The 230,330-nt window shown below is 39.2% G+C and overlaps 1 protein-coding gene and 1 non-coding gene across 2 annotated transcripts; both read right to left on the bottom strand.

The window, feature by feature from the left end:
- Positions 1 to 38,095: 38,095 nt before the first annotated feature.
- Positions 38,096 to 38,167, bottom strand: Trnaa-ggc. Its single transcript has one exon. It is a non-coding gene; the product is annotated as a tRNA-Ala (tRNA).
- A 30,856-nt stretch (positions 38,168 to 69,023) lies between these two features.
- LOC124155232 (protein Wnt-6-like) lies at positions 69,024 to 224,649 on the bottom strand. Its single transcript, XM_046528948.1, has 8 exons — positions 221,319 to 224,649; positions 171,927 to 172,025; positions 136,178 to 136,288; positions 86,564 to 86,841; positions 84,937 to 85,056; positions 83,268 to 83,512; positions 78,972 to 79,219; positions 69,024 to 71,380 (listed from the first exon to the last, which is right to left on the bottom strand). The coding sequence occupies exons 1-8, from the start codon at positions 221,384 to 221,386 to the stop codon at positions 71,167 to 71,169; spliced, it is 1,383 nt and encodes a 460-aa protein (XP_046384904.1). The 5' UTR covers positions 221,387 to 224,649; the 3' UTR covers positions 69,024 to 71,166.
- Between the last annotated feature and the right edge of the window lie 5,681 nt (positions 224,650 to 230,330).

The raw sequence follows: 230,330 nt of genomic DNA, 5'->3' as shown, positions 1-230,330 counted from the left end.
GAAAGTAAATCAGGACAATCAATGTGTGACTTTAGAATATTGTGAATACGTTTTAAATCTGTTTTAATCCTTTCTTGGTAGAGATCAGCGATTGATAGAGAAGATGGGAGTGAGCTGGTTGACATGTCACGTAAGTGTGGAACTCTGTGTCTTAAAATTCTGGCGAAGAACTTGTTATACTGTCAAGAGAGGTGAGGTTAGAGGGAGCTGCGATGGTCCATAAGGGAGAGCAATATCCGGTAACTGCAGGGATAATTGGCACGACCCTTCTTTCTTAACACTTTTATCGTGACAAACACCACAAATAAGTCCAAAAATGGATATGTAGCTGCTTGAATAACTTAAAAATACGGTGTACAAAGGATGTTTGGTTTCAGAATTAGGAATACGGAGAGAATATTTAATCATTTGAAAAATTTAATGGTGGTCAGGATTCAAAAAAATTTGTAGATTAAAGACATTTCCTCCTAATTATTTAGTCGATCGATATCATTCATCCCTTTCGCATTTTAAGCCTCCTAAACGTAAATAATTCTTCAATTTAACAGATCCTCGTCATTCCAAATCACAGAGGTGTCAGCCAGAATCTCGTATATCCATGATGAAAGAACACAAATGGTAATTTCCACACTTTTTAACTCCAAAACTCCGCAACCGACCCAGGTTTCAACACATTGTGTCAGTGTCGATTCCTTGAACATGACACAATGTGTTGAAACCTGGGTCGGTTGCGGAGTTTTGAAATTAAAAAGTGAGCAATTTACCATTTGTGTTCTTTCATCTTGGATATATCGAACTTCCACCAAATCAAGCCTGAAACGATTTTATTCAGAATCTGGTAGTCTTAGCAATACATTTTCTCTGTACATGTTGAGGACTTTTGTAAAAGTAACACTTGCCAACTAATGTGAAACGTACGCTCAAAATGTGAATGCATTCCTTTTCTAACGCAATCCCTTTTTTATTAACAGAATCAATGACATTTTGACATTGCAAATCATTTATAAAATTTTTGTTTGTGCATTTTTATTTTTTTATGTTAAAATAAAAACCTCAAACATTGAGACCTTAATATCCCATTTGGTCTCCACAAAATCAACTATTCTTTGTAAAAATCTAGATTAATAAATAATAAGTATTAAACAACTAATAAATTTATAGGAAATTATTTTAAAATGTAAAATGAATCATTTTTTCAGTAAGAAAAGCGGTAATGGTGTTTAGAGTATTCCTAGACACATCGGTAAAAGGCTTTTTAATTATCACCTTTATTCATGAAGAAGGCACTGCTTACAACTCAAGAAACATTTGAGTAACATGCCATGCAACAATGAATATAAAAGTCATTGTTTTAGCATTAGCTCCTGAATTCAACGATTAAGACCATTGCATATAATCATCTCCAATAAATCTATGTGGTAGCCGTAGTAAATCATGGAATACCATCGCTGAAATAAGGACATTAAGGAGTCCCGTGCTTTCGCGAGTTCTTTATTTCGTTCTTCTTGGAACCAGAAAATGCATACTCATTTCACGTCCACGAGGAGCATTTGTTCACTCCAATAGATTGCTACTGTACGATCTATCATCTTGTCCAGCGACGGGAAAGAAGGACAGGGGAGAAAATGAAATCGAATCAGGGTAAATGAAGCGAGACGAAAGTTGACAGCTTGAGAAATTTTATTACGGCCTTATACAAACTCCCTCAAATTTCAGCGGTCCGCAACATTGCCACTTTCGAGAGTTGATGCTTTCCGACTGTTTCCTATAAGTCAAAGGTAAAAATAGAGCTCAATTTTTGCGGTCATTTTTACACACACATTTGAACGCCAGAAGATATTCGGATAACCGACGTACTAGGAATAGGATTGTAATGATATTTACCTGCTGAAATATAGACTGATCTTTTGAAGCTAAAAGGTGATATTTGAAAGAAGCATAACCTTAAGGCGTCACATAGGCAAAAATTACATAAATTTTAACAGAAAGAAAATTAAAACCTGTTTGCCGTGATTACAGGTTGTCTGAGACACTAGTAGCTGGGATGATTGGATATTATTAATAGGGATTTTCAGACGTGCGCACATTCGCGAAAAACGGGAGCGACAGACATTAGCTGGTATTTCAAATGTTTTCACTAAGATATTTTTTCAAATACACAAATAAACTCTTCGGGAACATGTCATCGAAGCAGACGAAACCCCATTCGTGAGTTTTTTTTTCAATTTTTTCATCATTAGACTTGGAAAAGGTAGCATAAGGCTTTGCTGCATCAAGGAATACTATATTGAGCCACGATCTCAGAATATTGAACCAAAAAAATGAAAGATATATAAGATAAGACGGAGGGTGCACAACCACCATTTCAACTCCGCACCATTTTTGTTGCCATCAAGCAATTATGCAGGTTTTTACTCATAATTTTCTCCTAATTTTAGACCCCTTTCGTATTCAGAAATACCAGTTGTTATGAATAAAGGTGATATTTTAAATAGGATTGAGAAAAAAGGAAAAAGCATTGCTGAACAAATTCCAAATATTTAATGCAAATAAAGAGCGCAGAGCTCCATCATTCTTTCAGTTTAGTGATATAAATGTGCTGTCCCCAAGTATTTAAAAAGGGAAATAGTTATTAACCGATAATCCGCGCGAGGATTTAACTAACATGAATAACGGATGCTTCAGGAGCAGTTCATGGATTTCAGATTCATCGAATTTCTCAGAATTCCTGCGAGGCAAAGCAGGAAGAGAAAATGAGGTCTCAACACGTCACGCTTGACCACTCATTGCATCGGAGTGCACTCCAAATGCGCGCACGATATCAAATTCACTGTGCAGGAAAGCAACAACGCCTCTTCTCCTCACCGAGGTCAACGGACCGATGGACCGGACGATAAGGTCTTTCCGACCGAGACGGTAATGTAGTGAGAATATAGGTCTCGGAGGAGGAGGAGGATAGGAAAAAAAGCAGTGAGCTTGGAACTCTCAGGACGGCGGAGGAAACATGAGAGGAGGCCATTACGTCACATTAGTGATCGCCGGGCTGTGATGTCATATTTCTCCGTCAGAGTGCCAAGGAGTTGCTCCCGGAGCGGCAGACCTCCATTTCAGGCCTCGGTGAAAAATGTTCCTTTCTTTTTTTTGTGAGAAAGGAGGACGTTGGAGAAAGATGGAGGGAAATTAATTCGAATCGGCCATGGCTGGCCACACCCCTCGAAAACACTCCTCGCCACCTCTCGGGCGAAGAGGAGCCTTCGGCCCACCCATCCAAACTCAAGGGATGCTGAGCCTCAAGTGGCCGAGGAAGAGATACTCGGATGAGCTGTTTTATTCTCAGTGTTGTTCTGCAAGAGCAATTTCAGGCCTCACGCAACTTTAAGGTGTAGTGATCCATCCCCCAGCGTGATTATTCTTTTCAATCGAACAATCTAACAAATTATCAGTATTTTTTTGAATTCTGAAACAGATATTTAGAGTAGAAGCCCAGCTTTAAGGTTAGTACTTTCATGTCACATTCCATAGGTTTAACAGCAAAGATAATTTTCCCCCAATTTTCAGAGAGAAATAGGAGATTCCAGAGTTAATACGATATGTTATAAGAGTTTTCAATAGGGATGAACGGATCCAGGATTTTTTTCGGATCCGGATTCGGATCGGATCCTTGATTTTCGGAGCCGGATCTTTCGGATCGGATATTTTCGGATCCAAATGCATTTTCAAATTCCTGACGCTGAGATTCCCCCGATGATTGTTCAATCTCTTAGGATGAGTCACACTATGTGCCAGTCGTATTTTGCCTTTTTTATTTTCCACGGCTGAAATTCTCCTACGTAACCTCTTCGAGAGCTTTCAAACCAAACGGTTCATGAGTAGGACAAGAATCGCATGCGACGGGGCATTCGAAGAGAGAATCGGAACTCTTTCCGCCCTTATGTTGCACCCTTATGTGTTTTGCATTCACTGAAGCTATTTAAAATTTCGGATCCGGATCCGATGTCTTCCGCGACTTTGGATCCGATGTATCCGATGAAGGGCAATATCCGCGGATATTTGGATCCGAGGTATCCGATCCGAAAATCCCTAGTTTTCAATGATAAAGTTTCAATACGACTTCCTCCAAAATAATTTTACCTAGAGAAAAATAATATTATTAATATCGAATATTACTGACATTACAGGTTATGAAAGCTCACCTCGATGAAAAATGGTTTCTTAATGTTTCCTTAAAAAATTGTTTCCATTGAATGACGCAAATATATGAATAGTAAAAATATAACGCATACAAATTTCTCTAAGCTTCATTTCATCAGACTATCTTAAAGAACAACCTATGCCATATCAATTATGTAAAATAATTTATTTGGGCGTAAAATCTTTCGAAAAGAATTTGTATTCATTTACCTAAGGAAGATATTAATGAGGTATGACTTTGAGTTTAAAATTATACCCCGAACCAAGGATGACGATGATATAACAGGGTGGCCCGTTAATGTGATCTATTTCGGGAAGAATATTACAGCGGGAAGTTGGGTGACGAGGAGGAACGGTGAGTCATTGCCTAATGGGTTAGAATAGTGGGCTGAGAGGAGAAAAATATAAAGCCAAGGTCCCTCGCCGGAAATGTTTACAAGCCTCTACTGGCGGTCAACTTCATTCCGGACCAAGCACGACAAAGATTCCCTCGAGAGCTGGAAACATTAATCAACTTGTCACGATAATCTTGAGTCATGTTCTTAAAACGTAAGTCGAGCATGCTGAAACATTTACCAATGCTCTTCAGAGGAATGCCATAAAAATCCTGTTCAATGTGACGCCAAGTATACAATGAATCCTACAAAATAGTATCTTGTTCTCAAAATGTCAAGGTTGAGATCAAGATTGACATTAATGAGAACATTTAACCTTGCTTCTATAAACCATCGTGCAGACCGTGTAATAAATAAGAGATTAATATGCTCAACCAAACTATCGGCTGAAATATTAATTGAACTTTATATACCTTTGATGAAAACTTTCCGGAAACTAATTACATAAAGACTGGTGAACAAGTAATGAGAAATGGGTTGAAAAATATCACTTCACAAAGAGATCAATTTACCTGGAATATTCAGCCTCGTAGTGTTGTTATAATTATTTTAATTGTTGAGTGCAATGATTTTTGAGCCTGCGGTAATTCAACTAGTTATCATGTAGGCCTCAATGGACACCAAATGAATAAGTACATATTTCCAGTTTCTACCATGAAAAAGTAGGAAGGTTGGATAACTTGGCATACGAAGGCTTCTGTGGGGAAAAACTGTAAAAACCTTCGAGAGTGAATCAATAAATTTATCCTGTGAGGCCTTCCTTGGAAATAGTTACAATATCAAATGAAAACCTTGGCCATATTCAATGGATTACGTAATGAAAAACTGAAACAAAATCATAGCCTTATAAATTACTGCAAATTTCTACTAAACAACAGTGAAAAGAGAGCTCAATACCTTTGAAAGAGTTATTTTCAGGTTGTCTCTATGAAAAATGTAAACTGGTTTGCTGATTAGACGGATGCTAAGATATTAGAGAAGAAAAATTTAACCAAAAGTATTCACAACGAGAGAGTCTTTCTTCGGGTTGTCTTGCTACGCCCCATGTAGCTCTTTAGATATCAATGAAGATCATTTCAAATTCAAATGAGGAGTCACTAAAAGCTACTACTCAGGTTTTTACACAGGAAATAACAAATAAATTGGAAATTTAAAAAATTCTCCCGATATATTCAGTGCGAATATGGGTCTTAAAATTCCCAAATCTAAAATGAGACAGCAAAACTCTACTGCAGATACATGAATTATTACTACAAAAAATTTTGCCTTCAGAAATAGAAACCATTGGCAGTTAAAAGCCAGGCTATTTTCTTCGCTAAAACTTAAGACTACCAAAACTTTATTACCATGACAGAATGCCATAACCAATTACCTATTGGGGCCCATTATAATCAAAGATGCATCGAGGGAATATTTCTTCAGATCTTTGCGCTAATAAGATGAGCTAGAAGCATCAAACGAGTCCAGCAGGATTTGGCTCCAAAGTCTAATTTCTGGAATCTAGGGACCAACTGGGGAGAAGAAATCAGTGGAAGGAGAGGTGGTATGCTTACGGGAGATTTGTGGATAGAAACTCTGAGACGATGAAATCTCCAGCCTATTCCAATATGATCCTCATTGAGGGGGTATACCAATTTTGCCCTGGGACGAAGGCATCGAACGAGTTCAGGAAGCAAAATTTGACTCCACGGCCAAAAAGCTGGCCTCGGTAGTGGCGGGGTAAAGTCCTCGCCTGCCAAACCGTAGGTCGTGGTTTCGAGTCCCGCCTAGGTAGGTGGTCCATATCCAGGGCATGGATGCTTGTGTTGTGCAATGTTATTGCTGTAAAGGCCGTTATGTGCTGTTTACGGGGAAGTTAGAAATAAATAAATATTTCATGAGTTCTTGAAGTAATCGGGGAGACCAAAGCGGCAGGAGAGGGCATGATGGAGAGTGCAGCAGGTATAAACATTAAAGGGTATTTCTCCTAGGGACCTAAGAAATATTTCTCCTAGGTCCAAGGGACCTCTAGGCTAAAACCAAGAGCTAGTGGCATCAAACGAGTTTGGCAAACAAAATTTGACATAGACATAAAACAATAGATATGGGGGGATATGAAATGAATAAAAGGAGATGGCATGATTGAGAGAGGCTTGTGGATAGAAACATTCGGGCGTTGAAGTCTCCACGTAGGACGCGTTGGTATTAATTGGCTCCGTAAATTTCGTCCATTTCGGAGCACCACCGAATCCATTCCATTCCCTTCCACACTAACCATGTCTCCCACACCCCTCCTCACAACCCTTTGAAAGAATCGCGGGGCGCTCCTCACCCCCAATTCACCCCTTCCCCTAACCCGACTCCTCATTCACCACCTACCTACCTCTCCCTTTTTCCTCCAACCTTCCACCGCAAGAAAAAAATTCATCCTCTACCTCGTGCACCCATAAGCAACCCTTCGAAAACCCCGCCGCCCTTGTCACATGCGGCCCACATCATGGAGCACAGCCCGGGACCACACGGACAAACACTTTGACAAGCGTGATTTATACGATTAGGATTTCTGTGGTGGGTGGGCTTCTCACGAGAGGGCTGAAATGTTAGGGGTTGGGAGGAGTTGAGGGGGATGGGTGATGAATGGGAGGGAGGGAGGAGGTGTATAGAGATGGAAAGTACGAGAAACACACCAAGAGAGGACCTTATGACGTGGAGTCAGCCGAGCGTATGCCGTCGTCGACTGTGGAAAATGAAGCGAAATGAATCATGCTCGCCGATCTGTCAGGGTGTGGAAGCGTTGCTCTTTTGAATCAATATCCGCATTTGCATCGTTAAATTGCAGATTAAGCGGCAATAATTATACAAATAATCGTGCAAATCAAGTTGATACAATGGCTCTTAATTTGCTCATTATTCTCATGAATAACGTCTTGAGGGTTTCCTTTTTTCATTAGCAAAAAGAAACATATTTCACCTCGGGATATTGTAATAAATATGAAATGGCTAATCCTTAAGTAAGATCCAGTATTTCAAAAGCATATTTTATAGGGTAGTAATTTGTAATTATTAATCCGATACTTTATTTTAATATCAAATTTTATCTTATTTCTGCATGACGTCATGAATAATTATTTGGATCTCCTTAATGTAATTTTAATTCTCTGATTTCAACACTGCTGTAGATGGAGTAAGAATTACTCAAATCATAATTTAGTAAGGTCAAAATTGCAATGATAAGGAATGAGTCAATAATATTTGTATATGAGAACGTATTTCCATTGAAAAAATATGATTTTTGTCGGAGCATCCAAATCGTATGTGATTACACATTTTCCCTCTTTAAAAAATTAGATTTTAAGTTGAAGCTTATGATTATACTTAATTATGATTCCATTTGCAAATGTAATCAGCATGAAAATTCACTTACATTTCACAATTATAGAGAATTATTTTTATAATTTTGAATTAATACTGACCACTCCATTTCACATGTTTTCCCAGTGAAATGCGTTCTGAATTAAAAAGAAGTGACCATGGATATCACAAAAAATTACCTATGTTTTACCCAGTGCAAACTTCATTTATGATCAAATTAGCTAAGCAACAAGGAAAAAAATTCAGCAGTTCATTTCAATGCACGGTAAACATTTCTCCATAACGCTCCATAACGTGAAGTACCAAAAATGAGAACTGATTCCCCTTCAAAACAGCGATTTACATACCGCGACTATTTACACACAAAATGATCATACCAGAAAAATTAGCATCTGCATTCGTATTCATAGATGGTCGCTTGAAAAGAAATTATATTTCAGAAATTTTCAAAAATCAACGACATAGTGTGATTAATAGCGAAGATATTCCAGCTTTTCCTGGAGTCACTCCTGAATTTTGTCCATTTCATCATCGTGACTAAAACTATTCCAGTCAAATATTGGTCATAAAATTTAAAATAACATTTAGGATCAACGGAATAGGGAAAAAATTTTGATTCTTGGGTTCGTTGCGACACGAAACTTTAGCCTCGCGTCCGGCTGAAGTGTGCGAAGCTGACCGAGAGAGAAGCGGAAGGGTGAGAGAGCAGGTAATGGAAAAAGAATGGAGGTCCATTGGCGCGGGAAGAGCTTGGGGAAGGAGAGGTGGAGAAAGATGATGAGGGTGAGATAAAGAGAAAGGGATATTAACGGAAAAGAATGAAGTGACATGTTTATGAAATGGGCGAGGAGGAGGGGGTGGCGTGGGGTTGGGTTGGGGTGGGGGAGGGGAAGATTCGGAGCCACAGTGCAGAAGGGGATAGGGAGGGGAAAGTGGGAAGGGGGGAGAAGGGAGAAAGAAGTCGCATACGCCCACATTAGTGGCCTATACCTCCCCTCCTGCCTCACACCACCTTCCTCTCCGTCCCGCACGTTATATACCTCTTCTCACTCCAGCATCTCTTAATAACCTCACCGCAACACGAATGCCCACCCACTTTCTCCTCTCCATATGCCCTCATCCGTTGCCTCATAACTCAAAAACGCTTTGCCGGGAGGGTCGGAGGATTGTGAGGGGGAGTTTTTATAAGGCGGGAATGTGGCGTTGGTGGTTGGGGGGGGGGGGGAAAGTGAAGATATAGTTTCTCGAGGGTGTGGCGGGAAGTAAGCACACAAGGAGTTTGAGGGGAGGTGTAGAATTAGGCGGGGGAGGGAAGGCACGAGGAAGAGCGAGCGTGGATGATGGATGGGGGAAATAGATAAATAGGCATGGATTCCTCTTATTTATAGCGATGAGATTGAGTCTTCACGCTCCGTTCATCATGTCAAAGGGAATGTTCGACAAGAGAATGGAGGGGGGAGGTTGCGGGGAGGGGGCGCGAAGCCAAATTGCTTGGAGTGTTGACATACTTATGGCTTTGAGAGACTTACGTGGTTCCTTTCATTTCAACAATACGTTCCAAAACAAATACGGTTGTCACAAGAATAATATCTACTCGTTATTTTAAATTTTTACCGATACCTATTTCAGTTAATTCTATTAAAGTTTATCCAACGATCTTTACATCATTGAAGTATGAAAGGATTTCACTTAGCCACAAAAAATTTTCACGTTAATGTAATCAGTTTACGTGTTTGAAATTGTTTAAAATGCGGACAGACAAAGTAAGAACAACGCTCAATGTATTTTCACGATGCTATTTTCCACGTATGTTGAGCTATTTAACGATATGTTCATGCAATTCAAATGTTTACCCTCAGTGAAAAAAGTTCGAGATTAAGATCAAGATTTTTACGAAACTATATTCTGATTATTTAACTACTACAGTCCATCTCACTTAATGTATTTTCATTTGCTATATTCTTTACAGATCATTATCACACACCATGTAACCAAGTGCTTGTAGCATAAAACAAGCACAATTTATCGAATAAAATTTCTAACTTTGAGTGTTCATATGATCACGAAGTGCTTTTCATCACCAGGTACACTAAAATCTAATAGTAAAAAAAAAACTAATTTTACCTGGATAAAGTTGTGCTTAAGCCATTACATCCATACAAGGCATCATTGCATAAAATTAAATTCTAATTGTATGTAAAAGTTTTGACGCCACAATAAATACGCCCAAATGTTATCTTACATCTGCATAAATTAAGTAAAAAATACAACCAATCGTGCCAAAAACAAATAAAAGAGAATGAAACAAGTCACAGAATAGTAGTAATGACATAAATCAGCATATTAATGTCGGCTTTGACTAAAAATTGCATAAAAAACTGCCATAAAAACATTTTGATCATAAATTGAAGCTGAGCCGTTGCACACCAACCTGAGTTATTAATTCGCTATAGTTGGCACGAAATGGGATGTCTCCCTTTCCCTCGCGACGGAAATTATCCGACCGACCCGGTCATTGTTTATGCGCCCTGACCGCCCCGACCACTATTTCAAGCCTTGGGGCCTGAAATCGGAGAAATCTTCGCGTGAGATTCCTTCGGGACTCATCGCTCGCTGACGACGTCACGTCACCGTATTTCCCCGTCTTCCCCCCTCCTCGCTCCCGCGAAACCACGGTGCCTCGCTCGGATTAAGCGCTCGCATCGTATCATTTATCTCTCTCCCTCGCTCGTGCTCCTCCGAGACTCTTTGAGCTTAGAGAAGTTAACGCATGCCTTGAATGTTAATTCCGTTCCGTTTCCAATACACGACGCGCAAGCGATGATTTAACGATGATAAACTGATCCTCGAGAAATTATGAGATCTTGTACGGATATCTCTCATGAGCGTAATGCCACAGAAGATGGTCTTCGTATTTGAGATTTCCCAATTGATATTGAGAAAGTTTCCGCGCAAAATGAAAATTTGCAAGTATACTTGAGCTCTATAAAAGATTTCAGCGTGGACTGAATATCCATAGAAATCCTTTTATAGCGAAATTTATCTGAAGATGTTTAGGCAAGAAATAAGCCAATAATTTAGATTTATTAATAATAATAATAATAATAATAATAAAATGCCTTTATTCGGGTGAGGTTGAGACTAATAAGTCCCCTCTTCCACGTAACCCCTCGATAGCGACAATGCAAACATATTTTTAAAAATGATAGACAAACGTTTACAACACAAAGGATATACAATATACACTATTCGTGAAATGTCAAAATATAAACAACTATATGTGAAAATTTTGTGTAAAAAAGATTTCTTTTTGTGGGAAAAAACATGAGGATAAGGGTGTAGTATCCTTCAGCGAAAAAACCCATATTGAGCAATATCCAGAATTAACCAACAGAGCACGTTTATGCTTCCCTGGGAACTGCCCATATAGAAATAAATCAGGCAAAGGCATAAATATTCAATGAATTACTTTTTTTAGTAAGATGCAATATGAATTCGTTTACCAACTGCGATGAAGATGTAAACATTTATGAGGAGATTAATTATTTAATCGACACCTCGATCTGGACTCTGGATTGACATGAGTACTTATTTTACACTGCATGTAACAATGCACGCATCAAATTTTAGTCCCTGAAGAGAAGTTGAATATGGTGCGTTAATTTTTTTCACTGCGCCTCACAATATCTTTCAAATCATTTCAATAGCATTTTAAATTATTACGATACTTTTTCCAACATTAGTAAATTTTTATGAATGTGAAAGTTTTCTACACGGACTGAGAGGGATTAATCCGTACTTTGTGAGGAGATTCAGGATTTTTTGTTTCTTTCATGTGGTGGAGTCCTTTGTAATGGAAACAAATAAAAGTGGTTTCAATAAAGATCAGACTTCAACAATCATTACCATCAGACATTTCACGAGAAAGTCATCATTGGAAAGAGAAATATGTCGCATGTTCTTACGTTTTAGTCTCTTTTAATAGGCAAATTTAATTTTGTAAAAAATATGGGAAAGAGACAATTTAATCGAGAGATTTTTTTGAAGTTCAAAATAACAAATATTTATGTAAAACAATTTTTGAAGCTCATAATAAATTTGAAATGAACTTGTACCTTTATTGGCACAAATTTTTGTCGCTTACTCCGTGCGACATATTGAAAAATTGTTAGGCTGGTGAAACTACACAGACTGACAAAATCTACGACCCCACCTTTTTAGCATGCATGTTTGCATGCATCGCGGCATCGCAAAATATTTTTTCAATTCCCTGAGAGCCTTAACGATGACAAGAGTGATCAGGGGAGACCATGGAAAAGAAAAAGAGAGTTTTCATGGTGAGAAAAGAAGAAGGGTTGGAGGATGGAAGTGAAAAGGATGAAATGAGAAGAACTATGCGTGATATAGTGGAATTTCCATTTTGAAAGAAAACACATGAAATTTTCCACGATCATAAACTTCTACTTCCGAACTAGGATTCGATGTTACTAGTTACTAGTTACAAAATAGTTGCCCTACAAAATAGTAACTAGGTCGAGAGTAAAAGTTTATGATCGTGGAAAATCGTTGATGTTTTCTTTCAATATGGAAATTCCACTCCATCACACTTAGTCCTTCTGATTTTATGAAAAGAAAAGAAGAAGAAAATAAAGAAAAGAAACACCGAGGTACAACTATTTTGCACCTTGAAGATGATGTAGTAACATCGAAACCTAGATTGGGAGCAAAAATTTATAATCGTGGAATATTGCAAGTGTTTTCTTTCAAAATAGGAGTGAAAAGATGTGAATGCAAGTTGGTGAGAAAGCGGAGGGGAAGAAGAGAGAGATAGAGAAAGGGAGAGAGGAATGGAAAAAAATGAATAAACAGATGGATGCGGAGATAAAAGTCATGAGAGGGGAGGGGAGGTTGGGGGGATGGAGGGGGGGAAGACCTCCGAGGGAGAATTGTGCCCGGGGGGCGATGGATGTTGTGGGTGTGAGGGGGAGGAGGAGAAGGGGTGGGGGTGTCGATCGAAGGGAGGGGGAAGGAGGGAGAGCGCTAGAAATGTGGGAGAATTGAAAGATGTGGGCCGAGAGGGGAAGAGCGTGAAATCAGAATTGCCAACCAAAAAACATGAAAGACAAAAAGTGAAATCTAAAGTTTAAAAAGATGACAACTCAATAGTAAATCACGAAATTAACTTAAAATAATTAAGTACACAATGGACATTAAATAACTCAATGTTGCCAACTTTAATGTTTGACATGTGATACGATTGCCCACTAGCTGCGGTTATGGCATATCAAAAGGAATAAAGGTCAGAAAGGACTAAATGAACGATCGAAATAATTTTAAGAATTACAAAAAGTCGCCATTTTCTTTACCATCAAAAATATGAATATAATGTTCTCAAACATAGGAATTTAATCGCGAAAATTAAGCCATTTACCACAAGATTTTCCAGTTACTAAAATAATAATGAAATGCATCAAGCATGCATGGATGACTACAACCAATTCCCTAATTGAGGAATATAAAAGCCTTAACATCAATCGGTTACTATAATTCTCCTCATACTAATATTCACTCATAATCCTGCATTACTTTCTCGCAAGGCAGTCATCAACAGACATGAACAGTATAAACAACATCTTAATTTAGAATTGTTAGAAATAATTAGCAAGTATAACTGGCAATTAAATGAAAAGAAGTAGTGGACGACGGACCACTGTTTGCAACAGTGGTTCCGTCGTCCACCACGTCGCTGCGCAGTGTCTACAAGACAACAACTGATAATGATGTAAAATGCGGAATATATACATATATATTTTATCACCACGATTGAGAAGATTTTAAACGGCCTGAATATCGTCTAAATTTACGCTACATCTACGGATTTTGCATCATTTTTCTGGATTTTGATTGTCCCTCACACTGCATATTCAGATGGTTCCTGATTCACAAGAGTTGGCCATGACTGAAGAAATGTAATTATCGAACTAATACTCATAATCAAAACACATATGCATAATGGATAGTTAAAATTTTGCGTGGACCAAGTTAACGGTCTCCATTTTTCCACTTTCCAAAAAATACGAGATGTGTTCGATAGAAGAATAATACGTCGTATACCTTCTTAATCCCTTATTCAAACAGCGCTGGTTCCATAATTTTTGGTAAGTTCCTGATAGAGACATTGGCTCTTACACAAAAGTTTCCTTAAAATTTACCTTTTTTTAAATCCATACCACTGCTATCTAAGTGTGATATTGGCATGAATTTGTCATTGAATATATGCATTCCGTTTCCTCCCGTCTATTGCTACCCTTCCTTGCATCATGGGTAATATTTTCAGGTATTGTATTTAAAAGTGCGAATAAATTAACAGCCCCTCGGGTAAAATGGATAATAATAGTTTATTGATATCCATGTGGAGAAGAATGGAGATTAAAAAGTGGACGGAGAGATAGGGAAGCGACATAGTGCAAGGTATGGAGGGCGAGGGAAGGGAACATCAAAATGAGATAAGGAGGCGACAGACAGTGGCGTAGCGAGGGGGAGGGTCCTCAGGATCCCAATTCCCCCCGAAATACAAAAACACAATTACTTTGCTTCATAAATGGAAAAAATATTGAAACATCATGAATTCACAAAAGATTTCTATGACAAATGAAGTTTTTTCGACTGTGAAAAGTGTTAAAATTAGTTCAAAACCCTCTACTTTGTACCCTGTTTTTTTTTTAATTTTCCACCCTGGTTTTCGACCCCGTCCAAACGAAATTCCTGGCAACACAACTCGAAACAGAGGTTTTTAATGGAGCGAGAGGTGAGCGGAGAGAGGATTTAAAGACCGTACTAGAAGGAATAATGTTGGGTAAGCGGGGGAGAGGGATGAAGAGCATATGTTTCATCGACAGAATGAATGGTAATTGGCCTAATTGAGCATTGAAAATCTGAGTATTGAAAACAGAAATCCAAATTAGTTGAGTAGACTCGCCAGGGTGATTAGCAAAATACTCCATAAATAAAACATGCCCAAACCGGTCGTATACCATAAAGAACAATTTCCAGGTATTGATCGAATTAAGTATCCAGAAAAGTTCAAATGATGAATCTAAAAATTTGAGTAAGATCGCTTTAAGTTGTTTTCAGATTTTTATTCAAGGTCAATGCTCAAAACTCACACCAAATTAAAACTAATGGACTTGAAAGAGGCATAAGTAATAGAATTATAATGCGCAAAAAATGACGCCCCCTTTTCTCGAGTGGGTGACGTCATTACAGTCTCCATTCATATACTTGTGCTGGGAAAACCTTTCGATGAGGGAAGTAATGGCTCACAAGAGTCCAAACAAAAACGAACAACGTGAGATCCATGCACAAGGCCGAAGAGCAGTGGAGAAGCGGCGACACGCTCGACATGAGTTTGTGACGACATCACATTACAACGAGGAATCAACAATAATCAATGAATAAGGATTTCACAAACGCCCATGCCCTGGATTGGAGCAACTTACCTAGACGGGACTCAAAATCGCGTTTTGGCAGGCGATTTTCTAACCTCTTAAGAGCGATCAGCAAAAAGAGAAAATTAGTAATGGAGCCAATTGAGAGAGGCACATAGCAACAAATGCAGTGCAGCCATCGATGGAACTCACTGTCAAGCAGGAGGCATTGCTTCAGATTTAGGGGGTTGGCAGAGGGATGTTAACCCTTGCGATGTGGGCCTCCCACTACCAACCTCCCCCCTTTCGTTCATTCATCTCCTTCCCACACTCCCCCCCCCCTGACTCTCCCCCACTCTTCCCATCCCAATCATCCCCAGCCAAACGTTCTAACGCTCTTCGCAAAAAAGAGAAGACTTTCCGAACCACTCGCAAATGTAGCATCGTGAAGGGGGGGAGGGGCAGGAAGGACGGACCTTCCTTTTTAAGTGTTTCCTTCCCCTCACTCATTTGGGCTGGTATTTTTGGGGCAGGGCGTCAGGAGAAGGAGACGTGGAAAATAGTCGAGGGATAATTTAAAAGAGGTGCCATTTCTCGAGGAAAAACTTCCGATCTTCAATCTTCGCCCCATTTACACACCGCCGACCACAAGCCTACTTGTTTTTTCTCTCATCCGCTCTAACAGTTCATATTTTCGGCATTCTCCCATTCTCGCCAATTTTTAGGTTTCTCTCCGAGTAAATAGCAGAATAATACCATGCTATCATCTTTCGATAGGATTGCACTCGTGAATTTTGCCACGTCTCTTGAATGGAGGCCCAGAAAAGACATTAATAATATCTACAGTCGGCACCCAAACGGGAGATATTTCGTTGTGCAGAAGACAATTTCTTCACCAACAAATAGCACACATAATACAATTCCACTGAAACATTTCTAATTTGAAAACATTGACAGATAGAAATTTATTGACAGTAGCGATTTTTTCAACACCAGTTATTTTACATGAAACTACTTCCACAGCGCTTTCACCATTAATTTTCGGCATTCTCCATTCTTGCCAATTTTTAGGTGCCTCTCCGGGCAAATAGCAGAATAATACTGCTCTATAATCTTTCGATAGATTTGCAATCGTGAGTTTTGCTACGTCACTAATATGGGGAGACATTAATAATATCTACCGCCACTACGCAAACGGAAGAAATTTGTGGTTGCATATGACAACTTCTTCTTCACACATTGGATTTAAATTATTCACGGAATACAGGTCCGAAATCATCGATAAAATCTTCCAAAATTATGTTCACAAAGAAAATGAAAGCAATCACATGGCATGATGAACTATATATTTGATGAAACATAATCACAGATACTCCAGTATTGTATGTTCCACAGATTTTTATTAGTCTGGCCTAGTTGTTGACACTGCACACTATGTAATTCTCAAAGGTCAACTTCTGTCATGACCTATGAGAATGACATATTAAACACCTTAACGTTGAAAATTCTGGTGATTTTTTTAAATTTGAGTCTTAAGGGATACATGAAAGGCATTTAAAATCCAAATTTTGAGAGGAAAATCTGCGGAAAGTGAGTGAAATTTTCACAATCTTTGTGTCGGGCCTTTGGTCTTACCGTGAGTTCCATGTCATTTTATTAAATAAACACTAAATCTGTGAGATATTTTCAATGCTACCAATAATGGCGATGAGCTTTTATGTGAACTGCATGAGTAAAGTATTCTGAGTAAAAATTATGTTAATCTCATTTCTTTCAAAAAGGAGAAAAGTCATAAAATTTATCTCAGAGAAGGTTGAGTGGTATAAAAAGTATATCTGGCGACAATAAATTCCATTTGTGCCTCCAGTAGAAGCAAATTTTTTTACACGCAAGTTAAGGCCAGTGTCGGTAAATTTCAAAAATTGGTTTAGTCGGAATGAGAAAATTTGAGCAGAATATTGTTCTATAGTATTTTGTTTCAGAAAATTTTACGAAATTGTGGCAAAGTCGGTAATCACAGACAAAATTTCAGCAATAATTCAGGGAATTGTGGTTCTCATACGCCTTATGCTCATTATAGAACAGGCATATGTCTTTATTGTACCGTTTTCTTATCGATATAGACTTTGCTAATGACTGCAAATGGATAGGAAACATCATTATCGAAAGGTTTCTCATTTTTCAGAAGTGACATAATTACTTAAATGATTCTCACAATTTGTTGAGCAAAGAGTTTTTGGGTTTCCGGGTGAGATTTTTATCAATTGGGGCTACCGACTCCTTTTACATTTGGAATGTTTCGAATTTATTGGTACATGTTTGTAAAAAAGGTGTATCAATGATGAGGGTTACAAGAGAAATCCACGAGTTGGATAAACAAATTTGAATTTTTATATGAATAATACATTAATCCAACGTGAAAAAGAAGTGGAAATAGAAATTGCGCTAAAAGTAAATTTACATGATAACATCGAAAAACCGTTCGATATATCCATCCTATATAACTAACGGATATATCCGTCGTCGCCTCATCAAACATCGCCTTCCATTAAATACAATCCAGAGCCACAAAGCATTGCATTACATGAAAGGAATAAAATTTTGTCGCTTTCAGAAGTGGCGATAAATTTTACTATCCTTCACTTCATTGTTATTTTTTAAATTACAGATTTTTGTTATCCACATTGTGCATATTGAATAACTACATAAATATGGTAACAAAAACATTTCCTTTTATATTCCAGCAAAGGCATTACATTAGCACTAAAAAATTTCTTTATTAACGTCGTCTTTCGTACGCTCCCAAATTCCTTTTTGAACTACACGATTTCGGCGTTCTGTTATGAGAGGTTGCATACGTCGGTAGGATGCCGGCCGGCGTAGCGGAAGTTTGGCAACACTGTTATCCATAAGGCCCATCCCGCCAACTAAATGTGGATCGTACTATACGTACCATCAAGTGGCTTTATCCCCGGAATTATCCCTCCACTATACTTGATGGCTGTTTTTTTTTCGCGTTGCAATCTTTCTTAGAAACAGTTTCATTTGTTTTAACAGTTTCATCGGAAATAAATGCGGTGCAGCCAGAAGAGTGTTTGTGTCCTCTGTGCGGCGGCCTCTCAGTGCAGTGGCGCAGCGAGGGGGGGGGGGTTTGGGGGATAAACCCCCCCCAGAACTCAGAGAAATTTTAAGTTCAATCCATTTTACTTAATTGGATTGATATTACTAATAGAATAGTGTACGGATTAATAAAATGTCCCTCAGAAAGCCGTAAAACTCACCATTTTGAATCATTTATCTTAAAATTCCGCAATTTATTTATCTCGCACCTTCCACTTATACTGGTGGGCATTCCATACCCCCACACACCCCGGTATTAGTTGCACCCAAACCCCCCCCCCCCAGCTGTAATTCCTAGCTGCGCCCCTGTCTCAGCGGGGCATTACTGCTTCACAATCTCGGATTGCGTCATCGGAAAACAATTCAACCTCAGTCGACGTTGCGAGATCCTAGATTAAAAGCATCTCATGTAAAGGGTTAATCAGTAATTTCGTTTTATCAAGTAATCATCCTCCTGAGAACGGTCCTCCTGTTCATATCCAGCCTCTCATTATCGCTCGCTCACCAGTCTATGACTCATTAGGACATAAGCCTTCGAATTTAGGACATGGCTGGGTGTTGCGTGGAGGTGGCCCTTGTTCACCAACAGTCCGTGAGGGTGCGTACGGAGAGGGAGTGGTGGTGGGGGGGGGGGGAAGGCCGAGGCGGCGACCTTCATCATGTGAGCCCGCAAATTGAGACGTCCATCCTCGCCCTCCCAAACGCCTCGCTCGGTCCTCGTCTGGCACGCAACGCCCAATTCAAAGCGGGGAAAAGGGTTGCGTTGCGGCAGAGGCAACACGCAGGAAAGCCTGTACCGAAAAAAGGCATGCTGATATCGCTATTGGAGACATACACTTCCCTGCGGGATACGGAGAAAGTGTCTCAAAAATCATTGTACGTGTTTCCATTTGTACCCAATTTATCGATTCCCGTCCCCAATAATTGGGCTTTCCAAACTATCTCTTCAGGAATTTTGCATTAAAATAGCCTCACTTTTCTAAAGACTCTTCTAAAGATGATGCTGGAATGACATTAATATTCAGAATGGCATAAGGTATGAGAAATAATGTTGCACAAGTTCCGAGTGATTTTATCCAAAATAACAATAAATACAAGTGAACTAAAAGAACCTACACTTCCTCGCACCAATGGCTGGGATTTCGAAAATAAAAATCTTTTTGGTACACAATCGTTAAGGAATAACATATGTAGGTTTTCACCTACTACTGCACACCATCTAATACCATGGAAATATTTACAAGGCCCGATCTCTATAATTTAAGCTGTTTTTGAAACAAATAGGGATCATGACCACGTTTTAGTATTATTTTCATTTGTATTGTGAACTCCTCATTATGCATCGACCGATATTTATGTCTGCCTTACTGATTGTCTACAATATATCCTTATGGAAATTTTTCACCAAAGCCACAACACACTGCCTCTTCAGGCCACAGCATTATAAACGTATATGTGATGTTTCGGCGACGACACAAAGGCACGAAACATTCGCATCCAAACCTCATTCCCTGACTCTGGCCTGCTGCTATTGGGCCGTGAGAGAAAAGTGCCCCCTGGGAATCACGTGACTCCAGTGGGTCGGATGAGATTGAATTAATATCGAGATAGGTTTCCTCTAAAAAGCCATGCATCCGAGGGGAACAAGTATTGGGATTAGTGAACGTTTTGGATTCTGCCTGGAAGGGATTCCGAAGAAAACCCTTTCCTCTCTTGAGAACACCGCCAACTCATTACAATCCTCTCTCTCTCTCTCTCCCCCAACCTTTCCCTTCGCCCTCAAACCCATTGCCTCTACCCCTCCCCTCCTGAAATATACTCCCTCCCTCCTACCACCCGCTTTCAGCGACCGTTCTTAAGAACACACAGACCGAAGAAGAAGAAGAAGGCCGCTTCGGCCGCCCCTTTCTCGCTCCTACCCACCAATTTTCCGCACCTTTGATCCCGATGGACCTCCCGAGTGGAAGGCTGCCCCGCCCTACCCCTCCCCCCCTATCGCCCCTGCCCATCGCAACCCCCTCCCCTCGGGCCTTTCTCCTCCCTCCGGAATGCCATGTAATTTTGATGGGGAAGCGGGATGAATGTCTTTTTCACTTTCACCTCTCTGCCATAGCCTAGATATTCGATTATTAAGCCTTGCAAACATTGATAGAGAGTAGCCATTCATTTTAACCTCTCCCTGCTGCTCACTTCAGTCAGCGAGAGATGGCTGGCCGTGATTGTTAAGGTTTAAAAATATTTGAAAAGTTATATTTTTCAAACCTTGTATAAAATATTAATATAAATTTAAAAGAAGAAATAATTGAGTTTTTTCCGCCGTTAATATTCAGGAAGCATTCTCTTCATTGTTACCGGTACTTAAAATACAATTTCCGTTGGAAGACCCCTAAAGGCTGTCTGAATCTAATTCAAACGATCGATCATTACTCTTTCACCACTGAGCACAGATTTCGAGCAAATTTCCGATAGTAAATTCGAGTACATATGGGAAGAAGCATAAGAAAAAGTATCATGGATTTAAAAAAAATGTTATGTGGAAGGATAAACAAGAGGAAAATTGCATGTTTGGAGCCTGTGTGGTAACTTGGGGGTAAGCCTTCCAGAAATCCTGGAAATGCATCAATGAAGTCTTGCACTGCTAGATGTTTTGGCTGTTGGGTCTTTGGCTATTGAACAAATTTTAACGACCAAGAAATCAACCATTTTCTCTTTGAATATTGGAATGTTTCAAATAGTACATGTCCGACGCAGTGTCCAGGGGGAGGATCCGAGGGGTCCGCCCCCTCCTCCCCCTAAAAAAACAATTATTTTCCATCATAAAAGACGATAAAATATTGAAAAATCATGAATCTACAAAATATTTCTTTAACATTTTGTTATTTTTCGATTATGAAAAGTGAAAATTAGTTCAAAACCCATTATTTAGTACATTCGATTGTTTCTAGCTTTACTTTGTGAAAATCCATTCTTAATAATAAAACGTTATTGCACTTTTCCACACGATTTAATTAATACGACCGGTTTCGTCGCAGAGGCGACATCATCAGGTACAGAAACCGTTATAAGTACACTATTTTTCAAAACTTTTCCCCCTGGTTTTTCACCCCCACCCCCCTCCCCCCCCCCCCTCCCCCCCGAGCGAAATTCCTGGCTATGCCACTGATCCGACGTACTATATCATGAAGCAGAATGTCATGATAATAGATCCACAGATCTCTTTTGGGTTTCCTTCCGAATTATATCCGCATTATAGCAATATTTTAATGGGAATACCTTCCTACTTCATTAATGAGAGGTGATTTCAGCCAAGTCTTCCTACGAAATGTCAGACATGATGCACGAGGATGAACTTGCAGGGACTCAAAAATAATTCTCTGTAACTATTCCCCTTTAAAACTTACAAATTTTGAAAATTTGTGGTCTCTTTATTTTCCATTATCAGATACAATGATGGACTAACCTTTGAAGAAAGTTAATGCATTCACTCACGATTTCAACATACAAAGGAAAATTAGATCGAAAGATAAGATTTAATAAGGATATATAAAATCAATCGAACGATTGAAGAGAAAATACTGAAGGCGATCGAGGTGTGGGTGTATATGAAAATGGAAAATATAAAGCGGACGGAGAGGGTGAGGAACGACAGAGGTGTTTGATGGGGCAAGCTTTTACGCGGGAAAGATATGTTAAAAACATTTTCACGGGAGAATTTCAGGTAAGCGGGAAAGACAATAGAAATAAGGTGTGGGTTGAATACAAGGAAATAAACCGTACTGGGACGTGTAGGGTGAAGTTTTTTTATTTTCATTTGTTTTCATCACCCCGAAAACAGGTCACTGAAGTCCTTTTACATTGGGAGAAATGACGTTTAACAAAGACTATCACACACAACCATACCCTGGGTAGGTATAAGCTATCCAGGTGGAACTCGAACCTGCACTCGAACCCGCGACCTTCGGTTTGGCAGGCAAGGAATTTACCCCGCTGCTTCCGAGGCCAGTGAAGTTTACTTTGGAAAGGGCATATATACGAGATGGAAATGTCCCACGTAAACCAACCTTAATTGGTGGAGCATTTTAAAAAGTCGAATATCCTCACTCAAGATGAGGTCAAGGCGAGAAAGATTTCACCTTCAAAATTGTTGCAAATTGAGCGCTTTGCTGAGATGTCTTCCGTGAAAAATTCCTTCCGTCGGCAAGGGGTTTAAATTACGGACTTTTAAAAAGTGCTGTATTCCGAGAAGGCGGAGTCCGAGGCCGACTTTCTTTGCGTCCGCTCCCGATTCCCTTCTATTCCGAACCCAGCCATCCATGGTTGCACAAAACATGTCATTTATCGATCAACTCTTCAAACAAACTGCAGGTTATCGACACAATTCCACCATCGGCACACCCCATTTTCTCTTTTCAGGTCACCCGAGGAGGTATAATAATTGATATAGCAGGCCTTAAAAGTATATGTTTAGTTGCTTTCCTTCTAAGGTTCGAAAACTATTGGCCCCTCAAGCAATATGTAAGTAGAGCAATGAGCCGTATTTAATGTAGGTATCCAGCTATCGGAAGAGATGCGAGCGAACTTTTCATGAATGGGACATGAGTTTGTATGAATGGGACAGATATAGGTATCCATTACAAGAAAGACTTTTATTATAACTCTCACAATCACCTCACGACTGCGATGTATATAAATTTTACCATTTAAATTTGAAATTAAGAATGCGGTGAAATTCTGGAGCACTATCATGAAAACGTTGACGATTTCATGTGAAAGCAACTATAAAAATGTTACAGCAGCAATGGTTGACCACGAGGTAGTAGGAACTGACTCTCAAAGTGTGTACCGCAAAAAATGTTTCCTCGGAAAACGAAGTTTAAGTGGACCTAAGCATAAAATCTACTCATTACATCTTGATTGGAGCATAACAGGTTTGTTAATGAAGAAAAACAGCAATGAATTCGATTACTGATGCATCATTAAGTCAGGAATCCACATTTTTAGCATCAAACGATATACTCTCTCACGATTTATCCAGTTGCCAACGATAATTGGTAATAGGGATAACGCTTTTTGAGTACAAAGGTGAGAGTAAAGTTTGTTAAAGGGCACCAAATTTTAGTAAGTAGGTACTTACTATGTAGCAAAGAGTACCGAAAATACCCAGGTATTCCCTCAGTACTTGTAATGCTATAACATGAAGCATGAATGAATGTTTTTTTTGTGAGATATTTGAGAATTTAATCATAGGAAGTGTTACGAACATTTTTTAAAAATATTTTACTTTCTGAATAATAATAGAGAGAAAGTTCAACACCCATCCCTCGAGATTTCTGCTTTTTGTTACAGTTCCATCCTCTCTAAGAGAGGATGTGTGAATAGAGAATATTGTGTGTTTCTTTTTTTGTGTCCCACGAGCCTGCGATTGACTTATTTAGTTTGGCGTGGTAATTTAGGAACAAGGCAACACGACTCAGCGTTATTTCGAGACGAAACATCAAGGCTGATATCCGTGGGTGGATTTAAAAGAGCTGGAAGTTGGGCATGAAGGGCATCCGCGCCTACAGACGTGTCTAGCCTTATTTAAAAATTATTTTTTTATTTTCACTCAAAATTCTCTGTATGTGTATCCATTTGCTCAGGGCGCGATCAAATTGGGCATAGTTGGTAATCTTTAGAAAAAATCATATGCTTCATGGTCAGGAAACACGATGAAAATGGTGAATTATAACAATGATGCTTTGAGAGGTAAGAGGAATAAAGAAATCAAAGGCAATCGCCAGAAAAAATAATCATGAAAGTGGTGGTCTCTCCTCGGGAAAGAGCTTACGGTAAATTGATAAGAGTGGAAGAGATAACTTTTAGACGAAAAAACTTGTACGGTGTCATCTCAATTCCTTGCCTCAAACCAAGAAGAGATAATCATACGCGATAAATTGAAAGATTGTTTTATTTCTTCGAGGAGGTCACTTCAATGGTTGGGGCTGGCAGATTAATTTTTTATTTTCCTTCAGAGCCTTCGGTTGACATTTATTCTGTTGATAATCATATCGAACGCGAGTCACATACGATCTATTCCTTTAAGGTAAATATTCCGTCACTAAAGTTCGTTTCAAATATCTTTGCAACTGAGAGGCAGGCCAAAGTTTGCGGGGGGTGTGAGGGCGAAGGGCACGTGACTTCCTCAAAACCAACCAGAATGCGATGGGTGGAGCCTAGCCTCCGGGAGATGCAGTCTCTTTCTGACCTCCGGAGTGTACGCCTCGTGAGTAAGTTAGCTGTGTCGTCAAGAGGGAAGAGGGTTTTCGAGGCATTTCCGTTTCCATTCATTGGCAAAGTCAAGAATATTACAAATGGTAATCTTCTAGTCGGCCTCTAAGGGCCTTTAGCACTAGGTCATATTCAATAAACATCAAGAGGATTAGAAGAACACAGAATGTTTTTTAAACTAATTTTCTTCATACCCAGCTTCTTCTTCCGGAAATGCCAACAAAATCAGATCACTTCATTTTGACAGGTAGTGCTCTATGAGAAGCCGTAACGCAAGAAGAGAAGATGTAACGCAAGGTAGGTGTGGACTTAAATCAAACCCCAGCCAGTTCCAAACCACATATCTGCGCTCCTTTGCGAACGAGATATTTTCATATCCGTTCTATTTCTAACCCTAATCAGCGTAGGCGATTTATTACACGTAGCAATTTTAGTGAGTTCGCCTCCATCTCAAAAGAGTCATAATTTTGCTATTACCAATTGATTGACGGTACTCAAAAATATATTTCGTAATGATATTGAATTCCCAGGGAACTTCTTGAATTGACAGCAGTTGAGCTGTCCCTTGAATAAAATTTCCAACCTGCCACGTAAACAGCGGTGAACTTCACAACACTTCAGTAAATCCACTAAACCAATAACTTCAAGAAACTGGGTCAACTATGCTGACCTATGCTTATGAAATTGAAATTTCAAGGGAATGCAGCATTAACTCTTTTTAACATTGCCTATATCTCAAGTGCAAAAACTTAACACTTGAGGTAATACTGATGTATAATTTACAAATTTTACATTGGGGAAATTCTATATACGGTCACTATATAGAATCAAAATAACTCAAAAATGCTGGAGTTTGTGTGAAGCTGATAATTTTCAGAAAAAAACATCGATAGATTTGTAATGAACCCTACCCTTAACATTTGATTTTTCAAAATTAAGTGACCTTGTAATGATAAAACAAAAACAAGCGCCACGAATAAAACCAGTCACGAAATAACAATCTGTACTAATGAACAGTACTAATGAACTAATGTACTAATGAACTTGATATTTGAGGTTAAATTTGTGCTTACTACATATTAACTCTTGAAAATAATTGGAACCAACTCGGTGCAGTTTTAAAAAATATTCAGGACAAATATGTTATCAAATACAAGCAATATATAATCAAATGCTTTCGATCTTCCATTGAGTGTGTCGGCTCCCCGTATTCACTAGCATATTCCTATCGGAAAACACGTTACCTTGGTCGCTCGCACTGAAGGAGCGGAGATGTCGGTTATCCCTTTTTCGAGCACGTCATAGTTCTCAGAAATGAAATCATTACCTCAGAAAAAAACAGGGTGAACTCCTTTTTTTTGGAAAAAAATAGAAAAAGCACTCGGGACGACCAACGGAAGGAGGGAGGGATAGAGTGAGGTATCGGGCTTGCGCCTCACGCACCTCTTTTTTTTCGGTACATATATATACACCGGGGCTTCGGAAACCCTTTCCACACTAACCCCTCCCCACCTCTCGCAGGCTTGCCCGCAGTCCATCCCGGGGCAAAAACCTCCACACTCTCCGGGCAACAAAAGGCGGCGACCGCAGTCTTCTTGAAAGCAACCGCGCTGCCTCCTGCTACAACATCGCATGGACACCACGGCCATCAACGCCTTCAACCACCACGGGCTCAGCGGCGGCTGACCATTAAGGCCTCACGGAAGGCGCCATAATAGAGGGGTTCTAACCCCCCCTTCCCCGAACCCTCTCACCCATCCCTCTCTCCCCTGCACATCAACTAATGGCCACGAAAACATCTTTATTGGCCGTATCACTTTCATCTTCCCCTTTGCTTGCCGTCGGCACAATCATCCTCTCAACTTACCCCCACCTCTTCCACCTTTGAGCTTCGTTCTTACCCCTTCCCCTCTACCCCTCTGATCCCCCATCCCACTATCTTTTGGGAGGGGATGGAGGGTTAAGTTTCCCCACCCCTCACTTCCTTTCCTTTATTTTTTAATGGCCCCGAGAGTCAAGCCCTTGATGCCCATTCTACCACAACCCCCGCCCGGGTTTTTGTATCCGTTCAACCCCGATGCACGGGCCACTCTTGGCTATCTATTAGCCTCTAATAATATTCAACCCTTTGTTCCCGTCTGCCTGCCCGTCACGTTGAGCAGGGAGGGTATTTAATAAGTAATAAGAGAGGGAAGTGTGAATTGCATGCGAGGGACGGAGGGAAGTACCACGTATTTCACACCGCTTCACATGTGCCGCGATAGCTTAGGAATTTTTGTCAGCCTCAGAGAGAGATAATGCAATTATCATGATGCCGATATAATAAAAGATAATGCACTGTTCAGTCATCGCCGAAATTGGAAAGGGGTATACCTCTCCTAACCGAATGACACTTTCCAATTTATTGGCCAATAAATCGGCGCGCAATATTATTTACAATATTGGGCGTTCCGTACCGCGTGACACATATCAATATTTATACCAATATTGGACATAATAGTGTTCTAATGTCCCGCTAGAGAGCGCCGTTGTGTTTCCATGATTTTACGTTTTATAAGCATTCCTGCGATTTGAACGCTTCAATCAATAGTGAAACAACTTCTTTCGTCCATATTTTAAAAAATAAAGCGACTTCTCAGAATGAAACCAATGTTTTCAAGCCAAACCGGATGTTCTGCAATGAGCTTCTTTTTTTGGCCACTAGGAGTCAACAGAACTGACTTCTGATTGGAGATTGGCCGCGAGAAAATAGAACCTGTTCTAAATTCCAAATTGGGCAATAAATTGTGTCCAATATTGTGAAAAGGATATTGGACTAGAAATTCGTGTGTGGAGGTTGGACCACATTCCAATATCCAATGGATTGGCCAATAAATTGGGAAGCGTCATACTGCTACGATAGCTTATAGATAGATAGATAGATATCGTAGCTTTAGCTACGATAAATACTTAACAGAGGGATATACCTTCAACTAGCTCCCTTTAAGGACTGTCATAAAAAAAATTTGAAGGATGAAGCATCAGGTTTCCTTATCAACGTACTCAGCTCGTAAAATGGCATTTTTTGTACTCACGTAAACTTCGCGTCCTCTATGATAGGCATAAGTGTAATATAGCAGAGGAATTCTTCTTCTTTTACCGAGTAATCAGAAAGAATAACTCTTCCTTTCCTATCAATTAATTTTAAAAGAAAAGTCGTAGACGTAGCAATTGACTCTAATACATAAATTTGACAGTGCTTTGTCATTTTAAATGCAGTTAGACATATTTTAGATTATAAAGATAACCCTTTATCTCCAAGATCCTTAATGTAAAATCACACAATCAGTAACTTCTAAGACCAACTTTGAAAACGAAAGGAATATTTGATTAACGATACATTCGTCAGTTGAAGAAGTGAGCAAACAGTACAGACTTCATCATCTAACTACGAAGTACCTTGAACTGTGTGTTTCAAACTCCTTCGCAGTTCCAAATTTTAGAGGATTCCAAGCGGTATGTGTTCTATGCCAGCGTTTTAATGGCCCACACCTTCTGCTCTGGCAGACTGGGACTCTCCTCATCGTACCATTACGCATACCTTTTTTCGTACTAATCGGTAGATTCACGAGTATATAAATATAAAAATTGGTTTACTGAGGATATATATTTTCATTCATGTACAAAAAGGCTCAGTTTAAGTAACATTAATGTTTGATGAATTGTTATGATAAAAATTCTACTGCGGATTTTTAAGCATTTTTTTCTTAACACTTCACCATCGTCAATAGTCAGCAATCCAAAGATTGGTTTGACGCAGCTCTCTATTCCTCTCTCCTATCCACTACCCTTTTCGTAGCGACATATTTCTTCTCTCTAACATCCTTTATAACCTGTCCTACCTCACTCATTCGGGGTTATCCCTTGCCCTTCTTTCCTTCCACCCGCCCTTCTATGATTGTCTTCATCAGGTCATCATGCCTCATAGTGTGGCCAACTAAGTTTAACATTTCATTCAAGGCTAATTTATGGAATACGGTTTTTATAGAATGTATCAGTTGATATTACATCAAAGTAGTTGGCAATTAAGGTCTAAAGCTATTCATTTCTTTCAAAACTTGTTCTTCTCACTTCGAATTATCAAGGTAGTGTTTAGTAGTCTCAGAGTCCCCAAACGCCCGCGCTGGTCTCTTTATTATCGAGAAATCAATATTTTCCACTCGATAAACTAAAAACATAAACTACTTCAAAGCACGCTATCAGGTCTTTATTCACGTCGACCAAAATAATTTTGGGTAAGCTACGTTGCGGAATAATACCCCGTCCGACAACTTACAGTATAAAGAGTATCATATCAGGATCCAATCACACGAGATATATTTTCTCTGTTTGATAAGATCAAACTCTAGGCCGTTATTTGTTTTAAAACTGAGAGAATCACTAAGGGAAATAGATCGTTGATGATTATATGATTATAATTCGCACTTCACTCATTGCAAGTCAAAAAGAAAGTGAAAGTCCAGAGGTGCTCGCATGAGTAAATAAATAGACAAAATTCTTCCTGCACTTCATTCCACGCATATTATCACAGCGGAAGGTGAACATTTGAGGCACTTGGATAGTAAGGCTGAAGAAATGTTTATTTATTTTTTTGCAAGAACGACTTTTTCTAGTGAAAGTCTTAGAAACCCAACCACCGGAAAGGTGAAGTAATTACGAGCCTATTATAACGTGACGAGTGCTGAGAGAAAACGCGTTAGAGAAAATAATTGCACCATTACATTTTATTTTGCTTGAAAATAAATATTGACGGAGCGCGGTAGAATTTTATGAAAGAGGATTTTTCCTGTCTCCATCTCCACACTGCTGTCGCAATTACTCACGCTCGCCTCTCGGATGTTTTGCCAATCCTAAATGGCTTCGATAGAATCTCATCTCCCAATCAGTCAATCAAAACGGAAGGGAAACTACATTAGCCACGGCGATGAATTCGTACCCACTTTGCCGACGGAGAAGACAAGAGTTGATCAGATTGACCGCCTACGTTTCCCTAGGGTCTATACATAGAGTCCCATCCCACGTTCGATACGTTTCAACAGCAATATGGGTTTCATCCTTCGCAACCCTCCATTCAGATAGGAAACAACCATTCCTAAGCCTGTATCACTCGATCCTAGGGACTGCTTTGAACAGAGGGTTGGCTTAGTGCGTGTTTGTTGCTGTGTTACTATGGAAACCATTGTTTGCTGCAGGATAGAATGAAAAATTATTATAATCAAGATTGCTCATAAATAATGGGTGCTAAATTTTCTTCCCACAAATTAACTTTTATTGTCGTCTGGTGTCGATACACTGCATCATTGGCCCCCTTTTTGTGTGGGGGTTTTCCTGCAGTGTTTTTTTCCAATGAAAATGGCAGTCAATCCCCTTTAGTTTTCCCCAGGTTATTTTACATTTGTTACTACTTGGTAAATGTAACTTTGTTCACTTCGCATTTTTTTGGACTTTAAAGCATACTTTTATGTCTCTTTTGTTCGAATCTGACATCATTTAACTTCAATATTAGATAACTTGACAATGTTTAATGCATGAAGAGGTTTTAGATGGAAGATGAGACTTTCTAGTCCCAATCTCTCCCAATAAAGATGAATTATTATAATTATTTTTTGCATCGTCAAGAATAGAGCTGAGAAAAGTTTTATTTCCGCACTTCAGTAATTCTATCATTTAAAGGCCTCCTCTATCCTGTATATTAAACGATATTCACTGCTCATGCAAGCTCCCTATCCATACCCTCTTAGCTTCCCCACTCGGAGCCTCTCGCTTAAAGAACCTCTCCATTTTTATTCCCCGACCATAATACACCTCTTCTACCCTCTCCTTATCTCTTTCCTTTCTTGTGAGAGAGTAGCTTTGATAGATATTCTCCTCCTCGTTCACCACAGCGGTCAGTGGTCAAGTTCCTCCTCAGCGTACCGTCCCGAAAAACTCCCACCCCACCTCGTTTGAACCCCTCCAACCACCACCTCACGCTCTCCTTTGAGGTAAACCCCAAACCAATCCCCCCCCCCCCCCATCCCCATTCACTTCGTGTACCTCCCGACATGCTCCACCCGACCGCCAATTAAAGGTCCAACAATCAATTAGTCAGGGGGCCATAAACGTTAGCGGCATCCTTGAGATCGTATTGAGTGGACCCTACCACTCTCCTTACTGCTTCGTGCTCACGGAGCACGAGGGTCTCGGACTAAACCAAGGTTTTTGTGAACGCGCTCGAGTGATCTCTCTGAAAATCAAAAGAAAAAGTGAACTGCCGTTGACGTGCACGGTTCACTTATCATTACTTCATTATGGTTCCGATATGACAAGGGTCCGTCTTGAGTTTCTCTGGAGAAAATACATCGAGTATTTTCCTCAGGACAAAATGTAAAATTACACTCCTCGCTGCACCATCCTCGGTGTGAGCAGATGATAATGACATCTCAATTATACATCACTGAACGACAGAGAAGAATATATTTTCTCCCTTAAATAGCCATTAAGTCAAGAGCTTTCAAATTCAAATATTTTGACAAAGGGTATTTTTTATAATTTGGGCTAAGGAAATAGTTAAAAGCATTCCTCTGTCGGAGAATCATTGAGCTCAAAAGAAATTGATATCGATGTGGAGTCTAAAAAGTTAAAATAAATGTGCACTCGGAATTACGGGTTGGGGTATCTAAAAAATGATTAATTTAAATTTCAATAGCGGTAAGAGCATTTTATTTCTTAAAATCGTAAAGACACAAAGGATTCGCATTGAATTGGAAAACGCGAGATAGATAATGAAACATGTAATTCAATATTCTTATAATACCATATTTCTGATGAGCTTCTTAATGACTTTATTTATCTCCAGTGAAGTTTTCGTGCACGGTTCAATAGCTTAGTAGTATTTAAAATACGGACATAATTCCTTTTTGGAGAGGATTTCCCAGGCGGCTTCTTTTCTTCCAATTCACCGGAACTCACCTCGTCAAAACAAATTACAAAAATGGGACCTCATTAGGTATGATGCAATATGGCCTTATGAAATAACAAGTGCTTCCAATTGATAACTTTTGGAGAAAAATGACAAGATATATTCAGTGAACTCCTTTCTATTGAAACGAAGTTTATTGTAAGTACAAAGCGTAGGCTAATACCGCCTGCTATCATTTATTTTTCTTTTATAGTGCACATTACGAGGAATACTTCTTTGAGAGAAAACCAGATGAAAGTAGCAAGTAAACCTTACACCAATCATAAAAGTACTGCTTGGCACTGCTAGTCTCTAGCGCCTTTTCAGAGTCACAAATTCCATTGGTACCAAATTAAACTGCTCTTTTATGCTTACTAAACATTTATCTGCCGGTGATACCATGTAGGTAAAGCAGCGGGAATTCTTGAACTATGTTTTATGTAGCTACTGTATCATCATCAAACTCGAAATAAATCTCTAAAATAATTTCACTTCTCAACACCTATTTCGACACAAAATATTTTCAAAAATTCAAGAATTAGTTGACGACTTGTAAGTACCGATAAAGTTAACAATTCTGCACTCAATAAAAAGAGGAAATGAATTAATTTAACTATAATTCTATCATGATAGACTTAGACGAAGTAAATTTACCGAGCAACAGTTACATCCTTAAGCTAAGTGAATAATAATTAAGCAATCCTGATTTAAGGACCAAATTCATGTAGTTATATAGGTTTATAGATCAGTATAATGGGCATAATATATGAGTTTTATGGGGTCAGAAACAGCGTCCCTTCCATTCACCAGGGAAGAGCCCGGCTGATGAGGGTGGCGGCCCCCTCGACGTATTTCCGGCCTCGCAATCAATAGCAATCTTCCGACCAGCATCACGCCTCCGTTCGCCTTATCGCCTTCCCTGCTCGAAATGAGGTCCGGTCCACGGACGTCCCTCCCCCCGCCTCCGATCCGATAGACCGGCCATTAATGGTGTCAGGTGTTCACTAATGACCGCGCGTCCCACCTTATCGCCACCAATCCGACACCCTTTCAAACACAAACACGGGCAAAACTAACATAGTCTCCCTCCCCGGCCCACTCACCACCATCAAACCATTTACACCCACGGTCCAACCCTCTGATCGCCTCGCTCCTGTTATCCTGAGACACCTACCCCCAAACCTGAAAAAAAAATATCCGTGCAGCATCCTCCGGTTGCTTCAGCAGCGACCAGGGAGACGGAGGAGCAGCACATGTTTTAGTGCCGTTTCCTCGTTTCTACGGAAGACGTGTAGCGTTATCAGGTACACGATAAATGAAATGATAACTCGAAGAGAGATGTAGGATAAATATGTACACATCAGTGGGAGTGAAATCTTTTTCAGGATTTATTGGAAGAAAAGTCTAGTAGTGAAGGGATGGAATGGAGGAACCTGAAGTACGAAACGAGAATAAAGGTGCTAATGAAAATGGAAAAGAGGGTGGAGAATGACTATAAAGAGGCAAAGAAAATAACTGATGCGGCATCCATATTGGGAAAAGAATTATTTTGCATTTCAAACGTAGGAAAGCTCTCGAAATTCTCAAAAAAAGCTCAAATCAACGCAAAGTTTTCTGTTTTTTGTTAATCCATGGCGAAATTATTTTCAGTCAGGGAATGCTCACAATTTCCAGAGACAATAGCGTGGAAAATCAAAGCTTTTTCCTTAAATTGGAAATCATTTTTCACAATTGCAGTGCTCGAATCGCAGACTTTTCTGTTCATAGACGAGCCAACGTTGACTGCAAATAGACACGTTTATAAAACAATTTAGTTTTAATTTTCGAATATTTATGCTACTAGATTGTACGGAATCAATCCTTTGATAGAGCATTACATTCTTTATGGAAATTAAAATTGATAAATAGTAATAAAATAGAGAGATCCTTGTATGTTAGGACGATAGCTGCAACGTCATGTTTCTTAGAATGACTGACACTATCTTTCTGATACACATGAAAGTCTAAGGATTCAATAAAAAAAGGAAAAATGACTGATAATTCAGAAAGTAATATTTCCTTTTTTTAGATATTTTTCTATATTAAGGTGAGAATTTGATACCGGAGTAAAGAAACTTCATTTAACTGTTATTACATTAACATTTTTACGTTGATTCATAAAAAATTATCATTACCTGACCGATTAGAAAAATGTTTTTGACTTGAAAGGTATTATTTCTTGTTGTAGAACGGATTTTGAGTAAATAGAGGGAAAAAATCGAGTGAAAAAATGAATGAATGAATTGAATGTCTCATTCATATCCAAAATGAGAAAATTAGCAATAAAAAGAAGTCCTTGAGTTTTTAACGAAGAGAAAATATTTCCCTTCAAACAATTTTTTTTTCATTTCCAATACTATACAGTTTTAGAAAAAGCCTCAGCCACGAACTTTCTATCGAAGACGCAACCTGAGAGTCTGGAGTTGTACTGCAAATGATGATATAGCGTTGAAAAATATCGTTATATACTTGCCTGCCCGAATCCTATCAGAAGTTGATGCGGTATCGGCCAACTAGGAAAAATGATAACATCCTCGTTCCCAGAGTACACGCCTGGCAGCATACACGCAGAGCCACTCACCAGTGTTTTTTTACCTCGGGTCAACACATTTACCGGATATCGCTCGTGTTCCACGTAGATAAGTATATTATCCATTACTGGCAATTTGTATTCGGGACCCTATTCTCGCCTTACATTATTCTTCCAGACGTATCTCCGATACGTCACACCTTCTAGTCGTATGGAACTGTAACAGGTCCTTCGCGTCTACGATTTTTAGATTTAACTAACTGCTTTTCCGGGATCTTGAAGTTGAAAAAAAAATTATCGCCCAAGACATTAAATCGGTAGAAATTTTCCCCATTTATATAAATGTGAGAGGTATAAAATATTCATAAAAATGGTTTTTTACCTACCTATTATATTTCCCTCCATGCCTGAAAATATTTTATCTTCATAGAGTCGGAATAATTATTCGATCCGAAGAATGTACATCTAAAGGAGCTGTGTTGGGTTTAAAGTGGTTCATTACAGCGGAGTGACGACGATCACTCTTTTCCTGGAGAAACTTCTCTTTAATTTTATTGAGCTATAACTATTCACCCTTTTTAAAAATTCGTTTTATTTTATAAAATACCGTATTCCCATAAGTAGCGCAGAAATAGAATAAAACAAAAATACTAGGTGAACATGGGGCAATGAACCTGGCTGGAAAAGGAAATGAGGGAAAATAATCCACAAGGAAAATAAGAATGATACACTCCTCGACTGAGGTGCATTTCATTTTTTATTTCCCGAATTAAGAGTCCAGAAAATACGTTGGAATAATTTCTTGCCATTTCAATTCCATTGAAATTGTCAATTGCATCGCTATTCATCAAATTTAAGCTTACTTCAATCTCAATGCTACTTTTATCTATCCTTGTACGAAGTACTCTGTCAACATCCATTATTTTTCCCATGCATATTTTACGAATGGTTTTATTTTTCTACCTTAATTATGGAAATTATTCGTCTAAACCATAGCAAAAGTATGCTAGAGTTAGTATTGTCACCTGCAAAAGAGTTGGAAGTATTCTAGAAACACAAACAAGAAGGTTAGATTAATGAAATCTTTAAGCGTTAGCTTCCGGTTGAGTTTTTGTTTAAAGAGTTATAACAATAATTCCTCCGGTGTCAATTTCCACCTCAATATTACGATCCGAAAGTTTGCTCGAATAGTTGAGGCTAGAGCTCACCCTAAACTGAACCAAAGGCAAATAAATTTCATACGCACTGGGGTGAGGAGGTCCAGTTCTAATCATTGGGGCACCTCGCGATTGTAGTTTGGCAGCGTTCAAAGGTTGTCCATGTCTCAGACAGGTCAATGTCCACAAAAATCTGAAGAATTTACCGCATACCTCTCCTGATTTAGGTATTTGTATTCCGCTCTCTGTAATTCATTCATCGTCGCATATCTCATCCAAATACTTTTCAGCTTCGTAGGGCTTCAAAGTCTTTAAATCTAGTTGTAATTATGCGAAATTATTGATGATGATTTCATTTATCTCTTAACCCACTTTATCTTCTTAACCCAGTATAACCCAATATCGCTTCTAAGTAACACCTAAAATGTATAAACTTACAGGTCTATTTAGGAAATATCTGAATTGCGCATTAATTTGTGGCGTAAATTTTAATATGAAATCTTTATCTGCCGCGATCATTACGAATGAGCGCAAAATTTTCAAGTTTTCAAAATGAGAAATCATTCGATTTGATTTCTTCCAGAAGAGCTCTGGGTTAGAAAGGGTGAAGCTATCTCAAGTGGAAATTTTTTAATAGTTTATTTATGTCAATTTTACAGGTTTTCTATGAGACCTAATTTTCACTAATTTAATAACAGAATTAACACCATGTTTTCTCGAACATTAAATCTCATTATGGGGATACATGCCTCTCAGGATTAATTTTTTAGATGTAATACCAGATCTGGGTCATGAGTGAGATGTACCTACCACTTGAAGTTACGACTGAATGAATTCATATGATAATACTCGGTCATTCATGTCTGCCCAGGATAAATCATACTCTGAGAATGTACTTGTAGCTGCATTGCTTTCGGCCGTAGGTGTCAATCAGGATATTTGCAGATAAAATCATTTTTATAATACAAAGACGCTATTTTTGCAATATTCAAGCATTTATCCAACAATTATTTTAACTGTAAGTAATAATATCAATGACAGAAAATTAAAAATCATATTGCTGCTAATTCCTTTACAAATATATACCTCTGTTTACTGACTTCTATTACTTTTATCCATTATATTTTCATCTTTTCTCTTTTTAATTACATTGTTATCATGGCTAGCTCAACGATTCTAATAAAAAGTAGACTCTAACCGTCCTTCCATGTTATCAATTTTCCTATGTATCCTCTCGTTCCGTTTCAGAACTTACCAAATAGCTGTACTTCTATCAAATTCCTTTTTTATGTGTTTCGCGTGATTAATATCGAAAACAAGTGGACTAAATTCGCCTTGCGGTAGGCGACAGCATTGAAAATTTGGCGTATAGGTAGTCAACCAAAGTAAAATATACTGAACCTATCTTAGTTTACCGAAGTAAAAAATACTGCACAATCAGCATTGAGCATTAAAATTAAAAATGAATCTACGTTCCAAAATTAAATTCTAAGCCTTTTCTTGAAATTAATATCGCATTCTCTAAGAGTGGCAAGTACTGTTTAAAAATTCATGCCAGTTCGATACAATTTTTGAAGCGAAAATATTCTTCTTCTAGCATTCTTTTGATTTTTTATTTCGATATTTTAGCGCGAATTACGTGGTGTACCAAAGCAATCGTACCAGAAATATCCTGAATTAATTGCCTGATAAACTTTGAGCTTTTTTAAAGGTATTTTGTAGAGATGTGGAGCGTAGGAAATTCGGTGAGACTGTGGGGAAAGTATGGCTGAGGGAGTCTGGAGAATTCGAGTAGGAAAACGAAGGAATGCGACAGATTCCTCCGAGAATGGACAGATCTCCATATAAGGACCTTCGGAGGAATCTTTCTCTTCTCTACCTGCATGCTCTTTCCTTCTCCCTGTCCCTCAACGAAGCTGGACTACTCTGCCACCTAACTTGATCCATTTTCTGTAGTTCCCTGACTTTAATTACGGAGGGCCTCGTAAGGAGGTGGGTTTTCGACTGCTCCATGCAAGGCAAATACTTTCCGCATATATGTACTCATCAAAAATATTTTTCCGTCATAGAAAGCATCCATTGAGATTGCTAGACAAAATTAGGACACAAAAGATGTGGCCAAATCAATCCTAATATTTTAAATTTCCCTATTTTTCCCGCTATTTCAACCCACCATTGAACCATTGTCATATAAGTAAAGTTACTTCAATTATGGTAATCATTGACCATTAACTCAAAACTTACTCGGGTGGCGTGCCTTGCATGCATAAATTTATTTATATAATAAACATACTATCAGTAGCCCAAAAAGCCTTATTCATTGCCCTTAGTTGATAAAATACAGTAAGACGAATATTTGACTAATATTTCATAAAAATGACGTATGGTTAATTCCTCACAACAACCTCCTTATTCAGACGTCGATGATTACCCGGGAATCCTCAGACCATGACATTCATGTGGGCGCACATGCTATAGTTGATGGCCGAAAAGTGTGATTGGTATTGCCGCCAAGGTATTGCAGGATTAAATTATATTTTAATGATGCTTTGATAAATAATTGTCAACTTAAGCGTAACTTGAAGCTTATTCTTAAAGTTATATACACCAAAGGATGAAGTTCGCCATGAAAAAATATTTGACTTAGCCGGGATTCGAACCCGGATCTCCTGATTGCCGGTCAGGCGTGCTACCAGTTACACCACCAAGCCATCTTTTCAGAGCGAACTTCGGGATGGGTTTTAGCGAACAAGATGTTGATTCCTTCAGTGCTTATTCTTAAAGGTAAACTTAATTAAATTCATCCTCTATGTCTGTGCCCCTAGAATATACCCAACTTGCTTACAGGTGACAAGATTAACTCTCACATTTTTTCACTCCTTGGCAAGAGGAAGCAGCGATGCGGAATTAATTCCCTTAATCTATATGGAATAATTAGTAAATAGCAGCTATTGGCTGGCACTCCAATGCAACTGGATTAATTTCCTAATGAATCTACAGAATCATAAATGTAGAGAGTGTGTCAAAGCCATCTTTGACAGAAAAATCGAATTTCATGGGAACTTTTCATAGAATATAAATCGGTATTTTCGCAATCATCGTCAAATTTAGTCGATGAATGAAAAAATTGGTAAAAGTGTTTTCATTTAGATACAATTGAAAAAATCCGCTCAATCTCGTCGTAGTTTAAATAATCATAAGTCTAATTTAGTTTAGAATATAACACAAACACGCATAGGTAACTGCTCGTTAGTTATATTCTTCAATTAAGCTTAGTACTCACAAAGCTGCACAAAAACCTCATGGGGCCAACATCTGATTGAGGCCTACAGTACAGGTGGCTGAGATTTTCAGAATGCGTGGACCTCGTGAGAAAGCACTCCGGGACCCACTGCCCCCACAGCATCCCTCACTCACTCCTGATAGCCCCTTCCCACCCCCGCGCCAATACCTCCGGATCTGCATTGTTAGCGGACGTGGAGACAATGGCAAGCTCTCGGCCCCCTCCCTCTGTTCCTCATCCCCCCTCCCAACTCACCACGGCCGAAGGACGTATTCTGGTCGTCAGCTGATTTCGAGTCAAAGTCGCTCCGAATCGGAGACTCCATCAGGGAACAGAGCTCTATCTTTTTCTTTCTAAATGAGGCGGAGGATCTCAAGCCCAACACTTGGCCGTAATTAGTCTGGTTAAAAATGATGACGACAATTCCTCAATAACAATGTGATTTTAAAATGACAAAGAGAGGGCAAATTAAATTTTGTGCAAACAATCAAGTGATGTCTCGCTTTGGAATAAATAATGCAAAATTTTGTTGTAAAGCCATTGGAAATACCCTGAAGACAATATTTATACTCTAAAAGATTTTGAACGCCAATCCAAAGAGATATTTGAGACTACAGGTGAGGTTAATAATAAGTTTTTGACCAGGGTATTCGTGAGAACCAGGAAAGTAAAAGGTGTAGTCAAGGCTAAAAAATATCTAGGTGATATTTCATTTAGGCAGAATAATTTTTTTGACGACATAAGAAGATATGAAACGTAAACAGGAGTGTGAGGAGGTAGGTGTTACATATTGGTAAACGGAATAAAAGCTGGATAACTAGTGGAGAGGTAGGATGCATCACTCAGTGGCAGATTAGTTCGCATTTCACTATTTTCCACGAGATATCCCGAGCTACCTACACGTAGGCCACCCCGTCAGCAACCACCATAATTGAAGCTCCGGTCTCAGTATCGTAATTTAAATATAACTTAAAGCACTTCGATAGATCTGGTAGAAAGTTTCCATAATCTACAGGAATATCAACTTTCTTTTTTTTTGTCCAAGACAAAGTGTCGAATTGCTATTTCATTTACCATTGGGTCACAATCTAAATATTACTAGAGCATACATATTTTCTGAGACTTTAAACTACCTATTCTAGTTCGATAAATCAATCCGTTAAAATGACGCGACTGGTACAAGTTAAAGCAACATCTAAAGAGTAGATAAGATAGACAATGAAGTAATAAGATACTTAAATTCTTCGATAAAATCAAACTCTAGGTTTATTCCCAATTACTCTACTATTAAATCCCATTATATATATATACGCTTCAACAACTATAAACGAGGTATAACACGTAGATTGATTTCGAAATTAGATGATAGGGTTCACCTCTATGTGATTCTCACGCATAAGAAAATAACGGAATGGGGGTCATTCCCTATACTTCGCTATTTAATTTTTTGAATAGTGTCCAAGAGCCTATCCAAAGTTCGATTTGAACATGTGGTACCTCGAGCGCCATACAGCTCTATACCCACTCGGCTAGCTCACTCCTCACTTTCTATACTTGAATATAAATCTAGTTAGGTTTTCAGGCCTCCGCAGAAAGTTGTACTGCGAGAAAAGGGCAAAATCGACTATTTGTACCATTCCAAAATTCATCATGAACCCCCAACTAGTTTCCATTACGGACATATAAATCACAATATGTAATAGCCATTAATTCATGAATAGTAATTACTCATATAAAAGTAACGACTCAGGAATTGTATAATATTGTCATTAAATTTATAACTGCGTCCAAAGAAAACCTTTGCTCATGTTTAACATTCAGGCCAATAAAAATTAGTAAAATTATAAATGATCACTTTATTACGCCATATTTTCTATTCCAAATTCAAATTGAGACAAGTTTAAAATAGCTGGGGATTTTCTTGGAGCATTTAACGGCAATGGTAACTTGGTTTCTAAGAACCTAGCTTTCTCCAAGAAAGTTCAGGAAATAATCTTCATGGATAGACGATTTAAAGTCATTCCTTGAATGTTTGGACGAAACGGGAGTGAAAGGACGCAAATAATGGGGTGAGTGCATTAGCTGAAACTCGTCTCGCGCAAATAAATTGAGTCATTATTGGGCATCAACCTTTGCCTTCACAGTGCGGCCTCCTTGAATGAGGAATAGGCTCCTATCTTGGAATAATGATATAGCATTCAAATGCAATTTATGGGGCATAATACGGCATTTATATACACCTCATAAACTAGAGGTTCATTGAATATCACAAAAAAGTAACAGCAGTTCCTATTCAAGAATATCGTGGTCATAAAGGGTATGATTTACTTGAAAAATATGGAAATAATATTTATAGCAAACATGAGGAATTTTTCAAATAGCTTCCACAGTTAACCTTCTTTTTTAAAGGTGATTACGCTTTACAGAGGAATTAGAATAATTTATTGAGGGGAATCAGGTGGTTTACTACATTTAACCCAGAAAATACTGCATGTAGCTTTAGTAAAATTCTTGCTAAGAATAATATAATGGAAATATTCCATCCATTATTAATCCTGGTTAGGCAAAGGAAGTGCCGCGCCGGCTTTAAATCTTATTTCAAATAGTCTTACAGTCATTCGTATCAGTACGATCTAATCATTAAGAAACATTACAGAACAATAAAATATTATGTACGTTAACACTTTTCATTAAATTACAGTTATGTGCTTACAATCACGTCTATATGATAGGGTTTCTTTACTTTTCAGAATGCAGTTATAGAGAAGTCAAGAAAAATTTTCTCGAGGAATTCCACTATAAATGACACACCTTGAAAGGAAAAATAATTTTGTATGCCAAATCATAGCACCGACTTTTGTTTTCAGCATGGAATCCATGCATATTAGGCCAGTAATAATTTACTATTCCGTTTATAACCTTCCATATCATTCATATCGAATCAAAATATCCTACGCTGAATTCCTCAGATAGCATATTGAACGAGATGCAGCCAATTTTTCAATCTCATTGTATTTTTGATAACACTAAAAGCTTATGATGGCATGAATACAACGCTTCCAACATTTAGGGAAGATCTATCCGTTTCTTGAAGTAAAGGAGAAAGCCATTTTACGCTAATCATTCAATTAAATACTTAAATTGAAACAAGCGATGATTCAATTAAATATTTATATGTGTCTCCTCCATTGAGTATTATTATTCTCCTTCCTACATAGTTTTTTTTCTGCAGTGCACTACGGTAAAAATGTTATTATGATTAAAGTTACGCCATTATTCCACTCATTTGACGACGTTATTAGGTAGTGAATTTGTAATGAACCGTTTTGGAGACCAAAATACAACATTAATGCGTAAGATGGATATTTTATTCTATCAGTATCTTTGGGCATGGTTAGAAATACAAAAAAAATTAATATAGTACACAATCACATTTGTACCAAAGACCTGAAACTGTTGCAATAAACCATGAGTAGCTTCGTTTTCGATGGAAACACCGTCACTCAGTGGCGTAGCCAGGAGGGGTCCTAACCCCCCCTTAAATAGAAAAATACAATTATTTTTCATTCATTAAAAGAAAACAAAATATTGAAAAATCGTGAATATATATAATATTTATTTCTTTAGCAAATGAAGTTTTTTCGATTATGAAAAGTGTTAAAATTAGTTTAAAACGCTCTACTTAATACCCTGTTTTTCAAAACTTTTCCCCCCTGGTAGTGGACCGCCCCTCCCCCCCAACTTCGCACGAAATTCCTGGCTACGCCACTGCCGTCACTTCAGAGAAAAATAGTAAATATCAGTATTTCGTAATGCATGAGTTGAGTAGATGTTCCAGTAATTTTTCTTTTTAAATCCCATATATTTCACCTTAAAGCCCTCCGGGGGTGGTGGAAGGAATAAAATTGACGTCATCGCGGGCCACTGTCGACGAAACGCGACAAATCCAGTTCCACGGATGGCCGTGTTCGTGCCTCCTCCGATATGACTTATTCCCAATCTGCGCCGATCGGTTATCTCTCGGCATCGTCGTGGCGATATTTCATCCCTCCGGGGAGAATATAAATTGAAACTCCCTCTCGACCGTCCAAAGCCACAAATCATCCTCGCCTCCCACTTCCCCCACCCTCTCCTCTCCTCCCCTTTATACTCCTCCATGGGCAACTTCACACCACATGCCACACGCCCGCGGGGTGGCCGCCCTCAGCCTCAGAATGCCTGCAAACTGCTCCCCCTAAATCTAATACCTCTCATCTAGGGATACTGAATGGACCGCAGTATCGCAATTCAAACAAATAAGTTCATCCAACTTCTCCGAATGATTCGTTAAAAAATAATGATTTCTCTTACGACATCATTCATTGCAGACTAACAGAGCCTAAGGATACTGGTCCTATATAGAAACGGAGTGCATGTAATTTGCATGGAAATTTCAAAATATTCCGTTTAAATTGTACCTATTCTCCTGAAAGCCACATTAAATAGGTCTTTCGTGTTATATTTTCTGGATATTTCATTTTAAAATTCGAATTTTTAAGCACGTTCTTATGGGGCTGTCGAAGCATACGAAAAATATTTGATTTCCTGATAGAAAATACTACCACGTGACTTTGACATTATGTAAAACAGTGCACCCTTTACCTCATGAATCTCGATAAAAATAAAAGATGCGTCACCGGGAAACTTTGTGAATTGTTAGAAAATACATGAATGACGTAAATGAAGTCTAATCATACTAGTTGATGACGCTGAAATTGAATTTATTAGCTGGAAAAGGTTTTCAAGTTTAAAAATTAAGGCTTTGAAATGTCCGCATTCTCTTCATTCTTATTTAACTCTTTAATTGTGATAGATGCTGGCTTTGATGGCAAATCCCTTTCATCATCATATCTGCGAAAAAATATTTGGTTTGAATCGCGCGGCCGCGAACCCACTTCCTTGATAGAACCCCCGCAATCACCGCTTGTTTTATGCCGGCCGTTTCCGACGCGACCACCTGTGCGGCGAGGGCCTCTGCCGCTTGGAAATCGACGGGATTCCACGTGACGTGTGCCCTCAACAGACGACGAAGAATCTCTCCTCTCCATTGCATTCCCACAGACACACACCACGAGTTCCATCATTCGAAGCGATGAAAAAGGGATAGCCATCTCCTCTCGCGGTTTAATAGGTGGATTCCCTCTCCCGATCTCCTTTGAAGGATGACGGCAATGAAGAAAGGCCTCGCTGCGGGAGTGACCCAATTATGAGCGGCTGCATTGGGTCTGAGGGGTCGAAGGTTGAACCACGAGCGCATTTTTGTAGATTAAGTACCTTATGAGCATCATATTTTTTTATCCATGAGACAGCTTGTGAGGCAAAAAGTAGTAGTGTTTGGATTTAGGGTGCGTCGACGTGATGCAAAAATAAAATGTTATTTTAGAAATAATGGGCTAAAGCCACATCATCATCAGTGTTTTATTGCGATTCATTGTGATAGTTTGAAAAATAATGAGAACCGTATTTTTTCCTCATTTCAATCTGCAACCTACTTCTCTAATTATTCGCCGTGAAAATTAGACGGCAGTAACCCTAGCACGGATAAGTTGATGATGTCACTAGATCCTACCGTCACCTCTCACCGTTTCACAGCAACTCCTCTCTGCATTGTTTCTGCTTCGGGTGGATCGATGTTGTAAAAATTACTGAGAGGGATTATAACTCTCAATTATCAGTTTACCCTGAACGATTAATCAGCCAAATTCTAATGACGTCACCAACTCATGAAAAGTGAGCTATAATTTTTCCTTTTTCTTTTAAACTTGTGAGAGAAAGGCTCGATTAGGAGGTTTTTTTTTCGTTGAAACTTACCTTTCTTCTCAATCCACCTAAATCTTTTGATGAATTGTGATTTCAGGTCTGAGTGAATGACTCCATTTGCTTCATTCAGAAATTGAATTTTTAATAATACCACACAGTAGTGCGTTGTTCATTCATATATCATGGCTTCGTGAAAACAAAATTAGGCACTGAATTTGCCGTTCCTTGTCAATTATAAATTTTCAAAAGAAAAAAACAACTTTTTAAGTAGCTTTTGACCATCTTAAACATAATCCTTTGCAAGCCGTTGCCTTCTTCCCTTCCCATGTCAACATCCCTTAATTCCATTACATCTATACTGGTCACCATTCATATCTCCTTACAAATGCCACCCAAAAAGAAACCTTTCCAAGCCAATGTCGATCGTCAAGCCTTTTAAAAGCCAATCCTAACGCTCCGATACTCTTGGTCTCAACTCCTTCATTCTCCCTTGCAAACATTTTCATAGCCAGATATTTTAATCCCATTACTATAAAATAACATTCAATTTCTTATTCTAGCGCAATCTTCAACTGTCGTAATTTACTCAATTCTCTATCCATTCTTATGGTAGGCTTGCACAAGTCCTCATCAAACACCTCATATCAAGCTTAAACACAGCTATTGTAATATGAGCAACGTGACAAGTCTTTGGGCTGTCTGAAGTCGACCTTGAGGAAAAGGATAGGCACACAAAACGTTTTGCACTGCCACTCATGCGCGAAATTCTACAAGGACAAGTAATATGAAAGAGGTACTTCAGGTTTTTAGCAGCCACCCTTAGTGTGAGAGGCTGATTCGTTGCTATTTATTTTTTATTTACATAGATTTTCCAGCTGTCACGAATAATTTCCTGCACTCGCAGTGTTATTCAGAAGTATTTTCTTCCATTTCAAGACCATAGGATACGTTCTTAATGGGGGAGCGAGGTGGCCGGGGGAAGGCTTCAGATACCCCTGCCAAAAATCCTCGAAGCACGAGATATTCCAGGGAAAGGTGCAGTTCCAAAGGATGACATTCAAGATTCTTTAGTTTAATCCTGAGTGAGCTCTACCCTCGTCTATTCATTCCAATCATCGGGTTGGACCGCAGAGTGAGTGTTTTTGTATGTTCGACAAACGTCTCGTGTTTTTATTTATTTAATTTTATTTATTTAAAACAGTCCAAAAACAGCAAGAAGCCAATTACAGGGGACAGAGAATAACAAGAGAATAATTTACTAATATTAAACAAAACGTAACCAACAACGAATAAAATAATATTCAACAGTATTTACAAATAAATATCAAAGAATGGTATACTTCATCGGGTGGTGCGAGTAGTATGGGGAGAATTACGATAGAGATGGTGCAAAACGGATGAGGGAAGAAAAGACGGATCAAAATCTGGAACACATTTGGGATAGAAGTTCATGGAATAAGGAAACCTGAATAGAAAAGAGTGTTTAGAGACAGAAAGGCGGGGGGTGAACAATGAAATAAGTCACTCGACCTCGTCGAGTTCGATTTATTTTTAGTAAAATAAATTCTCCATCCAATCTCGTTGTGAACTTGCCCAATCTCTCATCATGCCCTTGATTTATTACATCGAAATCTGAGTTTGGCTTAGTTATTCCAAAACTTTAGAATGGCAACAGCACACAAAAACGCTTTGCTTTTCCACCCACGAGCGCAATTCAATATGGACCAATACTTTGAAAGTGCTTTTGGGATTCTATTGCATTACCCTCTCTTTTTAATTTTTTTTAAGGGTCTTCCATAATTACCGAGTACCATGTTTTGGTAAAAATAATCTTCTCGATCCAGTCTTACTAAAACATTTTTTCAATTCGTCACCACACACACCCTACCCGAGGATTACCTCGAATTGAAGCATCGAGACGTGTGTTTGTCCTGGCCAAAACCGAGCTTTAGAATAGCACAAGCACAAAAAAAACGTTTCGCATTGCCACCCACGCGCGTATCAATAAGGACGCATGCTTTGAAAGAATTTTCTTTTGGGAATTTCTCGTATCCACCTCTGGCGTGACGGGGAGGGCGTGAGGCTCTTTGAGGAATGGGATGGCGAGGAGGAACAAACGCGACGGGACAACTGCTCGCATCGCGAAGTGACGATTCCCGCGTGTGCTGAGAGCAAAGGAATCGCGGTGGAGCCAAGTGTTGAATGGGTGTCGTGCGGTCCGAGCGTTCACTGCACACAGAGAGAGAGGGAGCGTGGAAATGGCCCCGAGTGCCAGTCGCCGGATCTGAGCCACACCCTAAGAAGGGCCCCGCTCGAGAGAACCCCCCCCCCCTCCTCCCCCGAGGGCCCCATCGTGAGCCACCGACGGGCCCACGCACACCACTCGCGAAGCTGTCATACGCGAATAAAGCGGGGACCTCATCCGAGATTCGAGAGAATATGAGCGACGGAAAAATGGGGAATGATTTTTTTTTTTCCACGGGACTTTTGTGGCTACATTACCTCTATGTAAATTACCTCTTCTCCAAACCTCCAATGCTCTACCTCCAAAGCAACCCAACAAACTTCCTCTCAGAATTCGCATGGCTATTTTAACATTCCATAATTTCTCTGTCAGTTGAGTAGGCCAAAGTTATTATTTAGTCTTTCCTATTCGGGAACCCGAATACCTTATTATTCGGATGAACAATTGAGTTAATGGAATACAAGAGTGGTTTAATAGATGCTACTGAGTCCTGGAAATAATAGACTACCCAGGCAAGTACAAAAGCAAACATTTGGATCCCGCTTGGATAGGATAGTACTAAATTTAAGGCTTCTTGGTTAGTAAACTTTTACTTCTTACACTTTTTTTACGATCGCTTGATGCAAAGAATAAATAAAGAAAAGGTATAAAAATAAGTGGTATAAGTAAAAGTAGATGAACTAACCAAGAAAACTTATAATGGAATACAACACAGTTATAAATGAGTACATAAATGAATTTAGTACTGAATTTGTTATACTACTGATATAGATTATACTATTGAATGAATTCATCGGTGATTTCCCGATACGGTCATACTATATGGCATTCCCCTCGGAAGTCATTCATTCGAATTACTGTATTTGTTGATATATCACATATTCATCTTAGTTCTAACCACGTACCCATTTGTGTCCTCAGTCATGATTCAACTAGAATGCTGTTTGAAATAGTAGAAGGCAGAGATTACCAATCCTTAGACACAGCAATGCAGATCTGCACACATTCAGGTAAGAAAGTTAGTTTCTTTTCCTGAAAGTTTTTCAGAGTGCTTAATATATTGGTTTCATGAAGCCTAAGATTTTTTACCACGTAGAGACCATTCAAGAATGAAATTGCTTTCAAATACTGATTTCAAACGATAGTTACCATTGTATAATTTCTTCCTTACACAACAGTGAATGAAAAAATAAATTATAATCGATTTAGATTTTGTTTCTTCATTCTCACAAGATTTTATGGAGACTTGGAAGCTAACTTTATCGTAATACCTTGTTTATGAAAGAGTAAAAGTTTCGATAAAGCGTGATTGAGCACTCTGCTGCCCAACACGAAGCAACTTCAACCGGTACTTCAATATATTTCATACTCGACAACCATGAAAAATTCAACATTAATGTATGACATCCTGCAAAGAGAAACATGACGAAAGAGCGTAAATAATCACGTCATATTCGATTTTTTCACCACATCGTCTGAGAGGAAAGCGGGGAAGGGGGATTCGCGAAAAATATAATTCTTCGGCCCACGTCGTCGACGGCACCCAGAGATATAATCGCTTAAATGGTCGCCCGCTCCCTCACCAAATACACTTCTCACAGATGTCGATAGTTTTCGGCCGGACGTAATTAATTCGTCTGCGGTGGGTAAAGCATTAAATCATGCGGCCGTATCTCTCTCTCCTGCTTCGCCTCCCGCTTTAAGACAACGCAACAGGCACGAACACGTCCTCGGTCTCTGCAATCGAAGAACTCAGAAAGGTCTCAATCCGCTACAGACCCTATCCGCCCACTTCGCCGGCCTTCATGTATATGAGCCTGCACATATACTTCGTCCGTGTTCCTCTTTCAGAAGATTTTGTTGTTCGATTTTTGATGGGGCAGGTTTACGTTTACCCAGAGTTTTAAGGACTCCCTCATCGAGTGGATCATTTCGCAGTTGTTCCACCAACCTTTCATGCTATCTCTTTCTTTCACCTCAATTCTTGCGTCGATTTTCCGCGGCATATTTTGCCCACCTAAAATGCAGTCTTTATTCATCTAAATTTTTACGTAAATTTCTTGCACCGATGTATATTGCCCGCTTTGAAATGTAGCTTGGCTTTGGCGTTCTAAGTTACGCTAAGTACCCAGACTGAAGTGCGTTAATTATAAAAAAAAACGAAACTATATATTTAGCGCTATGTAAATCAATGTTGCGACAGTGAGAGGCCAAGAGTTATTGTTAGCGGTATTTTACGTAAATGAGCGCTTCTATTTCACCATTTTGAGGTGATTTGAGTCTCATTCTTTCGTAGTGATACTATACTGATAGTGAACTGAACTAATGTCCCAGTGGGACTCAAACTTGCGGCCTGTTGCGTGGCAGACAAGAACTTCGCCTCGCCTCCACCGAAACCGGCCGGAAATCTTATTTCCCCGAAGAATAACAGGTTTAAATGAGTGTTAGATAGAAATGAGGCAGGCTAATCTCTCACAAAGTTCACCCAAAATTTGTTGTATTCTCTGAACATGGCTGGTGCCTTAACATCATCCGCCACACGCCTATTGACTCAACAATATTGAGGAATACTGCGTGGATGTAGATGAAGAGCAGTTTATTCCCCATATCTTTCGGGCGTGAACATATTACAGTAGTTCATATCATAAAAATAAAAAAGACAGACTATAGAACAGATAGATTCCTCCGCATCATTTCGGGTTCCTCGTACGTGTGCCAAATTTCATATTTCCAGCATGTCTAGAAAAGGTCGGGAATTTGTATCCATGAGTGAGTCAGTTACCTCAAGGGCTGTATATATTAGGGATTTAGAATGTCGTTTTTTCCGCGATCGATAAGAAACTACATAACGGCAGCCTTAGGACTTGGGATCTAGGTTAGTTGACTCATGTTGTAGCTTATCAACTTCTCCTTAATGATTTTTTCCTATAATTTAGCTTGTTCTGCATTTTATAGCCTCACAGTCAGAATGCCTTCATTAGTAGAATATAGTTTAATCCCATAGCTCAAGATTCATATATAGCATATATGTTGCGTAGTGAATGTAAACTGGAAGTAAATTTTAATCCTCTAGTGCATGTTGGTGATGGTTCACTCCCTGCCAAACACCTCTGTCGGTGGTTTGAAGGGTGATATGTAGACGTAGATAAAGAGTGATCGCCCTAGCACCCTACAGTAGTGATTGAAATATGTACGTTTTTATCGCCCATATGTGCCTAACCAGTGGGGGCTCCAGAGAGGGGCTAGGGGATAGTCCCCTTCGAGTATCCAATTTACACTAGATAAAATGGTAATTTTGCTCAGTCGTCGAATATATACAGGAGAGAAGACCCCCCTACTCCTCTCTTGTCCCGATCCTGGATCCATGTGTCTAACCATAGTATGAGACGACAGGAAGACCAGACTCATTTCAATTTTCCCACACCTCCTCCTCCCTGACTTCTCTCCAGGCGCTAATCCCCAGCATCAAGGCTGACGACAGATCAAAGCCTAAACAATACGACGCGCGCAACCCATTCCCCTTATCTCCACTCTTGAACACACACACCCAACCACATAAAATCATCCTCGCCTATCTTTTCCCCATCATCCTTCTTCTCATCGCCTCACAGCTATCCTCATCCATCTCTACGCCTCTCCCCTCCCCGTTCTTTGTCCTAATCCTCCTCCCTTGCCAGCGGGAGAGAGAGGAAGCAGTGGCCAAAATCCGCCTCAAAGGAGAAATGTACGAGTAAGTAAAATCATTCACCGACCTTTAAGGAACATCATTACATGGGAAGTATATCAGGAAAAAAGCAACGTATACTCCACGCTATGACGGCATTTGCGACTAAAATACCGTTTATTTACTCCAATATCTTTAGGATTGAAACACGGGAACGGTCTGGGAAAAGATTCGTGTATGTAGAGGCACTGTACGTATCAGACACTTTGACCGCGGGAAAAGCTGACCAGTAAAGAGATGGAGCCTTTTAGACCTGTAGCCAGTAACGGGTGCTGAAGATCAAATGGAAGGATGAAGTAAGAATGTGTACTTTTAAAAGATTGCTAAGAAAGGGTAATGTGGAACACCTTGCGACAGAAAAGGGTCCGGTAGATATTTCATGTCATCAAACATAAGAATTACATGAGGAATACAATGGCGGGGGGAGTTAAGGAAAAGGGCTAATATATCAGTTTTTGGGGTGGATAAATATAGACACAAGGTAGAAGAACATCAAGAAATTGAAGGACATAGTGAAGTGTAAGATAGGTTCCCCTTTTCTACGATTATTTAATGTGTACGACCCGTTTCGGCTCACAGAGCCATCACCTGCTACAAGGCTAATGATGACAAAGATGTTGATGAAAAAGATGATGGAACTGTGTACCAAAACACGTCGTACAAATTAACCCATTATTACCCAATGTTGCTTCTAAGTAACATAAAAAATATATACATTTTCAGTTCTATTCATGAAAGATTTAAACTACGAGTTCTTTCGTGCGGTAAAGTTTAATGGGGAATTATGTAGCTGCCACAATAATTATGATTGAGTAGAAAATTTCACTTTTTTTTTTAATGAGAAGTCTAGAAGTTTAATTCCTCCCAGGTGCAGATCTGTGTTAGAAAGAGTTAATCATAGTGGGAAAGTGCAGCTACCTTTCATTTCAATACATCAAACTTCCACTATATCACACTTGAATCGGTTGAACTCATAGAAGGAAATAGTTTCGGAAATGGAAAAATGAAGGTCTGCACTGTAAAATCCTTATGATTTAAATACTACGAATTAATCCTCTCTTCTCTCTCACTTCCCTTCTCCTTGTCGTCCGTCCCTCACCTTGGGCGTGTGACTTGGAGCCCAACCATGCCACGTCTCCATGCCTCTCCCCTCCACGCCGTACCTCCTCTCCACCTGAGAAAGCCATTATGTCGTGAAATCCGATGCATAGATCCCTTTATCAAGAGCCCAGACATGCGCTTATGTCCATCCTTTTGTTCCACTAAATTGAGAACAGGCATCTTTTCTGTCCGGCTGCACACAGAGACCTCACACAATGACCACGAAGAGATAACTCTCTTTCTGACTCCCCCTCCCTTCCCCTCCGGCCCCTCACCAGCTCGCCCCCGGCCCCCTCCACACACGCTCTCCTTCAATAATATTTCCATTCTTGCTCGATGCCATCGCTGAAGACAGCGTCCCACAGCGCAAGCCTGCTGGCCACGAAACGATTTCCTACCGAGAGTGATTTCCGTGGAGGAATTACAATATACTGAATACCTTGAGAGAAATTCAGGTGTAGTGCTATTTTAACAAAGCTTAATACAAAGAATTTTCTGCGCGATAATCATATTCCTTACTGAACAATAAAAAGGTATGGTACCTTTTCACACGATTTATTCAATACGACCGGTTTCGTCGCAGAGGCGACATCATCAGGTACAGAAATCGTTATAGTAACAGTTATTTTGTTATTTTATTAAAGGTACCATAATGAATAAAATCTTCTCGGGTTAAGCACCGGGTCAGGCTTTTTGAGGCCAACGTTTCAATGAGTACCTCACTCATCGTCTTCAGGGCTGAGACTGAATACTGAGACTGAATGCTATGAAGGCTGAAACGTTGGCCTCAAAAAGCCTGACCCGGTGCTTAACCCGAGAAGATTTTATTCATTCGATTCGCCGGGAAAAACTACGATCATTTAAAGGTACCATAACTTTTTATTCTTCAGAATGGATTTTTACAAAGTAAAGCCAGAAAAAATCGAGTTTATATTCCTTACTGTTAGAACAAAGGCAACAATCATACCTAGACACGAGATATTAAATAGGTTTTTCGCTAAGAACTGTGGTAAGAGAGACGTCAAGAATGGATGCATTTGAAATGTTGTGCTACCGAATGATGAAGGAGAAAATATGGATCAACTGAGTTATTTAAGAGACGAGAAATTGCAAAGAAAAATTGGAGAAAAGGGAAGACTTCTAAAAACCTTAAGCAAAAGAAGGGACAACTTTGTCGGCCACATTATGAGGCATGTTGGCCAGTTGAAAATAATCGTAGAAGAACAGGTGGAATGGAAGAAGGGCAAAGGACGGATCCGAATGAGTTACATAGGATAAAGGTTACAAAGGATGTAAAAGAGACGAAATACGTCGCTATGAAAATGATAGCGGAAAGAAGAGCGGAATAGAGAGCTGCGTCAAATCATTCTTAGGATTGGTGACGTATGATCTTGACTGTGTTCAGTGATACCGTGACGCTTTTTTTCTAAGGAGACGCTTCTCAGATCATACTCCCCTAGATGCCAATCTTTTTGCTTCACTAAATGAACAACTTCCCATAATTTTCAACATGACCGATTCGCGCCATCTTTTAAAGAACAACCATTCGACACTAAAATATTTCTACAATACCAAGGAGATCTTGATTAAGAAATTTAAAAGAAAAAATGATCAAAATAAATAACAACAGGGAATATTTTTTCAGGCAAAACAGTTCAGCTCCTAACCATGGTTGGGGCAAATATAAATTGCTTGAGGGCATGCCAGGGCCATCGAGGTGAATCGGAAACTTTCTAGCCAAAACTTTCTCTAATACTGGGACAAATTTCTGATCGGAATACTTGAATACTGAAGAAAAATTGATCAAATCCAAGCGTAATTCCTTCACACAATTCACGGACTTCAAGTTCTATAAGTGCTATGAGACAAATATAACAGAAACAAAAAACCTGTATGAACAAAATACCTTCGTATATTGATCTAAAATAAATACGAAAGTAATAGCCGGACTATTTTCGTGGAGTCGTTCATTGAAGGAGCGTTTGGGAAAGAATCAACTTGGTCGTTTCCGCATGAGATATTTATAATACCTGATCATTTTGTCTTCATGTAGTACATCTTATGAATACTAGTATTGTAATGCTATTATGTAAGAGAAAATACTGTCCTACGTATTAAACATATTTTGGGGAGACACAGGTTGACATTTCTTCCTACTCTCCAAAAAAAACATACATGAAGAGAAAGAAATATTGTAAGGTACAATATTATCTGCCAGCTACATAGGAATGTTTAAACAACATTGAGTTTTGGTGGACGAAGTTTCGTTCTATGCGTAAGTAAGGACAGTGGTTTAAAATGCCACTGAAAATGGTGCTATCTCCGAATGACTTGCGTTTTGGAAAGTCAAATGCAAAGCAGAGCGACGGTCATTAATTTGAGGGCAACTGTTACATCTCTTTTTGTTCATTTTTTACGAAAAGCGTGAAATTAAATTAATATTTAATTTATCATGAGGGACAAGAGGGTCTGGAGATTCTCCAACATCATTAGAGAATAGTATGTCATCGTGACATCCTCATAATAACTGTCGTATATGGAGTCGGATGAACCAGCCCAAAAAATCCGATGTTAATGATCACTCGCAACCAATAAAATTTTATTCGAATATTCCCGCATTATCTAAGATGGTATAAAGTTAATCTCAACGTTATGTCCATCAGATTACCTTCACCAATAGACAAGTAATGAAAAGGAACAGATTTTCCCCTACGGTTTCAATACAGTTCGCATTATCGTCATGTAATACGAATTGTGTTGTAACCGGTAGGGTAATGAAAATTTTGGACAAAAAAGGTCAGCCTGTGATATGAATATGTTATACTTTTACCAGATAAATACCGATAACTTTCTATATAAGTTAATTGTTAGTTATAAGTTAGACTCAACTTTCAAACTCTTTAAGTGACTTGATTACTTGAATGCCAAATCTCATTGATTAATAGGCAAACTAAAAGTCACATATATGCACTTCGAATATTTTCAAAACCAATGTATAACACTATTTTATCGATTGTGACGGTGGGACGCGTGTTTATCTACCTATGTCGGCGGTGGCATATGACCTTGCTATAAAGTTATACCTTTAATGCCCCTTCCTCCTAGTTTCCACTTCCTCGACCACAATAAAAGTTCTCAGCCAAGAGCCCATCTCGAGTGTGGAACGCGTCAAGGCGGATGTAGACCCATCTTTCAGTCTCGCACAAAAAAATACCTTCGTGGGGGCAATCACATTTTTTCTCCTCTCGTGCCCCTGCTCATAAAAATTCCTCTTTTCAATATACCCAGCCATCCTCGGGCTCTCTCTCGGGTCCTGATTACACGAGTAATCCTAATTCGTGCGATAAGCCTGCCCTCTCGTGATGCGAGCATCCCCTTCAAAATTTCCACCTCACCCCACGAACACCTTCCGAATCATTAACTTTCTCCGATGGCACAGCCTCCCTTCTCGCCGAACACCTTTTACTCCTCCCCTGGGCAACGCCACCAATTTACCCAACGGAATGGATTTCAAAACATGTCCACCAACACCTATAACAGCGCCTCCCTCCCCACCATTGCACCCTCTCATAACCCCCCCCCCCCCCCAACCCTCTCCTCTGCCTTTCCCCCACGTATCTATCCGTCTAGTCCTCAGCCGATAGCAGCTGCCCCCAACCGGTGCACATATGAACCATCGCCCGACCCATTCCCCTCCTGCCTCTTAATAGACACATTATGTAAACGGATTCCAGAGCCGTCCAAGACGAGCGTCCTTCCCCCATCCCATCCACTCCGTAGTCACGCACTGCCGGCTATTTTATTTCTTTTTTCATTCTTTCTCAGTGAGTTGTCTCAATCCTCCCCCGCTCATCTACAATCAATATCTTGCTCGTCCATCATCATCATCTTTTTCTGTCTGAGTGAAAATTTCCTAACTCTCAATAACGTCTCATTCAGGATATCCAAATACGTAATACCCTGCGAAAAACCGCTAGTGTTTGGCAGGGGGTGACAAATACAAGACAAAAAACGATCCTCATATGCAACCACACATTCTACATTCATGCAAAGGCAAAACTTGCCAACTCAGCAACTCCTATAGTAAATCCATGCAAGGTTAGAACAATGGAAAAAGATAAACATGCAATGAATCGTCCTAGCGCGTGACGCCATTAATTTTATAAATCGATACATCGTTGCTATTGCTAATAGTTCATAGGAAGAAAGGATGACATTTTCAATCTCTCTGTTTTGCAATCTATTTACCATATTTTATTTTCTTGAACAAGTATGTCATAGAATGACAGTAAACGAAGGACATTTTTTACGTCATCTGAGAAAAACTCTTCTCCGACTTTACTCAATAAATTAATTTGATACTATACGATCCACACGCCTCGAGCACATGTAGACGCCGATGCTCGCAGAACATACTTTGCTGAGGTTTGGAAAATGTTTAACTAAGGATACACGCGTAAAATACTAAAATTACCTTAAATGCCGAAAGAAAGGGGGTCACCCCTTCATCTTGTTACTTAAGAGCTCGAATTCAAATCCCGAGTTCTCTGATAAGTGTCGCACTCTGTTTGTGTGTTGTCAAGAGGAAACTACAAGTAATAATAGTTCAATAACCGTTTAACACTGGATGGAATTAGAGGGCTATCGCCGGACCGACGCGACGTAAGGTTACCCGGCACTGACTCTTACCTTCCCGCAGCAACTTAAAACACCTCGAGCCAGCCACATTCTCTTAGTGCTACATAATACATAATAGCTACCCGTTTCATGTTTCTTACTGCCTATTTATTGCCATTTTCGCGTTTTATTACTGCGTCATGCGAAGTAGGTTAACCGAGTCATATCTTCGTTTTATCTCCCACTCTTCAGCGTTGATCTTTTTTTATTGAAATTCAATACACTCCTCGTCATCAAGCGAACATTCCTATCAGCTTCTCTCAATAGGCTAAGCCTTCTTTCACTCAACTCCACCCTTACCAGCTACTTCACACATTTCCTTCACCCGAGGGCTTTCATTCCACAAGGCCACTCAACCTCAAAGGCTCCGTTCTCTGCCGCCACCCAGTGGCCTCTAATTAGTTATTAGTAACATCTCCCCAATCACAACTTCCTCTCACCTCCATAGCATCTGATATCTCCCCAAGTCTTCTAAACAGAACCTCAAATGAAACACGAATTTCAATTACAGCCGGCCTCGGCGGCGCCGGGGTAAAGTCCCCGACTGATAACCTAGAGGTCGCGGGTCCGAATCCCGCCTTGGTGATTTGACCACCATCCAGGGCGTGGATGCATGTGATTGTCAAACAAGTTAATTGTAAGAGAGGACTAACTAATCCTAAATTTGCTTGTGAAATAAGGATGACATTATTAAAGACGACAGGCATTCTGGACTAAAAAAATATTTTGCAATTTCTCAGTTTACATGCATTTATTTAAAAATCATTACAATGGTTCGGCAGCAGGTGTAAGATAGTTACCTTATATTTTTTTTCAGTAAATTAAAACATAATAGAGGTTCGGGTGTCATAGCCGCCTCGAGCAAAAGGTAAATAATTTATTTTAAAGTATTCTAATTGGCTAATACCCATAATGCATATCTAGGCAGCGATAGAGATAGCTTAGCGGGTAAAGTGCACGACTCGCGACCATTAAGTCCAGGATTCAAATCCCGGATGATGACATTAGAGAACCCCCGGCATAAATTGTCGGAGTACAAGTTGACCTAGAGAACTGAATGGACGTTATCCTGTATGAGTGTTATTCGCACGCAATGCCAGTGGCTTTGTCTGTGTCGAGCTCTACCCTCACCATTCCTACCCATTATTTGCATTGAAACATTTACTGAGTGAGTGATACCATTATTTATACTACTTCTATCATCGAGGAAGCGCATGTCTGCTTTATTTTTTCAGCAACACATACGAAAGTTGGGCACTGAGTATTTGTTTTGAATCTCAGAGAGCTGATTCCTCATACTAATTATCCCCCTCTGCCCCCCCACTACTTTCTCCCCACTCACCTTATGTTTGAGAGTCCTCCACACACGCCTAACTCCTGCTGTTTTCACTTCCCCATCCCCAAACCCTCCCCACACCCTTCAACCCCCCTCATCCTCTCCCCAACCATCAAACTCACACCTTCCACCCTCATACCTTTCCCCTCCCCCGTTCCGACGTCCGGCCGGGGGGTGGTGGCGAAGAGTGGGAGGAGAAAGAACACCTACGTCGATAATTGCCCTTTCCCCCTAGCATCCCACCCACCCACCCACCCCACGTCAAAACCAAAGGGTTCATCCCATCGCCCTTCCTCTTTCATGCCTCTCTTTCTTCTTCTCCTCCATATCTCCGAACGCTCTTTCCTGCTTTTGCTCATTCCTATAAGTTCCCCTTACCCCCTGCGGTACCTCCACATTCCTTCATAGTCCTTGTGGAAGGTCGTATAAGAAGACGTTCAGAGGGAGATTTTTGGGGATTTAAATGTTTCCTTGTCTACATGTGTCTTACCCCGTATGTTGCCACAATGGACGCCTGTGTCACCAGACATTTACATGTACATATGCAATAAAGATTGACATTTGACGATGTCCGTAATACGTTGCGTACGGCTGGCTAGATTTGTCGTCATTTTTTTCCTCAGCGTTCCTAACGGATGTCGAAGATTCTCGTCTTTTAGGCGAGTCCACGTAAACAATTTTAAAGCATACTATAGGTATTTGGTAGCACGTTTTCAGCTGTCGTTCGTTACTTAATATGAATCAAAGTATCATAATTTTTGATTTGGTAGTCATATTTTGAATATTAGCTTTTAAACCATGTTTAAATCACAGGCAGTTCGCCCAAATTGGTGGATATTTTCAATCTCAACACCTCTATCACGGTTGATTGTTCCTCTACATTTAAATTCCTCGGTACGCAGCGGGTTGATTGATCTAAAGACATCGTACACCAATCCGTTCGGAAAATATTTTTTTCTTATTTCTTTGTTTCTGGCGGATGTGGAAACATGATGCGGTCCTAGAATGATGTTCTCCGTGGCACTCCGAAATAAACCTCTTCTTATTTTCTCGAACAATATTTCACTAACACTAAACTAGCGGCTCAAAACCTAATTCGTATATTCGCTGTGTAAGGCTCTCAGTTCGCTCGCATGTTTTTGACAAACTGCGCCGCTTCCCTTGGTATTTTATTAAGTTCGCACATTAAATATTTCTGCGCCGTAGCCCACATGCTTATTGAATGTTCGAGAGGTTTAGTGGCTATCACATCCGATGCATGTACAAGCGAAATATTCCCGGTTCAAGCCTTGAGAAAATTTTTAAAAGTCTTTGATCGCGACATTTGTAGAGCGTTGAACGACTAAAATGTCCCGAGTTCATATTCAAGCCTTTAAACTCTCCCAAAAAATTCCCGTGAGGGGTCCAGTGAAAAGATCTGAAGATCCGAAATGTCTCCGAGGAAATTTCGTATTCCTTGATGATTGTTTAATTAATTAATCCCTTCCGCGGCATTTCATTTGTCATTTCTCCTCTCCCGGTTTTTTCAAAATACCATCCATTCTTAATTATTTGCATGTTTATGGAGAATACTTCAAGTGAGTGCCTTATCTCTGCAAGTTTACATGTTTTTTCAAGTGAAAATTTGAGAGCTATTACTAAAGAGAATTTCATTTTATCCTATAATCAGCCTCGTAGGCGACTTGGAATAATATTAATGTTGCATTAATTTCCGATCGTCCTGAAAGCAAGTCATTCTGAATGGTGAATCCCGCCATGGGCGTTAAGACGTCTTGACTACAAATCAATTACTTACCTTCTTTCCAAACTCAATCTTCCACAGCAGTATTATTATATCAAGAACGGTTCTTAATACATCCATTAGCCACAAGCTATGCGAAATCTAAGCAGACTCTTCTCGTCTTCCCTCACTTTTTCATCTCTCAGCAGCCACCAACGTCAGTTCCTTATACGTGGCCGTAAGCTGAAAGGGGGATGCACAAGAAATGAGGTTTGCTCCAGCTTTCACCTCTTTTATTTTTCGAAGTCGACGTGATTGAAATATGTGCGATGGGTGCCGCTTAATATGATGGCTAGTTAATTGGCAAATCGTGGACAGAGGAAAGATTGAGATACATAAGATAAGATAAATGAGATAAATTCATCAACGTACACATTTGGGGAAAATTGGTAGTGGCTCTCAGTATGAAATCGCTCTTCCACTCATAAATGAGAACATAAAAGTCTTCAATAGTGAATATTGTGGTGGAGCTCGCCTGCACAGCCCAACAATTTGCTTCGCGCATTCCTACAGCTAGTGTACATACAGAGAAAATTTTTGCGAAAGATAAAAATTTTCGGTCATATACCTACTCGTAAGTAAGGGTAAAGTGCTAATGGAGTTATATTTTAGAAACATATAACGAGCTGATTTATGTGAGGTCTGTTAGCCTCAGAAGTATGTGTGTAAAGCAGCACCTATTTTTATTCTATTCAGGCATAAATTTATACAATCATTGATGTACCACAATATAAATATACTTCCTCTTATATTAGGCATGAATGTTAAAAAAGGAACACCAAGAAGTTAAAGAACGCATTTGTTTTGTATCGTGCGCTACTCTCTTTGTCTACTCAAGTTTTTTCATTCATTATCTGAAAAAGTTTTAACATGCCAAATAATGTAAATGTTTCACGGACTTCGATGTCCCTTCAGGCGAAGGCCATTGCCATCGGGGGATTTTTTAAGGTTTAAAGTCATCGCACTTTTTGAGATATTGAGATATTTTAGGCGCTAAACAGTTTTTCCATTTGGCAATACACCAAGTTGAATGATTCTTAGAGATTATTAACAGGCAAGAGAGTTTTCAATAGAGACAGTCCAATTTGCAAATAACAATATCCTTTTATAATAATTTTACATTGCCGAAATCCCACATGAGATGCCCATAATGACCTATTCTACGATGAGATAGTTTATAGAAATAGCTTAGACTTAAAGCGCTATATTTCCTCGAAATCTTCAGATATGCTTTTAAAACTTTCCAGTTTTTGCACATAGTTCAAAAGATATAATGCGAAAAAACTGTGCATAAGCAGTGCGAAACTATGTTATTACAACATTTTCTCTTTTTCCGCTCATCTCCTAATATGGGAAACAATTCACTTCTTATCATTGCAATTTTGACATCATTCTCTACTTTTTTATGCCACTCAAGACTTTGAATGCATTGCGAAATATGGGAGAACAATCACGACCTATAAAAATATTTCCATACTTTCTCCCATCAAAGTAATTTATAACTGCGCAAAAGATCAAGATGAGCTAATGCACGGCAAATTCAAAATTATTCAGATCTATAAACAAAAATACCAATTTAATTCAGGTATGACAATCTCTTCACGGCGGTTTAAATTTGATGAAATAAAAATAGGACACAAATTTTAAATTCAGGAACTTCATAACCGATTGGTGAAAATAGAAGGCTGTCTCATTACAGGAAAAAGAAAGTGAGCGGTTTTAATTGATTGAAAATACATTATTGGCTGTAGCTTTCTAGCCTGAGAATATGGCTCTCAATTGGAAGATAATTAATCTGCTTCAATAAATTTTAGTTATACTTTCAACTCTACACTATTGACTATACTAATAGACAAGAATTCGCATGCATGTACTTCGTTTATGATAAACAGGGAAGATAAAAAAATGGAAATATCACTATTAATTAACTCCTTGGGCTAAAGCGATTGGTTTCTGGAGCATATAGGTACGTACATTTTTTCTTGCGCCACGAAATGACACTACTTTCACATCCAATTATACCAGCTGAGCCAAATAAGGCTAACGATTGTGAAGAGTCGAGAATTTGAATGAATGATTCCCTGATTACCTGTAATCGCTACGACTGACAGATACATAATGTTCCTCTACAACCATTTGGATTATGCGTATCCCACACACACACACACTAATAAATCCAATCATATCCGCTCCTATCTAGCCCTTTCCTACTGCCCACACGAGCGATGGGCCCTAAAACGTGAGTCCCCCTCCTCCATTTCCGCACCTCGCATTGCCTCCCTATTGGCCCGGTCCCATCACCCCTCCCCCTTCCTACACCTCCCCACCCCAAACAGCCTTCGTCCATTTTTATTGCTCTGTCACTCCTCTCTTCATAACCTTTTATTCTCTCTTCCCCTCCCCTCCTCTCGTACCTGGAACTCCCCTCCCCAGCCCCCCAACCCTCTGTCGCGGTACCCTAGAATTTACGGGTCGCTCGAATATGCCATTTCGCGCGAGACTACCAATTCTACCCCAATAATATCTACCATTTCGGAGACTTTTTGAGCTCGCCTGGCACCTCGGAGGAGTGTCAGATATGCTTGTTTCTTTTAACCGGAAATATCCCGAGGCGCCGTTAAATAAGTCATTGTTGATATCAAAGAATGCATACATACCTGTTTAATACTTACACTGAGCATACTATGCACCAAGCGCGTTGCATTAAAAGTTGTAGCTCACATGAGAGTTTTAGTAATATAGAAAAAAAATATACTCAGAGGAGGAATAATAAGCCAAAATTATTCGGGAAAGTTCAGTTTACGCGATTTATATAAACTACTCCAAAACCTCCTAAGATTTAAAAGTTGCGAAAGGAAGTAAAGCTAAATATTTTTAACGGAAAAGTGCCTACCCTTTCCTCTGGGAGTCTTCCGTGAAGCAGATAAATAAGTCATTCGTACACACCCTGATTAATATACTGATGCAGTGGCCCTTCCGGAGACACCTTACCTATGAGAATGTTTCTAGTACTAACACAGTAAATAACAACTAGATTAATTCTTCGCCATTTTTTTTACCAATAAGGCAATCTGAACTGAGGAGGAATAAATCGGTTGCGATACGGAAAAAGTTCAAAGATGAAACAAGCCATTCCAAATCCGCATTTAGATTAATAAATTTAGACGTGAAAATATTGAAATAATTGAAATCAACAGAAACAAAACAAAGATTGATAAAACTTTTTCAAGATTATAGAGCCAAGCATCAAGTACGTACACATAGTACCCACCATCAGTTTTCCGAGTATCAGGAATAAGTGCCATATTAGTACAGGAATTTGTCTCAATTTATACCGCTATTATAGTGCTGCTTAATATAAGACCATTGATTGGGTGATCGATTCCACAACTATTAAAATCTTCCTCAAAAAAGAATAAAGAATGAAAATTTATTTAGTATTTGAAGGCATTTCATGTAAATCAAGAGAAAGTGTGGCCTCATTCATAAACCGGTGTATGTGGGCAACCTCTCTTACCCTCTTGTACAGCAAAACTAACAGAAATACGAAATTCTAATCACACACCAATATGCAGTTTTGAATGAAATGGAACATGTTGGAGATTACTTTCATGATTGTTTGGAAAGATTTGGACGAAAGGACGAGCTTCACAAATGAAGTCATCACCCGAGTTCTTTTCTTCCATCTACTGGAATGGAGTAGCCCAATAAGATATACCATAATAGAAATGAGAACATACCTTCGCACCGAGTTTCATTTTTGGTGCGACGCATGTATTTCACATAGATTGCATTATGATTAATACTTCGATTTTTCATTCCTGTTTGGTTGAAGTCACTAAGAAAGTATACGAAAGTCGCTCGCTCTACTTCGCTCTCTTCTTACAAATCGCCATAATCATGTTAATTACTCTGCATACATCATCGGAGGAGTCTAATCTAATGTAGCAGGTAAAGAAATGAGATGATTATTATGGTGGACCAAGTTTTGTTTTCGCCACATCGCACGCATACATTGCGGAAAGGTTACATTGTCCCTTTTCGTCGTGGACGTTGGGTACGTACACTCTGCGGCCACGCGGGGTGCGCGCATAATTTTGAAACAGATATTCACATGGATTTATGCGGGCGCATCGCTCTCCCGGGTGGGAAGAAAGCGGGCCGCGGAGGAGGGAAGCGAGCACGATGATGATGAGAGGCGGCCGGCGCGGACGGAGGAAGGGAGCGCTCCACCACCACCGAATGGCTTAGTATTTATATGTGCGTGCATGTGTTTGAAGGATGAAGAGGAGGAGGAGGGGGTGGGGGGAGCAAGGCTGGAGAAGCGGAGAGTGGGGTGGGGAGACTACGGGAGGAGGCGAAAAAAAAGGTGGAGATAGAGAGAGAGAGCTTAAGGGGGAAGTTGAGTTGCGCTCTCGCTGACCGAACCGCCTCACAGGTGGCAGCAGAGTCGCTTTAGTTCCACACCTGGGTGGTCGCTGGGAGGCTGCGGGGGGGAAGTGGGAGGGGGTGGAGAGAGAGAAAGGTGGGCATCATGGGGAGAGGGTTGGAGGGTGTTATTTTTTTAAAGTAGGGTGGGGGGAAAAGGCATGGGGTGCAGATGATGAAGGTTCAGAGGCGAGAGAGGTGGGGTGGTGTGTTGAGGCGTTCCGAGAGGTTAGAGTGGTGGGGTGGGGGTAAAGCAATGAAGGTAAACGTGAGGGGGCGGTCTGAAAGAAGAAATGATGACTAACAGCTGAAAGAAGTAGATGAAAGGGATTATGGGCACGGATAACATTCTTCATTCCTGGTCGAGGGAGAGGAGATGGGTAAAAGTGGGGAGCGGGGAAGCGAAAAAGTTAAGAGTCATTCAATTAAGGAATAGATGACGATATTATAGTTAAAATTATTCTAGCCACGAATTGCATGAACTGGTCAGTTTTTCTCTCGTATTTTCCCAAGGAAAATATGCCTAGGCCGGGTATTCGTCAAAATTCTATTTCATTTGAAAAATAATGAAGTCATCACGAATTTTAAAAATTCAATGTCTCATTCCACCAATATTTTTACTCTGAAAGTATAATTTCGCCAGTTATCTACTGTAGAATGCCTCACTTAGCCAGCAGAATTCATCATCATCATTAGTCAACAATCCTAAGATTGGCTTGACGCAGCTCTCCACATCTCTCTCCTATCCGCTAACCTTTTTATAGCGACGTATTTCTTCTCTTTTGCATCCTTTATAACCTGTCCTAAGTAACTCATTCGGGGTCGTCCCTTGCCCTTCTACCAGCCCTTCCATGGTTGTTTTCATCAGGCATATCATGTCTCAGAATGTGGACAACTAAGTTGTCCCCAGCAGGAATGCAAACGAAATATCGCTTTTCAAATTAAAAATCTGCAGAACGGATCCTGTAAGGATGCATTCGCATAAGGCTTTGTATTAATTACCTCAATATATTGATCTAATACAAGGGTAGAAGTATCATTCACGGAAGGAGGGTCCAGGATTACAATAAGGCGTGTTTTAATAGCCTATTGGTTTTTTTTATCGTTTCAAAAAGGATTCGGAAAGTAATGATTGCCTAATTTTTCCAAGTTTTCAACTAACTTTTAGAAATTTATTGAGGTTACAATATTTCATCCTTTTATCTGGTATCAATGTCCCCATTCATTTTTAATTTATCAATTTCATGCGCATTACATTGTCTTAAAAAGTAAGGCTATAAGGGATGTCAGTTCTCAATTTAAATCTTTAAGAAATTATTTATATGGATATGTTCCACCGGATGGGCAACTCACAAGCATAAGAATATTTGTAGATGGAAGTAATAGTGTTAATCATTAATGGAATGGAAAGAGAAAACTTATTCCGAATTCAATCTTCAAATAATTGCAACAACTTATCACTTTGGCAGTTAGTTCCTGGTTCCTATAATTATTAGCCCAAAACCTCGGTGGATCGATCGTCAAAAATGGAATACCTTTATGTACTGGAAAACGGTGAAGGTACGAACTGTAACGAATGAAGCCAATTGGAAGGGTGGTAACACACTGAGGTAAAAGAAATAAAACACCAAAATGAAGCTGCAGAAGATTATACTATACCTTAGGTCTAGGAAGAATTGCCCCAAATGCATAGGATTGGTAAAAAAAATCATAATATACATCATGCATAGTAATCTACATCTACAAATGAAAGCTTCAAATCATCTTACTCTCATTCCCGCAAACGAGTAAGTTTGGCAAAACATAACAAGTTATTCTGGTCTACTTGTCAGTCCAAGAGAATATTTTTTTTCGAAGCTGCATCCAAGGTTATCATACCATTTTTCATCGTCTGTAAACGGTGGGAACTTAATATTCTATCGTGTCCTTACTAGTTAAAATTTTTAATGATTACGGAAATTAGGGACACGTTTGATGCCTACAATGATAGCTTGGTATGTAATTGTGAGACGGAGAGGAAGGGATGAAATGGAGAGCGAGGGAGCATGGAGGGTGAGATGGGGTTGCCTTGCACAAGGAGCGGTGAATGGAAATGGAAAGGCGGAGGGAATATTAATGCACGCGCACTCCAAATTCTTTCGCCTGCCTTCATTTCGCTTACGGCTGTTTGTGCTTACTTCAGAGTTTACACGCGAAATACCGATTTATGACATATACGCATGAGACCAAGTCATAAAGGGCGAAATCCTGGATAACTGATGAGTTTGACTGGTTGAAGGCGACGATAAGTTGACTGGTAGTGTAGCTTAATAAATAAATAATAAATTTCGAATAAAACTTATCTTCTAAAACTTCATCCATATTTCTAAATTTTCCTAGTATTTCTAAAAACACGTTTGGCATGTTCTAGCTTCATAGGCGTACTGCCTTTACAAATTGGATATAGATTAATTTCATACCTTGTGTCATATGTAGCGTGCATTTTGCGTTGCGTACGTTTTTGGAAGCAAATTTTAATCCTCTGGTGTATGTTGGTGATGGTTTACCCCCTACCGAACACCTCTGTACATGGGTAATATGTCGGCACCAATTGTGTTCATGTTATTTCGATTGGTATTCTCATTTCCATTGAATTTTATAATCACGAAGAATTAAAAATCAGGATTTCAATTGCAATATTTAAAAGTATTTAATTCGTATAAATTTTTAATTTTCCACACTAATACCGAGTTGGGGATTTCCAATTTTAATCTGGACTCTTGATTAATGCGCCGCCAGCTTGAGCGCTCTTGTATGTAATTACTTTGAGGCTCGTACTCGAATCATTCCCTGAAAGAGTCACCGGGTCATGATTCGGTCTTACTCCTACTTCGGTGAAATCCAGCCATCTGTTTATTCCGAATCGCATTTCTTCCGACGACATCGATATCCACTCGTTGACAATACGGAGGGACACCATCACTCTCGGGCAAACCTTCACCTACCTACAACGTTTCACCAAATTTCCACCTGAAGGTTGCTTTGAATCGGTTCAGACAGAGCTCACCTCAAACGCCTTTTATACCCACCTGCTTCAGTCAAAATGCTTTATTGTACCAAGGACGTGAAACAGAAACGGAGGTGAACAATTAAGGTGGTACATTGAAGGTAAATAATATTACTTCACATACCGTAAAATAAAGAAACAGAGCTAATTGAAGCGTTGACCTTGGAAAGGTAGTGAGTCACTAAATGTGAATTTTACAGGAGACGAAAGAAAGAGATTTCCCAACATTGTGAAGCTTATATACCGTATAAACTTCGTTAATCGTAGCAACTGATATATTGTACCAATTGACTTTCTACCTCGTTCATGCGATAGGCATGTGCACATACTACCTTCTCCAAAAAAAAAACGAAATTTCGTATTTTTTCTGACTTACTACCTTTCCATTGCTAACGCTTTAATTGATAGAGCAATGTAGAAACTTCACGAGATACACTACGTCAGAATAAGAAGGCTATTCTTCGAAGTACTTTCCTTGAGTAATCGTAACAAATTTCAGACTGCACTAACAACCACTTGCTGCTAATTTATCCCCACCATGGACGAAAAATTGGAAGGATGGCCATGAACACTAATACGAATTAACCGCAAAAATTATGATCAATTGGTTCACCTTTGTATTAAGCAATTTGAACTGACAATAATAGGAGATAAATCCCCTAAATATGCTCATCCAAAAAAATAGAAAATTCTTGTCGTATGAGAAAAGGCAATAAAATTCCAACTATTTGGAACTAAAAATCTCTCATTGAATTATCAATTACCGAGTCGGAGAAACTGATTGGTTTGCTGAATAAAATAACTGGGTTTACGGTCGATAATTACTCTCAAAATCTATAAAATAAATAACCTGGTATTTAGAACTCATTTGTTAATTAATAGATGATTTTGAATAGTCTGATTAAGTTTGAATTGTTTCCCTATGCAATCAAATCACTGAAAAGACAACCCCTGCGAGGGTGTATTTTACTACCAATGCAGGGCCCTAGGTTCAACTCCCATCTCGGTCTTTCCTCGCAAACCGATAGGTCGTTGTGTACAACTTAGTGAATCCAGACAGGAAGGCTGTGGATGACTGGTCGAATTCCATGAATACTCACACTATGGCATCGCTCCCAGTTTCAGAAAATTGCACATGAAAATTAAGGAACATTTTGCCGGATAAAAATTTCAGGTATGGGTCCTTTGTACTCAAACTTACCCAGATTTGGTAAACGAGTTGACGAAATCTTCATAAGGTTTTACTTTACATGATGTAAATTTCATTCAACTTGGAAATTTTAAATGAAATTCTTCTGAACCCTTTTTATTAATCTTAAATGGCACGGATGCAATTCGCAGTTCCATGCATGCATTATATTTCCCAATTACTACTTATCTAATGGCACTCAGAATAAAAATTGATGCTTAAATCAGCACTAACTACCATTACATCACATTACGACTATAAACTAAGTTTGCAGAAGCGAGTACCAAATAGTTTTCATTTCGTCATGAAAGAAAGATATCGTTCGTTTGAGCGCAAGATTTGAAATAATACTTTTAACTCCTTATAACTGATAAAGTTATAAATATAGAGAGATAATTTTAATTAAATTGCTGCAAAAAATCTCCAAATTCTTCATTAACTGAATTTGGTGCTTCGAAATAAAGCATGGAAACAATGGAAAATAATAAAATATTTGCATAAGAGTAGTTGATACATAGAATCAAGTCCTTATCACCATCCGATATGATAAAAATTTCTATTTTTTTAATAGGAATATTAAATTATTTGTGATGCGATAATCAGACTATGCACCATCGAGAACCAATTAGATCCTTTTCCATGCAAGGCAATTGACAGCGAATTCAGAAGATATTCCTCATTCATTAAACTATGTTGAGCCAAGTATTACTAATATAAATACACCAACGGAAACGGAAAAGTTCGCCATTAAAAAAAATATTTGACACAACCGGGATCTCCGGATTGGGGGTCAGGCGTGTTAGCCAGTTGCACCACCATTTTCTCAAAGCGAACTTATTTGGATTTATTTATTGATATTTTATGTAATCCATTGTCTCTAATTTGACAGTAATCTGAAATTTGCTTTCAATCAAAGTTGATGTTTAACACTGTTTAATTGATAGGATAAAAAATTTCAATTAAAACGGTGTGCTGTTTAATGGTTCGCTACTAATCACTAGGATACGGATAACTGGATAATACAAGCCATAATGTCCACAAAAGAAAATATTTTGAAAACATATCAATATAAAGATAGCAAATGAACACAAGCCTGATCCTACCGCCAGCATGATGAGACATTAAGTCAAGCGAGTTATTGCTATCGAAAAGAGAAGAATGGAGCTGAAAAAAGGAGCACAAGATATTATTACATAAGAGTTTTGATTTGCATTCACAAGTCCAAATGATAAATCATAATTCTTTCAACAGTTTACACCAATTCTATTCTAAACGAGCAATTTTCTTTACCAGATGAAGTTGCCATACCTTTTGCGCGATGAAAAATTCTAATTTGGTATGCATAGCACCAATATCAGGCCCACTGAAACCCATGAAAATGCACAGCCACAAAAGTTAACACACAAGTAAATAATCTCTAATAAGCCTCTAATAGCACTATCTTACAACAACATTTCATGAGTCAGCACATGAATTGAATTGCCGATAGATATCAAACTATTCAGCCATAAATAGTTACACAATTTTAGTTTTTTACGTATATATAAAATGAATATAACCAATAGAAAAAATAAATTAACTAATAATTACTCGATGATAAAGAACGCTGGTGGGATAAATTCCTCTATTAATAAAAAAAAAATCGCAAGTACTTGTGGCGAAGAACAATTTTACAGTTAAAAAAGCTCCATTGACAGCTCAAGGTCTCCATTTGTATCCTTATACATCAATAAAAACATATTTTAAAGTGTTAAATCAAGCGCTGCCATAGAACAGGTTCAAATAATAACACATTAAGGCCCGCTTTTGCTATTAAAACAGAGAATTATGAAGTTAAATGTGGATAATTGTGCACTACGCGTAGAATATACGAAATTTCTTCTAACTGAGAAAATACATGAAATCAAGAAAAAAATGAGAACTCCGATGACCCAGGCAGCCATAAATGTATGAAATATAACTGAACTTCTGACCGTTGGTAATAGTAAAGAAGAGAAATTTATGTAGCGGAGTGTAACTAAACACAAATGATGAATTACATAAAAGCCAAAAAACGATAACATTACTCTTTGTGAGGATTGAATTATGTTTACCTTGATTATATTTTTTAATCAAAAACACCTACCCATGGTATCTTCATTTACGGAGTGAGATTAGTAATTATTTACAAGCAACAGTCAGGGCTATTTCTGACATGACGAAAGTCGTCGGGAATTTTCTGTCAAATTCTGGTGACAATATTTATCGATTAGTGTTTAGTTACAAGTTATGGCCATTAAGAATTTGAGAGGAGTCCTCCTCGCGAAAGGAGAAATAGCCTTATCCACTGAAATATAGCAACACTGATCAAGACGATATCTACGAATAGAGTACTCCAAATAGATTTCGAATGTTATTATGCTATTTCCTCGCGAGCCAACTTGCATTTTCACAAGTTATGTAGAGCCGTTTCTCGATAATGATTCTATGTTTTTTCATATCCATGGCAAGTTGTACAATTAGGAATAACAAGGAACATGTAATTTGTTTCAAGCCTCGACAAAAACGAAAATATGTTTTCCATCACTTAGGTGATAGTCACCTACAAACACTCTCAAGCTTTTTGTTGAGAATAACATACCACCATAATTCCCAAACATCCATTTTAAATGCGGATCAGTTTCAACAATAATTAGCTCTCCTACAAGTAACCGCCTTTTCACCTTTGAAAATTAAAACTGGGATTTTTATTTACAATGAAAGTCCAAGGCTTTAGCCTTCTTCTTCTCTCTTCTTCACTGGTAATATAAAATTTCAGCCTATCACATGATGAACTTCAGTCGAGCAATACATTCATTTTCTCACTATAATGGGAGCTTAAATCACCGAGCATTGAATGCAATGCAATTCACTGTGCCATTCCAAGTATCTAAGCATCTTCACATGGTAATCACAATAGCGTTTTACTATTACCTCTCATAGCACAGAAACTACACCGATAAGTAACTTCAAATCACATCCAACCGCACTGCCTGGAAATTGCGCTCATATATTATGTTCATTGCATTCAGCACACTTCAGTTCGACACGTTTTTTATTGGAAAATTGTCGCCTTTCATACACTTAGCGGCATGTGTTGATCGCTCGGCGAACTATACAAGTGTTGCAAGTGACCTCGCAGCACCATCGAAAACGGCAATCACAGTTGACCTTCTCCTTCACAGTACGGGTATCATACCCGCGACCGCAACAAAGGAGTTCGCAGCCTTCAACACCCAAGGAAGTGCTATTGCACACCCTTCCCACAGTTCCCAAAGAGCCTGTGCGACGGTTGGGCCTATGAAACGAAAAAAAAAGAAAATACCTTTAAGTAATGAAAACATGTACTGCATTTCAACTGCCGTTCAGTCAAACTCGGAATATCGGCATGCGACTCTTCAATTGAATACCAAGTGCACATATTTTTATCAGTTGGGTTATAGAGTTTTTTTGTGTGTTTAATAATCACCATTAAAGCACAAGAGGAAAGCCTCCCGTTTCAACTTTTTTTCGACTTTTTTTTTAACTAAAGCAATACGCATAGTCCTCATCATACATGGCTCTGTTTATGAGAGTGTTCTCTCTTTATTTTAACAGGGAGTTGAAAGATATCTGGCCTTCTAAATTCAATAGTGAAGCAATATAGTGAGACTTCCTTGATATGTAAGTAAGAAACTTACATATCAAGGATGAAAGTTTCTTACTTACATATCAAGGATGTGAAGACCACTATAAAATGTTTTGCTGCGAGATTGCGAGGGCATTCAGCATCAATTAATGGCAATTAACATTTCATGCTTATATAAATTGACGCAAGTAATTTGCCTATTCTTTCCTTGATCGAAGGATACATCTAATATTCGGAAAATTAAAACATTGTCCCCGTCACTAAATTGCAAATCCTTCCCGTAAAATCCACTTGAAACATATATTTTTTTCGCAATAGCATCCATCGAACGAATTAACTTTCCTTACACAAAATTGAGTTTCCGACTATTATGACACTCGTAGATATGAAACGAGCTCTTCTTACACTGAAAAAATATCAACAAAAATACAAAACATCTTCTACACCTTAGTGAGACAAATTCAATTTAATTTCATGGCTTTTTCAATGTGTCGCTGGCACCATGCATAGATAGTTTTCTCTCTTTTATCTGTCCACCTGAAGCCATGAAAAACCACGGAGATTTAAGATGAGCAAAACGCTGTTGAAGTGTTGGATACTTTTTAAATTCTATGGCTTCAGGAAACAAGAAGAAACACTCTCTGATGAAAACATCATCAATATGAAAAAATAATGACTGAGAGATGAAGATGAATAGACCGGTAGAGCACAAACGTTGTCCCAACATTGAATAGAGAAACCACTAGCTACACATTTTAAAACAATCCCCATGAACGATATGACGAATGAAGGTTTACGACTTAATCAGCAAATGAGCTTTAGAGCTAAAAAATATTAAGTTTCAATACAGTGATGCTCAAATTGTAATAGCATTCGCCACGAAATAAGCATACGCGACCAAAAGAAATGAATTTATTTGAATGAATTAATTTTTCAGCAAGCTAAGGCAAAGGTACCTATGGTCAAATAGTTACCTACTCGGCCGTCAAATATGGCAATTGAAATGGAAATAATTGATATCCAAAACAATATTTTGCGGAAGATTATGAATCGCTGACATACTTTTTAATTTGAATAAAACTGAATTGTATGCAGAGAATGGAAATGGTTGAAGATATCAGTTCATGAAAGCGGGAAATGGCTATGAAAGTCAAGTGAATGCTGAAATTCACTCGAAAATGACTAGAGATCGACACCATCCTTGGGCTGCAATAAACTGTGAATCAGAGCAAGGCTTAAACTTTCATAATCAGTGAGAGAGATGAATTAAAAATGATTGGAGGAAAAATTTAATTAATTACGCTTAATAATGGCTGTGCGGTAATATGGCAAAATTATGAACAAAGTAAAGAGATCATAAATAAGGATAAATTAAGGAAAGGATTGTTTTAATATCCTACTTGAAGTTTCATGTCTAAGATGTATATATAAGGGGGGACTTTTGCCTATTATTTATTGTATGTGCTCCGCTGACTTAATCCCTATTTGGGCTGTAATTATTTTTGTTTTTTGACACCAGAGACTACCAAAACCTAAGTCTACTTAGCCTTCATTAAGCTAAAAAATTGGGGGAAATAAATGAGGGAAAGGGCATAAAGGGTATAAATGAGGGAAACACAGGTGCCAATTCAATTCAACAAAAGCTGCGAATTCATTAAAATAGGAATTCTATCATTCCAAATAAATATGTGGAACTGAATTACAAGCTTAAGGTAATTACTGGATGGAAAAAAAATCGCCCGTAGGAAGTAATTATGCAACAATGGCTATCAGTGAATAATTGCTGACATATTTCTCTAGTGATCCACGAAAAGCATGGATTATTTTCATAAACGAAGCTCATGAAATAATTATTTTGGTAATCTGAAATAATTAGTTAAGAAATGACTCAAATAGATGCATATTATTTCCTGAGACATACTAAAGAATATTCAAACACAGCGTAATGGAAAAAATTACATTTTATTGAATAACTTAAAGACACCCGTGTCTAAGCTGTAAGCAATTCACTCTCTTTACCGCGTACTTAAAATACAGACAGTTAATTTCTAAGATATACCTGGATAATAAATTCATTCGTGTCTTCAACTCTTAAGATACCACTGCGGTAGGTAAGGCAACAATGACATAGGAGAGGAATAATGTATTCCAAGTAGAGGTCAATTAGGAAATCAAAAGAGGAACGTTCTTCAATGCATTAAACGTATCACATAAAACTTCATGTTCTACATCTGAAATACCTAATATTCATGGTCGTTCATCTTTTTTTGTATTAATAAATTAATTATGCTTCATTCGAGTATTGAGAACTTTCTAGTGAATGAGACAAGCCAATGCTCAAAGATAAGTCATTTGATTGCTTCCTATTGCTTCCTAAATTTCATTGAACAAGTTCCTTCGATAAAAGTTACAAAAACTAGAAAATATTAGGTGTGATGGGTGAATCGTTAAGCAGTAGAGGTAGTCATGTTGAGATTTCCTTAGACGCAAAAAATTTATTTTTGCGAATCATCATGCTAAATGGCATTGATTGTGTTAAATTAAGTTCACCATTACCACTCTTATTTCATGAAATTCGAAGCATTATTTTTGACAATGGTATAATCCAAACGTTTTATTTCTACCGTCTTTCATTAAAAAATCCTTGTTAAAGTACTGCAGTTAATCTAAATGTGCATACTCATTGCGGAAACAATCTTCTGATTTCATGTGAAAATGTAAAATACGAAACAAAAAAGACTTTCGCAAGGACCGGAAGTGCGCACAATATACAGGAATACAATAAGAGAATGGTGCGGTTTCGGCTATTCATAGGGAGATAAAAGGGAAAGGGCGGCAGAGATTTTTCAGAGGCTGCCAAATCCTTTCTTGAGTGCCTTTGAGGAGGACCCTTTAAGTTCAGCAGCTATTAAGGGATTTCTATTTTCTATTTCCAGTTCTTAACTCTGCTTCATTTTCTGTTACAAAAAATTCACCTTCCTCAAATTCAGCGAGAGGTTTGAGTTTTTCTACAAATATTTTTACTTTTAAGTGAAAATATTTGTAGAAATTTAATATATACTTTTAAGTGAAACGCACAATTAAAAACAGTCGCGTGAGGCCGTGAGAAGAAGCATTACAAGGCGGGTAAGGCACTCGCAGCACTGAGCAATAATGAGCAAAGCTAATTATTTTCCCTAAGGAAGTGTTTCATAAATGAGACGAAGGCTTACAAAAACTGCAATTAAGAAAGAATAAGGGAAAATTATTTTAGTTTCTGGGTCAAGAAAAGTCGGTAAGTAATACAAGTAATGAAACGACAAGAAAACTGAGAAAGATGTTGAGGCTTGAAGAGCTAGTGATGAGATACCGAGACTTATAACAGTGAATAGAAGAAAACGGCATACAGGAAAAAATAGCATTTTGCGTGAAAGAAGATATCTTTAAATACAAGTAAAAAAGGAACAGAAAAGTACGCATTTCGTAAATAAAAGTACGTACGTAGTCAGTCATTTCGTAAAAAATGGAAGAACTTATTAAACGCAATACGCCACATGTATATATAAATACTATCCATTCAGGATGTAATTTATAAATTTAGTTGGGAGCCTAGTTTTTTGCATTCCAGAGAGAATAAGGGAGTACAATTCAACAGCCTCTCAAAAGGGCACTGGTTTCGGTGGCTTAGCGTCTTCTACCGGTACCTTTAATGAAATGATGAAACATCTCGTCTACAAGTTATGAATTTGTTTACTCAGCTTTTTATTCTTTTAGTTTGCACTCTGGGATTCATCAGTACTCTAAATATCAATTTTTTCCTATTATGACGTTTTTTCAATGGCAAACTTACCTGCGCTCTTATTTAATTATAAACCATTAGTTAATTAACATAGGTACTTAGAATGCTTTCACTCAGTTTCCTGACAGAAATAAACTATCACTTTCAAAAATTCTCATTAGGTGGGCATCAATGATACACAGATCACACTTGAGCATGTTCTGACACACAACTATCAGTTGATATATTTCTTGAAGATGACAAAAACCTCTGAAACTCCTGATGAACTAGCTAGGATTGAAATGACTTAAATTGAAAAACTGTAGAATTAAATCTAAACTTGAAAACGTAAATTGCATTTCATGTTTCCATTTAGCTTAAATTACCATTGCTCAACAGTAGAGGGAATAATAATGTCTCCTTATTTGAATTCCTATACTTTATCTTATTTTTGGCAAATAGTTTCATCTTGCTCATACAAATCCTCATAGAATGCGTATTGAAAAAATGTACACGTTGGTACTAGGCATGGAAATAAACAAAGTGTTAAAAACATTTGCTGAAATGAGTGCCAAAATTGCTATTCGTTGGATTCTTGTGGACGATTCTGACCTAGAGGATGTGGCTGTCTGTGCCTGAAGTTACATCATATCGTGTTCAGGGCTATGATGCATAGTAAACTCGATATGATGAGCAAGTTGCGCAAAGGGCACAGGGTATTTACCAGTACGACAACTACGCCATGGCGTAGGGCGGCAGCTCCCAGGGGGCGGCACAAGTCCCGGAATTTTTATTTCTTCAGTTTTTTTCAATTTTTTTAAGCAGTTTCTTTCCAGAATCCGAACATATTGATTAAAAAATCCCGCGCGTTTTCTTTTTTAGAAAAAAAGTTCCACCATAGGCCACCAGGAGCGCGAATCCTGTGTTTACATTAGTCATTTTCTTGCGCATGGTCTTGCGAATGATCACGCTATTCCTTTTTTCACTAGTTCCTGTGGTTAGGCGCGAGGACCTTGTGGACACATTGAATTTGGTTCGCATTATTTAAATAAAAGCTCTGAATTGTGAAAAGATTTTAACTGTGTCTCTTTGTTAGGGTGTCAAGATTTGTGCGTTTGATTTTGTGAACATGGCTTATCGACGTGAGAGACTGAGTGGAGCTCAATATAAGAAGGCACACCAAGCGAAAGAACATGCTAAGAAGACAGTTCTCGAAAAAATTGTAAAATTAGATTCTTGGGTTCAAATAAAACAAGAAAGCTTTCCAGAAAATGCAGATTCCGTCGAAGAAGTAGTGAACGTCGAAAGGGAGTAATCTATTTCGGCAAGACGGATCAAGGTAATATATCTTCCAGGGGCGGCAGGCATTGACCAGCGTAGGGCGGCAAATGGGGTTAATACGCCCCTGGTTGCCAAAATTGCTATTCTTTGGATTCATGGGGACGATTCTGACCTAGGGAATGTGGCTGTCTGTGCCTAAAGTTACATCATATCGTGTTCAGGGCTACGATGCATAGGAAACTATGATGAGCAAGTTGCGCATCAAAATGTAAATGGATATGAAGAATCTGCCCTTATCCTTAAATGGATATTGATGTTCTTTCCAATTTTTAATCTGAATACAGAATTGATAGCAAATAAGGAATCGCAAGTATATTGCTATTTATTTTATAAATGTACAGAAATGAATTCCCAAACTATCAAAAACTGTGTCAGCAATGCAAATAAATTTCTGACGAGTCTCGTTATCCAGAATTAAGTGTTGCGAAAAATTTAGGAGAATTAAAATGTAGAAAAAAACAAAGAAAAAATAGGATAAAACTGTGTAACACTCCCCGTGGACAGCATTGAAGCAATCTTCACGGGTCTGATACCGCGTTATGGTATTCATGAAGGCCAAGGAGATAGTCGATCATGGGTGGATTTAGGGGGAGGGCACGGCGCTCCAGACCCTAAAAAAATAGACAAGATTTTTTAATACGGTTATCATTGCGTTCTTTTTTTTATAAACATATAACGAGCATTAATCATTTCATTTCATTTTTATCAACTTTCTTAGTGAAATAAAAAAAATATTTCACCTATTAATTATTGCATATTGTTTTCAATCTCAAATATAATCAGAAGGGAATCTGGGAGGGGGGGGGCGCAGGGCCTGTCTGGCCCTGCGCCCCCCCCCCCCCCTCCCAGAAAAAAATTCTGTACCCGGCCTTGTAGCCAATGATACTGGAAAAGTGCTCCAACGAAACGTCGGCCAATATGGGTATGGACTTGAATAAAATACGTGAAGAATTTACCATCGGTAAAATTTACCTCGGAAAACGATTTCAATCGTTTGCAGGAGGAACGAATGAAAAACAAAATAGCCGAGGAAAATCAGGCCTAAATTGCCCTCTTCCCGATGAAAAATATCAAGTATCCTCGGCGGATTGCTTGAGTAAAGTCTTCTCGGGTGTTACTGTACAACGGGTCATTGTCTCCATTATGGTTAACGTATCGTCAGAAAATCTACTTCTGCCACTGGGACTTTAGGGAGTTTATTTTAACGAAACTTCGGTCAAAATGGGGACATTGACCCGGTGAAAAGAAAGGCGATAATAATGAAGCTCTGAACACCAAAACAGAACAAGTCATTTCAGCAAAGTTTTGAGACAAATCATTCTCTATGAACTATTTAAATCTACCGGAAGAAATCACTTTTCCTATATTTGAATAGGTAGGCAAAATGCGATCCATTCATAGAAAACATGACGCAACAGCTCTAAAAGCTACAATAATATAAACAAAACTGTTAATCCCAAATGCCTTTTGTGCGGACTTCATTCGTCTTGTACGTTCATGGCTTCAATTAACCAACCCATTTGTATTGTGCTCCCAACTCCCAACTCCCTATTTGTATTGTGCTCCCACGCTTAATCGCCACTTCACATTCCATTCCAATGACTGCATTTTAGCATTGAATTCCCAACTTCATCAAATTGCACATATGTTTCTCCAAAACAAAATATAATGCCATCTCTACTTGAGTACATACAAATAACAAAGGCGCCTTCAAATTTTCGCCTCGACAAATTTGTATTTGAGTTGAAATAAACTGCCAAAACGTCGGAAATTTTCGATATTGTCTCCATAGAAATGATTTTCAGTCAAAACTTTCGCTGGAAACGTCATGTATTGGAAAACTATAACAACAGATTCACCTCATGTTCGCGACTTAACCTTTTACAGCAGTTTCTGTCTATGATTTGAGGAAGTCATAGATATTACTGCCTAGAAAATAGTTTACTGCTAATTCAAGCTAATTAATAAAAAAACGACTCAGGTTTTAATATCTAAATACTTTTCATCCTGAAATGTGGATCTAATCCAATTTATTACTTAAGACTGAAACTAAATTATATTTTATAATAAAGCTATTTTCACGAGTAAGTATTCCTGCACGAGCTAATACCAATACTTCCTGGGATATGCATGGGTCGTTTCAACCTGGGTTTACTTCATTACCCGCAGAAGTCGGGCGATTCCTCCGAGTAGACGAGGTCCTGCCTCCCCGGGGGTTTGATCGTGGCACCCTCGGGCATGAAGGCGCGCCCGTCGTTGCACGGGATCACCTTGGCCGCGCCATCGAACGCCTCCTTGAGTCGATCCCCGGCCTCCCGGAACGGCGGCATCTTCCTCCAGCACGTCTTCAGGGTGCACGAACCGGACAGACCGTGACACTTGCACTCCGTCTTCATGTGGTTCTTCACAGCCTGCGCCGAGAACAGAATTATATTACAATATTTCTCACTTCTGAATGCAAGATTGTTCCCAAACATAGGCAAATAACAAATGTTCTCACACCTCGTGGTGCAAAATAATCAAGCAATGTTTTAGGCATTTCTTTTATTTTTATTTTAAGGATGGATAACCACATGCAACTGTATCCAGGAGTTATTAGAAGTCAGGTTTATCATAAATAAAAAGAATTATTCACAAAATTGAGAACACACAAGCTATATAACAAGAAGTAACAAGAATCAAAATTGCAAACAAGACGAAGAGAATCTGTAGGAACAAGCTGGTAAGGTTTATCCAGGAGTCAACTGTTTATAGAATCCAGGAATATTAACATGAATAAAAAGAATGATTCATAAATTTGATGACACACAAGATATATAATAAGAAGGAACAATAATCAAACTTGTAATAGAGACGACGAGAATCGGCAGGAACAAGCTGGTAAGGTGACAGACAGGATGGGAAAGGCTTAAAGAGTATTTCAATGGAAGAGCAAAGGGGTAAATATGTGGAGAGCGCGAGTTCAATAGAGGAGCAATGCGGAAGAAATACGTGCATTTATTTATTGAAAGTCTGTGAATGGGCATGTGGATTAGGGAATGAGAACGGGTAGTGCGGGGTGGAACTTTGAAATTGATAAAAGGGAGCGATTCAGGGCAAACTGCGGTGGAGTGGATAATCTTATAAATAAGTTTTGAATCTGCAGGGAGTCTATGGGTTCGATGAGTCTCTGGAGAGATTAGGGATGGAGAGGGAGAAGAGAATAACATCGATAGACATGCTACTTACATAAATCAATCTATTTTTTACAATTTTAGCAAAGTGGCAAGTACAAGTAAGTCACTTTACAAAATTATTGATAGCAAGCCATATTATAGATATCATGTTTTTAATTTGAAGGAAAAAGATAAGTTATCGCAGAATAATATTGTGTTGGGGAAATACCTATATAATGCATGAGAAAAAAGGATTATTAAATAGGAACATCGATAGGGAGCAGTTATCAATTGAAAAGATGAACAAATTAGATGGGTAAGAACATTAAAGATGGAAGAACGCTAGAAATAAAATTATTACTACAGAAAATTTTTAATCCCTAGGCATGCACAGTAGCAAAAAATTTGTTTCAGAAACGAAATCTAAATTCCATGGCCCACTAAAAATATGTTATTGGAACTTAAGGTACACATCCGAAAGGCGAAAGATCATTCAGAACGTTAAATATAAAAATAGTGAGCTAAAAAAACTGTTAGCTCCAAGATTTAACCACGAAAAAAAGTAATAAAAATCGCTTTTATGTGGCCTTCCTCATGAAGGCAGTGCTTCTGTAGCCACTGCATTCATAACCTTGCATTTATTCGAATTTAAAGCCCTATAAATTTAAAGGGTAAATGACTGTAAGTTGAAACAACTACTATGCAATGCCATTCCACACAATTATTTATAATTTTTATTATGCAATTAATACGAAAAACTTTGGATCACATGTGGATTTCCTTTGTGATATTTTTACATGAAGAAACGGTAATTCACTGAATTAGTTAATCTTCTTATCTTCCAAGAAAATTAGAGACGATCAAATCAGCTGTGAGATACTCTGACAGCTGAGAGTCAAGTCTAAATTAAGGCGTATTCAATTATAACAAAACATTCATTGATGCACATCAAAGAGATACTTTTTTATGGTCCACTGGATATTTTTATTGCTATCCCGTCTAGATTTCGACGACTCATGTTATTTTCAAGGTTTCATAATTTGTCGGAACTTAGGTCAGTTGATAAGATAATTATGAGAACCATGCAAAGTTTTTTGGTACCATGTTACCTCTTACACGGTTTTACAAAATAACGATATCTACAATAAGCTCGTCGGATACTTTTTTGACCATTTCACTCCAAAATAATAATGCACACTCAACCTTTTCGATTTTACTTGAATAAATAGAAGCATTATATAGAAATCACATCGAAATAAAGAGTAAATAATAAAATGTTCAAGGAAAATAATTGCTAGAAAAATTAAAAACTGCTGAGACAGCGATTTTTTTATAATTTCATTTCTAAATGCAACAGCTAATTTGTTTGAGATACGATATGCTCGTATGTGCTTAATTGTCACTGTAATTTCAAATGGATTCAGCAATTACCTTATTTAATAGCTATCAACGGCTGAAAATATTTTCTCATAGGCCCATAAAAATACATTATTGGAAAATCAGAGATTTGATGAAAGCGAGAAGGCATTTTGGAAAAATGATGCAAAACAAACAAATGATAATTGAAGCTTCAATCCATAGCACAGATTTTAACTTATGATGGAAAACGAATGGAACTTAGGAATAGTTCTCTACCGTGAAAAAAATCACATAGATGATAATTCCTATTACATATAAAGTGATGACATAAGTTATTCAAAACTAGCAACCAAAATTAAAAACAAAGTAATGTATGAAAAAGCGAACTTATAGGACAGAAAACACCACAGTTTTTTTTTAATTATCTTCGTCTGGCAACATACACAATAGACTTATAAAAAAATACCCAATATTTTCTTCGTAGGGGAATAGTCTGGACTATAATGTGAGCATATTGGTTTAAAGTGATGCTCCAAAATCAATCCTAATAAAATTATGAATAAAAGCTGGCAGCTATGAAATGGTTGAGTATTAAATAGCTGTCATGGATCAAATGAAGTTAAGATAGTGGCAGCAATATATCTCTCGATCTGGATAAATATTTTACATAACATTTTATTGTTTAAAACCGTTTAATAACTTTCTAAGTCATCTTCACTATCTTTGAATATTTATTCAGATTTGACCCTTCATGCAGGTAGATTTATCAGCCGAGAGCAGAGTTCAAGTTTAACAATTTAAATAAATAGTCTCTCATTAACCTCAAAATAAAGAAAAGAGCAAATTATGACAGAAGTTCAAAATTTTCGATAAATATAGTGGGGTTCAAAAAATATTACGAAGGTAATGCTTCGGAATAAATATTTTTTTAATTATTCGCTTAACATATAAAAAGAATATTGCTGAGCAGGTATGAAGATTATTTTTGAATTGCTAATCGAAATTTAGTACGTAATTTACATTTGCATTGGGTAATAAATATTCAAGAGTAATGAAGTGGAAAATTTAGGAAATTCATTTTGCTCCTCAGATTTGATGAGAGCAAATATTGGTAATAAGATACTGAAGAAAGCGCTGTGGGTCAAAAATCGGCATACCTACATTATTTCATGCACAGATTTTCTGAATTTAAAAGTGACATATAAATTTAGAGGTTACTGCTTAGTTTATTCCCATATTTATTTTGTGAATGACCTAGGACTCATTCTGACTAGTTCTTCATCCTCTCTTGTATATTTATCAACAAAAAGCGAACGCGATAATGGTCAATGATGAGGTCAATGCTAAAAAAATTGTTTGAGCGATAGAGTAAAAAAAAGAAATCTTTTCATCTGTTATCGCTCCAAATAAAGCTAATGCCCTGGAAATGAATTCTGCATCGTATCGTACACATTCCATTTTAGAAGTTTTTAACAAATACAGCCGTAAATTAATGCCAAGGTATATGGTTAAAATACATTAAGAAAACTATGGTCATTGGCTTCACGAATAATACCATGAAACTCTGCCTTTCTAATTTCTTCACTACGTTAATTTAGTCTGAAATGTAAAGATACTAACTGAAATAGCTGGTGGATGATAACGTATTGGTCATAAATTACTATTAAGGAAGATATAAGGTTTGGGTAGTTAACTTAGTCATCTTAAATTATTAATGATCGCTATTTTGGTGAAAATTGTGATGAAGTCATTGAAACTGGTAGGAAAAGTCCTTATCAGCATTTGATGGTTAAAAAATTCACAAAAATCAATTCAGAAAGGTATGCCGCCAGTGTAACTTGCACAGTTTAAACAGATTTAAAAGTTTCAATGAAATTATAAAATTGATTAAATCAGACGCCAGGTAGTCTACTTATACATAAGCTCTCGGCTCGAGCTAGCTCACCAGTCTCCCAGCGTCATTGTTGTGCAACATGACCAAGGTTTTGATGTCTCTCCTCCGCCTGTACGGGACGTCCATGAACTCCCTCGACTTCCGGTAGCCGTAGTTGACGTTTTCGCCGCAGCCGCCCCACTCCCAGCTGCCCGTGTCGTCCATGTTGGCCATGGCACCCGCCACACCGGGCGTCGACGCTCCCATAGGCGGGGAGCCCTTCATCGCACCGCCCTTCCCTCCGCGACCGCCACGACCTGCCAAAGATGAGAAGACTTGGTCACCGATCGCCAGTCTGCATATCGCACGAGGGAAAGGGACTCGTCAAGCGTGTGTGTCATGTGACGAATGATACTCATTTGACACTAATAGGCAAAACAAAATCTGTTCGAGCAGCTATTTCTTCAGATGCATTAAGTGGCGAAGCCAGGAATTTCGTCCTAAAACAGTGGGGAAATTTTTTGAAAAACAGTGTACTAAATAGAGGGTTTTAAACTAAGTTTAACACTTTTCACAATCGAAAAAACTTCATTGGTTAAAGAAATATTTTGTAAATTCATGATTTTCAATATTTTTTCTTTCATAAATGAAAACAATCATGCATTTATATTTGGGGGGGGGGTCCGGACCTCCCGGACCCCACCCCTGGCTATGCCACTGGATGCATCTGTTAAAATAGTTAGTCAAATGATATCAATTGATACAATACTGTGAATGATTTAAACTCCGAAGTGCATTTTGATCCACCATGTATTTGGATTTCCCATTGCAATTCTACTAATAGAAGGGTACTGGATCCAAAATCCGACGGGCAGTTCAACAGGATACATTCGAACTTGTCTACGATGATTTAGCAGCCCAGGAAAAGTACAGGTCAACCTTATTTTATGATGTGAACGCCTTGAAGTCTTGGAGCTCCACCTTCATCAATCCAAACTAACCTTCGGGATGAAGTATTAAGTATGTGAGTGAACATGACCTTTGTTGAATGGTGGAAGAGAGAAAGTAGTGACCATGTCCTCCTCAAAGGAGAGAGACTGTAGCAACAGGAATAATTCACCTTCCAAGGAGCACCATTACAAGGAATAGAGGAGACATAACAGACATCGAGTGTCGTATGGCCTCACGTAAAAGGATACTAATTGCCAAAAGGCCGCTACTCAAAAGCAAGATATTTTCGTGAAGAATTTCACTCTTTGTGTCCAAGACAGGAGGATAGGCAAACCAGTGTGTAAACTTTTTCGGGAAGGTAGGGTAACTCTACATAAGGAACTAAGGCCATTGGAAAAGCTGATTAGGAAAGAACAGAATCCTTCGATACCTGGGGCACGAGGTGGATAGTGATGACCAAGTGGGCGGATAGGATGAGACACAAGGTAAATAACATAAGAATACCAAATTCCAAACTGAACCGTTATAATTCCAAAATAACACTGGGTATAGAGACTATTTATGAAATACAAATTACGTAAGAAAAAATTGGAAGGGAAAATTGAAGTAAAAGTTCCTAAAGGGCGAGAGAGAAAAAGGCCCTTGACACGTAATATCAATAACTCAAATGAGGTTATGGGAATAGAAGTGCGATTATTGAGTGTTATATTCTAGAGATTATAGAGTTTCTAAGGAATATTACAATACACTTGGCATAAAATAAATAACCACTATTCTGGAGACAGCTGACCTCTCGAAGTGCTCTTGTCACAGCCGCATTCGACGAGGTCTCCCATGGTGCACGCCCGCGTGACAGAATACGTGACCCCAGCAGCAGTGATCGCGTGCACGAACGCCGTTTCTCGAGTATCTGAAAAGGATATATATTACATTAATACGGCAACTATCTAACTGACCAACAAACTTGCATAAAATTTCATAAATAAATACATAATTATGTTCATCCAAGTATTAAGTAGAGAGAAATAAAATGATAGAACTACATTTTTTAGAACCCACTCTGATCCAAATTTACGCCACCACCAAAAATATATATTTATTAGCAACAAATTAAATTGATGTTGACGAAAATTTTGAACTTTAATCTTCATTTAAATAGCAGTGAACAAGTCGTTTCAATGAAATTTGAGAGTTCTAATTAAGCCGGATTTCTTTCTTAGAACTGCAGGCAATTGATAACTGCATAAAATCTGGGAGTTAAAGGAATCCTAATTATTTAAGTGTTCGAGCCATCAACGATATTTCAAAAGCCTTAGAGGGAAATTGTGATCAATAAAATTCATAAGCGAATGAATTTAATGTAGTCTCAAAGCTGTCACGATACGGAATGTAAATCATTTTTAAACACATCCATTTAACTGTATAAAAGATACAAAACCCTTAAAGAGACAAATTTTATATCAGTTTTAAGAACATTGACTCGTTATCCGGATCCAACCACAGAGTATTCTGAGGATATTTTTCTGCCCTGTAAACAGTTGCTAACTGTATTACTTACATGCCAATATTACGCAGACATTCAGGTATCTTCCTCTTGAGCTATGAGTGATCAAATTGCATCTTTTAGGGTTCGAAAAAAGCTTTCGCCACTCAGCACGAATTTTTTGGAATAATAATGAATATAAAGCTGGGTAATACACCGCAAGAGTCCACGTTTCGTAACATATATTTTGCGTTCCACATTTTCATTGTATTTGAGTGCGATTTTAAGCCATAAAATTTTGGCTGATGAGTGGAAATGCTTGGTGATAGGTGCCTTTAAGATAACTTCCGCTTTCAATTAAAAACTAAAATTTACACATAATTTAGAGTTAGATTACTCTGAGGTGATATTTTTACTGATAAAATATTTGGAACCGTAAATGTAGAATAGCATCAAAATAGTGATGTCAGTAATTTTCTCATTGAAGCAAAATAATTGCACGGTCAAGTCCGATATGAAAAAATTCTACACTAAACATCTTCAAACATAATTTTTTGACATAAAAGTGACAAAATAGTGAAAATAAAATAGGTCTCATTATAGAGAAAATGACTTGTGCGTTTTTCAAATTTTTGTTTTTTTTTCTACGCCAAAAAACTAATTCGTTCAAAAATGTGATTAAGTTTGAACTTTTACACAATTATGACTTCGAAAATGAAAATGATTTCGCGAAAATGAAATGTTTCACGGGTACATTTCATCTTTCTTGAGAGGGGATAAGTGCATGAATCTACGTGCTTCTCCCGATGTATTCTTACGATTTGATAATTTTAAATAAATGTATACACAAGGCGACCAACGAATAGGCGAAAAGTTATTAAGACATGTATGAAGGCCATCCATCCACCGAGACCCCTAGCGCCCCTTTTTTTACCCTTCATGAGGATCTTGCGCAGGGATCGTCGCAAGGCCGTGCAGTTCCACCGTCGGTTGCGAAACTGGTAGTGGCACTCTTTGGTGCCGAGGGCCGCGCCCCGCGATATCTCGCGCAGTAGACTCGGCTCCTTGCGGCAAATCTCGGCGAGGCGACCACCGCCCCCTCCGCCCCCGCCGCCCCCCGGGTGGCTGTTGCCCCCGTGCCCCCCACCACGCAGCCTCCGCGTCTTCTTGCAGATGAGCGTGGGATCCATGAGAACCTGGCTGCCCACGGCCCTGTGCAAAATGTAAGTGAGGACGCAATGAACACATGCGGAATTTTTAATTATATTAAATAGCGAAAATGAAAACATAAACATATATGTAAAAAATATTTATTTTCTACCACATGAGGAGTAGAGGTAAGGGCATGCAGCAGAATAGAGAAACTGAAGTGGACGGAGAAAAAGGGGTACGACCAAGTCCTAGATTAGGTGGGTGAGGAGAGGAAAGTAGTGGATGAGGTAAAGAGGAGACAAGTTTGGAATGGAGCGAGTAATGAGCGGGAAGTGTTAAAAACCGTGATAGAGAGAAAATAGCTGGGTAAATTGATAAGGGGAGGAAGAGAATAGGATTTACAAATAGAATGCAAAGGAATAAGCCTTACCGGGATTTGAATATGGAAGTTCAATTATGACGATTGATGATAAGCGGCATGATACACAAAATTCTCCGTATATACCAACCTTATTGATATCCAGGAATAACAAAAAGAGTACCTTTATGAAAATAAATGCGTAAAAGTTTCATCTCCTCATCCTTCACTCGCCCAAAGTGATATTTCCAGTGAATATAATAAAATAATGGCCAAAATATATGTGCGAGTCCATATTTGTCACAAAATGATTAAAGTGAACTCGAGTACAATAATCCTACCTAAATTCCAGCACAGAGACTAATTCACTGACGAATTAAAAAAATATTTTATTTTAAGGTACACAACAGTAAAATGAAGGTAATGGTAAATAGAACTTTAAATGTTCGTAAAATTAATACTTACATGAAACGCGATATATGGACTAACGATTTGCTTTGGGACTTACCCACTGCATAGACTTCCAGAACTTCATAAATATGTATAAAAATAATTCAAAAGATAATTTCAAAACGTATGAACCTATAGAGCATTAATTTCAACCACAATCACCCCAACACTTACGTGATATTGAAAACAATGGAAACGAAATTGAAAACGTAAGGCTGCACTGGACAGAAACGGGAGTTCATAGTTTATTCTCCCTCGATATTCTCACCTAGAACCAGCAAGACAGCTACCCGAGCAAATGAATTCTTGTCTAAAATAAAATACAGGCATTTTGGCAAACTCATTCCACCACACGAAATGAAAATACGCTTTCTTCTTTTCGTAGAAATTGATGTAAAAAAATCATCCCCAAGAGGTCGAATACGCAAGGAGGGAAGCCGAGGCGTAAAAAGAGCCTTTGTCGGACTTGAAAGCGAGAATTGAAGATTGGCAGCCTTCCGTTGCGAACAAATCCAAACAAATCTATATTTACGCGAGGACACGGCCGAGGGAGGAGCGTCCAACAGACAGCGACGCGGCAAACCATCTGCGGGCCCCATGGGTCCCCGGGAAAGAGATTCCGCGAATAGGAGAACGCACTCGATTGCACTCACTCAAAGGGCTTTCCGCGGCTAAAGGGCAAAGCGGAAGGGGTGGGTGTGGCGAGGAGTGACGCCCGAAACCTCTCAAATCCGGTATCAATGGCTGAGCCGAAACGACCCACTTGCCCTCCCCCCCCCCCCCCAAAACTCTATTTTTAGGCGCCTATTACGTGTGCCTTTGCAAGCCGAAGTAGTCACTGGAACGATTATTTTTTCACAAAAAGACTTCTTGGATGTTTCAAGCCCACCTGAAGAAAAGGAATTATATAACCGACCAATTAAATTGAGGATCTATATTTCTAAAGGAATTGGAAATATACTTAGTAATACTTTTGACTTAATTAACGTAAAAAATTTGCAATAATTAACGTACAGGGGGGCGTGGTGGCCCAGTGGGAGAGCGTTTGACTACCGATTGAAGGATCTGATTGATTGACTACAAAAATAAATTTAAAATAATAATGTGATGAATAAAACTGAAAAATTTATCTCCTAAGTATTTTTTTAACGTTCCTCAGTGGAAGCCGATGAACGTTATTCGAACAATGCTATGAATATCAGATAGGGCAACGATATACGTGTTTGAAAGGGTGGCCCATTTAATTTGATGATTACATTTTTTTAAAGTGCAAAAAGCGAAAAAGCAAAAAAAGGATTCCAAAGTCGTTATGAGTTCTTCCTATTTGATCTATAATACGCGAGGTCCATAGTTCATTTTCCCGTCCATATGAGCACTTTAGTGTAACTGATCAGTAATGAATAGATTTACAACGTGACTGAAACAGTGTTGTTCACTTCGACAAATCCAATGCAAAGATGACAACTCCTAATACAATAATTATCACATGGAGATTAGATAAAAATAGCTATCATGTGGTTTACCTAAGGGTTAAAAAAAGTCAAAATATAAAACGTATAACGATGGAAATCTCATCTCTGATTTAAAATCTCGGTCATCTTTTTAGGCCATTCAAAATTCGCTAAGCTTCTCTTAACATTGGTACGAGATATACAAACATAGTCTCACACACTCAACCTCATTTCGCTTCCGAATTCCTTTATAACAGAGTGAACTCTTTTCCACTAATAAATGACGGACCAAAGCAATTACTTCATCCTCATTTATTTTTCGTCACTCTTTGATTCAAACCTTACACAAAACATTCCAGTTTCCATCTTCATCAACTTCAACCACGGCAATATAATCGTCTCCTTGTGAAAATAACTCTAACTACATGAATATAGGACGCCGTCGCGACGTAAGAAAAGTAGCAGAAAACTCCTGAATACGTATCATATGTTCATTTATGAACACATTTTTTCACATTCCAGGTTCCTTCACTACCTGTACTTTCTTGAATTCATCGCAAAACAATGGTTCTCGCTTATAGGAACTGAAGTCTAAATGGCACCATACTTCCATTCATCCGGCATCGTTCCAATTAGCGCTAAGTGACTTCAGATTTAGCAATTCAACACGATGTCGCCTCATATGATGCTATTTTTCATTTAACTGGCAATAAATTGACCCTTTATCCTTAAGTCATTTCATCATTTAGTTATTCGTAGCAAGAAAGAGCTCTAACTAATAATGACAAAGCTATACGATAAGGACGATATGGACGATAAAGTTGTCAGGAAGTATATTCCTGACAACTTTATCGTCCATAAATGGAGTCAAGTGTCATTTGAAACTAACTCCTTCAATGTGAGAGAGAGAACACTGAATGCCAAGGCTTGCAGCACACGCCGCTTCACGGTCCTAAGCATGGAAAATAATAGTGAAAAAATGTATAAACAATGGACAAGGTGAGGAGTAAAAATGCTTTGCTCCATAAGATGGAATTCATAGAGGACAAACTCCTAAAACTCGAAGAGTTTCCAGCGTCACTGCAAAATATGTCTACGTCAATGTTTAGGTTACTAATTATTCACTGAGTGATTGCCACTTGGCCTTTACCCAAGCCTCTATGGTGGGATGATTCCACGCTTCACATCCATTCCTTCACCTTTTTCTAATGAAAAGCACCGTAACCATTACCTATGGTGAGGATTTCAATAATAAAATGCCTCGCTGGTACCGCAGTAAGTGATTTTTAAAAAATTGGTTAAATTGTACAAAAATACGATATTGAGTCGTCGATCTTATCGAAATCCACTTGGTAAAATCCTAATTTTTAATAATAATATATGATAACATAGTGAAATACTAAGAAATCTCATCATCACATTCACTAAGTTCAACAGATTCAAGCTTCAATTGGTGGAAGTAAGACATATATTTGAATAAATCACATTCACTGGTCAACAGTAATAAGGTTTAACTGAGAACTTCAGGCTTGACTTTGTGAAACCTCTCCATATTGGAAATAAAACTTTGTCAGGTTCACTATTATATTAATATGGGCACGACCCGGGTTTCGTAACGTAATTACATCTTCATACAAAGAAGGAATATGTAACCACGTTACGAAACCCGGGTGGTGCCCATAGTAATATAATGGTAAACTTGACATAGTTATACTCCTTATTTCCAGTAATAAGATTGTTTTGACGCAGCTCGCCTCTCAATTTTCCAATCAACTGATCTTTCCACACATACGAATTTCTTCTCTTTTACATCCTTCTTTACCTGCTTCATATCTTTTATTCGATATCTTGCAACTGAGGTTCATTGAAATCCCGCCTTGTGATGAGACACTCACAGTAAATTCCATAACATTGTAAAATTTTCAGTTGGAGATCAAAGTGGAAGACTTATCCTTTATTTTTACAAATAGAGTACGTGTATTTTCAATTATGTTACTCATAATAAATGGATTAATCGTTTGGAAATTCTGGCACTCAGCAGTCCATCATACGTTTACCTACTTAGATAGTGCGCGAGTCAAGAACTTAGCTTCCGATCATACGATAATACTTCGGTAATATGATAGACTTTGCTTATTCAAAATCAAAAGTGGACTCAAAATCTGAGCGGTGGCGGAGATGCACCGATAGATGACCCGATCCCTAAGTGTTACCGGTGCGGAGGGATTTTCACGCACGTCACGTCAAATGGGATGGATTCCTTAGAGGACTGGCGAAAAAGCTATCCATTTCAGCCTCTATAGTGCCTAATTCAATTTCATTTTCTTAGGTATGGTATTAAATTTAGTATTTTACTTAACAATAGCATCACACTCATTTGACCACCAGGATCTGCCTTAGCACGAGAGGAAACCTGATAAAAGTTACAGAACAAGAAATTGACGAGTATGAATCTTAAACTATGTGAAAGGGCTCCCACGGTGGCCAAAATATGACAATAAAGTTCATTTTAGAGCAGAAGAAGCTGAATGGGGCTGAATCAACCTCGGGTAACAATTACAAATACGAACCTCACCATCACTGGTCAGCAATCATAAGATTGGTTTGACGCAGATCTCAACTGAATTTTCCAGTTGGCAAATTTTTTCATACCCACGTATTTATTCTCTTTTACATCTTCATATCTTCCGTTTGATATCTACCAATCGAGACTCATTGAAATTTCGCCCTGAGAAAAAGTTATCCATTTTTGCCTCTATAGGACCTAATTCAATCCACTTCGCTCAGGTAACGTATAAAATTTATTATCAGGTGTGAAAACCCCTGACTTCGTGGTCGATGGAAATGCCGTCATAGTAGACACACATCGGTGCTGAGGACACGTCAATTGGTCTGAGCATCCATTTCGGCGCGAGGAAAGGAAGCCTTCACTCACTACTGCCTCTCATCCGCTCGTATAAGCCACCCTCACGTTTGGCAGTACTCGTGAAAACGTTTGCTTTGTTTTGACTGAAGGCACCGACGACCGTGTCTCTCTCTGTGCGGTCCCCTTTTGAAACAGCCCCACGGAGACTTTTACGACTATACTAAAATATATTCTCGAAGGCTTCGTTTCTAGTTCCCAGCACTCCGCGATCCCAAATATTTTATGCTAGTCCGCATTTTTAGCTAGCAAGTCGCGCGCGCGCATGGGGCTGAATTCTAGGGGGCGCATTGTAATCTAAATTTACAAAACAGCCAACTTCCCCGTCAAACCGCATAACATGATAAAATTTCATACACGATGTCTTTTTTATTATTCGTTTCATATCACTTTCAGCCTGATTATTTGATTAAGATTATTTACGGCTTCTAATTAAATACGAACTTCACCTAAAAATTAGCAAAAATTCGTTAACTCTTGGAATAGCTTAAAATACTTGGGTGATAATTGAGTACTATTATCAGTCACTATAATGAATGTTATCCGTAAAAAATTGCCAAAATATATCAACAGTTGCCTGTAAAATTATAAAAAAAACTGAAAATGTCACTAGAATTAAAAATTACCAAATCAAATACCAAATTAGATGGGTGAAAACTAATTACTTACTACAAAATCATTAGATAACGTAATTTTCGTTTAAAAAAGATAACACGAAAACAAAAATCAAAAGAACGGCGTACTTTTCAATCAACTTATGCGTGTACGTTTTTATTTTTTATCATATGAAAAGAGACTCTTCCAAATTACTGCCTCAGAAAAATCAGTTTTGCAAAATATAGATTGGGAGTAATATTACATTATGGCCCGAAGAAGGGAAACAAAATAATGTCGAAACGCTAGGCAAACATCCTCACTCATTCCATTGTATTTCTACCTATTAAGGAATAAAAATAAATATTGGAAATGAGATGAGGACATAGCGACTGGAAGTTAATGAATTATTAAAACCAAGCCTCCGGTGTTGCAGTGTGTACCTACGACGATATTTGATCGTCTTCTAGGGAGCAACTGTTCAAACAAGTTAAAAAGCACATGGCCACGCATGAGTTCCGGAGCGTCCGTCAAACAACGAGAATGGCGCCACGAGGCTTGACAAGTAATGCATCACGCATTTCATTACTCATCCCTACAATCCCTTTCCGATTCTAACCGAAGCTTCTGTTAAAATGATTATCATTCTATTCACGATCTTCATCTTCTTTCCTCGAGTACAAAAATTGAGCTAGAGATAAGTATTTTCTCTCATTTCAGATTGCTTTGCATGTGTGTCTTTTCTACCCTGAGGAAGGCATTATAATAATAAAGTGGTTCTTGACGGTAAAATCATTCATGGTGCATAAATAATGAGTACCTATCACACATATAAGAGTCAGACCTTGGAATCAAAGGAAGTCAATTGTGTCGCAATGGACTGGTAAGCTACTTGAATAACACCATTATGTTATGCTCGGGAAGATAAATAAGTACCGTAACTGAAAAACACTAAGCGCTAATTGACGCCCGTGACAAAGTGGAAACTCGATGTCAGATTAAAATGTATATCCTTTAATCGACGTCTATCTTCAGAATCAAGCGATTTAAACGGTCATTAAAATAATTCTTGATTATCGAAATGAAATAGCCAAAACAGTGGCAACAGCGTTATGAGGATCAAAGGCTTTCCTGATCCTACCGAGGTTGAGAGTTCGAACCCACCGAAGAAGCAGGAAAAGTCTTATCTAAATATCAGGAATACCTGAATTATTATGCTCCGGTAAGAAGTAATGGCTGAGCTGGAAGACAAAATTAAAGATGAATACAGACCGCATTAAAGTTCTGGGTATCGGAATTCCCTCTCTAAGTGATGCACCAAAAAGTTTTCGAATAGTTTTTTCTAGCTTAAGAACCATAGCCAAAAACGGCTACCTGCCATTAACCCAAGCTTATATAGAAAAAACAAGTTTAATCGAAGAGGTTCATTTTAATAATTGTTAATCTATCAGAGAGAACACTCAGGTACAAAACATATTTCACACAACCTTTCTGATAGTAGTTATTCCGCGGTTGAATATTTCCTGTTCAGGGTTCACAACGCATAGTAAGAATACATAGGCATAAGACTTCATTCATTTACCTAAAATCGTAAACTACGCACGAAAATAAAATATTTTTTTTCAAATAAAGATACTAACATCAAAAGTGACCGTCAAAGGAAAGTTATTATCTACTGCTAAAGTTTTAGCTATTTAAGCGGTATATTATGCTTAGTGGTATTTGTCGAGTGTCTCTATTAACCAAGCAATTCAGCGAGTTCAAATCGTTCCTGAAAATAAATTGAAAATATGCTTACCATTTTTACGAAATATAGCATCAGAAGATGAGAGAGAAATATTCTTTAAAGGTTCTCAATAAAATCATCATTTTATTCAGCTGTATCAACAAAAAAAAACTCAAAATTGTTACAGAAATTAATTAACATTAAATATACTCTAAAACTCGGACTTCGTACATTGAATGCTTAAATACAACGAAAAAAATTCTTCCCACGCATTCAGTGTTGAAAAATTGTATTTGTTGGTACGTTAAAGTAATGAAAATATCTACCTCTACCATGACAGTGTTCACTAGTCATGATGACTTATCAAAATATATTATCTTAATCAGAAAGGAAGTCAGCTTGGCACTGTACTGCAATTATGCGGTTGGTGCCGGAATGTGTCAGGCTCTAAATCGATTAGCACCTCTCGTAAGACTGAGTAATCACGGTTTTAACGAGCTAGGAAATTTTCATTTCACTCCTGTCTTTCAATCATGCCAAATAGACACGATAATTGATTTCGAGCATAATGGAGACTTCGTGACACCAATGGAAAGCCTTGGTCTGCTAGGTGGGAGGTAAATCGCCAGCGATATGAACACATTTTCAACAATCCTTGAGATTAGAACGTCACTTGAGAAAACTTGTGCCAATGAATTAAAAGTTGATTGTGAGATAAATTGTGTTGTATTCTTCGGAAAAATATTTTATTATTTCTTAATGTGCATTCCGTCCATTGGCATATACGGTACAGTTTGTAGTTTATCATTATTCAAATGTTGTACATATTGTAGTTGTGCCTGACGACAGGTGGTGAAAGCACCGCGCAAAGATATTTTGCAGAAAAGCACTACGTCACTGGTTTAAAATATTAAAACTGTCAGAAACTTCACAGAAAGTAGTGCTGCACATGAAAACCGCATACTCACGCCCATTATTCAAAATATGGACGCAAAAGATTTAAATTAACAAACAAATTTAACAACCTGTAATGTTATTGGAAGCACACACGAGATAGAACAGAAACGGTCAATGTAACACTCGCATTAGAACGCAAAATGCATCATCAAATGAATTTCAATACACAGAGTGTGATTAAAAGTCATCATATAAACTATGTATGAACTACTTTTTTTTGCTATCAGAGTAGCACCAAAATATTATTAAGTAGCTAAAAACAAACATCTCCAAAAACCATAACCATAAACCTTTCCATTTGTCATATTTTTGTAAATACAATGTTGAGTGATATGTTAATAAACTCAATTCGTTTACTTCAGGCAAGGTAGCAAATGCCTGGAATTCCCTTAAATGTGGACCTGAACCCCTGCACGAGACAACAGTCCCGCAAGGAATTCATTTATCAGAATCCGCATTACTTTCCAGTCAACGCAGTTGTAGGAGTGATTCCAACACCACTAACGCACACCCTCCTCTCCATCTCGTTCCGGTTCGGAGCTTATCAACCATTAATATCAACGCCACTGAGGCCGGCCCGCGACGGAAACCCTGAGAAGATTTTATTCTGGGGCAAAAAAAATTCGTTTACGCTCGGCAAAGAACCCATAAAAACGGGGCGTGCAAATAAATCGGGGCGGCACCGCTAACGACGGCGGTCCCCATTCGACGGCCCATTTGGCTCGCTCGACCCCTTTTTCCCGCCGCCGCGCGATGATGATGCATGGCGGGCTTATTTTAGGGGAGAGTGGCCGTCACCAGAGGGAGTCGGCGGAGTGAAGTGAAGGGTGTCGATGCGCGCGAAGATCTCCAGCGGAATGGGCAGCCACGCGGGGCGTACAAGCAGCCAAAGGATACCATTTTGATTTCAGTGAGCGTTATCTTAAGTGAATATGTTAATTTCCGTTCTTGATCAAAGCTAGTTAATCCTGGGCGATTTTGAAAAGTCACTAACGCAATACGAAAACATTTTAAAATTGATAATTTTCGATTGCTATAGTTAATATCTAGACAATGGCTAACGCCTAATCGGACCCGATTAAATAGCATGAAAATCGCCTCCAGATGAAATACCTCGTTATATTGGATGATATTTCATGATATCGGATACATCACCGTCATCTTCATTAGTCAATAATCCTAATATTGGTTTGTAGTTGTTTCCAAAATTTAAACGCAAATGTTATTATATAAATAAAATAAATCGTCAAGGAGGTTTAGGGATTTAACCCCACCCACGATGATTTTTTTGGAAACACCATCTTGAATTATAAAATAGCACACAAAGATTAATATCTTCAACTGTATTCTCCTATCCGCTAGCCTTTTCGCGACGAAGGATTTCCTCTCTTTCACATCCTTCTTCACAACATGTTGCAAATATTTTCAAATAAGATCTTTTCCCCGTTCTTACCACCCACTTGTTACTCGACGGTTGTCTTCTAAAGGCCATCACGCCTCAAGATGTGGCCGATTTATTTGCTCATAGCAGATGATATCGAGACATTTTGATTTCGTCTGGCGATATATTACGATTTTCATCGGATAAAAATTTGATAAGTATTCAAAACTCAATACCAGATTCAAGATTAAAATATTGTGACATTTTTCGATATTTCTATGAACCGCCCAAGTCTAGCGCAACCGCCTTATCCATTGATAGACCTCGATTCGCCGAGGCATCCCAGCTTAAAAGAGAATTGCATCCTCGTAGCCCTCCAACAACGATACTCGAACAGTAAAACTTCACTATAACAGGAAATAGTAATTATTTCAATTGTCAATTACCTAACAGTTTACGAAGACTGTATACTTATTTCAAAAATCAGAGCTGTCTATTCCTATTCCTGGATAGTGTATCTCTTTTTAATTCAGCGATGCTGAAAGTTAGACCTTTCCCTTTTTTCTGTTTAGAACTCAGTTTTCCTCCTTCTTTTTGTTAACTTTGCGAACATCCTCCCCGTGAAAGTTTTCATCATCCCCTCTCCTCCCAATAATTAATAATAATTACTACTGCAGTAATAGAGATGGATACTGCAGGTGGTCAATAGGTTACGGAATATTTAACATGGAATATGGATATATGAGCATATTTTAACCAAGAGTTAAAATCCAAACTACCTTGAAATATTAGAGGTCATCCTAACAGGACACATAATTGCTACGTTAACATTTCCAAAAACACAACTAGACTGGATCAAGCATAGCGATTAACTCAGCATTTGAAACTTTCAAGGCTGTGATAATAGAAGAAATATAAGACAACGTACATTAATTAAGACTTCCTTGGTTAAGACTGATTCAGCATCGTAAGTGAAGCTAATTTTTCCTCTCGCTTCTCTTTCGGCATTCATTTCGAAACACTGGATACTCTAAACGTTATAGCACACATTTAGGTAATTTAGACTAGCCCTTTAAAGTTTGTACAAATTATCTAAAGAATAAATAATGGGTAGTTTTAGGACGGTATTCATAATTTGCGCCAAATATCTCGAAGCTTTAGAAAGATTCATTAAAAGAAGTTCGGCTTCCGTGGCCAGATTCCTCCCCGATGGTCTTCCTCAAACACTTCCCTTTCTTGAATGGGAGGTGCTAATGAGCTAGCCCATTGACTTCTCAAGAAAACAGTATGTCTAAAATTACTCAGCCAACAGGGAGAATTTTGACCACTGAAAGTCCGCTTTTCTTAAACACATTCCTTTTCAAAGATGCGGCGCTCATGTAGACTCATGATGATACTACTTTGGTGGCTTAACAGCACCAGGTGATAAAAAGCAACAAATCCAATCACTATTGTTAATGGTATGCTTTATAGATTGTTCACTCGCTCAGATCATTAGCGTATTTTATAGAACTAGGAGATATCTGGGATAGAAGGACCGTGAAACAAAGGCAATAATCCGGTTTTAACATCAGAGAGTTACTCTAAATCTCTCACTAAGGCATTATGTCTGACGGTAATGCGCGACCACTGTTATGATTCAAGCATTGTGTAAAATGATAAATATAGAATGGTAGGAGAAAATAAAAGTCACCACTTGACTGTGATATTTATGCAGGCCACCAGATATTTATAATTTCGACCACATGGGGAAAAGATGGAATGAATGAAAGAAAATTCAGCATCGACCAAAATAATGATGGACATGTTTTAATTTTCAGAATTTACAACCTAAACTGGTAAAAAAAGGAGAAAATACTGGGCCACTTAGTTGTAATAAAATGACAATAGGAGCTTGAGGTATTCTCAATCACTCATGACCAGTGGCGGATTCAAGGAGGGGCTATAGACCCCCCCCCCCCTGCCCTTGCCCTTGGTATGCAACTAACACTAGATAAAACGGTAATCCAAACTTACCAGGAGGTAAAATTACTAATATTGCACAAATATGCTTGCTTAAAACTTCTTTGGAAAATTGGTAATGAAACAAAATGAAAATGTTGTTACATGCCTCATAATTCTCAACATATTCGTAACCCCCTGGACGTCCATTACTATTGGGAGGTTACCCTCCCACCCCCACCTACCCACCTAGTCCCCCCCTTGTCTCTATCCTGGATCCACCACTGCTCATAACCTCATACTTATCAGGGATCAAGTTGGGAAAACATTCGGAAATTTTTCAGCTTCGTATCATTAGGTTGGATATGCCGAGTCATATGGTTTCGTCAAAAACGATGCCATTAAAAAAAACGTATCTTAAAAACGGTGATCTTATAAGATACTACACTGAGAGAACAGGTTTGGATGCTACACCCTAAACCCTTTTGGGCGGGGAGGTTTGGATACGCCATCAAGAATCATGCGACGTCAGAACTAACTCTTTGGATGTGAGAACCAAAGGCAAAGAATGTCACACCAAACACGTCCAGTCAACGTCCTTTGGGTGGGAGAACCAAAGTTATGGTTAGTGCACTCTACCGGTTTAGGTGCGAAATCTAAATCTATTGTTACGCGCTCTGGTGGCAATCTCATGAAGCTCTCTAGCACCCGCAGTTCTGTCTCAAACCGTGGAAGCCGTAGACACGTGTGGACTTGTTGTGGGCAAAACGGGCGAACTCTGCTGCCGCTTGTGCTTCGTTGCTCTTGCTGCTCGAGATTATGGACGAGGGGACGGCGAATTTCTTATCGAAGGCTGGACTTGGAGGCTATATCGATGTTTTCGCTGGTAAGTTGCGAGTTGTTGTTTATTCTCACGGCCATTTTGTGTTCATTCTCACCGCCATGTTGCATTAATTCTCATGCCCGCACTACCACCCTTTGCGTATGAGTTCTTCAGATTCCCATTGCTTATTATGTGCTATGTACTATGTGCTTATTAAAACAAAGTTCAAACTCTCAGATCATAATTTGTCGGAAGTGCTGCTGAGGTTATTAACATTGACCTTTATTTATTGAGGTTAAATTGTCTCACGTTTCTTGTATTTCCCGATGATATTTATAATATGTTGTGATTGTATTTTAATAATATTTTATGTTACTGGCATAGAATTTGATAATGATATTAATTCACTGTGTTTTGTGCACTTTTTATGATATTATAACGGTGGATTCATCGTGAGCCTTGCGGAGTAACCATTGAGAGCGTTGGCACGGAGGTTATTGACGAGGAAAGGAGAATGAACAAGAAGATATTGAGAAAAATTGTGTGTTTGGAGTGAATTTTATGTAACTGTGTGTTTATATATTGGAAATAAATGTTCTTTCTAGTGTTCTACAAATATGGATATTTATTCTTCCACCCGCGCATGTTACAATATGTTGAATTAAGTGATAATAGATATTATGATAACCACATAGCTAGATTTTCTCATTTTTTATTTGCACTGTCTTAGTGGCCTATTTCAAAATGTGTTGAAAAAGAACAATATTAAGGTGTAGTGGAATTGAAAAGGAGGGAGGAAGGGGTAGGGGCGCCATCTTTTGGGCAGGTGATCTAAAGTTTTCATTCGGCATCCAAACGTTGTTTTGATGAGCTACCCAACGCTTTGGTTCTCACACCCAAAGTACTCGTCCATCTTCTTTGGATGTAGCAACCAAAGGAGTAGTTGGAACATCCAACTCCTCATCACCCATTCCCTTTGGGTGACACAACCAAATGTATGGACAAGTCCTTTCCTTCACCTCAGCTTTGGGTGTGACACCCAAACCTACGATTCTCATATCCAAAGTGTTTTTTCAGTGTATCAAACGCTAAGCTGCAGCGAATAAAATAAAATTTAAGTGCCTAATGTAAATACATTTGTGTCACCCGCTATACACCACAGCATTATTATACGTTAGTCCATTCGAATTCAAAATAAATTTATAAAAGTATGATTCTAATACATCCGTTTGATCAGGGCGACTAAATCCCTTATAATCCCATAATAGATAACATTCCTCAAGGATACTAAAATCCATAAGTTCATATCAAAAAGCAGTGCATTATTTGTATACAGCAATTAACGTGGCCTCTAATATATAATTTATAGATTTGGTTTAGAAGTGTTTCTTTACAGAGCAGAACTCACGAATATTGACCATAATGACACAAATCAAATACAAAAAAGCTGAATAATAAGCCTCGGATAGTTTACTGCTGCCATTCATATTTGCTAACCGTTCGGTGGACACATAGTACCGGCAACCATCTTCCCAATTTAGCTGTCACGTAAAGCAATCCACAATATAGCTTGATTAAAGCAAAACATAATTTTAATCGTCCTCGCTCGTCATCACCTGACGCTACTATAACCATTGTTATTGCATGAAGTATTCCTTAAAAATATCCTAAGCATCTTGTGAATATTATAGCAATCCATAAGCTTACACAGAGTGAGCCATATCTGAAGTTGCAGCATCCGAAAACGTTCTTTCTCATCCAAGTACCCTGACGCGTAAACAAAGCTTGCAACTCCGCCTCGAATGTGAAAGCGTGCACAGAACGTAAACGAAGGCATTGGTTATGACTGGTCTTTCCGATGAAGCAAGAATAACAGCGGCTAGTTTACCCCACTTGTCTCTTCCTTTCGCGTAACACCCTGAAAGAGGTTTACAAGCAAAGCTAATTCACAGAACACCCAAAGGCCTGTCGTCTATTCAAATTCGATAGAAACAAGTGATGACGAGATGGTAAACGCTGCTGCAGCACAGGGTGGGCGCAGGCTTTTTGAGGTCATTTCAAATAATTACATCGAAGGAGTATTAGAAGCAATACCTAGAAGGTGTTCACTGAAACTTTTCCAATGATATATGAATAACCAATGGAAATATCGAAAAATAAATTATTTGAGTTATTTCTTTCGCGGAAAAATAATGAGATTAATTCTTCTCGGGTTTCCCGCAGGGTCAGCAGCAAAGGACATGACCCGGAGGGAAACCCTTGAAGAATTTATCACAAATTATTGACACTAAAGATACGATACGAATTCCTCTATAAAAATAATGCACTGCTTTTTGAAGAAACTTATGGATTTTTGTATCCTTGTTGAAAGTTAGCTAGGATTATAAGGGATTTAGACGCCTTATAACATCGTATAATTTATCACACATAGTTATTGTCACTAAAATACGCAGTATCAAGTCAAGGAGGCATTAAGGATAAAAAGAACGGAATGGCTCTATATATAAAGCAATATAAAATTTTCCACTGGTTGGTGAGTATCTCAAATACACTCAAATATGTTTATTGCAAATCTATCATGAGATCTTGTTGACAACTTAGTCAAATTCAACACTTCACAGCAAAGACCACAATTTCTTGACTAGTTCTGATCTACGTAATATCATAGGCCTAAGTATAAATAAATATTTCGAACATCTGCTTCCTAACTAATCAAATAATCGTAGACGATTTAGACGTGAAATACAAACATTTACACAAGTAGACGTCCCGGAAGTCTTGCGAGTTAATTATGAAGGAATTTTGAATAGTTAATTAGCGCTTTCAGTTCAAATAATGCTCAAAGGCACAGACATTGGAAGGCATACGGATGGCGACGTCAATTAGCACTCGTGCATCATTTGTAGTCAGGGAGTGGATTCTCTAATAAACGACCTTATAAAACGCCCAATTGACCGAAACATAAACAGAACGGATTCAAGTGGAGGAAAAAAGGGGGAATAGAATGTCGAGACATGAACGATGACGCCACGCAGAAGAAGTTGTCTTTAATGGATGGGGGAGGGACCGCGAACGACAAACAGGGCGATGAACATCATGCCGAAGAATCCCGAGCCGAGAAAATACGTCGATTCATAATCGGTGTCGGGTGAAAGAGAATGGGACGAGGAGCTTGAAAAGTAAATAGTCGACGACCCCTCTCCCTGTAAGCTGCTAGACGCACCTAAAAGGGATGGCAAATAACTGAGACAGGACATGTTGAATTAGTGGTGCAGGCGATAATTCGTTCCTTTTTTTTTAATAGTTCCCTAATCGGGAAATGAATCAAGAGGGAAAAGAGTAATTTTAGAAACAAGTTTTCTATGACCAAAAACAACAGTAATCATTTAATGCCCGGCTAAATAATATAAACCACCTCATTCCTCAAAAAGCGTATTCAAGGCTAATCGGTGTCTTCTTCAAAAGAATTGGTTCAACAAGCACTTACATTGGTAGGGCTAGCCAGAAAATTTTAACCAGTGAAATTATATACATATTTTACACGTTTTACGGGTGAATAAGTAATTTAGTGCTTGAGTCAAAGAAATTTATATGAACAGTTACAAAACAACGTATAAGAGAGAGAATTTCAGTCTCACTTCTCCGTTTCAAAAATGACTTAAGAATGCCAATGAATATAATTATTGCTCAAGTAGTTCCCGTATTAGAGCACTATAGACTTTAAAAAATATTAATAATTTAAAGAGTGGGTTGAACACCAATTTTTTTAGCTTCTTGATAGAGAAAAATTAAAGTGATATTAACTCGAGCCCTCATCGGATAAAAGCGGGACTAAATAAATTCCTCACTTCTACCTTGGCTTCATGAAAGAATAAAAAGTTTTAGCTGGATATTTAAGCCTAAACCACGACTAAATTTGAAGAGGGATTAATTTTTTGCATTATTTTATTATTTAAGCGAGTAAATACGTTTTTATCAATTGGTAGAAGAGTAGAAGTATGGCTGTCTATGCTAAGAACCTAATTATCGAGTATAAAAGAGGAATAAATGCTCCGACACAATAGCTTCTCGTGGAATCGGAGCTGAGGGATAGCTTTTATGCTTGTTACCTAATTAAAACATCTAATTCGACTCAGATATGGACCAGGGTTGTGTCAACGTTATATGCTGGAGGGTATGGCTGTTCACTATTTTTCCAATTCTCCGAAAACCTGGATTTCGGGAGGATCGAGCGTAAGCTAGGGAGAAATGAAGCGTTTACAAAAACCAACTAGCACTGACCCTGAAAATTCCGTTATGACTAGTGTCCTTCTTAGTTCTACCATTGTCATCACTTAGGTGGACTTGCGGAGGTAGATGAAGGATCTGTTACTTTTCCGTCGTATGGAATGGGCGAAGTGTAAAAAATATGACAGCCAGGCAAGAATGGGCACGATCAGCAATTTGAATTTATATTAGTTTGTGATAGAATTTGAAAAATTATGATATACACATATTTCCCTCTTTCGACCTTTCACCTACATTTCGTAGAAATCGTGGTGAAAATCTGACGAACTTGAACCTTTCGTAGATGGGTCGATGACGTCACGAACTCATACCGAGTGCCGCTTCCGTGCGACACCCCGTCCTTTTGCATGGGTCTCACTTGGTTTCTTATTTATTCGACGGAACTGTTGTGAGCGATTCATTCCCTTAATGAAAGGTTCACCCTGATCGAGTAAATTGGTCAGATCACTTATGACTTCACCTACTCTCAAGAAATTAATGGAAACTTTCGTATTATTTAAATTTCAACTGTGAATGAATCCCTGAGTGGTAAACGCTTTTTCATCGTAACTCATGTTCCATGCGTCCATATTCTGAATTCTTTTAATGACTTTAGAATTCGTGTTCGAACCACCCCATTTCGGAAGCCAACGTTTTCATTAGGTCCGCACCGTAAGAACCTAGAAATCAACTTAGGAACAAATCATTTAGACGCCCCGTCGGCTTTCTAATTTCTCATTCGCTTTTCATTACGTAATTTTAATTGAATAGACAGTTTAATAAATGGAAATTTAGTGTTTTCATAATTTTTCCTGGGGTTTCAGACAATTTTTGAGGGGGTCTTTATAAGACTTTTTGTCGTATCTCGTCTCGTTCACCTCAAACATTTGTAGAGTGAGTGAATGAATGAGTGAGTGAGTGGTCGTTAAGGGGTTTTATGGAATAATTAAGGGTAAATAGCGATTCATCAACAGACATTACATTAATTCTACGGAGCCATTCATCGTGGATCCTCTTACGTACATATCGTGTAATAAAATTGGGTTTATTCAAAGCATGACTCCTATAAGACTTCGAATACGCTGCTTACGAGCCCATTATCACGTAGCCTACAGAGTCGCCAGTAAATAGGTACATTACGCCATCGGGGATTGAAATTTTGGCAGCGATCGCTGTATATTAATAATTAAATATTATGTAGAATGCGTCCCAAAAGCATAAGAAGCGCTTCGTATTCACGGATGTATTCTAATATTTTTTTCATTAAGATAAGATAACCCATTATATGGCTGTACCACCATGTCATCCGCACTCACTAATGTTGAAAAGTATTCTATTTTTAGCTCAACGAAGAATATTAGTATTACTATCATCAAAAGCATAGATTTTCTTTTTTTGTTTTCATTTTTCTTACGGTCTCCTTGCGTCTATCCCAAATCGAAATTTACATATTTAGTTACTTCCACGACAGCCATGACGTAAGGCCTGTTTTACGGTACATTAACCCGTGCGAGATAATGTGAAAATGAATGAACGCGTGAATGAGCGAGAAAATGAACCGAGTCCGCATCCAACTTATTCTACTACAAAAAACAGTAGTGAATGACCATAAAAAGAGCCTTTTGTAATTAGAAGATACAAGTTTCGTTCCGGTCCACCGTAATTATTCATGCATTCACACATTAACTTATACGTGTTAATGTTCCGTGTAACAATGCCTACAAAACGGAAATTTATATTGAGGAAAGGTTGACCCGCGTTCAAAGAAACCATGAAATAAAATTTCACTTGAAGGCCGTTTTACACGGGACACGTAATTGCACAATCTGATATGTGCACGAAGTTGCAATCAAAATTTCGTCGTGTAAGCGGTGAATTGCTAGAACGCATGCGAGAATGCATGGACGTGAAATAGCAAAATAGACCGATCTAATTTCGAACTACGCATTCCCGCAATTGCATGCCATAATGAGAAATTAATGCAGCTCTCACCTGCGCAGCTAAGTAGCCCGTGTTAAACGGTCTTACAAATATTTTATGAACACTTGCAATTGTTTAAGTTGGATTTTGCAATATGAATAACGCAATCGTATACGTGCAGTCATATTAGGTCACCCTAAAGGAATGAGGTACATAGGTGTAAATTGGATTTAGAAGAGACCATCCAGGAACCGTGAAATGTGTATTATTATGCCCGTGAAGTCTAACGGCATTGAAAAGCAAGTTGAGAATAAAACAGCACGCGATTATAATCATCGAAATGGGAATATACATGCGTTACGGTGACTTCGGCAGGCCGGCCAGACCAACGCCCTGCACTGTTCGACTTAAAAACTCCAAGAAGCCAGATAGATTAGTATTGTAAGCAGCCATGCACAGCCGATCCGCGGAATTGCGCATGCGATGCAAGCGGGCCTGAAGGCGGATCACGCGGTCCGTGGGTGCAGAGCGTTGGTCCGTTGGATGAGTTTGTGGCTTGAGTCGATGTAAGATGAGTGATGAGGCGAGGCATGAGGGAGGATATACATACGCAGGATGAGCGACGGAGGAGTAGCGCTCGATTGAACCCTGCACACGAGGAAAAGGTCGACGTGTTTTTTTTAGCCATAGATAGCGGTTTATCAAGGTTGTTTGCTACGAGGCGATTCGACCCGTTAGAATAACCGTAACATTTTCCACTGCCATGGTTATTTAGTTTAGAATGAGTGGTGTAGATAGTGTCATCGAAATTATCTCTCGCCCCATTCACCATTAATCATTGGGTATTCCAGCAAATTCCTGGTCCACTAAGGGTTTGCTCTTTAAATCCTATAATAACCGATTACTTCACAATTTGATTTATACCAAAACTAACATGTTTTATTTATTTATTCATAAGTGACCAAATATGGATGTATGGATGTTTTGATCCTATCAAGAAATTAGGGAACTGGAAGGTACCTAAGCCGTATGCTGCTCAGGTCCGAACGTGACCGACCGGAATACATGGTCGAGTAGTGTGTTTCCTTCTTTACCTACAAATTTAGTTATAGAAGAGAAAAATTCAGTTTTCCCACCTTATTGCAGAAAACAAATTGTATATCTTACTTTGGACGATAAAGGTAATCAAACGTTTCTACCGTGACAATTTTAGAGGTTTAGCGTAGCAATTTTAGAGGTGTCTTTGACAGTCAAGTGTGCCCTTAATTTAGGCGGATATTTTTACTCACCAAAAATCTTTTAGCCTATTCATAATGAACGAGTCAATCAATTCTCCTTCCTCTTTGTGAAACTGTAATTGGCTAAGTTCATCCGCCGGAAAATACATTCATGGGAGCATAAACTCCAATGTAAAATGTGTGGTTAAGTAGAAAAATGAAATAAAAGAAATGAGAACATCTAAAGCGGTCCCTCACACGCATTATCAGAAGTAAGCGACAAAACAATCCGCAAATTACCACTTTTTTCGCTCTTCATTCCCTTTTGGTGCATTATCGCATCAATATGGGACTTACTGTGACAAAGAATTTTGAATGGAATAATATGACACATGAAAATGAGGGTTTTGGCGATACGTTTACTCAGCGCTAAGGAAATTATCAATTCACAGATGTGTGTTTACCGACGAAAAAATCACTTCAAGTCCCTTGATCTTTGTTCAAAAAGCTTAAAATGCGTTCAATAGTACGCACGTGCCTATTTAAATTTATTTCAAGCATTACATTTGTTTAAGATATAGAGCCCATGCCAACAGCTATTGCTTGAGAATCCACATGGCATATTAAGTTGCCGACAAGAAAGAAAGGCAAGGAGGATTTCATAGCATTCAATTTTGGAGTGAAATTTTAGGAAACATACATTGCATTGAATGTTCAAACGAGTTCAGTAAAAGGCAAAGTAAAAAATCGTCAATATAACCATGAAGCAAAAAATTGCGTGCCTTTTTCAAGTCAATGTTTGGCAGCAGTTCCATTAATCTTGGACTATATCCCTTTACGTCAGCGACGCCAATCTGCAAAAAATGATTTCGGAAAGATCGCAAGTTAGCCTGCTATTTTTCATATTTTATATTTATTTCCACGCCACCGAAAATTGCTCTACACGGCCTTTTACATCGCTGTTATTAATATGCAACAATTTAACGTACACAAACAACCATGCCCTGGATAAGGGTAACTTACCCAGGCGGGACTCGAACCCTACGGACCTCCTGTTTGGCAGGCGATAACTTCACCCCGCCATCACCGAAGCCGATAATTGCTTTAAACATTGCATCTAATGCCTAAAATGGCAGCATTAAGAGCTCACAACTGTTTCCAGGGAGTAACCACTTCCGTCTCGCTAATCCTCCACAATTAACGTAAGGATCGAACGGAATTGCAATCATGTGACAATTGTGAAAAGGGCGCGCAAATTCAAGGGCAGTGGAAAGCGCCGCGCCGAACCCATCTGGCCACACCTCATTTCATAATACCTCAGTACTCATCATTCTCTTGAATATGGCATAAGGCAAAATAAAAAGCAAGAGTTAATATTTCAGAACCATTTCAGTTTGAGTAAAAAGAGGGGACAAACATGCATTGTGGTTAAATCGAAAAATGAAATAAAAGAATTGAGAATATCTAAAGCGGTCCCTCACACGCATTATCCGAAGTAAGCGACAAAAAAAGCCGCTAATTACCACTTGTTTACTCTTTATTCCCTTTTGGTGCATTATCGCATCAATGCAGGACTTGCTGTGGCAAAGAATTTTGAATGGAATGATATGACACATGAAAATGAGGGTTTTGGCTGTACTCATCATTCTCTTGAATATGGCACTAGGCAAAATTAAAAGCTAGAGTTAACATTTCAGAACCATTTCAGTTTGACTAAAAGGAGGGGACAAACAAGAAGAGAAATCCTCGCTAAGAATATTCATATTAGTTTTTCAGAGAAAAATAGGGAAGGGATTTCTAATATGTACAGCAAATATATATATCTAGGGTTCTGTTGAAAAAATAGTGCGATGGCGCCCATGGGAGCTCCTAAACAGGAGGAAGTATGCCAGGAATTCATATTGACCATAACTTTTGTTTTAATCGTTAAAGCTTGTTTTAATGGGTGTAACATCAACGAAGTCGAGACTGAATTGATAGCACTTCAGCACTAAGGAATTCTCTTCACACGGTGAAAGTGAGAACAATGTCGGCTCTCGAGGAAGTAGATGAGAGTGCAGAGGAGAGAGTAGGCAAAAGAGAGAGAACAGAGAGTTGGAATGCAGAGGTGGGATGGGAGACGGTCCGCGTGCTGCCATTGGCCAGTGCGGCTCGGCCGGGCCACGCCCACCGCTTCCCCCGTCGCGAGTCACATTCCTCTGCGGCCGAGGCGATTTAAGCCAGCCCCCTCCTTCCCCACCCCCTCTCCCCCTGCCCAGCCCCACACCCCCCTCCCCGCTTTGTTCTCTCCCACCAGCCTCACCGTCTTCGCCCAGCCAATCACTCCTCCTCCCCCGCCCGATCGCGATCCAACGCGGCCGATGGACTCCAATCGATCGGGCGCCCACGCAACACACGGCCCCCCACGCTCCCGCAACCACCACCTGGTGGCGCGGCAGCTGACCGCTCGCAACTGACCTGTAAGCATATTTGGCGTACTTATTCATTTTTTTATTTACTCACTCCCAAACCGCCGAAAACAGCACATATACTTAGGCCTTTTGTATCGGAGTTTTCAATAAGGAAACAATTATACCTGTTAGAAAAAACACACCCTGGTTAGGGGAAATCCACTCGAACCCGCGACCTCATGTATGGCGGGCGAGGACTTTACCCCGCCGCTTTTACCTTATAACTACTCATTCCCTAAGGTATTCAATCCGAATGTTGGGAAGGATAGGTTAGGGTTGAAATCATCCCAGACTAAGCCATAGCCGAGTGAATTAACAAAAATTCCGGTTGGGGGAGGTGGAGCAGTTCTCTTCCGTGGGCCACTTCACACTTCGAGAGGACTCTTGTTTTTTCATTGCAATACCACCGAAAACAGCACATATTGGCCTTTAATATCGGCCTTTTTCAACAAGTTAACAATTCAACGAGCACGAATAACCATGCCTTGGATAGGGCCAGCGAACCCAGGCGGGACTCAAACTCGCGACCTCTTTTTTGGCAGTTGAAGCCTTTCACCGTCGTAACCGAGGCCGGTAAAAAAAATAGCAGCACGTGGTTTCGATCCACGGACCGCTGAGTTAGGGACCCAACACGCTTCCACTGCGCCACTCTGCTCGGATTAACAGGGTTTCACCCCCATTGGAACCCGGGACCGTTTTTTAAGAAGCCAAGCAATCGATTGTATATGCCACCGCATCACCTTTTCTAATGTAGATACAGGCTAAATACTACGACGATTCTTAATCCACAGAAGAAGGAATTGAACCGTTCACGCGATAGCTTTAAAATATATCAAATTCACTATGAAGGTGAATAAATGAATCCAATAAAATATTTTAAGAAACTCTTCCGATAGAAGATTGTCTTTACAATGAGAATAAAATAAGATAACAAGCTTCAATGCACAAAGAAATTATGGATGTGGGATATAATGCAATAATGAAAATTCTATCAAAATACATAATATGGCGAAAAAAATTAGCTCATTTCAGATGGATGAGCACCGAATAAAATTAAAAGGGAAAATTATCAGTTAGTTCTCCACCTTACATTTACATACGCAACTAAATATACATGAATCTGATGCTTATGACAATACGTGAAATCAACAATTAAATCGAGGTAGTATTCACAAAAGGTCAATACTGTCTACGAAAAAAACATAAATTGCAATTAAAGAATTAGACAGAATCATTCAGAATAAGTTATTCTTTAAAAAAGATATTCGCGAAATTCAAGATCTAAAGCTACTTAATTTTATCCTAGAATTAATCAATCATGAAAGAGAACCTCATTTAAAAGTCATTATAATACTATCATTAATGGGGTATAATGAACAAATGATGTTTATTCCAAAAATTAAACCTGAGAGTTCAATTATGCGCATCATCCTCAAGTATGATCAATGGAGGGAACATTATGGATACAAAATGAGCAAATGGAATGTTTAGCAACGCCGGACGTAGTTGGCAAAGGACGTGAGTACTAGCAAGAGGCGACCGAGTGGATCAAATTACTTGCACCGAGGGAATCGCATTGTTTGTCAAAGCGATTTGCGTAGCGGGACAGACTGGATCGGATTGCAACAGCGGGAGATTTAATCAAGAGAGAGAGAGAGAGAGGGAGCTTCGAGGAGGAAGCTTTAATGACACTTCACTCCTCACGGACATCCGAGGCTAATTGGAGAGCAGGCAGCCATAACTATTGGATTCGCATTGCACACCAGACGCAGCACGACGACGTAATCAGTGGGCAAAGGGAGCCGCCTCCCCCAGCGCTTCCACGTGGAGGAATTTTTAATTAAATGGATTACCGACAATACCCGGATCGCTGAATTGAACTCCGATCCGCCGGCTGCCTCGGAAGTTCGTCGATACATGTGGTCAACTCACACAGTCATCCACGAATAAAGGCACTGGATGCTTGGAGACGGCTTCAGAGTGAAGCGTACCTATACCCTTCAAACATATAAGGCGAATTAGCACAATAACAACTGCTACGCCGCCAATATTGTGCTAAAAAAACTCGAATCATCATAATATGTTTCCTTAGAAGATGTATATTACCGTCATTATTATTATATAAGTATTCTACCGATAAAGGTAGGTTTCCATGGAGTACTTGAGAAGAATTCTAGGGTCCTCCCTCCTCATCAACCACTTCCCTCTTCAATTCACAATAAGGCCTACTCCCTTTCATTCTATCTCAAAAATCCTATTCTTTTCCTTCCTCTCCCTCGTTTACCTAAGATTCTACCCTCTTACGCTGTTTTCAACATCCCTTGCCCGTAAAGTACTCGCTCCATCCATACCTTCTGTGTCCTCCGTATCTCATCTAAAAGCTGTCTCTCCAACACATCATCGTTCCTCCTACTCTCCGTCCACTTTACCTTTTCCATTCTTCGCCACACCCACATCTCGAATGCCGACAGTCTTCTCTCGTCCTCCTTCCTAAGTGTCCACGTTTCTGCACTGTATAGCGCTACCCTCCAGATCCGAATTTCACTAACCTTTTCTTTAAATTCTTACACAGCGAACCTCTCAGAAGCTCCTCCCTTTTCATGAACGCCTCCTTTGCCAATGCAATTCTCTTCCTGATGTCCTTAATACTGTATCTTTTAATTACCGTCAAGACCACTAAAATAAAATATTCCGTGTACTTTCCGAGTCTTTACCTTTCAACCTGCTTAAAGATACATTTTGTTAACACCCTCGAATTTTCCTGAATGCAAGCCAAAAACATTACAAAATATGTCCAGTATTATAGCTATTTGACAGGTTATCTAATTCCCGTTATAATTATAGACACTAAATTCCTTGATGATGCGAAATTTTACGTATGAATACCAATAAGGAACACACTCAATATTTCCGCTGAATAGGCTCGTTGATACCAATACAAAATATGAAAATCGACAAAAACTTTCCACGTCAACGTAATGGGAAAATCTATAAGGGGCTAGCGGTCTGCCGGTTCTCAGACATGAGTAGAAAATTTCCACAAAATTTCATCCAGCTGATTTGAACACTCTTCAACAGGCGCACAAATTTTAGTAATAGTCCTAATGAAGCCTGGCATTTTTATCTCCACATCAGTTTCAACTTTACTTGTAGACTCGTTTTCTTCAGTAACATGTTAAACACATTAACTACTAAGAATGAAATGTCTTGGCTTCGGGTGAAGGAACGGGCTACTACAATTGAAATGCGAATGCAAGCAAAAGTCATTCAAAAGAAATGCATCTTACGAAACTTATAATGTTTACGGCCTAATTCATAAGAAGGATAATCGACTAAGATATTAGGAAATAAGAAAATTTATTTTCATTTAAACGGCTATACTTTTCCACGATGTTTTATTAAAATAGCGAATTTTACAGCATATAAAGATATCATAGGATACATTTTTAAGTTTTAGTATATTTTAATAATAGTAAAATATTGAGTATTTTTACAAGTTTTGTAGATCAACCTAATCCATGGTCCTTTCCACACAAACTCTAGTGTAAATGCTTTCTTGCTTTTTCACAAAGAAATAAACGAAATTTAAAAACACACAGAACGGTTTTTATCCTATTCTTGGTACCCTCCTGTCTTCACCAATTCGACTGAATTTACAATATGAATTAACTTAACAAAAGACACTTAATATATTGGTTAATTCCTTCAGCATTATAACTATATACCTAATGGTACACTTCTGGTTGATTTTTATTCCCTTTTCTCCTCTCCTACTGCTTTTCCTTGTATTTCATTCACTAAGCCCATTTGACTTGGCATGGGAACTTATGACTATCACACCATTTAAAGTCAACAGGGAAATTTAAAATTTCGAACTGTTCGATAAAGTCAAGTTTCCTTCTTTCGTCATGTCCAAGTAAAACTTCTGGATCAAAATTGTACCAGTAGTGTTCGTCATTCAAATGTCTTGCAATTCCAGAGGAGTTCTCATGGTTTAAAAAAAACATCGACTTCGTTCTAGCAATATCGTTTTGAAACTCCAGCCAGTCTGGCCAATAAACTTCATATCACAATCACCACACTTCAGTTTGTACAATCCACTTTCTTCAAATTACTGTACACTTACGTCTTTAGCGTTAAATAATAATTTTCCTAATGTCAATGGATGATTAAAAAAACATTTTATTTCTTTAATTTGTGATAGATTTGCTAAGTCTAATAGAAATTTTCGTAATTATTATTTAACTCGTTAAGTTATCCTTCTCCGGATTTTTTTATTCTTGCAATTTAATTTTTCTTCAACGAGTTCTAAGACTTCAATCGTGGTTCATTTATTTTTCCTGGTAGATTTTCTTCCCCAAAGAACCTCTTTTGCGGCCTCCTGTAGTCCACTTTTCGTATTTTCCCGGCAATCCTCTACTGTTTTCTCGGAAGTATCGTCTTCTATTTTACTAGCAATGCTTCTTGAAATGCTAGCTGACGTTGGGCCTCTTTCGATTTTTCTACTGGCCATACTTTCTTCATTAACATTTCACTTCGGTATCTTGAATTTTATGTGACATTTCATCAACAATAAATTCGATTAGCAATTCGCATCGCACCCGGCATTAGCCTGTTCTTAACAGAAGGCACCAAGGGGATTACGGCTTCATGGCCTATCCGAAGCACGGGGTGCTGCAGTTTGAGTGCCCTCTACAAATCACTCAAGAAGGTAGCATGCAATCTCTCAAAATTCTACGCCATTTTAGAGATTCGAACCCAGTCCAACGGGGTGAGAATATAAGACCGTTTCCGAAAGGACCCTCATGCTACCTTCGTTCCGAGTTCACTAGAATGCCATTACAACCGGAGTATATTAACCAACGGATAAACGAAGCCGTTTTTCCTATCTAATTGCAATTTTACGGAGTTGATGAGGACTAGAGGAGTTAAATTTTTGGAGATAACCTTTGACTGTAACTAAAAGTATCTATCCGTCCCGTATTTTTGGTATCTGATTTCCTTTCGATGCTATTTTTTTACACGGTTATAAGGGCGTCATGTCTCTTCCATGGAAGCTACCAAGTTCATCTAGTATCATATGAGATAGCTGTGTTTCAAGATAACTGGAAATAAGCTCTTATAAAAAATTTTTTTTTAAAAACCAGCCTTTATATTTAGATTACAGGGGATGAGCAACGTTTATATATGACACAAAGCAAAAAAACTCAGTGACCCCGAAAAACCAAAAGTGACGTATTAAAAAAGTCACTATATTTATTAAATTTTCAGTGAATGGTAAGCCCCCTATGTTTCAAAATGCCACCCCTATGCTTTTAAATGCCTACTATGTGGATATGCCTAAAGTGGATAACTTTTACTGTGGTCGCAAAACACGAATATCGACCATTTGGAACTTCTTAGATCAAAAACATGTTTTGGGGGGCTATAGGTTGACTGGGGGGTGGTTAAAGGGGGGTTGGAGAGAAAAAGTTATATTTTCATGTATTGTCATCGGAAATGAAGAAGTGTGCAAAATTTCAGCGTTTTTGCTTCACAGGAAGTGAGTCAAATTTGAGTTACAAGATTTGTACCAGACAAACAAACAGACAGGTTGGTGAGTTGATATAAAGGCTGGAAAAAAGGGAACTTCAAGTTAGGTGCACACGCGGTCGCACACTCCAGTCATCTCACCAACCCAATCTCAGGCAAAAAGCTTCGATCTGGCATTTTTTTATTTTTTCCTTATTTTTTTCACAACTTTTTTATTATCAGTAGCATTTCTAGTCGAGAGTTTGTCGATGACTACGGTCATTTTGAACCAATACAGTCCAGAAAGAATACAGACAACATTACTAATTTACTGATGGTCACATATTTATTCCACTCATCATGAATTTTTCCTCAAATAGATATTATTATATTTTTGCCTCAATGACGGTCTCTCTTTGGAAACGTATCTACATTATTAGCATATCCTTACAGCTTGGATGCGGTCGTATTGAGTTGTTCGGAACGTGTCACTACGAGAGCATTTCTATTCGACCCTCTGCTTCTCCTATTCCTACTCTCACTCCAATCCCGAAGGACACATTGTCCCCTCTCCAAACATTCACCCTTCGACTTCATATCTTTTCTGTCTCTCGTCTTTTCCCTACCTTTGCCCTCGCCGCTGAATCTGTAGTGTAAACAAGGCCTCCCCAGACTTTTTCTCACGGTAATCATACCTATGCATACACACTCTTACTGACAATGAAAACAAAAGTTTTTTGTAGGAAAGGAGAAGGAAATGAGGAGGATATGAAAAAAAATCCGTCGGCGGTTCTTTTGTAAAATCACTCCCATTGTTTTGTCTGTTTCCCATTTTTTTGAACCGGAAGGTGCTGTCTATCTTTTCTCCCTATCTTTTTCGTGAGGGTCTGACGAAAGACTTAGTGTTAATTAAAATAATGATTTTATTGAATAAAATTTATTTTTATCCTGTCATTTTGAAACTTATATTGTAGATACATTTATTCCAAGTTCCAATAAAACAAGACGAAGGTGTCTCGTTACATTTACCTGATTATAGATTTGGGGAAAAGACTTCTAGGTACTCCAGAAATGTGAAATTCAAGAAAGAAACAAATATTATGGTCTCTTGATTTTCGATTTGGCTGAATATCCCAAAAATCTCTTTAGGCTAATTCATGGAATGGTGTAGATAAACAGATGGTATCAACCAATGCTCCAGTTCAATCGTGAATAATGTTTATTAGGATTCCATTTCCATGTTTTCACTCGACTTTTAACGGTGTCAAAAACTGTTATAGTTGGATCAACTTTTATATTTTTGACTTTTCAGTGTATTTTAATTTTGCAGCTCAGTCCCATTTTATTTATTACCTTAAATATCTACGTGGAATTACTAAGTTTTATTTACCTTTTATTACGACAAGTAGATTCCATTAAGTCACGCCAGAAACAACTAATAATGGAAAATAGACGTTTTACTTCATTTTATTGCCCCAATACTTGACGACGCAAGTTGAACGACACGCCGCGCCGGTTAAACTCTCGGAAAAAGTAAATCGACACGGAGGACATTCCTAAAACCAAGCGATCCTACGTTCTTGCATTCTCTCATCAATGAGTACAATTTTTGATGCTTAGTATGGACCCATGAAGCGCCATTAAGTTCCCGTGAGGATTAAACATGGTAGTGGTGCGGCATGGACCACAGAACATGAATGCGCAGTGGATGTTAGCAGGAGGTACATATATCAGCCAATCTGAAATCCAATCTTTCGATCCAATCACAGATCGAATGTGAATGATCACAGATCGGGGAGGGCCCCCGCATCTCCCGCTTACCCTGGCGGGTATTCCATACCCCCAGACACCCCAGTATCAGTTGCGCCTAAAACCCCTCCTAGCTTAACCTCTTCGGTCCCCTTGTCCACATATGTGGACAGCCGGTTTATTATTAATTCACAGGCTAGTTTCTTCCAGTAGAATATTGTACTCTTGTACGCATCTGTGGACATACCTTTTTTTGAATTTTCCGCCTTGACAGCGCCAATTCTACATACTAGAAGCTATTTATTTCAGCATTTGTTTTCCAGAAATCAAAATGGCGGCCACAAATAAGCACATGGGAAGTAAGTAAACTATATTTCCGCTAATTTTCACTGGTTCATGTTGAATTTTTTTCTTTTAATGTAATCATTATTTATACTTATGATGGTAGTCTGTTGTTTTTCGTGCGACCACCAATTATTTTTCTATCCTTCAATTAACAAATGTACACATATGTGGACATCGGGTTTAACTTTGCTGTTTAACATGCTATAGGCCTCTCTGCTGATGACATTTTGGAAATGTTAGGAGATAGTGATGTGGATATTCCAGGGGAAATATCTAGTGGTGAAGATGAAGAACATGATTTTAATGAATATTTAGAAGAATATTCAAGTGAAGATGATGTTCCACTAGCATCACTCCGTTCACCGAATTCAGAAAAAGGCACTCCGAAGAATAAAAAATGGACACGTGACAAGTGAGTTAAAGTGCATTGAATGATACTGCATGCACTTATGAATACATTGGTGATAATAATAAATAAGTAATCTGCAAAAAATTGTACAACTTACAGGATGCCACCATATGTACACGACGTAGAAGATCTCTTTTGTGAAAATGAGGAAGGGAGTCAAAATTTCCTCGATATGTTTTTCGAGTATTTTCCTCCCAGCTTTTGGAAAAGTGTGGTAGAACAAAGCAACCTGTATTCAGTACAAGTAAGAGATCATCGCTCCATTAATATGACCTACGATGAAATCATCAGATTTGTTGGCGTGTCCATTTTGATGGGTTCACTAAATTATCCGCAAACAAGGCTGTATTGGAGTAGGGATTTGGCCGTTCCTCTCATTCAAAAAGTCATGTCACGGGACAGATTTTTCAAGTTAAGGAATCATTTATATTTCGTTGACAAATTTGTTACTAGCGATAGCGATGACAAGTTACAAAAAGTAAGACCGATACTTGATGCCTTTTTGAAAAAATGTCACATGCTACCTAGATCGAATGAACAATCTGTAGATGAACAAATGATTTCTTTCACTGGTAGATGTCCTAATCGACAGTATGTACCGAATAAGCCACATCCAGTAGGACTAAAAAATTTTGTTCTTGCAGAAAGAGATGGTCTTGTTCTTGATTTTCATATCTATGTTGGAAAAGGAACCATTCCTGATAAGGACATGAGGGAGCTTGGTCTGGGCGCAGGAATTGTGAAGTTGCTAACGAGGACGATCAGCCATTCCATCATCTACTGCGACCGCTTCTTCACTAGTGAAAAACTAGGTGATTACCTAGTGGCAAATAATTTTAACCTCTGTGGTACTGTCATGAAAAACAGAGTAGGTGGTGCACTTAGTATTTTGAAATCCGACAAAGAATTAAAACGGGGTGATTATGACGAGGTTCTGCGCAGTGATAAAAAAATGTGTTGTGTCAAGTGGCAGGATAGTAAGGCAGTCACTATGCTATCTACTTGCATAGGTAGTGAACCCCACTCATCTTGCTTGAGATGGGACAAAACAGAGAAGAGGAAACGTGAAGTCAACCAGCCTCTAGTTATAAAAAAATACAACCAATGTATGGGAGGAATTGATCTTTGTGATCGACTTCTAGCATATTACTCTTCTTCAATGCGTACCAAAAAATGGCCTTTACGGGTATTTACGCACTTTGTTGATTTGGCTATAGTAAATTCCTGGGTAATGTACCGCCGAAATTGTGTGAAGGCAGATGTACCAAAAAGAGAAATTGCCTCACTTTTGCAATTTAGAACTCGATTAGGCAATGCAATGATTCACTTTGAATCTGGAAGGGTTGAAATCAGGGAGGAGATCCAAAAAAAAGAGGCAGGCCATCAAAATGTAGTTCAATTAGTCCAGGCCCTCATGAGAGTTCTAAAATATGTGTAAATGAAGAAACAGGCATTGAAGATCAGCAAATTGACCACGAGGATCAAACCCAGCAAAAACGTCGAAGAATCATACACCCTGTCAATGACGTCAGATTTGACAGGATAAATCATTGGCCTATTTTTAGCAATGACAAAAATGCATCACGATGCAGACACTCTGGCTGTTCATCAAGAACTAGGATTAAATGCCAAAAGTGTGATGTATACTTATGTGTGAGCCTCAATGGCTGTTTTCAAAAATTTCATACAAGGCACTAAACATGCTGAAAGAAAACAATTGTTTTTTTATTTTTTTAAGATTGTATTATGTATCATAATAATTGAACTATTTGATTTGTACTAAGATTTTAATTACTTATGTGCCTTTATTTTAATGTCATTGTAATTCATACTTGACATAACTGTTTATTTGAGAAATATTAAAAAATAAAAATTACTAAAAAAATTATTTATTCTTCATTTTGTTGATAAACTTTTATATTTTTATTCGTGGTACAATTTTTTCGCATGCAATAATAGTATTTGATCAATTAAGTAAAAAAAGTACATATATATCGCAATAAAAAACAGAAAAGTATATTTCACAATCTGCATATATGATCCTCATGTCCACATATGTGGACATAGAATATTTTAACAATTATAGAAACAATTTCAAAAATACTTCCACACACAATGTCAGTAGTCTCATATGTGCTAAATATTAGCAAGGAAACATTTTTCTGAGAGCCAGGTTTTTTTCGGGACCGAAGAGGTTAATTCCTAGCTGCTCCCCTGAACAGCAGAGCCTCATGATTTCACCATTTTGCCGGTATTTTGATGAAATTTGAAAATAAATTCAAATAAATAACGCGCATCAATAAAAGGTATCCATCATGTTTGTAAACTTGAATATAAAATGCAATTTAAATAATTTCTCACTTTAAATAATAAAAAACTCATCGCAATAAAACACACTATTTGATTGCTGGAATCAACAAATCAGCGTCCACAGCAGCAGTGAGCAATCTTTGATAATTTAGCGGTAGCTTGGAGCATCCAATTAGGGATGGCAAGTGAAACGAAACGAAAATATTTCGTTTCGACCCGTAGGGAGACGAAAATAAGAATCCTACTAATGAGATGACTAAACCTAGCCTATAGATGACTAAACTTTTGGGAGGTGAAGCACGTGGTACCCCCAGCGCGAAACATTATCTGCGTTTCGTTTTGTCCCAGAGTTTTAGTTTAGTTTCGACCTGAAGTAGTTTTGACTCCGATTTCGTTTCAACCATGAGTTTAGCTCCCCAGGTTTAAATGGCGCTTCGTGGGTTCATACTGACCATCAAAAATTGTACTCATCGATGAGAGAATGCAAGAATGTAGGATCGCTTGATTTTAGGGATGTCCTTTGCGTCGATTAACTTTTCCCGAGAGTTCAACCGGCGCGACGTTCCACTTGCGTCATCATGTGGTAAGTGTTGGGGCAATAAAATGAAGGGAAAGGTCTATTTCCTATAATAATTAGTTGCTTCAGGCGTGACTTGGAATGGCTTGGAATGGAATGTTTCAAAGTTTTCTTTACCTTTCATTATATCTATTTCCTATGATGATAGCCGTGTGGATATTTTTATATCATGTTCTGAATTTTTATGTATGGTAGGTTTAGTTTCGTTCCTGCACGAAATTAAAATCACCAAGCAGTTTAGTTTCGACCCGGGACGAAACTTTACTCCCGGGAACGAAACCAAATTAATCGAAACTCAGCGGCTCATAGTTAAGTTTCGATCCCGGAAGTTGAGTGGAAGGGGCAAGAGGGAATAGTTTCGACCCATTACGTTTGACGTATGTGTAGAGAGGCTACAATATTGAGCTTAAAAATCGAATGGCCAGTTTGCGTTCATCATTCCACTGTTAGTGGCAAAAATTTGAGTGCCCCATGCATCTAATGGCGGTAGGCGGAACCTCTACTTCATTCAACCATACTTTGTACTCGGTGCGTGAGTCGAAACTAAACTTTTGGAAGGTGAAGCTCGTGATCCCTCCAGTGCGAAACATTATCTGCGTTTCGTTTCGTCTCAGAGTTTTAGTTTAGTTTCGACCTGAAGTAGTTTTGACTCCGATTTCGTTTCAACCATGAGTTTAGCTCCCCAGGTTTAAATTCATTTCTTTTCGTTTCTACATTTCCTAACCGGGAACGGAACTATTCAAATTTAACGGTTTTGACTTTCATTTCAATTGCCATCCCTGCATCCACTACATTCAGATTGTCGCCAGAGTTTGAAGCCTCTTCTTATCTCACTGTTGACATTATCGACTTTCTCCACGGGTACACGATTCGAATAGGTCCACGTTTACACATGATTCCCCTAACCGATCGGAAACAATGTCTTCTTACATGATGAAAGAATGGTGCTCTCATGGGGCGCCATATGTATGATTTATTAAGGCCTACTCACTCACTAACTCAACCTTAAAGTAACTTTGGATAAATGAGGGTAGACATCATTCAATACCTACAGTGAGTAACAGGCGTGTGAACTTGGGGATACGTGGGGCAAAATTTAATTAAGTCTCTGAATAAACTTCTCCAATGATCTAACCACTTTTAAACAGGAAAAAAATCAAATTTTCCGACTTTCCACTTAAATCTCTTCATGATTCTACCTTAACCGAGTTTCCAATATCATAATTGATTCCTTTTCCTATTTATTCTTTTCTGTGTTTTAGCGCTTGGCAAAAATATAAGGTAGTAAAGACCCTGCACACAAAATCCCATGATATACAGTAATACAGCGGAGAAGAAACCAACTTCTCGGGGCCAACTCGACCAACACAAACTTTACGGGGCGAGGAGTTGCCGGTGTGCTGGCCATTAGGAGGAAAGGGCTGAGTGTGCTGGAGAGATGGAGACTGGTGTTTCTGGAGGCGTGGCCCGGGCAGTGGATGAAGGCGAGAGAGCGCGTCAAATCGCCCAAGATGGCAGCAGCGCATTAGGGGGATCATGTGTGGAACGGGAGATGGGTTGTATTTGGCAGCGCTGGAGGCGGGAGGCCGCGGTGAAGAATTATGTGAGGAAGGAGATTAGGTTCCTATCGGAAGGTATGAATTAAAAGGGAGGGAGGGATGCAAGGCGCTGGGAGGCAAAGGAAAGGGGAGCGTGGTGTGGGTAATGGGAGATGAAGTTAATGGATGACTAATCGAAGGTCGTTCTTAGCCCTAAGGGAAAGAATACGTGTTTTTTTTTAATCTTCAATGCAAAGTCTCGAGGAGGTAAAGAATGTTCCCGTCCTACGTTTGATATCTTAATTGAAATAGAAAAGCGGTTTCATATTTAGTTTCATTCTTTTATTCTAAAAGGGAATCCATTGCTCATCTACATTGGAGAAGATTGATCCAGCATCGTGTTTATCCACTCTCAACTTTCATTCCGATGAGAAGGGAGAGAGAGAGAGGGCGTCTTTCTTAATGAATGGAATTCTTGTGGCCGTGTTCTTTTTTGTGTTCCTGGACCCGAGCTGGCAGGCGTATCTAATGGCCCCAAAAATTCACTGTAAAACGAAAACACCTGATGGAAGATATGCCTCAGGCACAATTCTAATCGAAATTAATCGTTCCATATCACAATATCCACTCATGTTTTTGCGTTTTTAGGTGATGCATTGATTGTCTGTAATCAGAATCGTCCTTCCGAATTTAATTACGTTTTAAAAGTTATGAATTTAAATTCCCCAAACGAGTTTTCATTGAAGATACATTGACGTCTGTTAGCCGCTCGGTTGGCGTCTGAGTAGCGTTTCAGCTCTTATATATGAGTAAAGATGTGAGGCTTTCGTTTAAATACTAGGTAAGGTTAATAGTTTAAATACTATTGCAGCTATTTATCAAGAGGCCCTATTGCAAGAATATAAAAAGGCATAGATATGTAATGATACTGGAGAGTTATTGAAAGAGATATTTTCCTATATTGTTGTACTGAAAATTCCTCTTAAATAGAGACCCCACAAGGTTTATGATAGTGGTCTTCATTTTTTCAAAATTATGTTCCTGAACGATTGACAATTATTAGGAAAATAATAAATTAATAAAAGGTTTGATTTAATATGATGACATTGATTATAATAAATAAATAATAAATAAAAATAGCAAAAATTAATTAATATAAATGGCTATTTCTCTTTCGGTACGTTCAATGAAACTTTCTCGTGGTGCTCTGACCACCTATAATTTGATAAGCGATACCTAACATGTCTAATGAGTATTAATTACAGGTTTCATACTATATACAACTGATTCAGAAGTCTCATCGCATATATTAGCATTAATATAAGCGTGGACTTGGTGGCGTACATCAATATAAATCCAATTAGAAAATTATGTAGCTACGGCGCAAGGAGACAGCAAACGTTCTATGATACGTGGGATCAGGACAATCAGAACTACTTACATCAGAAAACTCAGAAATTGTCATGAATGCGTTATGACTAACCCGTATGTTCTCGAAAGTACATCAACTAAAATATAAGCATAATATCCCTACCAATAGCCCTTCGTGTATCATCACCCAGTCATTCAAGGAAAACCAAAATCTTTTTAATCCCGAGTAACACTTGCTCTCTGCGAATTTTACCGGCAGCTTAAGGCATCTTCATTCCCTTCCTCCACTCATCCATAGGGTGAACTCGAAGGAATTCGCAGAAGCCTGTATTTTAGCAGAAGAGTGGATCAAAGCTGTTCGAAGAAGGTACACTCAAAGAAAACCTGGCCTTTCGAGGGGCACTTATGTACGCACTTGTGCTTACACCCATTCGTGGCTGGTGCGCGTGAAGAGTTTGAAGTGAGTGTTATTTTTAAAGTTCCCGAAAACTTAGAGAGTTTGTTTTCCGACCACTGAAGGGTCTCTGGCCCGCGTGGTGCCTCTCCAAGACGTCAGATGTTACCGGCCCTCCCACACCGGATCCCTCCCCTCCCCCCGAGCTCCTTCCGCCCCCTCACCCCTTATATCGCTCCTCCTCACCCTCAGGGCTGAGTCTGCCGTGAGTGGGCTCACGGATTTCTCGTCGTCAATGCAAGATAAATATTTGAGGAACTGGCTCGCCGACGTGGATATTGTGCTGCCCGCCGTATCGGCTTATTTAATCAGGATTATTATGTGGTAATTATTGCGGGCACGCAGAAGGATTGACTCAAGGATACGGCCAGGGGAAAGGGAGGATGGACTCGTCATTATTTTTCCTTTGGTGCTCTTTCCCCCTCATCCTCTCCCTTCCCCCAAGAAAGCACCACCGAAGCGTCAGGTCCTACCACACCGGTGCGACGCACGACCCCTCAGAATTAAATGCCGTCGGTGCCATGCCAGTTTATTTATTCTTCTGTACTTCGTATTTTTAATATATGAAGAGTTTCATTGAATAATTTCATATCCGTAAGGGTGACAAACAGATAATATTTCTAAAATAATAATACTCAAAACATTCATAGCAAAAATAGACATTATATTAGTGTTAAAATAATAATAATAAAACTTTGACTTCGTAGGTTCTGTCAGACTTTTTATGAACAGTTTGCATGACATACAAACATAAAATAATAATAATAATATTAATCTCTGAATGCATACAGCAACTGTTTGGACCCCAAGTTGTCTTGGAAGTATAAAAGTTATTTGGCATACATAAATGGTTAATTGGTTATTACCCCCACAGTAATTGAAACGTTGACATGGGAAAGGTAGCAAGCCACAAAAATCTAAATTTCGTTCATTCACGGAGAAGGTAGTACATGAACATGCCAATGGTATTGACAAGGTAGAAATCCAATTGGTATACTATATAAGTTGCTACGAATGACGAAGTTTGTACACTAAGACAAGCTTTACAATGTTAGCAAACCACTTTCTTCCGTCTCCTATAAAATTCACATTTAGTGACTTGCATGACTTACTGACTTTCAAATCAAAACGCTTCAATTGTGTGCATCACAACATGAAATGGAAAGGTATGTTGTGTTTCCTAAAGAGGTAAATTTGGTGACCTCTCGTCGCAAGACTCCGTGAATTTCACTCTCAATGGAACCCTAGCTGTATACACCGGACCGATTCTCTGGATTTTCCCAAGCAATGAGAATGATACCCCTCGGCAGTGATCCGAAGTAATTTAGACAGATTTTTTGTTGAACCGCAATAAAAAAAATACACCAGCTCGGCAAACACCTACCAACTTTCTTTAAATCTATTTTTGACACATGCACCGGAAAAACCTGAGTCGAGTGTGCTTCTATTTTCCACTCTGGAATCGAACTGATTCCCCAATATTTGCTTATGTGTTCATCGAATTTAGAAATCTAAATTGCAAACGAAGAGTACGAATTTACCGGATATCTTTCTACAATCAAATCACAACGTAGGAGAAGATGATAGAATATTTTCAACGCCGGATGCGTAGTGAGCTCAAATGAAAGAAAATTCTAAAGACACGAATTACGATTGATGGAAAATATATAGATAAATTCAGGAAGGAACGAGGGATATGCTGTATTATATAGGTACTCGCAATGACAAGGGATCGCATATTTTGGCTCGCTTCCTTGCAAGACCTCCATTCGACAAAAAGTTTTGAGTACTTAAGTAGTATTAAAGTAGGGTCCACTTCATCAGGGCGCCACTACTTTTGCCACCTATCTACACTGCGCCTTCTACTTCGCTTTCTCCCTTCCCCACGATATTCGTCTACTTGCTCCCGTCCGCGACTTGCTCCACTCCGGAAAATGTTGCCCATAAAGTGCGGTAGGATGCATTTCTGTGAAAACGATACCGCGTCCTGATGGAACTTTATTCTTTGAGTATCTTATCGGACACCAATTGACTTTCACTACTTTCAAAACGAACGGGGTACGGCTACGAAATATGATACAATTACTGACGGCACTAAAATATATGATTTTTTGGATTACTATAGCTTTAAATTTATAATTTTAACCTTAATATTTATCTATGTTTGCAATTCACATGAAATCCAAAGGTGCCGGAATAATGAAATGGTATACCGAGGCTAAAAATGTGGGATTGAAAAGCTTTTTCTCTTGTGCATTATGTGATAAAGATACCAGCATCCCTCAAACTTGTATTTCATGCTTTGCTTAAATTTATAGCAAAATCAAACATATGCAAATCCTGAAACTTATCATGAGTTCACCCTGATTGGTCCAGAATTAGTAACGATAACTGTTTCGATAGTAAAGATTTGCTTGAACTTAACAGAAATGAGGTACATTGTATATTTTAGTTCATTTTCTTTTGCAAAAACTTGAAAATATACAATATCAATAAAATCGAAAACAAACATTCATGCATACAGTGAAAAATTACAATAAAAAGGTTAAATTATAAAAAAGTGATGCTGGGAGGCTACTGAATTTGTAAATAATGTAATATGATTTTCGCGAGTCCGCAGAAAGTTCGAGAATGATAAAAATAATTCAATGTCTCAATAATTAAACTTACCTACTAAATCGGGATGAATTGGTTCGTAGGTATTAAACGGGTGTCAAACAACAATCATCATCACAAGCACATTTTCACTTTCTATGCTAATAACATCAAGATGAGAGAGTGTTTTACCAAAAAATTCATTGAAATACAACTTCGGTAGAAAAGCGGAGTTAGCGTAGAGGGTATGCTGAAAGCCGTTATCGAGGATAGCAAGAAACGCAAGTAAGAAAAGGGAGGGAACGAACGGAAAGTATTTTAGAACATAAAGAGGAATCGACCACTTCAACTATAAAAAATTGAAGAAGTTCAAGGATTAAATCAGAGCAAAGAGGTGAAGCCTATCGCGATACGCATAGGTAACAAGTAATTCTATCGGACTAAGTAAGTAGTTGGAGAAGAGGAGAAAGGAAATACACATAAAATTCATGTGAGAAATGACAACAACAGCAACTAGGTATTTTCTGCTGAGCTTCGTTCAGCATTTGCCTGTTCAGCACTCTTGGGCTCTTCAGACGATGATAATCCTCGGATTGCTCTACGTGAAGGGACTTATTCCCTTCTTTTATCCTCCTGAGTTAGTTTTAGCCTTGAGGCCGATGACTCCTTTATGGAGCCGCTGCATCCTGCTCCCTCGGCGTGAGGTTCTCCCGATTTGCGGTCCCGGCGCAAGGGCGACGGTAACGATCCCAGGGCCGAACAGGAAACTCTGCTATCCTCCTCAGCTCCGCGTAGCGGGATTCGGAGACGTCCCCGAAGAACTCCTTCGTACGGGATCTGAGCAGGTCTTCCAGGGGCTTCATACGTGAAATCTGCCACAGTGCCGCGTTGTTTGGAGTACACCCGAGTCGAAGAACAACCCGAAGTGATTTCCGGTCTGCCACTGCCCACATGTGCTGAACAAACTTGTTGGTTATTCCGATCCAGGCCGGTGCAGCATATGTGATGATCGGCCATAGAATTGCTTTGTGAAGATGAACTCTTCGGTATTATGGGAGACGCGTGTTGCCAAAATTGATGACAATAGTTGTGCACGTACTCCCATGATGGCAGCTTTGAGAAGCTCACTGGGACACCTAAGTTAAGGGGGCATCCAATAATTACGTGAGGCGTTTAGGGGCGTCAAGCCGATTCTTACCCATACTCACATTGGTGAGAGGGGAAGCCCTAGCAAGTATCACATCATCTTTTTTCCGCAAGAAACAGAGTAAAATTGCGAGGAAACTGGATTGATTAAGCTACAGGTGTATGTTAGGCGCGTATGCTTAGGAGCGGCGTCGTGGTGAGATAGTTTGCACTATCCTCTGTTAGTAATCTCAAATACTAGTCTTAACTGATCTTGAAAAAAAAGTAATTAAACCAATTGTTTTCTTTTATAAATCCAAGGCAATGAAGCATATATTTTCTTCAAAACTGCTTCGAGCGAACAGACAGCGTTATCCAGATGTTAAGCGAATCAGGCTGGGAGCCGCTGGAGACTCGGAGGCTGCGCGCTAGGCTTACATTGCTGGAACAATTGAGAATGGATATCTTTAAGAGCGACACGGAGAACATGATATTTGAGCCGCACTATATTTCCAGGTCCGATAGAAGCGATAAATTAAGAGAGATGTTTTGTCGAACGGATAGATATGGGAATTCGTTTTTCCCCCGAACCATAAAGGACTTTAATAAATGCTAGTTCTAACTTGGCTAGAGGACTTCATTTTTATGTATAAACGGCTGGTGTCCTAACACCCCCTGCCACACGCTTTTTAGGCAGCTCGCGGGATATTATGTAGATGTAGGTATTGTAGTCTTAAAATTGAAAATACACATTTTGAACAATCTCACGTGAGATTAGAGGGAGGGGAGAGGGGGTCGAGTCAAACCTCACGATATCTCACTGAGGGGGACGTGGGATCCAAATATCGCCAAAATCACCGCATGAAATTAATTTACCCACCCTTACCCATTACCAACAACGTCCTCATTTCATCCTCTTCCCAAAAATACTCACGTCATGGCTCTTTGCAAGCGCAGGTGGGGAGGATATTCACGAATGCAAGCAGCGCACAAAGAAAGCAGCGGTTGGGGGTGAATTCCGAGACCTCGTCTTCGGTGGGCGCTGTGTCGACAACATGAGAGGCTGAGGAGGGGTTTGTTGCTCACACGAGAGCAATGGTGATTAACGCCTTGGTTTGAAAGAGAATGGCGCGAGAGAGGTGAAGACAGATGAGAGGAGAACGTTGTGAAAGGCTCGCTGCACTCCAGCATGAAATAAGAGCACCAAGGCGGTGGTGGCGGTCCAGGTGAACGGATGGAATTCGAATTACGTGAGGCGGATAATCCTGTGGTATAGGAGGCAATGGGAAAAAAGGCAGGCGTGCGAGTAACCTAATTAGAAATCTAATTAAGCCTGCAAAGACAGAATTAAATCGACGTAGTAAGCGTGATGTAGTGGAGTAATTGTTTCCAAAGGTTCTACGTATTTATGTTACTTAGATACAAAATAATCGAAACAAACTTATAGTACAAAATTTTTCTCAGTATTAATTCAGTATAAAGTTACAATTGTAACACAGCCCTTATGATGCTCAAATAGAGGGGCGAAACGCTGGCATAAAAAGTTGATAAATGATTATTGAGACCATACTTTCATTATATCACCTCAATAATTTATAATAAGTAAATTAACTGTTAAACATTTAGAGAATGAAAGATATGTTTTCATACACCTTCGCACAGCTGCAGTTACGAGATGGGCATAAAATTGGGACATTTATTACTCTCTGATAAACGGTAGGATTAAATGGTGAGACGCCCAATACTAAAAGATGCACGTTGCAGTAGCCATTGTCGTCCACTACCAGCAAGCATATATTTCCCCAGCGTCGGAATTCTATACACAGAAAATTAAATACTCTCCCATTCCTTGCGCATGTATTGCAATCGGTACAGTATGCTAATTGCATTTCCAACTCAGCTAAGGTATTCCACCAAAGTAACAGCCAGCTGTACAAAGTTCTCCTCCTTGAGCAACCAAAAATTAAAAAAAATACTGCAATAAATTCTTCTGTGAGCGGGGATGAGGTTTCATGGAAGTAGCGTGGTGATTCATAGTATTTTTCCAAAAAAATATCTAAAAAGTCCATGGGCAGTCCACATTTTCATGTTCTTTGCTTTCATCGAAGACGAAAATTAAGTCAAAATGCCATTACAAGTATTCTTAAACGGCAATACGTATATTATATGCTTACTCATTTGCAAATACGTCTAACAAGAAGGAAACTTTAAGAGTCCAAATATTCCTTTTAACTTGCTTCTTGCATTGCTATCTAATCAGATGTAAACGAAATTTTCGTAAGATATTTTACTGTCAAAACTAGAAGACTTGAGGGTTACCGCCAGTTTGAATTGATAGTGCTAAAAGCGTTTAATAAAATAATCGTAAATAGATATTATTTTGCAATAAGTGGGTTATTAAAAATTATCGGGAATAAGCATCAAATTAAACATAGAGAAAAAACCGATTCCAATTACTAAAAACGGGGGAAAGTAATGGAGTAAAATTGAAACTATTGATTCAAAAAAGGAGGATTTCTGGCACACGTGAGATACGTTTTCATTCGGACGAAGGGTAGTTTTCTCAATGAGCCGCCAAGTTCGTTAAACGCCCATTTGTTCCACGCGGGAAGAAGAGACTGCTTTGTACGCCGGTGAGTGCACTTCGTCGAGGCGATGTTGAGGGAGGGGACGAACACGAAATTCGCATGCTACCTGCAGCGGACGTGACTTTAGGACTCCTTTAAAAAGGGACCAAGTTCGAACAGGGGAGAGAGTCAGGCAGGTATTAAGCGTACTTTGGATATTCCGGACACGCTTACGCGAAGACCATTTCAAGTAGCCCATCGCGGCGAAATCAACTTCCCCGTCCCAACGGAAGACGATCTTTTATCCGCTTCCGCCGCTGAATCTTGGGCGATGAATGTGCCCCGCTTGGATTGTATAATGGGGCTTCGGAGAAGAAGGAGGAGGGGTGGAACCGAGCGCCCAGCGCGCACGCTGCCTGGCGGCGAGAGCCACGAACAGATTACACAATGAATGGCGCGACGCAGAAACGGTGAGCCCAACTGATTTTTATTAGCCAGGAAACGTCCGCGAAGTCGATGAAGGCGATGAATTACCCATTTTTGCCTCTTTATAATGTTTGCGTGATCAGAATGAATCACGGATGCGCGACGTCGTTTTTTCTCCGAAGCTCAGTAAAGCACGGCAGCTTAGTTTGCCTTTTTTATTTTAACATTCATGGCTTTCAGCATGCAACCGATTCATTGTAATAAAAATAATTTATTCCTGCAATGAGCGAGGAGTTTTTCCATCCATTTCCTCTACCTTGGCAGCGCCGTCAAACGGACGGGGGGACAATCAATAAGATGAGAATAACGATGGCTGGAAAACGTGCATTCGGGACTAAATAAGAACCCCGTTAGCTTCCATTAAATCATCAATAAATAGGATGCATTTTTCAAGATCATGGAGGATCAATAATTCTCAACGATAGAAGCGTGAACAGGAGATAAAAGTTCACTCTTGAAGATACTTCTAGAAATATACTAATACTCTTAGAAACTCCGTTTTAAGTGAATTATAAGCGTAAGATGTTATTCTCAATTTTATAGCGGAAAATAAATAAACAGATAGCTGCATTTTACCTAGAAGAAAATGTCGAATAATGAGGTTACTTTTCCAGAGATGACCTTGATCAATACATTTATTTATAATTCGAGCCAAACTACTGCATGAATATTAGTATTTATTATTTTGCCACATTAGAATCTACCATCAGGACCAAAACCTATGCCATAAGGCGAGTGGGATTTTAGTGGGTTTGGTTTGGTTGTACTGGCAATCTTCTACGTTTTCTTTGCATCGCTTCATCATCCGTTTGAATCTTTCTGTACATGCTAACTTCCTTGGTAACATTTTCTGTTTTAATCAATGGTGCCTTATTTTCAGCCTCAGTTCATTTTTTCACTTTTTGTATTTTTATCTTTAAAAAATGTCACTAATCGTAAATTCAATTCAAATCCGTGAAGAAACTGACTAAACATTTTACATTAAATTCATATGGAAAATGACAAAATATTCAAATTATGGAAGACAAGTTTTTCAAAATAACATTTATTAATCACGCATTTTGATATATTCCTTATTTACAATAACCCTATGCCATTAAAATTGGTATTGATTCTCACTTTTTCCATTTGCTGTAAATTTAAACATTCACAGTAACTGTACACTACGCAAGCTCATCCTAAAGCCTGAATACAGAGGAAGGATACACGCATGAGCTGATGCTGATATTAAGCTTTCTACAGTGTTTTAAGTGTTTTTAATGCTTGTCAAACCTTCAGAGAATAGGCCAATACATTAAAGAAAATCCTTCAAAGATTTTCGTAGCATTTAAACTCACATTTAGTTCCTTAATCAAACGTTTCTTTTCAAAATTTCTTCCCGAGATGAAAATGTTAAGTACTAAAAAGACCACTGAGGCAAGGTTACGAAATTATGTACACAAGGGTTTTATAAAACACATTTAGAAGAGATACATGACGGAGAATGAAAGATGAAGGCAAAAAATTAATCACTCAATCAGTGATTTCAACCGAAAGGTTGGTTCGCATGGATGAGGGTAGAGATCTCTCCGGCCTTAGGCCCGGACGGGTGAAATTCGTATGCATTTAGGGTAGGCGCCTGTTCCTTTCTCTGGACCTCCTCCCACTTCGAGGATTTTTGTTAGGGGTACCCGAAAACTTCACCCGAGATTCGAAACCGGGAGCCTTCGTAGAGAGACAAGCTCATTAGCCACTAGGCTACCACGCTTCCCTTGAAATAATTAAAGGAGCATCAAAAGGTAAGTTATGCAGAGCATAAATACAATGAATAATATTACAGAAATATGTACCACAACATAAATCACCTAAAAGCCCACTGGCACATTGATTGATAACTATATTATTTGTCCTACGGACCCATCCCAAGTGTACCATTAACTACCAGTACGGAAATGTAAACTAAGCAATTATAATAGGACATGTAAGAAGATCGGTAGTGAACAATGGTAGTATACTCTAAATAATTCTCCCCGTAAAATAATTGACGATTTTGAACTGAACCACATGTCTGGTTTACGACACACATGTAAGTGTAATCCGGTCCAATTATATTAAAACAATTTTTATTTCACTTAAGAAAATAAGATAATTTCGGAGATTTTTAGAAAAAAGCTTCCTTAACTGTGAAATTATAAATTTTACTTCAAATTACACTATGATTTACGCGATAAATTATTCCTCTCACAAAAATCCTTTAAGAGAAAATAAAATTCAGGCACAGCTATTAACTTGCATCATTCCCTTGCGGATTCATGGCCATAATGCAAGTTGCGGGCATCAAATCAAGAGACGGTTTGATTGAGAAGACGTCGAGAGGGGAGCAAAAACTCTTAAAGCAGCGGAAAGAGAACGATAAAAAGAATTGAAGACGAAATCAAAAGATACCGAGAACATTGATCCTTTTGCAAATAAAAACACTCATCTCCTTTCTTGATCTAATACGGTTGGTGTCTTGAATTAATAATTACTGCTGCTTATAACCTGATGACTACTCACGGACAAGCTAATATTTTCTTGAAATGCATAATTTTCAGCCTTAAATAAGGACACTGATGGTGCAATTACACATAAACGTGGGATTAAAATGGTTAATGCATTATGGCAATTAATATCACAATGGAATTGTTGATTAATATTCTACTTTTAAAACAAACTTCCTACCTTCGAAGAGTTTGACGTCCAATCTATTCCACGAGCCTCCTCCTTCACTCTATCAATTGACTACTAAAATGGCAACCGATCTATATATCTAATAAATGAATAATCAACAACGTCTTACGACGCGAAATAAAAATTAAACACGGGTTTATGCAGTGGTGCAGACTACCGCTAATCTCGTGGTCATTTTCCCAACCATTTCTACCCTCACAACTATTCTGTCAGTCAGTGAAATTCATACCAAAGCTACCTACCCCCTATAAATAAAAAAAATGTATCCTGGGAATCATTTATTTTTTTAGCATAAAATTAATTACAGCATTCAGCTATAAGCAATCTTTTCAAAGTTACTAAGAGCATGTCCCACAGTCTCTGATGTGAAATTAAGCCTATACAATTCTCCAGGTGTGGTTTTCCTAGCACCGCAGAGATAATATTACTTTTGCACCGACCTAATGAAAATACCGACAAGGATATAAAATATACGCGTATCATACATTTATTCAACATAAGAGGTAGTAGCTAATGGTCAAAATACAATTTTATATCCGCTAATTCCGTAAATGAAAGGGTGGCAATAAAGTAACCGAACTAATTGTTCGATAGCCTGAGACCGCAATATCACTCCTCTGGACACGGCCGATAATGGTAATGGCTTGTAATTGTGATCATAAAAAAGAAACAGTTTTCAATTGCAAGAAAAAACTTCTTTAGACTATTCTGCGATTGCACGAAGCCGTCAGGAGAATTTCCACTTCATCATCTGTACGCATGAAATTAACGATTTTATCGTTTTGTAAAGCTAAAGAGACGTCTAAATGACAGCTTGAAAGTTCTCTCAATGCAATTTAAAAATTTAAAGTTCAAACAAAATCTTTTGAGGTCAGAGAAAGCCTAGATCAAGGCACATCTCTTTCCAATTGAAATGTCATACTGCGTAGAAATGAACTAGCTCCAGTGAATAAAAAAGGCATTCCAACTGGCCAATCAATATCCTCGCAGACATCTATTAGCCGCCAAAAAAGATTTCTTAACGTATGCCCTGATTGTAATTCGACTTTTTATGGCACTTCATTGTCAGTCTAGAAATTTCCTTCGAGCGCAGATACCGTAGCACGCCCTTCCGCAATGAAGGGCATCATAGCTGAGAAAGCTTTTAGCGATATCAAAGCTATAATTCAAAGAAATGGCTCGGCACTATTGGCGGATGTAAACGAAGTACATTTTTTGTAAAATTCCTGGCTTCGAGGAAAAACAGAGACCATACGATGGCATATGAAGTACTGACTAGCAATGCAAACCTCTGCATAAAATATAGCAAGGCTCATAGGTGAAATACGTTAAGTAAATCAAGCTGCGTTGTCGGCTGAATTTCGGAGGAGCAGTGTCTTGATCATTTCATTAATTAAACGAGGATTTTAAAAATTCGTCAAGACTAATACACCCTCAAGAGATAATTGTAAAGCGGATGCAATTTATACTCCATTTATTAGCATGTGACCTCGAAAGGGAAACCCCCTGACAGGTTTAGACACGGAGAACATACGTTAACATATGATACCCATGAGTTATTGAAACTGTGTTAAAAATACCAATTTCCTTATGGAATGCATAATTACGATTTGTGACAGCGGAAAGAGAATAAAAAATGGATAAAACGATCAAAAATGCGCGATTAATCATCCGGGATATCACATCAAGTGCACAATCGAGCAATAAAACCAACAGTCGTATATCTTTAACTTAAAAACAAAATTTGAAAATTATTAGAGTAGTACCAGTAACTCTGAACCTGCATAAAATGACCTGTCCCTGATACGAGCAAAACATTTACACTCAATTGGACACTTTACTTTAGGTAGCCTCTGTCTCGGTCCTGCATGTCAAATTTTTTACGGTCCACATTATATAACCAGCCATAAATGCAGTCCAAAAATATTAGTTCATGGCGAGTTAATAAGATGTCTTTAGGTCCTTGGCCTACCTTCCATTAATTATTATGGATAGGAAAATAAAGAGAGCAATATACTTACATTAAGCTGAAAAAACATTCAAAATAACTTAAAACACTCCTCGGTTGTAAACACATTAATATCCGATAGATATTCCTCACATATATCCAGTTTCATCCGCGTATCATGGATATATATGCGATGTAAACACGTATCCGATCACTCAATGAATAATGTCATCATTATACATTATAAAAATTAATATTTTATTCGAGTATTAATTTCAAAATACAAGACCCCGAAACGTATTGCTTTAAAGCGTTTTGGTACCCACGAGCATCATATTGATATAAATATTTTGACGACCATCTGAGGCATGTATATAGAAGGAGAATGATGATAATAGAACATTCGATTAGACCGATTTCTCGCTTATATCCACTCAAAAGCACCAAGAGTGATTACTCAAATGCAATAAAATATGTTTCTGATTATAATTTCCTCAAAAAGTTGCAGTTATTTATTACTTGGACTAAAAATCAAAAGACTTCCTAAAAGAAACTTCCAGTAATGAGCAGATATAATATATTCGAGTTTCAAAAATCCTATAAATTCTACGCTATTAAATAAATTCTCAATAACGCATTTCTTCACTCAGCAGCAAATCGATTAGGTCTTATAAGAAAAATATTTGTTTCCCACCTCTCGTTGATATGATATCACTACTGTCTTTAAGAACTCGATGACTTTTCACGACAGAATCATTCCACACATCTAAGAAAATACGAGCGAGGTAGAATGGTCTCCGTATAGCTCCCGGTTTATGTTTTGGAAGCTTCAAGGAGTCGATAAAATACTTTATTATAAAAACTACCATAACCTTGAACTTTCTCAGGAGGCGGAACAAAACAACGGCTACGAAAATATAGACGAATTTTTATGAAACTAAATAAACATTCTCCAAAAAAGAAAACTAAAAATATAAGCCTCTTTAAGGCCTGAAACTATATGATCAAGAATCATTAAAAAATTATTTCTAAAAATATTCCAGGATGTCATCCCAACCATTATCATATTTCTGCAAACTCCATTTACGCATTTGGTGCATGCATAACATAAATATAAGTATGCCCATTCCACCTTTTTGAATGATACGTAAATGTCACTTCTTTCAATATAGCTATGCCCTGAAAAACCATCATATAATTCCAAAGAGAATTTATTATTTCACCAATTATTTAAGTTATACCGACCGAATCAGTCCGGTAGGTAACGCTCCCGCCTGTAACCCAAATGTCGCAGGTTCGCGTCTCGAAGAGGGCGTAGTTGTACGAAATACTCTCGTGGTTCGGCTACTGGAATACCTGATGGAAAGACAAACATGCTTATCAGGATCCCAGAGTTTACAGGGCTACAAGAGGCAACCTATCGGCATATAAAACATAATTATTCTTAATACATAAGAATGTCATTTATTTCGCTTGCTTCCTCTCTCTGATTGCGCATTGTAAAAAAAATAGGAATTTGGAAACTAATTAGGACTTAAAACTGTGCCCTAATGGTAACTAGCATATTCATTCCTCAATGCAGAGAGTGAATAATTTTGGCTTACCGTTACGGAATTTAATGTACAGGGAAAATTTTACGCACAATGGCAGTAATTTATAAGCAGTTGAATAGTCACGTGACTTATAACCGGACCTGCGCACATAAAATGATAAGAGTGAGATACAGATTTTTTCCCACCAAGTAATCATTCTGGCCAAGTAAATCCAATTCTCAATCACAAGACATGAGTGCGATTAACTGATATACGAATGAATACTTACAAGCATAATATTAGATCCAAGATAATATTTAAAATAGGAATTAACTCAAATATACTTTTTTAAACTTAATAAATAGATATCATTGTAAGCGACAAAAATAACACCCAGTAATTTGCAAGTTTAGCTCAGCTATCCTGAATATTAAATAACAATAACTTATTACAAACAATACTGCAATGAAAGGAGGTAATTTCACAAGCATCTTTCAAGAGCAGGAAAGTAAGAACACAGCACTATCTAATACGAAAAGCAAATTATTAATTTCGCTTTACTTAGCTTCAAACTGAACGAACGTGATGGGCACGCTATTTAGCTTTATTGGATTTTATATTGGATATAAATTAATTTTAATAAAGCCATAAGCATTCATTAAACTATATACGTCCGTCTGGATCTTGAACCCCAAATTTTAGGATTCTACGTCTACAAAATGCTACCCATCACCAGAATACTATGCAAAAAGGGAATCACCGGCAGATCTCAGAATAGCAAGTAGGAAATGAAGAATGGATGAACACCATCGATGCAAAACAGCAACAGAAAAATCTTCCTTTGTAAGCGTAAACGTGAAAGAGACAGGAAAAAGGGGAAAGAGTTGATTTTTTCTTTTATTTTCGTCATCTTTTTGACTTCCACCGACCAATTGAAGAGCTGAATGCCAGATGTCCCATAATCATTACCCATTAAAGTACACATTCCAGGCACCATCACCCGCCCTTGGTTACAACTTAAATTTGTCTGCGAAAGTACACATTGCGACCTCCATTAGAATAAGGCCGTTTAAACGAAGCGGGAAAAAAGAGATAGGGGGAAGGTTTGAGAGCGGATAATGCGGGGTGAGTTTCCCGGGTGAAAAGGAAGGAGGATGAGGATCTCACGAGCCGAAGGCACAAGTAAAGAACATGGGAGATAACAGCTACCACATACCCAGTTTCAAAACCTGGTAGCAAATATTTATCAGAAGACTCCTAAGCCTTTCTACCGAGGAGAAAACAAAATATTAATCGGCAAATGAAACGCACAGAGGTGGAAAAAATATTGCCTGTATGTACTAAGGTTTTAGAAAGCTGATCCTGTGGGTACGAGGACCAGTTTTAAGAAATCGTGTTTGTAGTTAACGTTTTACCGATAGCTTGAATGAATAATTGAAGTGATAACGATAAGTAATAACACTGAATATGAATCATCATCATCACTGGTCAACAATCCTAGGATTGGTTTGACGCAGCTCTCCACTCAGTTCTCCTATCAGCTAATCTTTTCACTCCTACGTATTTCTTCTCTTTCACATCTCTCTTTACTTGTTCCATATATTTTGTTCGGGGTCTTCCTTTTCCATTCTTGCCTTCCACTTGTCCTTCGACGATTGTCTTCATCAGGCCATCATGTCTCAAGATGTGGCCTATAAGGTTGTTCCGTCTTCTTATTAAGGTTTTCATGAGGCTTCTCTTCTCTCCTACCCTTCTTAGGACTTCCTCGTTACTAACTCGGTCGATCCATTTGATTTTCATCATTCTTCTGTAGCACCACATTTCAAAGGCCTCTATCCTTGCTTTCTCCGCTGCGGTCATTGTCCACGCCTCACTTCCGTATAGGAGCATACTGCAGATGTAGGTTCTTATAAATTGTTTCTTTACTTCCATATTTAAGTTTCCCGCTGTAGGCAGGTCTCTCTTTTGAAGCTCTCTTCGCCAGGGCTATTCTGCTGATAATTTCTTTCTTGCTTCTCCCGTCACTAGTTATCTTGCTTCCCAATTAACAGAATTCATCCACCTCTATCAGTTTTTGCCTCCCTATTTTAATGTTGGTCTTGACTTCTTCTCTTCTGCTGCATACTAAGATCTTGGTTTTCTTCGTGCTTATTTTCAGTTGATATCTACTCATTACCCTACCCATATTAACCAGAATATTTTTCAAATCCTTCTCTGTTTCTGCTATAACGGCTATGTCATCGGCAAATCTTAGCATGCTAATTTTTTCTCCATGGATATTCACTCCCAATTCCTTTTCTTTGATTTCATTAATGGCTTTTTCAATGTAAACGTTGAAAATTACGGGTGACAATGTACAGCCTTGTCGCACTCCTTTCCTAATTCTTGCTTCTTCACAGCTGGGCCCTGATTTTATCACGGCTACTTGGTTTTTGTATAAACTGTGGATGATTCTTCTGTCATTATAAAGAACCCCAATTTCCTTGAGGATTCCAAGCATTGTGCTCCAATCCACGTTGTCAAATGCTTTCTCTAAGTCCACAAACACAACGAATGTTGGCTTGTTCTTTTCCATTCTGTTCTCTATGAGCAGTCTTAGGGCCAATATTGCTTCCCTTGTTCCTTTGTTTTTTCTGAATCCAAATTGGTCCTCATCCAAGTACTCTTCTGCTTTTCGTTCTATTCTTCTATAGATGAATAAGAATAGACATTTAATTTAGTGTGAAAAAAAGTCTAAACGCAAGGAAAATGGTTCCATGATGAATCACGGAATGATCGACTACAGAATTTATTCCGTTTCGGCCGATGACTCGGATTAAGAGAAAAACTGACAAAAGCTTCTGCTTTATTTGGGGTGGTCAGTGGATAATGCAAGACAATATCTGCCGCACATGCAAGGTGTACAATGCTATTAGCATCTGCGCTATCACTGCGCTATGAAAGCCTAAATATGATGTAGGTATAAAACTCTGGAAGGTCATTCACTAATAAAATTTACAAAATCACTTATGTGCTTGAGGATGAAGGGATTTAATGAATGCCGCGCATGATTGGAGACTTTCGTTCACTCGCTCTTTATCCTCGCGCTTGCTGATTGACTCGTGACTATTGCATGAACGACTACAACAGAGTTCACTGGCTCGTCTATGAAAGCGTATCATTATACCGTCATGTGGAAAGTATTCAACTTCGGCATTCAAATGGAGGAAGAGCGCCTTATTTGGTTTATTATTCCGCCGTGCATAATTTCTTAATAAACGTATTTTGGGAAATCGGCAGAGAACAATATCCAAATCAAAACAAATTCCGTATCACAAAACGAAAGACAATGGCAGGTTCCACAATTTATTAATTACTGCGACCGGTTTCTATTACATATTATCATTTTCATAGTAATCGAAACCGATCGCAGTGAACGTAGGTTTTCGCAGCGAGGGGCATCGTTGATAATGGCTTCCGGGTGCAGCTGCGTGTTGCGCTTTGTCGTGCGAGCTTTCGCGACCGTTGCAGGACGCATCATCGGGCGATGATGCGTCCTGCAACGGTCGCGAAAGCTCGCACGACAAAGCGCAACACGCAGCTGCACCCGGAAGCCATTATCAACGATCGCAGTGATTAATAAATTGTGGAACCTGCCATTGTCTTTCGTTTTGTGATAGATCATGAAGGAGTTCCATCATGTTTTGCCTGACACGACTGAATTTACAAAACAAATGCTGCAATTTACTCACGTTTTCATAAGCAGATTTATTTGGTGACCTTATCAAACGCATTGCTTCCATTATAGAACATGAGGTTAGCAAGCCATAATATCCTATCTATTTCGGTATCCCCAACGATTCACAAGGATTTAGCTGACATTGCCCTCCAACAAATACAATAGTGCTGCGCCACCTACGACGGCTACACAACTAAGTTTCAACTAGACCCACTGGCACCTCCAGGCAGCATTGGACGCATGAGGGTGTATCCTTGCGATGGAGGGTACAGGTACACCCTTCTATCTTCAACCGAGAGTAGGGAGAAAGAGAACAGTGGCAGCCGAGGTAGGAGAATAAAAAAGCAGTCAAATACGAGGAAACCTTTTCCTGAAACTCCGCGGGCACCGTGCGAGAGGAGGTGTGAATTGACCAGCGTATGTGTTTCAAGGAGTGGGCGGTGGCAGCCGAAAAGTCATCCGTGGCAGAGGTGCGGAGAGAAGTGGGTGGCGAAGAGGAGAGGGGGCCAGGCGTGGGGTGTGGGTGCGGGGAAGTCCGAACACCCATCCACAGGTACGCTCATGTATGTAAGGAAGCAATTACGTGACTTGCACTAAAATCTGTGAAAATCTCTAAACTCTATAAACTCCGAGTACCCTCATTCTATCCACACGCAGTGGGTGACCCGACTCGTTTCATATCAAGGGCGCTCTTAAACGGAGACTAAGATAATCCGCGGCCCCCTTTGTCTCCAATGTAGGTAAAATTATGAATTTTATAATATTCCAAATGCCACACATATTTGAAAAAGTGGTGAATTGTCTAAATATGATGAAAACGTAAAAATCTAGAATATTAACGCCCGAGAAATTAAACTGGTAGTTTTAATAGATAAAGCAGTAAATAATGGTTATTGAAGCTTTTTCTTCATTATAATTACGGATTATATCCACCATTTAAATTCAAATTTTGATTATATCAGCATCATTTTATGATCATCAAAATCAAAAATTGAATCATAAAATGATAAATTGCTGTTAGATACTCCATAGCCTACGTGCTTCAATTGTAAAGGCCTATCTAACACTATAATGAAGGCGGTACTGTGCCCCACCTCTTATATTTTTTTAAAAATCACCTCTGGCCCCAGGAGACGGGAAGGCATGAGGGAGTGGGGAGAGGAGCAGCAGCGGTCGGCGCGGGCGGGTCCGGCGGTGACGGCGTCCACCGGGAGTCGTCTCGTGTTTGAGGAGGGAGTTAGCGACTTTTTCCTCGCGTCTCCATCCCTCTGCATTGATCTTTCGTAGCCGCCGCCAACTCTACGTCATTCTCCGTGAAGAGGAAAAATCCAGTAGCATATTCGACTCGCACGCGTCGAGGTGACAGCCAGTCCAAGAGCGCTGAGGGCTATTGCCTGTTCTACAATGGACATAACAGTCGTTCGTGCGTGATTTCTTCGGCAGCCCATTTCTGAATGGACCCAGAAGGAAAAAATTCGTATCCAAATGCAGCAAACGAGAAATATAATGATGCGATATCATGTCCAATGATTGCAGCTGGTGTTCATATCGTTTTTATGCACTTAATGAAGAATTTCGCCAACCTTTTGTTTCAAAGGATTCATCCTCTTCGTTCGGGAAGATAAATTGCTTAATTTTTCACCTGTTGCACGTTTCAGCCATAAGTAGCTTTCCAATATGGGGTACACAACCATGGTTAATTATGTTTCATATTCACTACTTCAGGTTTTCTTATATACTAGACTGAAATCAGTCATGGCCAATAAGCTCATTGATTGATCGAAAGCCTGTTGCTCAGGAGGTTGTGGAAAAATAACAAGAGGGTAGTTCAAGAACCAATACATTTAACCAACTAAAGACACACTGAAGCAGAAAGAGGCGTACCCTGTACACTTAAGATAACAACTTCCTATAAAATCTGTTTAAACATGCCTAGCCCTTGATTTCCATGTCAAAAAAAGCGGAACCAAACACTATTTCCACCCATATCATACAGCCGATGATTTTAGTACCATTGCTAATTGAAAAATGAAGGCCATTTCCATCGGGGTGTGTAGTTTTTATTAAGCGTCAAATAAAGCATTGATGCCCAAAGCCAGATGGCCTAGGTTACCAATCCAATACGCAACTGATAAATCCATGAAGTACCCTTCACTAAAACAATTATTTTGGTTTCCTAGTCAAGATACACATGATTCTCAGTATTCTATCTTTGGAAATTGTGAATATAACGGATTTTTCCACGCTTCGGACGTGACACGATGTAACAGATGCCTGTTTCAGGGATGACGCTCCACATGAAAAAGTACGGATGAGTCTGACGATAGTTCTGCCCAGATACCACATGTGTGGGCGCGAACGCGTCAAAAGAGGCGGAGTAGTATCGGCCTAAGAGTAAAGAGAATGGATAGGATCTTAGGGGATGGGAAATAGAAACACAGGGGTGTAAGTGCGTGCGGTGTGGAGAGAAGAGGCAGGCCGCCCCTTGATTGGAAAAACAAACGCCGGCGGGAGGGCTTCAAAGGGAATGGTGTGGGGCGGAGGAGGAGGAGGGGGAGATGGTGGGAGAGGAAGGCAGGGAAGGGAAAAGAGAAGGAAAGGGAGCTGGAAGGGGAATGGCATGGACTGACGATAGAGGATGGATGAGCGCGTTTAAGGGCAGGATGTCACAAAATACACGATACATACGATAAAAGAAAACCGAGCTGGAATGTTGGCGACTGCAGTGACGGCTTCCCATGTCGATGGCCCGAGTTCAAATCTCGGTGTTGATGGAGATTTTTCCGAGATTTCCCGATCCCAGCAGAGTGCTGTGTGGGAGTTACTTTCGGTACCGATCTCCGTCGGTCGGATGGGACAATTAAATGGAGGCGAAATTGAAGGCGAGAGACAATGGTATAGCCATCGCGTTTCGTTAAGAGCAGGATACATCCCATGCAAGGTTTTTCTCTACCCTTCCATCACTGCTCATTCTTCATGAAGCACACTGTAACTGTCGTCTATAGCCTCCCTTAAGGACCCAAACGTCTTAAGAAATGAAAATGGTCACCCAGAAAAGAGGAAAATATCCGTTAAAAACTAATGATAAAATGATACATTTTAGGGATGCTGGCATGATAAGTGCTAAAAATTTGTTTCTCACATTCTTTGAAAGAAATAAATCCCCTCGGGTTCTCTAGCTCTAAATCTAGAGGGTATCAATACGGGTTATCACAACATAACTTGGAAAACTGGACACAGATTACTATTTATGTTGATTCATGTGAAAAAAATACATTCAAAATTTTTTTAAATACCGAAGAAAGAGGCTAATAACTTCTGAATGGCAACGAAAACGCATGCTTACAAACCGGGAAAGAAGAATTCTCCGCTCAAAACCACACCGCATTACTTAGGCAGTTTTTAGGGGTATTCGAATTGCGAAAAATAATTGGTATGTTTTTCGTGAAAAATATGAAAACAATACATGATCTTAATTGTGACAATCATTTTAGTGGTTCCCATCCTACTCTGGGGTGGAGACTTCCCGGCGAAGGTGGCGTATGAATCAGCGATTCCTATTGGTAGTACGTTTAAATTTCCAGTTATTCTACTGCAATGATCGCAGTTAAGGCATTATCTTTTTGAAAAAAAAAACATTTAAGCAAAATTATGATCTCAAAGCAAATCATTTATATCTCTCTCCGGAAAATAAATTAAACCATAGCCGGGGCCAATTAACAAGGCACGATTACACTTCTTACCTTCGCATTAACGTTAAGGCTAACTAACATGTGGACTTCAACAGCCACACACTACCCCTATTCACGTTTCTCGTCCTAAAATGCAAGAACAGCGATGTTAAGGTCAGATCATAATGAATGAGGTGGTATTAGATTTCCACATCACGTGCTTCTTCTATACATGATTATCGTTGATCTTTCCGCATCTAAGGCACCAAATTAATTATCTTTAGTACTCTTCCACCCCTTGATACAAGAATAGCTTACTGACAAATCTTCGCTCTTTTTTTTCATTTTACAGCACAGAATAATTGATTATAAATGTGGCAGTGAAATAAAACGTCTTCCCACAACCAGTAATACTCAAATGTTTCCAAGTTTGATGGGTTCCAATGATTTCGTCCATTCGTTCAATAAAAATTTCTAATGCAAAAATTCCGATCAAATCGCCAACCATGCGGAATCAACCGCTAGTAACAAAACAGTTCCGTTCAATGTTAAAAACCCCCCTCCCGGAAAGGTATTCAAAATGAAACGTTAGGGGTAACCAGTTAATTTTCAATAGTTGCGTACCGGAGAGCGAAAATAAGAGACGAAATGAAATAGCATGGATACCGAGGGGTTAAACTTTGGTCGGAACGAAAGTGGAGTCGAAACTACTGCGGATAAAAACTAAACAAAATCCCCGGAACAATTCCAAAACCAAAAGGAAAAAATGCCGTTATGTCCTGGATTGAAAACTGAACTTCCCAGTATCTGAAATATATCAGTATCAGAAATAGAATATCGTACTGGAATGAAACTATGGGTGGTACTCAAATTTTCATCCAGTCGCAAACGTAACATTACATTTCGCTCCCTTGCTAGTTTATTTCTGACGGGATATATATTACACGCCTCGCACAACATCCTCAATAAGCTAAGAGATCCCACCATTGAACTATCACCCTTCTTATACATGTGCCATCACCACTATTTCGCTAATTCAATCAAAGAGGAAAAAAGACGTCTCCCTCATGGCGGAGCAAAACATTTTTCGGTGCAGTCAATGGAGTCTTTTGAGGCGTCAATTTGGTGATGAAACGGATATGAATGCCTCCATTGTGGAATTCTACTTTAAATGGCTGGGTCGAGGCACACCTGTGAGGCCGCCCGCCCATATCTCACCCACCCACCTATCCATCCCCCGGATATTTAACATGCGGACACCTATTGCCGTCTCCCCTGTCACTCTCATATCTCATTACGAATTCATCGGGCGTTCCTTCGATGCATTCATTAGGCACACTGAATCCTCAGACTACCTCACGACTATCAATTCACCCGTCACACCTCGGGCAGGGAAGGGAAGAAAGCAGGGGTTAGGGCGAGGGGGGGGGGGGAATGGCGATGACGTAATCACCCTCCAATCACGCCTCGCCCTCGGCGGCGAGATAAATGGATTCACCAGAACGAGGTTAGTAGTGTTCTCGGGAAGAGGTTAAGTGTTCTCCAATCCGTTAACACTCTCTGGGGCTCTACTCCCTGGAAAGGAAAACTTATACACCAAGAAATGACCAGCATCCGAGCCGCACTACATTTCCACGTCCGAAAGAAACGACCAAATAAGAAAGATTTTTTTCCGAATGGATATATACAGAAATTCGTATTTACCCCGAACAGCGTACACAGCAAACAACAAAGGCTTTAATTATTGCTACTTCCAAAATCAATTATATTAAGACCGTGAAATATTCTCGCAACAGGTTAAAAGTCCAAAACCCTTCCGTCAAAGGCCAATTGCAGCACCTATAGAGGTAGTATATACTTAGACGATAGGGTTGTTCAGATAAGTGTGAACTTATCATTTAACGCTTTTGGTGATTGAAAAGTATACATATATCAAAGTGATTCACGCGACTATACTCAAAGGAAAATTCAAAGAAGAGGAAGTTCTCATTCTGAGGATACCTATGATCCTACTGATATGCCCTTTTAGTTTAAATGAATACCGTTTCCAATTCGTGTTGCATTCACGACGACGATATACAAATCACAAGGTCAACCGCTGAGCGTTTGTGGTCTGAATTTAGAAAGCCCATGTTTTTCTCATGGTCAATTATATTTGGCATGTTCACGTGTTCGTAAACCATCCAATTTATTTGGTCTTGCGCCTTATAAAAAAACTGTTTCACATTAGAAGGTGCTTTATTCAAGAGAATTAACCCGAATGTGTTGGGTGGACCTGGCACGTTAACACAGTTTAATTTTTCAGAAGCGAGTTATAACATGCTCGCCACGTGCCGTGACGTATTACTACTGCTCCCTATGGGCTATTCTCACAAGATTTTGCATAAACTTGCCCCGATATCGGGGAAAGTTTACTCAACAGACTTAGACCAAAAAACATTTCTCTACGGTTAAAAATACAAAAATTGCAACAACTGAATGCATAAAATTTTGACTTTACTAACCGCATTATGAAACTGCAATGTCTAAAGTGTCCTAAGTCGAAGCATAAAAATTAGAAAATTCACTGATAAAAGTCCGCGTAAATGTGCCCCGGTCTACCCCCTACTCTATCTAGATCGAATGAGGAAAATTTATTTCTTACAAGCCATTTTAATTCTTATTTTTATTGAGTTTTTGTTTTTATGTCATAATAATAAGTCAAAAATAATTGAAATCGGTAGAGGCGTTCTTGATTTGTAAATGGTGTAATTAAACTGCTCATTGATTGTTAGGCGGTACGATGTTTGCCGGGTAAGCCTGTTTATTACAAAGGAGTGATGATTTATGCATGCTAAGCACCTGTATTTCAAGAAATTATATACATTCAAATTATAATTTCTCCCTTTTTATAAAAACGTTTCCTCAAAGCTCATCAATTTTCAAGACAGTACGCTCGAGTTAAAAGTGATTTCTTTAGCTCTCAGTACCGCGAAAACAACGCTCATTGAGTAAATTGTTTGGCTCTCGATTATGCAAGGCAATTACGTCACTCTTGACAGAGATTGCAATCTGCGCATGATTGCGCACGAGAGATTAAAATGACAAAGCAGAAACTGAAGATGGGGGTCCTGTTTGAGGACTCATAGAACGTAACACGCTTCACTTGTTCTCCGGTTTCCTTGGCTTGCCATACATCTAGGAACTCCGGTTATCTATCTAGGTACCTAGTGGTACCTAGGTACCATCTGGGTATCCCTATTGTGAAGGGATTTTGGTAAAATAAGATAAATTTATTTTCCTACGGGTAGCATCAGCACCCACAAAATTCATTCAATTATCACAAACTATTCCATAGGCCAACAACCTTAGCATTATAAAACCTTACAGAGCAACAAGTAAGAGCATCAAGTGCTTTGAAATGAAAAGAGTGCAAATGATAACGGAATATTTTTACGAGAAACAGTGAGCATTCTTATGCATAATGAGAATTCAATTCATTGTCATTTATGAAGTACAAAGTATTTCAAATACACCACTCCTCAGCATTTACTTATAAATTGCAACCCGGGGCAATCTTATGCAGGAAAATCAAATCTCTTAACCCTCCCTGGAATCTACTGGAAAGCAAGACGAGAGGCAATAATCATAGTATCAACTAGACGGGTCATCCATTGTATTTGAGAGAGACATGGCATCGCCCAGAGTAAAAAAAAGTGAAAGGATGGGTGGGACATCTTGCAAACGACGATTCGTGAAGTGAAAGGTAGGATTCCACCCTCTAGGAACGCGCAGTGGCGCAACGACGCATCTTGCTCGCATAAAGAGGGCTGGCGAATGCCATTGCCACGGGTTCTCACCACCACTGGAGGCTTCATTGTCCTGCGGTTCGCGACGAGACATTCTCTCCGCTCACAATTCGAACGCGCACGAAATGACAGAAGTGTTATCGATCAAGCCACACTTAACGTCGTCAAGTACATCACAACCACACTGGAAGATGCGCACCGATGGAATTCAATCCCGGTGACAATGGGGTGACGAGAGAAATATTCATTCGTAGGTAATGCAAAAGTACTTATATATGATGAGCTGCATCGCTCACAGCATCGACTAAACGACATTATATAATAATAATAGCATTTAGAAACTAGGACCAATTTTGGAGCACTTAAAATAAAAATCTCTGCACTCCCAACATAAAAGACATTTTCGGGCAGCCAAAAATAAAAAAATATCACAGAAAAAACAGGAGTCCGTCAGAGCAAGATGAGGTAATTGATTATCAAGCACCGTTTCCAAGGTTAAGACCATAATTCCGACGGAATAAGTGAGTATCACAATTTTGACAGCTTTTCAACTCTTCTCACTTCATTTTCCATTAGCCACTCCGAAGTAAGAGTTTTCTTAAGTAACATGTATAGTCTTGTTGCGCTGGCTTTTACAGCCGTTCTTATAATTGCCACAAAGCTTCAAAAATTAAATTATTTTAGGCTTCGTGGCTAATTCCGAATCATGTAATGCAAGATGCATAGTGAGTAAACCGTCCTTATAATCTAAACTGAATAATTAGCACTGAAAATTATCTGAAGCGAATCATTTTTTTCATTTCCTTTCCATATTGTGATTTTTCTCTTATTTTTGCTTGATTTTTATGCCAAATAAGGGGTGGTTCATTTTCATGCTGGTTTCCGCAGGATATTTTTGGACTTAGTGCAACAAAAATTTAGAAAAGTAAATTACCTAAGAAAGTACCTTACCTATAGTCCAACCTATGACCTATCCACATGCAACATTTATCACACAACTGTACTCAAAAAGTCACGAAAAATAGGTACCTGTTGTAAATCAATGAGGTTTATCAAAAAATAGTTACTAGCGCGGATCAACTTCTCAAAAGAATCGTAATTTCAGTCATAACTCATTACCTTAGACTCATCAGTATATGGTACACACCCATAAATATATCGCTAATGTAAAAATCAGGAAGTTAATCTAAAACTTGATTTAAATAAGCGAAATTCAACGGGTTCTACCTGAAAGTCGTATCCTCCATCGGCCATCAGACACACGCAATGTTATGACATTTATCTTGAGACATGAACAGGAAAAGGAACCGCAAAGGGTTTTAAAATAGGTATTCTTTACTCCTCCACGTTGCATTCTGAAAATGGATCCTATAGTATATCACCCGTCCATTTACTGTTCTCTAACCCGTCCTCACAGCCACGCGGTCGAACCCAGTCACCCTCTTTTTCCCAGCATTCCGAGCGTCCATCCAGCCACGTGATTGGTGGCCGACGATTCGACGCGGGACAGAGAGCGAAGCATTCTACCAGGTTGAGGCTGTGGGGTGTATTAACATTTTTTTCCGCTTCGCATCGCAGCGAGTGAATTCCCTGGTGGCTTCAGCCTCCTGCATCGCCTTTGCGTGCTCATGTCGAGTTATACGGCGGGATGCGTGGCAGGACTCGGTTGCACGGACGCGGGCTTATCATGAGGGGTAGGCGGGTGGAAATTGCAACCACCCCAGCCGAAAAGGTGTCCGGTTACAAGAAGAAAGTCCTGTCGCGAACGTAAATATATCAAGTTCGGGATTTACCCGGGGATGGAAGAAAAAAATCCATTCTCCTCCAAGCAGCTCTCTGGTTCCCTCCCGGGAAAACAGTACGCGTCTTGGCTCGATGGCTTGTCGAGTACGTTTTCGTCAAATTAAGTAGGTCAGTATATTTCACTTCCTCCTTACTGCTAAAAGTTTACCAGTAACGGTATCGATTGACGCAGAGTAAATTTAGATTTACTTCATCGATCAAAGTGCCAGGATTACATTCTGGTTTATGTCCTTCTCATTACTAAACAGTTTTGCCTTTCAGGATTTTATGAGCAACATAAATCTTTTCAATCTCAAGAAATAAAGTTACTGACCTTCCATACTTCAGATAAATTCCCAGTCCATGATGATAATCTTTCTTGATTTTCACTCACTGAGAAGTACTTAGAGAAAGATTAAAATTCTAGCTTCTTACCGTTCGACCAAGGCGCAACTCAACCCAAAGGTCATAAAATGAGGAGGATATAACAAAAATGCAGAATAATTATTGGTTGAATAGGCTGATTCCTCTTCTTTAACACTTATTTCTATATCCATATAGATATAGATAGCAGATATATTCTCGGCAAAAATTTCCGAAGAAAGGCACACGCAAGAAATACTAAATAAAAGAATAGTCAAATAACTAATTGACTTTGGTCTCCATCATTTTAGTTTCTTTAAATACCTTAAACAGTAATGTTTAAAAGACAACCGAAGGTTTTTGTAATGAAAAGCCATGGAGATATTGTTAGAACCACAATAACGCCTTAATTTCCAGTTATTCGATTTATCGCATTTTATACAGATTCCTGAGCTCAAAACCAACGCTAATATATGTAAAGTAGGAAACAAAAGAAATCAGGACAACGAAAAATTAATGGCATTAAAACTTTTAAAAAATTCCAACCCCACCTCCTTCTCTCAGACGGATCTCGATTAAAGCGTCCAACACTGAGTCTTAAAAAGATGTGATGCCTGCGATTGAGTTAATATATTTGGCTGCGGGAATATAGTTTCGCTCTACGTCCTTAAAAGGGAGTGGAAAGGAAGTTCAAATGCATGACATTGACGAATGACACATTAGGCTAATGGAAGACGTGTAAAGAACAAATGAAAGACGAGGGGCGAGGGGCATTTATCAGAAGTCGCAAGCAAGAGAGAAAAGGAGAGAGAAGGAGACGACAGAAGGATAGAGGAGTGAAGGCAGAAACAATGAGTTAGGAGGGCTCTCTCACCCGGAGCAAAGCGATGGCGACGCGCTTTGAATTCCATTCCGTCGTATCTCGAGGGCGATTAAAACAAGTTACTAAACTGAGACGGATGTAAATGTGATCCGTTTGCACTAAAATCATAGGTTTGCACGTTTAAGTCCGCTCAGAAAAATACTAAAGTAGCTCATAATCATATTCTAATACCATTTTAACGCCCACGAATTGTTTTTTCTTCAGCCTCATCTTAAGCCTCCCACCACAGCTTTGGAAATGTATTATAGCATCCGAAAGGCATTCGTACATTTGATGACGTAACTGTGACGTTTGAGCTGCACAACGCCAAACGATAATGGCTTTCGCTAGCAAGACGGATGATAACTTAAAAAACTGGCTGGACCCATCCTCTTCGTGGGTGTATTCGTAGCAGCATCAAAATCAAGTTTAATGCTTAGGATTACAGTCAATACAGAGGTTGATACACACAAAAGTAGGCTCATAAACAGCGTTTGTTGAACAAGAAAAATAAAAATTACACAATTATGTAAAGTAATAAGAACTAAATTCTTCGACATAGCAGCTTATAAGAATGATACGTTAACATTTAGAATTCGAGTTACAGAAAAATATTAGAAAGGTAAATATTAACCGATAAAGGCGCAATGTAATGCCTCATTGTGGATAAAACTGGACTCAGGCCCAAGCTGAATTATTTAGATTCTTTTAGAAATTCTTTCCGATTTTCACTTAAACCTAGGTACAACTTGAGTCATGCAATCGGCTCACTGACATTTGACTCCAGCATTCTGAGATTTTCCGAGGTTAATGCCAGTATTAACTATATTTTTAGCACCAAATGCCATCACTGCAGGTCTGATAAAGCAAGAAAAATACCGCCAGCCGCAGCAATGGATATGCATTGCTATTCAGCTATTCAACAGGAAAAAACTGCGCATTTACTTATTCAACGGAAAATCACGTTCCAGTCGTCCACGGGGATACTTCCTCTGGGAAGTGATCATGTATGTATATGTACGTCGCTGCACAGAGAGAGACTGGGCACCACTAAAGGTGGCCTAAGGGTATGCTAAGGTAGGAGCAAGTTTCTCCGCTTCAAACGTCCAATCAGTGTCAGTCGGACCGGTGTCCGTCCGTCTCAAGACACGCTCGTTGTTCAGTCAGTCCACGACCGACCTTCGCTCGGCGCTGGGAAGAAATGCAAACGAGAGTGTACATAACTCTTAAAAGGACGCTAAGGGGTAGGGAGGCTGTAGGGGGCAGAACTAGGGTTCAGAGGGAGGGGAAATGCGAAACACAATCCGTCTACGAGCACAAGGAGTACTATCGGTGAGGATTCCGTTGTGAGGAGAAGAATGTTGCGCGGGCGCGGATGGATTTGATGAAGATTCTGATACGGGAGGTCAAAAAGAGTCTGGAGGTATTTAGGTAAACGAATATGTTCTTCGGAATGGCGAATTGTTAAAGCGATACAGCGTCACTTTAAACATTCGGACGAAATGGAGGATAAGAGATACTCTTAAGATTACTGATCTGGGGTCAGCTACTAAGTTAGTCCAAGACCTCATTCGTAGTGAAAGTGAATTCTTTTTGGACTAATTGATACAGATTCCACACTTTCTCATAATTATGGTTATCCTTCTCCAGGGGAGGGTCTATGGGGGACTAACGGTGCTAGAGTCCCCCCACTCGGGTATCCAATTTACACAAGATAGAATGGTAATTTTTTCCGACCCCCACTACCGCTGGAATTTTAACCCCCACTTACCCTCCCTTGTCCCTATCCTGGATGCGCCACTTTCCTTATCCATCAGCGCAGTGCAGTTGGCTTGGTCGAAAAATTAAAAATAATCCCAGAGTTTAGTAATTAACACATTCATGGAGCACAGCTGACCTTATTTCCAGATCAATCTATTGCATCCCAAAAAAGAAAAACATGCACACTTTTATTTCCTTTTATATGTAAATACAACACGTATGAGATTTTTTTTACCGCAGTCTGAACCCATTTATTTGGTGCGAGAACTAGCCCTGGAATGCTGAACTCTCAAAATAGTAGTAGATTTCAGTCGATGATAGGATTAGGTGCCTATTGGTTGAATAGGAGGTTAATACCATAAGACCACTCATTCAACGGAGCAGCATGGTAACCATTTACAAATAACACGACATTCAGCAGCCCTGAAGATGAGCCCTGAGTCAGAGCTTGAAACGTTGGTTAATATGGAGAATTTAACCCGGTGGGTATCCCGAGAAGAGTTTATCCATATGGGACCTCCTTCCATAAAGCAGCCCTAACAAAATCATTGCATTTAGTCCCTCTAAAGCAAGGCCCAACTCACTTGTATGCAAGGGATCTTTCAATCCGCTGACTCGTCCGCCGATCGCAGCAAGAAGTACCTACTCATGTCACGCATGAAAATGAGGCCCTTACATCAGTTATGGTGCGATAATGAACGCAGGGAAAATGATAAATACCTTAAATTGTACATACGAAGCTTAAAATTTTCTGTTTGCAAACAAGTAGAACAAATATATCACTTAGGTACCTGACTTTAAAAAATTCATTTCTGAGTAAGGTAAATATCTCACCGAGTTCAATTTCCCCAAAAACTTGTGAACAATCTCTTAAAATTAACTTTTCACAAAATAGGTTTTTAAAGTTATTACTAAAATGTGGCTGCAGACTCATCGTTGCATAGCATCGTTCACGTAAAATTACCCATTTTGTTATACGTAAGATAAGTATTGTATCATTATTTCTCTCATGTGTAGTTTTTACTAATGGCCAACCTGCAAAAACGTAACACATTCACGGAAAAAACATAATAAGTCTTCAGAACGACTTGGTACAGCTTTCCAGTAGATTGCATTGAATTGAAATTGAGCCATATCGACTTTGTACGAAATAAATGATTCGGAAAATTAATATCCAAATACATTAGAATGAAATACATAGTCAACAAAAGTAATTCAGACTCACTTAAATAATCAAAATAATTAAAATAGTAATATTTTCTTCACAAATAGCATTTAAAAATACCGTTCAACTGAAATTAAAGCTAGTTGTCAAACCAACATTAAAATGATTCACCGACGTATCATCTTGAATTACTCTATCAGTCAATAAAAAAATAGTTTAGTTTATCCATTAGCTAATGCTCTAGCTATTTTCTCGAGTGTCAAGAAATAATAATTCGCAGTATATTTCTTGAAACTGTCAGGATTTTGAAATTCTTTCTGTACGCGTGCACAAACTATAAGGATATATGATTTAAGGAAAATAATAAGAAAATATACTTTTTTTTAAGTAGCATAGAGAATGAGTGACGAGATAGAATCCGAAACGTCAGCGCTTATAGATTTTCTTACCCGCTCAGAAACACGAGAAAAGTTCATTCAGACTATAAGAACTTCTAGCCTATGCAAAGAATTCACCAGCGAAAGCCAATAATAAATTAATGAAGGGTAATTGATTAATATACCCATTGATGGGAAGTCAATTAAAAACAGGGTATGTTTATTTCCAGTCACTGAATCATTTGATGAAGCTAATTACCTACAAGATGTTGATTCCACTCATCTTCCTAAGTGAGGGAAAGAAAAAAAGGTTACTCTGCTCTACAGCAAATTATTCAATACGAAGTAAGAAATAAAGAAATATTCATTGCACTAGTTTCGAACCCAAAGCGTGAAGAGCGCTGAAATTCACAGTGATTGCATGGAAAAAATTAGCCTGGACCAAGAATGGAACCACGAATCATTAGCTTCACGGGCCACCCCATATTCCTCGTAGGGAACCCAATCTAAGTTCCATAGCCCCCATAAAGATCATATTACGGAAGATAAACATAGTTATGAAGGTACCTGGGTTATGTGGCGGCCAGTCAAGTGGTCCAAAAATCATTTTGGCCTTATTACAAAGCCAAAGCCTACCGATAAATGACCATTATGCAAATAAATGTGCAAATAATAACGCTGAAAGCAGCTAAATAATGGTTTCTCCTAAAAACATGAGCTAATAATTTTTCTTCCAACCTCCTCAGCACCACGACTTATTATTTTTCCGACCACGGCCACGTTATATTCAAGACTGTCCTAAAAATAAAACATTTCTTATAACAATAGAGGTAAATCGAGATCACAAAATAAATACAAATAATCAACACATATATTAATAATGATGTTTTAGCCTAAAAATCCAAATTCAAGGATAACTTCGAAATTTCATAATAACCCCCTTACTACGTAAATATATTTGTTATCCAAAACACTGCAAATTTAACACTTCTCTATGATATCATACATCATTTCCTTCACGTAAAGATACACTTGACTGCGCCGGATTTTTTCTGCTAAACGAAGTATGTTTGAAACATCCATACTACGGACATGTGACGCAGAGATTAGCTGGTTCACGAGAAAGATAGAGAAGGAAATTAAGTAAAGTGTGAAGAGGAAACAGTGCGCAGAAGCGGAACGAGATACGCGAAGAGGATTGAGATGAGGAGTGGAAGGAGGAGGAGAAGGCTAAGAGGTGGGGCGGACAGGGGGGGGGGAGGTTGCAGGAAGTGAAATAGCTAAGGGTCAGGCTAGTAGTTATGGATAAGGTCGGCGGGGAACATCGTTGGCAGGAGTGCTTCCTGCCAACCAGGCGGATCCAATGAATCACGTCCTAGATGGCTTAAAAATAAAGTGCCCAGCCCGTGCGATTTGTCAACGCCTCGCACTGCATCGATGCTGCCTCGGCCGGATCCCAATAGAAGGCAGCAGCTGTGAGCGAAAGGGTAGGACGGACGGAAAAGGGCGAGGGAGAAGGGGATATCGCACAAGGATAGGGTCGAGGTGGCACACAATTCATGGGCTGGAAGCGTGCGATACGTCTCGACGTCTCAGGTGGCAGCAGCTCCTGAGAAAAGGTCGCTCCAATATTTTGAGATTACTATATAGGCAGCCTTCGGGACTTCCTCGAGTTTCATCTGACAAGTGACAGGCGGCGTTGAGAGTCGTAAGTACGGAGTCGCGGGGGGGTCTCATGCTAGCAACCGGCCTCCTTCCACCAGATGTCACCATTATACCCCCGTGCCCGTGACACTCCCTTGCCTGGTACCTTCCCTCTCACCATGAGTCCCGACACTGCCTCAAATGCTCACGGCTTCAATCAACGAATGAGCGATTTGAAAGAGGTGAGGCCATTTAATAATCATTTTCGTTAGGAATTATAATGGATTAAATAATCAGGCATAAAATTGCAGCCCTGACAAGAAAAATTCCCACGGTTGCTGTCTACCTACATTTGTACCTATGTATTATCGAAATTTTATTACAAAAACGCTTCGCAATCGTAAAAAAAGGGTACCGTATTAGGATGAAAGATTGTTTGATGGACTGATGAAGTCTACCCACACACTACAACATTGGAAATCCTTCCTTACTTAACAGTCAAATTACAAATAATTTCATGAAATGAATAATTTTATGAAATGAAAATTAAACGAGCCATATACCAGTGATTAAAAAAATAGCCCTTCTGCAACACACAAGAATTTAGTTAGACCAATTTACGCTCTTTTTGAATGAGACTCCTCCGCAGTAAATCTTTCCATAATCCATCACTACCCAAGAAAACAAGCGCTGCGATAAATTCACAGCCATTGACCATTTCCCTTTCGCGAAAAAATGCACCACAACGCAGATCTTGGCCGTACGCCGAAGACTAAGTTTCTAGCATGTTAAGCGAATGTCACTTAGAAAAGAGAAAGAAAATAAATACTTCATTGGAGGAAAGAAGTACTCCATTAAATTAGTACATAACGTAATAATGCGAGATGGACGGAAACAAGGGCCTTAGGCAGTAGTAGGTAGTAGTAATTGCGCGGGAAATCAACGCAGACAAGTTTGGCTAAAAACAGCAATGCGAGGTAAGAAGAATGGTCGTTAAGTCCGAATGTATTTAAATCTTCTGTTGCCAATTGCTGAGAGCATAGGTTAATCAATTTTCTGAAAATGGTTATAGCTATCAAGATTGGATATCAGGCATTTAGCGAAGGCGTAACTGCACGAAGGGATGACAGTTTTGATTTAACCTTGCGAATTTATATTAATAGATACTCGAGAGCAGGGGATTTGAGGCTATCAAACATTCAATGCCTGGGAATGAATGGCATATAAATTACAATTTCACGATCAATTCGCCAAAGCATGCTTCTTGCAAACCGTTAATCTTACTTCACTAAAACATATCCTTGGACTCTTGCGAAAGACGTGAATAGTAAATGAAATGTTTCCGAAATGAGCTTAAATCAAAAAGCGATACGATACCAAAAGATTAAAGAACAATGTCTTTTTTCCTATCTTTATACATGAGTAATGATATGTATGCAGCGAAGAAAAGTTATGTATCTAATCAATTATACAATTTTAGGATTTCCTTCAAAACTGTAAATGTGTTCAAAGGAAAAGTATTTATTCAAAATGTTTTGCGCATTTGTCAAAGAGCGAGATAAGTAATAAAAATAGAATAAACTCTTCTTTCGCGTGGCAAATTATGATTTTCTTGGATTAAACCAGATATTTTAGAAATATTACTGGATAAATTTCCCAGAGAAACTTAACTATCATTCACAAAAGCGCCTTTTTCTTTGATGCATTCGACATAAATAGATCTCATACTCAGCGAAATACGTCGCGGTTTATTCCCATTGCCCTGAATAAAAATTACCTGATGCAGATGCTCTGAATAAAAATTACCCGTGAGCAATAAATAAGTCCGAGAAATATCAACTTTCACCTAAGTCACTACCTTGCATCGCAATAAATAGATGACGGCTTAAAGAGCACAGCTGCACGATCACAGGGAACTATACCGTAACCATTATTTATTACGTTGCTTACAGATAAAACTTGCCTTTACGGCCCATAATTCAAGATTTATAGATAAATGAATATGAGATTAAATTTTATGCCTCGACTCGTTGAAGTGTTGCGAGCAATTACGAATAGGAAGCTAATAATTATGAGTATTTAGAATGAATAGTCAAGATAATCAACAGCAACGCATAGATACAAGTGATCCATTTGAATGGCGTATAACATAAATAATCTACCTGAGAGCTATTTGGACTCAAAACTGCTTTTTGCCGATCTGATTTATCGTTAATTCTTACACTCTATTGGCACCATTTTCCACGAAGTAATAATTATTTGTAAGACAATAATACGCAGCTTTCGCAAGTCTTAAAAGAACAATTCTCCTACTACACTTTAATAATTTTTTACTCTCAAAGGGTAAAAAATACTAATTGGCGTTTCATTTTACATAACTTCTCCGATGATATCCCCATCCCAGCCGGAAGCAGGGAATATCTACAGATTTTACAGAACGTAATTGAACAAGTGTTTCAGCATCACAATATGAAAATTAATAATAACTAGAGAACCAATACAATTGTACGCATAGAATGGAAGAGTTGCCCGCGCCCGCATCAAAGGAGAGATTTTGAAACAAGAGAAATCGTTCACCCAACTCGGGAGCACCATTGGATGGGATAGAAGTAGCAGATCAAGCACAAAGGGTCGTATAGGCCATAGAAGACGGAACTTGCGATAGAAAGGCTACAATGATGCTAAAAGAGCATAATAATGGAGAAATTGAGCCAGCAGGTAAGAGAAAAATCGTGTAGGAAGTAAATTGACACTCACGTATCAGTGACATGGTCCACTGAAAAAAAAATGACAAGGAAAACCTTGAAGACCGAGTACTAGTGGCGGGTGCTGAACATCAAACGGACGCGTAAGGTGAGAAATGACGAAGGTTACCGAAGAATAGGAGAGGAATCGTAACCGTAGAGCATCATACGCCATAAAAGGATACCACTGACAGGGTTCCCACTCTACCTGAACAATGAAATTCACGGCTTTTTCCAGGTTTTCACGGTTATTTTTCACGTTTTCACGGTTTTTTAAAGGTTTTCACGGTCTCAATTTTTCTAAATTCACGGTCCGTTAATAAGCCAACAATAAGAAAATCACTGGCCGTATATCAACAGAAAATTAACGTACGCGACAAACGGCCGTGAATCTTAACGCCGCAATGAAAAGTGATACCTATCTGTTATGACGTGATCTATCGTTTGCAAAATTCAGGGCCGACTAAAGGACCAGCCCAACCGCGCTCTTGCCCGGACGCCGAATACCCTTCGGACCTACTTCCGTCCGGACACTCGAGGTTCTTTTTTAATTCCTCGCTGAGAGATTGTTTTTTGCGCACGTTGTTATTACTGCACAGTAACCGAATTTCCCCCACCCCAATATTTCTTATTTAACGGAAAATATTTTATTTAAATTGTTTATAGAATATAATAAATTGATTCTTTCTTATTCAGCGGAAAATATTTTATGAAAATTGTTAATAGAACATAATAAATCGAAAAACAATTTCATACACCGTATCAGCACGAATCTAAGACGAACACGATTCTAAGACTACCCTCTTTTTTTGGAACTCCACTAGGGGACAATTTTTCTTTATTAATAACGATACGATTATAAAATGAATGCGGAAAAACGATCAATGCTTAATTTTTTTGCTAGATTGCCTATGTCCCAGGAAACGCAGGATTTTGGCGAGTAATTAAGAAATTCATTAAAGGTTTCAAAACAATATTTTAGATAATAACAGGAATAGTAGTACTTTATCGAGACACATACGTCATATTGTTGATTCGACCCATATCTCTTTCAAAATTCTGAATGTTTGCTCTCCACTCGGCATTTACACTGCTATTATGGATTTCAGTCAGATGTAAAAATTCTTATCCATCAAACACCATTTCCAGTACACGTATTCACGAGAGCAATGTGCATGTTGTGCCTAAAAAAACCGCATTCGCCGGTGCAGTGACTGGTTGTGAGATGGATCACGAAGGCCAAAAATAGTCAATTACTTGAATTGTTCCTGTCTAATGAATATATTTTTAATACAATTGAGGTAGTGTGTAAAGCGTGAACAATGTTGCGTTAATCGTCAGCGGCACGCCCACCTGGATCTTCGCCTTCATATCTCTACTTGTTTTCTCCAGGTAGCTCACTCTACCCCCACCCCTACCGTCATGTGCTAGCGGTCAACCCAAGGCGCTCTGCAATATTCACGCGCATCTAGCCCGGATTCTTTTCTTCATGTTCAATTATTTTCAGTCCATCTCTTAAAGTTCTCAATAGTTTCTTCGGAGGGGCCATGGTCGGAAGACGACTAAAATTAAACTAGTGAAAATGACTTTATTAAACCCACATGGAAAACACTCGGTGGTTCGAAGTCCAGCCACCCCGGAAAGTAGGGAACCACTCGTACGAGGTGAAGTTCGGAACTGATGCTATCGCGTACGGGGGAACGCAGAGCACACTGCAGAGGGCGAAGCGTGACCATATGACTGCGCCATGAAATTTTTTACCCTAAAGATGCCCATTCTTTTCTAATTAGCGTAGCGCCAGATGATCAGATGAATTCGGATTGTTGGTAGGGAGAAACAAAAATCCTGAGAAGATATCCCTTCGTCAGTAACTCTAACAAGTGAGACTACTAGTAGTAGTATAGCTCGTAAATTGATAACTGATAACAACCTGGTATCATGTTTTCGGAACAAAATGCCGAATTAACTGCCGTAAGCTCAGCTACGAGGATATCGCGTTTCGCCAAAATTCACCATCGTATTTTTCCATCTATTTCCTTGCTTAAAATACGTCATGTGTGGTCTCGTTTTTTTTTAACGTGCAAATTACTAACATTTCAATCTAATAAAAGCATAATAGCAATTACTGAATATCATTGTTAGATACCTTTTGGGCTAATAGGTGATTCATGCAGCAGTTGACCTCCATAAACTGGGAACTTCGAAGCAGTTAGGCTGAAAAAGGTCAGTTGGTGAGAAGAGGGGGGAGCGCGAAACACGTTTCTATTGTTCTCGTGTAACTCGATATTTTTTTCGAAGCTAAGGTCTTCGTAATAAGATCCCTGCGCAAGCTGGGACCTGTTTTTATTTTGAAGAAGAGGAAAGCGTCAGAAGGGGGGAAGCGAATGGTGAATGGAGGGGGATAAAGGTTCTTGGGAAATGCGCTAATGTTACTTTCCCACGGCACTGAGCTTCTCCCAATGGTAGTTCCATCTCTTGGAGAGGATTCCAACTACGTGCTTGTCGTTATTAGCCATAAATGACACATTGTATTTATTTCGTCTCATTTTCGTCAAACGATGGATGCGGGAAAATTCTGCGTCTGAACCGCATCTTCAAACGATCAATGCGAGAAACGATACTTCGGGGAACGATAGATGCGGGAAAAAATTAAATTGTCTATAAGGAACTTTATTTGGGACCAGAAACGGCGAACGATCAATGCGGGAACGATATATCGAAGTTCCACCGTATAACTTTCTTTTGCAAGCGGCAGTGTAATGACTTCTTTTCCCTGCTATTGTAATACTCTGAGACCAAAACTGAATCGATCTCTCTAATCAGAGGCAAATCATGTTCCCTTCTTACCGTTGCTCTGGGAAAAATGGAACGACTATGTAGCATAATTAATCGTAGAGGGCGTAACTTGGTGGAAATCCATAATATCACGAATACATGGATCAAGGAAATAGCAAAGTTCTTGATCCTTATATTCGTGAGACTATGTAGCAGTTTATATCGCGACGGCATTGAGGCTTTAACGACACAAACAAACAGCATTACCTTAGATAGCACAAAGCGGAGGAACTGGATCACCACCGACAGTAAATAACACCACACAAACTTTCCGGTTGCGACGTAAAACTGGCAAGTTCCAGGTCGACGCATGCGACAATCGTGTAATGCTGTGTTGCCATAAGCGGAAATCTTCTCTCGTTTTCAGGGCCGCAATGCGCGAGAATTAGTAACGTCACGCCGAAAGCTCGCTGTCACCCGGTTCAAACGCAGGGAGCGTAGCAGGGCTTTGGCACAAGGCGGGCGAACTGTTGACAGCGTGCGACACAACAGTCTGACGGGCGTTTTCTTGAACTAACGCTATCGTTTCGTAAGATTATTTTTGATTAATAAATATTATTGCGTAAAAAATTATTTCATAACTTGTGTAATGTCACTCAGTTGGTATCTTTAATAATAAATAGGAAATATGAAATATGTGTGCTTCCTCTGTCTCACCCATTGACCAATCATGAATCGGCCAATGAAATTTCGTCTCCTCATTTCGAAAGTTTTGATCGTTAGGAAAACATCTACTTACTGTGGACCGGTTAGATCTTGTGTTCTCGCGATGTACGGTTTTAGGCGTTGTTTGTATATAGTTGTTGATTCTATTTTAACTTAATTATCTCTACATCAAGTTTTCAAGCCTGCGTGTGGTGTGTGAAGTGGTTGACAACGTTATATTTTCGAAAAAGTCACGTATATTCAGCCCATTAACGCTTGTATAGTGATCTTGATTTTGCTTACGAATTTTTGTTTTTCAACAATCTCATATTCAGTGCAGTGAAGTGGCCACTGGTAAAGGAATTTTCTTTGTGGTGTTCTTATCCCGTAATTTGTGATGACACTGAGGAATTATAGTTCGCTGTGGGTACGAGGACTTATGCGTACACAAGTGAGGCATAGAGAGATTCTTGTCAGGCTTTCGCCATCCTGTGTATAGTGTTTATTTATATACTAATTCAATTCATTGTATTTGGCAGGTGAGTGACTTTTATGTGAACTTTTATGAAATAAATGGGCATTTGCTTTGCACATGTTGTGATTTTATTTAAATGATATCCCGCATAGTATCCCTACCGCATGCAACACGCAAAGCAAGAATAAAAGTGGAATGGGGACTGGAGGGGAGGGGGTACGGTAGGGGAGGGTGCTAGTTTACGGAAAACGCCCGCAGAATGCGCTGTAGTGGCCCCAGCCGCGTCGTCCGCTACGCTACGCTGTCTACACTTTTTAACATTGTGTGTCACGACTGTGGAGCGTAGTGTCCACAGCGCATGGCAGGTTGTCAAGGCTAGCGGTCTTCCAGTCATAGGATTGAGGGTGTTGAATAAACGTTCAAATTTTTCGACACAATGGCCATCTAGATTTAGTTTCGAAAGCGGTCGCTGCAGCCAGTGGGAAGGCTAATTGGGTGGAAGGGGGACTAAGCAGTGACCGAGGGAGGGGAAACCAAGCCATTTGAGGAAAGTAAATAAGCTGATGAGAAGTGGTGTCATATTTCAGGAGGGGGAGAGAAAAGGCCTGCGCTGGGGAAAGATGTTTTTCTCTTCAGGCAACATTCGTTCCCACGCTTTTCTGACCCATGCGACCGCATGCGACGATGCTCGCCACAATGAATAGAAGTGCGCTAGCTACGAACGAAGATGAAAATTTCTGGGAAGGTATTATTATCAAGATTGAGAGATTTTTAAGGTTTTAAGACGAAATTCACGGCTATTTCCCGGTTTTTTCACGGTAGAGGGAATTCACGGCTAATTCACGGTTTTAAGGTTTTCACGGTTGAGTGGGAACCCTGCACTGAGTGAAGATGTTAAAAGACATAGTTATTACGTGAGGGACGTAATTAAGGATATAATTTGAGATAAAGTCTCCCGAGGAAGACCATGAGATAAGAACTTGAGGTAGATAAGGACGTAAAACAGGAAGAAGGACATCAAGGAACTGAAGGAACTCATATTAAAGTGTTTTTACCTTGGCTATAAAATATTCCACAGCAATAATAAGGACTAAATAGTCCTAGACGACATTTCCTTACGTCATGATATGATAATAACGACATTGTGACGTTCCACAGATTAATGACAACCGGCTTATGTTTCAACAATTCCACAATAATTACAGAGGTTTAGAGATATACAACTCGAAAGAACGACCTTTAAAAGATTTACGCTTAAAATAATTCTCAATTCGGGCTGATAAAAACGAGAAAAAATCGTTTTTATTTGAATAAACGTTTCATTCCACATTTTAAAACGTCCACATGCAAAATAAGTTTTTCCCCGTCACTGCCAAGGTCGAAAAAATAACCCACCATAATTTCATAGCAGCTGAAACCTGGGACGGTTATTAAAAATCTGTGAAACGTCACAAAGTTAAACTTTTCATCATTTGACGTGGAGATACACCAAGTTACACCTAAATCTTTCAAATCCTAGGGTCATTTTCTAGGTACAATTTTTTTCACCCTTAGAGATTTGTTGCACCTTAGAAATATAAAAATAAAATTCAATATCTCGGCAACCTGTGCCCGATACAATCTGGTATACATATTCTGACATGAATTTACACTGCAAAGGAGTAGATCCGGAGATAAAGTGACACTCATTAATTTAAACGGCAGACCACCTGACGCACAAAATTTCGGAGAGGAAACCTTAAGGGGATCTGGTCGAACACTGGTACAGGAATAACAATTTTCAAGCACAGGAAGTTTCCATGGTATTATTTTCTGTTCATAGATCATTCCCAGGACCAACCGTTTCAAAAAATATCCCTTAACAATTGAAGTTTGAATTGTATACCCTCGCAGTACTTACGTTGGAGTTTGGTTCAACAAAGTGTACAGTTGAGTAGTCTGAGGAGCGCAAACTATCGCAAAGAAACCAACCAAGGGGCATCAAAGGTCCCTTAATACATAGCGAGGTAAACTTAATAGGACAAATTATCCATCGGTTGTCTCTGAAGGAAAATAAAAACTGATAGCCCTGCCACCGGAGTACTTTCTCAGCTTTGGAAAAGTCGAAGAACAAGAATGACGTTAGGGTATGTAACTTGACCCGAAAAATCAATATCCGCAAGACAAAAAGTCCTCGTTAATCATTCCAAATGTTTGTAAATTGAGAGTTTTGGTTGCAATACTGGGTTTTACGACTCTTTAGACGTTAGGCTTGAATTTAGCTTTTAAATACGTCTTTTTAGATGCTGCAAATATCTTAAATTGAAAATATTTAGCTTTCATGCGCAAACTTAGTTTCATAATAGTAGCAAAAAAGGGGTAAATTTGGGAAATATTTTAACCGCTAATAACTTAAACAAATATAAATTCAAGTACTTAATTCTCGGTGAAAGGAAATAATTTTATAACACTCAACACACTCCCAGATTTTTAAAGGAATTGAGCATCTGTTGATGAGACATTGCAATAGTTCATCCTTAAACATTATTTATACTTTTCATGTAAAATAGTAAAATTTTTCCCCGTCTTCCATAAAAGTTTAACAATGAATTCATTGAGCTCTGCATTTCTTCAGGGTTTTCTTAAGCGTCGCTTTTCGCGTCAGCTTGTTTGTAGACAACAGTTTCGCTGGCTATCCTGCCAGCGTCTTCAGGTCGAAAATGTCGGCTGTTGGTTTCTGCCTCGCTTGAATACCGTAGGCTGGATGGGAGCTGCTCTGTGATTGTCTGTCAGACTGGGCGCTTCTCTCGCTCTCTCTATGATGACTCCAACAGCCGACACCTTCGACCTGAAGGCGCTGGCAGGATAGCCAGCGAAACTGTTGTCTACAAAGAAGCTGACGCGGAAGGAAACCCTGAAGAAATGCAGAGATCAAACCATCGCCGCGGAAACCTACGTTCTAACAAATGAATGCATTGTTTCAATCAAGTACTTAGGAATGAAAATATTCTATTATATGCGCAAAAGTAGAGAATCGCCCAGCCCTTACTAGCTTCTACAGTAAGTACTTGAGGGCGCCACGCAATTATAATCGAAGGAGGTCGTAGGAAATGAGAGCAGCAAGAGAGACGTCCAAGGGAGAGTGATATGCGAGGGCATGTGAGGTTTGGAGGGGAGGCAATAGGTGGAGGTATGAAGGAGAATAGGACACTTAACATGGCCCGTAAGGACCCTTCACTGAACCACATCCCCGCGGCGTTATTCCATATCCCCTTACGTCCCCGCCGCGAGGGTGATTTAGTGCGGCAAGGCTGCGGCCGCGGGCGTGGGGAAGACGACTGAGAGCGACGAGGGACACGCTCCCGCGGACAAGAAAACATGGATATCGGGGATCGCAGTCTCCGGGGAGGGGGCGATGTGCGTCACGCTGAAATATCCTCAGAGTAAATATATACTCAGGAACGTCCTAGGTGGCTGCGCACCAACCAAAAGTCGAAGCCATCATCGATACTCCAACTTTATTAATATTACAGAAAGTAGGAAATGAAGAAAGAAATAAAATGAAATGCTTAAAATTAGGATACACTATAATCGTATAGTATTTGGAGGAGGTGACCGACAGCTGAGGTCATTTGCGCCATGAGGGAAGGGGTAGGTAAGGAAGGGTGGAGAGAAGCCTGGAGTCGGCATTAGCCTGCTCTTAACGAAAGGCGTCAAGGGGAACACGGCTTAACGTCCCATCTGACGGACGGAGTGTTGCGCTTGAAATGTCCTCCACACAAAACTCAATCAGGGAACTCTTCTTCTTGAATACGGAAAAAATTTGAAATCTAAAAAAACAGCATGAAGAGAAGTACTTTCGTTGTCGTTAGCCTACCTGATCCATCATGTTATCTCGGCTTCTGACATTTCACGCTTGGTCGCATGAGCAGACCAAAAATCGCTCATTTATAATTACCTCTGAAGGAAATGCTATAATACAACATAGGACCAAGGGCATTTAGAGTAAATAATAAGCAAATGTTATAAACTCATTTAATGAATCTGAAGGAATATTTCGTTCACATTTCAACTGTTATAAACATGGAAGTCCGAATATTTCCGGAATTTTGTCTTCAATCGGCTATCACTAAGTTTAGAGAACGAGAATCACAACGATTCCCGATGTAAATCGTGGTGCCTCAATGTTACGAAACATCGCTTGCATTTTTTTAATGGATCAATTCGAGCTCGAGGCACGCTTTCTCTTAGAGTTTTGCCTCTTGTCCCCTGCTCTATTTACTTCAGTGGTTATCTTTTATATGTAACATTTTTTAAATGTTCTTCGAAACTGATTTATGTCCATATATGAAATTAGTAGGCAGTTAAAGGGAGGTAACAGGGAGTTTGGAATAGCGACAGAGAAATGGTCAAAAGCCGTTGTACCAAATGTAAGGTCAGACCTAACAGGGGAGTAGAGCCCCTCTTCCCTTCAGAAACAGAACCCCTGGTATTTATTTCCTACTCTACCAACGACGTCAATCACTTTGGCCCGAACGTTAGAAGTGATTCATAAATTCGATAAATGGACAGGGAAAACATTGAGCAAAAACCTTCAATCAAGAAGGCTTCTTACAAGGTTATAACGATATTTGGTACTATATTTAAAAAAGAATCTGACATCAATATTAGGGAGGCTTCTGGCGCGGTAGTGCATGGATTCCGGAACTCAGAACCCTGAAGAAAAGAGTCATACTACCGATAAATCGCTGACATCTAATCCTGCGTGCATAAAAATTAAAGAGTGATGAAATTTCAGATCTCCGATGCCGTTTACCGCACTCGTCTACTTAAAACTCAAAGATTAGGTACGTAAACATGAGCATTATCAATAAAAAATACTTTACTTAAAAAGCCCTTCTGTGAAATTCTATTAATCGTGATTTAAACAAAATGAAATTATCCACCACGAAATGTAAAGAGAATTTTGTCCTTTACTAACACTACCACACACTCGATCTGATTGCGTCATCTTAACTGACTTCCTTCTACTATCCGTAAGGGCTAATATTTGAAATTTGATTCATTTAAAGATACTGTACAATTGGGCATACTAATAATACCACGATTTAATTTCACATCTTTCCATGAATAGTAGAATCTTAGCGAAATCATTTCCTGGGTGGAAATTAGACTTCTTACCAAATTGGAATATTACACCACTTAATGAAAGTTTCACATTTAAGTAAAAGTCCCTGACATAATTAATTACCATAAAATAAAAATTATCCACGAGACAGATGATTTGATTAGAAAAATGAGAAAAGAAATGGTGAGCGCGTGCCGTGGGCAGATCAACGGAACGGACAAGGGATTGTGGGCAAGATTGCGGTTTCCGCTGCGGTCCAGGAGCGGCCGTGGGCGGAGAGGTGTATCCGATTACGCTACCACAGAAAGGGCATTTATGTGTCCGATAATACCGTAATAAGCTGCGTCCCCATTTGCACGAGTTCAATTCAAATCGGTTTACTTCACTGATGCCAATTTCTCAGAGTTATATTATTTAGCATGCACGATTCAAACGGAGCTAATACTATGACTGTATTTTTTTACATGGAGACACATTTAAAAGAAACCATTCTACCAATGGGTATAATAACGAGTTTAAATCTTTACTAATCCTTACCTCTTCACTAAATTATTATGGTGACCACATTAAAAAAATCTGGAAATAAGTAGATTATAAACAAGAATACTTAGCTCATTACACATAAACTTCAACAATGATATTAAGAAAATATCGCACTATGAACGGGAATTTCTGCAAATTCTTTTGAAAACGCAGCAAACCGTCATAGAAAAATATTCAGGAGACCGTAAAAGGTGTTTTATTAATATCTCTCTATGTGAAATAAATAACTGGGACATACTTTCATTCGATCAAAAGAATGGTTAAATTGGAGTAAAAATAAAAGTGAATTCACAGTGCAATGAGCGTTTAAAATAGTGAATTTGTAACGCAGTGAAGAGTAATCATAGCAAAGTATAGTTATGGCTAATAGTATAGCTAAAGCATAGTAATATGGCTTGTTCTCGGGTCAAATGGCAAAACATATATGTCAGCAGACATTTCCTTTACTAATGATTTTGCAGCATTTTAAGCCGTTGCAATGACTTAGTCCTCCGCTTCGAGTCAACGTCTGTGAGTTTTGTTCATGAAAATAATACTACTACGAGCCTCTCTGTTTAAAAAAAAAGCTACTCTTTTTTCTTGAATACACTAACTGTTAAGCTGTTTCAGAGTCTATCATTATTCTTCATTTTAAAATATATAGGATGATAATAACATACCCTTCTTTGGGAAGACACAACAAACATAAAACCCATCCCACGAATTCCAGGATTTGAAGATTTAAAACCCAGGCCTGTACACGTAAATTATCCACAAATACTTAACATCACAGCCCCATCCCATTAAAATGCCACCACCTTGTCCCATTCGCGTAATAGCATTCCAGTCTACATGCACCGGGGCACAGCGTCGGTGCAACAATGCGGAGCAGGTCTCCCCGCCAACTCCTAACCATTCCTCTCTCTCTCTCTTCGTCACCACCTGGAATTCGTGTATTAAGCGCGATGTAACTGCAGGGAAGAGCCTAAGCGACGCAGGGTGTCGGAGTGCACGGGGGAGAAGAGGAGGGACGGGAAGTAATGGATGAGAGGAATGAGGATGAGGGGAGTTTAAAGTTGGACCCTGCGGTCGAAGGGTCGTCGTCTCCTTCTCCTTCCACCCCCCCCTACCTAGCGCCTCGCCTCCCCCCTCCTACCAGAAGTTTATCGGGCCGAGAATGAGCTGGCGCGGGAATGGGAGCGGAGAGTGATGCATATGAAGAGGCGAAGCAAGTATCCGCGCGGAGAGGTAGGAAGACGTGGACGGGGAGTGGCCGCAGGATTCTTTCTTCTCGGTGGTGGGGAAAAGATACGCGCGTCCCTTTGTTTCGCTGGGAGATCGGGTCGGTGACCAAGGGAACCCACATGTCAGGGACTCAGATTCAGGTCCCCTCGCAGCAGAGGAGATTTCACGGCGGAGTCCCGTTCCCGTTCGAGCTGGGATGTTGTGTGCAGATTTCCGCCCGCAAATAGGGACGATGAACTGCGGGTATCACCAATTAGCAACGGCAATTGGCAATTTGCGAAATTTAAAGCACACATTTGCGCATATTTTTTAAATTTGGTGTTTCTTGTCTTTTTTACTTTGGTCTTAATTTATTATTGTGTTAAAATGGATTTTAAGGGGAACGTAAATGTAGACATGTATTGTTTTTTTTTGCTGATTTGGTGCTATGTGGACATTCATTGTGTGAAATATTTGGTGAAAAATTTGGTGCTTTGAGGACATGTATTGTGAGTGTGCAAAATGGTATTTTGAGGTTTTTTTTTTAATTTTTCTACTTAGTATTTTTTTGTATTTTGGGTTATATATATTATTGTGTCTTAATGCACTTCCTAAATCTATGTTACCACCCGACTTCATGGTCGACTTGTAACTAAATATTTTAATAATAATAAAGGAAATAAACGCGACGCATAGCATAGTCAAAAGAGACGATTGTAACTTCCAGAATATTTGGCCAGAGTAGTTTTCGACCCGTGAAAATAATTTTGACCTATTCAGACACTCGATACCTCAATAAATAGATAGTTTTCAATCAGAAAATAGGTTGGGTATTTCGGTTTTCCTTAAAATTTTCAGGGTTTCTAAAAGATTCCCGTATTCCAAATTCCTGACTTTTCCAGTCAAAAATCTTCAATTTTCATGAATTTTTCACAATATGCCTTCGATCATTGCACAAAATTTTCGAATGATAAGTGTCAATCAAATGAAACCCTTTGCTAAAAATAAATTTGGCTTTTTTTTAACAAGGAATGAATTTACGCAAGCAAATTCACCGTGTCAAAGATGCAAGCCCAAATACTACCGACAGGGCGGCGGTAATTTTGACTCGTAAGATAATTTATCCACGTCGCCATGAACTGATTTTCCCTGTCTTCTCTGCCCCGCTTTAAATCACATAATTTTCCCTTACAACACCGACCTTTAAAAATTCTGTTTTTTTTAACTTTAGACTGTATTAATTTCATCCAGGTACGTATTTTGAATTTTTATCACTATACGGTATTTAGAACTTTGTATTTAAACGCTTGGAACTCCTACTTCAAGGGCTTGAAATAGAAACGTAACTGTAACTGAAAAAGCTAATTTTTATAATAACACAAACGAAAGGAAAATTTCCACAATTTTGATGGGCACGATTTTCAGTCACTTCGACCTCGAAATTGAGGATGCAAGATAAATGTATTCAGAAGGGGTATTATGAATCATTCGACATCGCATGACACGGTCGTATGTAACCCAAATCTCTTAAGTTCGAGATTTTTCCAGCAAAATCCAAATTCTCATTGAATTTGTCACACCATTCACGCTCATTTATGATTTAAGCTAATTTCTCCATTCCAACTCTTTTCCTTGTAGCATTATATTGTGTAAAACAAACGAGAGATTAAACTCAGAAATTGTGTCTCTAGCCAGCAATATCACTGAAAGATACTTATTGGGTGGGGAATGCGAAACCCGTTACACGACAGAAGTTTTTTATTCAGCATAATTGCGACGGAAACAAGAGAACGCATTAAGTTAAATGCGTTGGGACAAATTGGTCGCTTTAATATCTCGTTTTGGCGCGTTCGTAAACGAGAAAACACATACTTTACGCAGTAAAAGAGAGAGGAAAAGGCATATCGGCAATATCTGTCACAATCATGGAAATGATCACACCTAAGCTTGACCGTCCACTAGCACGCAAAACAGCTGTAAAGCAATTTCATTCGGTTTCAAGTTCCCATTCCAACCGTGATGACGCGTAATTTTAATTATTGGATTACAAATACTATAACTTTTTCCTTTAAAGATACAAAACTGCTCTGACCAAAGAAAGTGCCGTAAAATTAAATGAACGGATCATATTGATCAAATATGCAAAGGAGTTACGCAATGAATGAAAATAATGACATGTAAAGAACCCCATAATATGCTAAATTAAAAAGTATTCTTTACTGGTTTTGATTAATTTTTATGAAAAAAGGCAAAAAGTATCGTGATGACGCAAATTAATGGAGATTGATAAACCGAAAACATGATATTCACATAAAGAAAACAGCGTGATATGGTGAATGAGGAACATATGAAACAAACAATCAATATAAAACTGGAGACATCAATGGATACAGAAAATAGCTAAGACTCAGAGGAAAATGTTATTCTACCTAAATAGAATGGCAAAGAAAATGTTATTAATTTAAAGATTAGGCACCCTCTGCTCCAAGCAACTACTCCTACAAGAGACCGGCATTTGTTAACGATTGGTGAAGAGGAAAAATGTTAGTTGACGTATGCCTTGAGAAATGTAGAAGATGTTCAACCCGACTTCGTCTATTGTAGAAGAGTGTGAGATACTAGTAAATAAAAGGGAAAGATATGCGTGGTTATGTGAAGAGTAGCTACGCCAAAAGATGTTTCAACAAAAGGCTTATCTGAAATATCTATAATAGTCACTAAGGTTTTAATGTTGATATTAGTATTTTATGTCTTACTGATCTTGAAACAGTACACGTACAAATAGGTCCATGGGTAGTGTGAATAATACTGATGTGCCCCTTGATAACTCTTTGGCCCGGACGTAGTCGCGGCCCTCGGCCTCCTTATACCTACGCCCCTAAATGGAAAGAGGCAAAGAGAAGAGAACATTCATTACTCAACATCCTTCCCCTTACTCACGGTTCTAAGGGTATTTATACATATACTTCTTATACTGATAAATAATGAACATTTAGTCAAAGGAACTAAATAGAAATGTTCTACTTCCCACTCATAGTTTTGGAAATATTCTGCTGACTCAAAACTTATTTTACGGACTTTAAAAGGGAGTTCAACATCCCCTCTATTTCAGCATACAGAACACTTGAGCCAATTCAGTGCCATAAAATAGTCACACCGCAAAACAACGGTCATACAAAATTACTTGAAAACATGACTTTTGCGAAGGAATCACTGCGGGGAAGTTACAATTTGAATTGGAATTATGATTTCAACAGATTATACAGCGGAATATAATTTATGTTCCAAATGAAATTCCAGTTATGAGAGAAAGCAGAAGTCCATGCAAATATTGATTTTAATTGAAGAATGCACACATATCACTAAAACAATGGAGTCGGTGACTATGAGATGATGGGTGAGATGAGATGAAGACAAATCCGAATGAAAATTACCGCTCAAAGATAAATAAATATACATATAATAATATTATTCTCAAAGCATATAGGTAAAACTGATAGAAATCAGTACGAAATCCACAATGAAATCAACTATATCTTTCTTTGAGTAGAAAATTACATTGAGGTTAGGGTCTTACAAAGTTGAGTAAAAATTGCGATATTTCATCAACAGAATCATTTTTTTATTAATTCTTTCAAGCAGGCAGCCATAATTTTTATCAATACGTTTGGGAAAACGAACAAGTTAAGAAATAAATCATGTCCATGTTACACGAAAAAAACATCATAAACTAAATCTTGATAACTAGATAAAACATCTACCACAAATGGAGAGGAAAACAATATATGCAACATCAAAATCATGAGCAGATACATTAACTTGACATTATGTTTACTTAGATTATGTGGCATTAGGTGAGAACTGCACGCTTTAAATGACGTAAACGGGCAAACTAATGAAAACTGAAAAAAACGGATGAAAAATGAGCACGAGGAACTTGCTCGCATAACTCTAAATGTGAGACCGAGAATTATGCCGATAAAAGTCTATTTTGTTTCGGAAAAAGTGGCAAGAAACAAAATTCTTGCGCAAGGGGTTAGCCAAGTCAGCAAGTAAACCTCGGTTCTTCCTCCTTCTAGTCCAGCTTATATTTATACCCTGGAAGACTTATAGAAGCTTATTCCAACGAAAAATCATTGGATATCCCTTTAATAAGTTCAAGAGATTCAGGCTTCAATTGGTGGAAGTTAGACACATTTAAATAAATAAAAGATTGTAGCACTTTTCCAAAAAAATTTTGCGTACAACGCGTTTCGGCACTGCATCTGGTAAAAGGCAATGCAGTGTCTTGTACCAGATGCAGTAAAGCAGCAGCAACGTTGTACGCAGTAAACAAATGTGGAAAAGTGCTAAAACCTTTTACTTTTTTAAATATATAACTTTAATATTATCATTTTAGAAATAAACGGATAAAAATCTTCGTTTCAGATTTAAACGTTGTGGCATTGTAAACCAGCTATTTGTGCAGCCAAAAGCAAAAAAAGCTACACTAATTGTCTCTTCACCTTTAAAAAAATTAAAGTAACACAACTCCAGTGGTAACAAGGCAATAACTGCATTCCGCTGTGCATAGTTCCTTATTTCTTTCGCCTGTTTGAAATTAATTTTGAACATGTGAAAGCATTAAATGGTGCGGAACGGTTATCCGTAGGATAAAATACACAGATAACCATGGAAATCTTACATAAAGAAAAAAATCCCCCCTTGGAAAAAGCCTATTGAGTTTTTTTCACCGTGAACAAGCCATCACTGTCACTTCGGAAAGGTTAAATTTTTTGTTGAACTTTTTACCAGAAAAAAGTTCCCTGATATAAACGTTCGCGTCATTACCCGACATCTTCAGGGACGTTCATAACATAAAACACCTTAAACTCACCGTCTAAAAACGTCTACAAAGATATGAGATAGTTCTATAGGATATTCATGAGAAGATAAAAATATCTCACGAATCTTTCTAAGGAAAATATGTTTAAAAATAGAGAAACGTTTCTTACATCGATATAGTTTCGTCAACCTTCCTACATCAGTATTCCTAGCATTGAAATTTCACCAATATTTACATTTCGTGCTAAACGGAGCATTTGAACAAAAAGTAGGGCATTAAAGATTTAAATGACAGGAATCATGCTGTTGAAGTTTAAACACGAAATAACACTGAGAGAGACCTATAGAGTGATACTGAGAAAAATATTTAGATAAAGATGGAGCAGGATTCATGGCAGAATAAAATGTAAAAAGATAGCCTAACGAAATATTTTATAGCCATGCCGTAAGCTGCTAGAAGGAAATTATTTTTCGCAAATATATAAAACATGTTGTATTATTGATCATAGCGTTAGACATATCCTCGTTGCGATGGATACCATATTATAAACTGATGAATAGTTAGGTTGTATGTTAACAACCTACTCACTTGAAATAGATTCAGCGTTATAAAATTTGGTAGCAAAATATCAGCCACGGAGAACTATTATCTTACATAAAGTCACCATGATATCAGTCGCCATTACAAGAGTCGCATTAACATACATTTGGACAATAAAAGTATTGACACGACGCAGCGTTACTGGGAGAAAGTCAACTTTTAAAATCTTGCATAATATAAAAATAGGAAGAAATTTCAAGTGTTTTTATACTTTAACTTTGCCGTTTCCGAGACTAAATCAATTATTTTTTATTCTCGGGGAGGATAGGCAGAATAGGAATTTAATTCTACAATTTGGGTGAGTTAAAGCCAAGAGATCGCCAATCCCAACAAGGGCCCCTTCAACGCCCTTCAGAACTCCCTCGAAATCCCTGCAAATAAGAGAAACCTCTGCCCTTTCCTGTAGCTCAATCAGCTGTCTCCCACCTTGCCATCAATCTCCTCTATTGGCACTTTAAAGCTCTCAAACGGGGCCACCTACTCCCTCAACCCCCACCTCCCACAACCACCGCCTCGACCACCACCGCACATTGTTATGCAAATCTCCAATTCGATCACTGTCTCCTTCAAACTCTCCCTCCTCCTCCGATCCCATAAAAACACAAACCTATATCTTCTTCCGCCCCTTACCTCTCTTCTCTCCCGTGCTCTTCACCTCAAGTGGCTCACTGACCGCCTCCTTCATTTCCATTGTCTGGAAACAATGCGAAAAGGATAAGAGGTGTCCGTGCCTAGATTTTTCAAGAGCGCTTTACGCAGGAACGAGGCGGGGATGGAGGAATAAAAATACCGTACTGTTGTGCGTGTTTATACGTATGCTCTCCGGTTCGAGGAAAAAAATTACTTCCCCATCCATTTCCCAAGCACTGCACACGGAGCACCTACTCACATACATGCATAATAATACGGGAAATAATGGCAGACTGGCGTAAAAGTACGATTTCTCTCGCTCCGATCCCCTCTTGTCTTCCCAATGAGGACATTTTTTCCCCATTCCTCCCCTTTCTCATTCTTTCCCCTCCTTGCCATTCCCCCTTTCCGATGCCTTGGCTATCCGCTTCCACGGAAGCCGTCCGCAAGACGTGCGCTCGTCCAGTCTTGTCTAAGCGTGCCTCATTACCGTATCACGTCCGCGAGCGAGTAGTCGCTCACGGCGAGGACGAGAACGCTCAGCCATTGCGCAGAAAACAATCGAACGTCCTTAACATAAGATTGCCGAAGAAATTGGAATAGAACACACCTAGGGTGCTACAAGGTGTCATTTTGACAACTATTTCCTTGATTTCCGCGAGGAATTATTCTTTATGGCTTATACTACAACTGTGGACAATTTGGCGTTTTCGCTTTAAATTGAAATAGTTTCTAGATGGCATAAATTAATAAAATTATCATCCAAAAATAATTTATTTCTTCCGCACTTATTTATGATTCCCAATCATGATAATCATCATTCCGACCACTACATACCACAACTGTACACAAATAGAATTGATCAAAATGTTTCCGTGACTGCCGCGAGAAATCTTGAAAATAAGACTTCTAATCAGGCATTCAAAAAGTAGTCAATTGTTTTGCGACATGATTCCATTAATCAGATCGCAATCGTTATAACACCCTCCTGTGTTCTATTGTTGTTGTTCTTTGTTCTATCAAAGACCAGTCGAAGGGAGTTTTGCGTCCTCTGAACGTGTATTCATCAACAATGTGCTCATAAGTAATTTCTCAATAATGATATGTTAAGAATACGACTTGAAAAAATACATTACATTAAAGTTGGTTTATTTCAGTATCTACTTGTCAAGTTGGATAATCAACTTACCAAAGTAAACCTCAATCTTCAGTGCATATTCTGGTTAACAGCTGATTTCATAACTACTATTGAGTTTTCTCCCGTACTAGTTATTAGGCAAAGGTACAAATTTGAATAATTACAAATAAGAATATTGACAAAGATAATTTTAAAAGCGCGATAAAAGAGAAAAAAGCACAGAAAAAGCTAAATGAGAGATCTTCTGGTTATGAGTACGATTTTATTCAATCCAATCCGAATAATTAAGAGAACCATATTATCTTCCGCTGGGGATGTTTTAGCGGGATCTCAGTGTAAGTGCTCGGATCAAAACCTCCGCGATGGAAATTATGGTCCCAGGAAATTCTTCGAACGCGCCAGCGTGAGAAAGCCGGGAAGTGGGACTCGGGAAAGATTTAGAGGAGACGCGAGGGAATCACAAATTTCCGCCGGCGACGAAACCCATAGCAAAGGTATTAACGACCGCAAATGGACATCATAAAAAAAAGTCTGTCATCAAGCGAGGAGATGGACGAGTGCTCCGGGCGCGTTCTTCTTTGACACGTCCAAATGGACTCTTAAATAAAGAGGTCCACATGTTCTACTTAGGATACTCGGCTCCGCGGCGCGGAAAACTCCCAAGCATGCGTGTTTTAATTTTATTCCTACTAATCCCTTTTGGTGGTCGGAGATTACATGACATTTTATACCCCATTTTTTTATTTTTCGGTGGCGCTGAGAGGGGTGAAAACCTCCTTCGACCACCCAACGAAATCCCAAGATTTACATTTTTAGCGCGAAGAGAACGACGTAGAGTGGGAGGAATGAGGGAAACCTCTTAGTGAAAGGGCTGCGGTAATTTTATTCCCCAGGGATGGCTCCAGCAGCGATCCGCCGGCGACGGTTAACGCAGGGCGGACGGACGGCGTCACCTGAGCGAAGTATATCAGAGGTTGGGAATAAAATCATGTTTATTATTTCATCGGTATTCAGGTCCGTCGCTAGCTGATCTGGCGCCCGGGGCAAGCTGGGATCGTGCACCCTCCCCCCCCCCCCCCCCCCCCCCCATAACATTGATATGTCTGCAATCGGGAGATTTGAAAATATAATTGAAAACATTTTTTTCATAATAAAGATATTTTATTGATTATGAAAGTAAAACATACAAGGGTATTTAAAAATGTCGGTAAAAAAAACTTTTGCCTACCGCGTAAGACACGAGACGATGATATGTGTGTCAGGGTTTTGCGACGTGAAGGAGACTCTGAGCTCTTTCATTGTGTTGAAGAGAGCTGAGAGCGCCACACAGCGGATAGCGTTGTTAGTCAAAATTTAAAAAAAATTAGTCGGCGAACACGGTGGGCCCCCAACTTGCTGCGCCCAGGGAAAAATGCCCTGTTTGACCCGCCCCCGCGATGGGCCTGTCGGTATTTCACCGTCGAGGGTTGATATTTAAAATTAGTTAGTCCACGATCATTTCTACTTTGATAGTTGCTCTCATCGGTATGGATAGCTAAAACGGTATTGGTAAAGATATTATGTCCAGTTAAGTATGTGTCAACACGACAATCCAGTTTATTTTCATTGACTGAATTAGCGTAAGTAGTACAGCCTGCTGGGTATCACTCGAGAATTTCTATTTCTAAATCAGAGTCTAGAAATCCATTCCTTACGCTACTCGCAACCACTTTATAGTGAAAGAGCTTTCACAAAAAATACACAAGGATGATATGTGTTGGCGGCAATAAATACGTTCTTTGGTAACGCTTCATACTATTGGGCCAGACTGTATTTCGGTTCAATATTTGGATATAATTTCAAGATAAGAGGTGTAAACATCATTCATTTCAAAATATATAGAACAGCAGAAAAAGCATTGGTAAACCACGCGGATAAATAAAGCGCAAAGCAGGAAATCAGCCGGATACGTCTTTAATACGAACTAGCATGCATGCATTATGCACAAAATTCGATTAATTGTAAACAATTATAAAAAAGAAGCATAAACCTGATACTTAAATTACAGGAGTTGATGTTAAAAAGGCAATAACTCGACAAAAAGGCTCACATAGGTATCGACATGGGCTGTTCAAAAAATACGCTGCATAGCTGGTTTTCCTGCATGGTTGGAAACTATACTTGATAATTATAGATTTACGTACGTTTTCATCGCATTTTCAGGCGTCTTATTCGTCGGAATTTTCCCGACTTGGTTTGACCACGACAAGCTGCCAGTAAGAAGGAAATACGTACAGCCTACTCAAAATTTACTGGAATATTACTTTTAAAATAAACACAGGTTGTATAAGTGCAACTCTTAGATGCTAAAAAACAAAAAATAAGTATGGCAATGCAGATTACTCAATACATTTTTCATTCAAAAATTTTTCCAACACCAAGAGTCCATTATTCAGTCATTTCTAGTTCAGTAAATAGGTGACTGCAAATATAACACTAATTCGCTAACCGTAACTCAATAAATAACATGGAGAAAAGGACGCCGTTTTCTGAAAACGTGATTACAAAGTTAATGCGCTCTTTATACCATTTTATTTCCACCAAAATGGCATTTATATTCTCGAAGTGATCCATACTTTCTCTTCCCATATATCAAGCTTATAGAAAGTTCCGGATTTTTAGTGCATTTTTCTATGAGCTAATGAGAGTACATACTTTGCGAAATGCCCTATTTCTTGAATGAGAGCTAGCAGAGCGCAATCAATTCAAACTGATAGCTATTTTTCATCGGTAAGAACAGAGCTCACTCCGGAATAAGCTGAAACTAAGTGGAAATCACATGTTACCTACACAAGCGTTCTACACTAACAGTAAGTTCCTTTCCCTCACTCTTCGGACACAAACGCACCACAAATTCCGAAATAACATTGCTTGGAGTGTGATCGAAAGGCTCCACACACATGTGAACCGATGTGTGTGTTAAAAGCCGGAAATTCTACTGACTAACCCAATTTTTCTGGAGCACAGAGATATATAGACACACCTGTCCCCAATACCTCTGCTCAGCGGCCACCTCCATAAGCCGTCATTTCTCCACGGGATCTAACGTATTTCCGTAAACGTGTATAATTCTAACTCTCTCCGAAAATGACTAAGGGATACCGCATATATATTGAAAATTTTAGTAAAAACTCAAGTCATTGCAGTTTTAGGCAGAAAATAATAGCTCACAATTATTACTCATATCTGAGAACCTTACACCACAATTCAACAGTCACCTCCTTCAGGTTACACTGTATTTTGAATTTTTTTCAAAAATGACTCATACGCCGGTGCAACCGTCCATAACTTAGAAGCTGTTCGCTTTCGAACGTCTCGGATTTCTGCGGAGTCGCTTCGTTAACGAGTGGGTCGGCCAAAGATAAATAGGTTGGATACTAAGACTTACCACAGTGGTTAAAAGTGACACGCAGCTTCCAAGCCGCGGTGTAGTACAAGCTCGTTCGCGTGCCCCGGTGCCCTCCCTTCCCCGCCCTCGTCACGGCGCCCACCTCCGAGCGACTTGAATTTTAGACTTCGTCCCCGCCGAAAATCTCTGAAATTACCCGCGACCGAGAGGAGTATTTTTGTGTGTCCTTCGAACATTCATTTTTCCCGCGGCGAGATAATTTCACGACGTCACAAGAGACTTAGGAGACTTTGGAGGGGGAGGGAAAGAAAAATCTGGACGGGCGTAAGAAAAACATCCGACGCGCATTACATTTTGTACCTGCCATTTCCTCACCTGCCTCGTAATTTATCACTGAGTCTTGCTCCCTTGCCCGAGAGGGCAATATTTCGCTTCTTCCCGAATGAAAAAGTTACTACACGTGTGTTACCGATGGTAATCCTCTTAAATTGCCACGAAGAAGAAAACGTTTCTGTCACTCACTCCCATTAGATTAAAATTTGACAACGGTAAGCTAAAGAATAACTGGCACGTATCTGTCATTGTGTAACAAAAAAGCATATTAGCCGCTATATAAAGCATCTATTTTGGTGGAGAGATAGTTAAGGATAAACTGGAACTCATAATTTTTGCAAACTTGAGGAACATTTTCACAAAAAAAAGTTGATTTGCTTCCCCTCAATATTTCAAGTACTCACCTTCTACTTTCGCATACACACTGCTTGTATGTATGCACCAAGTACGATTGTAAATGTTTTATATCACTACATTTTCCAATGTGTTTTACTTTACTTCTTTAAACATTAATTATCCACATTTATCATAAAAATGAAGGACCAAAATTTGGGGGAAGTCATAAAAACTTATTGACTAAGGACATTTTGGCTTCGAACAAATTCTCATATGGATAACTTTACTTAGACAGAAAGGCAAACAACAATGCAAAAATATTCGTGACGAATTACTACTTAAGACTGAAGTCCAAATATCAGAGCCATTGATAAAAAATAAGCTGACTCAAGCAGACATAAAGACGCCATCAATCTTCTTTATATTAGGCATGTGAGAATCTCTGTTTCTTCAGATGTCTCTGGCCTCTCAAGCGCATGCGAACAGCCAAGAGCGATTCCCGCGCCGAAACCCGAAACTTCGTTAGCTCACACAGCACTCTCATCCACAACCGACGGAGCATAAAATTTTAGTGGTTATTATCAGCAAAGATTCTGCTTTTTCACGCCACGTTTCAGCCTTTATGAAGGCCATTATAACGAGGAGAATTAGTTTCACTTGAAATGAAAAAGAAATGACCTGCCGCGAAAGGTTACTAATTCAAAGATACACGGCATAATAACGCTAGATCTACCAGGCAACTCGCAGTCACGGCGATGACATCCCACGGCCTATTCCTCGCGCATTACATTAGACCGGCGACTGAAAAACAACAACGACACGCCCGTAATTAATGTGCGATGCCTATCGAGGAACGACATGTTGCAGTCAGCCAGGGCACTGAAAAATGGGGTAGATTCTCGTTATGTGCGCCCATTCGACCTTTTGAATGAGCCCGAGGTCTTTATTAAAATCTGCCTTATACGCTTCATCACCAACGCGCCGACTTGGCGTGATGCATTACTTAAGATCTTTACGCGGGATATTAGATTACCTCTCCTCGAGACGGCACGTCATCCTCGATTGCTCATTTAATGCTTTAAAACGTCTCATGGAAAAAACAGCGCGTTATTACACATAATTCAGCTCTCGAGTTCCACAAGCATAATTTTTCCAGCACAAAATAAAATTTCCCCCGTGCGATTTTATGATCTTCCATACTTACGAGCACACTTCCCATAGAGATATCTTACCCATTAGCCCTCAAGCACACCAAGTGTCTTAGTATGTCAAGTTAACTTAAGATTGTTTATTTCGAGCTTCTTTGAAGTTCACTCGTATAAAGTAACAAGTACGCTCTGTGGCGCAAAAGTAAATCGATCGTATTTCTCTCAGTAGGTAAGGGAAATTAATCTATTTTTTCCTTCAATATACCTTAAGCTAGGGCTACAAGAATTTTCCAGAGATCAATCTTAAGAGAGTTTGGCCTACAGTAATTATTTCAGCATTAATAGTTATGTATCCTCCCTTTTTCTGCTTTAAAAAAATGAGTGCAAGGTTAATGAAGTGGTCGTGAACAATGTAAATGTTAGAAGTAACGCTACTTAATATTCAGCTAGAACAAAATCGGCACAAACCGATCGTCTTCAAAGGAACGATCAGATTACGGCAACAGTGAAATACGAATTGCGTTCAGGAGGAAGTATGGACGTGGGTGCATTGCGAGACTTTCATGATATCATTCAACTGATCGGTAACCGTTGACAAATGCATATGGTGAGTACAACGAATTCAACGAGGGATTGTGCCTAAGGAAACACTTATGATGGATGGGTTTAAGATTCTTGCTCTCATGACTAAAAATGCTCTCAAAAGGAGAATACATTTTCATGCCTGTATTTCAATAGTCCAGCTTAGGGATACAAAATTCGCAAAGAGAAAAATAATGTTATAACGACATAAATAACCTATATGCCAGCGGATTTTGACTCATTCAAATTTAATTAACCTATTTAAAAATTCGGCAAAGTAAGCTGATAATCTTCCACGAGAAATTCACTTCTCCTCAACCATCTTAACCAGCAGCCTTCATGGAAAAATAACAATGATTTCAAAAATAATCTTAGCTCAGAAATAAATAGCATAACCAAAGTACCTTCAATAGAGGTTACAAGCACACTCCAATATTCCAATTAAAGCCTCTCACTTTGGAGTTTTTATCAAGCATAATTGCTACCCGACAAATTTACATCATAACGTAAGAGAGCTGAAAATTTTGATGTAAAAAATTTGGCCAAATTAACGCAATAAAGTTTGCTTGATTTCATTTTTACTTGAAACTATTGTATTTTCGGTCCAAAACCACACTCGTTTTAAAATAAAAATAAGAGAGCCTTAGCCATATCCCACATTAAGCAACTAATACACAAAAAATATTCTTTGATTAACTCTTCAATCTACTTCACGTTGACCACGCCAACCGACTTAACTACCAGATAGAAATGCGCGTACTTATTTCACAGAGGATATTTGAAGATTCGACTCTTAAGAGACCAGATTCATAGTTCGAGCCATTCAAAACTTCCAATAAAAACCTCACGCAGTTCACGTGCAGCAATTTTCAGACATTGACATGAATGAACACAGAAATAATGTTCATTCATAAATTCGGCTGTTAAATTTCTCCATAAAAATGTAAAAATCCTAGCAAAAAATTACTTTGTTTATCACTGTTTGAACACCAAATCAAAAGTATCAAATGAAAAACCTTTTAAAAAATTAAAGCTCGAATGAATCCCTAGTTGCACATTGTTTGCCTGGCAAATGATATCGTGTAGCAGGTTGAACCCGGACCTCTCCCCGCCGACACGCTGTCTGCCCCAAGAAAAGCCACGGCAGACACTTCCGCCAGCCAGCCGTGCCTCCTCTCCCCTTGCGTCCCCGCCACAAAAATATATACGTACAGACCAGCGCCCTTCCACAAGATGCGTTGGCCTTGCGGACTAAAGGTTTGGCAAACCAGCCGTCTTGGGAGCGAAAAGGATCTGCCTGCGCGAGTAGATCATTAGAGTTGGCTGGCTACTCCCTCAATCCTCCTCATCCTCCCCCAAAGTAGTCGCTCACCTTGCTCTCTGCTTGACTCTGTGCCCTTTCACAGTCTCCCCCCCCCCCCCTCTCCGGCCGCCCTCCAACCCCATACCTACCCACCCCCCTCCACTCTGTCACGCATGCAACCTTCCCCATTCGCCGGCTCTACTTTATCATTCAGCTCACCTTTATCTCTCACCTTCCCCACATCCCGAGAAAACTTTCCTCGTCCTCGCTTTCCTTTCGTTTCCGCTCTTTTCCTGCCCCTCCAGTTTCATTTTATGCCTCGCTTGCCAATACGGCGAGGCGTAAGAAGGATGGGCTGAGAGTAAACGGGAATCGTTCGGATGCCAGATGTCACGATATGCTCTCACCTGAGCATAAACAGATTCGAAAGAATATCATTATGGCGGAGACTTAACGGTGGATTATGGGGGCGGGCGGGTCAAATTAGCATTATTGTATAATACAATTATTTAGGCAAGCGTCAGAAGATCATTCGAGGTTCGGGTTCTCCCCTGAAGGTTCTCGTCAATACCTGTTCTTCCAAAAGGTACAGAAAATCTGATAATAAAACACCCATTTGAGGCCTAAGTCTCAGTACTTGTAATATATGGACCTCGCATGAAAAAGGATATTACAGGTGACTATAAAGCTCAATCTTTTACTTTCATTTTTCTCATAGTTCAAATGATAATATATTCGTTGCTCGAAATGATGGATGCATTTTCTTTTCAGAGTACTAACATGCGTACGCATGTGTATAATACTTGCATGTATACCTTGCATACATGCATACCTATGACTAAAAACGAAGAATTTTGGAGAATGAAGAGAGGAATCGTCTCAAATACGCGTCATTTCGTCGTGTCAAAAATATTTTCGGCGAAAACTTATTTTCTAGTTAAATCCTAATTTATAACTCAAATGCCCCTAGTAAGTGTCTTCTTCTAATAACGGTACTTCTTCTTCCGGTCCATATCGATTGGGCTTAAATTGGAGAAGCATACCTTAAGAAATAAGCGGGGATAAATCCAAACGAAGAAATCAAAGCGCAGCAAAAATAATTTCCGCCCTGCGAGGTAAAGACAAATTTCTAATGAGATCCAATTGGCTACATCCTCGCGATACGCTAATTATTCTCACAAATATGATGCACTTTACTACGAAATGATTTTTTCGTACGAATGAATTCACTTTCTCCGAGATCGCGACATTTTATAAAATTCATCATTCCTTACGCCACGTTTGCGCGTCAGAAGCAAATCGCAAAACGCATCTTGGCAAATAAAAAATGTAGCACATGAAAATACGTAGACTGGGACACGAAGTAAAGATGGAAAATAATGAGGGATGTACCAGTAGCACTTTTCTGATCTCCAGTCGAGATTCGAGTCGAGTTGAAAACTACTCGTGAGCATCGAGTCGAGTATGGTAATTTCTGGACCAGGCAATACAACACTCAATGCTCCAACATACTCGCATTTTTCCGATCCCCTTTTGAATTATCTATACTGAATTCTTAGCCAGATGTAATTATGGATGTAATAATAAAGGTATTAATAAAAAAATAATAATGGAAAAGATAATGAGGAACGTTGATGGTAATTATGTCAGAATGAGGAGATGAATGAAAATTAATGTCTAAAAAAATTTCATAATCACAATTGAAATGAATTAACCTCTCGTAATATGTCGAAAATTTAATTAATGTCTGCATCCAAACTGCTAGGAAGTGCCCTGAGTAAAGACATTTTCGCAGTTGCATTAAATATTTTATACGTAAATGAATCATGTTATATTTGATATTCTCACGCAGAAAAAAATAACTTTTCTAGATTCTCAGGCAGCAGGTTTTGACGTCTCCAAATTATAGTATTACTGCCCGCAGAAAATTGTCTTTCGCTGTGCATGAGTGTGGATGGAAATGTACTTTTTTCCAAAATTTTAAGGTTTGGGAACCTTTGGAATTTTTAATAAAAATTATATTACCATATTTATGAATCTTGAATCTCGACGGAATTTAAGTGGACGGAATTTAATTTGAATACTATAGAACTTAGCTATAGCATTATAGATTAAAAAAAAAGTTTTCTTCATTTTTAACTTCCTTAAATCAGAAGGAAACTAAACGCAACAAAGAAATAAACGAAAATTAACATCGTTCGCCCGTTGTCCCCTAAAAGACAAAAAGTTGGCATTACAAGAGACGCCATACACCGGGAAAAACCGGAACTGTCCGCAAAAACCTAAAAGTTACATATTTTTTTATATAAATCTGAACAATTTTAACATATTCTCTCGGCGTTTGAGATAAGATAGTAGGGTAGGGTATAAAAGTATCGTATAAGAAAGTATGAGCTATGCTGCGGTCCACTCAAAATAGCGCAGGTCGGAAGACGGTCACAAAAAGATATTCGGCGCCCACGCCGATTATGTAGTGGTTGACTGCTACGATTACAGCAAGCTGAAACTCCCAGGCAACGCATTCGAACGACCTATTGACTATAAAACCGTTATGATTACCTCTTGTTGGCAGATTTCTGAACTTACTGGCCTCGAAAGCTCTGTTACCTCTGTAAAAGAAACTACTCCACTGGACATTCGTAATGCTACTCGAAATACTCGAGTCGAGTACCAACTACTCGACTCGACTCCTCGAGTACTCGCACATCCCTTACAATAATAGGATGCCAGGTCACAGAGATTGGCATAAAACTGCACCTTTTCGCTATAATCATTAAAAACCTAATAGCCTTCCTGTGAATAGATGACCAGATAATATTTTAACCCGCGACCCTTGAAGAAAACGATGATTTCCCTGCCGCAAACGAGGCCGGATGATGATGTAAATTAATGAATGATTCCGAATGAAATCGGCTAATCTGCACAAGCATCCGAAGGTTTCAGCACCGGAAGAGGGAGCAAGAGTTTTCCTACGCACCCAGAAAGCATCAATCACAGTTGCACTCAGCCCGAATAAACAAATCACGAAACAAAGAGGCCGTCGCGGAGCTTGCTGCGATAAGGGATGGCGTGATCTCATACCCTCGCTCGTAGGAGCGCTTTGAAGTGCTGAGAGAAATGGCGGTGGTCGCGCGCGGGTGTATTTTACGAATCCACCAAAGTACTCCCCACTGTGGGAACGCCTTCGGCCTAGAAGCGCCGAGGAACGGGGGGGAGGAAGGTCGCGGCGAGGGGGATATGGCAGCTGCGGCCATCCGCGGCCGTAATTTGCATTGATTGAGCGACCGCGTCAAAGATAAATAGCTGAGCACTGCTTACCACGCGCAATGATATATCGGTGGAGCATCATTTAAATTTCGACCACGCTTCCCTGACTTATAAAAAGAACCCACTTAGCCGAGCTCGCGTCTACCCTTTTTTTCATCCCAGCAAAACATACGCATGCTGCTCTGGAGGATTCTGATGCCAAGAAGAGAAAAATGCTTCAAAGCGAGTGTTTGAAGCTATGTAGCGGATCTTATTCACCAATTAAATCATCCAAATAGATATAATTTTGCATCGCTTGAGTGACGCATATGAAAGACCATTTTCGATGATGTTGATGAACGGTCTCTCATTGCTCGTGGCTCGGTTATTGTAAAAATTCAAAGTTTATTCCTTTTTAAAAAAATAAAGTGAAATCAGGGAGATATTAAGACTCCCGCATATCAGATGTCTCCCACAGGAGTGAAATAGATCTTGATTTACTTGAATTAATCATAAGGAAATTGTCTTCGATGTGACATTTTCTTAATATAGATATTTAGAGGATTCCAAGAGATTTTAAAAATAGGTTATTAAGATAATAACCATTATTAGGCTCTCTTGAATAATGATGCTATTTCCTTAGCTTTAACAAGGTTGAATGCTTTTTTTATCGGAATCATATCAAATAATGAAGAGCTATTGGTAACGCAATTTAGATGGTTCCAGATACTTGTCAAGAGAGGCCAAAGGGATATGGGACATTGAAGATGAGATCCCAAGGAGTAGAGATTATATCTCGAGCAATTTGAGACCCAATGGGGAATGGCACTTGGAATTGATTTCGGATTCGTTGCCAAGAGTCGAGTTTGACTGTTTCTGAACTCACCCTGAAATTTTAGGAAAGTCCGTGAATATTGTTGTAGGGCCCTAACGGTCCATTAAAAGATGACAAAGAAAGATAGACTTGACAATCTGAAAAAGTAATTATCATCTGCATAAAACCTTACGCCAGGGACTAAGCAACGTTTTCCTGTAAATTAGGCACTTTCGAATCTGCCACGAAAAAGGGGAAAACATTATAATTAATTTCTACGAGAAAAAAGTCTTTGTTACAGGTAATCGAAAATTAACTATTGCAAGCACCAAAAACCATTGCAATTAGGATTTTTTGTAACATTTAAAATTATTTTTTAAACCTCTCACCCCCATGGTTTTATTTGGAGAACATGGTTTTATAACGTCTCTATATAATGGAGAGGCTGCACTTCAGTGAGACGAAAGAGGATTTTTCACTTTGCTAGGGACGTCAATAACCTCGATAAAGCTTGATATATTTATTCCCTATAACTTGAGTTTTATTTATAGGATAAGGGACGAGAAATATAATGATTTGGTGGCTGAGAGCGATGTTGAAGGCATCGCAATTATATCAGTTTTTGTTTACCTCCTATTAACTCATTACAACGCACATTAAATTGAAAGCGGACGTTACTATTCTACAGAAGAACTTTTTAAGTTAAAAATGATAATGGATGAGGAAAATGAGTACGGGAAAGAAAAATGGTCTGAATGGCCCTTCAATGCTACAAAAGGTTGCGAGATACGAAACATTTCCAAATAAGCTCGACTCCCTTATACGATGTAGGGCATGAAAAATGGGTTTTAAGGGCATAAAATACAAAATAATCCCCTCAGAGCTCTATTTTATATTTCTAAAAAAAGTCATTGTTGAAACCTCTGTTTGTGATGGGCGAACAACAGTGCACAATTTTCCGTTAATTCGCCAAAATGCCCGACTTATGACATTGCAGCAGGACCTTTGGATATCGCTGATTAATTAAACATTCCGAAGAAAGGAAATATCAACGATAAAACGCCGACATTCGAAAAAGCCTTTGAAGTCGCGGGTCATCAACTCCCGGCTTGGGTAGCCGAGCCCCGGCCACGCGTTCGAAAAATTAGCATTCGGTATCGTTAGCGGATTTTTAACTTCAGTTCAGATACGTCTTCACTACACTTCTAAAAACGAATTTCCATAGAATGACTTTACCAAGAGTGATATTTTTTCCCCTAGTTTTGTTCCATTATATGCCAGAAATCGCGTAAACTTAGCGTCCGCGAACACTCGTAGCGACATAGGAATTCTTCATATCTGTCGCTAGACCTCGGAAGATAGTGTAATATATTTATTTCATTGCAAACGAATACAATTCCTCATAATTACAACGTCAAGCCTCCCTATGATATAATTTTTGCTTGTGGAGCGAAAAACCATGTGGTGATAAAAACAGAAATGTGGGAGATCACACACGACAACCTAGATACTCTCTGAGTATCTAGGTGGTCATGGATCACACCATCACGCCAGCCGATAAGGATATTGGTTCCGACTATTTTGATCAATTCGGAATTTCGGCGAACCCATTGAGTGCTGATAGAACCCCCATCGGTTGATCTCAAGAGAAGGGAGGGTTCTTCGGATAGAGCGGCGAAGTGGAGCTTGGAAGCGGGGGGAGAGGGGATTCCGCCTTAAGACCCCGCACCCAGCGTCCTCCGCCCCACCCTCGTGCGAGGACATGAATCACGGCGGATTTCAAAAGAGGGAAAATATGCTCGGAGGGGGCGAGGGGGAGTGCGAGGGGTAGACGTTTTTTTCCCCTTTTGCATTCCCTTCACCATTTTCCCGTCTCCTAGTCTTCCTAGTAAATATATGCCAGAGCGCTCAAGGTGGTTCGCAGTACCAACAACAGAGATCAACATTAAATACTTGTGGATGGATTTTATTAAAATCCACACACTTCTCCCCCATCACGAGTATGGAGTTTAATGGAAATAGACAGCTAGAAAGTAAAAGCTAACGTCGTAGTCAAAACGCCTTATCTCGGATTGTTCCACTAAAAGTCTGTTGTTGTTATTTATAATTCATTGGGGAAACGGTAATTAACTTCTGGTCTTCCAAAGAAACCGATTATTCCCCTTCCGCAATCATGACGATTTTAAGTACCAGCGAATACTTGACTACCCTATGCAAATAAATTATCATCTAGATCACTCCGTAAGCACACTCCTTATAAGGACGGTTACTACGATACGAAATGAAGGATGTGATAAAAATAAGCGATCTCCGCGTAACTGAGAGGAACTGAATTCCTTGGTGAAAAAAAAAATGCCAATAGGAAAAAACATCCTGAAATGGTCAGGTGCTTGAAATTGCAAAAAAGGAGATAAAATGGCATTGGACAATTAGGATAATTTATCATCACAAGCATATGAGGAGAATTTCTCAATTGAGAGTTTTATAGAGAGGATAAACACACAAGCCCACAAGAGTAACGCATGCACTAGCTAATATTCCTAGGAATGGGATTAAGGAGTTAGTCTCTTCATCAAAATTGTAAATAAACGGGAAGGTCAAATGGAAATGAATATTAATATTACAGGAGGCAGACTCTTAAATTTCCATCGTTAGTCATTCGCTATTTCCCAAAGGCGTTAATATTTAAACTTAACCTGATTTAAAGTTTTGCATCAGAATTATAAAATTCCACTTCTCTGCTGACCTAAAACAAGATTACCCTTCTCCTCCGATGATAAATTCAAGGGATATTAGACCTCTTCGTATTAAATCTAAATCCATATTTTAATACTTCATAAAATATATTCTTAAAAACACGTTCGTGGGCATTCAAAATTTTATCTCGTCGCTGATACACCAATGTTTATTATAAACTCACCTATGTGAGTTAAAACACGTACGAGCCGCTCAAATTGCGGGAACACCACCCAAAATATGAACAGAGTCCCAAAAGAGTACCAATCACCAGGAAGCAATATTCCCGTCATAATGTATCCCGCTAATATTCATTCCCCGTAACTCACTCCATTCCGATGCGAACGCACCCCTTTACGGACGAGACGCATAAATCAGCGTTTTCTTCCACCATATCGAACGCACATTGACGAGGGAAACGAAGCAAAGCGGATAAATAACCTTCAGTATGGCGAGGCGGAAAAAAATATCCGGCTCACGACTCCAAAGTGAATCACTTCATTGAAAAGAGACAAGAAAAACAAAAGGACAGCATCCGACCCGAACATCCAGTCTGGCGACCTGATGCGACCGCCTCTACAGCCAGAGGAAATGGACGAGGATGGGAATGGGAGAAAAAGAAGGGGCAGAGCCTCTTAAAACCGCATTCCGAAGATGAAAGGGACAGCGGAGTATTAAAAACACCAAACTCGTTAACTGTGTAATGGAAAGGGGGTACCCTCTATCTGGAGCGTTCTTTTAAAATCGCCGGCAAGCTCATTCCTCGGAGTCGAACATGCGAATAAAATGGGAAAGGATTAAAATAGTGGAGAAAATTTTGGAGTGTCCGTAACAAGTGGGACGACATGGCCGTTGGGAGCAGACGCGAGGACGTCTCATAATTAATTTAATTTCCTAATTGATGTCAGCGGCGATTCACGGTAGGACTTGGACAAGTCGTCACGTTAGGACCGGAACGTAATGAGGTACAGTCGCCAGTCGCCATGGGATGTTGCATTTATACGCTCACCAGCGATATCTCTCTCCGTTCGCCGAAACTGTCTGGGTGTACGAGACATTATTAAATACTCCACTTGAGACGCAATTTTACGTGGTTACATGAATGAGGCCGCATTTTATAAAATTATAACCGATTTAAGTAGAGAAGCAAATGGCAATACCGAGATCCGCAAATTTTGCACTAATCTTCTCTTTTCTTAGACGCTTTAAAATTGCATGAAATAATAACAAAAAGGTTTCTACACCCATGGAAATATACGCTTATAGATGAAATTAAAATATTTAATATGCTATTTTGTCCATGGTATATATAAAGGGGATAATCTTTTGACTTAATGTCATGAGTTACTTTTACTCTGAAAAACTGCAAGCAGTTAAAAAATGGATTATGACAACGGTACCATATGATACAGGTTGGTTTAAATAGTAAAAACGAACAAGATAGCTAAAAGTTAATCATGGTTTTTATATGCTATCTTTAATTATTTATTGCCATTTATTTTTGTTTATTATTCATATTGTTTATTAAGTATTTGTTATATTTATCTGATGGTATGTTCTTTTAAACTCAATCACGAAATATTCACGCCAATCTTCGGTAATTTTCCTAAACATGCACTGTCTCGAAGAGGAAGTGTAAATCAGCAGCACAAAGAGACCGCGGGTCGGAATGTAGTTAGAAATACTATTAAAGAATATTTCAAAGATCAGAGCGCATTGCTTAATGGTTTAGAGAAAAAACATAATAATGATAAGACATGCTTAAATTAAGTAAATTATCGAAAAAAATAGTCGTAATGTTGTTTTTTTCTCTCGATTCAAATCGGCGGGTTAATTTTTCACGGAAAACTGGGCATTTTTAATTTATCACCTCCTCAGTCTAATTGAACTTACTGAATTTTAAAATAATAAAAACACAAAACTTCTTCATCCATCAGTCCAACAATTATTGGCCAATTCATGAACCAACAAGAAATAAACCTATATGCGATTAAATTTTCACGTGGATAATTTGATAATCCATTTAACTTCATGAACCACACTTACCTCGATACCTCACAGCGGCAACACGAATTCTACATGCCTTGGTGAAAATAGAACACCGAAGGACGACTTAAAGGTTTCATGATATGAGTCCTTTCTATTTATTGAAATAGATTAATAATTAAAATTTATGAGCGGAAAGCATTCGAGATTGAAAATGACTAAAATCAATATTCTTGAAATGAATATCATTCATCCCACGTCTTTCGTTTCTATCCCAGGAAGCGACGGTTGTACAAATAATTCAGATGGAAATAAATGTCTGTAAAAATAAAATAAACTATGCGGTACAGTAGAATGGCCTACACTACGCCATAACTACAAAACGAGGTAAACACTTTCGCTGGCTGAGAGGACTATCTTCAATAAAAGTTATCGGATTTTGTATGCATAATTCATAAATAACGAGGAAAATACGTAAGCATATGCATTCAGCAATTTATTTAAAATCATGGCTATTATATTTATGCCGAAGAACATTTTAAAATTATCATCGGTGAAATGGGAGCTACAAATGTAGCAATTAATGTTCAAGATATTACTGGACCTAAATAAAAGACTGCTCTTTGAGTCTACAAGAAGAGCATGCGTATAACAAATCTCTTAAGAAAACATTATACCACCAGCGGACAATTACATAGTTCAATCTATCCACCTCAAATAGATATTTAAATAAATATTTTTAATTAATGAATAAGAATTTTCCATATTTTGAGAGAAGACAAAAATTCCAAATTAAGATGTTACTGTTAAGCATTTATCTACAAAATATACGGTATCGTGACGAGAACGTTTTGCTTTGCAAAATGAGTTTGTGGAGTAAAGTTTTAAAACTGGTAGGTAATACAAAATTTGCTTGTCACTGAACGGAGAAAATGTAAAATAAAAACAGTTAAGAGAGACAAGCTAAATTAAGTTTGCACCATTCACATTATCCCAGTATCTAAGGGTAGGCATTTCAACCTCTGTTTATCGCAAATAATTTTCACATCAAATGAAGATTCACGACTTTTTACATCTTTCCACGCATGAGGTTTAAAACTTCTCAAGTTACTTCAACGAAGAAGCATATCTCATTTGAATGTTAATACCCAAACAACCTGGTAGGATTTAAACCGCTATTTTCTTTGGTACGACAAGCTATACGCGTCTTCGGGTGTAGATACTATATACAAGGCTTTAAAACTGCCACCATCGATTGAAAACGTATATGTTTTATGCATTTCCAGGCAGTACCAACTATAATTGAAGAATTTCTAGATTATTACCATAGGAAGACTTCCTTTAGATAAGTTACTGGCGATATAAACCACATAGAGAAGTAGAATACATGAATATAAGGTTAGAGAATCAGAAAAAAACGTGAAAAACGTTTATTGGCTTTCGCATAAAAAATAAGTGGAGGAAACATCGTCCCAGCACTGAAGCATTCAAAGGTGATAAATTTTAATAACTCTGGACTTTAACGGGCCGCGATTTTTCTGGTCAATAATCTGCTACCATCTGGTATGAAATAGTTCGAATTCGCTCACCCACTTTGGCCTTAAACGATTTTAGCTAAATCTTTAGTGACCTCATTTCTTCCAAAGGCGTTTGAAAAGCCCTTTCGAAAATAATTTAAAAAATTCCAAGGAATACAAATATGAGCCACGCTGAAGTTTATATTCCACTATAATTAAATAATTCCTGCATCACAGTGAAAGCCCACTCGACCTTCGTTACTGAATACATGGTATTTATAAAGTCAATTTTATCTCATTCCCAGCTCCAAAGCTGACAAAAGGTTAAACCCAATCCATGGGACTGCACAATCGGTCAATTCACGAAAAATCAAGGGAGGCATTCAAAAATTAGGTTGGAATTATGGATCCCGATGTTTGTGGGGTGGGCGAGACCTGGAGCGAGGCAGAGTAGCAATGGGTAACCCCACGGCGAGGTAAATCGTGCCGGGGCTTTAATTTAAACTTCCCACACGAAAGAGCTTATATTTATCTTTTAGGACGAAAGATGTCATTAACTCGAGACGCTAAGGGGTGGTGGGGGGGGATGAGGAGTTTTAGAGAGGGGAGGGGGCGGATAACAAAAGAACATCCCGACTACACAACGCCGGCGGACGGGCCACAAGGGAGGCCGCAAGAGAGCCCGCCTACCTCACGCCCCCATCCCACTGTCGCACTCCTTTCCCCTGCTTTCCCCCACCCTTCCTCTCCCTCATCAATCACCCAACCCTCCCCATACCACGAAACCACTCCTAAAAATTTAACGCATACCTTTCCGACATATGAAATCACTCAGGGGCCCGCTCATTACCCCCGCCTCGATCGTCTTCATTAAGGCCCTAAGCTGTCATAAACCCCACCGCCGCCTCTCCCTTCCACGGAGCGAACACGAACAAAAAGATGAGCGGGGATGGGGAGGATGTAGGGGAGGGAAGAGGAGAATCACGTTATAGATGTCTTCCCCGGGGCGAGAGCGGGGCCTTCAGAAGATAACAGTATACCGATACCGAAAAGATCAGCCGGGATCTTCATCAGCGCGCTGGGGGGGCGGGGAGGAGGGGGAGTGGGAGAGCGGGGGTAGGAGGTGGAGGTGAGATGAGGCGAGTGACAGGGAATGGGGGTGATGAGTCGAAGGGAAGAAGGACGCTGTCTGCGGCGAAGGAGGCCAAAATCTCTCAAGGGCGATGCGCTATCTAGTAGACAAGCGAGCGCGCTGCCCGCCATTCTTAAACCTCCAGGTGGATGCGAAAGGGATGGGTTTTTGGGGAATACCATAAAAAGGGAAGGATAAAAACAACTGGATAGTACGCACATATAGCAGTGAATAGATACATAATTAGCGAGGACTGTATTGCCCACTAGGTACATATTATGACAAGTACTTTTGTAATTCACAATAATGATACAATTATAGTAATGATACATTACATAGCAGTGTACTTGATAATTACTCTTAGTCGACAAATGACACATGTATTGATGATACTAAGTATGAATTAACATTTTTCAAGGACCAAAAACAGCGGACTTCTAAGCGGCTTACCGTTACTAAGTCACCAGCAAAAGGAATTTCCTCATTTGAACCACACAACAGGAGTCATGAATGCTAAACCTCGTTTGATAACAATTTCCGCGAATGAAAATAATAAAATAATAATGAAATACTGTTTCAGACTTTAAATCCTACTACTTTATTAATACAGCTTTCACAAGGATTTTTAATCCTTAAACTAATAGCATGCTGTACAGCCTTCATGCAGTGTCGGTTTCATCTCTTGGATCGGAAGGAACTCAGCTCAAATCTGGACCGAATATGATTCTGCAACTAAGTTAAGTTTTTAAAACACGGACATACAAATGACAGTTTGCTGTGCCGAAAATGGTAGCAACGATTAAATGATTAGTATTAAAAAGTTTATACCTTAATTAAACGCAGTATTACTCAACCGCCTCTATTTTATTCTCCGATCGAATCATATAGGTATTGTAAATGGAAGCCCGGCAAGGAGCAACTACATGCAAATATACGGCAAATCAGATATATCCACTTGTTTACAACTTTTACTTAACTACATACTTACAATCAGTTTTATCCAAACATTCTTGTCAAAAGGCAAAATTTCTATTCAGTTTTGTGCGCAATGCTCATCTACCTTTACCTGCTGTTTTTGATACCTGTCAGGCATTGATAGCAGGACGACTCGAGGCGATTGGTAGCGGAGATACGCAGCGTCATCTGAATACGCTACGAACATCATCAGGAGTAGGCAATATAACCAATACATAATATATATCGAATGGCGTCTTTCTAGAAAAGCTGGTATAATGCATGAATAAATACTCAATATTTAGTGGCTGCCAGGATTTACCTCTTCTAAAGAATGAAATTAACTCTTCTGAACCTCACTCTTACCGTGAAGTCAATAATAACATAGAAAATGGACTTGACTTCAGAATTTACGGCAGTTTAATTTCTCTGTGAATATGGAAATATTAGCTGAGAACTTTGGGACTCCTTGATTTCCGCGAGTACTACGGCTTCAAGGCTGTGTATTTTGCAGTTTTTTTGCATTTTCGGCATTTCACGATATCGTGAAACCTTGCATTCACAAAAATCCTGGCGCCATCCTTATATGACGACGGACTCAAGAGCTACGTCAAACAAGACTTTTGATCGATGACGATGAATAAAGACATTAGAAGGGATATACTATCATATGTTTACAGAGAGAACTGAGAGACAGGGTAGTATTAGCGCCGTCATTGTAATCCCTTTGAAATACTTATCACCATTTATCGTTTTAAATGCATCAAAATGGTAAAAGTCTATCAATACTAAGAAAGGAAACTTAGAAAGTACGTTTTTTGGCTAATAAATACACTCATCCAAATTAAAAATAAAATGAAATGGCTCTGCCTACCAAAAAACGCAATCAGGAGAGCAAAAAATAAAAAAGGCATAGCAAATATATATTACCTGCCACAACCCTACGTTCTGTGCCTTAACCATCACACTATATGTAATTTCTTCACCTTATGAGCTCTACTGCACGCATTATCTTGTTATGGGTGGTACATACTGGATAGGAACTCTTAGTATGGACATATTCTCAGTGGATTATTAGCTCTACCGCACTTTGCTATTGCTAAATAATATATCGATAAGAAATGGTATCTCAGCTGCATTCGACTAATTGCATGGTATTGTTTTCGTGCTTACATAATTGATTGAGTTATTGATTTCTTAAGCTACCGCAGGATATCAGAATTAATTTGATATAAATATAAAGCTTCTCCCGAGCAAATACCAGCTTCAAATTACTATTCCGAACGAGGTCCTCATCAAGAGTTTCCTTATGTAAGAGTGGAATAGTATAGCCTTTTTTGTGACTCTCTATCAATGCATTTATTATAAATATTTCTTAATTATATTTTGTATCTATATATTTTATCTCGCTTGGGCTGCACGCTGCTTCCCTCTCTAAACTGCATATGAGCACCTTATACTATGCCTCTTCCTATAGTTCATAATACCAATTATTTGCCGACCAATACTTTCTCTCACACATTTTTCTACCTCCTATTCTTCCAATCACTACGTGCGTTTTACTCAATCACCTTTGCTTTTAATCATATTCCTGCATTTGTTTTTCAAGAACTTTCTCACAAGAAATAAAACTGTATGGAGAAGTTAATGACTTTTATAAAAATGGGAACACAGTAAGTCAACTATAACTGAGAGTAGGTCAACTAATAACCAACATTCTAATCAGATTTTACATCCAACCCTAACATCATAAGCGGCGTATCAGCCTTCCGGAAATAAAGTACAAAAGAGCTATACCTTTCATCTCAAGACAAGACGATTCTCACAAGAGCATGAAAGAAAAATCCCATGAGTAATTTTCAATCTTAATCCGAGCAAACTAGAGTTAAAAATCTAGGCGTCTACAAAACAATGACAATGTGTATTTGATTCCTTCGGCAATGAAAAATACAAAATAAAACTCAAATGAGTATCTCAGAATTGAAGAATATTAATTCCAAAGAATAAATCCACTATTATTTGGGTTGGCATTTAGCGTTAGCGAAGAGAAGATCACTTCATCCCCGTAAACACAGAACTTCCAAAAAATGAAAGAATACGAGAGCTGATAATAAAATGGAGTACTTTGTTGCTTTTCAACCAATTCTAAGGATTCCACCATGCTTATCTATAGACATCTATTACACAGCTAATGCATCGTCTCTAAGATGTCGTTAATTGAATACTTAACATATTCTGGGCGGCATATTACCAGTGTTACTTTCATTTACACGTAAATTGTCGTTCTGAGCCAGCTTAGAAACCAGACGGTAGAATTTTTTTTATGCCACATATGGAAAATAATCTTTTGGAAGACGCGAACATCAAGGTGCGTTTACACTGAGTAACATGTTATACAAACAAGTTACATATAACATGATACTCAGTGTAAGTTACCAACTACAATTCGGAAAGTAAACAATCATTGATCTCGTTCTTGCATAAAAAGTTACTTCTGAAGTAATTTATTTCTTCCTTCAAATGACACTCACTTTGACCCACGTTGGACTGAACAGTTTCTGGTACTCGTGCACGAACACCAAGCGCCTTAAAAAATCTCCATACACGACAAACCGTCTTATACACCAAATAAAAGTCAGTGAAATCATATAAGAACGGAAACAGCATAGCGACAACAATATAAAACACTTAAAATTTACTGAATAGGAATCTCTCTCTACAAGTATGAACCTGAGTGTTCATGGGAATGATTAATTTAGGGGTCATATCGGTGTCAGCGTCTAACCAATCCTAGGACTGTTAACCAGTGATGATGATCGGTATCAGCAGCTGATATGATTAATTCACCGACGACCAGTTATACATTCTGAACCACCTCCGATTTTTATCAAGACACGAAAACAAAAAATTCATGGCAATGCTCTAACTACTCATCATTATTATACAAGTAAGGCAAAACTGAGGCAAAGAATGAAAAGAAATATGCCTAGTATTTGCCAAGAGCGTAAACCTGATCCCATTAGAAGGAAACGCGAATATTCCCACAATCCACGGCTCGGCACAACAATTTCGGCCCACACGGTCGTGTCAACGAACCTTCCCCCCTTCCACCTCTTCAGTCGCACCGCCTCATCCTCTCCTCTCTTCTTCTCTCTCTCTCTCTCTCAGTGCCGACCTCCTCCTCCTGTTGCCCGCGACCCTCAAATACCACCAAACCGCTCCCTCCCCACCCCAACCTGTCCTTCGCGGACGCAGCAAACCCCACCCATTCCCCTCCCACCCTCCCAACTCCACCACCCCTCCCCATCAACATCGCGGACGCACTCACACAAGCGCACCTCTCTCCGCCCCTGCCGAAAAAATCTGATTTCTCCTTTTCTCTCACCTATCCTTCGAAAGCCTCGTTTACAACAACTTAAATTGACGCAACTATGGACATTGACAACATGAGAAGAGCGTCCACTGGTTCACAGGGCAACTTATAGGCACGCAACTCGACTTGGAATAGTCATTGGTGGAGAAAAGCATTAATTTCACCGTCAATCAGGCAGCAAGTAATGTAGTGATGCCTATAGACAATTATACGAAATATCCAAACTTCTCTTTCGTCGATTTCATGATTAATACAAGGTCTGAATTCTAAAGGTTCTGAACTCCTCGAATGAAATTTTTCAACTCTAGTTCTGGGTGATATTAAATCAGGTTAAGCTGTGAAATCTTTTCAATCACTTAAAGTTGTGAAGGCTTGCTCTTTCCTCTGTCTATCCATCCCCACCACTTTATAGACACCATTCTCCTCCTCACCCTCACCTATTTCCATTATTTCATTCTCTCAAACACATCCACGTCCGCTCCCACCGTCTTCCATGCGATGCTTTACTTTCCCTCATTTCCTTTCTCCCACTCTCCTTTGGATTTCCAGTACCATGTCCTTCTTCTCTGGTATGCCTCATATCCTCTATCATGCAGCCAGTGGCGAATCTTATCAATAATCTCACATTTCTAGCTTCAATAGACACTAAAAATATCCTCAAATTCTTGTTTCACTTTCGTCCTTCTTCCGTATTACCACTCACCCAGGTTTCTCAAACGTCCTTTTCGTTCACGAATTTTCATTCAACGTCATCCACCCCATTTCACTTCCATACCCAATTCCAACGCCTTCTACGCCTCAAAAAGTTATTATTCCACCTCGTTCACACGATTCTTTCACGCCTCCCATCCACTCACCCAGGTTTCTCAAATGTCACTCCTATTTTCAAACGATACATTCCCCGAATTCATTTGCCTTCCTTATCCTACTCCCTCATACATATCTCTCTCATAACCTTCTCTCCAGCATGTACTTCCTTCCCAAATATCTCTCGCCCTACCTCTTCTTTTCTCTTCTCCCCCCCATATTCTCCTTCGTATACCCCTCTTCATCCCTTCCCACCGCCCCTAAGACCGAACCTTATCCCCCATCCCCCGGAGGAGATTTTTCTTTTATTTTGTCTAGCATCCACGGTTCACTTCGGAGGGAGAGGGGGTGGGCGAGCAGCGAGGGAGGAAGAGAAACAGGGAGGAAGAAAGAGAGGCCTCCGCGGGGGGGAGGGGGAGATGGGTGGCGTGGAAGGAGGCCGCACGAGAAGAGAAGAGAGCCGGGCCGCACCGCGGTCCCTTTGATCCTCCGCTTCGCACGCCGCCACTAGGAGTTCCCATCTTCCCTCCTGCCGGACGGACGCCCCTCCCCTCCCTCAAAAAGGGGGAGGGGGGGTAGTGAGGGGAAAGAGGATTCCCGAGAGGTGGGAGAGGCAGGTAGGTACTCGAGAGAGAGGCAAGACTTTGGAGGGCCGAAAGGACGGAGTGGACGGCGGCGGCGGTGTCTTGGAATGAGACTTGGAGATGTTGTGAGGGACCGTATCGATGCTCAGGTGCGCGTAGATTGAGTTCTAGACGGCGAATAGGTTGATCCCAACGACAACAGATCATGGCGTTGCTATTGCAATTACCAGTCACGATGGACGAAAGATGTTTCCCTACTTCCTAGAAGGGTTCTAGCCCGCCCGCCCCCCAAGATAGTTTTTCAATAGCCTATAATTGAACCTATAACTTGTTTACATGGAGAGCTTTTGGGAATGGCAAGTATCCCCTAACAAATTGAACTTGCCTTAACAAATTTAACTCTCTAATTCACAAGGCTTATTCTTATTCATTACGTCTACAAATGCTAAATTCTTCCCACCTTCGCCAATAGCGAGGAAAGCAGAGGCAAATGCACTTTCCTCTCCTGCTCTCTTTCTGAATCATAAAATGTGTTCCATTATCATGGATATGAAATGATAATTGATTGATTATAATGAAATACACTTACTATCAATCGCGTTGCAATCAATACATCATTATGGCATCTTAATATTGAGAGAAGACAATATTGAGCAATAGCACGAGACAATATATTGAATTACATCGCATGATACAGTAACATCAACTATATCATATTTTAGATATAATACACAAATACATAGCAATGCGGTAAAGAAATATTGATCAAGTAATTTAGCATCAAATCAATACCACAGAATCTAAAAAAATAAGTAAAGCAGCTTTAAAATAATTATGCGCGTAAAACGTTTTGAAATGATCTTTGTAACACTTCAAGGTGGTCTGAAATTCGTTTATTTATTATACTACATCTGCAAACTAATTAGGAGAATAACAATCCACTAAAAATAGCTTGCTAGTTGCTAAAAATCTTAGTTGCGCGTTGCAAGAGAACTGGTTTAGTTCCATTTCGCATTCATTGAATTCATTCCTTACTCGATGGGAAAACGAATTCCTATAATACCTATGCCGTCAGCAAATGTCTCTCTAATGTTATCGTTCCTATACGATTTGGAAGTAGAGTGTGGTGCTAAGATGATGTTCCCACAGTCACTTAGAAAGTTGTCTGTCCTTGATTGCTCGAGCAGTCTCTGCATTTTTACCTGTTAAATTCAGGTGCTCTTTATATTAGCATTTCCATGTATCATATTGAGGTACATAATTTACACAAGAGGAATTAACTCAGAATTCAACATTCAACTCACTTCTTAATTCACACAGGTAAAATTGGTTACCTACTTACACTAGCGTGGGGTATTAACCACCACAGAAGACTCGTGACAGTAAACGAACATTTTTAGTAGCGAGACAGCGTCAGAGATATCGTGCCGGAGGTAGCGTGCTGAGAGTCTTTCGCGTGCCAGCAAGTGGTAGAAATCACGAATCCAGCATCAAGATTGAAATTAGGAAGCACCTGTTATGAATTTCTGAAGGAAATGAGCGCGACCCCTTGACATTTCTGTCCTTTAGTGCGGCGAGCCGCGCGACACGCATATACATTTTTTCACCTTTTCAATAGTTGCTTCTACTCATATTGAGAAAATTAACCTCAAAATAAATCAAAGCACCGCTTCCGCACACTCGCGTCAATTTCATTATGCACCATCTTTGGCAAATTCCAGTATGCCAAACAACGAAGAAGACCCGATTCGTGGAAAGCAATATTTCGAATGGCTCTTACCAAGAAAGCCTTTCTTAAAAGAACATACCGCAACAAGTAGTGAACAAGAAGGCGAAAGGAATGACTCACTATTGATTGATACTTCACATTTCTCATAGCCCGATAGCATATAAGAGACGAATCTTAGCTCGAGCAATGGGTACCAATGAGCCAACAAATGTGTAGCAGGTTCGGGACGCGGTTGTTGACAGTTTACAAGCATCCTGGCCACCTGGAACGTTGAGATGAATGAATGGGAAGCAAAGATATATCGAGAGCACTGCCCGGGAGCACATCAATGTTCTCATATCTCTCGCCCCAGGGTCGCCCGCTGTCGGAGAAGAAGATCAGGACGGGAGGGAGTAGAGAGGAAGAATAGAGGAGGCAACGGAAGAGAGGAAGGAGTAGGTAGCTCCAATTCTCTGCAACCTCCTCCCACACACATGAAAAATTCTCTCATTCTAACCCGTCCTTACCCCTCAATGCGTGTGCATCACGAGCCTTCAGCCGCCTCACCCTCCTCACTCCCTCCCCGCCCAACTCCACCACGAGGAAAAAGGTGGACCGCCGCTCTCGCCGACCGCCGCATAAGAGCAATGTTCCTCGAGGCCTGTCTTCCATTGCCATCGCCGCCACGCCCCGTGGGAGATCCGTTCTTTTAAAAGGGGCCGAAGCAGCGGCAGGAGGAAGAAAGGGAGACTGGAGGCAGGGGGAAGATTTGGCGAGGGAGGAAGGGGGGAGACACGGTAAAGGGGGTAGTGGTACCATTGGAGTTGGCTTATTTTCCCCTTCCTTTACTCACCTCTCCATTATTACTATAGTGAACGGGCAAAGTACACGACTTTAATTTAAAGAAAATAAAATAACGCAAAATATTTAACTAAATTAATAATACATTATATCACCAAAGATTTTTGGAGGTCATTAGTTGTGCTTTACTTCCGCAGTGATTCAATAGGAAGCTAGATATCCACGATACCGGTAATTTCCACACTTAAATATATATTACTCCAATACCGACCATTGTTTCGACATTCTATGACAATCTAACCTAGAAAATGGCATAGAATATCGAATCCTTGACCGGTAGTGGAGTATTACAATAAAGTGTAGAAATAACCATTTGTAGTTTAATCATGGATAAATCGCATTTCCACCCAGTGAAGCCTGAAACTATTTTATTCGGGAAGATAGATGTGGATAAGGACCCCATACAGGGTTCCCACTCTAACTGAATTATAAAATTCACGGTTTTTTCCAGGCTTTCACGGTCTAAATGTCGTCAAATTCACGGTCTGTGGATAAGGCATTTTGGACAGAAATATTGATCACGTAACAATCATCGGCCGCATATTTACTACAATTTTAACAAACATAGCAGACGCCGTGAATGCAAACGCAGCAATGAAAGTGCTATCCCTCATGACGTCACCTATCGTTAGCAAAACGCAGGGCCTGGTTGTGAGTGGGGAAATGGAAGGAGCAGGGTGGCAGGGAAGTGAAGAAGTGTCTGATTTTTCGCCATGGTTAATGAACACTTTAACGGTTACCTGTCTTCCAATCACAGGCTTAAGGTCAATGTGTCGCCCTGGCTCACGGACCAATAACTGCTCTTCGAATACACGTGTGTAGTTAAAATACGTGGACAGTGTCTGCACGTGACTCAGCCTTGAAACATGATCCAACAATCAATTTTTCTTTTCATCTGTCAATCGTAATAGGGTAGTTTCCTTCATCAAAGAAAACGATAGGCATTGATTGCGATTCGTTACCCACCATTAGTGTATTCATAATACACAAATTATTTGGTTTTTGAAATACCGGTTTAGACGAATGGCAAGGGTCAAATTTTATCCTCATTTGAAAAAGGCCAGATTGGCGCCCATGCGATTCCACTCCGCGTGACGTCACAGGGACCTAGTTTCTACACGAGAAGATAGGAGTTATACATCGTCTGAGGTTACCAATGCATGCATGAGGCACAGAGCTCAGGGAAACATGTCTTAATAATCACCTATTAAAACTGGCTAAGGTCGGAAAGTTTTCTTCGTTTGATAAGGTATAAATAAACCTTTTTTAAGCCACGCGCTACCATTCAGCAAGGTACTCAGCTATCCACTAGCATCCTGCGTCCTATCAGCGCTCAGAGTCTCGATCAAGGTCACTTCACAAGGAGAGAGGGGGAACCAGAAATGCGCACGCACGGACTTTCCTACTTACGCGTCGCGTTTTTGCGCGCTTGAAATTTTTCACTTTTCATTTAATCGCGAAAAATATATATCGTCATTTAAAAATCTAAAAGTACGAAATACGTACTCCAGGAGTAATAATCTTTCGATTTAGGCAATAAAAAAATAATAGGAAACCACCCTATTCGACAACCTAATTTGCGAGATTTTTAAGGTTTTATGACGAAATTCACGACTATTCCCAGGTTTTTTTTCACGGTAGACTTAATTCACGGCTTATTCACGGTTTTAAGGTTTTCACGGTTGAGTGGGAACCCTGCCAGACCTAGGGCCAGATACAGTTACGTGACACCTCACATTCAGGGTAAAGGGGGCAGTGTCTCTCCTTGGGTCAACCTCACAATTCGAAGGTGTGTATTTGGAAGGGTTCGAATGCTTCACCCGCGATTTGAACTGGGGACCGTTCGATAACAGGCACAACGATCTGCTCACTAGGCCACCAAGATCACCTTCATATACTTGAGAATCAATTTTTTTACAGCTTTTACTGAAGATATGATGTGGAGTACCCACATGAGAAGGAGTAAAGAACACAGATTAATGCGGCCCATGTACCCTGTCGACAACATTGAAGCTAAATTTTGGGCGGTAGAAACTAAGTTTTACTCTCCAATTATTCTCATCCACACTCCAGGAAAGATACATTTATATAAGTGGACCTTCGGCTGCCGCAAGTAAAAATTGGGCGTTGTACAACTTTCGCCTTCCTTGGCTGGCAGATAAAGGCATTGGGTAGTAATAGTTAGGCCAGTCAGATCTTCTTATCTAGAATAATTAATTTTAAATATAGAATTCCATGAAAAATCTAACACGAAATGCACGCTTTATGCACTGCTACAGAAAGATGCTATTTAATAATCACAAATTATGAAAACACAGAGTTTAGGAGAGCAGAGATTCTAGATAGGCTTTAAGTGAGCAGCGGCGGATCGAGGATAGGGACGAGGGGGGGGGGCTAAAAGGAGGGCATCGTTCCAATAGTAGTGGGGGTCCGAACAAAATAACCATCTAGTGTAAATAAACTAGGGGTAGCCTCCACCCCTAGTCCCTCTCTGGATCTGCCACTGCATTGTAATATAGTAGTAGTAAGTAAGTAGCGTGTAAAATGGGTCCTAAGTTTAGAGCTAATATGTATTTAAATTCTTTAAAGTAGGTATATACATCGTAAAAAAAATATAACAAAATACTGTTGCACAAAGTAGCAAGCTTCAAAATTTTCGATTTCATCTAGTGTGTTTTTCGACCCAAAGGGGGGCGGATTTTACCTCCCCATATAAATAGCCATATATCCCCCCCCATATATCCGCCTCTGAAAGTGAGCACAAAAACAAGAAGGGATAGTGCCTGGATGGATTCCTTACGCACCTGCGCGTGAAAGAAAATTGGAATCGGAAAAATATTCCAATTACAATTTAAAGTGGTAGAAGCATGGCTAATTTCTGAGAGAATTGGTCCGGTAGTTATCTAGTAAGCATAATCACTTGTATACTTGTGCACATACATTGTTTATTTGTTAGTGTCAATTAGATCAGGCGAATTTTCTCACTCCCCCTCCCTTTTCTTCCTCCCTTTCAAGCCGTCCGTCCCCCCCCCCCCCCCCCCCATCCCCTCCCTTTCCTCTCGGTCACTGCTTCTGCAGTCTTCCCTCTCAACCCCCCCTTCCACATCTCTCCTTACCCGCCGCCCACTCTTTGTTATATTTCCCACGCAACGTCATTCCTCGTCCCGATAACATCTGCGTCAGAACTTGACAGCATTAACCCGGACGATAGTATTACGTGGCGGAGACACTAGATGGATTGTACGGGTTTTGGTTTCCATGTTTTTCCCTCGCAGCAGACGGCTGATATAATTAACCACTGATAGCGATTATCTGCGATCAATTCACGCCCTCTTTTAGTCTCATTCCCTTGCCTTTCTCGGTCACTATCTTTCTCCATCTGTCCATCTTTTCCAATCCGAAATCACGGCTTCATCAATCCACGACACAAATTCATATGGGTATTTCCGAATCGTGTAGACGAGGGATGAGCTTTGAAGAAACCTTCGCGAAAAACTTATGCGAATATTTTTGTTGAGTAACTTAGATAATCATGGTATAATAATGATATGGAAATTTCAGCACGGAAAAATAATAAATTTAAAAATGGCGCTTGATTTTGTAAGTAAGAGTTGCATGAAAATTTTTAAAGTCACTAAAACATCACATTTAAAAAGTATAATAACACTTTGAATTACACTGACATAGAAATTAATCAAGAAATTGCTGACTTTTTTAGATTCAATGGAATCTGCAATTCCTTTCCATTACTTATCATAAATTCATTGTCCTTCCCAGCAGAAAACACAATACAATAGTCATTCAGTGAGAGTATTGCCCTGTATTAAAAAAAATGACACGTATTTTAGCGTCAGAAAGGTACAAATTAAAAACTGGTTAGTGTGAATTATTCATTAATCAAACTAATGGTTAAGTAGAATAGCCAGCATTTGAATATTAATGCCCAAAGGGCGAGTCAGACGTGTCCCAAATGAAAGGGGTAAAACCTCTTTGGCTGAATGTCGTTGTTTAATGTGAGATACCAATTATGTGGAATACGTTAACATAACATTGGATATTTTGTAATTATTAAATAAAAATATGTACGTATACTCTCATTTTTCTGCGCAGCAAAGTTTCATTAGCACTTTGCCCAGAAATCCACGCTAGAATACCGAAATCTAGCCTCTAGATATACTAAGGAAAGTTAAAATCTGAACATATACCACATCAAAAGTTACATTAAATAATTTGCATTTAACACATGTAGCACATGTGTTAGGACAATTTCTAAAACCTTTTGTGAGTAGCATAAATATTGGGTCTGTGAATAAATCAAAATCATCCACAACTAGTTCGCAACACGCCATTCACATTTTCGTACTTAAGCTTGGTCTTTAATGGTTTATAGAAGAAAAGAAACATCATTCCAGCCATAATAAACGTTAAGTAATAAACGTTGAGCGGAAATAAATTCAACCACTAGATAGACAATGCGGACAATTTGTAAGATGGGATCTTGGGCCAGTGAGCCCTTCCTAAGAATTAGAGCTATTCAATTTTCAACAAAACCGTTGTTCATCTTCGACGTATTCGTATTTTGTTGTGTCGACGAATATAATTGCTGTAAACCCGGCAATGGTGAGCAGAGTGTGGTGATTCTTATTTTAAATGCTGTAAATACGACCTGTTAGACGCTACCCCAATATAGCACAACCACTTACGTAATACAGATCACCTTCCTTCATCAAGCCTAGGCCTCTAAAGAGCCAACTCATACCCTCGAGAGGAAGAACTTTTCATCCAGCGATACCTACATTTCTGTCGTTTCCATACGGCTTTCCTTACCCTTACTACATAGGCTTCACGTATGTCTTTATCGTGAGCACTTCAAAGCATTCCCCAAAATTAGACTTCAACGACAGCTTTTCAAATGTTTTGCCTTCCCATATAAAACTTATTTTGTTAATTGCATTGGTGATTTCGATATTTTCTTGCTACTTATAAGAAGACAGATGCCTAAGCGTTTATTAACTACAGATTAAGCCCATAATAAGCAATGCCGATAAAGAATATACAGATAAAGAGACTCTTCATAAACAAAATAAAAGAGCATTGTAACCTCTTGAGTCTTAAGCACTGAAAGTGGTAATTGAAATTTATGTGCGTGAATAAAATGAATATGGTACAATGTGAATAAAAAGTAAATATTATACATGCTTTAAACATTCAATTTTAAGTACCTTAATTTTTTTTAAATTTTTGCTTCCAGGAATCAAAGAAATATATTTATGAGATAAAACAATTTTCCAAGAAGAAGGTATAAGAAAATTGAAATAAATTATTTTTTATGGTGCATTCACGTGATGTTGAGTGCATCCAGCTAAACCCGAAGTATCTTTCCTCTGGTCCTACAATACCAAAAAAGCGAGCATGAAAAGATGACCTGGGACAGCCTTTCGTGTCGACCCCAGATGATGAGGCCCACTTGCCGCTACCTTTAAGAGGGAAAATGTGTCAACTCCTCTTCGGAGTGCAGTCTAACTGGGCCCCTAATTGTGCGGCTCGCTTTAGCTTATCTCTCCGAAAAAAACAGCCTTTTCTTCTTCTCGGTTGGCCAACTTCCTTCCCTTACATCCCGCCTAAAGCAAGCTTTCATCCAGCTACTTTGGTTCTGTCCTCGGCTTCCCTGCCACTCTTTCCATGCAACAACCCCTCCCTGTATCAGATCCGAGCATTGTCATCGGGGCGATCCTTGACTGTCCGCATCGCAAACAACACCTCCTTCTCACGCGGCTTAAACCATCGAGCAGAAAAAGAAGAGGCTGCAAAAAGGGCGTTTTACCCGGAGGAATGTGGATTTTCCAACTCTTTCAGCGATGCCTACCGATCCGTAAGGGAGTGCAGCGACGTCATTTTGGGTTACATATTCCGTTTTAATAGAAAAGATTTCCTCCCCGATTATACTTTCTTCGGAGTAATCTGCTACTCAAAAGAAGCGTCTACTTGCAGATCACTTCCACGCGGAAAACTTATAACGAAGTAATGGACTTGACGAGGCGTATCTACATTACATCTTACGGCAAATTGCAATGCCGTACGATAGTGTTTTGAAACAACATAACTACTTACGGGCACCGTCAATGAAATATATATTTAATGAAGTAACAGTCAGAGTTCTTTTTAATTAATTTTCAGAGGGATCTCTATTAATAACGATAGGTAATTAGCAATTATGCTTAGCATTTGGTTCTTTGCTTTTAAGTATTGCAACTAAGTCAAAACATAGCGTCAAGTTAAAAATCCGCAAAAATCAGACTCATAGACTTCATAGGCGATATATTTATCAGTCAATAACACAAATATTTCTGGTATCAACTCTTCTCAGAAGATCTGACACAAAAATGAGGAGTAGATCACTGAAGAAGCTAATACACCTCCTTTTCCACAAAGGGCATATACACAAAGACAACGCTAAAGCGTTATTTACAATCTGTGACACTATATTGAGCACAATAAAGAATACAGAAAAAAAGAAATAATTTCTCCATTAAAAGGTTAATAGCCATAGTAGGTGAACATTACATGATAAAACTCGGGACAAAAACTGAGTTGCAGAAATAAACCTGAAGTTGGGTCCGAAGCAGATGGCTCTCCTAGTAAGATAGCAACCTTTCACTGATTTATAACCCAACTTGAGGTGAAAAGACTGCTTATGTATATCCTAAATTAACATAAAATACCAGGACATAATACAAAAAACATATATCCTCTAAACGATATTTTCTGTAGGTATTGAAGTCAATATGCAAAATACAGTAGATGAACCTGAATATGTGATACAGAAATTAATTCGTATGAACCCGTGATTTCTCAAAATTACAGTCAATTTTAAAAACGCACTCCCCTCATAAATGGAGATTACATAAAAAGTAAGTCTTCAGAATGTGACATAATATAATAACGTCAATCTTTAGATATTAACCACGCCAACAATTGCAGAAAATGAAGTAGCTTTGTAGCACACCATAATTGAGCAGGCGCTTCACAATAAATCCGAAGAATACCAAGAAATCCCCTGAGTACTCCAACTGCCGTCTACCAATGAGGCAATGGGTGGCCTGGGGACTCATGCCTCCGGAAGAAAGAGGAGAACACGTCTCTCCCGCCGGTCTCCCTTGAAAATCAACAGGTAACGCGTCTGGATGGATAAAAGGGAGTCGGTAGTAGCGCTACTAAAACTTGGGGAAGCACCCCCATTCGCTGTGCACGGACAGATCCCCCACTCCCCCAATCTGCTCACTTCAAAAACTCCCTCGACCACTAGCAAGAAGCCTCCAGCCACCCACCAACCTCTCCCTCACACGGCAGACCTCGCCGCATTCTTCAGTGGGAGGGAAGGGGGCACACAAGAAAGGTACCGGGGCGATGGAGGAGGAGGAGGAGAAGGAGGGGAAAGAAGAGTGGTGTTCACGGGGTGGGTGGGAGGTGAAAGAGGGGATGGGGAAAAGGATTCACTCTTTTTTTTATCCTCATTCCGGAGGGGAAGGGCAAGGGGTGGGGTTGGATTAGGCGCTTTCGAGACGCGTGCGGGGGGAAAATCTCCGCCCCCCCCCCTCCATAGCACCCGCACGCATATTCCTTGGCCACCTCACCCCTTCCTCCATGGACCATATCCGCACTGGCGCCCAGTCTGCATGCAATGCATAAATTTCAAATGAGAGCGGTGGTTTCAAACCCGCCGCGTTGAACGGCGGAGAAATTCACATTGATTGCCGTGAGAAAAGTTCGCCTGGCCTGAGAATCGATTCGCATACCTTCCGAGATCACTGCGCTATCAGGTATTCTTAATTCTCATAGTAATTTTATCGAGGTTCATCTCCCTTGCATTGCTATCCACGAGGGAATGAAAGTTCGTAATAACACGTAGCAAATCCGCAATGTAGCTCAGTCTGCGCGCAATGCATAAATTATAGAGGAACCTGATGGTTCGAAGCCTTCCGCGTGATCGGAGGAGCAATTCGCACTCATTGGCATTAGAAAAATTCACCCGGACTAGAGATCAAATCTTTTGAAATCGAAACAGACCTTTGACTTTCCGGGTCGCAACGCCGATCAAAGCAGTATCGAGATTACTTAACTGCATTTGCTGTCATTGTGGAACATTTCACGGCGAGATGTTGTTTCAGGGTAACCCGCAGGCTTCTTAGCGCCTATGTCCATTTTCAAAGACAAAAAGCCAATACAAACCGACCAACGCACTTAAAATACCGAGAGTTACTCCACTGATAATACTAATGCCAGTGTTAGCGATGTTCATCACTCTTGCACAACCCCCCTAGAATTATGAAATTGAGAAAGTTACCAGCATTTCCGAACTTGAATTGCATGAAATTTAATTGCACGAACTGCTACATTTAAGCGATGGATCAGTGCTTTCATTTTAAATGAGCTGAATGAGAGGCAAAAAGTTCATGGTACGGATGTTAAAACATTGTTCGACCAGACACGAAGTGTACGTCATATTAGTGTAAGTTACAAATTAAGCTCTTCCAATTGCACCTCTGCGATTTAATTGCAATACATAATTTTTCGAATAATACGATAAAAAATTTACCTCTTCATAAAGCTTGTATCGTAATCCTTTACATTTTTTTAAATTTATATAGCATTAAGAGTGTGCATACCTTTGTTGGCAAAAACCGATAAAAAGTGCGTTTTAAAGTAGAAGTCATGATAAAAATAGAAAGCGGGTTTCAGCACACTATTAAAAGTCAACAAGTCATGACATCATAACTGCTGAAAGATAAGACTATGTAACTTCAATGAAAATAGCGATAAAATGTCCCTTAAAATCTACGAGAAAAATACATTCCTCTAATAAATAAGCACGATATTCACAAGTGAAAACATCATTTCTACAGTAGTTTTTTTTAATAAAAACACTATTATATTCCCTTAACTATTTTATTTATTCCTAGCAAGACGAAGACTGGTCGACTATAATCTTGAAGGGCGACTTCGAGCGACCTTGGGCATGATCATGGAGTTAGAAAGCATCCCTTTTTTCTATTCTACGATCAAAACCAAGTCCAGGAATAAATCAACACTGTAATATTTTGTAGGATATTAACGTCGACATTTTGCTAGACATGCAGTCTAATTTGTCTTCAAGGATCAGTTCCGTTCCAATTGGCATCAACCGAAGCTTTTACTTGAGGATGCAAATCAGTCCTATCAATCACTGACTTTCCATGAAAATTCCATTGGAATCTGCTCTTTACTTCTCCACGTGATCTAAAGTCCATTTTACACGGGCAAGTAATTACACATCTTGATATATGTCCGAACGTTCGTTTCAAAATGCAACATGTAAAAACGTGATCTGGTCAACACGCGGCAAATGAATGAGCGCAAGGAGGAAAAATAGTCCCAGAGTTAACTATAAAATGATTGCACGCCCGATTGAGAAAGAGATGCAGCTTGAAGTTGAAGAGATGCAGTCTCGTCTACAGCAAGCTTAAGAGTAAGTCTACAGGGAATATTTCTCAAGCCTTTATAATATCCTAGGCCTTCTCATCATGCCCTTAACCGCCAGTATCGGATCTGAAAAAACAACTCCATTGCTCCGACAGAAGGAACCGTATCCTCAGTTTGAACCGGTGGGGAATAAGATTCTATTAGCATCCCTTCCAAAGAACTCTTTCGCCCTAGGCGCTGATCTGTTTTTAATTGACGCCACCATTTTTCGAAGAGGGAGCTAACGTTATTTTCTTTTTGGAATCATAACAACGTTGCGTTACAACTCTACCCTAAGGGGCGCCGACAACTATCGAGCATTAGAAGAAAAAAATCAAACTCAACCTTTGCAATCTGAAACGAAGCACCAGCTTTTTCCTTCCTCCGCTCTTTGTGTCCATGAATATTAACTATTTCGGAAAAATTCTATTCTCTACTACGCAGATACAACGATTAGATATGATAATTTTTCAATCGAGGCCAATAAGTATGCTCTTTCACAGATTATTCCTCTATGGTGGTTCTGCCCTAAATGAAGTTTAAGAGATAAGTTTAAGAGAAGTTTAAGGTATAATTTCATATCTCGCCTGCGTATGTAGAAATGCAGAACCAACGATTGGGGTAAGAATGGACGAAACGATTTACAAGATGGTCTCACTCGTATAAATTCTTCTTTTTAAAAACATTCCTTAGCATAAGTGGGGGGAAGTTTCTACATGGACAGTCTTTGTCCCCGCCCAGATTTTCAGGCCCAGGTGACCGATGTGAAATTATGGCTTATTTGCTTGCAAGGGTAACATGTCTGGACATTTTTACATTGTCACATTGATCATGGAAGCCTCAGGTATGTCGAATATAGCTGAGCAAAGATCAAGTCACTTCATGATACCTTCTATTCATACGCATATAACCACATTAGAACCTTCGAAAAGGTTATTTTTTATATTTTACGATACAGAATTTGCGTACGGATAATTTCAAAGGGTTAGACGAAGACAAGACAAAACAAGAGAGCATCATCAGCAATAGGAATAATACAAAGACAATACCAATAGGTATGGTAGGAGATCGTGGTGAGACAAAAACTCAGGGTTGGAGACTCTGTTGAGGGTTTTTATGATAGCCGACCCATACGAATGATCGCAGCCCCACCTCTCTTCGCCTTACTGCTTCTCGGGCGGCGGACACGGGAGTCTATTTCGGGAAAGGGCCATTACTGGGAAATAACGTATCGTCCGGTAGGAGGAGGTGGTCCCAGTGGGTGGGGGAAAGTAGATATTACGGTGCGAGGGGGGAGATATCTTGATTTGCACCACCCCACCCGCCCTAAGGCACTCCATCACCCCTTGGGGGGTGGGGCGGTTTAGGCTAATGGGTGACTCCGGAATCCAGATCCTGCATCGGAGCAGGGGCGTGAGGGGTGACACCCCCCTCTCTTTGGAGCCACTGTTGCATGTTGCTCGGGACGGAGATTGGTTACGGTTTAAGCTGGTTCCAATTAGAAACTGGGTAAATGCCACTTTCGAGGAAATTTCCAGTAAGCTCTTTTGACGGGGTGACCACATTAGTTGAAGCATGAAATTTCACCATTATTTAACTTTTTTATATTTTACTCCTAAACCACCGAATACAGCCCATATCGGCCATTGTATATCAGGGTATTCAAAACATTTAACAATTGCACGTACACGAACAACCATGCCCCGAACAGGGTAAACCTACCCAGTCGGGACTTGAACCCGCGAGATTTGATTTGGCAGGCGAGGACTTTACCCCTTCCGGTCTCTAAAGCTAAGGTTTTGAAAATTTCCATATTACACTATCCCCGTTAAATAACCAGTAAATGTGATTGTTATACAGGTATTGTGTTCCAACTTTAGAGCTGTTGTCAAAAATATTGCATTTACTTTTAGAGCACTCGATGTTGAAAATGTGTGTTAGAAAGATACAGTAGTACGTGGAATAAAGAAAAGTATGACAGGTACAGGTTTTTAACGTAGTTCATTATTTCAATGCTGTAAAACATTAGGCAACTAGTTGATAATTGCATATACGTATACATTTCATAGTTAATGAGTGAGTCCAAGAATCTGATGCGAAGCTAAAAAAAATGACTGAATGAATAGTTCTTTACCATCCAAACTATTTTTCGAAGGATATCCAAGCTAACTTTTAGAAATCTCTTTTGAAAAGCAACTATTGTCTCAGTATCTAAGACGACGATCGCCCATACGCAGTAAAGATTGATATTATAGCTACAATTTATAAATCGTTGAGCCCATGAAATGATATAAGGTGAATCATAAAATGAGGGCATCGTAAAAATGAACATAGTCACCTATACCACACCTCTTCCAGTTACAGGCAAATTAACAGTCAGCAAACGCCATTACGAATCAAAAAAGACAAGTGTTTAGCTTATTTCATTCTTTAAATGCATCACGGAATTTTTATATGCTTGTGATTGTCGACTTTGAAGGAGGTTACGCCAAAGAACGAAGGAATAACCATTTACAAGGACATATAAAAATAAACCCTAAAGGCAATACAGGCAAGGCGGCTTGTCAAAAAGTTCCCTTTTGTTTCGTAGATTTTATTTTAAAATCCGAAAATAAGTCTATCAAGATGATACTCAAAAGCAGCAGTAACAATGTTTATTTTAACTGTAATATAGTTGTTTTCATTATAATGAGGCAAGAGGAGACTCATGATATAAAGAGCAATGGCAACATTAAAGCATATGCACTTCAAAAAACTGTATTCTGAGATATTCGCAAATAAATCCTGTAACTGAGGTCAAAATATATTATTTAAAGGAAAATAGTGATGAAGTCGCCTCAAACTGAATAAAAAAGTGTTTTGTCATACTTTTCTTTATTCCACATACTACTGTATCTTTCTAACACACATTTTCAACATCGAGTGCTCTAAAAGTAAATGCAGTATTTTTGACAATAGCTCTAAAGTTGGAACACAAATTTTCAATCGAGATTTCTTGGCATGACCACCGGAGTAACCTTCAATAACCCCTCCAGTGCTCCATCTTCCCCACCCAAATATAACCGCTCCTAAACTTGATAAAAACAACGACTCGACTTCCTGGATTTTTAAGCCATTCTGGTCCCCAACTCGGAGGTAAAATTCAGCACGCTTCTTGATCGAGCCCCAAGATTATAGTTGATAGCAAACAAATCGATCTCTGATCTAAATAGAAATGAGCTGTAATATCATGGTCTCAAACCCACGGAAGAAACGTGGACCCAATCCTCTACTGATGACATTAGGTCAATGGCACATATAGCGATTGCTCTCTAATTCAATCACTTAAAAACTAATGGAATGTGTACATATTTAGCGATTTATCTTCCGAGGAAATAGTCAGAAAGCAATGAAAATTCATTGAGCACTAATTCCCAACCATTACCTTTAACTGAAAACAACACGTGGCTTACGTAGCACGTAGTTTATGCATTTCCCCTATACTGAAACGCGATAATCGCTCTATTAAAAAGTAACTTCGTATATTATCGCCAGGAACAAAGTTAAACCGAGTGATCTTTTTGCGGTGGGTGTTAGTGCGGTAACTGAGCGTGGAGGTGATATATTCATACGGATTAATGGTATATGGAACAATTTTCCTCATGGAGAATTATTTATGCAGAGCAACACCTTTCCCACAACAGCTGGTACCAAATATTTCCTTCATTTCCATTAAAATATTCTTTACGTTCGATGAAGGATTATTAGTTTATAATAAAAACTCATTATCTTCCACTCAGACGATTGAAATATACTTTCTACTTCAACCTCTTAATTCATATGGCCGGTAAAGATGTGACTCTTTTTTAACGATAATAAGGCATACAAACAGGACTTCATAGGCATGAAAGATGTCTTTCACTCAACATACAATAGTATATCATAGGAATATTATGCATATTTTAAAAAAAATCCTTAAACCATACCAGTTTGGTAGTATTCTCAAGGTGCGAGATGGTCTAGGAATCGGAACTTCTTGTTTTGGACTGACTACCCTGAATGTGTGTTCAAAGATAGAACATGGAGTCAGGCATTTCTTTGGCAATCAGTGGATTTGTTTCTGGTTTAAATGATCCCAATCTAATCAACTGTAGATTCTCAACCATTTCCTCGAATAAATATTTTTTTCAATAATTTTCACAAAATATTCTTCTAACGCTTTTATAACCTTTAGGTTATCACTGATTCAAAGAAATAAATTGAGGCTCGATGTAGAAACAAAACGGAGCGCGATTGGTTTAACGAGTACAGACCAAAATTAAGCAACTTATAAGCTCTTGTATGAATGAATAATGAAGCCACGTTCATACTTATTAACATTTTGGTGGGTGATATACTATCCTCTTGATCAAACCTTGATAATTTTAAAAAAGGAATTATTATTAATTCTCTATTTCCACAAATACACCATAATTACGCTGTATGCGGCTGAAAGTGGGAATTAAAATTAAACCACGAAGAATTTAATGATGTCAAATTCCACCTCAGACATTAATATTACTTTTTGAAATTATAGTTAAGTATTCGCCGACAGAAAAATTAATTTCTTAAGCACCCAGGTGCAAGACTTCATATAAGGTAAGACTATACACTATTAAAGGAACTACGAAACGGAACAATAGATATGCTCCGCCATCTACCTGTACCAGGAAAGAACGTAGCAGCGAATAAAAGTGATAGGTCGAAATATTGCCAATAGATTACCTACGCACTTCACATAATGGCCTTTCGTCCAATCAAAGCATACGCGAGAGAAAAATTTTTGTCACCAAAACAAAATAACTATAGGCGAGTTTATGCGGACTGCGAAGTACTCGTGCTTACGTATTGCAATCGAAGAACGAATAAGTATGTTAAGCCCACATTACGAAACACTCGCTACAGAAAAGACGTCTTCTTCCGTCGAACTTAGTAGCTGTGCATTTTTGGAGCTTAAAATAATTAGCGAAGAAAAATAATCATTCAGCAATTTATCAAGAGGCAAAGCAGTAACCTACAGGATGCATTTATGGCCCATATTAATTTCTACCAAATGTTAATTATATATCACGTTTACTTTTTAATAAGTTAGATATTAAAATGGAGAAATTGTAACGGATATCTAGCGATTATTGCGTTGTACTTGGCCGAATTTTCTCTAAATAGCGGTGAAGTTAACTTTTATACCAATTAAGTGAAGATTAGAATGTTAAAAGCATAAAACAATGCACTGAGGTCCACGAAATAATATGAACACAACCTTTGAAATTAAATACTATTCTGCTTATCATGCGTTAATTTTTTCATCACATGCGGTAAAATCCAGTTTATGCTAGAATAATTTTGGTATCTGAGATAAATCCAGCAACGCAATTTTAGAAGAAATAATCTTTCCAGGGAAAGCTTAGTTTAATTTTAAATCAAAACATTCCTTAAATATAATTAAAAGCGAGAAGTCAAAACGAGAAAAGAGAAGTCAAAAAGTCTTTAATAAAGAGCAATTTAGTATCACAAGTGCTTGAAGGCTGTACTCAGCTACCACGGTTGTACACAGCAAAAGAATAATTATAGATAAATTAAGCCCGAACAGCAGAATAGAATCACTAGGTAATTGCGAACTCATCCTGTAGGACCAGAAAAGGACATTGGATCATTGTCATTGCTCCCAGCTATTCAAAAGCTAAGCATATCAGATAATTTAAAAAATTATAAAGTGAAATATGGATATCGTACCTACTTATATCCTATTAATAGCGTTGCAGGGAACGTGGCAATCATAAATATATATGGTCATATTACAGCACTTTCACAATGCCTGAAGATCGAGGAAATAATTACTTATCCCTTCTTTTGTGATAATGCTATCTAAAAGGTTGTAAAGCGTCAAGATCACTTCATTGAGTGAAAATACATTATCTGCAGTCCAAAAAATTGTTATTTCTTATATCAAGCCTTAGAGGTGAAATTCTATTTTGTAATGGAGATGCTAATGAAACGAATTTTTATCAGCACGGCCTTGGACGTTTTCCTCACTTTCTCCGAGATGAAATACTTCACGGGAAAGTTCCTTGATTTAAATGAGAAATTCGATAGCAATAAAATAACATGTAGCAGTAGTTTAACAACAGCCTACAAATGCAAATGAAAACATATTCGGCGTCTCAAATTAACAAGGCCAAAAGTTCTGTTGAAAGTAGGGTGGTGAAATATCAGCCTTTTCTAATACAAGAGTAATACACAATTTTTCCAGTGAGATACTGAAAAAAGTCATTTTTATTACGCGGACTATTAACTATTTATTAACTATCCACTAGCTTCACTGATACTAATGTTTCACGTCAATTCATAGTATAAGTTCATTTTCAAATTCATCAACCCCATATAAGTTGGTTACGGCACCTTTCAAACAAAATCTATTGGAAGTCTTAATGATTTTAAAAGATGAAAGATGAGTCTTAAATTGGCCAAGCATTAGAGATTCACTTATCTTATAACTAAACATTACCACCAACACAGGTCCACGAGAAAGCAAAAGATTTTTGAAACCAATTCAGGATTTTTTACCCAAGTGATATCCCAAATGATACTATTTATAGTTATTTCTAGTGTACATAAGATAATATACCAACTATTTCTTTTAAGCAGCATTAGGCGAAATCAAAAATAAAGACCAAAATAAAATCTATTTCATCAATAGCATTAAAATGAATAAGCATCGCATGAACCACATTTTTCCCGTTTTAAATCTTGCCTTTATTTTTTTAAATTTGTCTCACCCAAAATTACTTCCCGATTTTCCATATAAGCACCTTTACAAACAACGAGATTCCTTGAAAGGAAGAGTAAAAAACGTATAATTTGAGAATTCACGGTCACTATCTATAATTCACTAATCACCCTTTTCAAATGAACATACCAGATGCATTAATGATACACAATTGAGGGCGCGGTCCGCAATTCAAGAAGAGGTCTGAAAAATTCCAAAGACATTGGATCTCATTCGTAAGAAAGCTAAGAATCACTTGAACGCAAGTGAATAACCTGGCTTCAGGACTACCGGGTCGAGAATTCGTCTTAAAGGCTACAAGGTAACCATTCATTACACAAAGCAGTCGACACGTGACAATTAGAGTTTGGAATGCGTGCCTCGTCGCGCTTTCTCCGACTCTGATTAGGAGGAGAGGCCCTTCTAGGAATGTTTTCTGACATCCCAAAGAATAAAACATTTCCATGGGGTCAAAACCCAATGTCATGGCCATTAGGCCTTAAATATTTGTTAGCATAGTAAGAATATACAATATTTTTCAATTGCCATATTGTGCCTTCGATGAAATTCGTTCAATTAAACAGCAAAATAATGACGCAAAATTAAAAAATGATTTTGAAAGGGATGGAGATAGATTTTTTACTCAAAACCTAGTACTTAATTTTATATATAAAACGATATGATCGATAAATTATAAATAATCCACCACTACCTTCATCAATTCTTTCACGCAACTACTTGATATTTAACCATCTGGTTTTCCAGCTAATTCTTGTTCTTTCCAGCTTCCATGATTAAATATAATGTATTCAAATTAGATATAAAAATATTGATTCCATTTTTGATCATGCTTCGAATCTTGGTTTGTTAGCTAGTTAGTTCATTATTTACAGCTGCAACAAACCATAACGGACTTCGCTGAAATCGTACGGAAGAATAGTTTAGGACATTAGCTTCTTCATTGCTCAAATTCGAGTTATTTGGAAGATATACCGCATAAATCATATTCACCAGCAGCATCGGGCAAAAATAAAATAATGAGTTTGGGAAGCAAGGCATTTTTGAAATTAAATCCCTACATATTTTATTGCCCGTTAACTCTCATGACGCCACAAGTAATTTTTTCCATTCATTTTTTCGCATTCATTTGATACACCCCTTCAAGAACATCGACATGAAAATAACCGAGAAGATGGAGATGTCGTCTGACCTATTGACCTGACAGAATGAACAGAGTAGATTAAATAAAATAAAAAGATTGGTGAGATAAAAATGCTTAAGAATTATTTTTGGCGAAAATTTCACTTTCAACGTGCGATATACAAGAGAATTCAATTTCTATCGAAAACGTTGGTAACCCGATAATTTTGTAATCTACAACGTTCAGTAAATACATACTATTACAATAAATCTGAGCATCAGTCGTCTCTAGCATGAAGAAAGTAAAACACCACGATTTTGAAATGGACTTTTCGTCGCAATTCCTTTTAGAATCTTTGATCAACTGCCAATAATATATTCTTTCTTAACTTAATGTGTACCACTTCATCAATTGTAATTTCTGCATTTACTAAATGATCTCATTAGAATTACTTCTACATGAGACATCCTCACATAGATTGAACAACGCAAACATTTCATTTCCACCGAAGACAATATCACCTTTTGACTATTATTAAAGAGTGGGATAGACCCAGTGACCTCCATAAGAAAAAATTATGGACAAAGAAGGCAACAGAATACCAAAAATTGAACCTCCAAAAGTTATTCCCAATAGTAAGACCCTTAAACGTATTTAAGAACGAAAACATGCATCGACCTTTTGTCATAGACTAGTTTGATGAGTGATCTTTTAAGCACACGCATTTCAGCCGGAAGCAGCACTCACCAACAGACACCGACGATTGGCATCAAGAGGCACAGGCATACCACCACGGCCATCGGCCGCATGTCCATTACGCGTCTGCGCGCCCAGCAGCACCTGAGGCAGCGGCGGCGGTGGCGACGCGGTCGGCGGCGGCGGCCTTCGAGGGACGACGCCTCCCGGGGATGCTGCTGCTAAAGCCCCCCCGCCCCCTTGCACCGCCCCTCACGCACCCCCACGCCCCACACACGCACTGCAGCAACGAGGGTGCCGCTCTGCGGTCCAGTGGTGGTGCCTCATCGCCGACTCGCGGGCCCTCAACGCTCATGGGGGGGGACTCTGCAGCTCGCTTCCACGGCCACCGGACGCGCCCCAGTCGCTTCGCCTATCCGCGGCGGAGTGTGGCGGCCGGGGATCGAAGCGGGGACACACCGCTCGGGAGGGGATAGGCGGTTCGGCCCCCACGAGGGAAGGGTGGGGACGCCGTGGGGGAAGGGGGTGAACCCTCGCCCCTTCCTCGGGCTGGTAACAACTAAGGAGCAAGCGTTCGTCCAAAAGCAGGCTTAATATGTGGTGGGGCCCGCGTTGGAAACAATCATAAGACGGATGGATCGGGGATTTTACCTTCGACTAGTGTTTTTCGAGGTCGATACCTCAAGAAATTGAGACGAAATGGAGTTGTTACCATGCGTGACGAAGTCGTCAGGGGAGAGCGACGGTAAAACAACAACCAACACCTATGCTTGTCCACACAACGCCACAACCTAGCAACACAGGCGTGCACGAGGAGGTGTATTCCCGGGAGATAAGAAGGCTTTTAAAGATGTCCCTCGCGAGGCTCGTCCCTCGGCTATCGGGGCACTCCTCCCTGGCTCACGTCCGCGTCGCACCGCCCGATTCTCGAGCAAAACTGCCAAGACAGCGCCGAGGTGTCAACAGCTCTCATCCTCACACACGCTTATCCCGACAACACTCCGCGGACGGAGTTCGACACCTGTCAACACACGCAATATCCCTCTCCGTTCCGGATCGTGGCGGGGAAATACAAATGGCGAAGAATCTTCAAAACAGAAACGAAGATAGAAATGGATTGGGGCACACGCCTGAGAAGTGTTCCAGGGCAGAATATGAACGAGGTAAGGAGTAGAGATATGGGGAACGAACCGATGAAAACCCGTGCGTTCTACACTTATGATTTCCCCATCACGTCCGAGGAAGGTTCCAGAAACTCTTGCCGTCTTCGCGGAATGGATGCTGGCGGGAAAGTGGAGTCCTAAGTCCGGAGAGGCTAAACGCACCGTGTGGCGGGGATTTTCGCTCGTGCTCCCCTCTCTTTCTCACGGAGAGCCGTCGCACTCCTCGGCCCGTCTTCTCAGCTACGTCTAGAGCGCCCGACGACCCGGCGTCCACTTGCACCGCCGCACGGCGGACGAATGGGAGCTCGCCTCCGAGAAACAACTGAGCGATGGCTTCCGCCCGGACACATCGTAAATGTTATTATATCCATTAGGTCCGGGAGGAACGGGGACCGAATTCATTTCGTTCGCTTCGAAAAAGTGAGTCCAACGGGGCGGGAGGGGGGAGACTCTAAGTCTGGGAAGGGGATGGTTTCCATGGGAAACGCAAGAGGGGTGGGGGTAAATGAAAACAGGAGAGATACGATATCCGCCTTTTATGCACGGGAGAGGAGGGGAGGTTTAAAAAAATTAAGTGGGCAAATCGGTGACTGAGGAAGGCGGGAAATATAATGCGTCGAGTTCATACATACACCAACATGACCATAAAGGGAATGACAAATATATACCTCAGGGGTGGAAAAATGTTCTTTTAATGATATGGTACACAATTGGAAATTTCTTCATCAACGTTTTCCATTTTTGTGTGGGTACATTGGGAGTATAGTGAATAAGCTACGTAAAGGGTATGAGGTGCATGCATATGGGGGAATGGGGCAGAGAGGTTTGGAGGACGGATTGGGAGGGGCTGAAAGAGCACGATGTCACCGCTTTGCGATGCTATCTGTCGCGGCCGCTCCTCGTCAGTCAGGCACGTAGCTGCACGCGCGCTACACGAGCACGGGAAAACATGAAAGTGGGGACAGAATCATTTCGCTTGAGGTCGTACAGGATTTAAATCATTTCGACGTCACTGTGAAACATCAACTCACATAGAGCACCTGCGTGAGGAAGGGATTGAAGTACCGACGAGCTTGGGGAAATGCAATGCCATTCTATTACTTTAGAGAGATAAATGTAAGTGACTATAAAAAAAGCAATTAAAACCAGACGCCTCAAATTTATCAAAGGCCGGCAGTAATGAATGGCGATGAAGCCGATTGAAAAAAGTCGTAAAGGGTCTTTGTTAGAATTCTAAAAACAATAATGCACATAAAATAAAGCGGTGACTCTTATCACTAAGTTTTCTGGGGAGAGGGGAGAGGCAGTGCTATTAGCAAAACGAAGATAAATCGTCATTCATTTTTTAAGCAGCACTACATTCGAAGAGAAAGGGTGCTTTACGTGGTACTTCAAAGAGTAGAGCCTACTGCTCACGAGTATTGCTTACAAAACACAGCGAAGCCAATATATTTCAAACTCAGCGGTTGAAGACGTGGAAAGAAAAAGGATTGCTCGAAAACATCATAGCAAAAAACTTCGCTGGCTAATTTTATAACCACTTAGAGCACTTATCTATCTACAAATTCCAGAAAACTCTTCTAAAAGATAATTTTGACGAATTCCTCAATGAGGATAACAATATATGCTCTCTAAATAAATTTCCACGTATCAAAATGCGAACTAGCTTTACGATGTGAGAAAAGAACCGATGAAAGTCCTTTGATGCTAAACAACGAAAAAACAACTGCGCAGACGAGAAACAAGACTGGGGCGCTAAAGCCACTTTTGAAGCAGATGACAACAAAGTACCGCCCAGCCGTTTTGAGAAAATACACTTTTTTCAACAACGTTTTTTTCCTAAACATCCACCGGGAACTGGCCTTGAGCAAAAAATCACTCTCACTTTCGAAAAACTTCACTTCTACTTTCCATGGATTGGAGCACGGAAGAAAGCGATGCTGTATCACCTTACGGGTCCTTAACCAACGATTTACTTTGGCGAGGGGAGTACAAAGGGATTAAAATGGTAAAGAAAGGGGACCCAAAAGAGTTGAGTATGCATCGGAATAGGCGAGAAGCGTCACGGAAGTGAGTCCATTGCGTAACCTAGCACTCACAGGATTCCATCAGGTAAGGAAATGGAGAAAATGTACCTGAGAAGACTAAAGGGGGAAGATAACTATGACGGCACGGTATGAACGGAGAGGAGAGCGTTGCCGGAGCGAGGTGCAGGGACAATGTCGTCGGTAGAACTGAAAAGAAACGAAGGAGGGATCGGAGGCGATGTGGAGGGGCGGGAAGGAGGGAGGGGGGGGGACTCTGGATCGGCTGGCGGGGAGTGGAGAGGGGGAGAGGCTGGCAGAGGAGGGGGGAACGAGAAGGAGAGAGATGAAGAAGAGGAAAGAGTGTCCGAAGGAGGAGCCTAGGGAGGGGGAGCCGGGATGCTGGATGACGAAGAGAGGGAGAAGAAGAGGGAAAGGAGAGATGAGTAGCGGTCGAAACGGACGGCAGGACGAAAACTGCGACGGACTTGTTAAAAGCCGACGCGGAGGCGATGATCTCCCGACTGTGCGGACACTTCAGAAAAAAAATGCGAAATAAATTAAAGCCAGTTGTAATTTAAGTTGTAGCAAAGCTTTCTCCCCGCAATTAAGGAAAAAAATTTAAGATAAAAATATATCTGTATGCGAAGGAAAAACTCCCGGAGTTATGTGTCCCTCCGACGGGAGAGAGAAGGAGGGGAAAGGAGAGATGAGTGGCGGTCGAAAAGGAAGGCAGGACGACGAAAACTGCGACGGACTGTACACGACGTGATCGCTCTTTTGCTCAGCAACAAATCAAGTTTGCAACTTCAAGAGCAGCTTCTGGGAAACTGGAGGTCGCTTGGACGTGTTGTTCAGTGGACCAGCTTCGTAGAGAATCGGTATTGTGATGGGATGATCGTAATCTTTTTTAAATTTCAATTTCCACCCTCCAGGATTCAAGATATTGATCACCGGGTTTGCAAGAGCCATTATGGAGGTCATGATTTCACAGCACATATATTAGTAGAATTTTTCTGCCATCATTTCAATGACTGAGTCTCAACCATACAGGTATTGGCGTCGATTGCAGTAAAACTGTGGGAGATGGGGGTCCGAGAGGTCTCATGGGTAGGTATGGAACAACTCACAGAGAAGGGTGGGTATGGAATAGCCGGGGAAATCCCGGAAAAATCGTGGAAATTGTGATTTTAAAGCATTTTTTTACCCCATTAATACTCAACTAAGAGAAAAAACAGTACAAAGCTTTATTTTTTGGGTAAATGCTAAAATAATGGGGGGACGTCTCCCCGACAGGACCAACGCCAGTGCATACAGGCCTCCTTTTTAAGACTGACGGTGATTTGAGAAATACGAAAAGTAGGTACACATTATTTCATGAGACAGATAATAAAACTCACGAGTCGATAGTTTGGTGGCAAGGTGTTCATGGTTAATATGCTTTCAGCGCGTTGTCATTTGGCCTTGATTCTTAAGCGAATGAATTAAAATACCTTAAAGGATAGCTAAGATGAAATAAATGGGGATACTTATTAGGGAATGATCGTAGTAATTGAGATCAGAAGGATTATTAGCGAAGAAGTTCCCAAGAAACCGAAGACTAAATGTTCTTTAAAACTCTCCACGACCAAACATTCATACTTAAAGGAATTTTAAAACGTAGGAGTATCTCAAAAATAGTTCAACGAAAATTCACACACAAAAATTATTGAATGTTAAGGACACAAGTATGAATTCGAGTTTTTGATACTCATGAAAGTGAAAATAGATATATTTCATAAAACTGACGTAGAGATCATTGGAAAATCAAACTTTGCATCACCATCTAATAAATTCAATTTTAACAAGTTGCGAAAGAGACATAACTTCATCGAAGCCAAAGAGGGCACTATATCGTGGGATAGGTGTAGGATAACAACAAAACGCACAACTAGGATATGCGTACTTTATTGCGAACTGCTGCGGGCTTTCACGAATTTCACCGACTCCAATACATGGCTACATCTGAGCCTCCCGGACATTTGAAAAGTACAATGGGAAAATGCAACTTTATGATCCGAAAAAAAATGAAATTCCAAAATACGTTGAGGGGAGAAGATTAGTCTACACAATGGGATAGAGTTCGAAGTGACTGAAAATGGGTCCCCTCAATCTTCTCTTTGTGATCCATACCCTGAGCAACTTCCAGCTTTGTCAGCTTCTCACCCAAAGGGCCTGTCTCTTTGTATGCATCCCCTTTCTCCATCCCATGCCATCATCCACTTGGTAAGAGATTTCGGGCTTTTTTCCATCGGTACCCTTGCAGTGATGGGGAGAGAGTTACCTTCATTGTGGCGAGTGAAAGAGACCCCACTCACGAAAGCACCCCCTTTCCCGCCCTCTTCCAAAATGTCCTTAAAACCGGGTCGCCCACAAGATAACACTGCATCTGTGTAACTCCTCCGATCTCCAAGCACTCACCGTTCACTCTCTTCTACCAATCGCTCCCTCAATCCCCTAAAGGGCAACGTTGGTGCGCGTCCGCAAATATATAGGGTGAAAGAAGAACACTTAGCGCATTAATTTCTTGAGAGGACGCAGCACTACCTCTCGACCGTTCGAACATTTTCCATTTTTGGTAACGAATTACTCGTTTAAAACTTAGCGTAGTCCTAAAACATGTAACGTAATCATCTTTGAATTTCAGAGCTAATAGCAGAGGAAAAATTGGAACGTGAATACTTTTTTAAAAAATTATCTTTCAAGAAGATATCGATAAGTTTTAAAGTAGTACTACGAAGCGGAAAATACTAGATCGAGTAGGAGCGGCAGTGTTGTGTTGCCTTAAAAGGGAGAGATATTCAGGGGCAATTAGTTTATCTCACAGTAAAAGTGATGAAAAATTTATGAGCTACAGAATTTCCCCTCCGTAAAGTGAAAAATATTTCTAGACGGGAAAAAAAGATACGCGGTTTCATATACCTGGTATTATAAATGGAACAAATAGTATCTAATTCAATTGCATAAACCAAGACATTACCTGCCATCTTTTGAACGTGAGACTGATAAACTTGAAAAATGGCACCTTCCCAGGGTATATCTCACTTGTGTACAACTGGAGGACAAGGTACGGCAGCATAATTTGTTTCTTTTCTTACGGAATATCAGTTCCACGAACGGATGATGGAAATAAAAACGGCCTTTTCACGGCAAACGAGGTTGTGTTAGAATTTCGTCTTTTCACCTGCCCCAAGCCATATTCGTACTCGTCACCACGTAGTAATTTCCTTTTCTATCACAATTTACGTTCCACGTTCTGTTTAAATGACGAGCCTTATTTTTCCCCGCTATCTCTCTTTCACCTTACTTTCCTTCAATTCTTCGCACCTACTCTTTCTCTTGCGCAAGTCCTGTAATCCACTCCACACCCATCCCCACTCCTTCACTCTCTCGCCTCTGTAAATTCAGACAGTATTGTACTCTAAATATAATCTGGAAAGCCGCGATGGCGATAAGTTACTTCGACAATAAAAAAAGGATGACGAAAAGAACCGAATTCCTCTAAATTCATTATAAGTCTTTGCATATAAATCGCGAATCAAAATATGTACTCAATTCTAAAGAAAACCAACGTAGCAGTTTGATATGACGACGCATAAAAGTTTACGATGAAATTTAAAAAAAAATGAACAAATAATATTTTCACTGCGTAAAGACGCATTTTCGAGTTCCTAAGGCACTTATGCGACACCAAGGGATACCTCTTATATGAAAAAAAAAAAAACATTTGTGAAGATCGTAATATTCACAAATTGAATTTTGGAAGGCAATTTCTTCATCATTCTGTGATCTTCGGCAGGGTATTTTTCGGAGAAAATCAGTTTCGTACCGTTGTTTCGTTAATACATGTGAGGAAGAATTTAAAGGAACGCTTCTAATGTGCACATGATGCCATCTGATGCACCTTCATCCTGTATGGAGTTGGAGCTTTCGCCAGACCCGACGGATTAGGGGACAATTGGTAACCCGTCTCGTATTTGGACGATGGAAAAACGGAGATTGTTTAGCTTGTTCGAATTTCCTTCATAAACAGCCCACTCTTATGGAAAACTATTTTTCCGCTGAGCGAAAGTGACAGTATAAATTAAATTGAAATATTTTTCCCCATTAGTATATGCTATTATATTCAGGAAGGATACCCTATCCATTAATTTAGCGCTGCACTAGCAAATTCATTGTTAATTGTTCTATTTATCTATGCATATCACAACTGTCTTCAGTGGCATTTTAACAAGATCAATTTTCTTAGAGAATATTCGCACCGTTTATTATTTTCTAAAAAATTAGAATGCAGCGAACATTAGAGCAAGTCATGGACTTAGGAGCAAGAACGTCATACTCTTCATTCGTAAATTGAATTTCTGAGGGCAATGTAACTATCGTCGTCGGAAGAACACTGAAAAATAACTCAAGTTTTCATGAATAAACCGTAGATCAGCCGAAATTACCGTTTCTATCTCTATCTGGAGTTCAGTTCGATGAATAAATATAGATAAAAACTAAGAATTTTCTCTTCACGTAGCGCTCAAGGTATTTGGAAAGTCTATTAAGCGGAGCTATAATACAAACCTTAAGTTTCCCTGTTTGTTTATTTCTCCACAAAATCTCGCAGAATAAAATAAACAAATTCTGTCCATTAATATGGGATATCACTTAGCGATCATGTCCATTCATAGTTAGATCCCCGCCAAGGGGGAAAAAGATGACAGGGTAGGAGAAAAGAGGATGGAGTAGGGAATTTTTTATCCCAAACACAGCTAGAGAGAGGATGTTAGCATGTGGGGCGCGCAGAAGAGGAGAAAAAAGATCTCCCACTCCAGCTTGGTGGTACCACCTGGTGGACGAGAAAGAGAAAAAGTGGGGATGGAGAGGGGAGTGGGGTAGCGAGGTGGTCGAAGGGGAAGCAGAGAGAAAGAGAGAGAAATGGAGACAGTTGCAACTCGTTGCATTTCAAGTGTTTTGATGCCTCGGGCAAAAGCGGCCAAGAACGAGAGACATCTGGCGGCGAATTTGATGAATCGCTCAGAGGGAGGGAGATAGCAACGTCAAGGGGGGTTGCATAAAACCTGAAGAGAAAACAGAGAACAGATTTTTGCAAGGTACTATTAAGTATTTCTCCAACGGACAGTAATGGTAAGGGAAAATATTTACGCATGTAAGACGTACCTCGAGTGACAAGAAAATCAAGGATTTGTTCAAATTCATTTTGAAGACAGCACAGAAAATTCTAGTTGCGTGTCAAACACAGTGTAACAACACGAGGAAAGACAATGATACATAGGTTTCGGATCCTTTAGCCCGTTACTGCACACGTATGATTTATCGAGAGCCTCACATAACGCATTCAAGAATATTTTTAAAAGACTTATTCCATCTGCCGAATATAGGCCAAACGGATATAAATTGACATTTGAAACGCGAAAAGCAGGCCATGTTTATATAAACAAAGAAACCCTGACTCTCGACTAATTCGTGAAAATTATAACTCATACGAGGAGTTCACCTTCCAATATGCATAAATATACAACCAGCTATGCTGGAAACGTCAATTATTAAAGTTGTAAAGGTGATGAAGAACATAAATCAGAATTTTGTATTAAAAATATCCTCATATGGGGATGAGTAGACGGGGAAATCTTCGACTTTTTTACTCTTTACAACGACGAGGATTCTAGGATTAGCCAATACGTCTTACGATAAAGAGATGAAAAAGTTAATTTAAAAATATGAAACGTGCCGATCACAGGAGGTCGCCCGCCTAGGGCCATTGAGAGCACCTGAAAACCAACGGGAGCACAGAACTTGGGCCAATGACGCAAAGACCACAATTAAAAACA

The sequence above is a fragment of the Ischnura elegans genome, chromosome 3 (assembly GCF_921293095.1).
Source record: "Ischnura elegans chromosome 3, ioIscEleg1.1, whole genome shotgun sequence".
NCBI classification, from domain to species: Eukaryota; Metazoa; Arthropoda; class Insecta; order Odonata; family Coenagrionidae; genus Ischnura; species Ischnura elegans.
Note: the sequence above shows the minus strand (reverse complement) of the source record. Positions and strands in the feature narration are given on the sequence as shown.

Coding starts and splice junctions, on each gene's coding strand:
- LOC124155232 (XM_046528948.1), bottom strand. CDS start 221,386: ATGGACATGCGGCCGATGGCCGTGGTGGTATGCCTGTGCCTCTTGATG. Junction 83,513..84,936: donor TGACAAGAGCACTTCGAGAG/GTCAGCTGTCTC, acceptor CATCTTTGGCAG/GTCGTGGCGGTCGCGGAGGG. Junction 79,220..83,267: donor ACAATGACGCTGGGAGACTG/GTGAGCTAGCTC, acceptor TTCTCGGCGCAG/GCTGTGAAGAACCACATGAA.